The sequence below is a fragment of the Neodiprion pinetum genome, chromosome 7, assembly GCF_021155775.2.
Source record: "Neodiprion pinetum isolate iyNeoPine1 chromosome 7, iyNeoPine1.2, whole genome shotgun sequence".
In the NCBI taxonomy this organism is placed as follows: domain Eukaryota; kingdom Metazoa; phylum Arthropoda; class Insecta; order Hymenoptera; family Diprionidae; genus Neodiprion; species Neodiprion pinetum.
Genome location: NC_060238.1, coordinates 17,148,472 through 17,404,277, shown reverse-complemented (window position 1 = coordinate 17,404,277; position 255,806 = coordinate 17,148,472). Strand labels below are relative to the sequence as shown.

The window sequence follows — 255,806 nt, the reverse complement described above, 5'->3', positions numbered from 1 at the left end:
CCAGGTTGGAAAAAGGTAGTTTTGAGAAAAACGCGTTCAAAGTTTTAGTGATGGATAATTCATACGTGAAACTAAATTTATTAACTCACCGATTCTGACGTCTAATGCCTTCGATACATTCATGAGGCCCATGTAACCAGCGTTGAAAAGTATAGAAGCAATATATTATCAGCGACAGTTTCCAAATAATGGAGTTTAATTAAACTCCATAGTCACGTGCTCGAAACTGTTTCACAGAAAATGCTTTATTTTCCTCAGTTTTACGAATTTCTTCATAAAATCTGGAGAGGCACTCTTGAAACATGCATCTTTAGGAAAAAAAAAAAAAAAAACAAACAAAACGCAAGATTTCGCATTTTTATCGTGGTATTGTGCCTTAATTAAATACAAATTACAAATTATAATTTCAATTTCTATTTGAAAACAAAATCAATCAGAGAGTAATTTACATTATTGAAATGAAATCGGTTGCAAATTATTATTCCAATTTACCGTTGAAGCCAGAATCAAGTACAAGTTAGAAAATTAATTTATAATTGAAACGAAATCTATTCCACCGTAGATCAGAATATCCGTATTTGTGATGAGGCTGAAGTTAGTAACTTTATTGTAATGATTTACTTGTCGAAAAAATTGTTATTTCACAATTGCAGGGATGTCTGAAATGCAGTAAATCGTCATAAAACAAAACTTATGCATATTTTGAAGACTTAGCTACTTCAAAGTCACTATAAACTTGCAGAATAGTAATTTTTCTTCCTCAATGTTTCGTTACGTTAACTTTACTAGTTTCAGCCTCATTATTTGTTTCATACGTACTCGAGTGAACCACATCTAATCATTATTACTCATACGTGTTAGAAATGGTTCGAAATAAGTAGTTTGAAAATTATAATTTACTTGAAAAATATGTCAATTATTTTTGAAAATTGATTTCGTTTCGATTATAAATTACTTTCGAATTTGTAATTTGAATGTAATTAAGTGCTGTCCAAAACTGCTACGGCTGTGTGATTTTTTTCGACAGTGGTAATTATTCTCTAGTCTATACAACATGACGGACCAAAAATGAAAAAGTAAACGAAAGGGGGACGTACCACTTTGATGTTACGAAGTGACGGTAATATACGTCTAATTTCTGCAACCTTTTTCACGAAAAACTCGAGTCCTGAATATCCTTCTTCATTCTCATTATCATCATCATTATCTTCGTATGACCTAATCGGGTAGGATTCATCATTGTCATAATCGTTGCCCATCACAAACGAACTGAACCGCAATTGAATCGAAACAATTCTTCACTATTGAGAATAACTATTCATTTATTGTCGTAGATTGTACCGTTTACTCACCAGTGCATGGCAAGTGTTTATTTTGAAATTATAGGTATGGTTACCGAATCGATGGCACGGTTAAATGGTTTTGTGTGTAGTTGCTCGACGTGACAGTCGTTTATCACTAGGTGTACAGGAAGAGCGTAAACTCTACTATCAACCAAATTAACTGGGCTCGACGGACCGCGATAAGCGTGAAACGCGAGCGTGCGTCACATTTCATCCGATCGCAGACCGGCCGTGATGAGGTCACATCTGATTCATTACGAACTCGTACTACTCAAATTATAATTATAACATAACGTTATTGTGTAACTTTTATCAGGCGAAAACATGTCTAAAATTCACATTTGGCTCTGGGAATAGCCTGAGCCATATCTATTGAATAACCGCACCATGTAAAGTTTGAAAAATTATCTTCAGTCGCACGAATTTGCATGACGGATTTTTTAGAGGGGCCAAAAATAATTCCGGTGTCCCTCAGCTACTTTCGATATGTATGCCATAAGAGTCAAGAGTATTCGTAATAACGGCTTTTATTTGACAGGGTACTTCCAGGTTTAAATTGATCGTTATCAGCTGGGCGGTTTTTAGTTCTCACGGTCACCGCAGCACGAATTGGCGCTTATGATCGGGCGCAAGGCAAACTTAGTAGGATTCCGACAATATTAATTGAAAAAAAGTGCATTATCCATTACAAAAATAATGGGCAATGCATTGAAACTAGGATTTGTAATTACTTGAATAAATGACAATGGTTGATAACACAATTGGTAATTACCAAACTATTCATTAATTGATTCGAGTTGCATTAACCATTACAGTAAAACCTCGATTATCCGAACCAATTGGGACCAAGAATAGTTCGGATAATCGAAACGTGGGTTTTTTGGGACGAGATCAAAAACAACACCTTTTTACATAAAAACATTACATACATATATATTAAAATTTGGCATACGTATTAACGACTGAAAAAAGTCGAATACCTTTTTTTATATTTTTTTTATAAAATCGTCAATTTTATATTGACGAACGGCTGTAACGCGTTTTTGCATGCCCGCAATTCTCACAAAGATACATTGTTGCTCACGGCGGTGGCAGCGAGCAAAAATGTATCTTTCGCGCCAACTTTCGGATAATTGAGTGTTCGGATGATCGAGGTTCGGATAATCCAGGTTCTACTGTACTAAATTAATGAATAATTTATTTAAATTGCATTAACCATCACTGGTATACTGAATAATACAGTGAGCCATTATTAGTTACCCAAATAATGCATAATGGGAAAAAATTGCATTATTCATTGAATGTGTAATGAATAATGCAACGATGCCCCATTATAAATTGTCAAAAAAATCACAATAAAAAAATAATGCATTAATCATTGCAAAATTAATGAGTAATGAAATGGATAGTACAGTAATAAAACAATGTATTTTTCATAACCCTGAATCGGACCAGCTGATCGCAGTTTATACCCAAAATGATTATGAATTTTATTTTTATTTTCCTGGCGTGAAAATGGTATAAATAAAATTACATTTTATTTATAATTATTTCCAGAAACGTTAACTGCAGATATACTTATATCCTCAGTCAACGCAAAATAAGAGGTTATCAACTGGGCATTTTTTAGTTCGCGCAGTCACCGCAGCACGAAGTGGCGCTTATTGGCGCGTTGAGCACAATGCAACCTTACCGGCTGATCACTATTTCTACCCAAAATTATTATAAATTCTACTTTCATTTTCCTGGCCTAACAATGGCACGAATAGAATTATGTTTTTCTTATAATTATTTCCAGAATGGGAGGCATCTCTCACCGATGTACATTACTGCCCGCAAAATGCATAAAATACGAAAATGGTGATGCGTATTGGCAAAACATATATTTTTCATAAATAACAAAATACTAATTCAACGTATAAGAGAAAGAAATTGACTGTTTACATTTGGGCCCAATTCCATTTATTTGTTTATTGAATAAACGAGAAATACAAAAAAGATGATTCGCTTAGTAAGGGCTGGCCTGTTGCAATATAAATCTCGCCTTCAGTAGCCACTTGCCCGCATTGAAAGTCGGCTTACAATTAGTTCAGTTCAGTGTGCGTTCATAGTAAATACGACACAAATGTACTAGTCCAGGATAGTTGGCTCGAAAAGTACAACATATCTACAAAATGGATGGGCAAGCAAAATTTTTGAGGATAAGAACAGGGTCATTAGAGATGCCTAAATCCGCCGGATTCCAACAAAATTTCCTGGTGCTTCGTCCGCCATCTTGAAAAACAGAAAATCGTCGATATCTCGGCTCCTACTGATTGAATTTGCGTTTATTTTTACAGTGTTGTGGGAAAAAATATTGTCCACAACTTTTGTTGGAAGAATCTTTTAATATCTGTAAAAGAAAAAACATTACAATAAAAAAAGTGCTATTAATTCATGGTTACGATTGTTTATTGTCATATTGCCCCTGTTAATTTTATCCAAAAATTAAAGAAAAAAAACTTTTAGAGGACTCAATTTCCAACAATTTTTACATAAATTATATTGCGATAACTCAAACATTACCTGACATAGAAAGTGTCAAAGTTGGCTTTTTTCATGATAACTGAAAAGAATCCGAACGCAACTGAGTACGGTCAAAGTCCCCTCAATTTAACTAGTCGCGACTGGCACGTTCCCATATTTTTATTTTCTCCTTCAGCCCCCACTCGAAACTACCGACAGTGTGAAGGTAACCAAATTGAAATACGGGAACGGTCTAAATATGGGGAGTTAAATTATGGGAACGTTGACTGTACTCAATTGCGTTCGGATTTTTTTCAGTTATCATGAACAAAGACAACTTTGACGCTTTCTATCTCAGGTAATATTTGAGTTATCGCAATATAATTCATGTAAAAATTGTTGGAAATTGAGTCCTCTACAATGTTTATTCAAATAATTTTTCGATAAAATTAAAAGGGGGCAATAAACAATCGTAACCATAAATTAATGGCACTTTTTTTATTGTAACTTTTTTTCTTTTTCAGATATTAAAAAATTCTTTCAACAAAAGTTGTGGACAATATTTTTTCCTACAAAACTAAAAAAAAAACGCAAATCCAATCAGTAGGAGCCGAGATATCGACGATTACCTATTTTTCAAGATGGCGGACGAAGCACCAGGACATTTTGTTGGATTCCGGCGGATTTAGGCATCTCTAATGACCCTCTATTTATCCTAAAAAAATTTGGCATGCCCATCCAATTTGTCATTTTCAAACCCAACTATCCTGGACTATACTGAGTTTCTGCGTGCTTGTGACCAAAATAAAAAATGTTTGCGGGAACTAAATACGAATAAAATAGAAAATTTTTATAGTTCACTTTTACTTTTAAAAATCATTGAAGACGTGAAAACATTAAACATAACCTCTGAACTGGCAGCTACTAGCCACCGACCCTTCAATAAGATCATAAGAGGAAGTTCCAGTCAATTTTGACAAAAATTGAACATATCTTCGCAATGATGCGACTACTATGATTTTTGAATAATGAAATCTAACAGTCACGAAAATCATCGAAATCGTGAAGTAATGAAGTTTCGTGCGCACGTCTCACTTATTTTGACCATTCTGCAAGCCTACGCATCACCGCACCGGTGCAATTCAACCGATGATAGCCCCATTCTATGTTTAACCCTGAACAGTGTATACATGCAAAAATAATTGAGTTTCATGTAATAATTGCACCGCAAAGAAGAACTTGCAATTGTTGGTAATTAAGGCATGATGTTATAGAATTTCCGACTCATGATAGAGGCTGTGTAAATGACAGTTTTGAGGCTGTGACAATCGACCGTCAGAGCACGCCACAGTCAAATTCGAGAAATGGACAAGAAATACCGACAGATCTTATTGTTAGAATTTTCGAGTCATTTAGAATTTTGAAATGATAGAGTTCTGATAGTAAAGCGCCTCTTGATAGAACTTCCATAACTTAGAATAATTTAGACAGAGTGCCAAATTATTTAAACGTCATAACAAAACTTTAAGCTCTTGCAGTAGCGCAAAGATTAACATAGATCAGGAACAGTATCTAAAAATACTGACGGCAAATTTAGTTTCTTTTATTTTCTTTAACCCTCCGCCGGCTATCCCTTTTTTTGACTACGCCGCCGGCTATCCATGACGATGTCGTCATCGGCTATTTTTAACCCACTTAGGAGTATCCGAAAATTTCCAAAAAATTCAGGGACCCAGTTTTGGGTCTCATCTCAATATTCCAATAGTTTTTATTCCAAAATATTTGATCAATTAAGAAATAGAAATTTATAAACAATGCTAAACGACTAAATTCGACCATTTCACTAAAAACTCGATATCTTGAACCGAAATTTCTATTAAGAAAAAATATTCTAGGGATTTATTCTTGATACTATGGTCTTTCAAAAAAACCTACTCACATTGGGCTCGGTTCCAAAAAAACTATTTATTTCACCACCTGAAAATGGGCTACTGCGAAAGGAGAAATTTCTCATAAAATTGAAGTATTTCTGAAAACACAATGTATTTATCGCAAAAATATGTAATTTATTATTGAAAAAATGAATATTGACATGTTATATGACAGTTCAGACTCGCTTCGTTCGTGCGAACAACCTCTAGCAAGGTTAAAAAACAGTTCGCACAACAGTCTTATAACATACAATTTAGGTAAACCTGATAAATAGGGTCAGAAACTTTGATTTTCAACGAGAAAATGTGGATTTTATATGTGTCTCAAAAGTCGAAAACACTGACGCCGCCAGCTATAGGTGACGAATTCGTTCACTTTCAAACTTCGAACGGTCGCCCTGTCGTAACTTCGCAAGGTCCTGACGCATACTAACGTGTTTGTGCGTGTAGCGTATCCACCATGAAGTTTTTTTAGGTGCGAGTCCCAAGCTGCATCCACCTTACCTTCCCCTCCCGAGATACCAGGACGTGCCAAAGTCAGATATGACGATATCGTCATGGATAGCCGGCGGAGGGTTAAATTATATCGAGGCAATTTCTTCATTTTTTCTGTTACTGGTATTCTTTAATTGATTAAAAAGTTTTGTTGATCGAATCTACCTTTCTGTCCGACAGAGTACATATAAAATTCCATCTTTATTTTCGGTCAGAATAGCAGACGGTAAGGGAGATCTCTGTAAATTGATCGCCTCTGGTTTAAAACACCCGAGTCCGGGAAGGCTGCTGGACAATTCCAAAGCAGACAGACAGCCACGGCTTAAAGACTCTTATCCTGAGGTTAACTTTCGTTTAAAATTTAATTTGTAAGCACATTAACCACGGTGGCATTATCTGGTTCAGGAGGGAAGCGGCTCTCGCTTGAAAACATTGTATTGAAGTTAGTAATGTTATCATAACAATTCGTGCCGAGGGAAAACAGTTATATCACGATTCTGGAACTGTCTAAAATTCAGTAAACCGGAATAACATAAAACACATTCATAGTTCGAAATCTTTATTCTTTAAAAATCATTATAAAATTAGGAAAATAGTGATTGTTTACTCAATGTTTCGTTACGATAATGTTACTAACTTTAACTCGTCTGTTCAAAAAAGAGCTCTTGCTTAAAAACCCCGAATCTCCGAAAATCGCGCTCTGACTTAAAACCTCGAGCCTGCGAGGCGCATAGTTAACTAGCGTAGGCTTTTTTTCAGTTCGGCTAACCCGATCCTTATTTTTCACCATCTAAGAGGAGGCCTTTTATGTCATTTATCTTAATCTTTATCTCACACGGTAAAGACACTCACAATACCGTGACGATTTTATACGGGCAAGTAGGCTCCGAAAATCCGCACACATCATACTATAGCATTCTTTTAAACGTCAAAGGAAAAAACGTGAAAGTTATGTCTGAGTCTATTTTTACATTATAGGTATAAAGAAATATATCCTAACCGACTCCACAATGCTCATTGTTAGTTGGTGGTTAATTTATGGAAGACATATACTCCCCGAATTTTATGGTTTCAGATCCAGGGTTTTTGGCTGAAATAAGGAGCCAGTTTTCTACATTCTAACTCTCAGGGGGGTGAAAGAGGTATAATGGGGTTTCATGGATTCCTCAATATTTTTCCGCTCAAAGAGATATTGATTTGGTTTTTGCTCGGAAAGGTTACCCAAACAGAAGCTTAAATACAGATCTAAGCATTTTCGGTTGGTCATTTCCTGAAGAGGCGAATCGTTAGGTACATTAACATCAAGTATTTCACTCTCATACATAATTGCGATTTTCATTACTTTGTCGACAAAACAAGTCAATTTTGTGTCAAAATGTACAAAGAATGAAGTGGCACCTATGAAGTAATCAATCAAAATTAAAAAACTTGCTTGCTCTGTAATTACAAAAATGATCTCCTTTGCCGATATAATTAACCTTATCTCATACGCGGTCGGTAAGTGTAGGACATTTCTATTAACCCAACTCCTTGACCCAACGCTTTTTCGCTAGTTTCAAATACAATGATAGTTGGCTGTCTGTCTTTAATGATCTTTCGTCAATGCTCGCAGCAGTACACATAGACACGGTCTTACATACAGGTCTGGAAACTCGCTCAAAATTTTAATGGTGGGGGTGTCCTCTTATTGAAGCACCGGCCGTTTCGCCTAGTGACCACGAGTGTCGCTGCTATCGAGGGATTCCGGCTGTGCGAGAGAGATGGAAACAGGTTGTTGACCGTCCGTGGTTTTGAAACCTGTTTCCGACTCTCTCACACAGCCTGAATCCCTCGATAGCAGCGACACTCGTGGTCACTAGGCGAAACGGCCGGTGCTTCAATAAGAGGACATACCCCCACCACCAGAGTTTCCAGACCTGTGTGTAAGACCGTGGGCATAGACTTGCAGTTTTGGTCAATTCTTATTACGAGGATAGCGACTTTTGATTTTCTTTTTCAAATAAGTGCCAATGAAATTTTAAATAATCCAATACATTATGAATACGGGGCCATCATCCTTTGACATTCTTCGTCGATAGCGTATATTCCACTTCTCTTACTGTTGGAAACATTGATTGAAAGAAAAGGACAAGCGAAAAACAGACGAAAAAACATGGAGTAAAAAGGAAGTGTGAGCTAACAATATTAAAAAAAGCACACTCCAAATGTACGTACACATAATTAATTATTCGAGCAACTATGGACTGACTAATATTACAGCCGTCTTTAGTTTATGCAACCGCCACTACGTGTCGCTGCTATAAGTTTATCCTTAATATAAACAAAAAAAAAAAACCGCCACCGACAACGGTAGCTATATTTATATAAGTATTGATAAAATTTAGTTTTCTATTTTCAGATAACTCTTCACCGAGATAGCGATGTCACGATGAAGGGGAAGGTTCATACCTTTGTTAATCTCAAATATTTTTTAATACAAATTTATATAAAATAAGTTTAATATACACTTAATAAAAACTAACAATCCGATCCCTTTATTAATCAGTTATTCCTGTGAAAGAAACTCTTAGAAAATCGGTTATGTTTTTGGCCGTTATGCTGGCCTTTCCCCATAAGGTGTAGGTAGCAGATCTCTATAAGCAACGAAAATGTACAATTGACTGTTTAGCACTAATTATTTTCAACGGAGGAAAAGAAGAAGAAAAAGAAGAAGAGTATACTGACCGAAGATCTTCATTTTGTTTGTTTTCTCTTTCATCAACGATGTTAGTGAGTCAATGTTAATTCGTTATTAGCTAGAATGTATAAACTATACTTACATCCACTTTTTTAGCGACCTGACGAACAAACTCTGGCTCACTGACCACTTCCATGTTCCACCCGTAACTCATCTTGTATATATTTTATTCAAACTAATCACTTGTTTAAATTCAAATCCAACCAATGTTTATAGTTTATAATTATACTCCTGTAATTCACTTGAATGCCTTTGCATTAATCTCTGCCTTCGTTTAGGATATATATTTTACAATTCACCAGCTAATTCACAATCAGTGTAATTTTTACGAATCCGTTTTCACCTCATTTGTCCAATTATTAATTAGCATCGTAACATCTTGAAATAAATGCTACAAATTTTAGTTTTTTTGTAGAAGCTTAAACTTTTTCTATGCATCTATCATCGTGCTCTTTTTGTAGTCACTTTGGTACTAGAAAATTAGGTCATCATTGTGCTTTACATTTCGGAATACGAATGAATACTGACTTATTCATGGAATAGCTTTCTGTTCGACAATAGACAGACGGATATTCAAATCTACTATTACCCACGTTTACCTGAACCGACAAGATGCCATCAATTTGATTGCTTACCGGGTGTCCCATTTTAATCTTACATCTAAATTATCTCGAAAAATGTTGCTCTGATCAAATTTTGTTTGAAACAAAAGTTTTAGAGTTCAAAGGGGGACGTTCAAAAAAAATTTTGTTGAAGGTCCCAAATTTACAATAGCGACGCTACGATGGCTGACATGGTTTTTTTTAAGGGAAACCTAACTTTTTTTTATAACAAAACAATGCATTGCATCGAAACTAACAACTTTTGTAAGAAACATTTTTCGATTCAGATTGTGGTTTTCATGTTGGAACTCCATTTTTGACTATTTTGTTTAGGTTTGTTTGGGTTTGTTTGGGTTTGTTTGGGTTTGTTTCGGTTTGTTTGGGTTTGTTTGGGTTTGTTTGGGTTCGTTTGGGTTTGTTTGGGTTTATTTGGGTTTTGTATGGTACCTTCCGGACAGCGCTAAATAGTCAAAAATGGAGTTCCAACATGAAAACCACAATCTGAATCGAAAAATGTTTCTTACAAAAGTTGTTAGTTTCGATCCAATGCATTGTTTTGTCATAAAAAAAAGTTAGGTTTCCATTAAAAAAAACCATGTCAGCCATCGTAGCGTCGCTATTGTAAATTTGGGACCTTCAACAAAATTTTTTTTGAACGTCCCCCTTTGAACTCTAAAACTTTTGTTTCAAACAAAATTTGATCAGAGCAATATTTTTCGAGATAATTTAGATGTAAGATTAAAATGGGACACCCGGTATATGTAAAATAAAATAGGTATACTTTGACATGTACCAAAAATACATATCACATGATGTTTTCTTTACATTTTAATGCAATTAGTATACCAAAGATAGATAGTAATCGCTCATACATGAAATATTGTAGGGATTTCATCGACGTAATAAGAGAGAAACAGACTGTGCAAAGTCGAATTTTTTACACAGTGTCTTATGAGAAAACTGCTCTGGAACGCTTTTGTTTGAAAAATAAACGTAAGTATTTCATATTTAAGAAAAAAATATACATCTGCAGTATATTCTACAGTTGTGCTGATTTAAAATATTAGGATAAAACATGAGACCGTCGAGTTTATTAGAGCGATTTTTCTACAATAAAGAGGTTACGATGTCCATTCTAGATTGAAAAATTCGAGATAATCGTAAATACAGGACGTTTAATGAAAGTAATAATTATCTCCGAGATAACAACGTTGTTTAGAACGCTTTTCAAATAAGATGCGACGCAGTTTGGAAAGGAAAAGACAAGTTTTCGGTTTATCAAGGATATCTTTTTCTTACCGGTTCAAGATTAGGATACTACTAAATTTACTACCTACGCAAGAAATATAAGCGAACCAAAATGTGTAGAAAAGAAACCATTGGTGCATGTAATAGTTTGTTGTTGATGAAATATCACGGAGAAGAAGGATAACCAATATATCGAAAATTACTCGAACATGCAATCGCGATTATTCGCGGTAAATGAATTTTTCACCTCGGTTTTTTTCAACTTTCTGCTCAGGGATACAAGAAAATCTTTTGGTTGCCTAGGCTCCATGATGCGCACGACTTTGAGTAAGAATATTTAACCAATTCCAGCTAGACTCTAATGAAAGAAGTTAATGGAGGGCTAAATGCGCTCTCTCAAATTCTGCTTGAACAAGGTTATTATTTAATTTTGGACTATGAGCTGAAGCTAGTCGCCTATTCACAGAAAGTTCGTGCACGCTATCATTTTCTTTGGGTACCACTCGGATCAACGGAAATTCTATGTTTTCGATACTAGTCACTGACACGAGAAGATCTGCCATAAAGAACATTGCGTGAAATAACTTTTGGTGACTCGCTATCGGCTGCTAACTTCAGTATCATTGCGACACACCCTGTTGCAGTCCACGCCCGTCCGCATATTATAGATCCACCTACTCATTAAAGTTTATTTTGGTGACTCTTCTCTCTATACAGAATACTGATAAATCAATGGGCGCGTACTGTTTTCATAAAGAATCGCAAGTATCTAACTCCGTAAGAAGTGAATCAGGTTGGCTTTTTGGTGCAAGTAAACTTGTTCATCGTTTACAAATAGGTATTCGAGTGCTTGAGGTTTCGTTCGACCAAACTTAATTGAAAAAAAAAAGATAAATAAATGGTTCGAACAAATAGCGAGCCAGGATTCATTCTCTACTGAAAAATTTACTATCGGTACTCTATATTATAGTAAAGACTCAAATCTTTATTCAAGGTAGATCGATCAGAACTTCTGATAGGTAAATAATTTATTCATGTATACTGTTAAAGATTTCTGTATGGAACTTTATACACTGTATCGGACGTTTTATTCGAATAGGGAAGAGCGAATTCATCGCCATACATTTATTGTTTATTCGATTTACAAGTACAATAAATTTACTACACAATTTAATTTACGTCGCCACACCGAATTTGTAAACTTGTAACCTGATTTCGTAAATTGACAACTCTTGTACATTAAGTTTGTAATAAATTCACAATCATTTTTAACAGTGTAAGCAAAGAGCCAAATCTTTGCGAGCTCTCTCTTATTGATCCCGGCTTTATGTAACGTACTACAGTAAAAACCATCGTCTTCATGCCATTCACTGCAGTTTGACCGAATACAGAATATAGAAACTGTCGCAGAAATTATCACGCACATCACGCATACTAGTCCAGTCGTGATAGTCATTCAAATGGAAATAATTAGGGGGAGCGATTAAATTTCCAACAACTTTGGATTCTGCCATTTTTGCTCTAAAGTTGTAAATTAACAAGTTATTTCAGAAGAACGAAAAAATTGAACTTTAAATCAACATGGCGGCGACGCAATGGCGGGATTTTCCCGAAATTCGAGATTTAGACTTCCAACCCCCCCCCCCCCCCCCTCCCGAAGTTGAAAAAAAATATTGAGAGTCCGTTACGTAAATCGCGTTATGAATGAACCCTTTTATTCTGTACAGTGTTTTAGGAAAAAAGCATGTCACGCCCAAAATTTTAGTCTGATAGCATTGTCACATCGCGTGCAAACCGAACAAGAAATAATGTATTTAGCTCATAAATAAACAAAAGATATTTTAATAGATGAAAATTACGTTTCATTACAAGTCTTTTTCCTTTTCTCAAAGTGTAAAAATTGTCGGAGATTTAGGCATACGTTACAAGTAGAATTATGAGGTCAGAATGGAACTATACAGCCTAATGACCTTTATCATTAACATCTGTTGAAAAACGGATAACAAATCCTCTATAAGCTTGCCTATCCTTTGTAAAATACAATAAATAAATATTGCAAAAAGTAGTGGCAAATGACATTAATACCCGATTACAATTTTCTAAAAGTATTTTTAATCGCGGAAATAGTTTCAACAAAAAATTATGTCATTATAGTTGGTAGAATTTTCATTTCGAGTAAGCAAAATCCCAGAAAATGTTGTTTTTTTCCCTCGGAAACCACCGTTGATATCAATATTCCTATTAAAAAATTCAGCCAAAATTGATCGAATCATTGGATAATACAACTTTTAAAATACAAATGATTCACCAACTACTTATATACGACTTCCCGTCGTGACTGCAAAGTTCTTCAACCTGTGTGAAAATACAAAGTGATTGTATTCCTTTTGATCACAGATCCCAGAACCTTGAGTCCAGATAATATGCCTATTTTTCGTATAACTCGTGGATATTAAGATAAATGTAAAATTTACATTATACAAAATTTTCAGGCTTCAACACTGGTAGAATCTGATGGTTCTAATCAAGTTTTCAACACAATGAAGTTAATGTCAGGCGATGGAAATTTCAAGGTCACGATTGGTGAGACATGAGTCTGTTATACAGAGAACGGTGAAGCGGGAATTAGTTTGAGTCACCTTCCTTTGCTTCGGCATCCCGCTGTACTATTAAATCGAGTGATATGCGGAACGATTTTTATAACTATCCATACATATACAACACGTGTATGGTGTCGAATAAAAATATTGAATTATTTGTATCCATGGGGCGACTGATTCAGAACCCGTATCGATTCCATTACAGAAATTAATCTAACCCGCTGGGAGAGTTGCTGAACTTTTCGATAAAAATGCAATGGATATTCGTATAAAAATATAGAACTCTCATGGAGAAAAATTATGAAATTTTCATGGGAAAGAAAAATCAAATTTTCCCTGCCGTTATACGAAAATTGCGGTAAAAACGCTGTCAGTTCTTTCTTGCACTCAACTTGAAAGTCATCGATATATCACGTGCACAAGGAACGAATCGTGAGCATGACAGCAAAATGAACATATTTTGAGTTTTTCCAGATTTTGGTGAAACTTCTCACATCAAATTTACAAATGAAAAAATAATCGGTATTAATCGGCGTGATGAGCTGTGAAAACTGTTGAAGATGACAGCACTTGTGGCGGTAAATTAACGTCAATTTACTTTTCTAAACTTTACATTACTGCAAAAATTGTTATAACGAACTCGGTTCATGTTTTTGCTGCCGACGAATAACGGCGGATCACGCGCGCACGATACGTCATACATAATATAATAGCTCGGCATATGTATACGTATACACATCAACGTGCCGAATGTTAATAACTCGAAAGACTGATATTACATTGCACTTTGCGTATGAGTAGGTATGCGGCATACTTTAAAATTTTCTAACGTGTCGATGGAACAACGCAAACTTGTCGCTGCAATCGATTACAGTTGCGTGGATAAAGTTTAATCCGATGGGTAATAAGAAAGATTTTTATATTACAAATATATTACAAATATACGCAGTGAAAATTAATTGCAACCACGACGAAGCGCTCGTCCCTTTTGTTTTTATTTAAATTTTAGACGTCCACCTCTTGTGAATTGTGTTTTTTTTTACAACCGGTTTCGAACGAGTGGAAAAACACAAACTAATTGGCCGGGAATACTGGAACTTGTTAACTGTAGTTCCGACGACCTGGATCAGAGAAAATAATCGGCAAAGTTGAAAGCATCGATGAAAGCGTTTCGTCGCATCAATTGACAACAACATGATAAACTATGGATAAACGTAACGTGATAACACGATGTACGGTTTGTATGCATATAATGTATCGCACAATGATTTTTAATTGACTTCCACAAACGGCGGCTACGTATCGCCATTTGCTAAGCCGTATGCGCTCAATCATCAATTTACTGTCATAATGTCGTTCAGCTGTTGTTCACTTTTCGCTTTCCACCAGAGCTGTCTTGTCAGCTCGGCTTTCACTTTGTTTAATCACAGTGCGATTTGACCGCGGTTGATAATTTCCACGTACAATTGCGGAACACAAGTACGCAAGATACTCACTCAAACGGACACGAGAAGACTCGACAAATGCCGAGGAAAACGCGAGAATCGCCTTTCCTCTGTTCTCGCTTCACGCCAGCTCAACGCTCACTGCGCCTGCCGGTCGGATCCATGCCGCCTCTGTCGGCCTTTGCTTCAATAGATGAGGAAGATGTGTGCGTGTGTTGTCTGTATTGACGCACGCCGGCGTGTATCCTAAGGCTGCGTTCGCATTGCTCGTGGTTAAAATTCGCGGAAACATTCGTACGAGGGGGTCATAAATTTAACGGTTGGAAATCGAATGGCACACGGAGACAAATGAATTGCTAGAAGAAACTAAACTAGTGGAATACTTTTGCTCTCACCGAAACAAAGGACTACGCAGAATTCTTATGAAATTTGCCTCCAGGTCGAATCGACTGGCGTTTTAGTATGTTACGGCGCAGATCGTCGCGATTGAAAGTTCTCGTGTACACAAGTCCCAGAAATCAGTAGTTTTCGAGATATAGGCATCGGAAGGGGGTTGGATGGATTTTTTTATATCTATGGATTGCGCGATTTTTACGAATTGCAAAGCTTCAAGGGGGACTGAAATCAAATATGTCACTCAAAAACTGTACAGTCGATTCGCAGAGACTCCGCGGACGCGTGAAAAACAGGACAAGTCGATTATTGCAAGAGTCGGAGGGTCTCGTTCTTCAGGAGAAATCTGACGTTGCACCTTCTTCTATGGATGGAATGAGTCGGAGCTTCCTGTCTAGCTTTGAGAATCAACCGTGTAGTTTTTTGAAAGATTTGTTTGATAACTTTATTATTCATGAAAATCACGAAATCTATACATACATATGAAAAAAATCTGGACATCCTTCTTCCGAAGCCTGTATCTCGGAAACTACTGACTTTTGGGACTTGTGTTCATGAGAAATTTTAATCCGGAGGATATGTACTACACATACTGAAAATCCAGCCAATTTGACCGGGAACCAATTTGCATAAGGATTCTGCGGGCTCCTTTGACTGTTGGAAATCAAATTGCATAACGGGACAAACGAATTGCTAGAAGAAATTAAATTAGTGGAGTATTTTCGCCCTCACAAATCTGTGTTACGTTGGCAAAATTTAATTCTCTATTGGAATCAAATGAAAAGTTTCTTCAAAGTGAATTAAGTCTGTTTACATTTGCGGATAAATTTTTAGAAGATTCATAAAAAAAAAAATTATTCATTCGTCTTCAGTATTTCACTTTTCAGAGCGCAAATCGAGGGAACTCAAATGACTTGGATAGTTATTCGAAATCGTGAGGAATCAATCGAGTCAGCTAAAATCATTTGAAATCAAATGTGATTGCGCTGAAAGAAGGACGCTAAATTTGCATTGGAAATCACGTAAATTTTAATTAGTCAATAGTTATCAACAAACAGCAAATTGTTTAAAATCATGTTCAAATTGTCATGTGCTTTTGTTGATGTCCAGTTTATCAAATGATTTCTATTGATTTCCCGGCATTCTAGATGATTATTAGCGAATTTCACTCATTCCCTGAGCAGCTTCTACCTAATCGACAAATCACTGGGAATCGCATATAAAACGCTAATAAATTATTCGGAATCCGGAGCACGAACATTCGAAATCTATAGAAATCACTTGCCACAATAAGAATTAACTAAATCAAATGATGAGGTGGAAATTAATAGAAACCTGCACTCACATTGGTTTCGGGACTTGATTAAAATTTGCGCAGTTGCCGGTTCTCTGCTCAAAGTCATATTGACGGACGTATTATAAACTCTGAGGGAGCTTCTACAATCAGACAGTTTTGAACTTACGATTAGCGAGGGTATAAATTCGACGCTTGACTCACCGGTACTCCAGGAACTTTCCTCCCATGACTCGTGTCTTTACTTACGCCTGTATAAAGGCAACATGATACTTCTCGGAAATATCATTAAAATAGGCTCATGCATGCAGCGTTAAAATGCCGGCGATTAACAATAAATATAATAATAATAATAATAATAATAATAATATAAATAACTGTTACTTATTTTTTGCACGACTACATAACATGGGGTCGAATCGAGACGTGATATCATAATCACCACTTCTGGCAGGCTTCACTTTTCAAAAATAGATTTACTAAACTACATCTCCAAGTTTAACGTGAACATGCAAAATAGTATTATAGGTCTTGAAAACGCTGACTATGAAAACTCTGCTGGTAAAGAATGTTTGTATCATGACGTTTAGCGTTACTTCATCGGAACTGATTTCAAACTCGCAACGCATATGTCATAAAATACGAACACGTCACGAGTTTTAATTAGAGAATATGAAACTGAAATCCGGACCAAGCCGCGAAACCTCTTTACATCAGAAGCGAAGTTCGTGAAAACATGAACAATGCAGCATTCTTCAAAACCGTTTTACCCACCGAATCTTTTTTTATGACCGTAAAGGTTTGCGATCATTTCTTGATTCACTCACAATAAGTCGTCACTCAACTGAGGATCAAGATACACGAAAGTATCCAGCGCCAAGTACATGAAAAAGAAAAGGTGAGCGTCAATGTTTACAATTATTCTTTTTTCAATGCTGACAGAAAATCACCTTTAGTTTTAATCATTTTTTTCAATTATCGGTGTGCACGTACTTCGCTAGATTTTGGCATCTTCATTTATGATCTTTTCTTTTTTGTACTAGATTGAAAAATTGTGACCTGCAGGTAGTCGCCCGTGGAGGTCATTCAAGTTTCCATTCGTAAACCACTCCACCGCCATTTCATTTCAAAAAAATAAAACAACAAATTTTCTTGTACTTCAAGACTGATATTAACATGTATGAAAAATAGAATTAATAAATAATAATTCATTTTTCTTAAATAAATTGGAGAAAATGACTCTTGATTTCGCATACACAAAGTATTATTACCACTTAGGTAATCATCAGTTGTTTATTCATTTGTTCATGTATGTACGGTTACTAAGCCAACGAACATTATTGTAAAAATATTCAGTCTCGATACTTTTAAACCAGAATACCTACATATTTCAATTGCTTTCGCTTTTCCCTGATTTTATCTTTGCTGTGAGGTTAATAAAACAACTGGAAATTATCTTCACGTAAGTGGAGCCATAGAAATATTTCGGTTCGTGCTAAAAAAAAAAATAATTGCACAATTAGCGCACGCTAAGTGTGCGTGCACTATTGCAGAGAAATTCGAAAAAATGGTTCAGAGAAATGCAAAAAAAAGAAAAAAAAGATAGCTGATCTATGTGTTATTATTAGGGCTTTGCGGTTAAACGATTATAATCACAAAATCCTATCCAATACACAAACGTTTCAAAGTGTAGTGATTTCGTCAAATTCAATGACTGATTTCTCGTTGATTATTACCACACTTAACCTTTTCACATACACATTTTTCCTTACATGCAATTGACTCGAAATTTTGCATTCATGGGCTTTGACGATCGTTGATTACGATTCTGAACTCGAAATTCGAAAATTCAAAATGGCAGTTCCGATATGGCAGGCAAACAAATAATTCATTGGTGTGTATTAAGTTCCAGCGTGAATTAAAGGGTTAAGAACGCTTTTAGAAGAAATCGTTCTTGTGAGACTAAAATAAACGCAGTCAAGAACTGCGATAGATTTATTTCGATAGTGTTTTAGAGACTCCCGGTGAGACCCTGGGAGAGCAATACGAACTCACTTATCGACTTGAATTATGTAACTCCCCTTAGACAATACGTTGAAAAGTTTGACGGATTGGATCACCGTGATTGGATTATGTTGTGAAATGATGAATCACCGTATCATTGAGCATAAAAAGACCGATGGGATATTTTTGTTGCAAAGAATATGATTGCGATTAAAAATGATTGATTAGTAACAAATGTTTACGCAATTCTAACAAGGAAACGTTTTCAGATGTCCCCCTCCGATTTCGATGAAACTCTGGTATGTTATAGAGGGTCAAAATCGATGACATACGTATTTTTTTTTTATCGGCCCAAACTCATTTTAAAGAGGTGAAACACCCCTCCAAAGTCGACCACCTCCCAAGATGATTTTTCTGTTTTGCGTACAAGGAGAGGATTTTGATAACTAATAATGATAGTAATAAATACCTTGTCAAAAGTGATGAAAAACACACTTCGAATAATCTCAAGAACTCTTTATTTTAGGGGTTAACTTGTATATACAAAGTTCATTTTTTACATTAGAAACAAGATGTTCATCAGAGCTCGATGAATCCAACAGCACTGTGAAGAGCATGCAAGAATACAGAATACGTGCTTTCGATTTTATCCCAAAAACTGAATTCTTATCGACTTTTTTCCCAATATTGCGGATTTTGTCTAGTATTTAGCCATGAATAATTGAATAACATAGTTTGAAGCTCGCATTCATTCTGGCATCGCTCTCTTATCATTTTACTGTTTTATCATTTTTTTCAAGTAACGTAAATATTTTTTATTTCAAGCAGACTATCAACTACTCGAAAATTCGATGTGTGTCATATGTAAACAAGTCATATCTCTACTTGAATTAATTCTATGGCACAGATATTTGAGGAGTAAGGGCTGGGAAAAAGATAAACAAAAAACAAGTAGTGATTATTAGCCATTTTGCATTGAAAAAATGAATAAAGAAATTTTTTTTTGTTACTTTGATTCATACACTAAATACACCTGTAAATGGTTTTGTAAATAAATTACGTTTTTATACAATACAAAATTGTTGAATATGCACATGATTCTACTTCCTCTACCGTGGCCACACCCTTTAAACAAAAACAAGTTCCAAGTTTATCTATAAATCGCTTTATGGATGATAGTCGGTACAATAATGATATTCATCAAAAAAATGCTGTAGGCAAAGTGATTTTTTACACCAAGAACATCTGATTACTGTGACATTCGTGCAACCTCCGATTTCACAATTCGGATGAGATGACTGTCCAAATGCAAAATCAACGGGTTTATCAAATTCATCAGGTTTCTTTGCAATGAACCCGCTTTTATGCCACGCATAACGAAAAAAATTATGATATCGCGGAGATGACAGTTGGTTGTGAACTGAACACTGTAATTTTATTATATTATTCCTTAAATGTAAATTTAAATCATAATCAAGAAGAACTACGGTGTCTGAAAAATGACGAATATAATTTTTCCATATACGGAAGCCGAGAAAATCGAGAGGTTGAATTTTTCCAGTGGTTCCTTTCGGTATCAATAAAGTCGTCAACTTTTTGTCTGGGGGTGTTGTCTCTTGCACAACTCTAGAACAATGCCCACTCCAAGAATCAATTAGAAGTAGACTCTTCGGTCCCACTTTTGGGATAAACACTTCTTCTAACCACATCTTGAAATGCTCTGTAATGAATCATTGTGATTAATGCCGTTTGAATATATGCAGCGCGAAACAAGAATTATTATACCTGAAGTAAGTTTTCCTGATTTGGAAGCTGTGATGAAAACATTTGGCGGTCTGAATAAATGTTGTTCAACTATAGGTCCGAACGTTCCGGATGGTTCTTTTAAAACAATAAATAAAGGAGATAATAATTTTCCGTCCGCTGAAATTGTAGGCTGTATAGTATAACTGTGCGTTGTTGAAGATATAAATTTGATAAACTGGTAAATTCGAAAAATTAACGGCGGAGCCAGGAATCGAACCTGGTATCTAGCGATGCTTGACCGGAGCCTTACTCCACTAGACCACCTAGCCGCCCTGACTCTGATGTCGTTAATTCCTCTCATCACCAATTAGTTCAAATTTTTTTTCTTGTGCTTTTGTATGTGTGAATAAAAAGTGTTCTTCCTTTTAAGCAACAGCTGTAAGAATGTATGTAAGGAATGTTTACAATTTGGAGTCTTACGCTTCTGATGGGAAGCCCGTAAGACAGTCAAAGACCGTCTAATAATTGAAATGCGGATATGCATTATCATTAATTACGAGAAAATTCATTGTTGAAGATATAAATTTGATAAACTGGTAAATTCGAAAAACGGAAACTGTCTTACGGGCTTCCAATCAGAAGCGTAAGATTCCAAATTGTAAACATTCCTTACATACATTCTTACAGCTGTTGCTTAAGAGGAAGAACACTTTCTATTCATAACTGTGCGTTGTTGAAGTTACTGATTGTACTATGCACGACACTTGTTTAGTTCCTTCTTCCGTTAACGTTCGTCCAGAATGAATCTTTATTTGGAAACCACTCTGATCAGAATTATATATATTTTGTCCATATCCATATTCGCAAATATAAGGTTCAACTCTTTTCAAAAATTCTTTAGCACTCTTGTGTAAATATTCACTATTTTCCACTGATTTTCGCGTGACGAATTTATTGATTTTTCTGCTAGTAATGCGATGGATCTTCTTAAAGTGAAGTAACCACGTTGGCGATGCTTTAAATCGAAAATCCTTATGACTGATAACTCCTTGGGCCTGTAAAGCCCATCTTCGCAGATCCGTATCATGAACAATCAAGCCTGCGTCAATGGCATTTTTCATATTCTGCAATGTATACTCTGATATGCGAGCCAATTTTTCCACGTATGTCCCTCCCTGGTTGATTTGGTGTGCCCAACGACGCAATTGTCGTACTGATTTGACTTTTTTATATCTATGACGAACCGTATCAATTGAGCGATTTTTTTTCGTCTTTGCACTTCTCCAATATTCAACAGTTCTTCTTTTATAATCGAAACTTAAAGGTTCGTCATCTTCGGAATAGCTATCTTCAGGTTCTTCGGAAGGCACCTGAAAATCTGCATCTTCCACTGCGAACGTTTCAAGATTTTTGTAGGGCTCTTCAAAGTCAAGAGAATTTTCCTCAATCGTTTCCACACTATTATATTCTGTCAGGCTTTGTAATAAAATGTTTTCGAAGTTCGATACTATTTCACGTTCGTCATTTGTTAACGGGGACTCGGGTATATTCGTTACTTCAAATGCTGCCCACGGAAGTTTAATAACGTTTATTGGATTCACTTTCATTGTAAACGTGAGAAGAAATTCAATAACTGCTCGAAGTTCTGTTATTAACGTATTAACAAGCACTGAACGGTCTCACGACTTTTCATATTGAAAATATCCGAAAGATACGCGTAATCGTTAAAAAAAATATCTGTGCCATAGAATTAATTCAAGTAAAGATATGACTTGTTTACATATGACACACGTCGAATTTTCGAGTAGTTGATAGTCTGCTTGAAATGAAAAATATTTACGTTTCTTGAAAAAAAATGATAAAACAGTAAAATGATAAGAGAGCGATGCCAGAATGAATGCGAGCCTCAAACAATGTTATTCAATGATTCACGGCTAAATACTAGACATAATCCGCAATATTGGGAAAAAAGTCGATAAGAATTCAGTTTTTGGGAAAAAATCGAAAGCACGTATTCTGTATTCTTGCATGCTCTTCACAGTGCTGTTGGATTCATTGAGCTCTGATGAACATCTTGTTTCTAATGTAAAAAATGAACTTTGTATATACAAGTTAACCCCTAAAATAAAGAGTTCTTGAGATTATTCGAAGTGTGTTTTTCATCACTTTTGACAAGGTATTTATTACTATCATTATTAGTTATCAAAATCCCCTCCTTGTACGCAAAACAGAAAAATCATCTTGGGAGGTGGTCAACTTTGGAGGGGTGTTTCACCCCTTTAAAATGAGTTTGGGCTGATAAAAAAAAATACGTATGTCATCGATTTTGACCCTCTATAACATGCCAGAGTTTCATCGAAATCGGAGGGGGACACCTGAAAACGTTTCCTTGTAAGGTATTTTATTGACCACCGTTTGGTGATTGCTGTATTTTCAGAATCGATGTCAGATTGATATAAATACATCGTGAATGAAAATTATTCACTTACAATTTTTGTACGTTTTTTCCCGTTCCGATAAGAATATTATGTAGATTTGGAAAGATGAACTATTTTAAAAAACCGATACATGCAATATGTTTTTTACAAATGTGAACGATAAGAAGTATTAAATATAGGTTTTTACGGATATGATTTTATGAAACCAATTTCAGAAAAACGTTCTGTGAAAATGTCATAAACAAGGTCTTTAATACGCCGAACATTTGTCAGAATGTAACATTACTCAAATATCTTGCTTTTCAGTCAACCAAATCGTAGTTTCCGTAAGTTATCCACTTTGAGAATGATCTCCATGTTGGCTGCATATTAAATGGCCCAGCATAAATCTGGAGTTCATAATACGAGGATTCGTGAGGGGTATCAGTTCCACACATAGCTTTAATACAAATTTAGTAGAAATATTTTCATTTTAGTTACTTGGAATCTTCTCAAGCTGGCTGGAGACGAAACAATGTTTGTTCAACCAAATTTAGCTAGAGTCCATTCCAGAATCTTCTCTATCTATAAACTCGATGTAATTATTTTCTTTTCTGTTTCAAACGTGAATCCATAAGTCTATTTTCAGTTCAACGTTTACTCGGTAAAATCTGCCTAGGCAACCGAATTACTTGATGCTTCTATAGCTTTAAACAACACAACAGCATGCTCGAGTTTCTGAAAGCTGAAGTAAACATTTAAAAACTATTTTCAACTTTTATAAATTATGCTCTCGCAGTATTCTCATTTTGGCATTTATTTCAAAGAGGAATCAGCTGCAGGATTTTCCTCGATCACGCATTCCTCAACTCCTAATTGTTTTCATTCTGCAAGATGCGTATTCGCGCAATTAGTCAAATGTTATACATACACTGAAAAAGATGATATAGTCAAAACAACTATAAGATATATAGTTGAAATATAGTTTCACTCACTATATAACATCTAATAATTGAATGCATGTATCAACTTCAAGAATGTATTTAATGAAATGTAGCATTTGGTGTGATTGTCATGAAAATAATGCATAGTTGCATTAACATGTAATATATAATTTACCATATAATTTCACACGCAACGACAGCGTTATACAAACGAGTTATGCGATTAAATAAAAATAGTCGTTATAATTATGAAAAATATATACGTCTCCTTTTCATACACGGAAACAAAAAAATCGAAAAAATCAACCAAATCGATTCATTAAAAAATTGTCGTTTCAATCATCATATTGTGAAAATAAATACACCGTAGTCAACGTAATGATTTCTGTCAAGTTGAATCGACCAAACGAGTTGTTTGAACTGGGCGGTTGATGTGATAAAAAATTTGATAGTTCTGAATAATATTTAGCTGCACCAATGCGAACGATTCGCTTGAACAACGATGTATGGACCTGCGGTTGAGTGCGTGAAAATTGTTTCGACTAAATATTTTGATATCGTTAAAGAACATACACGGAGGGAAAGGATCATTCGAGTCAAATGATATTCGTTTGACTCATTTGAATGCTACAGTCAAATGCAGCGAACGTAATACTTACTTAATTCAACAAAATACTTTTGTCAGGGGAAATACTTGTGAAAACTTTATCTAGAATTGAATCAAGGCTTTTGAATGATCATGCTATTACTTTGTTCAAGATAACACAACAGCGTGAGTTTCTTGCGACAATGTTAATTTTGTATTAAGAAAATGTGTGATTGGAATGATAAAAATTTTATTGAACGCACCTCAATCGTTTTGTTTTAAAAATATGTAATTGCTATTTCAGAACAAATTGAGCTTGTTGATATTAATGTTTTGTTGAGTCGAGAGTTCAATGGTTGAAGCAGGCAACAACATTTGTTATTACAAAAAAATTTTTGCCTTAACTAAACATTACAGCTGTTCAAGCGCACAAAATGTATTATCCGAATGATATCATTTATCATTATGCTGAATTAAAATTTTGCGAAAATTACCCGATATTTAATGCGTAAAAAACCTCAAGACTTGTTATGCATGTAGACAAATAAGTTGAACATATATCAATCGTCATCTTCGACGATACGTAACTTAATATCATGCTTTCTCCGGTCATAATACGCCTATAAACATCTAAATATTATGTTATCCGTATCTTAGTTTCTATCTGACTACCCGGTTTTATAACTATCTCTGAAGCTTCTTCCGTAGCGAGAAAGTTCACCGCCTAGTGGCCGTTTATAGTACTAGCATACTGATGTTTACGATGAATATATTTTCTACTTGTTTTAAAGCATGTGGTGTTTTTTTTTCTACCTTTTCAACAAATTAGTGCAATTGATTCAAACAATTACGCCAAACAATCTCCGGTTAGATTAACAAATTATGGCACTCGATCGATGTAAATGATTTGTTGGCTAGAGTCAAGTGTTTATTTATTTGAAGTACCCAACTGTTTCTGTCAACGGACAACGACTTGGAGGATCAATATATAAACTTCAAATAAAGCGATATGTAGTTGACTCAATTTCGGTAACACATTAAAAGGTTCACTCTAATCAATACTTCACTCGATCGCGACAAGAAAGGCTTTTGTTGAATCAAGGAATTCACTTGACTAAATCATTTTGGCAAACCAACTAAATCGCAATTGTGGAATCGAAGTCATCGCATTTGCAACAAATAAGGGACAGTAGATTAAAGTAAATAGACTACAACAAACTCCATTTTGTTGGTTCAAGAATTTCTTTCCCTCCGCGTACTGCTTCTAACACGAAGATGAAACAGAAACAGAACACGAATTATTGCACTCACGGTAGTAAAAATCAAACTTCTGTGATTCGCGAGCGTTCTTATAAAAAATCTGCAGTGCTTTGAGGACACTTCTGGTCATTGTCACTTTATTTTATAATGCATGTGGAACTGCATTATCAGTGATACGTGTGCCGTAATAATTACTGAAATAAGTTACATCTTACATTTTCTTCTCTACTTTAAGCATTTTAAGCATTTCTCTCAATATTGTAATTTCATAAGCGAGTCGGTAAATGTAGGGCACTGCTGTTACTTTCGCGCTACTGACGTTCAACTTGCTTCGAAAAAATACTCGTGGTGGGCTGCGTCATTGACTAAGAATTGCTAAAGACATCCAGTCGTGGATATTCTTTTGAAACAAGCGAAGGGCTCAGGGTTGACGGCAACGCTCTACGTTTATCGACTCGCTTATGAAAATCCAATGTTAATCGTGTCGGTAACAGTAGGAAATTTCCGTACCAAAAATCCCCACTTAGCTGGTTGGCTTTAACAATCTTTAGTTAACGGCTGGGTTTAGCAATCGTTAGCAAAAGACTGATTGCACGCAGAACAATAGCGGAAAACTTGTATATTGTTTTGCACCTAAAACAAGTTAGCCGGAAGAGAAAGGCATTAATAAATATTATTGTACACCTATGTAAATACGCTATACATTTTGTTCATGTCAGAGATAGTTTACTTCCGAGTAATGGGTGAAAAATCTAAAAGCGTTCTCAGGAAAAGCATAATCATTATGTCGAACCTATATAAAAACCTTCAGAAAAAAGTATCGACGCGCGGCCTCAACGTTAATGTGTTTTAGCTTTACAAAATATAAAAATATGGGCGAAGAGAAAGAAAGGTTTTAAAATAGTTGAGACTATAAATATGAGATGACCTGCAGCGCTCCCGTCTTGGAATGTATACCTCGTCTTTGTGCGAGCACGTACATACATGAAATACATGTGTTATACGTTTTGGCGCAAGCCCAAAAGATGTCAAATATTGTTCCTGGGAGTCATTGAACTTTGATGCTGTAATGTTATAGCTGCAGTGTAATATTTGTGAAAAATGATCAACGTCGTATAATGACGCGATCCTACTATTTATTCCTACCAAGTTCAAAGAACATCACTTGAATTAGAAAACCTTAAAGATCGCATTTGCGGGGTGGTAGACGTCTCCGGAACCGGACAGACCGCCTTGCAAGAGGCGTGAAATCAAACGATATCGGCCGGATGTTGACCACACATCATCTGCTGGCATTCCATGTAGCGCAGGATTTCTGGAAGAAGCGTGCATGAGACGATGATCTGATTTTCAAGATTTCGCGGAAAGAGAGTATCTCAGATATATTCATGAAATACGCCGAACTCCGCATTTGTCTCTATTGTGAGTTCATACGAACAGTTATTTTCTAATAATTTTTTTTTTTTCAATGTATGAGAAAGTATTTCAGACGATTTCGAACAACTTAGGAATATGAATCGCCATATGTGTACCACGTAGTAAATACGAAACTGAAATAATAAATTTGAGAATTTGCCTGTAAATATTTCAGTTCATGTAGAAACTCGAATGGATACACTGTTGAAAAAATTTAACTAAACATAATGACCCAGCAGATCCACTTTACATTTATGGTATTTGTTATATTTCTGGTAGTGAATATGACACAAATTTTTGTCATTTCAACATTTGAATTGTTATATCAACATTTAATTTGTAATTTTTACTTCTTCTTTCTTTCAGTGAGTCATACATTAAAATATGGTTAAATCACCCCAAAAATATTCGTGTACCTGCTGGCAAATTTTTTTTCTAACCGTGTATAACTTTTGGTAATGACTATTCGCAAATTTTACAGAAGTTTTCGCAAAACTTGACTTCAGCACACATTCCAAGGAATTTACAAGTCAATCTTTCTGAGAAAAATTTTTCCTCCAGGGCGTCATGTAACATGTAGAACAAAAATTACTTACCCGGTCTGAAATTTGTAGGTTTTCACATCGCCGTTGTCGCCAAGGACGGCTTTTGTATAAAAATACGAGTAATTAGGCATCTTTATGTTAATTTACCAAATTATTTCAGGCCCCGCAAATTATAATACAATCCTTGATGGTTGATCACAAACAATAAACATTATCTTATATTTTTATGTAAAAATCTGCCCAATGTGTGTAATTGAAAAGTTTAAAACCGCGCAGAGACGGACGCATGAATTCTGGGGGTCTCTTTCTGTACTGCCAGCAAGTGGACAGAACGCGTACGTGTGTCGTACCTACACAGGCTTATAAGTTCATACACATGTATATATTATGTTCATATACACATTCAACAGAGACATGCTAGGTTCATAAGTGAAAAGGAACGATATTTTGACTGTGGTAAGTAAGCCTGTTGTACTCTCACCTTGAGCTGTACAGAAATATTTTCACGAGTCATTGCATATATCGAATATTTTTTTTTTAAAGAAGATTCCGAAGCGGAAAATTTTTTTCTACAAAGTTTTCGTAGTTTTAGTAGTGAACATTACGTAGAGCACGTGGTCGATGACTGATGCTACGGGATTAGTAATTTTAATACTGCAATTGCATATTGGAATTTGCATCCTTACATAAAAAATGCGTCCAAACATATGTTGATGTCAGAAATTCACTTATCCACAATTTTTTTCCATGAAAACTCGTTTGTTTCTTGATGCAAAAGTCAGTGCACATCGAAGCATGTTCGGACATATGTTGTATAGAAAGTGCATATGAACGCATATAAAATACGAGCGTTCTGCATACATACGTCGTTTATTATACTATATAACTATAGAATTTTCGTTCATATTTACGTATATGTCACATACGTTTCATCATGACATATTTACCACCAGCCATTAAGTTTTTAATCCGGGCGCCCGAAACGACGCTAATTCAAAGATTTTTCAATTAATTGATACATCTAACACCGTTTTATACGCACAATGTTCAGTCGTCATACTTTTTTGTCGCAGATATGATTCGCAATTAACATAATTGGATGAGAAAATAGATTGACATGTTTATTTTATTCTAATATAAAAAATATATAACGCTGGAAAAAGTCGTATATATCGTATAAAATAAACGTGAATATTCATTTTTGAACCTATAATCATAGTTACGTTGAGAAAATAGTTTCCTCGGCAATAATGATGTCATGGATGTTGAAATTGTATAGTTATTGCGATCTTTTTGAGTCGTTCGTTTTGAGGTTATTTTCGATAAAACTGAAGTAAGCGGTTCTTGTATAAGATTTTATTTTATCCAACATGTATAATAATCTTATGATCTACTACCACAAAACATTCAAACATATATGGATATACGAAATCAACGGTAAAACAGTTTTAAATATTCATATAAACGTATATGATAATAATACTTAATAAATAGCTGCACATAATAATTATCAGTTAATGCCAATTATAGATATATGTATTAACAGTCAATAAATTTTTCAAAAAAAAAAATACACTGTTAAATATGATGTTTCTTATAGACTTATATTTAAACATAAATAACAAATATTTGACACATCAGTTTATCATTCGTTTAGTATGATTGTAACATTTCTTTCTTTTTTTGGCACGTAAGATAATTTGGCTTTTTTCTCAAATAATATATAGGTTCATCATACACATCACATTGTGCTCTTCAGCAACTTAATTTAATATCGTTCTTATCTTCTCTTACATGCTGAATGTTTCAGTTATTGAATAATATGTACAAATTACAAACGGAGAGAAAGTAATCTACTGGCAGATTTGCAGCATCAAATCATCAATATTTACAATTATTATATACTATATATATATATATATATATATATATATACATTATACATTACACAGGGTGGAGTACTTAAAGTGTTACAAAGCAATAGTGCTCAAACTGTTGGTGATAATCCAAAAAAGTTTTAGTTACAAGTTGTATTTTTCAAAGAAGACGTCATTCGTGACCGTTGTAATTTATTTTCCCATTGTAATTTTGAAATTCATGTATAATTTATTCTATTCATCATATAGTGAACTATACTATACATACACTATAATAAATTAGGCGTGAATTTCAGACGTAACGCTTTATAATTTAACACATGATCATTTTCAGTAAACGATTTAAAAACCACAGTTTGGGTCAACCGACAGAAGAACCACGAAACGATGATCCTGGACTTGTGAGCCTTTGTTTATTTTCCGATAAAAAGATCATCTAACTTCAGCCAACATTTATGGTGTAATTTGGGCGTATGCAGTAAATTCTTTCTTTCTATCGTCAGGCGTGGCAGGTGCTTCCGCCATTACGCGCTCTTTCACAAAACCCCGTAAAAAGTAAGCTAGTGGTGTTAGATCTAGCAAAAGAGGTCGTCAAACTGGAGGACTGGCTCATCCTATCCACTTCTCGCCAAAAATCTCACTCGTCATCACACTATGCGTCACTAGAATGCCTTGTATTATACGTCACTAAACTCGTCCTATTGTCAGCGTCAGTAATGATGTCATGAAGAAAAAAGTACATCGTTCAATTCAAAAAAATGGAGTTGACTAACTTGGACGTTGCTTTGGCCTCTCCAGCGAAAAAAGTTACAATGTTTCTATATAGCGTCTTTATCGAGCAATACAACTTTTATCTGAAACTTTTTCAGATATTACCAATAGCTTGAGTGCTATTTCTTTGTAACATTTCAAATGCCCCACCCTGTATAATATTATAATAGACTTTTTGTTCAAATTTATTCTACAGGGGTTCATATGCTTTTATAATAACTGTTGAGCACATCTACAATCCGCTTGATTCTGAAAGGATAAATAGTTTACGAGTGTTTTCTTCATAAAAAAATAATACCTTTGAAACGACATCTTATAAACTTACTATGTGATGCTGTATAGCGAAGTTTGGACATGCCTCAACTCCGTCTTGAGAATTTGAGATCTTGTGAAATTTGTAACTATCTTAACTATGTATTTCGACGTCCATATTTAAATGTTAATCAACCATACCTATAAGATCTCTAAAAAATTCTCTTAGCGCTGGCTACAAACATTAATCCGACGAAATTGTTCACTTTGTTGTCATAAAATTAAGCTATATTCTTAGGTGTTACAATATGTTTTTCGCGAGCATTTATGTGATGAATAATTACAATTAATACTATGCCATCACCAGCACAAAATTTTTCATGGCATTTTTGCATTGACATAACAAGTTAAAATTATTGGATTTTTATTCAATTGGTTACTTGCCAAGGATCACCGTCGTGTATACCATATAGTGTATAACATGGCCTGATACTCGTTTCAAGAAAACATGCCGTCGTTGATTCCATAAGTGAGCCGAAAAAAATGCTGGAAAATCAGATGTCATTGATACCATAATGACTTTCAATCTCTAACTGTAGGGATACGTGTGTGAAGAGGAGGCAAATATCGTGTTTTCGTCAAGTGTCCTTGAGACAATGCTTTGCGACTAACTGTAGAATCTGAAATGTTAGACACCACTGTTTGCACGAGCTAAATTCCAGGATCCTCTAGATTGTTAATAATACTCTATTGCTGTCCTGCTAAATTTTCCATACTCGTAGTTAATAACAGAAATATGCAGACTTAGGTTCATCGTCATACAGGCCATTTGGGAAAAATTCGGGCTTTAGTAAAATAGTTCCACACGTGATATGCGCTGGTTATATTATGCTGTAATAATTTACTAGACTGATTGTTGGTGCCAATTTCTCTGCCTTTAGTAAAGCAATCCCGGTTCTGAGCACAGATTCTTATACAGTTACCGAGATTTGGGTTCGACATAAAAATTTTTCCAGAATTTATAAGGGTGGAGGATATCCTCACTCTCATTGACTTCATCGATCATTAGATAATTTCGTTACATCAAGTTACTGGCAATTTGCTATGCCTTACCATAATTCTAACCCTAATTGGGCAAAATCTTGGCATTGCGGTGTGCCGTATTATGGTTTCAGCCCCTCTCGGGCTACATCCCGTAAGTTCGACGATTCCAGAAGGTTGTTTCATCGTGAGTCAAGTTCGAGAAAGTTCTTCCATCAGTACTGACCTCCTCCGATGACCAGCAGTTCTCGGAATCGACTGGTCAAAGGGATTCAATGTGACATAGAGTTTTGGAATCATCTAATAGTTTTCGACGCGACATTGAATTCTGGAAGGTTCTAAAATTACTCCACGGTTTTTGGTGTAACGTTGAGTTCAAGAACGTTCCGAAGGCGGTTTCCAGTAGTTTCTAAAAAATCAAGACTTCCAAAAAAATTTCTCAAACGACAGATGGTAACTTGTGTATGCTGGGGGAGACATGATATTATAAAGGCATAGAAATTTATGCCAAGACGTCAATCTTGAATCTATTCTACGCTAACGAAGAGAATTCAGACACAATAATAACTCTGAGACTTAATCACCTTGTTCTTATAAAATATTAAGAAAGTACAAAACCTGATTCAATTGAAACTGGAACTGAACCACTTAACAACAAAGTTGAAACGTTGAAATTTATGAAAGAACCTCAACTCTATACGAAAAAAATAAGTTATGAAGTTTAAAAGTAGCGTGAAGATAAATAACCGTAATAACAGACTAAAAAAAAAGAATAGAAAAAACCGTGAAATCATATTAATTTCGAGCTTGAACGAAAAAGTAACAGTTTTTACAAAAAATTACCTTATTCGTGCAATAAGAGAGGTATAAAATTACCTCCTTATTAGTGTTCTCAGTTCGTCGATAATACAAATATATGTCAAGTGACGGAAGAATATTCTCGAAACTGACTCACGGTGGAAGAACCTTCTAAAATCGATGATCTTAGTGTTTGCGCTTGGTAAGCTCGATGAGGTACGCATCGCGGTAATATGCAGTTTCTCGATTTTTCTCGATAGCGTAGGTATGTTGCACATGCAGTTTTGTGACTTTGCCAACGAGAATTGAAAACATGGTAAGGCAGAGTGTAACTCCCACTGATTGTGCCTGATGAAACTTAAAACTGAGGTAAGGCAGAGAAAATTGCCGGTGAGGTAGAGCAACGAAATAATCCGATGATCGATAAAGTCAATTATAGTGGGGATATCTCCTACTCTCGAACATTCGCGAAAGTGGTTTGTGCCTTCGCTAAGTGCCGGTAACTGTATCGGTATATAGGAATCTGTATCCAGAACCGGCATTACTTTAGTATTTTCCTCTCAAGGACACTCAAGTGCCGAGACTATTTGAAACATAAAACTGTCCGAAACATTTTTACACGAGCGTTTCTACAATTGAAGATTTCCATGCTCTCATATTCTCGATTACATTTACAAGGCGACTGATGGTAAGCTCTGTTTTTCGGTTACGGCACCGTGGCTTCTTGACAACGTCACTTGCGGTGACTGGCTCGAATATGGAATGTTTCAGAAAAAATCTTTGATACAGAGAGTATGGAAAACTTTGAAGGGTCCTTATTCTAAAATTTTATCACGTGTATTTCATGCTTGTGTCACAGTTAAGCATTCCTTATCCCTTAGGCGAGGTAACCGCCCTCATTTCTTTCCCCGAGACCGCGCCTGATTTTTTAACAGCTCATAAAATAGGCTGAACATCAGTTCGTTATACGTTTTGTTACTTACTCGTTCCACTATTTTGTGATCGAGGATATGTCGCACGGAAAATGGATGTAAGAATATTGTTCAACCCAAAAACATTGAGTTTTATCTCCTGAATCACCGTGCCAACACAATAAAAATTCAGTGACAGGTCTCAGTTTATCCTAAATTAAACCCGTACCACAGCGATACGAGTTTTAATCATTAATTGTCACTTTACCGAATAATGATTCAATGATGAATCGTATTGTTATGAGTTTGAAAAAGTAACGTAACCTGCATGGTTGGACGATACGCTTTTGCTAATGTATATACTAAAATAAATAAATAAAAATAATCTATAAAATACTTTCACTACTATACATATGAAAATAGAATCCATAAATGTAGAGTTGTGTGCAAATTTCCTAGAGTTGATGATCAGATGATGAAAAACAGTTTTGAGAAGATCAAAACTTAGGTATATATTGATCAAATTGTATACTATTAACTGATTTTCTGCAGAGTCGTATTCAAATTTTGCGTTTGAGAATCATTACAGCTTGTGTTTATGTCATACTAATTGCACCGTCATTACAAACAAGGGTTCATTTTTTTCGAGTATTCCACTGTCAAATCAATATCCAATATCTCTAAGACTGTTGAATTCAGTACAATGTTTCAAGTAAAAGTTGTCCTGTTTTCTGAAGCAAATAGTTACAGCACGTTCAATAAGAGATCTTTCTCTTACTACACAGAATATTGTGACTTCAACATTTATCTAGTAGACAAGTTACAGGTAGCTTGATTTTGAAAAAATAAGAGCGACAACCCTTTTTTCGCAGTAGTCGATTTTATAATATTCCAATAAAACTTGCAATTGACTTTGAGACCAATGCACCAGAATTTTTTTTTTAATTTATAATTTCTATGTATACAATCATTACAATTTTAACTCGAAGCATTTTTTTATGCATTCAAAACCAAGCATTGCGAACGGTTTTTGAGCCTTACAACTGTGTGTATATTTTCTAATCATACTAAAACAAATTTAGCACATTTACCAAGAAAAGTGAAAAACTGTTATTTGAGACAATACTAAAACACCCACATACCTTCAGATTCAAAATTTGTACATATATGTGTTTTTTTGGTTGAAAAACATTTCTGTTTATAAGCATGAAAGTCTGCTCGCACGACGAAATACCACGGTTTCAGGCGATGTAAAATCTGAGACATTGTTGTGCGTCACCTGCACCCTCAGGTAATATACAGTCTGACGATTTTTTTTAGACGCGTGCAGCACTATGGATCACAAGAAAATGACGTTGTATCAGAAACAAGATTAGGTGCTGGAAACGTTCTTGACGTGAAAAGTCATTATAATGACGAGAATGATGAGACCAACGTTATGTGTTTGAAACGGAAAATCCAAAATTACATTCATCCCTGGTGCTATTAGTAGGCATAAAGCGTGAAACATAACAGTTCCGCGAATTTATGGTCTCGGAGAGTGAGTAAAAGTCCCGAAAGCCGTGGAGTTTATCGTATACTTCACATTCTTTTTCATTTATGACGGATCACGAATATACACATTCATTTAGTAAGAAATATAATAAGAAAATATACACAAACCAAATGAATATCAGCAGTTATGAAATTTAAAAATATTGTGTGTATCATATCGCGCATCAATGAAACTTACAGTGCTGAAAAGGATGCTATAAACAGTATCGACTAACCGAGTGAAATGTTACTTACTTTGACTATTCTTGAAGTCTATAAGTATCACTGACTTGAAGACGCTGCAGGATGCGCAATTCTGCACTCCATGATACCGAACATGAACATCTGAAGAAAGTCTTTTTTGCCCAACATTGATGCTAAAAAAGTCCACATTCCTGTCACTAAATTACCACTAAGCGCAAAAATACACTCCCTGCCGTTATTCTCGAACGAATGAAAAAGTGTTTGGATATTTTTGTTAGACATTGTATTCAGAATCACGCTATCCGCGGAATCTTCACGTCAGAGATGCTTAAGCTCACAATCAGATAACATCTAAAATATTAAATGACATTCTGCTCGATCAGTTAAGACTGATTATAAAAAAAAAAACACAAGTGATGCGTAACCACGAACAAACCGTTTACATACATGCATAATATAAATGTCAATTAAGCATATTCGATATTGAAAATTTCCTATCGGCCTTTCATAGAATATGAAGTATTTAGTCAATGTCAATGATGCGTTAAAATAATGGAATACTCAAACATTCATAAACGTAACACTGTACCTATTAATCCAATTTGAGGAACTATTTCGTGAATATCTGTAGCGTAAACTTGCAAAAAACACAAGTATGAGTATTTTTAGTCATATTGAGCACCAAAAATCTAAACTTAATAAGCACTTGAATTAATAATGCAGTAGGTGCCACTGCCATAAATTGAGCACCACAAGAAGAATGGATCTAAAATATACTACAGTACTGTCATGCGAGGCTGCGCTTTTCTGTTGATGAGGGAATCACCTTAAGTGACTTTGGGATAGTGAACTAAGGTATTCGCAAGGAAATTTCAGATTTAAATACCCTGTCAGCTTCGCGTGTTTTTGATAAACATTCAGTGCATACGTAGAAATATAGTTCACGTAACAGTTGCAGCATAATGAAAACTGTTAGTTGCATCACTTTGCAAGACTCCAGAAGCTCACGCAATCTTCAATGCAAACGAAGTTGTCTTGACAATATATGGGGGGTATTCCATACCAAATAAAGGAAATTTGAACAGATGTTTTGTGAAACTTTTTTAAGTGATAGCACAATTCCTAGATTCCCTAACATGTTTTTGTACCATTTTCTTATGGAATTAGTTTAACTTACAAATATTTAAACCTTTAGAAAGTTCCCCCTTTCTGAATATTTAAAAAAGATCTCAATACCTCATTTTTTGCTCTGATCATTTTAAAATTGGATCCATCATGAAAAAGACTTTCGTCTTTTTTTATACTTTGCGAAAAATTTTGGATTTATAAAAATCAATGCTTGACGAAATTTCGAAAAATTCCTGATTCTGTTAAAAGACGTCACAATTGTGTGGACTGATTTAGTTTCCTATCTTTCATCATGTTTCTAATGGATTTTATTGTTTATAAACAAAGTTAACATCTTATGGATGGATTTGATTATTTATTTTTCTATTTTTACAAGGATTTCGGTAATTCCCATCGATAAAATCTATTTCTGATTATAAGTCTCCAAAATTTGTAAAAAATTCGGAAAAATAAAATTCACCTTCAGCATAATCGTATCGGTTGTAACTTACTTTTCATAAAGTGTAAAATGTTTCATACTTTTTATGATATTTCTCAAAGGTTAAACATTGATTTTTGTCAGCGAAAATTTAATTCAAATGCTCTCTAAAATAAAAAAAACGTTTTATCATGAGACCAAGCTTAAAACGATCGAAACAAAAATCACGCGTTGGAATAATTGTTCAAAATCTTACAATTTGGCACTTTGAAAAGTTTTGAATATTTGTAACTTGAAAGAATCAGAATAAATCGAATGGGGGTCTTAGGGATGTGATTATGACCTGAAAATGTTTCAAAAAAATCTAAAATAGTGAGAATCTGAATTGGTTGATTTGACACGAAACGCCTTACTGGTATATAAGATATATACATATTTTGGTATAAAAACTACTAAAAAATCTATGATTGTGTTGAATGATATGAGAAAAGTTTTATTGATAATTTTTCAAAATACCGAACACCCCTACCAGCGATTGCGAAATCTATTAAACCGTCTATTTTCCAGTATATTTAAATATTAATATATACGGGACTGTCCAACCTAATTAGACCACCTCGCAACTTATAGATTAATCAGCTCCGAATTATGCTCACACGATATTTTTCTTGCATTGAGATTGAATTCAACACAACTCACGCCATGTACAAGTTGCTTAACTTTCAACAATCTTATACTCAATGTTTTTAATCAAAGCCAAAAATCGAAACAACAGTTGGTAAACTGCTAGATTAGAAGTACAAAATTTTTTTCTAATTCACACTATCAAAATTTTCCGAAAAAATATCTTGTGCTTGAGTCGTTACTAACAAGACTTGAATCAGAAGTGATAATTACTTGAAAGAAATGCTCTTTTTATAAAAATGCGTACGAGTTTTAAAATTTTTTTAAATGTTTCTCGTGCATCAAATATTTTCCAGGCTGACGCATATACAATATATACAATATTATAAATATTGTTGATCCGCGTTTCAAGGACGATTGATTTGAAAAATTTGGAAAAAAAAACCTAGACAAGCTTTCCAGATCGTCAAAATCCAGAAACGAAAACAAAAATTACTGTCAAGAATTCCAAAATAAAAGGTAGTTTTATTCAATAGCACAGGCCCCTATAATTCTATCGTAATGAAGTGAGCTTTTGTTCAGGAAGCCAAAAAAAATTAGCGTAACGTCTGGTGACCAAGTCTGGTGAGTACAGTTGTTTCAAATGAAGTGAGATATATTCAAATCTTACCTGTAAAGGGCATAGCCGAAAAAGTAGGTAAAAGGTCTGTATCTAATAATCTATTTTCAGACTTTAACAAAAGTTAATTGGCTCTTATGACGTGCATTTCTCTAATGCGCGTAGTTGTTTTTTCAAGATTCGACACGTGGAATGACATTTTGTAAAAATGTTTATTCATTTGTCTCAGACATTCTTACCGTGTTATTATATATTGCAAGCGTCCCGTAAAAATTTTAGTCTCATGATTTTGAAAAAAATATCACATAGAAATGGGTAAAAAAGATTATAACTTTGGATCTACACCCCGAAATGAGATAAATCTTGTAATGGCTGGTTCCGTATTATTTTATACGTTAAAAAAATTTTGCTTATTTTGCAAAATCAGATTACGATAATATATTCAAAACTGTGTGACATTCTAAATGATTAATTGAATATATAAAAGGAAAATTATTTTTGTTCAAATTATTACGAAAAACAATCACTTGTCAGAGTATCAAATTTAACGATTACGTTTAATTCGAATATTACGTGGTGAATCTCGGAAAAAGCTAAACAGATGGATTATTCTATGAAAAATATACAACTGGGCAAAAAAATGGATGAAAATTTAAAATAACGAATAGAATAAAATAGGAAATTGTACATAATAATCACACATCTTACTGGTGCCTATGTCTTTTACCTTCTTTATATTCAGGTATACCCTCTGTTTGGTATTTTTTACTTAATGCTTTGAATAAGTTTACAAAATTATGGAATTTCGACTGAAGTTTCTGTATTATTTTGATTTTCATTGAGAGGTAGTATATTTAATCTCTATATTTGATCAAAATTTCTGCTCTTGACATGATCAAGAAACGACTTTTTTCAAATTCAGTTTCAAATGGCTGCATTTTTTCCGTGTACTTCAATCCAAGGACAACTAAAAGACACCAAAAACTGTGAAAACTTGAAATTGAAGTATACATTTTTCACTGAAGTATCCCCGGTTTCTTTCAAGTGTTTTTGTAAAAAAATTTTCACTTTGCACTGAATTGTATCCTTGAAGGACAAAATAACGTTCATCAGGCGGAGCGCCCCCGTATATAAATTCCGTTATAAATTGCCAGACTTAAGAATGTTGCATTTTGAGGAAACACGATTGTATATATACATATATACACCATTTCACTAAACTAATTATAATTAAATATCAACGACGGCGATCGAACATTATATTTTATTTTAACGCGAGCATGTTTTAAGCGTTTTTCCATGCGTGTTTTTCGTACACATAGTACCCGTTTCTATGATGGTCGAGTGAGTCTGCGAACGCGCATGCGCGAAGTACTGAAAAGACCACTTTTAACCTTTTATTTCACCACCTTTTTTTTGTAGTTTTTTATTTATGAAACTACTTTTTTGGTAACAACTACCGAGTTTTTTGGTTCCACATGGTCCCCAAAATATTTCTAAGTCTAAAAAAAAGATGAAATTTATTTATTTATATGTTGCAAAAATATCACATGTGTACAAATTGTCGAAATTCATACTTTTCCACGGAAAAAAGCGTTTTCTGCCAATCTACACTGAAAATCCAAATGCCAATTTGTACACAAACTTAATACGGACCAAAAAAAATTACAGAATTTTTTTGAAATTTTTCTTCTTTTTTTTTTGTCCACTATATTGGATCCGCCATTTTGAATTTTCGAATTTCGAATTCAAGATTCGTAATCAGCGACCCCAAAAGCCCGTGAATGGAATATTTCGAGTGAATCGCATGTAAGGGAAAATTTAGGTATGCATGAAAGGGTTGTCTTGAGAGTTAAATGTTTTTTTCCTGTACTGCGCACATGCGCTGTCACGAACAAATCTGACATTACGCAACCCTAACCTCAATTTCGTGCTTCGTGAAAAAACGCATAACATACTCTTATTATAGAAAGAATCGTGTGCGACAAAGAGGCACGGCCTTCTCGCCTCGCATATGTGTCAGTGGCTCACCTACGACTCATATTGCAAACTTACGCTGCCCCGAAAAAACCGGGTTTGCCTCTTTGTTACACAATACACTATTCCTTAAAGTTAATTCTCCGTAGCTACCACTAATTGCTTCTGCTTCTTGGCACTTTGTCTCTTTACTTCAGTTGCGTACAAAATGAAATAAGATATGGAAATGTAATATTTTACCTGTATAAATGTCTCATGCGCTTAACTAGCCTTTTCGAAGGCAGAGCAAGAATTACTCGACCGTCAGTAGAGACATATATCCAAATCCTGGCATGGAAGTTGATCTCTTTAGAAGATTGACGGCTAAGTTAGAGTCTGAGTAGCGTTGTCAGCCGCCATTAATTGAATCTCAGCAGGAGCACCCCTCTTCTCTCGGCAACTCGTGACCCACAGAATCCTTGGGAACATTCAAAAATATTTTATGCGTATCACTGAATTAACCCTTTCGGTCACATATTTTCCACTCAACGTTTTCGCCTGACTTTTGTTACTCGGGAGTTTTTGGGGTTGCTGATCAGTAATCTGAAGTTAGAATTTAATCATTTCTAAATCCAAGATGGCAGATCCAATACGGCGGATTTAAAGTCGACAAAACTATAAAAATTCGATGACTCTAGCCAACGAAGATAGAGTCCCATAAAAGCGTACGGCTTGCAGGCTATTTGAAGCAAGAAAAGTTGGGGTGCCGGACGAGCTATCACCCCAACAGTTAATTGTGTGGCTCACGTATAGCGCTCCATACTAATGCGTACAGTGTCGGTGTGTTGGCTCCGACGGGCGAGTTGGGATGATCGTGCTCTCTACTGTTGACCGACGGTAGAGCCATCTTACGGAGTTACGAGTCGCGGAAAGTTTTGCTTCAAGCGGCCCATAAGCCGTACGCTTCTATGGGACTCTATCTTCGTTGCTCTAGCAGAGACTTGTTATTTGTGGGGTTTACGAAGTCATACGAAGTAACAAAGGCCATTTGAAGTTGTAAATAAATTGTGATGAGGTTAGGACATGGAAATTTTTGAGGTGGGAAGCTGTGACTGAAACTGTTAAAATGCAAATATTTCCAGGAATCGATGAAAAGTGACCAAAATTCGGAGAGTTCAATTTCATGAAGGCTGAATATTACAAACAAGGTGATACCAAGAATCCATAAATTAGATAAAAGGGAGTATATAAAGAAAATCCAAAAATGATGAACACAATTTTCATTGAGGTAGTTGAACCTTCATAACAACATGTGGCATCGATCGTTCGTCGTCAGTAAATTTGACAACTCGGCCGTTCTAGTAAAGGTTTGAGCGACAACACAAAGATATTACGTAATTGACTGCCAAAAAAATCTAATTAAACTTGTGAGTAAATAATTGACATCTTCAATTTCGAAATAATTCACTATTAGTGAAGTTCAAATTCGTGTCGCCGAACGTCCTGAACTTGGATCAAAAAATAGAATCGCCACGATAGAGAAGGGTTACAATATCGTATTTTCAAAAACACGAAAATTTAGTCTGAAGAATTTCAAAGTTTAGATAGTCGAAGTATAAGAAATTCCGCATAAGAATAGGTAAAAATACAGAGAGCTGAAGTTTAGAATCATCGGCAGTAATTCAGAAATATTGAAAAGATATAGAAAATTTACCCATTCTGTTTTCTTGGCTTTTAATATTTTTACCTTCCTGCATTTCGACTTTTCTATTTTTTTATTTCCAATATTTCGAAAGTTTATGAATTTAAGTTTCGCATACTTCGCCTTTGAGTATTACACACCATATATCACGTTGCCTCTCTACTTTTTAACCCCAGTTCGATGAAACTGATTTCTAATCGTTTGGAATTATCGACCCCACCCTTCATCAAAATCCGAGTTGGATGTAAAAAAAAAATAAATCCCTTGTTGTTGAGTCTCCCGATAATTCAGCTTTTTGCGGAATTTCAGTAGTCAATTGCATACCTTTCTCAATTCCATACTGCCTGGATTACTCAGACGTGGAGGTGGCGGTGAAAATGCAATTTTCTCGTAGGGAATAGTCCCTCGACAAAGAGCGCTTGGATCCAAGCTAAGAGCAGCTTTGAGCGCGCTCTTCCTTAGGATGCCATTATTGTTATTCACATTAGCGTTTAAAATTACGTGATTCGGTGATGACACTCGAGTATTTGGCGAAGATAACGAAGTTTCTGTTGGGGGATTCGACGTGGGGATAGCCAAGGAATCCGAATTTGTATCTGTGTTAGTCATACTTTCACAATTCCCATTATCTCTGTTGGTGTTTCCATTTAATACCTTGTTCTGGCATTTGATTGATTTTTCCGGATTTAATTCTGTACTCACTGTTACAGCGTTAGCGTTGCTCTCTTCGGGAGGTAACGCTTTATGTCTACAAGGCACCTGCACAAAAAAAAGTCTGTCTCAACCGCATGTTTTTGATCATAAATTAAGATGCTGGAGTATTTGGAAATACAAAGCTGAGAAAACTTGTAATTATAGTTACTGTACGGTTTAACTCAGTTCAGTTTAGTAGTCAAAATTTTCTAACGGTTTGTGCCTCATTTGGTCCTTATAATCGAAAAATATAAGATGAGTCGTGGGGGATGGATGTCTTAAAACGGAAAAATAATCTTAGAGTAGGCTACCTTTTTTCCAGAGATATATTTGCTGGACTCATTATTTGCATTTTGACCACAGTTGTTATGATGCATTTTCGGTTCCGATAGTGCCGTTTCTTGTATTTTTGCGCTTTCGTTTCCGCAGTCATCACAGTGTTGCAAGTATGCGTAAACGATTCCAGGCGCTGGACCGATGCGATATGATACTGGCCGGAAGCTTGTTTTGGGTTGCATATATCCACCACATCCATCCAACTATGCAGAAATCATGCAAAATCTAAGATTCCTGAAATCACGTCTGAGACCTGCATAGCCTCCTTAGACCTAGCGAACATCAAAATGAAATTGAGTAGAGCTAGTTTTCCCGAGTACTGAATTTAGCATTTTCATCACTTACTCATAAATGGGATATGAAACAACTGTAATTTTTTAATTGTTAATTGCTGATTAGTATTTTGAGGTTCGCATTAGTTTATTCTTCATTTTACTGCGCTATGTAGTTGAAAAACATGATTATGCAAAAGTGTATCTGGTTAATGTTTGTTCAAATCGTTCCTTCAATAATATTTAGAGATTTACCACAGAATCTTATATCCATAGGAAACTATGAAAATGATCAGGCCGGGTAAACGACTGACTACGCATGCGCACACTAGTTGATCTCTATTGATCGGCGAGATCATGCCACAGCAATATTTTCGTCCGCAACGCAGGGGAGGCACCATACTCGAAAGGGGGCGTGGAGGTCGAACTCTACAGCGTCTATAATGACGAATGCTCTTATGATGACTCGTATCAGTCATCAGCGAATGAACAATAAAAGTTTTCAAAACCTTGTGCAAAATTCAAAATGGCGGATCCAATATAGCGGACAAACAAAAACAACAGGAAAATTTTTTTTGGCGCGTATTAGTTTTTATAAAAACTTGCATTCAGATTTTCATGGTAGATTAGCAGAAAATGTTTTTTTTCGTCCTAAAGTGCGAATTTCGGCCGTTTGTTTACGTGTGCTATTTTTACAAAAAATAAAAAAAAATGTCATATTTTTCTTAGACTTATCAATATTTCAGGGACCATGTAGAACCAAAAGACTCAGCAGTTATTACCAAAAAAGTAGTTTAATACATATAAAGCTGCAAAAAAAAAAAAGGTGGGACGCTGAGCGTCCCAGCGTGAATTAAAGGGTTAAGCCGAGTTTCTGCACCAAAAATTGAAGAAGCTCGGGCATGCGCAGTCAGATGCTCAAACTGCTAAATTTCACTATTTTCTCTCGATATAGAGTGCGTTCCGAAATTAGCTCCCAGTGCTGTCAACTATTTTTTATCTCTTTTGCGCGGCCGAGTTCGTGACTAACTCTGCCTCTGTTTTAAAGAGTTTTGAGCGCTACCAGCTAGTTTCGGAACGAACCTATAATTGCAACTAACGTTTCTGGGTTATTTCTCGAGTTGCTGAGTGGGGAAACCTATAATTTGATTAGTTGGACAAGGGTTAGGGAAAGACTCTGAGTTAGCAAACTTATTATTTATGGTCTATTTCTAGCTAGTAACACTGGTACACTCACGCTGCTACGTACGTTGATGCATTCTGTTTCTGGATCAGGCCGCATTATCGTTATTTCTCTCTCGCAAGCAGGGAGAATATCGTAGTTAGGCATTGGATGGTCAATAACATCAGGATCCTATCAGATTAAGGAAATTCCGTTTGCATTTATTCATAACGTTTATATGATGGCAGTAATTATACGAATCGGACAATCACCTGTAGGCAATAGCCTATCCTTTCGACAATTGTCGAAAAACTGGGCCTGTCCTCTGGATGAGGATGCCAGCATTGAGTCATTACGCCATAAATTGGATCGGGGCATCCAGCTGGCCTCTCTAACCGCCCACCGGTTGTTACCATCGACATAACTTCTCGGTTAGCACACCCTGTGTACGGCATGTAACCGAAGGACATAATTTCCCATAGAAGGACACCAAAAGCCCTGTTCAATACACAAGTATTCTCAATTAACGAAAGTTGGTTATTTTTTGTTTCGTATCGATGTTGTAGAGGCAATTTAGATGAATACATACCAGGACAATCTCTTGAAACTTGAAAATCAACTGCGCATGCGCGAGATTTATCGGCTATTCGTGCAGGCTGGCCATCCCGAGTTTCAGCTGTCAAACTGCTTCCGGCGGCGATGTAGTTGATGCGAATTTTCGAAGTTAGAATCTCAAATAGTTGAGGTAGTAACTCGGAAAGGTTTGGGAAGCATTAGTTATTGGGTTGGAAAGTTGATTCTTCAAAGAACGGTCGGAATTTAATACTTATACTCTTTGAAAATTCAAACGTACACATTTTGTGTACGTTGGCCCCCTGTGTCGCAGCAAGAATACCTATCGCTGCGGGAAGATTTCGCCGACCAATGAGATTGAATTATTTGGCGCATGCGCAGTTGGTTTTCAAGTTTCAAGAGATTGTCCCGGTATACCGACTGATAAATAGAGTATCTAATTCATGACTTTACCAAACGTCCGTTTTCGTAGTGAATATTCCATCAAGAAAACTTTCTGGAGGCATCCACTTTATGGGCAGCATTGCTTTTCCGCCTTTTCTGTAGTAGTCACTTCTGTATATGTCTCTGGCCATACCAAAATCAGCAATTTTCACAATACGACCCGACCCTTTGGATGTCAAAAGACAATTCCTCGCAGCAATGTCACGATGAATGAACCTGGCATCCTCCATATATTTACACCCGTTTGCCACGTTATATGCACACATAACCAGATCTTGCATGGTTAACGTCGTGGGACGATCCTGTACAAAAGATACGACGTTCAGAACTATGTGTTGCTATTCTGCAAATTTCGTACATAAGTATATTCAGTAGTTTTCGTGTTACCGGCCGCGGTCTCTCTTCTCGTAAGAAATTCTTCAGATCACCACCAGCCAACAATTCTAGTACAATATACCGTGGGTGATTGTCAAATGAAACGCCGATAAAATGTACAATATTTGGATGATTAAATTTGCTCATAATAAGAGCCTCCATCATAAAATCTGCTTCGGCTTGCGACGTTGATAACGATGGCAATGTTTTTACGGCGACCGGATGTTCCTCATTTCTGTTGTATTTATATACACCTTGAAAAACCTCGCCAAATGCACCTTGTCCCAGAGGCCTAAAAAATGAAGAAACAGTTTTAAAAATGTGCAAAGGATGTGTATCAAAAAAATGTATAAATGACCGTACTTCACGAGAGATATACTGTCCCGCGGAATTTGAGGTAAATCTTTGAAGCTGTAGAGATTCCCAGCAAATTCATAGTTGGGGTTAAATTCTGTCATCATAGTGTCGGAAACAATGCGAAGCGACGTCAGCTCCGTCCCATTGCCAAACATGACTTGGCGCCGCCTTAGCAATGCTTTACGATGCTGGTATCGATTATCTATCACAGGACAGATAGATGATAATTAACTATCAGTTACAACATAATTTTTTTCCCACAGGATTATTGTTGAAAGTGTCTTACTTACATAGTACAAGACAGAGTCCAGAAAAGGCCAATAATAAGCCGATGCTCAAAACGATAAGTACTATCATAAATGTCGGATGGACCTCAGGGCCTCTGTCCACTGCAAAATTATTTAAGTAAACTGGGTACCGCAGGCATCGGAGATTGAATAAATTTTACATATCGTTACAAACACGCTAGTTAAGGCCATGTTGTCCTCATACCTTACCGACCGAGCAAAAGGGTGAGTTTGCGCGGTCGGTAATGGTAGTAGTACTACATAACCTTAACTAGCGTGTTTCTAACGATCGCCTTAACACACGATAACTAGCATTAGTCATAATAACGCTCCATTGTAATTTTAACAAAGAAGTTGACAACTTACTAACGCATGACCGAGTGTCATTGCCAAGGAGCCAACCAAATGGACAGATGCATTTGGTTTTACTCAAATGTTCGTCTATTGCAACGCATCGAAAATCACAACCACAGCCGCTGATTGCTGGGACGATATAAGCCTTCCCTGAGGTCGGATTAACACCGGCAGTGAACGAGACGTGTAAGAGTTCTGGTGCTGCATATGAATATCCACCTTCCCCGTTTGACGATTTTGCGTGCCCCGTATTTCCACCTGACAAAATTTTTAACAACACATAGAGAACAGAAAAAGTACATATCGTGTGCCGTTTTCTCAAGTTTATGATAATATGGGGAATTATTTTCAAAATCGGATGGCATTTTAAGGTCAAATTTTTCTTAATCTATTCAGTTTCCTTCTACCTATTGAAACGAGCATTGACGAAATTGTTAGAAATTTTTATCCAATCTGTTTTTGAGTTGCGATTTTTCAAAGAGTTCTGTTTAAATTTTCCAGTTTAACATAACTCGAGAACGGAATTAGACATTGAAACAAGACGATGTATGTTTTTTTTTTCGTTTTTAGGCATAGATTTGTTTGAAAATATTAAATAATTGCAAATTATAAATATTACTAGCTATGTTAAATTAAAGGTAAAAAAATTATTTTATATGGTGAGGTTCTTATTTTATTTTCTTGCAGAAGATACCATCAAAATTATTAGGTTTGCAAGCATTTTAAGCCGAGGATCATTATGAGCCAGTTACTTGTTATAATTTTATTATTTATTTAAATTTGAGCGTTGTCAAGTTTTACTCATAAAACGTTCATTACTTGTCAGTTGAGATATTTATTTCATGAAAGTTGTAGTCGATTGAGTAATAGTTTACGAGGCCATTTTTTTTTTTTTAACCACAAAATTTTCATAGAACACCAAATTTTCCCGTGAATACCAAGGAAAGTTTTTATTCAACAGAACAAAAATCAGTCCTGTAAAATATAGCTCAGTCGACTACAAATTTCATGAAATGAATCTTTCACCCGACAAGTAATAGATGTATTTTAAGAAAGGACTCGACAAAATTTGAATTTACATAACTAATATTGAGTTGGTATGTAAAAACATGAAACAAATAATCGGCCCATAAATAATTGCCTTAAAATTCATGAAACAAGCAATAGTCTGAAGAATATTTTTTGCAACAAAACAAAGACTACCCCAATAAAAATTAGATTTCTACGTCAGAAATTCAAAATATTAGTGATTTTTACAGGATATAATTTGACAAAATTAATTTCGTGAGTCTAAAACTTGAGACGAAAGAAAGCGTCGTAACTTTTTTTAATTTCTCTCCTCGTTCTCCAGTTATTTTCAATTGAAAAATTTAAACTTGATATTTTTCAAAAATCCAAGACTTCAAAATATATGAGGTTAAAACTGCAAACAAATTATGAACACTCGTTTCAATTGGCAAAATGAAATTAAAAAAAGTGATGCATACCGACGTTAAAGTCTTATTCGGTTTCCAACAATACCCTAAATATACCTATGTTCATCATATCTTACCTATGTAACCACCACCTCCACCACCACCAAGACAACCTCCACCACCAGCTCCAAAACCTCCGTCTCCACGGCCTCCAGTATTATTTTTACAAGCCGCCCCGCCCATTCCTCCAAGAATTAACGGTGTGCCTGCAGTTTTTGCACTTGTTCCGTTATTTATTGAGCCACTCCATCCACCCCCAGAACCTAAGACAAGTAATACTGTTTTTCAAGAATGAAGATCGACGTAATACGTTGATAGAGGATTGTATTCGGTATTTAATCTTCAGCCAAGGGGCCATTCAGAGAAACGTTATCAAATGATACCCTAAAGTAGTATACATTCCGGGAAAGCGTTAGCTGACATAGGAAATTCGAGGTGCGTGCTCAAAGCCAAGATGCCCTTGCATGAATTGCTTGGTAATAATATCTTGGCAAATATAATGTTTATTGCATGCATTTAAGAAGAAATACAATATATAATGTATTTAATACTCGATGAATAATGAATTCACGTTTTACTGAACATGATAATGTGTATAATAATAATTGATATTCAATAAAGTAGGAATAAATTAATCAGGATATGACTATAAATAGTATTACTGCCATTCCCAGATAATTAATCGATTTGTCAATAAACTTTTCAAAAAGTGTTCGTTAACGTTAAAAAAGAGTAGTGGGTAAAACAAGCAAACGTTAACAATCGTTATCACTAGGAGTGGGAAGAAAAAATTTGCAAAAAATGCGTTAGCTAATACTTGAATGACCCCCATTGATACATTCGGAAATAAAGAAAAAATCGTGCAGGCTGATTTAGCACTGAATTATTTCTTGGAGTAAATAACATATTTCCGAAGTTCCAATGCACATACCGGCCAATGCTGAAATCGATAATCCAGATTCGAATAATCTTCCTTTTGGCGCAGCACCTTTTCCATTCTGAATACCGTCGTCAAGAAATTGGCCATGCCCTAAACCTCCTCCACCAGCTGCGATCAACAAAGGTTTTTGTTCTCCATCTGGTTTCAACTGTAAAAAGTTTATCGTCACATTTTCATAAGCCTATTAGACCTTGACTGTTTTCGAAATCGTTCAAAGATATCTCTAAATTACGCAAAACGTGTGCATTCGTTGAAATTTTATGAAAAAATCAAAATATTTGAAGTCCAAAAAGACTACAAGCAGATTGCAGAAAATTTGCGGCTAACTTTCACGGCGATCCTGAAAATTTTAGCTATAAATTCATCTCGAATCTCTTTTCACAATCTGTTGTTTCTATAATGCCGTACACTGCAAACTTTAAATAAAAGAAATTCTCAGATTCTTACAGTAAAAACGTAGGTAGCTCCTCCACCACCGCCACCGCTATCTTTCACATCGATTTTCTTCACTTGGTGTACCATCGACACGGAACCAGAGCCTAGACCACTCGTGGGTAGGTCATCATTTTGACAACTGTAAACTTTGACTCCGAGATTCTGAAATAATACCTCGTATAATTTCATTTTCTAGGGAGCACCAAGAGAGAATATCAATCAAATAATTTGGATTCGCCTACAGGGTGTTTCATTATAATCACCACACATCGATTGCTTTGAAACTAAGCAAGTTATGAAAAAATTTTTCGTACCAAATATTCAAGGTTCTGAGTAAAGTTGAACTTCACACCCAGTACACGTAAAATAATAAATTGTTATAATGCGTGATTCAACGTGAAACTAATGATTTAAACAAATGATTTCACGCAATATAACGCCATCTGGCGACTACCACAGAAACTAGTTGGTGAAATGCGTAATTTAACGCGAAACAAACGATTCAAATAAATGTTTTCAAAGTCAAATCAATACAACGCCATTCTGACGCCCATCACGCGATAAGATGACCGCTGGTGTGTCTTCGCAGTTTGCGTCATAGTGTCATAGCAGTAGCTTTTAATTTTAGTTCCTTTCACAATTTTAAATAGTTATTATGGAAGATCAAAGTGTATATACATTGACGACTTTATCCCTCGGAAATTACGCGCCGCCGCGCCACTGCCAATAAAAATATAAGTTATATGCAATAAAATTTACTTTCATTCAATAATATATATTCTTATTTGACTTATTTTTATTCTCTCATTATTTTTATTTTTTTTTTTAATTTTTCACCAAATATTTTTATCTGGATGGAGGGCGCGTTTGATCGCCCGCGTAAAGTTGAACTTTACCCCCTAGCTACGAAAACTATTATTTGGTATCTTGCTTGGTTTTGGAGTAATCGGCCTGCGGAGCGAGTAAAATGAAACAACCAGTATATTGGATTCAAAGAGATACAACAACAATATTTAGCTGGATAGAAGAGGAGGTAGTTTGATAACTTTGCATTAATATCTACTTTATATTTGACGAGAAGTTTTCTATCGCTGATATTAAAATTACCTTTGGGCAAGCGTCTGTTCCACTTTGACCAATTATGAAGTACAGCTGCTGGCCTTTCTCCAATTCAACAACTGCTCTCACCGAAGCTCCTAAAGTACTACCCATCTGGCCCGAACCCTTACCCCCCGCGGCTCCCATTGCGATAATTCTGAAGGAAAACGTTCATTTAATCATGACTTAATGTAGGGGGCTGAGAAAAACACACGAATCGACATAGTTATTCCATCAATTTTGGCCCTACACGGAGTGAAAGGATTATTTGAGTCAAGTGATATTCGTTTGATACATCTAAATGCTATACATGGAGAGAAAATTTGGAATGATTTACGTCGATACACTTTGACTGTATTTACTTCAATCACATTAACATGCCAAACCTTGACTATCGATGGAAAACAGGTGAATAATAAAGGCGGAGTACTTCAACGAAGCAACGTCGCGTCAGACCTCGACGATCGACACATCATATTTCAACAAATTGAAGTGAATTCAGATAATCCACCGAGTTAAAGCTGGCGCAGAAGAGAGGAGAAGCTCTAAATCGCCGGATTGGTGGAATTCACTCCCATCTGTTGAAGTACCGTTAAACATTAACAGAAATAGCGTCAACTAACGAGTCGACGTCATTTATTCCAAAGTATCTGACGTGAAACACTTCAATTTTTCTCTCCATCTAGGCAAACGCGGCAAACGCCATACTTGCTTAATTCAATAAAATACTTTTGTCGGGGGAAATATTTGTGACAGTATATTATGGAATTGAATCAAGCCATTTATGCACAAATTGTGTTCTTCGAATGATATCGTTTATAATTCTGTTGAATCAAAATTTTATGGGACTAACTTGATACACCAGGTGTCCCATTTTAAAGTACCACCTCATTTATTTCGAAAAAGACTGCTCTGATCGAAAATTGACTCGAGTGAAATTTCTAGGATTCAAAGGGAGACGTTCGAAAAAAAAATTTTTTTCAGTCTCAAATTCAAAATGGCGGCGCTACGATGGCATGTTTTTTTTTAAATGGGAACATGACTTTTTTCTTCTACCAAAAAATTCATCACGTCAAAACTAACAACTTTTGCATGACCGTTCTTCGGATTAAGTCCGTAATTTTTGACTTACAACGCAATTTTTGATTATTTCAGCGCTAACTAGGATGTACCACGAGGAGGTAAGAACGCGAGAGAATATGATGGGACGAATCAGAGCAGCCTGCCGAGTGATCCCAAGAGAAGTTCTACTAAGAACAGTTGACGGTTTTGAGAGAAGGGCTCAGGCATGTTTGAACATGAATGGTGGGATATTCGAACACCTTTAAGAAGGGTTCAAAGTTTTGCGCGCATGCAAGAATGCACACACACACACACACACACACGCACGCACACTACAAGGAGGGTTTGGAGTCCAACAATACTGCGGAAGTGACGAGCCGCAGAGACCTGATCCTTGCGAGTGTTTTATACACACATGAACACACACACATACGCACACACACACATTTACACATGGGATGTTAAGACTTTACCTCCTCGTAGTACATCCTGGATAGCGCTGAAATAGTCAAAAATTGCGTTGTAACTCAAAAATTACGGACTTAATCCGAAAAACGGTCATGCAAAAGTTGTTAGTTTTGATGTGATGAATTTGTTGGTAGAAGAAAAAAATCATGTTCCCATTTAAAAAAAACATGTCTGCCGTCGTAGCGCCGCCATTTTGAATTTGAGACTGAAAACAATTTTTTTTTTCGAACGTCCCCCTTCGAACACTAGAAGTTTCACTTGAGTCAATTTTCGATCAGAGCAGTCTTTTTCGAAATAAATCAGGTGGTACTTTAAAATGGGACACCCGGTATAATGAGTTAGACTTGATCACTTATTACTGTATATGTACAAGTATAAATTGAACATGAGATCACAGTTTTTGTTTATTTGTAGTCAATATCAATTTCGATAACTTGAAACTTGGTATCATGCTTTCGTGGTTTGTAATAGGTCTGATTGAGAATTAATCTTACGTCATCCGTACCTGACTTCGTAACCGATTACCCGGTTTTGTAACTATCTCTGAAACTACTTCCGTAGCGAGAAACTTCACCGTCTAGTGGTCGTTTATAGTACTAGTACACTGATGCTTACGACGAATATATTCTCTACTTGTTTCAAAGCATGTGGTGTTTGTTTTACCTCGTAAACAAATTAGTGCAACTGATTTCACGAGTTACGTCAAACAAGCCCCAGTCAGATGAACAAATCATCGTATTCGATCGATGTAAAGTTTTTGTTGGCTAGATTCATGTACTTATTTTATATGAAGTACCTAATTGTTTCTGTCATCGAACTGGGATTTGGAGGAACAATACATAAACTTCAAATGAAATGATGTTTAGTTGACACAATCCCGGAAACACATCAAAAAGTTCACTCTAACCAATACTTCACTCGATCGCGACAACAAAGGCTTTTGTTGAATCAGAGAATTCGCTTGGCTAAAATATTTTGACAAACTAATCGATCGAAATTATTGAATTGAAGTCATCGTATTTGGAATAAATAAGGAATACTATATTGAAGTGAATGGACTCCAACAAAATCTATTTTGTTGGTTCAAGAATTCCTTTCCCTCCGTGTACCGTATCACAAAATTTGGAGTACTTTTAAGGCGCTGGACGTTGAGTGCCACCGCGGGATAAGCCACTTATTATTTATATCAGGGCCCGGACACTCGCGGCTGTATTACTAGGAAAATATGGTCACGTAATTTCGCTGGCCGCTAGTGGCACTAATAGTCGCGAGACCGATTGTTTACGTTTGGAGTTCGGAAATCAGTCACAGCCACTTTAGTATCGGCGCGGCGACATCTCGAGGACCACCAGAATTACTGTGTGCCAGGGACCTGGTTTGTACGCACACCAGATTTCAGGATTATACGATTTGAAAAGAATTCGTATTGTTCTAGAAATTTCCAAGGATTCCAGAAGAATTTCAGATAATTTCGAAAGGTTTCGAGAAGTTTTGTAGGTTTTCAGGTTTTCATGGTAGAGATTATAGATGATTTCACAAAATTACACAAGATTCCATAACTTTTTAAAGGATTGGAAAAGGATTTCCAAAGATTTCAGAAATTTCAAAACATTTCATAGGATTCTAGAAATTTCATATGATTTTATAGATTTTAGATTTTAGTTTATTTCACAAGATTTCGCGGGATTTCTAAAATTCGAAATGATTTGATCAGATTTCATGAGTGGTGTACACCATACGTTAGGTGTGGTCGACTCCTCGAGTGCCATTTTAAAAAATTTACTGTAATTATAGATTCAGTCAAGCTATTGCATACACAATGTGCTGAGGTTGCTATGTAATTATCCCCAAAAGAATATATGACTTATTTATAAACAGACAGCCAAGAAGTAATATTATGGAGAAAACATAATTCCGTATACTTTACGATGGCAAAGGTCGGACACATTCTGATCGGAAGTTTGTAGTACCGATAGCGCCGATCGCAGTGCTGATTCGTCTATTGCATCGGAAATATTACACGCTGTTTTATATCTGGGTATCGGACAGGATACATATCAGAATGATTAAGAAACAAAATTCAGGCCAGAAGATAAGACTCCACAAAAGTACCGTTTATGAAAAGGGTTATATTCAATTTGCTGGCGAAGGATTTTTGTTCAAATCTTTCGTAATATATTGCCAGATTGCTCCCAGATTAACCCCTTAGCAGTCAGGCAAAAATGAAATTTTCGAGCCACTTCTGTGTTGGAAAAAAAATTTCTTAGATTCATCCTGTAATTAAGAGTCCTCAAAAACGATGATGTACCAGTTATTACAGTGAAATCGATATAGTAAAAGATGTTCTGTTTCAAATGCTCACATATCTGTTCTGACGGAAAATTGACACAACTTTTTTCTCCCCATACAGTCCGCTCTTGTAATAAGCCCGGCCATGGGAGAGTAGGGAAGCATTTTTTCCTGGAACTCAGGTACCCCCACCACTGACGCACGTTCGTGCCACCAAAATTCACATCGTTCTCTTGTAATAAAGCCACCACGTAATACGTGATATTCGTGTGTATTTAGATTCGCTAATAATGCATTTTTAATTGGATGGTATACATTTTTAATTCATTGGCACGTATTTGTATGAAATATCCTACACAAAACCGAAGCACTTTAAAGTTTTCATGAAAAATAATGACAATAAATTGAATTTGAATCAGCGAATTATAGGCTATTTCATTGAGACAGAGTGTGGCCTTATTGAAAGAAATGAATATGAAACCCGAGGATATGGAGCCCGTAGTGGGGATTGCGTTCGAACGAGAATGAGGGGATGCGACCTTATTACAGGAGCGAGCCGTATGTGGGTCACTGACAGTCAAAGGGTTAAGTTTAATGTTGACGTTATTAGACTTATTTAGTTGTGATTCGTTAGCAATTTGGCACGTTGTACAACAATAACATCAATTTTCTGTCACACTTAACCCCTTAACTACTAGTAACACACACATATACCTATGTATATTGGCCAAAAATGCAAAAGTATTATAAGTATAAATATATGCCAAAACTGCAAAATTGACAAGACTTTTTTTACACAGGACTGTAAAAGGGTTAATTACTAACAGATAGCAACATTTAATATTAAATAATAAATTCGCGAATTTCGACAACAAAGCGTTAAGATGGCGTCTGTAGGGGATTGACTGTCAACTGTCTATTTCGTGTTGCCAGCCATCAGGCGCAGTGTAACAGACGAAACCAGCGCTACGAGCGGCGCTATTGGAACGACGAATTTCCGACCAGAATGTGGCTCACTTTTCGTGACGCGGAGATACGTGTCCTCCCTAATACTACTTCCTGGAAACAACTTATTTTATCGTGTTATATTGATGCGAATTACGTGTAATATCCACCACGAGGTACGGTCCACCGTTGAATCCCCCTCATGTGAGATATCATTATTTTTTCACCCGCTACAATGGTGGTAGCTGACATTGTTGATGGGTAAAGTAATTCTAAATCAGTTCCCCGGTGTTCTGGAGCACACTGTTCTGGTGTTGGACCAAATCTACCGAGTGCCCCACAAGTTGTTACTCTGATAACTGAAGAATATTAATTTCGTCAATGGCTGTTTTGCATATAACAAATCACAGAAGATTTTCATTTAACAAATTATGTTATTTGATCTTAAGTATGGAATATAAAAATTGTCTCTCTTCGTGGCCCCCTGAGAAATTGGAAAAAAAATTTAACCTTGCCTCATTATTTTATTTTCATTTCCACTCTCTCGCAAGATCCTTACGGTAATAAGAATTGCTGTTTTGTTTTCCATTGAACATTCAGAGAAACACGCAATTAAAATAGTGAACGTAACTTACTTGTTTCATTGGCAAAATCCATGTGCTTTTCGGGTTCGGTGTCTGGTGGCACATAGGTGTAATAATTGAAATCTCCGGCATACTCTGGTGGAACTCCTGCGCAATAGATTTTCCGTTTGAAATACAGGATAAAAAATATATATGTATTATAGATTATAAAAAAATTGTTCAAAGTGATTTCAAGCTATTTCAAACTAATTTCAAGGATTTTCAAACAATGTCAAGGTGATTTTAAGCAGATTCAAAATTATTATACTAATACCTTCAAACTAATTCCAAGGAGTTTCAAACGATTACAAAGTCGTTTCTAACCAATTCATACGATTTTGGACCAAGTGTGATTAACAGTGGTTTGCAATTTCAACAAACTAATTTGGATTATACATAATGTAGCTGCGCGGGTGTTTTTTTTTTTATTTTTTTTTCTTTTAATAAAACTTATATCTGCGTATAATAAGCGAGATGCTGTCACTTTGCGATCAATATTGCTAAATCAGTTGAAAAGAAACACGCTTGAAATTGTGTATCAGCCAGACTCACCAACACCAAAACACTCGGGACTGAGTGAAAAATCATCGATAGCTACAGCGCCTTTTGAGCCGTACCCTCTGCTTGCCTCAAACCATAAAAAGTACCTGGAACATGTATTGGGTCATTTTGTACCAGTATACGAGAAGTAAATATTAATGTGTAAAAAGATTTTTCGTTACCCTTGTATTATACCGTTTCTTTATTAAATATTATTGAAACAGATTGACTAAAATTGAATAAATAGAAACATGAATCATTGATTATTGATATTATTTCTCATTCAAAATCGATCGGTTTCTTTACCTCACGTTATTACCTAAACCTTGAAAATTTTCTTGAAAAAAGTATAAAGCTACATTTTGTGAAAATTTATTCCAATTTTGGTACATCATTCTTTGCAAACATGCGGAGTGATAGCAGAAATGTTTCATAGGATATAATTATGGAAATGCACGCTAGGTTTTAATTTAATATGGTTTCAATTCAGCATTAAAAAAATCTTTTTTTCCCCGCTCAATCCAGTATTTCAAAGGAATTTCGGCAAATGGTTGATGAACTAAGCTATGTAGTCTCCAGGTTTGTATAAGTGCAGTATTGTAAGATCAAATAAGCGATTGTTTTCGTGTTCTAGATTAAATTATTCATGTTCAACGATATTCGCAAAAACATTAGAATCAGAAAAAAAATTACCAAAGCCAAATCATTTTGAACGCTCTAATTGTAAAACCTTTTCTCAAATCGTTGGTACCACAACTTGTGTTACGCGAATTTGCTCAGATCCAATTCTATTATATAAAAGTTGTGTTGTTTCATTTGTATTCACTACTTAGAGCATGTATAGTATATGCTCTAAGATTCACTATCATTGGTGCAAACAACATTTCTTGAAATTTTTTGAACGTTATTTTCCTCTTGTTTTGACTTTTATGCGACGCCAAGACCTACCTATCCTTCATAACTTTACCTGTGCTTGACCTCTGGGAGAGCTATGGCCTGATTGTTCCATACATCACTTCGGTCACCATATAACCACCAAAGTCTGTCAGATACGTTTTGATGCTGCTTTATTTGAACCAAGTACAACCCTAATCCACTACTCTGCTTTCCATATTGGTGGTAAAAAAATCGCACCTATAAATAGTATAAGAAAAACGTGAAAGGCATATCAATGGATATTTTCCAACAAGTAACGTGTCTTAAAATTAGAGAAAGTTGTAGTTATATGATATAGTTCAATAAGAGCAGTCATTAATTCTTTGAAGATGATAATAACCTGCTGCAAATCCAGATTCATAAGTCGTTGAAGTTTTTTTTGGTAGAGACCACACTCTTCAATAAATCAACCATCCGTCGTTACAAGTTTAGATATTTGAAATTTGTGGAAGGTCTCTACACCCACTTTCAGTTTAATAAACTGCGTATTTTGTTGCCCAATACAAAACCTATCAGGTTCTCGCATTTCAATAAATCCAGTCAAATATCTCGAAAACTAAAAGTGTGAGTGAAAAAAAGTGAAAGAATATGAGAGTGTCAGATTTTTCAAGGTCAGATAAAGGCCAACTTTATAAAGTATACTTTTTTCATCGGCATCAGAAAGGGCATCAAATTCTGCATCAAAAAATACATACAAACTTACCACCTAAACTCAACTGGTAATGATATACGAGCCGGTGAAGCTGCGCAGATTTTTTTCAAGTTTCCCTATTTTTATAGATTATTTAATTTTATCAATTTATTTTCGTAATTTTCCAAAGTTTAAATTTTCATACAATCAAAATTTTCTTATCGCTAACTATATTTAAAAGGATATTTGTTTATTTTATCTCAAACTTTGAAAATAAAATGTTATTCGTTAACTGTATTTACGATAACAAGTTAGATACGGTTACAAAACATTTATAAATTGAAAAAATTAAATAATCTAGGTAATTGAAGAAGAACCTTGAAATGAATGGTGATATTTAGAGAAAAAAAAATCAGACATTCTCATCTTTTTCCCTCTTTGAACCATACAAGTATTGTCTAAAACATTTTTCACTTACACATCTGGTTTTCGAGATATTTTATTCCATTAATTAAAATGAGACACCCTGTATATTTTAAACTTTCAGTTCAGGTGATTTCCAATTTTGTCTGCGATACTTTGCAAAATTTTTTTCCTGAAGCTAATTTCAAAATAAATGTTTTGTAAAAGGTTTTGCATTTCTGAACTTTACCAAGGTTGTAACATTTCAACCATTGACATTCTTCAAAAAAGCAGCAACAGCAGAAAACGTGTAAAAGGACCTAACTTTTCAGGATTGGTATATTGTGCACCTAGGGAGCGAAAACGTTACTCTCGTGGATCACACGATATTGTTTTTTACACATTAACGGAAGACCAGATTTCGGCTGCACAGAAAATTAATCGAATATCAGTAATCTGCCCGGGTAGAATAATGCTAATAACGATTATTCGTATATGTATGATAAACACGGAAACCGAAAAATAGGAGCGGAAAGAAATGAGACTTTATTCATGACATTTATCTGCCGTCACAGAGAAATGAAAAATGTAATTAGCTCAATTAAAAAAAAAAAAAAAACTGTCAAATCGCCCCGTTACATGTGTTACTTTGGATGGTGATTTCACCCCCCTAAAATGATTAATGGGAAATGAAAAAAAATACGTGTCGCTTAGTGTTTAGTCTACTATAACATATTAAAAAGAAATCAAATCGGAGAGATCGAACTGGGATGCCTTTCTTGTTACTCGTGAGCAATTCGGTTCGCGATTTATGATGTCCGATGGTACTGTTTTAAAGGCAATGTGACCGTACCGATAGTCACATCGGGAGAAAAGTCTAGGAGAAAAGACTTTCAGGGCGACAAGCTGGGAGGAAAGCCTTTCTGGGCGACAAAACTCGTATTTGCTTGGTGAATACAGGTAACGAAATCGGCCTTTCCGTTCATGTGTGAAAACAAATATATTGATCATCAAATCATCTGAGGTTAACGATGGTCAGTTTTTATTCAAAATACATTCCATTTGTGTAACGTTACATTGACAATTTTGTCCAATGGAAATTGTCGGATACCTACAATTAGATAACTGACGATAAGTTCACGACTTTGGATAAAACGTTACATAATTGGGATAATGCGTCAATAAAGAGAAAGAAAAATCAATGAAAATAACAAAAAGCCTAATTTTGGAAGAAGCTGCAAAGGTTGACGGTTTCATGAAGTAACATAAAGGATGGGACGTTTGTATCTGCAAAAGTTTCAACCATGTTGAAAGAACGTAGTTGGCACGTTCGGAAAAATTAGAAAAGAACATCCTTACAAATAAATAACCTTATAACATTACGCTCTTTCTTTCAGTAATTGGGTAAAAAAAAAAACCGGGGGTCAAATTGTTAATACGTACTTGGCAGGACTTATAGTAGGGATTATTTGCATCACTGCTGTAAGGAGGTGTTGGATTATACACTGGGCTTTCTAGCCTCGCTCGATCTCCATAATGCAAGCTTCCCGACATATTTACATATACGTAGTTCCCTGCCATTATAGTAAACGAGAATATCATTAATGTTTCATTGCGTATAGATGCTGCATACCCAGTTTACAGTTACTGGGTGGTACCTTATTATTTCTGTGTTTGAACTTACCAGATGTGTTGCGGTAAGTGTGATCATAGCTGGGCCCGATTCTTTCAGTTGGGATTGGTCCTCTATGACGTGTCCAATTCAGAGGAAGGGAAGGATCATTTCTCCATCCGCACCAACCGTCTTCAAAATTACACTTTCCATTCTCCGGGACTTTGTCTGTTGCAGGGCAAAATAAATAGAGAGTTTTATCAGAAAGTTAAATGCAACATTGATAGGTACAGTAACTTATATTGGTGCTGACACGTTCGATATCCTTAAAAATTTTACGATCCACGGTGTTGAATGAGCACCGCTTGCACTACCGGCCACGTGCCTGCGCCTCAGACCGAGCAGCATACAAAAAAGAGTCTGCGGCGCGGTAGTATATATACATATATCAGTGGCGGTGCGCGACCGGCAGTACAAACGGTGCTCATCCAATACCGTGGGTCGTAAAATTTCTAGCCATATCAAACGTGTCAGAATGAATCTAAGTGCCTGTACATTATATACATTTTATTAGGCACAGTGTAATTGCATTTGTGTATTGTTCCAAGAGAAAATATATTCTGAATTGTCTATGATAAATATTTGTAGGGCTGAATGAAAAAATGTTGTTGATTTGCTACGTTAAAATGTGCGATTTCTATTCAAAAATATTTCATTTCGTAATTTCGAATTATGTTGATCAAACTCACCACATTCTAGCATCTCGTCTTCGCCATATGCACAGTCCGCGGTCAGGTCACAGATGCGAGTTTTATTTAAACATGAGCCGTTACTACACCGGAACATATCATCCGTACAAGTTACACCAAGTGGTGGTGATTCTGAATCAAATAGAAGCAAGAATTTGATTCAACTATGATTACAACTATGAACTATGAAGATTGCAACTTCACAGTGTCCAAACATGCAGCATAACCATGTAAAAATGTTGCAAGTTTCAACTTTTAATAATATTCCTAATTAAGTCTTATGACCGTGAAACGTGATGTTCCTGATATGTGGATGGACAAATAAGTGCTGTGTGCGTCTCGTCAAGTTCTAAATACTTTTGTCTCAACTGAGGAGTTATTACGGTGTTCGTTATTTTGCTCGTTTTAGATTTTTTTAGATTTACCCCTAAAAATATATACGTATTATAGTGCAAAAAATCCCCTGTACATAAAAAAATTGTCGGATAATATCAACACGTGCCAGTGGGTGATTAAAATTTCAAATTTAAAATACATTGAAAAATTCGATCTTTTTCAATTATTTTTTTCAGACTAAAATGGACTGAACAGATAAACTTGATGCTCCAGAACAATGATTATACTTCCAACTGAACGTCGGAGCAAAAAACTTTGGAATAAGTACACATATTCCGTAGATAACGGCATCCAATTAAACCGTAAAAATTATGGTTTTGTGAAGTATAAGAGTTTTGAGAATCGATGAATTTTTATTTGTTCTTTTTTCCTTTGATCAGTTGCAAGTATAAACATTGTTCTCAAACATCAAATTGATTTTACCAGTTCACTTTACTTTCATTAAAAATCAAAAAAATTAAAAAACATCGAATATTTCAATGTATTTTACATTTAAAATTTGAATTACCCAGCAGCACCTATTAATATTTTCCAAAAAATGTATTATTCACAGGGATTTTTTTTTCCTATAATGTGAAGATATTTTTTAGGGGAAATCAAAAAATTTCCAAATTGACCAAAATAACGGACACCCTAGAAGTTCTTCGAAAACTTTTGTGTTTCCTTGTAACCTCTTGTAATCCATTATATTTATAATGTTCTCTTTGAAATTATTTGTAATGTTTTATATTTTTTTGTAACATTTTGTAATGACTTTTTATTCCAAGCTTTATCTTTATAATTCTTGAATTGCTGCAGGTAACCTTCGTAATCATGTGTAATCCTTGTAATCCTTTACATTCTTTGAAAATTCTGTAACCATCGTGATTTCGTTGTAATCTAGCTAATAATCTTAGCAGTCTTCTTGTAATCTCTATAACTTCTGTTACAAACTCATGATCTGTATAATCGTCAATAGTATATCATTTGACACTGTACATCATTTTTACATAGTGATTAAGCTCTTGGCCCCAACATTTTTTGCGTTGGCCATGAGCCGCCATTTGAATAATTGCCAACATTATATGACAAAAGTGTTACCTGCCTTGCAGAAAATTAGTACTGCACTACTATAGCACTAGAATACTGGATTTCTTATTTAACAAGCCATTTATATTCACTTTGGATTTCAAAATCATTAAGTTGAGTAAGGAAGAGGTGGGCAAAACAGAACTCTGTACAATCAACTGCGATTTCAAAAAATGTCGACAACGTTTAAAATATAGTTTTAGGCCAACGACACAAAAATTGCACTATCGAAATTGGTTTAACGTTATTCCTGCCTTAAGGTCATCTAGTACTCCTACTTTTACCGAGCGAACAATCTCACCCTTTTTCTTCGTATATTAACTAAAGAAACGAACGGAAAAGGTTTAAATTTCGGCGGTGCATGCATTCGTTTGTTTATTTACTATAGGAAGAAAAATGGTGAGTTTGCTTGGTCGGTAAAGGTAGGAATACTACATGACCTTAAGGGATCGTCTCAGTGTGAAATTTTCAAAAAATTGTTTTTTTTTTTTTTGCATTATCGTATAGTATACACTGTTCTAAACATTCTCTCAAATTTTTAAATCGAAATTCAAATTATTACGGTCGCTACAGCGTTTCTTGTAGAAAGGGAACGGTTTTTCTACCTGCGCGTGTACTAAGGTGCTTAGGTTCTATAACCTTGCAGAATAAACTGTCCAAGCATTTCAGTTCGTTTTTGACATCCACCACGGATAGACGTACGAGAGAAACCCCCAAGAAAAAAATCAAGACCTGGCATCGCCGATTGATCGTAAGTAAACGATTTATATAAACTTTTCCAACTTCAATCTTTAAACGCGTTTTTCTCAGAATGGTGTTTGTCAAAACGGTTTCCACTCTCAAAGGAAGAGTTTTAAAGATATCTAGTTCCAATTTCAGGAGAATATTTTAAACGTCATTCTTTATCGCGCTATGGAAGCTTTTTTTTTTTTTTTGAAAACTTCCTATTTTTTTTACGAAAAACTATCGAAAAAAAGGGCCACATTCGACACTTTTTGTTCAAACCGCCGCCATTTTGTCAAATTTGAAAAAAAAATAAAACCCTCCATAGCGCGATAGCGACTTTCCTACAGATCAATAATCTTTTTGAAATTTTTTTTTCAGATCAAAATTGCGGCCGTCATCGTGGAAACCGTGCAGCACCTTTTTTTTTCACGTGAAATTACAACAATTTATACAACAATGATGCACTCAATAAATAAACTTTAAAAAAATCATTTTGTATTCTTCATAAACGTATTTATTTATGAAAAAAAACCGGACCGATTAGTTTATGTGAACATTAAAAAAAAAATTCGCGAAAATAAGTGATTTTTCGGAGTGTCACACTGAGACGATCCCTTAAGGGGCCCATTTTACCCACGTCTTCTTTATCTGCTTCTCACTCTATTTTCACACGTGGACCCACCTGGAAAGCATTCGGAAAGCTGAATATTATCAACAGCGATACTGGAATTTGGGGATGGCGTTGTCATTTCCAATACGACTCGATATGGCTGAGTAATAATACCCAAATTGAAACGAGTCTTTTCCCATCTGTTAAAATACAAATTTTCTTCAATTTTTATTGAACAAATATTGTTATGGCATAAAAACGATTGATTTTATTCTGGCAAACTAGTCTCAAAACTCATTCTATGATAATATTACAGTTTTTCTATTCGCCTTACAATAAGGCTTAAATTTTCAGATGCTATAAACAGAATGTTGTAGAAAATTTGTGGAAATCTGATCAGCGAGCAGAATAAGCCCAAAGTATTAGAATTGGATCAAAAACACCGCAGTTTAATTTTTTTTGAAAGTTCAAATTGTAAAACTTTTGCTGAAATTATTGATGTCTCAGCTTGTGTTACTCAATATTTTCTTACATCAAGTCCTATTAAATAACAGAAACATTGTATCATTCGTGTTCACCATCATATGCACAAATAACGCTACTGAAAAATTTCCAACTTTTTTCTGTTCCTAACTTTTAATTCCTCCTTAAAAAATCTTATGAACTTGTCTTGCGAGATGAAAACATATTTTTAAAGTAATGAAGTTTGACTCGTTTTGGTAATTAATCACTTTTAAGATAGTTCCTCCCAAAATTCGTTTTCTTGCAATCGCTCTAAAAAAAAAATATATATATATATATATATACTTTTGTTACAATGTTTTACGTGAACTGACAAAATCCAACTTAGCTTGGCCGTGCCAAAATCACCAGATATTAATTGTAAAAATTTCAACTCCGAACACGTGATTTCTTATCTAGCCAGCCTCCAGCGACATCCTATAGGATCTACGTTTCCATGGGAAGTACCACCTTATAAGCGTAATCCAAAAGTGATGTAAATATTTTCGAAAAAAGAAATCTTCATCTTCACTTACTGGGCAAGATTATTTCCAGATCGTTCAACAGAGACGACGCTTGTATGATTACTTGTTTCTATAACGAGACTTATGATACCATTGAGCATTTGTACTTGATGCAACGCCAACTCAAGAAGGCACTTACTTCCGGTTCTTGGAATCAACTTAGACCAAATATGGCCCTTTCCCTGTCCTCTTAGCCACAAAAAATGTCCTGTTATGAAGAAAATAATTATAGTCATAATCAATACCAAATAAAAAACAGCAATAAGAATAGCTATTACCATTTGGCAGTTTGCTAGCGTCTGCTTCGAGCCCGAACGAAGATGTTTCGGAGGCCGAAACTTTGCGGAATCCATTCGTCATGTTCCACGACCAATCGCAGGTGTCCTCAAAATCACAGTGACCCAAAAAGGGCGGTGGGGCCGCATTGAGAAGGGTCTGGAGTTCTCTAATTCCTCCTGAAAGTCTTGGAGTACCCTCGACATGAGTGCAGTAGGATAAGGTGAAGAGAAAAAAAAAACTGAGCAATACTGGGAGAGGAGCATCGCTGATTGGCCTTGTCCTTCTGTCACGACAGTTTTTTAAAACGGTCCTTAACGAATTGGTTTGATAAATCAAATCCGTCCGCGCGTTGCACATTACTTCTATTTTTGATTATTCAAGATATTTAGTCAGACCCATTTTACGATATCGGCTTTTTTCCAATGCTTGGTCACTTTAAGAAGACTAGGTTTCCATTTACTTGTTTATGTTATTCTTATGTAATTTCTTGCCCACCACTTCACCTCAACTTTTAAATAACTTATTACGAAATTCAAAGTGACATTGAAACATTCACAATAGTTTTCATTTATATCAATAATTAATTAACTTTTTCTCACTGCAGTTGCTCATACCCAGCTGCTGAAGGATTCTGCAACAAAAATAAAACAAGTGGTTAAAATGAGTGACCTTATTTTTAATGTTTTAAATTTTTCGAATCAATTGACCTATAAATTCCGAAATTTATGCAGTTTTTAATTGAGGAACGTTGCGCCGATTCAGACAAAAATGATAAAAATCCGTTGATCCACTCTCGAGATATTATTATTTATTTATTTTTTCTAGACGTTGGTATCGAGTAACTCAAAAACCACTGAACCAATCATATCCTTCTAAGTGTTAGTTTGAGAAAAGCCTGTTCGATTGAGACTGAATCATCCAAATTTGTTCATTCGGGTGAGAATTACCATTTTGTTCAAAAAAATGTTCGTTTACGCAACAAATTTTATATTCATAATTCCGGAAAAACTACTGGACCGATTGTAATGAAATTTGGGTGTAACATCGAGTGCTTGAAGAAAATTGTCCACGTAACTTTTCTCTGGATCATTTTTTTTTCTACCTGGATATCTGTTTGTGACAGCTTATAACGTTACTTGCAAAAAAAAAAAAAAAAAAATGGGTGCGTGTACTTATGTACGCGCGTGAGAAGTTATACTTCTTTGGCATCATTAAAAAACAATAAAACAAATAACGGATGTCTTACATTATATTTAAATAATCTATTAAATTTTTGTCACGAACTTTTTATTAAATGTTCTATTAAATTTATTTCTTTATTTTGTAAATATTAAAAAACCAATAATAAATATTCAACATTGATAATTTAATAATATTTAGTATTAATTATATTAAGTAATGATATTTTAATTTATATCAATAAATAATACATACGGATAACTAACCTCAATTATATTGGAGCACTTGAAAAAGTATTTTAGCACAATTTTTTCACTAATATTCACAAATAGTAAATAATATTAATCCAAATATTCAATTTAAATCACTACTGAATATATTTTATTGCCACATATATAATTCGCACTTGTATGAAAATAAAACACGTGTTGTGACTGTAAAAACTAAAACCATGTGGATAAATATTTAGCTTTTTTTCGAGACTTAATGAATTCGGTTGAGTGGGCAACTTTATCCTGTTAATTTTGTGTTACAGTGATGCGCGCGCATGAATTCGGTTGAGTGGGCAACTTCATCCTGTTAATTTTGTGTTACAATTTTGTGTTACAGTGATGCGCGCGCATCCTGAAATTTCACTCTCATCAGTTTTTCATAACGCGCCTAAAGAAGTATAACTTCAAAAAAATCGCTTAAAGCTATTACAAATACACATCGAAAGAAAATAGTTCATTAATTTGCTCCAAACTTTGTTCGAAAAGAAAAATAAAGAATAATGTAAAGTAGCTTTATGGTATCATATTATAAAGTGATGCGCTAGACATTTTTTTCTAAAACATCTCTCTACGATTACTAGTCTGAAGTTTTTGTTAAAAATAAATAAAAACCACCTTTGTCGCTCACCTGCGGTTCTTATAATACAAGTGTATAGAAAAGAGATTTTAAATCCTATTACTACTGTGGCTGTAATGTTTTGACCACAAGCAGAAAGTTTAAGTTTTGCTGCAATATTTTTGCGTTGTTATGATTGCTCGTAAAAAACGACGATATTTCTGTGATATTCCGATTGTATGTGGTACAAATCATGATATCGATATATTGTGCACTACACTAGAAACGCATGGGTCGAAGCTTACATTTTCATGACCATTCCTTATTAGACGAAAGATTTCTTTCTTATTATAAGAGCTCTAGTAATAATAGTCACGTTCACGACGGAAAAGGAAATTCTCCGCACCTACTTCTTTTTATTACTAAGAACTCGAGTAGTAGGTTTTTATTTCGCCAAAGTGAATGACACAAATGGCAAAAATATTTCAAGTGTCAAAAATGACCATCAAGTAAGAAATTAATCACATTAGCAAAAAAATTCGAAACTTTCAATGAAATGGCAAGAGTGAAAACACCTATAAATTATATCAGGAAAAATGAAGTACAAAACGCTATGAAATCAGAATATTCTGCCAAGCAGAATACATCCTTTTACATCCTGCCTTGTTTTTTTGTTACGAAGTTATATTGAGCATTTGTATTCAATACAAGTAGTTGGGATTGGTGAGAAAATAATTACGACTAGCGAAAACTCCGGTATCTCAAGTGGATGAACAGAAAGTTACTCGTGTATGGTCGCCACAACTCGAGAAACATTTCACAAACGGTGTTAAAATCATACAAGTCAGTGTCAGAGCACAAAAGATCAATTAATAGACAAGTGTCATGAAGGAATTACAAGATCCAAAGGATAACATAGAAATCTGTTCTGACCAAAATTTCAACTACGAAACTAATGATTAGATAATGTTATCCGCTATTCAAAGTTTTTAACTTTTACCATCAGACGGCAGACTGTTACAAAAACTTCCGATATGAATGTGATTTTTGAAGGTTGATCATTGTCTATGGCTGTACACATGCTGACTATACGCATCTTTAGTACTAAACAAAACGATCTTCAACAAGCTTACTTAATTCATGCTATGCGTTAATCCAAGGCTTAACCTCTGTGCAAAAATAGCGTAGAACCGATTACGATTACAAAGATTACAAGTTGTTTACACACGTTGCAGAAATCACAAAGAAATTGTAAAGATAGCAGTAGAATGACACAAATTTTCAAAATGATCACAAAGATTGCACAGTTTACAAAATGATTACGAAGATTATATGGATTACAAAAGTCACAAGTGATTACGATGATTTTAAGATAGCATTTCTGTTCAGTCTCACCACGTCCTTAGAATGCAAAATCAATAGGCGGCAAAATTTCGACGCCAAATATCTGTGTTTAAAATTTCAAGTCGATTGGTATACGCGGTCGATCAGAATTGTGCGGCCCAGGCACTCTGGCGTGGAGAATAAGAAAAATGTTTATTTACAATATTTGACAGCTAATAAACACGGAACTAGATGACCGATTTCGATCAGGTTTTAACACTGAGGTCATATAACGCCTACTTATACACGGTAAGATAGGGAAGTAGTTCAGCCGGGTAAATAATTCACGCCTAGTTTTCGCCTGCAAGGTAACTTGGAATCATGAATCTAAATATGAGCGCTGTGTGTGTTTCAGATTAAATGTAAAATTGCTGAAATTTCATCATCATTCAAACGTTACTATTTTTTTATGTTCCGAACTTTACTATTATGTATGATGATATTTTTTCCTTGACTTGGTAATAGTTTGTGATAGTTTTAAATGACTCGTGAAGTAAAAGGGCTATGTTTGCGAGTCACCATCGTGTAGGTTTATATTGATTTTGGGGAAAATAATCTTGTTTCAACAAATAAATTATTTGTATCAACAAATGAAAGAGAACAATGATATTCATCACGCTCATTTCAGTTACACTTCAAACGTCGTCGTTCATGTTAACGAGTTAAAAATTTGACATGATGTACCTGCTTTTTTTTTACGTGGCAAAAGTTAGGAAAAGAAAAAAATATATTCATCAAATCTCCAGCAGTGTCATTTGACAAGATCCGTACTGTATAATAGAGATATTTTTGGACAAATTCAAATAACACAAGCTAAGGTACCAACAATTTGAGGCAAGATTTTATGATTCTAACGATCAGAACGATCAAACTCTTGTACCTTTTATACGATTATAATGTTTTTGGATTTATTTCGTTCAACATGCATAGGGATCTCTAAATATCGTCTGAGATAAAATTTTCAAGTACCTATTTTCAGAATAAATAAAACCTTTTTTGTGTGGGATCGATAGAACAATTGTTTGTCAATAATTACGTTTTTTTTGGATGTTTTTTAGTCAATTTGGTCAGCGAGGACAATGAGCTCATCACAACTAAAACTGGATCAAAAGCATCAGAGTTTGAGCATTTTTAACGTTTTATTAGTAGAACCTTTTCTTATCGTTAAACTGCTTATGTCAACCATTATTTCTCGAATTCGTTCAGATTTATTTTTATTACATAGTCAGGATATAGTTTCATCCGTGTTCACCATAATTAGCAAATAACACCGCTTCAATCGATAGAAATAGCGGTTGAACGGTTGACGATTTTTCAACGGTTTTCTTCTCAATTACTATCTTTTTTCTGTGAGACATTAAATTTAAAATGAAAATCATCATATGTTGTCATCGCATACTGTAAACTCAATCCAGCAGAATACTTTTTACTGATCATACTTTGTGTACACAACTGAAGAAATTATCCCCAATAAAATATTCAAACTTATTCCCGAAAAATCCCAGAGAGTGCTTAGAAAATTTATAGGAAATTTCTTACATCAGAGATTCCATCTTACAGGACTTCCAATCGAAACATTAACCCTTTTCGGCACAGCATCTCATATATGAGATACCTTTTTTGAATCGGTTATTCAAGATTTATATTCAATTTTTGAGATACCGCTGTTATTTTTTATTTTTTTTTTATTTTTTTGCGTAATTGGACTTCTAAAATGTCAACGTTGATGTTTTAAGAGAAATTATGATGATTCCGCGAATATAGTGAGCTCTATGAGTAATCAAAGTGTTGAAATACCTGTTTTTACAGAATTAATGTAATTGTGGGAAAGTTCTGGGGACTAGAAAAGTGGAACTCGGTAATCCTGGGGTTTTGGGGTCGCTAAAAACGAATGAATCGTTAGAATTTCAAAACTCAAATCGGCGGATCCAACATGATGGACTGAAAACATAAAAATTGATCCTATTCGCTCATATTGGATTCGCCGTTTTGAATTTTGAAAATTTCTCAAATCTAGCACCATTATGAAATCAGCGACCTCGAGAACTCTTATATACCCAGTTTCAAGGAATTTGACTGCAAGGAGAAATGTATGCTTCAAAGAGTTAAACTCCATATGGGGGAATTTTTCTCCCATGTGTGGAACCCTTGACGGAACCATTTGGAATTCCCAACTTAAAATATCGATATTTAGAGAGGACCTTATATCAAATTCCAATGTTTCTCTCCGTTGGTTCCCGGAAACATTTTTGCGGATAAGATTTTTCACAAAAGCATGGTAAATTCATCTCAAATTACGATCTTCGATTTAAGCGACAGTCCTCACCATCTCGCATTTATTGATCGGTTTGCCGCGTGGACGAAGATAGTGGGGGATGCTTCTGGTCTCCGCGACCAGGCCCGTAGTATGGAATATGTATATCTATATATGTGCAAGCCGGTGCGCAGATACAGCATGAGCGGCGGGTACGCAACCTCGATTTAACAAGGTGCGATGCGGAGCCGGTCCCGCCACTCCCGGGAAAAAATATTTTATATCTACGTAGATCTAACGCGCAAGATGTACGCAGATATAAATTTTTAGATAGATCTACGTGCAGCTAATTAGATTTCCCCAGATGCAATGAAATCTGCGTTAGTGCAATTTAATGTTGATCGATGTAGTTTTACACTTAACTACACGGGGATATAAATTATTCATATATAATTATACCTACTTAAATTGGTGACAATATGGGGGAATTGAAAAGTAAAACATACGTCGACGCCGTGAGGTATCGACCCCATACCCTACGTAATATTAAACTTGCACTCCAGCATCTGAGCTACGGTGCTCCATCAATAATGTATCATGTTTAGCATATAGATTGTATAACTAGCTCTCAGACGTATTTCAATAGCACCATATTTCATCTTCCATTTTGAATGCTTTCCAAATTTAAAATTCAGAACCGTAATCAGTGATTTCAAGAATCCGCGATTTTCAAATTTTGAGACAATCGGAGGTAATGAAAAATTTTATTGACCTATTGGATAAATGCCTAAATTGCTTGGTCGTATCATATTGCTTCGCCGGTATAATAAGTGATGGACAAATTTCATTCGCATGTTTCTTAGTAGACTCAGTTTTCATGTACATCACTGCTGTGAGCTTACTATGCGTCAATCACGGAACACCCTATATATATCGGGGATGTCTTTTGCGTGGTGCGGCTACCGGAAGTCCAGCGAACACAATTGACGTCAAATATAGATATAATATACGTATATGACATTTTGCATGCTACGGTATACTTTTAAACATGTATTCAAGGATGATATTTCTAATTTTAGATTAAGATGTTGTATTATTGTAGTGTTTATGACTGATCGTATACGACAACGGAATGTATTGCTTATTATGAAATATCTATCCTATCCTTAAAAATATATTGTAAGAACAAATGAATTTCTTTCTGCATTTAATTAATTGGAATATTTCTCTTGAATCTGTGCCAATATTGACTTGAATATATAACATGTGTCGAACAATTAACAGCACCGTAATTTGAATTATAAATAATGCATATAATTCAGCAACACGTTACCGGGGACACAAAAATATTGTATACCTCTGTATGAAATTCGACTTATTATAGTATATATCTTTTCACATCGTTCTTGACTTAATGCAATTGACGTTTGCACTGTTTCGGATCAATTACGCAGCAATTAAATCACAACACTCAGAGAGCTGTTACAAATGAATGTATAAAAGGGGTTACTCTTATATTGTAATGTAGGTTGAATTCTAGGTTATATGATCGAAATGTTATCACTGAAAAATATGGAGAAATTCAATTTTGGAGAAAAAACCTGTTTAATGCAAAGAAATATTACAATTGCGACGTATCATATGATAAGGATTGGACGATAGATAAACTCCTTCGACAATATGTACGGTGTCTACGACCCTAAAAAAAATTTTCACGTATTAAATCATAAAATGTTCTGAAAGAATTCGATGGTCAATTTTGTATAGTTTTTAAGCAACTATACAGCAAAGTGTATGATTTTTGATCTAGTATATTTGATGATTCTTGTTTTTTTAATTTATCATGCGATTTCTTGCATATTTTATAGAATTTACAAAAAGTTAAATTCTTTCAAAACATTTTATGATTTAACGCATGAACATTTTCAGTAGGGAACTATTTTATCACTGTCCTTATGCGCTGTGCCGTGCTGAATTACAATTAGATAGAAAGATGTTTCACCCAAATTCATAGTGTTACTTCAAGCAATTTCATAATTTTAATTGATTCCAAGACCCTTGTATCAGTTTATCATATTGTATCTTGCATCCGATGCACTTATCCCACATTGTATAAAGTATACTGTATGTTTCAAAAATCTTTCCAACATCCGTAACAACGTTTCAGTTAAAGTATTTCGAGAAGATTGAGGTATTTGAGGAATTTTGTTATGACTGCGAGGCCGTTGCAGTTGCCGTACGGTTTTGAAACATTTCAAGCACGTTTCATAAAATATTTTAACTAAAAAAGTCTGAAAATATTTTTAAAACAAGATTTCTTTGGCTCCTCTGTGGGATTACGTAGAAAGGTATACAATCCCACCTTCAAATGTGAGTGTAAACCATGAAGAATCCCCATAAAATGATGTTCATTTTCCCGTTGTATCACCATGGACGACAGTGGATGTTGATCGTAGGTAAAGCACAAACGTTATCCAATCTCAAGAGTTGAACGACGATATAATATGAAAGGACGTCGCACAGTATCACTCGGTGTTGAAAGCTGAGCACTTATTTAATAAACATCAGACGGCATCCGTACAAGCGTTATACAGACGTATAAAATCTAAACTTGAATCTCGCTTCCCGGTCAATTGGAAACGTTTAGCTGCACTGAGCACGAATGTCTTCAGAGACAAATGTGTTGTGGGATAAATTCGACTATGTGAAAAAGATAACGTAACGCGACGTCACTGACCTTCAGATTAAACCGTGATGTGATTTATCGCGAAATTGGGAAAGAATACTTTGATCGCAATTATCGGGTAAATGATGTTTTGCAACCTCGGTGGAATATATTATCGGGCCCACGCCCCAAGATACCGAACAGCGAGAAAGAGCGGACTAAACCAAGCTATACTCTCATGTCTCGCGTTTTCGTCGTACAAGATATTTGGGGAGCTTCCTAAACAGCAACGCGATCTGTTATTGGCGAAATTCAAGGACTCCGCCCCTCTAGACTACGGCTAGGGACTCGCGACTGCGCCCCTCTGGCTCTTAACAAGAAGGAAGGGGTTGCTGTCACGGTCCAAGCTCCAGCATCCAGGGATAAACGCACTCGATGTCTACGCGCCGTCGCAATCTCTGCATTATTACAAAAATTTCATTTAACCATCTTATGCTGCATGATCTGAATTACATTTGACTTCCACGAACCTTTGACGTTTTTAGATTGCGAGTCTGGATTGAAAAGTTTGTAAGCTTTATAGCCTAAATGTTTTGTTCCGCAATTTGCCTGTTAATACCTATTTGTTTATTTCACAAATTTTATTTTTACAAATCCAGATGTTCAAATTTGTTATCAAGATTCGTTTTATAATGCACACTTAACAGGTGAAAAACGATATAGTATCTTTATATTGTTTGGATTATTATTTGTAGTTCTGTGACGGTATAATGTAATTATATCCCGCGTCTTAGTAACGGTGTCGAAATAGGCTGAGACGCAGAGAAATAGAGAAATGAAGAGATGTTCTAATAATAAATGGGGAAATTCGTTACTGTCGAGTTCCAGAATCCATTCGAGGTGAAATTTTTTTTTTAAAAACTCGTTAGCATTTCGATATAAAAGCTGACTTGAGATGTATATACATATATACGGTGATCCAACCGGTCTATCTCGCAATACTGAACAGTTTAATTTTATTTGTGTGTACACCTATCTTATTTACTTATAACTTCAGTCGTAATTCGTCTGCGTATCTTATTTTGAGACCATATCTCTATGTTTGAGACAGCACGCGTACCTATTTGTGTCATATGAATCTAATCATTATCGCATAGACGGGTCCAGGAACTCCAACATCGCCGGCGTGATAGGGCCGCGGTCCTGTATACAGACTCGAAACTACCCCAATTTTACGGTGGTGCGAGAGAATGTTATTTTGAGGCTAATTTGGTAGTTCTATCAAGGGCCACGCAAATCGCCACAGTCACATAATATATTATGCAATTCACAACCGAAGCTGATGCATAATCATGGTCAAACCTGACAACATCTTCGTATTTAATTCTTGCAAATGTTTTGAAATATGTGCAGTATTCTTTCTAAAAATTATTGGGTAATCTGCTAATGAAGCTAAAGGCTTGTGAGTTTCTTCTTGCACTGTACAATTTCCAAATTTTGGGGGTTTCAACAGTTGATATATTCATATTAATTTATAAAATTGTAAAAATGAGGGAAACGTAGGGTGGTCATTAGCAGCGCTCGCTTGCCGGATAATCCCAAAAAATTTCTGCAATATAGATTATATACCATTTCATAGCTCAAATAGGCTGGTCACAAAAAAAATATAATATCGAATACCGCAATATTGACATACTTAGTTTAAATTGCAATACAAATTGGGTTCACCCCAAGATGTAAAATCGTAAGGCACAACAAATATAAAATGTGTATGATTTTGAAGATACGTGTTCGAACACTGTGTTCCGCCATTATTGTTTACAATGGTCCGACAGTTCCGTAGCCCTCTCGTGGGCGTGAAACGAATTATGCAAAAATAATAACAAACCTCATCATTGTCGGGATGGGGCAGCTGGAACACCTATTATTCTTACACCGTGGCCGCCCGTTAGAGAGCGCCCTTCTTTTATACGTTCCATACTATGCTTTGTGTCTATAGAAGTTTGTTCCGTACGCGAATGGAATGCCACAATGAGAGGTTAAGTTCTTGTATTCAAACACGTTAACGATAACGATTAATTGATGTAATGAACCAAGGAAAGAAACTGTTGCTTGGTCAGATAAATATAATAAGAAAAATATATTCTCCGTACCCAACACTCTATGACGTGTTTCTATCTCTTTTTTAAACAAAATTTCCCACCAGGGGCGCTTAAGGCTAGGATTTCATGGGCAACAAAAAGTAGTAGCAGCAACAGCAATTCGCTGAACGTTACTAGCACTTCCAGAGGAAGTTTTTGCTGCATGAAGTTCATTTACCAGAATCGTGACCCGAACAACAGAGCAGCAAACGCAAGACCTCCTTGCGTAGACTCGAGGGACTCTGTGCTAGCACCTGAGCTACCATCGTCCGTAAGAGTGAGAGAGAAATGTACATGTCCCGTTATAATCTGTCTCTCTTGCTCTAGGCCAGATTTACCGATACGTTTCCTCTCAGCCAATCAATTGCAGAGAGAGACGGAGTATGCCGAGTATATACCTTGTTCTCTCATCACGAGGCTGACCGCATGGTATACCTCTAGTACTATATGCTCTAAGACTCTATCCTATTCCACGGAGTAGTAGGAAGGAGACAACACTCGAGCAGCACTTGGCTCAAAAGCTGGCCCAGTTTTTAGGGCAACGTAAGAAGAATTGTCAAGGTGCGATTTAAGCGCCTCTTGCGGTGTAAGCCCGTATAGCGCACTCACCCCCTTCCCCATATGATCTCACGATTCGCCGTTTGCAAACCTTTACCTCGGATTTAATGTCGGTTGAGATTAGAAAAGCAATCACTCGGTGTTTACTGTTTTTTAGTCACTTCAGATGCGTATTTTACGAATTTACGGAATATGTTTATAAAACGGAGGCTTATAGGTTACGATTGTCGCCCTTTTTATTACATTTTATAGCGAAAATTTCACTTTTTTCCGTAAGAGGCGCTCAAATCGCATTTAGATAATTCCTCTTACGTTACCTGAAAACTGGGGACAAGTTTTATCGCAGAGTGTTGTCTCCTTCCTACTACTCCGTGTCCTATTCTAATGAACATAGTTGAATTCCATGATGATAGATGGCGTGGGCAAAATTTTCAACGTATTTACAAGAATGCCATGACGAATCTCTCTGCTCATTTCTGCTGTTTCTCTGCTCGCGATAGCTGCAATAGCCCCAGTGTTCTTCGGTATTAAGTAACAACAATTGTATGTAACAACGGTAAACCTTCACCTGTGATTCAATTGCCAATGTTATGAAAAATTGAAATACGTACTAAAAGTGTGATGTACGTAATGTACAATGGTCATGAATAAGCAAACAGAATTGAATTTATGACGAACAAAAATAAGACGACAAAAAACAGCAGAAATGCTGTTAATTAACTGATACCAAACTCTATTGTTGGACACTTTTTCGCGCTGTCAAAAATTTTCGAGGTTAATTTTCAGATCGTGCCTCAGGCATACGTATGTATTGCCGAAGTATTATCGTACGGACGGTGAAATCCTAATTGAGAAGTTACAGAGGATCGCAGCTGTTGACGTCTCGCAGCTCTATTACTCGGTGTAAACAAATCATACGATCTTAACACATTTAATGAAAGAAAACGTACGAATAAATAAACGCAAAATAAATTGAACGCTGAATAAAATTAACAGCAATAACAATATTGTACGTAAAATAATATTACTCAATTCACATGATATATGGCTAAAAAAGAAAATCTATAAATAGACGTAAATAACAAAAAAGAGGTACCAACGAACTGCGATATGTACGGAAGATTGCGGTGAATGGTCGTTTCCTTTTTCGAAGGAGGTAAATTTTTAGTAACATGTACATTACATGCATCGTTCATCTAGGCTTATACACAATCACAATCGTAATTCCTGTAAACATGAATATAGTCAGCTTCCCGCCCAACCGATTTTAAACTCAGCTATGTAGAATCCTTTGTTCTCAGAATATAACCTCTAAATAAACGACGAACAAAATCTAAGTATTTCGACATTGTTCTTAAAAATTCCAAAGCTGTAAGGAATCACGAGATTTAAGCTATCAGCATTAATGTACCGAAACATTGTTAATAAAAATATAAACAACATTGTTCTACAACGTTAGGATGATTTTGATGGAGCTGAGTTTGAAAAATGTCAGCATATTTTGCTTTATTATAGTCAACTGCATTTCAATAAATCCTCAAATTCTGAAATAACAATTTTTTTCTCAATAATGTTTCACTACATTAACGTTGCAAATTTCAACCACGATAAAGAAAATGGAATCATTGTTGAAGCATCATTATCGCACCTTATTTAGTTTGGGTGAATATTCAGCAATTGCATAGTCACCAGTGTATTTTAATGATCGTTCATCTATTTACTTATCGTTTCGTACTTCCCTGTAATGAGAAGATGTAAATCGAATACAGCATTATTCTTTGCCCATGTATTCGTTCGGCATTTACTAGCATGAAGTGTTTATACCCTGTAATAAATAGAATAGTCACTTTATTAAATGCGAAGTGCCATGCCATGTTTGTAGATATTTTGGTAAATATTTTCTTATTACAGAATAACTTTAAAGTAGTTGAGGTTGAAAAATATGAGTATGTCAAATGCTGTATTGAGGTCCATTAAATTTTTGAGAATCCTAAAGTAGCGAAATAACGTCCCTTCCTAAAAATCCATTGCTTCACTGACATTACAAACTTCAGGCTCACAAAGTATTTTATATTATTTTTCTTCTGTTGTCCTAAGTACGTACAGATTTAGTCAATGCTGATTAGAATTTGTATCTGCTTGTTAGGTGTGAGCTGGAAATTAGGTAGCGCAAATTGGCCTCACCAGCTACAAGTATCTCTCTATGATGTTTCCGTCAGGTCTTGGCTGTAATCTCTCCTTTCCAAGCTGTCTAGGCTATCCTCAGGACAGTGAAGAACTTATTCCAAAGATGGCGCGTGAACCCATCATTTTAAATGTTTACGATATGGTGAGTAAACATTCACTGGGGTGGATATATTTTTTTGTATTTTCCACCACCCGTGTTGAGGAATTTTGTGTGAAAAGGTATATAAAAAATCGCTGCGTCTCAAGCGTATGCAACACCAAGGTAAAACCAAACTTATAGCCTCGTATAAAATGAATATTTCCTCTTATAGACAATCTGGGAATGATAAAAAACGTTTCCCATTTCTAGATTTTAAAATTACTGTTTTCTTGTTCAGTTAAGTCATACTATTCACAAGAGTTTTTGAGTAATTTGAAATTCTCAATACCATGTTGAAAGGTTATCGTGTGTTCCACTTTTGATACAATGTAATAATTAGTAGGAAATTCTATGGTTTGAAATGATAATTTATTTTCAATATGACTTCATTTTCTGTGATACACGGTGCGAGTAAACTAAATGGCTAAACTTTATCTCTGTCATATAGTAGTATAAATTACGGTTGCCTGGGCTGAGCTAAAGTTAAATATTGAATTCAAATATTCTGCTTACTTAGATGAAGTGAATTGCATATAAATTATTAAAGAATTTCCTAAACAAATCATAAATAACATAATACTCTTGGTCAAAATATTCATATTAACAAATTTTTAGCAATTAGTGTTACTGTACTTTGTACAAAAACTTGCCACTTGGCAATATCACAATGCATTATTCATTAAATTCCATGTTTCTGATAGTATACATAGGTTCTTTAGCTCTGCTGTTCTAAGCTGCTTGTGAAATTGCAAATTTTCTTACCGTTGTATTAAATATCTCGATAAACAAGTCTATGATCTATGCCGTTTCTAAAATAACATCCTGAATTCTTCAAGAAATATGTTTATTATTGAGACGAAGCTTTTCAAAAGTGTTCGTTCTGCAAGACGCTTTGTAGAAAATCAATTTTTTTACAATTCCCCCTGTCTAATTAGAATCAAAATATGTTCTAGAATCTAATTGTTGAACTTTTATATGCTGTAATATGAATTTTTTTCTGTTGTGATCGATTTTGCAGCAGAGTTTACCAGAAAAATTACTCGAACATTGGAAGATTTTAATACAGTTAACAATTTGTGTTCAATTTATATCTCATGTTAGTCGGGCAGCAAAACTGAATGCTGATTCTAAAACTTATTTCAATTAATGTTTACCAAGGAAATTAAACTTTTTTGTATTTCACAGTATTGGATCAACGAATACACGACTCCCATTGGCTTGGGCGTATTTCACTCGGGTGTAGAAATTTATGGAACAGGTAAATACAATGTCAATTAACATATTGTCTGGCCAAATGAAGAAATTCTGGAAATTGAAGAAACTCCAGCAAATACAGTTTTTCAAACCTACAGGAGAAAAAGACAAAACTTGAAATAACACAACAGGACCCGGATATTTCGAACACTCGTAATATCCTAAAATTGCACATTATGCCCGAAAAATGCTGTATAATTTTGTAGAATCGTCAAAAATTCTTTTATCATTATAAATGAATTGAATATTCCATCACACACGATAAAAAATAAGGTTTTGCATTTGAAAACTAAAGTTGCTGATCAAGGTGAACTATGTGGATTAGATCGATGGAGTCATTTGTTGCTGAAAAGCCTGCACTGATAAATTGCTTTAATTAAATGGTGTCAGGAGTTTGAGAAATTTTCTAGCACATCTTAGTCTTGTACTCTACTTTGTATGCCAGTCAGCGAGTTCATAATTCGGATTTGGGCATTTGGCAAAAATACTAAAAATTGAAAATACCGGCACCATTTGATGGAGTTGATATTTTATGCAAATCCCAAGTATCGAAGATAAGTAAAACCAAGAATACGAAATTTTGAAGGAGTTTGTGTTCCCATTTCGAGGTTTTCCGTTTTTAAGAATTCAGTCGCACCTGACAAGCGGAATATAGATATTAACACCAAATACCGCCATATAGGTTGTAACTTTCGTGATAATTTAGAGCCTCTAGTTTGTGATTGCACCACATCAGTGGATTGTCTTTGTCCTAGTGAATTACGAAAAGATTTAATTAAGAAAAGGAACTCCTTTTATTGGTTTGGAAAGTTATAGGATCTTAGTTACCCTACTTGAGATGAAATGACTACTGATAATAAAATTTCCGCTTGCCTACAATGCCTTTTTCTTGAAAGATGAACGAGTATTTTTTTAAAACTGTACTCGATCATGAAGTAAAACCGTTGAGGCGATTGTGGATCGCTTGAAAATTGTTGCTTACACAGAGAATCGCAATAAAAATAAGATAATCATCGATCAGTGGGTAAAAAAACAATATGAAAACAGTTTCTTTCAAGTAGCATCCTTGGTGAAGAAATTCCTAATGTTTTCTACGAGAAATTCCAACAATTCTTGAGAAAATTTGGAACACAATCGTAGATTTTGAAGAGAATCTTACTCGATTTTCATGGTTCTTTATGAATATTTGCAGAATGACTTACGTTTCTGCAGTAGTTGTAGTTATATCAATCATTGCAACGGATATAATTTTATCGAAATTGTGGAATACCAGCTCAATCTCTTCCACGAAACTTCAACGATGGTCAACTTAATTTCATTTGGGTTATTTTTAGACAATTATCAGTAATTTCGTTAATTTATTTTTTTTTGTTTGGGGTGGGGGATATTTAATCGTTTTCATGAAAAATTTAAGAAAAACAACTATTTTCTACGATTTTCTATTGTTTCGTAGAATGTCTTAGAAATTATTTTCACCAAGTATGGAATAAGCTTTTTTAAACAAGATGCTGCAGACACTGTAACAGATATTTGATCGCAAAATTTATACATGAACTTGTTTCAGAATGGGCGTACGGCGGACACACTCTACCAATTTCCGGTATATTCAACATCATACCACGAGCAGCAGAAGAGTTAGGGGAACAATTTAGATTTAGGTAAATATTTAACGAACCTATTGAACAGGGATACGATATTTAAATTTTCTTCAACATGAGAAGTAAGCGACGACAAACACTGCCAGTTAATTTTATTCCACAGACAATCTGTACAAATAGGCTATACCGACTTCACTGAAGAAGATGTATCTAGGATTATTGTAGAACTGGGAAAAGATTTCCGAGGGGATCGTTATCACCTTATGAACAAAAACTGCAACCACTTTAGCAGTCAATTAACCCAGGTAATACATCTTTTCCTATTCAAATCGAGTTTTCGATTATCTTAGTACGTTATATTGCTGCATTATTTAGTCACTATTATTGTGACATGATCCATAAATCTCGAAAAATCCAGCATTCCACCACACTCTATTCTTGACCTATAACTGTACGTGAAAATCCGTAACATCTGTATGATTTCTGTTACTTGATGGCATATCTGAAACTGTGTGAAATAGTATGAAGAATTTGACAAAATGTCACAAATGAAGGCTGCCTTGGGTTTGTAAATTCTTGTTGAGTTGGCCAGAACTACTAAACAGTTCTGCTCTGGTATAATTCTTTCACAAATACCATTTTTATGGTGACAAATTACCGAATTTAAATGCAATCAACTTATTTCAAGACCGTTTCACTCCTCATTCAACATCAGTTCAATAATGGACGAAAGTGTAGTTTTAACTGTTTACTTGATTGAACAATTTATATTTTTTGAAATTGTGAAGCTCAAATTAAGTTTGACTGACTAACGCTTTAGTGTAACGGTATTTTCTTCTTTCTGTTTTGTAAATAATTCACTTCAATTTCGTTACAACCAACGTTTTCGTTGAACAGTGATGAAAATCAATTACTAGAAGATGAAGGAAGTTGGTTAGCCCAAAAAAACTCTTTATTAATGTTAATACAAGATAGTCTTACATTAAGTATTAATCAAATTATTAAATTCGTAAGCGACTAAGTATATCTACCAAGATATGTTTAAACTTATGTAACTTGAAAATACTGGAATTATAAACAACGGTTTGTATTTCGATGCTTTATTTGAAATCACTTCAAAATGGTTAAAAACCTAGTATATTCGTTCGAATTTACTCTAGGATGGCTCGTTTCATTTTGAAGAGACTGTATTGTTCAAATTCACTAAAACGCTGTGTTTCATATTGTGAATATTCAATTTTACAACATTCTATCGATATTAATTGTGATCAATGAATAATACTATTGAATTAACTACTGACAAAGATATAAAACCTGTTCCTGTGAATTGGTCGAAAATAATCTTCTGAGAAAAATGAGCTGCCTTAGAGTGAAATTGCATGAATATATTTGATTTTTCATGATCTTGAAGTGATTCGAAATAAAGCATCGATATCTAAGCTTCTGTTTATACTTGAAAACTCTTCCATTTTTATAGAAATCTGCATCTAAGTTACTAATATATTAATTAGATAAATACTCAATGTACGACTATTTTGTAATACAGTTAACGAAAACTGTGGACTTTCAGCCTTGAACTTCCTTAAATACTGATTATCATTGCCACAGTATAAAATAAAAAAACTCTGTTCTAATTTTCAGATTCTGTGTGGCCTAGAGATTCCTGGTTGGGTAAATCGATTAGCATATTTCAGTTCCTGCGTTCCCTTTCTGCAGCGTTGTTTGCCCAAGGAATGGCTGACGCCTGTTGCCTTGCAACATTCACTGAGTCATGTGAGTCACCACGACAGCACACCTGCGTCAGATACTTCGTTGTAACATTTAGCCAATGACGTTGACGACGACGCAAATGTATTCATGTGTCGTAGAAGTCACACGTTTTAAGTAAATATTTGTATTTAAAGTGCGAGAGAGCGAGAGAGCGAGAGAGCGAGAGAGAGCGAGAGAGAGAGAAAGAGAAAGAGATAAATCAGACCAATGTTTTCTGAGGTCTCCATTAATAGATATGCACTGAGTGCGGGTTGCAAAAATTTGATACAAAGTTATAATTTAACTTAAAAATTGAACTGAAAGCCGCCTTGAGATTTTCAAAAGAATGATATAATACGTAGTTCTTGCGATTATAAAATTTTAATCCAAGAACTGGCGAATTTTTTTACAAATATTTTAAGCTCTTGTGTAATTATCCGAATGATGTTGAAATTTTGCGACTGAATCATTATTCAACATACATTGAACAACTTATATAATGCCATCGAACAAGTCTCTGAGCCACTACATGTCGAACGCAGAAATGATATTGATTATCTATTAGCAAAATCTTTGCATATGATTGCCTCCATAAATAAATACAACCATCTTAAAGTGTCTTTAATAACGATGTTTATGAAAAATATTAGACTAAGAAGTATTTACATCATTTTCACCTAAATCCATCTCATAGTCAGTAAGAATCATATTTAATGAAAAAAAATTGTTTCCATCTCGTCTAACAACTGCAGAAATAGATGACTAGTCATATTTTATAAATCATGCAAATTCATCAAATTTATTGTATAAAATTCACCTGTTATGAAACTGATGTAAATTTATCAGGCATTTGTAGTTTCGTCACTTCACGGAAAAGTTACGGATAAATTTTACCTTCATTGCCTGTTCAAGGACGTCAACATTGAGAGAAAATGATGAACTTCATAGATTAGAAATGATGTTAAGCAGGCATGGCCCACATTTCTTTTCACTGCATCGGTCTCGTGCTTCTTTATTAAATTAGATTATTTGTTACTGATATAATATACATACAAACTATACAATGATCAAACGTTTCAAGATTATACTTTATGGATTAGCTTTAATATTCAATATTTTTATCATTACCCTCCTCATCTTTCCCTTACTTACACACGCACAAATTGAATTTATCCGTCATTTTAAGATTTATCATTTAAAGAGGTTTAAACTTCGTGGAAATATATTAACTTGTTTTTTTTTTTTTATATTTTTGCAATAAAAACTTCAATTTAATTACACCGAAAGGTGAGTCATCAAAATGTAAACACTCACCGCCAAACAAAACTTCAACTCGTGTGTTAATAAAAAGTAATTACTAAATAAAATGATTATAGAATCCTTCAGAAAAATGATATCAGGTTAAATCGGTGTAATAAAGTCACTGTAAAAATCGATTACTTGAGCAGCTTATTTCTAAAGTTATGAAGCTTTACAAATTTCGAACATATTCTTGTCGATAAGAAACTTTTCATAACGTACCACAGTGAGTTTCAAATTTAATTTATTCACAAACTGCCCTACTAAAGATGATAAAAAGTTGATGTTGACTTGTTATTTTTAACATTAGTTTGCGGAACTTTTCAATAATTTTGTAATATAATTCTAGCATTAAATTCCAAGGGACGACGACCCTTTTAATTAAATATTCACGGCTCATTTCTACTTTTTGCTTACTTTCTGCGTATCTCAAAGTTTAGCTGAAGAAATCAATGTTATATATGATTATTTAAAAGACTACTGAAAACTGACTATTTTTGGATTCTGGACATATTTTCGATAGTTTGGGTAGTTAGTTACATTCGAAATTCTTTTATCGATTTTACAGAAAGTGAGCCATTTCTATTTGATGTACAAAAGAAACCGTGTCCATTTAATTCTGAATCCCCGATTGTACAATTTATTTTGTGTTCCTGCGTCGACAGCTACAAAGTTTGCGTCAGCCAATATTTTAAGTGCGACTATCACTCGTTTGTCAGATAGACATTAATATAAAACATGCACCTGGTTTATTATTACACTTCATTACGATATTTATTTCTGCACAAATATAATGTTGAGTATCCACGTTGGAACAAATGTTTTACAAAGAGCATATAAACAAACTTACTCCTTATTTGAATTTAATACATAATTAGCGAACCAATGTTCGTCGATACATAATGGTACATCAATGATTGCATTTAGCGTATTTCAATGCACGGTAATTTTGTTCATAATGCAATTTACCAGTGATTTATAGATAGATTACCAATAACTAGACAAAAGTGGTTTGATGGTACAGATTTTTTTTTATCAATTTAATTCACGTTTAACCTCTATGATAGATTCGACAAAGAATATCTCAAGTATCCAAAACTAACTTTGACTTATACGTTTATTCTGTACTAGTGAATCGATCAATGATTAAAGTAAAAATGCACTTAATCGAGAAAAATCTGTAAGATTTCTGTTTGAAATTGAAATAGACAGTATGGCTTGATGTTACTAAGGATTTCTGATAATTTTTATCGGGCAAATTAGTAAATACATACTATATACATGTTTGTATACATACGTATACATGTTTAAGATATATTTTCGGCTTTAGAATAATAATAATAACAATAAACCTGATTCACCGTATATCTATGAAGGTATAAAATAATATTAATACCCTATTGTGTTGCGTATTGTACAGAATCAATCATTCCTTACAGAGATACCAGGAGTGCGAATAGGAAAACTTGATTCTTTCTAAAGTTGGATATTTATTTAGAAACGAAGAATTCTTTCCGAAACGCAGTCAAGCTAATTAGTTACAGTAGGTATCGTACATTAATAAACTTGCCATAACATTCTCTTAAAAACGTATATTTTCTATATTAGGGATTTTTGTTGCAAATGAATTTTTTGTTGAACCCTCGGCTATATGGCCAAAGAACACATCGAACTCACTTCATCCCAAAGTTTCTTATCGTAAGAACAAGAAATTTTTTGTTACAAAAGCCATGAATAGTATTTAGTATTTCTGTGATGTATATTGAATTACATTTGTTACATATTGCAAATTAAAATACTGAACTCGTTTAACAGTGAAGCTGAACAAGAAGATGACAATTAATAAATAAAAGTAATAATCATAAATTTATATAATCAAAGACAAAAGTAGACAACTACATCAATCTAACAAATTATCTTGAAATGATACGAAAATTTGAACAACTTGAACTATTTACAAAACATTGATGATAAATGTAGATAAAACGTTTTCTGTTATTAATTTTCGCTTGTAATTAATGGCAAGTTGAAAATGATTGAAGTTCGAAAACTGAAAATACAGATGTTCTCTTAGATCTATAAATCAAAAACTGTATTTCGGAGCGCCGTGAGAAAAATGTCTGTATAAAGAATATTTTTTTTCCGACAGAAAGTAAGATAAAATCGCTGGTTTTTTTTAAGTCGAGCATGAGTGCTTGAGGCATTCGTTAGTTAAACATTAATTACGGCACAACATTGAATAATGATCATAATAATACAGTCATGTATCGTTATTTAGGACACTGTTTCTGCACTATGCAAATAATTTTTGGTATTTATTCCTTGAATTCTAATCTAAATATTAAATTATATTCTCATACATTTGTAGCGTGTATTGCTAAGTGAATTTTGAAATTCTCGTTTTATTGTATAAAGATAAAGAAGTCAATGAGTCGAATGAAAACTTTTGAAACACTCGCCCAAATGACTAGAGTAATGTTACGTCCATTGGTGATAGATTATACATATATTGTATGTATAATTACGAGTTCGTTAGCATTTATTGTGTGTCAGAAATCAGGTAGAAAGAATATTTTAAAATAAAGAAAGGGTATACATCATATGAAATTGTGTATAAAACTACAAACTCGAAATTTACTCTGTATGTTTTTCTGTTTTATTTTTTCAAGAGAAACGTGTTCAATATTTATTGGAAGTTTGATTTTAAAATAGAATTGCTATTGTAAAAGTATCTCGATTTTGGTAGGTATTCATATTTTGACGTTCTAATCGAATAAAAATGTTCTTTTTTTTTATTGTCGAAATGAGTGTATCACAAAATGCATGTGTAGAAAATAAATATAGCAGTACAAGAAATTTACTCAGAATCTTCAATCAAGCAATTTAACATACGTTAGAACTAACCAGAAGTTAAACTTGTATATTTGTAGCGCCTGGGCCTAATCCCAAGAAGAAAAATAGTGGATATCTTTATAAACTTTCGTTTATAGACCCACGTATAGTGTACTTTATAAAGAAACTCGCATAGGTGTACGTGTATGTACATAACATTATTTTGAAATATTACACCATTGCATAAGTACATCGACGAAAGCGATTCCAAGTTTTTGATAATATAATTACCGTGTTGTTCTATGTAACTTATTGTTCATTAAAAGAACCTGTAATGGTAGTAATATTAAAAGTTCTATATAATTGAGATATTAATAAAACGATCTTTCATTTGTACACCAAGCAAGATTAACATTTAAAATAATGTGTAACCCAAATTTGAAAGCCGTTTCCGCATGTTTGCCCATCTTTTGTATCGTCCTTACACAATAGTCATATTTTCGTGACAATAGCGCATAAAATAGGGATTTCTTGACAAGAGCTGAAGGCGCTCTCCTTTTACATCAATTTTATGCCACAAGTCGAGACTAAGTGATTTCATTGGTCGGATCCAACGGAATAGGCCAATGAAATCACTTGGTGTCGTGTTGTGTCAGAAAATTGTAAGAATGACCAAAATAATCGATTTTCGATTAAATTGATTATTTTTTCCCGATTAATCGACTATAATAAATTATTTTTCAAACTCGATTGAACGACCGACTCGATTACTTTTCCTCACAATCAGTTTTTTACTCCCATGAACGATGCAATACAATATCAATTCATGTGATTAAAGTATCAATTCTTATCCAAAATCTTCCGAAAGCTTAGAGTCTTTTGTGTCCAATGAACCATTGCTCATCTGTGATAAAAATTATTAGCGTTAGCTATTACCACCAATATGTAGGAAACGTAGTTTTGTTTGCAGAACTATGCGAAAAATCTAAGAAACATCAGAAACCTGAACTCTAAATGTTACTCAAACCTCGACTCAAACTAATGCAATTTAAAATTTTTTAAAATCTCAATAGCTTCCAGGAGTTTAGATGTGCCGATACGTGATTTTGGAAACGGATGAAGAAAGACTAAACTATATCCCAAAATTTGCAAAGAAATTGAAAGCATTTAATTCAAATAACAGCAATAGTCGATCGCATTGCTGAACTCGCTGTAATTACTTTTGGAGTTTTAGAATTTGCTCGCATCACGCTCTCGTGACATGCGATGTATGTATTTCCACAATGGATACCAATCGCTCACTAATGATATATGTTTTCATCAACGTTCTCTACGAGTATGTAGACTTATTCCACCTCTGAAAAGTATACCTTTATTCCAAATTCCAACAAGCCATAGCTCATTCTTCGTCAAGCTTAACTCCTTTTATTGTCTAAGTTATAATTACTCTGAAAGTAACGATTCCAACATTCAATGAAACCTCAGAATCAACTTTCTACGAATAACAATTTCGGAATGAACAGTGTTTTCTTGAACGTTAAAAATAAATAATTGATATCAATATGAACTAGTTTTTCCCTCTGATACTAATTATTTTTCCGACCGTTCATTCCCTGCGTAGAGAATAAGAGACTGACAACTTTTTGCGCAAAAAAGTAAAGTCAACCCCTTTGGATTTTTGCTGAAAACTTGAACGATTTTGAAGAACGCTGAAATCAATTCTTTGATGCTTGCGCGCAGTCCGAATACGCCGCGAGCAGCCGGACCAACTGATCAAGAGTTACAGCCGAAAACGGAAGATTTTCTTTGTAATTTCTCTTCTGATGGTCCGAAGCTTTCTTGTATGGCTTTTTCAGATTCCTGAGGGTCCAATTGGGTATTTGCATGATTTTTATATTTCTTAACTTTTGATGTTTTTCGATTCTATAAATTTTTTTAGAATTTTTGAAAAAAAAATATTTTGTTTTTGTTTGTAAATATTTGAATAATTTAATAAATAAAAGTGGTCCTAAATCACATAAAAGTCACGTGACATAAAACGGAATGTGATTGGTTTGACGTCATTGTGCTGCTACTGGCGCGTTTATTTGAATCCACAAAGAGTAATGTACAATATTTTCTAGCGCTAAAAAAATTTTAAGTAAGTTTTTTAAACTTTAAGTTTGATACATTGTATAATTAATGTCAGACTTCGGTGAAAATAATTAAAATAGAAATCAATTTTTGTGTGGTGTTTTTTTTTTTTTAACTCACACGGATAATTGTGTGGAGGTTATGATCACGTCAATGTTATTATACTAAGAATGTTAAGCAAGCATTAGTTTGAGTATTTTTACAAGTTGGTACTATACACCAACAAAAATCGTTTTTTAATGACATATTAAATAATTTAATAACTTTAGTTTATAATAAACAGCACTATCAGACGTTCTTTTCATCAATCACAACACAGAGCAACAGCTGATTACACGTACGGCGTGCTTACAGGAGAACTTGGCGCTAAAAATTTCAAAAAAATTCAGCATTGTGACGTCACATACGCGAGATGGAGCTACTTATTCATTTAAATATTGCCTTTTTTTTATTTATTAAATTATTTAAATACTTATAAACAAAAACAAGATATTTTTTTTTCAAAAATTCTAAAAAAATTTATAGAATCGAAAAACATCAAAAGTTAAGAAATATAAAAATCATGCAAATACCCAATTAGTGGATAGAGAGTCTTGCAAAACGATTCTGAGACGACAAATTTCTGAGCTCTGAAAATTACAAAAAAGCAAGACTAACCCGTTTGGATTTTTTCAGTTCATATTTGGTTGATTCTGAAAAATAATTAAACACACATACTCCCCAACCATTTTAGGTAGCAAAAACATTCGATTCACTTGCGTGATTGCCTATATCTGATTTGACTGTCTCAGGTTGTTTGCCCCACTTGGGGTGTTTTTGGGGATAAGTTGCGGTGTTAGACACATTTTTCCAAACCATAAATGTGTTAAATTGTCAAATAAAATTGAAAATCCCAACTTCAGAAAACCGTTTGAAGAACGATCTGAACTTCAACTAGGTCAACTCGCGTATGTGACCCAACGTCCATTTTAGTTACGAAACGAACGCTCCGAAACTGTGAATCCACGCAAATACATTTCATTGTCAGAATACGCTCATGACTTTACTTGACTTGAAGTGATAATGACTTGGTAGGTCTGTTTTACCGATATTTGTACCCCTCAGTGATGGGCAACCCAACATACTGTGGCGTTTACTTGGAAACACCCTGTACACCCCCAAATGAACAATTTCCACAAAGATTCGCTTGGTTATTTATTAATGCGGGGTAGACTTACCTAGCAACTGGATTATGTGGTTCACAAGTTTTATTCCGTACTCTTTGGAGTAAAAGAAAATACACTTTCACGTATAAGAGTACGTGCTCCTTTTTGTATTGTCGTAGAAACAATTCCTCAAGTACGAAACGCAGGCAATGAAAGACACGTAAACAATGATTGCATTATAGTTAATTTTGTCACACTAGAATCACCCTCGCAAAGTTTCCATGCTGATAATAAATTTTGAAAACGAAAGGAAAAGTAAAAAGTTTAGTATAGCAATGGAAGTAAACAACCCAGGTAGCGTTTGGTACGTAATTTTAACAAAATTACTCAACCAATGCATACATTTGCAACTTTTTGGCTCTCTAAAAGATTCTCCTGAATTTCCCTCCACTTCTTACTACACGTAATTCTTATGCGGGGAACTGGCTTAGCATAATATTTAAGCATAATTGCCATAGCGTTTTAATATTTGTATGATCTTTTGAGAGGAGTTTTGAATGTTGCGTGTATAATTGCAATCCTTCCTACATCCGTTGATGACAGTTACTTTACTTTCTAATTAATCAGTCGAGCCCTGACACAACTATCCCTATTACTTTTCATCGATTCCTATTTTATCCTTTTTAATATTTGCGTAAAATAATCTACCCATAACCCATTGCTCTACCTTCTAGTTTGACCAACACGTAAATTAAATCCCTGGGTACCATACGAATAAAAAAGTGTTTAAATCCAAGGTGCTACATTTGGATCCATAGATTTAATTACATACTGCAATCCTTCAGTATTTTTATTGTAAAATATGACGAAAGATTCTAAAATTTATTCATCTGCTGTGGTAGAAAATATAGTAGGAACTTCGTCATGTCTTTAAAAATTAAAAAAACGTCAATCCATATTAGATTTTAGCCTAAAATCAACTGCAGTTCTGGACATATAATGAAAATTTGTGATTAAACGTTGTTGATTCGCAATTTCACATTGACATAGTTTCGAAGTAGCAGAAACAGCAATTGGTAAAACGCAACCGAACAGAAGAGATTCAACATGAAATTGGTATCGAAAGTAAGTCATCGGGATATATTACCGTCAGAAAGTGAACCAAGCCGCAACTGCATATATCGGCATCCCTTTTTCAATTAGCCACCAATCGGCTCGGGAATCAAATTTCAGTAAATCAAAGGGTGAGCTTAAAAAACGAAACTTGACCAATCAGCGCACGAATAAAATTGATAATGTATATACCAGCTTTGACGTAATGCAAACCTTATATTACTATATCCATACATATACTGTTATACAGATTCACTCTGAGAACCTTTTTGATGATTGTTTTTACGACAACGCGGGTTAACATTTTGTGATTGTGATACTATTAGACATATTTTCAAGTCAGATAATGGATGATTCTGAAATTCAGTTTATTCGGTACGATATTAGTGCCGAATTATCAATAGATCTTGCATTCTGTACAATGTCAGAACAAAACATTGCCGTAATCAATTTAATACCGTGTAGAAATATCCGTGCATTCTTTGAGTGATGTACAAGAAAATACATTGTTTAGCTAATGATAATATTAATAATAGTAATAAAAATATTGATAATATCAACACATAATTATTAAGAATCATATATGCAATCGTGATTGTAAAGTATTACACATTGTTAGACCTATTCGCAGAATACAGGTACGGAAAACCTGTTACGTTGAGTTTATTATACACGCTGTGGGCCAATATTAGTAATCATTTTCTTCTTTCGTGAGGGAAACATTTCTTCGCGTGAACTCGGCGAGTAAAGAGTATTTTGATTAATTGGGCTGTTAGCGTATTCTCGAAAACATAAGAAAGAAGAGATTCCGAAGATCAAGCAAACTTGAAAAAATCTGTGAAACAATAGTAGAACGGGATGGAAGTTAGATAACGGTTTACAAGTACATACGTTTTTCACAATAATTCATCTAGAAATAATTGTTTTTATTTCTTTCTCCATGTAAGATCTACAAGTGAAAAATCAAATTCATCAAGTAAGTACAGCAACGGATAAGTCATTACACTGAACCCAAGTTTACCTGGATTCTCAGTATCCCATGAATTATCATTTTTTAAATATTTATCATATTATTTCAGTGTTATAAATAGCGATATTATTACGATTATTATTAGTCATAATTGTTTTTTTTTTCGCTATTAAAACGTTACATTTCTCATTTGTCAACGGCCTTACTATATATTATGTATAATCAATATAAGAATGTTATATCTAATATAATTTAGTATGCATTTAATTATAATTTATATATTTATCCACTATAATAACGTTTTATTATAACATGTGAATTCATTTGAACGCTGTATAGGGGAATAATAATAAGGGGTAAGAAAATTCCAGCGCGCTTATTAATGTCGCATATAGTTACTTTCGAAACTATCGTAACTCCCTTAAATTATGTTTTATTTATAACAGGATAAGATTTTTTTTTCTTATTTCCTTCTTCAAATATAATTCTCAATGTTCTAAGGTCAGATAAACATTTAATTTTTACGTTAGAAATTATTATACAAATAAATTCTGTGCTATAATACCTAAAGTGAAAGAGATGTATATATATATATATATATATGACATAATATATGTATATACAATCGATAAGAAATATTTCCGATCCGAACCTTTGCACGCCACAGAAAAATTTGCAATTTATGGTCTCCGCAAATATTCTGTAATAACAGAAGTGCACATATTACTAAATATTTAAATTCCATTCCAATGTGCCTAAATTTCAGAGTTTTTCTATACTCGATATTGTTTTGAGATAATCTTTTGGAATTGAAGATAGATTTTTCAGATCTGATATATTTGTGTACAAAATTGTATTCCAAATAAAAATCATTATGCTTATGAATTTCCTAGACTGACAATCATTAGTCTTTTTCCATATTGAGTTACTATTGACGAATTAATTTGTATAATTTTCGTTTTATATTAGGTAGCAAACATATAAAATTGGATTAAGGCTCTGTTTAATGTGAGAAATTGAAATAGAAAAAACAGATACGTTGGGAAAATGTAACAAAGTAAAAAAAAAAAAACACACACAACATGCATACAATACTCTCACAATATTAAAGTCTAAATTATAAATATTCACACACTGATCACTTTAGTGAAATTCAACCTAGCACTAACAAAAAGAGTTTTAAAAAATGTATCATTTTACTAAAGGCAAAGTGCCTGCGTGTACATATTGAAACCCAAATTTTAATAACATACAGCAGAAATTAATTGAACAAATATGAACACTGACATATTATTTAGAAATATGTCAATACTTTAATTAAGCAAATTTGTCGGTGCCTTTGTTATATTATGATTTTATGATCAACGATGAGACCAAGAATCGAACCCAGCTGCGACAGATTCATGCTCATTTCCACATACGAGCCAAAACACTCATCTTGAACAACTTTTTCAAATTATTTGTTTCGCGTATTCAATTGTTAATAACTGCTGAGCCAGAAAACGTTGCTAAGGTTTTTTGTTATGCGTGGTCACTTTGAAAAAAAAAAACAGAAATCTAGTATTCGGCTGATGTTCAACTTGTTAATTCTGTTTTATTATCACCGATATTTCGACGTAGATAAAAGGCTAGTAATCAAATTCTAAAATTGGGGACTGATTCTGTGTTTCAACATTGGCTCACATTGTTTCTAACCAAAATCTTTGGTATCCAGCACCAAGGACTTGAACCAATATTTATCGATCAACTAGATAATTAAAATACATCGGGGCAGACGCCTCTTTGAATAACTTTTCCAAAGTAGTAAAGGTGAGAATATTTTTTTTTAGGATATCTCGTGAAGAGTAGATATTGATATTAATTTTCTCGAGCAACAAATATTGGGCACAATCCTTATCTAGCACTCATTTCCGATACTACTGCAACATAGTATCGTTCAATGATGACAATTCAAAATTATTATTAGTCTGAAAATGACATTACTTAATCATAATAGTATCAAATTCTTACATCATCTGGTGTTTATCAGAGTAATCTAATAATATTGCTACATTGCTCAGTGAAATTACATTATTCTTATAATATCCTGATAGTGAACTTTCGTAGCTATTGGAACATCCAAGATTTAATATTGTCATTCGATGTGTCAAAGATTGATGACCACTGTGTAAGTTTCGAAGCAGATACGATTATATTACTGAGTAGTTTGGATTTAGTGCCAAATAATTTGACTGAGATTTGATCAATTAACATGGTTACTTGTATGTATGAATGAATCTGCGGGCAAATTTTTTACTGCAGTCGTATTAAAGAAGTTATTCTTGCCAAGTAGAAAGTATTGTAGTTAGGCTTATATACAATTTGAAAAGCGAAAGAGAAACAAAAAAACCAAACAATACACAATCAACGTGTTAAATATTTTCAAAACCGCCTCGGATAGATACATACATGTATATCTTCGCGGAGTAAAAACAAAAGTTATACATTTGTGTGATATTAATTTTATTCCTATCAGTTAAGTTGTTCCGATTGGTAAGAAAATATTTGCACGTAATTATTTAGTCAATTTGTTTATTAATCAAAGTCTGAGACTATGCTTTCGAATTTTGTACGAAAAAATTTTCTTTTCATGTGGGCCTCTTTCCTTTTACGTCAATTCTCTGGCATAACTCGACATTGAGTGATTTCATTGGTTGAATCTAACGGAATAGGCCAATGAAAAAATTGACGTACAAAAAGCGGCCGTAATCTCTGGCTAGTTGAATTTCAACAATTCATAAAAGTCATGAGGAATTTTTTTCTTATTACTGTCGTCAGTAATATCGTTTTAATCGAAAGTAAAATTTTTTGTTTTTTATCACGGAAATCTGAGGCTTCCTTAAACTATGCAACTTTTCCATCCTCAATTTTCAGAACCTGAGCAAAGATAAAATTATACTTTTGCTTGTTGGAAGTTGAGATTCATTCTTCAGCTGTTTGTTATTTGAGAATTTAGTCCAGAAAATCTTTTTGTACCTATGTATTTGTCTGCCAGTTGACATTATTCACTGAATATGATATATAATTGCCTTGTAATCAACAATTTGAGACATTCAAATAACCAGATATAAAAGGAGAGAGAAAAAGAAAGAGAGAGAAAGACATAGAGAGGGAGATAGTGAGAAAGAGTAAAAGGAAGATGTAAATACGTATATGATATACCTATATACAATAATTTTGTCACGAAACACGTTCTTTTTTTTTTGTTTTGTTTTGTTCGTACAAGCTCTGTAGCCAAAATTTTGTCATGATATTTAAATACTGATTATGACGTATTACATTCATAAGAATGTTCAAGATAAGAATATTGAAACATTTTCTTCGCTGTACGCACGTTTATGCATACTAAAAACATTATCAGTCAAACTCATTTTACAGCCTTCGAGGTGCTAGTTATACATACGTACATTTTCCAACGGAAATAGTTTGCCAATTTTGAGTACAGTTAAACTTTGTATCGTGTATAATTATAAGTATAAGACGTTCAGGAAATTGGATATTTTACACATGAACGATTGATTTCGACAAGTCAATATTTAATTTTTAAATCCTGTTTAAAGTTCGAAGTATAGTTGTTCTTTAAACATTTCTGCTGTCACGAAACTGCGCGTAAGGACGATTGAAGTTGTAACATGGTCGCTGTTTATACGCTTGCAACTTTGGACAAGTAAAATTTCCAGCATTCGTCAGTTACCAATAAGTCAGTAATTCCAATTTCAATCGCCAAGTAAAACAACTACAAGGATAACGTCTGATGTTGAATTCGAATAGATACTGAAAATTGAGATTTTAGTCCGCAAGATTGACTTCAATGTGCATATATGTGTTTGCCTGAGCTTCACTCGCGGAACCTTATATACAGAAAAAAAAAATGCAAATAAATAATAATATCTTTTTTTATCGCCTCGAGCGAAAATATTTAATTTACCAAAACACGGTGATAAACAAATTTTCACGTAATATAGTCTGGCCCAGAAATAAAATTGTCGGAAATGTATTCCTATGCAGGTAGTAAGTAGTAGTGCAAGCATAAAGATTGACGATAAATAAAACTCGACTATAAATAAGCAATCAGAGTCATTCGAGGATTTACTACTACAATAATTCAACAAATATGGAGATTGGAGATTTGTATTCACTAAACTATATTGCGACACGAGAGTTTACCAGTGTAATTCCAACAATAGTCGAAACACTGTAAATATATATCAGGCTTAATACTTTTTTTTCCTCTACTTCAATTTTTGCTCTCACAAAAGCTTTATCCAGCAGTTAATAACGGCATTAAGTAGATAATATAATAGCATCGTGAAAATACAATTGATGCAATAATTTAATAAACGACGACAACTCACACACCTTTTAATAAAGCAAGTATATGTATATGCAGACGGAAGAAATGATAAATAAATTAGCTTAAAATTATTCTCTTATTGTTAGTATTATAGTATACGATGATCATTATAAGATAATATGAAATTCATCCATTGAATATAATCTACACCACTGAATTTCGGTATGTTTTTTTTCTCTATATATTTTTGTTGTTAAACGTATGCACTAATAGAATCAATTTATAATGTACACCTAGCTTCGTTTTATCACTGCTTATTCCTTCTAATGTATATCATATATAAACTCATGACTGCGTTCAGTTACTTTTATAATCTATTCCAAGCCATTCGAATTTTATGTAATATACCTCGCGAGATTATAGATATTTTGATCTTAAATATTGTATTAATAATAACTATTACCGACGGGTTATTCAGTAATTTTACATATTAATTGACCGTCCTTAATAATACTATTTGTTCTTCAAAAAATTTTCCTGCGGTACTCACGCACGCACGCACACATGTATGCGTATATATATATGAATCGATGTAGGTATTCTTTGATGCGTCACAGAAGAAGAACAATCAAAGGATACCTACATTAATTAATGCATTGGATTAGTATATTTTAATAATAAGATTATTGATTACGCTGCAGAAACTAAAAATAAAATGAAAAATTTGTCAGACCATTTGGTGGCTGCAGAATCTTGTACAACCTATTATTCAATATATATTTGTATACAAATGTATACAATTAAACTTAACTTAAACGGACGAAAAGTTGACATCGTCTTTTTTGGTACATTAAAACACGAAGACTGGATAGAAAACATTTTCCACTGAATTGCGAATTTTTCAAGCTTCAAACAAATTGGATACAAAATCGTTGCGCTTTACATTTTCTTTAAGAATTCGAGAAGTTCCAAGTAACACGATAACCCAAATCCTGAATGACAATTCAACTTTATCCCATTTCGACTTACTCCAAGGTAAATATCAAATTTCATAATAACAGATATACTAAGATACGTAATTTTTTTTTTTGCATATCTCTGAGTTTCTATTCTCTAATAGTATATATTCTTGCCGTCACGAATACCGAAAGTATTATTTTACACCTTGTGAATGGTTTTAGTATTTTTCCTGCCCAAAAGAGTCGATTTAGCTATGTTGCTCTAATAAACATAATTTTACTTCGTTAGCTATTTTGTTGTTCTGATAACATGGTCAATAATAAATTTTTCTGAAACAATTCTACCAACCTTTACGAGTACTGCTTTATAAGCAATAGAATGTACAGATATGCTATTTTGTTCCTTGCTCAGTGAAAAAAAAGACACAGTAAATAAAAAGCATGTTCGAATCTTGTATTGTGTTGAATAGCTTGGAATAGTTCGTGGAACGTTCAGATTCGAAATCGAAGTCGTAAATCATGACTTGAAAGCAAGGCGAAGAAAAAAAAAATAAATAGAAATTTTTATGATATTGAAAATCACGTTATTTCAAGGCATCTAAAAACTCAGCAAGACAGAAATTTTTCATTACGCGCAGTAAGTGTTAAGAGTTTAATTTGGTAACTCTCACATTATTTAAGAAAAGCTCCCGATTTCAGATGGAAGAATGTATTATATATGTATACAAATTGTATCGCTAAAATATATATGTATATAAATCTTTCTATGAGAAACTGAGACAGGACTCCATATGAATTGGCAGTAGGATAAAGCTATTATTATTTTAAGTTGAGTACAGGTTCAGAAAGTTGATAAATCACTAGAAGATTTCTGTCGAACAGTTTAAACGCGGCAAATCGCCGATTTTTAATGTATCAAAATACTCCGTAAGATTTCGTGATAATCGGAATCATGAAGTCTCCGTCTGTTTATGTTCTAATGTGTTCGTAAACATGTCTAGGTCATGACTAAGAAATTCAGGTCCGGTAAAAATATTTTACAACAACTAACAAGGGCGGGCAACGAACAACATTTTACTTGCCTTCATTTTTATTAATACATCTATGAATCGTACGATGAGGATCCATGGTCGTGAGCTGGGCTGGGAGGTGTAGACGGATTTGAACTATTGTTAGAAGCTATAGAATGGCGTGGACTTCCACCGGAAGTGTGTTCCTGAAAAATGTTAAATTTTACTTTCCACTAATTCACACTCCATAAAAGATGAGTAAAGAAAAAAATCAACTTCGAAACAAGCAGAATCTAATTTTAATTGAAAGTGTTCATCAAAATCACGAAATAATCAGGGGAATTATACGATTTTACTAAGAATTATATTTATCCGATTACAGTGGTGTCGCACGACCATTTTTCATTATAGATAAAAACGGCTTTATAGTGGTCATGGTTACCACATAAGGAATCCATTCTAAATCAGCTGAGTCACTTTTCGATCCCAAAGTCAACTACTTTTATGAAATTTAATCATGTTGTAAAGGCAGGTTAATGCACTTTTTACACTACTTTTGCAGCACCTAATTCAATTTTATTTTATTATCCATTCTGTTTTGTGGAATTTGTGGAGCCATTAAATCTTCAGTACACTTTAGCAGAATACATCAGTAATAAAGTGAGCGAATAAAATCAAAATATTTCTCTAAGGAAAACAACAAAAAAAATATATGCTTTTGCAGCTCCAGCCTGATCTCACTTTGAGCACCTTGCAAAAATACTTACAAAAATTCTTTCGTGTAAAAAACTGCAAGTTTAGATGAAAACGTTAATTTCGAGATGAAAGTTGGACAATGTCGAAAAAACGGTTTTTTTTCCATGGTTTGTCGGGATTTAGCCTAAAATGGATTCCATAATCGGGAAGATAATACATTTTGAAAATCAATGTTTTCACTGTTAAAAAGTTGATCAATGCATATCTCCGAAACCGTAAGCGATAGAGGTCTGAAACTTGCAGAATTTTTGCACCTCAGAACATACTACAAGACATAAGAATTGCAGAAAAATCGAAATTTCGGCCCCGGGTCGTTTGGGGATAATTGGTGAACTTTCCCATGTATAAGTAAACTAAAAGACGTATGTACAAAATTACGTTGTTTCTTGAGTTGAATAATTTTTAAGTACTTATTAGGAATTTTTTCACAAACAACGAACTAATTAACCAAAAATCGATACTTTCGATTGATTTTACTGCAACATCTTTGCACATTGTATATTTATCAAATTATTATATTTGTTAACTACGAAGATCGCTTTCAAAATACAAAAATAGAAGATATTGGATTTATAAAGAAAAACTTAGATATCGATACCTCATTGTAAATCACTGCAAAATCAATCAAAATCTAGTAAAGTCGTTCAATTTCACTCTAGAGTCGTTCATTTTATGCTGAAAACCATTTTCGAAAAAATCACGGAGATTTTTTTTTTCGGTAGTAATTTCAATATTACCATTTGTTGATCATATGTGCAATGATACGTGCAATATCATGATTTTTCATATCATATTATACATGAGTATTTCAGTGAATTTGTAGAAAATAGTTTTCTGAATAAAATGAGTTATGTTAAAGTGAAATCGAATGAATATATTCGATTCTAAATAACTTTGACGCGATTTGAAATGAATTCATATCTAAAGCTACTGTTGATAATTTCATTATTTTCTATTATCTTAATTTTAAACGAATCTTCGTGGTTCACGAATGTTATAATTTGATAAATACTCAATGTACGACTATTTCGTAATAGTATTGATAAAGAAAATAACGATTTATAGCTACCCAAACTTCTTGACCGTATTTTAACGAACCGAACGCTGCAAGTTTCTCACTTTCTTCATGTGCGGATGATGGGAAAAACAGAGCGTGATACAGATTACAAGCAATATAAAGAAATACTCACTTTATCGTGTAATGATGCGATACTGCCGAGTGACAACGGTGTGTGTGACCGAAGATGCAGTGACTCTGAATCAACTTGATCTACTGGAGTGCGTGGTAATGATGGAGGAGTCGCTGTTGGTCTGGGAGGCGCCGGACCTCTCCGAGAAGATGTAGAACCTGGTATATTGATATAAAATGTTTAAGTCGTGTTTATAATGGAATAAACAACTTGCCCTAATTAGGTTGAACAAGGATTGAATATAAGACAAATGAAGTTTTCGATGTTACCGTTATGCGGAGAATATCCAGAATTTCTAGTCATGTGTGAACTGAGACGTCGCGTGTCTGATGGTGGATGTCTTGGTGGTAGCGGCGCTGGTTTGTTTGGTGCTGATATAGCTGCACCATACAACTATAACATCAATGAGATACGTTTCAACGTTACAGAAAAAATTTTTACGTTGTAGGAAAACTTTCAATCATTTTTCATATTTAGGTATACAAATTGAAATATTTATTGATAACTAAACTTTTAATGTTGACAAACTCTACGTGCTTATGATTTTGGGATCATTCAAATACATATCGGAATTATTTTCATTATATTAAGAATTGATTATTCTACAAGCATGTGAAAAAAAACAACATATTCTGGTGAGAGTAATGAAATATGCAGAAATTACCCGTTGTTGGCTGCCATGGAGATGTGTTCCTGATGGTGTTCCAGTATACTGTTGTTGATCAGCTGTTTCTAGTGTAGTTGGTAAGTCTAATAATCGTTGAATCTATAATAAAAAATCAAAAGTAAATTGACGATTATAAAAGCAGTGTAAAAAACAGACACGAATAGAATCAATCTGTTTTATCTTGAAGTATATTATGCCTGTGAATTGTAAATTCACTTATAAAGTTACATCAAGGTGAAATTGAAAAATTATAGCATTACATTTTTGCGAAAATATAACGGTTTTCAAAGAAATTCGCATAATGAGAATATGAGAAATCTCGAAACTTTCTAACATAGACCATAATTGAATGAACTGTTCTAAAAGTTTTATTCAATTTCACTTTATGAACCATCACCTTGAATAACGATACAAAGTACATTTTTTCAATTACTCAGGATATGCAAAAGCGTACAATTTTAGCATTATTATATGATAGATTTGTAAAGAACTATAAATATCTATTTGTAAACTCCATCTATTGAACATTTCTTAATATCACTAGTCTTTAACTGGCATGATAAGTGCATTAAATATTTCTTATTGGCATTTCAACTAACACCAGTTGACACACCACAAAATATTCTTAAATTATTTCTATGCCTAATTTCTCAAGCTTTATAAGTACTCTATAAAATATTGCCAAATGATCTCAAAAATAATTCTTTTGTATAATATTTCTGAAATATTGTACATGTCTCTGAATTTACGAAAATATTTCTGCAAGCTGTTACTAAGTATTATTAGTCATATTTTTAAGAAGCCTTTGTAAATTTTATAAAACATTTTCAATTGATGCTAAATAATATTTTCGAAAATATGTTCAAAATATTTTCAACTATTTTAACGTGCCGTACGGCAAAATCTTACCTGTATGCCATTTCCTGGTCCCATGTGGCTAATATGATTAAAATTAGTTGGAGCAGAAATCATTTTAGATCGCCGATCAGTAGGACGAGCAGCTCTGTTGCCCTCACGAAGAGAAAATCTTCTTCTTGGTCTGGTCATCTGTCTACCACTAGCATCTACCGTTGCCAAATTTAGCAATTCCCCTATAATGGAAATTTCCGATTGATTAAAAGTTTCTAAACTATTGATTCAATGCTTTTTCTACAGGTTTGTAAAAGGGAGACGAATGATTGTATAACTTTGCCCAACTAACATACTAAAGAATTAAATTCGCATTTGATAAAAATTCTCCAGCAATCAGATTTTTAGTAATTTTGAGAAGACTTACGTTGATGTAAATTACTCAAATAAATAACGTGTGGCATGTCGTTGATTGTACAAGAACTTAAGGATCCTGATGCATTCAGCGGACGTGCTCTCTTTACATTCAATGTCTGCAGCCAATCTCCAGTCGTACAGTCAAACGCATCGACGTGAGTTTCGCTATATACCAGAAGATATCCTTCACAGTAACCTATGAAACATACAAAATTTGGGCATTTCATTTGAAGTTGAAGTTTTTACCGCATCATTGAATAATTTACTTACGGTTCAGTCGTAAATAATTTTCGAAACCAGTAGAAAATAAATTTATTTATTCATACTGATGTGCAATCGGTAATTGACATATACCGTATAAAATGTTAATTAGTTGTTCGCTTATACAAATAATCTAAATGAATACACAACGACAAATACTCACTGACTGCAATAGGGACAGCGGGATACATTATTTCTCGATCTCGACTCTTTCTGCCTTGGCTATCAACGTAAACGGCGAGAGTATGAAAAACGAGTAAAAACTCGCCGCGTGGAAGTTCTATACAACGCAATGCATCCACAGCGCTATAGGTCAAAAAACCTAATAGCGTATTCTCATTATGGACCAGTGCTGAAATAGAATATATAAATGTTTGTCTGTGAAACTGTGACGAAATTGATACGAAATACATAATTGTGGATGAAGAGAAGTTTATAAATTATCTACAAACTTCCAGAAAAATTCAAGTGGAATCCACTGGACATGTTCAAAATAATATTTAAGCTTACAAATTGGGTGCTGGTCTCCGAGAATGTTGTAGATGGAGAAGCCGGATGGATAACCAACACAGAGGCGGCCTTCCGTGAGGACTTGGAGTGTCTGAGCGTGACAGGGTAACATAACTTCACGAATTCGCTTATGCCGTGTTTTGGTACGTGTTATTTCGTAAATTATTACTTGAGAAGAATTCTGCAATGACATGAAAAAATTTTTAACAAAACATTCTTCATAGAAATCACTGACAACACATCAGTGTTGAGATTTTTCAAATCAGGTCAATATAAAGAACTATCGCCCCGTAGACTATCAATGTGTTTCTCGTGAATATCTGTAAATGAAACGTTTTTTTATGTTTGATAGAAAATTTTTCATTGATGAATTACAGCCGTTTGATTAGCCAATCCGGTAGTATCTGATGCCTTAGAAGAAAATGTGGACAGGGCTGGCATATCATTATTGGACCATCATGTACTCGGCAACTGTTCTGAAGCATCAGTTGCTATTGGATTGGCCAATTTGAAACGACTGTAATTCGCCAACGAAAAATTTTCTATTAAAAATGAAAAACTTCGATTTTATAGAAAAATATATTGATAGCCTATGGGGTGACGATAGTCTTCGGTGATCGTGTATATGTTTTTTCCATTTTACTCAAATAAGATCTAACCATTAGTTTTTGCCAAATTGAAATCCTCTCACAGAATAAGATTTTCGCTCAAGTCTAAAATATGCCTCATACCATTTGAATTGTTTCTATTTAAATAACCTGTAAAAAAACATACTCGTTCAATTTTTTTGCCAGGGTTTTGCAAAATAATCGCATAGTATGGTTCAAGAATTAGACATACTAAAGTGAATGCAATAACATATTGATTCTTGTAAACCTTGAAAGATCAGCTACGGCGCGCCATTTTGGTTTGAGAAAGGGGAGAAAAGTCCTGATTTCAATAATACCTGGTTTCTGGTTGCTCCAACGTAAAACAAAGCTATCATGGCTCTTGAAGAGAATTTTAATTAATTAATTACCTACATAATTATATCTACATAAGACCGTACACATGCCCATTTTTGAAAATTCTACAAGGAAACAAAATCGAGGGTGTTTTTACACGTTATTTAAATGGGGAAAAGACCACATTCTTTGACATATTTTTTGTACTTGAGCTTCCATCCTATACTTCGGGAGGATTTTTCGTACAGCCAAAAATCATGTTTAGATCTGCCTTCAGAAAAAAAAATCTATATGTAACTGCCATAATTTGAAATAATCCAATGAATATATTTATAATATACAAAGAAATTGCATAATTAGAAACAAAATCCGCCAATTTCGTGGTAGGAATTGATGTAAAATGATTTATATTCGATTTTTTAATCCTTTGCGGAACAGTGGCACTCAGAGGGTGCGTTCCAAAACCTAACTGTGATGAACTCTGGCCAACTCTACGCGTTCCAAAACCACAACCCTGAATGTTCGTCATGAACTTTGAGCGTTCCGAAACTTGCGAGTTGCACACTAGGAGTTCACTTGAGTAAATCCTGTCTAAAGCAGAGTTAGATAAAGTTAGGTTCGGAATAGTTGTACCAAAATTTAAATTCAACGGTAGTTTAGTGTGGGTAAGCTTTGATTGTTGCACATGATTGCAGAACAAATTGCTCAGGAAGTAAAAAAGTGCTTCATTTGAAGAAAAATTAACAACCTGGTCGAGCTCATTGCTGCAGGTTCACCACCAAATCATACACTTCCGCTGCAATTTTTTCCCCAACATAACACCAATTTTTCATTTAAATATTTGCACTTTTCCTTCACTCAGGGCTACGTTCAGTGTTCCAATACCCTGGCTGTCTCAAGAATCAGCTGATTGTACTGAACTCTAAGCTTAAGTTTTGGAACACACCCAGCGAGTGCCACTACGTTTTATTTGGTTTTTTCTTATTTTTTCTGCAAATGGAGGAATAACTGTTGCACTTTTGAGCTTTTGAGATTTCAAGATAATTATTATCGTTTATATGTGTCGGTTTTTTTTTTTTACAAAAATATTAATTTTGCAATCGTTAGAAACAATTGAAGTGTAAACAATGAAATTGGACCATGATCACAAAAAATTTTATATTGTCCGAATATTTTTTTTTTATATTTGTCAATATTAAACATATATTTTTTTCATAATGGTTTTACGTAATGTTTTGGATTTTGATGAAATTTGGTATACGAGGATTTATGAAATCACTGATCACAAATCTGTCATCAGAAGTCCGATTTTATGGCTACCAACTGTCCAAATTATCATTTTCATTTGAATTTAGATTTGAAATCGAATCTGCTGAACGGATTTCGATGAAATATGAGGTATTTTTTGGTAAGCCACTGGTATAGCAACCAAGGTGTACTGGAACAATATTGTGTGTCACATAAACTATACGTTGATTCATTTTGGTACCTATATCAGCAACTTGCGATTTTGCACTCAAATTAGGCCAAACATGGCGATTTGGACAGTTGGCAGCCATGGAATCGGAATTCTGATGACGGATTCGTGATCAGCGACCCGAGCAATCCCCTGTACCAAATTTCATTGAAATCCGTTCGGTAGATTTAATGTGCCCCTGAAAGGACTAAATCTGGCAAAACTTGAATCATTTTTCTACCGCGTGAACAAATTTTTCACTGAAAATTCGTGTATACGTGAACTATGCAATTTCTCTATTGTTTTCAAGTATAATACCACTATTGTATAAAATTACCTGTCTTTTAATAGCAACGCATAAACAATAAGTAAGTGGATTGCGATGCATAATTCCAGTTGTCAAAGTTATGCAACCCTTAGTTTCTGCTACTTTAATCCATTCAACTTCATCTCCATCCAATGCTCGTACAGGTACAAGTCTGACGTGTCTTTGCTTCCCACTAAGGACAACAATCAGCTGTTCTTCTGTCACGTATTCTAGGAGATATATCTTCTTTCCTTCACCAACTCTCGCTATTTCTGCAGACAAGAAGTATTTATCATCAAAATTACCGTTATTGTCATTATTCATGTACAGATGAGGAATTATTCTGTGAATTGGCATGTTACTCACCACTACGATCTAAATCTAAACAAAATAGGCCCTCCTCAGTGCCAATGACTAGACGGTCAGGATCTATTATCGTACCCGACATAACGTTCTTTATGAGAGCCAAAGTGTTGTCCAACAACTCCTTGACCCGGAATATCTGGGATATCAAAATAAATTAATTAGGGTCCACCAAATTGAGTTACAGAAGGCTAAACAAAATGATATAGGTTACCACCTTGCTCATTATAGGAATTTGCAGAACAGAAAATTTATCTTTTTCCATGACAAAAAAGTGATAAAAATCTTTCGTTTTTATCACAAACTTTTCAGAGGGTGAAATAAGCAAGCTGAACACCCATCAACTTTAAGTTTACAGTGAAATATCAAATGACCTAGAAATCATAACTAGAGAAAGAGAGACTATTCATTTCACAATCCAAGATAGTTTGAGAATTACCGTAGTATTTGGAAGATTGTTACGCTTCAAGATTCGATGAAGCTCACTTAATGCCACAACCCATTTAGTCTTTTCACTCTCCGTATCAGCCAGCATCAAAGTGATGTTTCTTAGACCAGGCGGTTCCATCAAAGACGTTGTTATCTGAAGCACAAGATGAATCACGTTTGTTTTGTAATTGCATAAAATTAATATAAAAAATTTGGTCAAGAATACTCACTCTAAATATACACGGAATGTCTTTTTTAGTTGCATGTATCACATCAGAATCACGCACGGAGCTGACACTGAACTCCTCGTCTCTCATATCCAACACTTGGGACACATATACAGATGGCAGGGCATTGCGATCTGGCGAAATGTCGTAGAGGAATAATTTAAAATCACAGACCACTACGAACTGTCGTATCCATCCTTTCTTTACACCACCCATTTTTGGCACTTTTACGTAACCCTCGTAGGCAGTTCCAATTCCTCTGGTGGGGTCGATGCCCAGCGGTCGTTTTGCTACGAAGTCAAGAAATATTCTTTTAATGCAGCTTTACTGGTTGCGACTAATGTTTACTAAAGTCTCTTGAATAATTGATGCCAATATGGATTTGGCTGAATGACTTACTTTGATCGGGAGGCACAGGGCAAATCGAAGGAACCTTGTCACAGCAAGACATGTGACAGGCAAAACCACAAACTTCGCATACGACACCTTGCCTGGTCAGACCAACCATCAGTGACGTGCAATGATTGCATTTCGTTGGAGCAGAAAATGTACGAACTAAAAACTGATGGGATTTTGGTTTTGGTTGTAAGCTAAGCTGCCCGTGGGATAGAGATGATTTGTTCAGTAGCTCATGAGATAATGGAGATGTGGGATCCTGCAATTAAATAAATGATCTATAAATTATGTTATGGAGTATTTGGTTAACAACAAAATACGAAAGGTCCAACGTTTGTTCTTACTACAGATACCACGATCAGACTTGTAATGCCAAATATACTTCAATAACGTCGGTTGGCCGAAAATTGATAATTTCTATCAATATTGTTATGAGACAATCGAACATTGAATATTTATCAAATTTGGAATATTCGGAAGCTACGACGATCTCTTTAAACATAAAAATTAGAAAATATTGAAATCCTAAACAAAACTTTATTTTTAAATATCGATATTTTTTTTTTCAAATAGCTGTAAAAATGCTGTAAAATCTGATAGATTCTTTCAATCTCACTCTAAGATTGCTCATTTCATTCAGCAGACTATTGTCTACAAATTCACTGTAATATTTTTTTTTTCAGCAGCTGTTATTGCTAAATACTTGATTTTATGGCATTACACCGACATTGATTATGATCAACAAATGGTAATATTGAATTATCTAGCAATAAAAGAAAAATGAATCTCAGTGACTTTGAAGAAAATAATGTTCTGAAAAAAATTAGCCATCGTACAGTAAAACGGGTCAACTCTGCTAGGTTGTGAACCATTTCGAAGCGATTTGGAATGAAACAGCGATATTAAATTGTAATCTATTGTTTATAATTCAAGTACCGTCTATTTAGTTTTAAAGAGATATCTGTAGCTTGTGGATATAATAATTTGAAAAAATTATCTCGTAATAAAATTAATAACAAGTATAGATTTTTGACCAACCAAGAACCTATATTACCGCACAGAGTTAAATTGAATATGAGATACTCTGGAAAATAAGTGCATAAGCAGAAATTGTAGTATGTGCAAGACGCAGTAATGGGATTAATTCTTGGCAGTATAACAAAGTTTCTTGATAAGCGGAAAAATTGTTGTTAAAATTCTCGCGGTTTAGAAGAAAAATTAAAAATTTCATGTTAGATGGATGGGGGACCTTAATTTTTCTCAACAATTTTTTATATCTCACTTTACTGTTATTACTGTTATTAATATGTTTCAATATTGATCAAAGCATGAAAAATATCAAGACTAACTACTCTGACAACTAAATATCTATAACCTCAAATTCATCAAGCAGGCCACTTCTTCAGTTAGATCCTCAGTCTATGTCTTTATATAGTCAAACGTTACTTGTAACACAGGTTTTAGTTACGTAAAACGTAACATACATATTATAGTAGTATAACATCTCGAATTTTCTGGATATATTCTATATCGGTGAAATGTTTATACCAATTAAATTATGTGCCTACTTTCATTTCAATCTCAAAGATTTCAAAATATGTGTACTCCAAAATATCTACTCTATCACAGCAAAAAATAAAAGCATATTATTCGGTGAAAGTATTGAAAAAAAAACTTTTCTTTAACAGCTTCTGAGAATCAACCTCAACCCTTTGAGTCATAGTGTTAAGTGTTCCTAACCCCTATCTTATAGCTATTTTTTGTATATTTAGAGAACTTTTTGACAGATTTTTTTGTGGTTTTTTGCTATTTCTGATAATATACTAATAAATTTGCAATACCCGAGCGTAATTGTTGCAATATAATCCAAATTATTATAGAGAAACGAATTAATTGAAAAAAATTGTGGAAATTGAAGGAATAATTCATATCCAAGAAAGTTACCCCTCTACACATATACATGTTTTACATAAATTATACGTTTTTCGGGTCACTGATTACGAATCTGAAATTGAATTTTAAAAATTCAATATGGCTGATCCAATATGGCAGTCGAAAATTTAAAATTCAGTGAAACCTGGAGAAAAAACACTGTTCAGAGGTTTTTAGGGTCACTGATTACGAATCTGAAATCAAATTTTCAAAATTTAGTATGGTGAATTCAATCAGCGACCCTGAAAACTCCTGCACAGAGTTTTTTCACAGTATTCAATAAAATTGAAATTTTCGTCCACCATATTGGATTCACCATCTTGAATTTTCAAAATCTGATTTCAGATTTGTAATCAGTGACTCCAAAAATTAGAGAATATCTTGTTATAAAAGTTGACTCAGCACAATAATGTGGCCAAATTAGTTTCAAATGGATTTTTTATTCGAAAAGATTAGATTTCTTTTATACAAAGAAATACACGTGATCATATTTTTTTCAAGGTTCCATTCAAAAGGGTGATCAAATTGAACGACATGTTTCTCATGAAGGGTAAAAAAAAAAAATTGCAGGGTTTTCATATCTTAGTACGCACTATAACATATCGAAACTAGACAATCGACTAAAAATTTCGATTCAAATGTATAATAGTTTCAACTTTTTCTTATTCTTCACCAGCAAAGTGAATACAAACTTATTAGTAGAACGCTCTATAAGGATTATGAAATTGTAATATTTAGAGAACTTGACCAAAAAAGTGGCATACTTGACAAGTTTTACTTCGCTAAGGCTGTCAGTAAATATATGAAAATACTCACAATGCTCTGTTCGGACAAATTGCTTTTGCTGCTTGTAATGCTAGGTGCGCGGTTATCCTCTATGTCACCTTCAACACTGTCCACACTACCGTGACGTGTGCTTTCCACTGTTCCCTTGAGGAAATGCTCCAGGTACGACATTTGAGACGTGGGACGTTCTAGGACTGCAATTTACAATAAAATCAAAAGTCAATATCACCGTTTTTGTAATAATTAAAAATTCTTTTCACGTTTCTAGTAGTAAATTCAAGTGTGACTTTAAATAGCGATGAAAATGATCAAAAGTAATTGTAATGATGCATCATATTGTAATGTGCTCATGAATTGCACTGTGTAAATGAAGAAAGAATAAAATGTAACAAGACATTGATCAGTTTCGTATTCGATTGATAAAATAATATATCAAGAACGGAAATTATTTAAAAAAAAAAAAAAAAAAAAACGATGAATTATTTTGCGTTTGAGTAACACATGAGAAACACTTGTTATTCAATATAATTATTTAATTGCAAGTAATCTCAAGCTTAGATCACGGTACCAAATATTTAAGACCAAAGTGTTTCACATATTAATCACTAAAACTATTAATACGATTCAGTTCCAAAAAAACTTGTTCAATTTCAATACTTTTCTCTGTATATACTGTATGATTCTAGTAGAATTGATTAATTTTAAATAATTTGTGATGTTCAAAAAATGTTTAAATAATTTGAAATAGAGCACAAGTTGCACTGGTATGATAAATTTTCACAAAAATCTATTCATGCAGAAAAGTATTGATTTTTACACGCTTTAAATCCATAAAGCGTTGACACACACGAGCATGTTATTTCCAATTTCGTAATTTTAGCATCAAGATTACAATACGTATTTAGTTTTGAAATTTTAATGGCCAAAGTACAACGTTTATGAGGTAAGTGATAAAGAGATTAAAAGATCAGTCTTCTCTTTTCTTTTTTTTTGTGGACGACGAAGAAGTTAAAAATCATTCAATGGGGCACATCATTCATGAATTGTCTGGAAAAACAATGATCAAGAACAATTTCAAAACAGTAATGCAGCCTCCACCTGTAAAAGTACAGAACAACTTTTCATTCACATTTTTACTTTCATCTTTCCTTTGCAATAACATCATAAGTAGCAACGAAGAACAAATGGGAGGATTCCGCCAATTTTTTTCATAAACTTATCAACTAATATTGAACAAAAACTAATCCGAACAACATGTAACAGGACAACCACCCACAGATAGGATTAACAATGGTTAGAAGAAAACCTCGAGGCACCCATCAATGGCGCTGCGAGTAATGAAATATATCAATCAACTCAAAAACAAACTCCTCAATTTATCAAACAATGCAACGACTGTTAATTTCATCACAGGCCAGCATCCGCTACTAGTGTAACTTTGATTTCTTGGTATCTGTATACCCTGCAATATATTTAAGTTACATTATCTTGCCTTAGACATACATTAGTGTAGTATTTTCGGAAGGATAAAACTACTTGACCTTCTTTCAAGAGATACAAAAGTTATGTTCAAATTACAAAAAAAGTACCAATGAGGTTAATTGACAATTGTCAATAAATTTATGTAAGAAAATGAAGCTTTTTTTTTCTGTAATTTACTAAGAGAAGTTTTCTCTGTCAAAGAAGCTATTTTAGGGATGTTTTATTATTTACGGATTATTGTCAATTATTAACGTAACGCCGCCTATGAAGGAAAACTTTCATTTACAAAATTATAATTAGATTATTCCATTGCAAAAACAGTTTCTGATATATGGGAAACTTAAAAGGCTGAAAATTTTGCACTTTTGACAGATTTCGATGTGTAAATAATATTTAGATTGATTTGACGAAAAATTTCTAGAGAATTATTGATATCTAAGATCATCCTAAGAAGTTTAATCTACTGTTTATTCAAAATTATTTGATAGCTTCGGTACGTATTATTGGATTAAGCTTTGAGTAGAATTAAAAACATGTATCTCCTTTAAAAATAAACTGTTACATTTCGTATTTCTATACCATCAATAAGTTTTTCCAATACTAGAAGTAGTTTTTACAATAGCGACGACGAAGTGAATTTATTATTGAAGGTAAAAGTTTGATTTAGCCATCCAGCTGCATCTAGATAACTGTTAAATCAGAAAATGTGACAAAACTGTCGGATACTCTTTTCAGAGGAAGTAAACTCATTGAAAAGAAAACATTCGCGTAGAGTGAAATTAAAGAGTGGCTCCTTTGACGAAACCATTTTATGCAGGAATTTATATCAGAAAGCAAAAAAAAATAAAAATTATATCGATACAGATCAAAGTTGCACAGTAACCGGAAACGAAAGCACTGTGGATTGAATCAAAGCAGTTTCAAAATCTTCAGCCAATCACGTAGTATTGCAAGATGTCAAATTTTTTTTTTCTTTGTTTTGCTCATAGTTTACCAGGCTTATAAACGACGGTATCGGCGGTACAAGTGACGATTGAGTTGGCACGAGGAAATCTAGTTAATAAGCAGGACGTTGTGACGCAAGAAGCACGTAAGGCCGACAGAGGCGACTTCAACTTGTGTACGATGATGCGCTGGGGTTTGGTTGAAACGACGATAGATGATGATTTGCTGGACGATTTGGTAGTTAGGAAGAAGGCTGTCACAAATACAGTTTGATGATGAGCAACACGAGGCCCCATACACAGCTGGTTATGCCAATAAACAGAGGCACTTTGTTGTCTAGAAATGAAAATAGCATTGCGTACCGGATAACGGTTTATTACGCTTCACAGGTATCCCAGTAGCGACAAAACTATTCGATTCGTTTCTGGTGACTAAATTTTTTAGTTCTCTACAAACTCAGGGTTCGTACGCTTTTTGGAATCTGAAATTCCCTTACTTTTCCAGGTATTCCAGCCTGAAAATAGGAATTTTCCAGCAACCCTTCAAAACATGTGCCACTGATTAATGACAACTTTTTTTTTTACATATTAATACTAATACATTCGATATTACCTAGTAACTAACTTACTGTCTGACTATCAATTGACAAACATCAGCCTGCGATTTTCCGTAAAAAAAACGAAAGAAGGTTTGGGATTAATATACATATAGAACGCGTGATGTGATGTGACGAAACAAAATTTTCAAGTGCAATTTTTTTACTTTGTATAAGAATGAGTTTATTTTTTCGACAGAATGAAAATGCCAGTCTTATTTTCGAAATTCCCTAATTTTTCCCCAAGTTTTCTCGGTTTTCCCTGTGCGTACGAACCCTGAAACTCTTGTTCCTATGTCAAAATATCCTGGAATTCTATAATAAATACATGTATCAATATCACAGTTCTGTATTTATCATTACACATCATATATTTTGTAAAAATTCTACAAATCAACACCCAATTTTTCTGCCCTTGATTTCAATACCGTAATGCGAGATGGTTCTCAAAAATACATATAGTCGTATTCCTACCAACGAATGTTAAAAGCACAATTGAATTCCAGATTCAGGGTTTCTTTCTACAAAATGCTGTATTAAGTTGTCGAAATCTTCATTCAACTGATAATTATATGTTTTAATTGATGAGATAAACGAAATTCCTTGAAGACTATCAAAGTTACACGTTGCCACATACAGTTACCTTTAGCGGGAAGATCAAATTTTGATTCTTGTATAACTATTTATTGAATCAACATTTTTAGAGCTTAACAGAGTATTTGCAATACGAAATAAGACTGAAATCTGGGATTCATTTGATGTTTGTGAAAATTAATGTTGTAAAGAAGCTTTGATTCTATTCTTATCGCACCTAACAACAAAATTATGCTATAAGCTGCTGGATTTTGGTGAAATGGATATTGAGAACTGATAATTTCAAAAATTGTATAGTTCAGGGTCTGAAAATAGTTGTTTCTATGTGAAATTGTATCTAATAAAAAAACCTCAATCTTTACGTTGATGCGTTCTATCTAGAATTAAAAAAAAAAACAATCTCACAAGAAGTTTTAAATTCCTATACAATTGAATTGCGCTCAATCATATTTTGGCAAAGGCTCTGTATCTAATAAACTCAGCATGACCCAATATTTACTAATACCATTTTAATTGTAACAGCAGCTAAAATCCCGATATATCAACACACGTGACTGTGTTTCCGTTTAGTTTTAGAGCCATCCATCTTTAACGACGAATTATACTAGTATCACTTTTGTATTGTTACATTAGAACACAGATATTGAACATGTTTTATTCACCTGCACAGTTCTTTGAACACATGAATATATATATAAATACAAAAACACAACCATCAAACCAACTATTCACAATTGGCAAATTATTATTCTTCTTTCCGCACAAATAAAATAACATAATATTCAATTGGAACATATCTGACTGTTTACTTGTTGCCTGCATCGACTTCCGAATACGTTTAATGACTCTGTTTAGTACAATCTACACACAGTCTACGTTCGATCTATTCTAATATCAAATTTAAACAGGAACAAATGAATGCTAATGATTTGAATTGAACATCTCTTTGTAAGCCACCCCCTTGCCATGATATACGTATTTATGTGTGTATGTATGTAAGCATGTATAGATGTGGTAAAAGATAAGAACACAGGACTTTGGAACCTAAGTTTTCACAAGTTGTACCAAGGATTGGATCGTCTCACACATAATATGTACATTGTAACAATTTGACGGATGATCAACAAATATATAAAAAGTATTCCGTTTTCACTTCCATTTTTCTTTCCATATCTTTTTTTTCAAATTTTCAAAAGCTGTATCACAGAATTGGACCTTTAAAAGAAGCAGACCATATCCTAAATACTTGAAACACGGCTGTATACTCGGAATTGGTTACTCCGATTACTTTATATAGGCCATAGCCATACTGTTAACGAAGCTTGTTGCGCACTCATTTGCCACAGTAGTGGTACAACAGCAAGAAAATTTCATTTTACTGTGCATCGTATAACACTCCATGAATATTGTTCTATAACTATCCTTGCTCGATAATCGTAAACTAAATAAAGATAAAGGAATTAATAATAGAGCAAGTGATAAACTGTTCAAAGTGTTACAGTGCACTATGCGGAAAGTTGCGCAATAATATAGGCATTTTCTGTACTCGCGTTACTGTGGCTAAAATGTGTATAAACAAGGCTTCGCTAACTGATGGTTGTGGCAGAAAAGTGACGTGATCTAGATATACGGTCGAAGCTTGAAATAATAATTATTTAAAAGGCATGTTAAGTAGTGTGAGATTTTCGCACTACACAAAACAGTATTTCTAATAGTGTGATTGCGAGTATTGTTATACATAATGCAAACAAGACATTTCAGTAATAAATTATTTAAATATCGACGTACACTGATTCATGTCCACTGTGGTTGTCAGTTGTTTGTTCCATTGGACTGGTCGATCAATAACATGTTGGATTTGTGTCAAATTGAAAATGCACCGGATGCTTGACAACCTAAAGCCGCCAGCATATCTGGAGGGTAACGCAGGGGACTCTGAACCATGCGCGTTTCAACGCTAGGCAATGGTTTAATACTTGGGTGCAAAATTTCTAATATTCAAGTCCATCGTTTTCTCCGTGGTGAAAGAATGCCTCTTAAATGTACATACCTGAGCCTATAATCAACGCAATTCATAATTACATTATGCATCACTTATTCATTATGCATTAATTAGTAGTTCGTATATCTTTCTGTAAAACAAGCGTCATGATCCAAATATTATATTTCAAAATTTCTTCCCTCCTTAAAGAGATCTTTGAAAAAAAAACTATCCAGCAAATGACGGGAAACAAATAATTCACTAAATTATCATCACCCACTTACGACTGTGGGATTAAAATACATTATAAGCAGTTTCCAATTATGGTGAAAATTACAAAAGAGGTACATACATATGAGTATTTACACCTGAATTCTGTTTGAGTAATTAGTACATGTTTTGAATGCCAGGCTTTAAAAGAAATCATACAGTCTGCATTCGAGTCGTATTACCTATTTTGAAGTAATTCACAAGCAAATTCGTTCATCTAATCCTACAGTGTCGTGAGGATGTTCCTATAGAATATAGTCTTATTCTGATATTTTAATTTTTCTACCTGCGTCTAAGAATTATGTATCAAAAGTAAATACACTTTACATATTGTATGGAATTCATCGTGAAAGCTGTATCTAACCTGAGAGCATTAAGACAGTAGTTGTAGTAGTAGTAGTTGTAGTAGCGGTAGTGGTAGCGGTAGTGGTAGTAGTAGTGGTGGTAGTAGTAGTAGTAGTAGTAGTATATATAATAACAACAATAATAATAATCACTACCAATCTTGCACAAAACTTAGTGCAATTTTTTCACGAATTATACGGCCAGGCTGTGGTAGTTATTTTTTATCAATTAACGCATTGGCTGATTTAAGTTTCTCAACTACCAAAACTCGAATCTTAAAGTTTGTTTTAAACTGGCCGAATCATCAGAGCAAACATATACCATGAGAGTTGAACCTCGTTGAAGCATATGTAGACTCCGGTAAAAAGGGATTTATGGTCGCCAGTTTCAAGGTGGCTTATTGCAAACTTGAATATTAATTTATGAACCTTTATTTTGAACACTCTTAGACAGTGAATTTTTCATTTGCGATAAGTAATGATTAGCAACATGTAATTTTCAGAATAGTATGTTGTTTAATACCGTTATAACGCGTTAATTTGGATGCCCTCTCAAATTATATTCAAATATTCCAATGACATATGACAGCATTGTGCAGAATTCTAGTGAATGCATAGAATTAATACAGATTTTGAAAAATTTTTTATCTAATACCAGTGACAATATATTCCATTATTTTTTTAGTCTGCATTATGTCTAATCTGGTCTCTCACAAAGTAACGTCTTTCTTCATATTTCTAATGATGTTTGTGTTAATGATTCAGACAGTATAAAATAGAGAATACCGCGTCTTTGCCTATTGATTAACGAAAGAAAATAAATCATCTTGGACTTCATTGGTAAATCGAAATCATAGTCATGTGAGTATTGAGAATGAATTTGAAATTTGAACAGATTTCTCAACATTCTGTAAACTAGAGTATCGTGAAAAGATTAATTACAAATTTTACATACATCATTTAAAAAAAACTCATCAGCATTGTAAAAAAATCATCTGAAAAACAAATATAATCGCTGAATATATAATATTGTTGTTGGATTTATTATGTCAAATGATTCGTCAAACATTTAGCCTCTGTTCACGGAGGCTGGAGTGTCAGTGACGAAATAAGCAATGAAAAGATAACGCCTCGCTTTCTCATCAAAAAAGCCCACTAGACGAATTGAAATGTTTATGGACAAAATAGGCAGTATGAAAAGTTACCGCTTGAATGAACAACCACAGAGAAAAACTATCTTTGGTAAACTTGAAAAATGTGACCCAAATACTTAAGGGGGTTGGAATTGCCGAATCATCGATTGAACTGTACTTACAACCATCGCCAGTATCCAGACGCCCTTGAAGTTCGTTTATCTGCATTTCTTTTCTTTTTGCCTCGTGAGCCATGGCATCCAATCTCTGCCTGAAGTCTCTCAGTTCTCTACAGAAACATCAAAAATAGGTTAATCCAACTTCAACTTTCATATAAATGTATCTTAGCAGAATTGATATTGTTTCTTTTCTAGTTGAATTTCATTTTATGTCATTAGATGAAAGTATGTGTGATGAGAAGTCATCTAAGAAAGTAAGACAACCAAATAACGTGAACGAGAAGTGAAGCTGAAATGGCATGCAGCAAATCGTTAGGAAAAAATAGTAGCCGCCAAAATTGCGATAATCGTAATCATATATTTTTTAAGATGAAAAATCAAAGAAAAACTAAATACAATAAAATTTATGCGGTATATACAAAATTCTTCCGACAACATACTTTTGTGCAGCGATGAGGTCTGATCGTGTTTTGGTGAGTTCCTCCGAAATTGCTTGCTTGGCTTGAATTTCACTCTGCAGGGAACTCTGCAGATTCAGTAATTCCATTTTATCAAGCTTTTGTGATCTACGGTTCCTCCAGTTCTTATCGGTCATCGTAGAGCCACCAACTACTGCTCCAACTCCGCCAGAGTGTTTCAGGAATTCTAGTTCTTCTGTCATTTTGGTTGCTAATGCCTGAATTTTAAATAACACGCTACATAAATTGTTTTTCAAGACATGTAGGTTTTATTCAATCTGTATGTAAACTATTCTGTTACAAAAGAATACGATTCCCTGTAGTAAGACTGCATGTAACAGAGTAAAGGGGCCAATACACCAACTTCTGGCTGCAATTTAAGGGGTATGTAGTACTACTACCTTTACCGACCGAGCAAAGTCACTCTTTTTCTCCATATATTAAATTAACAAATGAACGGAAAATGTTACTCATATCCCGGAAATCGTCAAAAAAATGTATTATTTTCTTGACACGTATTATAATTTCCACTCTTTATTTACGAAATTATTGTAAATCTTAGTTCACGTCCAGCGACCTGAATATTGAATGCAAACAGTCTTACAAGGACTCGTTTGACTCTTTGTTTTTTTTCCAGAATTGCACAAAGTATCTCAACTATCAAGTTTTGGCCCCTGAAATTCGGGAATTGTGGAAATTGTAACACGTGTCAAAAAACCACACATTTTTTTACTATTTTCGAGATAAGAGTAACTTTCCTGAACGCCGCTATGAAATAGGAATGAACGCCGAAATTTCAACCTTTTCTGTTAATTTGATTATTTAATATAGGAAGAAAAAGAGTGAGTTTGCTCGGTCGATAAAGGCAAGAGTACTAGATACCCTAAATACGTACTGTCTACGAGAAACTGAACAATGTTCGCACGTTTTAGAATTGTTCTCGAATTTTCAGCTTTTTCTCTTGTTTTTTAACCTTTTCAGTTCTGTATGTGGTATGACCCAAAAAATGAACCTTTTTTCGAGTGCAAAAGTAGACTTTGGAGTAGATCCTGAAATTTTTATAGTGGGTTAAAACTGTGGTCATAAATAATCCAGGAATATAGAACAATTCGAAATCCCTGTAATATTTATAACGAATCATCATTGATTGCTCAGCGAACCAAGTGTGTCTGCACAAAAAGTTTATTCCACTTGCTGCAATTCCTGTTGCTTTTTCACTCAATATTTGCTGAGCAGAATTTTCCTGCAGCAAACGTACAGCAATAATTGTTGTATCATTTCAACGTATAGCAAGACTTGCTTGCATTTAGATGTTTTGTAAGAGCTTTTGCTTGGAATGAATTACTTTGATTTTGAAAGCAATTAAAGATACATCTTGTTCTAATATAGCCAGAAAGGCTTTGCAATCATTGCTGTGCATTTGCGCTGCAAAATTTGCAAGCACGTTACTGGATACGATACTGGGTTCAGTCCACTTAAAAATTTCAGGATTGATTTCAGTATCTCTACTTTTTTATGCAGAAAAATAAAAACGATTTATAACACAGCTCTACAAAATAAATACTTTTTTTGTTGCTCTGATTTTTTCTGTGAATCCTGGTGTTTGAGAACGTAAAACTTACGAATATAATTATGATTATATTAGATTGGCTCTGGTTTTTATGTTATTGTAGTATTGTATTCGAGATGACTCAATGTTTAAAGGCGAATTTCTCTTGAACGGTTAAAGTTCTATATCAGTAGTTTTTTATAGAGCGTGAAATTTCCTATAAGAATCTGTTAATACAGATAGTTTATTAGATGTACGTTTAGATGGTTTATATGTCAGACGTTTATGAGATATATTTTTTGCTAAATTTTTTTACCTGTTATTTAAATGGAAAATGGAAAAAAATCAATATTAAAAGCTCGTATTTGGCTGAGTTATTCTATATAAGATGTTCTACCGAAAGTTTGATGCGTGTTTGAGAGAAATTTTTTAATTTTTTTTTTTCGGAACACCCCAATACCCCCCCTTTCGAAGAAACTTGTTGTGCCCTCTTTTTCATGGCGAGAACAACAAAGTATTATATTTCTTATATTTTTTATACTTCTGCCCGAATAAAGTAAGCATAACTAAGGTTATTGATAGTATTTTTTTGATAAACTTTAGATATTAAAAAAAAGAAATCGAATTTTTCACCTAAACATTGCTTTTTTGAGTCATATATGAAAATGTCGATAAAATAAATAACTAGAGCCATTTTCGAAAAACTACGCTTACTCCTAAGGTCGTTGACATCGAATCTTTCTAAGACGACTCAAATATCAAGAGCAACAAAACCACTGTTGGCCAGTGTAATCATTGGATTTCATATTAGGAAAGATCCGACACAAAAAAAACACGCGTTTTGTCTCATATTTTCGTACCGGCGACAGTAAGTGCTAAGAATTCTAAGATAAAGATTCAATTTGAAAATGTGATAAAAATGCATCAACGTATTTTTTGTAAACGATAAAGCTGAAGTCCTAAAAACTGGAGAATTTTCATATCTTATTGTAGAGTATGACATACTCGAATTACACCCAGATGTGAAATTTTTATCTTAGATAACTGGCCGAAAGTTGGTGGATTTGCCCAAACACATTATTTTGAGACAAAAACACTGTTTTCCGACAGTGTACTGAACTATTGAAATGACGATAAATACCCAATAATACTTGACTCGAAAGTGCTACAGTGGTTGAAACTCGATACAATACCTGCAAATAACCTCTGGCATCCTTTTCATCAGAAACCCATTGAATGATTTCGGTTATTTGTGCTTCCCATTGGGCGATGGCCGCTTTTTTGTTCCTCAATTCTTCGTATTCTTCTTCCAGCTGCCTTCGCTCACCTTGAATTCTACCAACGCTGTCCGTAACAGCTCCAAGATCGAGCATGAGCTTTTTGTTCTCTTCGACTAGCATCATTTTCTCACGTTCGTACCTTCTATTCAGTTCGTTAATCGTCTCTTCACTGTCTGTGATATTTTCCAATCTGGCAGCATCTAATTTTTCTCTCGCCGACTGGACTTCCCGTTCCAGGATTTCTCTTCTGTTTTCAGCCTCGTGCAACTGGTCTTGAAGACTTCGTATCTCCGACGTATACCTACTCTGTTGCTGGTTCAGATTTTGGTTATATTGTACATCAAGCTTCTCCACCTCCGTTTTCAGCCTATGAATTTCCTGTGTCGCTAATGCCTGATTACCACTGCTGTCATTTCCCACAGGTCTCTGCCGTATCTTTTCCATTTCTTCTTGCATTTGTTTGCAGTACTCTTCACTCCGTTCCCGTAACTTCCGCTCTTTACTCGTCTCAGCCATTGCTTCCTCGACTCTGTTTTCTAGCTCTCTACGCAGCTTCTCTGCCTTCCTTATGTCGTGTCGCAGACTATCAACTTTCTGCATCGCTACTTCAAGCTCTTCTTCTTTGTCTCTTACTTGCCGCGACAGTTTCTGTTTCTGTTGCCTTAGCTCGGATAGTTTGTCTGTTACCTCAGTATATTCGGTCATTGCTAATTTCCTCTGTGTGAGCGCGTCTTTTAATTCTTTTTCTTGAAGTTTTAATTTCTCTTGAGTATCGAATTTTTCCTTTAAAGCCTCTTCTTTCTCCATCCTTAAGCTACGCACCAACTTTTCCAGCTCACGAATCTTTGTCGATTCACCACTATCCAAGGTACATAATTCCCGTGGTATCTCCATCGACTTTAACTGTGTTTCGAGCTCTGCAAAGAGTGAAAAATGTCACGTTATTTAAATAGGCTTCCGCTTTATTTTTGTCGAAATTATAGCACTAAAACTTATTGGATCTTTTCCAATAATGAGTTACAAACAATCAAGGTTTGGATTACAGAAAAACGTTATGAGTCATGGTGTGGAGACCTCAAAAAGGGTGTTTTTCTGCAATTATTTTTTGAGAGGAAGAGAAATAATGAAGCTTCTTAAAATTTTGAATGTATTTTAACACACATTTGAAAAATACAAGAACATTTTTTCATCGGTAAAGAGTTAGAAGTGACAATTTGTAAAATGAAAATTAATATGATTTCACAGTGTTTGTTGCGTTTTTTTAGTTCATCGTTAATAAAAATATATATCAATTACAAATAATCTTGGTTTTTACGTTTCAGACAAGAATTACACACTCCATCTTTCCTGCCAATTCGAGACCTCAGCGACGAGGCGCTTCAATGCTCAGTTAATGACTCCATTGTTTTGCAACAATACGATAATAAAGAAATTTTCTTGTACGTTCCAAATGTGTGTTAAAATACACGCAAAATTTTAAGAATTTTCGTTGTTTCTCTACCTATCAAAAACAAATATTGTCGAGAATCGTCTCTTTTAGGCCTTTAATTCAGGACACTTCCTTAAAGCGAGCCATCTTTTTAATTCGTGATTCTTTGATATTTTCGATGATCCATTACTCAAAATCAAAAAGTTTAATAATAAAACGTTCCTGTATATAGTATTACATTCAAAACAATGAGTAGAAAAAAATGTTGAGTCAAATCTGAGCAAAAATTCAGAACTCTTCTCACCTGAGCACGAAATACTTGTGTACATTCTAAAAAAGAATCTTACGAAACATGTATTGAGAACACCGGCACACAAAAAAAAAAAAAGTTGTTTGTACATTTGACCGGACCCACCCACGGACATGTAATTCGAACCGCTGAATCCGAATTTGAGGTCCGTTTGGCCCAGTCACCCTCCAGATTTGAGTAAAATGCATAAAACCCAAAAAAAAAAGGCAGAAAATTACGAAAAACTGTAATCACAGCGATGAAACAATTTTTGTGGACTCGGATCAAGTATGATTTTCATGTATTTCAATTCACTGAATCTAAATCTGAAGGTTAATTAGCCCATTGAGCCGTCAGTTTGAAAAAATTGCGAAAAACCGAAAAAAATTGCATAAAATCATGAAAAACCAAAACTATCGAGATGAAAAAAATGGTTTGGATTCAGATTGAGTATGATTTTTATGTATTTTGTTCCACTGAATCTGAATCTGAAGTTTTTTTGTCCCATTAACGTTTCAAAATTTAAAAAAATCTTCTCATATTTATAATTGCAATTTACCCAATTTTTTGGGTTTTTTGAGATTTTTTAAAATTTTGAAACGTTAATGGAAAATACTCATTGAAAAAATTGTTGGCAGGACTCAGACTCTGGGGAATGTGGCGTTCTGTTACATGAAAAAGTGTAAATAATATAAATTCTTCAAAAATCAAAATATAGCAAATTAGGACTTACCACAGTTTCTTTTAGTCAGCGTATTTATTTCATCCTGTAATTTTCTAGTGGCATTATTCGAGTCTGGAGATGTCGTAGGTGAGAAATGACCAACGCCAACTTGATTTCGTAAATCAGCGATGGTAAGCGTTAACTGTGCATTTTCCTCCTCCAACATTTTCATACTCTTATCCTTCTGACAGACCATAGGAAGAGAGCCCAGGTCCGATATCCGGCTATATTGAGCAAAATTTTTCGAAAAACAATTGAAAAAACTCAAGAATTCAATCTATCCTCTAATAGCTTAGACAAACAATCCTGGCAAACCTTATTCAACTACTACATAAATTGATCGTGTATGAGAATTTTTTACGTGTGATACAATAATAGAATGTTTTGTGCTTAGAAGTGATAGACAATGTAACTTATTAGAGTTGCGATAGTTTCGTGACAGAATGTCCATTAACATTCATGTTCGTCGCCCTCAAGTTTTCCAAATGAAATACCCATTTCTCAAATTTCTAGATATCGATCTTGAAAATAGTCCAATCAAGGAAATTGAATTATTTCTAGAAAACGATTATCCGATACAACCGAATAATGATAAAATAACTTGTTTGATTGATGTGCTGGTGAAAGATATTCTTTAGGCAATCAAGAACCTGAAAAAGTTTTCAAAACCTAGTAAAAATTGAATGAAATTGAGTTTATTGTAAGGGAGAACTTCAGGCGAAATTTAGAAGTATGATTTTATCAAGAGAATTTGTTTTGAAAAGAAAAAAACTTATTTGAATAACCGCTTCAAAACATTTATAGATTTGCGTTAAAAAAATGACAGAATTAGCTTGCTGGCAACAGAAAACTTGATTCCTGTGCTGATCAACATAAAAAGACCAACGAAACAGTTTTTCTAACGCACCTTCCCTGAGTGAAGCTGAATCCTACGAAAGGTAGATGCAGAGCAGAGAACGCAGAGTTAGCAGCAGGAGGTACAGCATCCGAGCTTCGAACATCTGTGTCATCGACATCAAAATTCGAGGTATCAGTTGGTGAAGACACTTCAGGTATATACGGGGCAGTGTTGTCTCTTAAAACATCCCAGTCCACACCTTCGAACCACGGATGTTTCTGTTGATGAATAAATTGGATTGGTAAATTACATTTTCATCCTACAAACGAAGAATTCCACCTCAATTCAACATGCTCCCAGTGTTTACAACTTTCTTGTAATGGCTGATTTTTTTCTACTGTGTAGAAGTCGAAAAATCTCATCTGTGTTTGCTGGATTCTGGTTTTGTTGCCCCTTGGTAAAATGAAAATTTGTCTAAAATTTCACCGATTTTTATTTCGGAAATATTTTGTCCTTATTATCTGGAAATTTGTAACTTGTAATGCAAAAATTCGTAGTGCAAAATATCTCAGGATATAAGTGTACTACTGGAAAAATATTCAAGCATAATTTTTGCAGCACTTGAAATTTGTTCTGACGCCGACGACCGGTTTTTTTTTTTTTTTTATAATTTTAATCTTCAGATGTTCCAGTGACCGTAACTTCTAAGGCCATCGAGTCGACACCGAGTTTTAATTATTGTCGTAAAATTCGTGGGATTTCTGTTTGCAAAAAAAAATTCAGAATGGTCTATTATTGAAAAAAACGGTTTACGATTTTTGGCCGAATAAAAAACAAGTTTCGAGTGTCATGACAGTAACGAATAAGTACTTTTCAAGTAGGACACTTCAATTTTAAGTTTTTTTTTGCAACATAAACTTTCTTGATACGAGTAACGTAACGATTTTTAAAATACCATCTACCAAAGCTGTTTGTAATAAAAAAAAAAAAAAAAAAAATTTCACGTCGACTTTGTGTTACAAAACTACAAACCAGGAAATACTATTTGGTTTGTTTTTTTAGCTTGTTAGATAGCAAAGGAAAAAATAGCCATATTAAAAAAGTCGAGTTGAGGTGTATTCTCTATATGTAATTTGAAACTTATTCAATATACTGAAAACTTGCGTACTTTGAAATCATCGATACCATTCTGGCCCAATCTAAACTCAGAGCTGCAAATTAATTTCCTCATCAGATCCTTAGCCTCTTCGGATACATCATACACATCTTCTATTGGAAAGTCGAAACAATTCTGAAAGATATTTAATTTATAAAAAATGTTTTTGGCAATATGGTTATAAATGTCTGGCAAAATTCGAAATTTTATTAATTTTGTACAAATGATATATTAATTCTAATGTACTTCGTCTGAGTAAAAATAATTTATTGAAAATATCACAAAATCACAATTACTGATCAACCCAAGAAGTTTGTACAATAAATCGAGTAAAGAAAATTTCAATTACAGCATAGGCACAATAACGACTTCATGTGAATCTGATTCTGCTCTAACAAAATTTCAGAGCTACGACTGAGTGTATATGAGTGAATGGGAGAAAGTAGTATGAATAAGTATGTATTAATATCATTGGGACAGTTAACTTCTCAAACAGAATAATTTTTTATGGCCCAAAATGAATTCTTGAAACCATTCTTCTTTGTCTATGAACATTTATTACTGCGAATTAAATCCGTGGTTACTGATATATTTATGCTTTCTTGGTTGTCTGATGAAGAATCCGCACTTGGACAAGATTTCTGAACATGGGAAAAATAACTGAGAACCAGAATATGAAACATATTACCCAAAAGTACAAAGAACTTTATCATACTGTTAATACCTGGGAAAGAAAAAAATCAAAACCGATTGCTTCCATAGGTCGCATGACTGTGAAACCTGCAAAAGAATTTTTTACGGCACGCGCATGAAAAAGTCGCTTTTTACCGGCTATTTTCGATCAGAAAAGTGCCATTTTATACGCCACATTTGAAAACTGCACTATAAAGTCTTAATCTCATATTTGATGCGCAATTCGAACCACCTATTAAATCTATCATATAAAGTACTAGTTTTCACAATGACTGATAAGTTTTTGAAAATATCCAAGGAAACACGGATATTTGATTAAATCGTCAAAAATTCTGAAATACAATAACAAGAAGAAAATTGATTTAGTGTAACAATTATTTTAATCACCTTATGGTTCATGATTTTTCCGTATGTTTCAACTAGAGATTCAGCATAAAATGGAGTTTCTCCATAGAGCATTTCGTACATGCATACTCCGAGGGACCACCAATCACATTCAGGGCCATACCTCCCTTGCCCATCTTCCATAGCCTGTAAGTGAAAAAAAATTCGCAGCAGATGAGAACCAATGCCTAGCTTAGAAGTAATAATGTGCAAAAATTTATTTACCCGTAAAATTTCAGGTGAAATGTAATCCGGAGTACCAACAGCAACGTTACTTTGAACAGTTCCATCTTCAAAGAGTCGTAAGCATGAACCAAAGTCAGCCAGTCTTATGTGTCCATTAGCGTCCAACAAAACGTTGTCTGGCTTAATATCACGATGTACGTAATGCAGATCGTGAATTGATCCGATAGCCAGCACCATTTCCGCTATGTAAAACCGCGCCATGTCTTCGGGAAGTCGATCTTCGAATTTACTCAGCAGTGTTAATAAATCACCACCGCAATAATAATCCATGACAAGGTACTGCGAATATATTACATAATAAATGAGAGTTGATTATTTGAGAGATCGTGAGAATAATTGATAAATGGAAGCAGTAAAATTCATTGTTTACGCAGAATGGAAACGTGACTTAGCCCATAATACTAAAATTCGAATTAATCGTTAGGCACTGTACGTATATGAAAGTAATTCCATGTTTCACACAGTTTTGTGTCTTATCTGAGACCTGGAAAATTTTCAGAATCACTCTAAAGGATTTGTGTTTGAATTTAAAAAATATTGAATATTTTACGAGTGTTTTAACATTTCATGAAAAATGAATGTTTTCCATGTTAAATGAATGGGAAATAAAAATTAAAAAAAGCCACCTGATAAACTTGAGCTAGAAAGCTTATATTTCGTGAAGATCTGTTTTCCACAAAACACTAGCATTTAAGGGGGTTAGAACGAGAAAAACAATTTTTTTTTTTAACCACGCCAACGTATACCTATTATGCACGCTGCGTGATACTGTTTGTAATGCCAAAAAGTTTCACTTCTGTCGCGTGTGGTTGGTTGTCGCACACGTTTTTTTCAATAGTGACATGAGAAAAATGAAGTTTTGACTTTCTTTTCCAGTTATATATTAGATCTGGTCGTGAAAGATGGTTATATCTCTTTTTCCCCTGACCATCCGTTCAACATTTTTAAAAATGACGTAAATTTGTTTGATTTCAATCTATAGTCACTCATTTTATTCACAAGACCTACAAACCACAGGACTACCAATTTTTTATCACCTTGTCATGGAAAAAGAAACAACCGACTTCCAAGGAATATGTAAAAAATTGTCTTTTGAATAAAATGAGCCATAGGGAAATCTAATGAATATACTAAATTTTGAACTATTTTGAAGCAACTTGAAATAAAGTACCAATATTCCAACTTTTGTTTGTGATTCTAGTATTTTCAACTTCTATAATTTATCCTGCAATAAAATTAATTGAAAATATCCATTTTTGGTCAACTAATCTCCTTAATCAACTATTGTGATTTGGTGGAAAAGAGAAAAGAAAAAAAAAGGAAGATCCTAGAAAAAGAAGATCTAATTATCCTTCTTTTGAAGAAGTAGACACAGGAATATGTGGAAGAAAAGAAAAAAAACAACCATCTTACCAGATTATTATCATCCTGAAAGGCGTAGTGGAGATTTGTTATCCATCTACGGTCTCCGTATACCAATACATCTCGTTCTTCCCTAAAACAAGCGGTTTCAGCACGTTTCAGCATCTCCCATTTGTTGAGTATTTTCATAGCAAAGACTTTGTCCGATCCCCGCATCCTGACCACGCAAACCTCTCCAAATGCACCTCGTCCAATTACTTTGACTATTTCAAAATCTTCTCTAGCTAATTGTAGGCTTTTTATGCATGAGGCGACTGGTTTCACTAGAAAATTGAAAAGAAAATAAAAGCTAAAGAGGGTGTAACGAAATTGGCAATTATCAGAAACTGTATTGAATGAAACGCTCAAGAAAATAGATTTAGCTCGTCACAAAACAAGCCCAGTAGCCGGATCCAGTGCTCCACTGTTGTAATATACTTGAATTTTGGTAAAAGACGTGGAGGATTGTTGAGCGCTTGGCACTTTTTTGCTAGATTTGGACGGATCCGCAGTAATGCACTCGATCCGTCGACTGTGCTTGTTTGGCAGTAATATCTTAAACTAAGTCGTGATTGATGCTCAATTACATGCTTTTTTGAGAAAACAAAGATTCTAAAACCGATGTTTTGAGATTAAATAATTTCCAATTTTGTTACACTCTGTATACTTTGACTTACAAATAGAATCCAATTTGGACACTGCTTCATATATATTTCAATACTGTAGTATGAAAAACAATGATAAAAACTGGCTGTGTGATTAATTGATTAGTGATGAACTTTGATTTATCAGCCCTTTCAATTATTAGTTTTTTCGATTGATAATAGTTCTTCTAATAAATGCATTGGTCATTTATTTAGAAAAATTGGAGTCTACAATTAATCAATTAATCGCACAGTGCAAGTAAAAACAGAACTATGCTTGAATTCATGTCAGCTGAAATTAAAAAATTTGTAATCTAAAAAATAGCAGAACTGAAACTTACCAAATTCGATAAAATCTGATACTGTCTTTTCTCGACGTAATGAGGAGTTGCAACACTCGTCATAGAGAACGAGTAAAACGTCGATGAGAGTTTCAATAGAAAATGTATGACCGGCTCGTCCCCCTTGCACAGGACCACCAACAAATAGTGCCTCCAATTGACGCAGCCTTCCACCAACCCCTGAATAAAACATCAGAATTAAAGTAACTACAGTGATTATATTAACGCTTAGCATCCCACCATTTTTTTTGCAGCATTTGATTTATTAAACTATTTTTTTGATTCCACATATTCTCTGAAATATTTCTAAGTCTAAAACAAATATAGAATTTATTTCTTTATTTATTTATTGCAAAAATAATGGTCGAAATTCAAACTTATCCACGAAAAAAGCATTTTCTGCTGATCTACCATGAAAATTCGCATGCCAATTGTTACACAATCTTAACACACACCACAGAATTTTATAGAATATTTTCTTCTTGTTGTTTTTGTTTATCCGCCATTTCAAATTTTCGAATTTCGAGTTCACATTTGACTAAACCCAAAAACCATGTAGCATAAAGTTTCATAAAAATCAAATGACTTTTCGAATTTACGTCTACCATATTGAATCAGCTGAAACGAAACTAATATTTACAGTTTTACAAAGATTATGACCATTGAAATTCTATAGAAATCATGAAAGTTTTAATTCTTTAAAAGAAGAATCTATGCCATAGTTATTTTTTACACATATCAATGGCATTCTGGTTCTGTTATTTCTATTTCAGTATTTTATTGTCTCGGGTTGCAAAATGGCAATTTTTCAAAATATTTCGTTATATTAACATTACCAACATCAAGGTTGTAGATTGCAGACATTTCACTGGAATTTTGATAATCAATTAAGTACAATGATTACAAATGTTGTTCCAATTATAGAATAAATCAGCTAAGTTCATTTACATTTATTTACATTCCATTTCAATTAATATTTTTGCAAAATTTCTGGAATATCAAGTGAGATAAATTTTTACCATGGGGGTGTTTGTTTTTTGGAAACGAGCTAATGGTTGGATCAAATTTTTTAATAATTGTATTTGAATGATTCAAATTGCTTCAAACACTACTCATTTATTCCAATGTTTATTAAGTTTTTTCAACCAACATTTTTTCTGTTTCGAGTATTAGCTATTCCATCGGTACCAGCATCTGACTGCATCGCTAGCTATCTCGTTGTCAGTAACAGGGACGTTATCAGCTGACTGCAGCTAATTCGTCATAAAAACAGAACCTGATTCCCAATTTGACAGGAAGTGAATCTTTTTCTAAACTCTCATTTATGATCAAGTTATTGGTAGCGGAATTAAATTTTTTTATTACCATCTACACAAAATGACGACTGTATAAAGATAAAATTCAATTTTTCATGAAAAATGTGGGACTCTTTTATTCAATAAAGAAAAAAAAATATGATACCGGTGAAGAAGTGATATGTTGGTAAAAACGAAGAACCACCGAAGAATATTGTCTGCCAATGTGAACAGAATCAGTTGACCGTTTTCAACATAGCGTGAGCACTACAAGACATATCACCAAGCTGAACAGTCAACGTTATTGACCATAATAATGTTTCCGATCAACTAATGCTAAAGAAAAAAATAGTTTTATACAAAATAAACCCCAACTGAATTGATGAATCCGTTTTCAGGATACAAATTCCCATAATTCACCCCCTTAAACAGATGAGGCTGAAGTTAGTAACTTTATCGCACCGAAACACCAGAGAAAATATCAGTATTGCGCAGATTTAGAATGACTTTTGTGGAGTAGCTTTTGCAAACTATGAGTATATTTTTTCTAAACCCGCATCATTACAGTAACTTTACTAATTCCAACCTCATTTAAAAAGTATATTTCGACTAGAATCTCGAAGACTATTGTTTATATTACTTTTGCGTACTCTGTTTAAAATTGCTAGAAAGAGAATTAATCACCATGGGTTCCACGGGTAGTACTGCAATTCACGACACTGAACTTAGTTTACAGACACCACAAGTTTAAGCCGCTAAGTGTATGACGAAATTTATAAAGCTTTCTAGCGTACAGTAGAACTTTGCTAAATCTAGCTAATGTCGACCCTCCTTAGTTCAGGTAATTGAAAAACTGAGATAAGAGGGAATAAAGATATGACAGTATATTTTCGACTGAAAATACGAATTAGATTTTCTGCTATTAACTGACTTATGTGCGGCATTAACTCAAATATGTTAAACTAGAAATATAATCAAAAATGATGCTTCTGATACCAAATGTAACGATCTAGGCGTTACAGATTAAATTAAACAGGTTTGTGAGCTTATGAAGCGAATTAACAGGCATCAGATAAGAAAGAATGCTTTTATTGAGAAACTGCTGTTACCAATTTAAAGTTTGAAACAAGACTGTTTTTACAATAATACAGGTTCGCGCAGCAGCCTTACTCATTTTGAGACATATGAAAGCTCTTATATATCTTTTATCTATGACAACTACTAAATCAGAAAAGAAGGGCAAGCCGGGTGATTTCATCTTTTGTAATACTTATGTATTAGGAGTTAAAACAAAGCAAATGTGGCAGAGAGAGAAACTTGACTAATCGTAATGTTGGATGAGACATGCTCAGATAAGCGAGACTTTACTGTACTATCGCTTCCTAAATAGAGGTGCAAGTATCGCAGAATGTAAAATTGAATTAGAGATAATAAAAAAAATTAAGCATATCGGACAGGGTCTTTTGTCGTGATCATGTGTTCTTGGCTGAAATCTGCAACAAACTTCGGCACTGTACACAATTTTATCACCTGAAGGGGAAACAATTTACAAAACACTTGAATAACCTGTAACTCTTCACGCAGAATCGACTTCTAGCATTAAACCAGGGTGGTCCCGTAGGAATCATCATGTTTATAAACAAATACTGATAATCGAATGGGCATAGCAAGCGAAAGAAGAATTCAACAAACATTGGAGTAGACATAGTGGACGAGCAAAAAAATTGATGAACAGCCAGGTTAAATTATTAGTAATAATTGGAAAACTTCAAGAATCCTTGGAACGTCGTAATTCGCTGAATTTGCCGGAATTTCACAAAGTCGAAGTTAGTAATGTTATCGCAATGAAACATTTGGGAAAAAATGATTATTTTCTTAATATTACAATGATTTTGAAGGAACTAAGATTTGGAAATATGAGTGTGTTTTGTTTTAATACAGTTTGGCGAATTCAATCAATTCCAAAATCGCGAAATAACAGTTTTTCCTCGGCATGAATCGTTACTATAACGTTACTAGCTTCAATATGATGTAATTCCCTAACCCACATACAAAACTCCCTAACATTTCCCGGTTGTTAAGGTATTCCAGACAAATCGCCACCTTCTAAAGTACAATCCTGCAAATAATAAATATGTATATTTTGAAAAAAGAACCAATGTTGACAAAATATACTATTACGAATATAGTTTTTGGTACAATATGTAATATATGCATTATATTTTAGAAACTTGAAACAGATGGTGGGCAGTGAGCCATAACTGGTGAAAATTAGTGCGCTGCTGACTCTGTCTTCAGCCACTAGAATATAAGTTTTAAAATGAAGGTGAAGTTCCTAATGTTAATGTAATAAAGGGTTTATAAGAGAATCACTATTTCCAGATATCAGGATTGTCCAAACTGCAGTAAAACTTGAATTATAGTACAACTAAAGTGAAGTGTGTCAATTTTATGACTGCAGCCTCGACAAAACTAATTATATTGTTACAAAATACTCATTTATTTCAACGTTTCACTCTGATAACGTTACTAACTTTAACAGGTTGGCCACAAATTTTTATTTTTTTTTGGACCTAAGACCCAGTTTTCCCTGACATTTTCCCAGTTCTAATAAGTTACTAAAACCTAAATTAATCAGCTTATCAACTCTATAATTGGTTCCAATTCAATGTGAATTGAAAAAAACTATAATGTACTAAAAAGTCAGTTCAAACCAATTTTTTTTCTCAATGTAAAAAAGGAAATTTGTCACCTAAAAAAATCATTTCCAATTCCCATGATAGAAAATTGATATTTTCAGTTTTTGCCATGACGAAAATGAAAATTCCCTAAGAATTAGAAAGCCAAACGATGTAGTTTTATATTAAGAGATTGTTACCATTAATAGCAAGTCCTTTGGGCATCATTTCGGACGTCGCAAGGTTGTAGTGATGCTGTTGTAGGTCGGACATGGTCGCTCTTTGCCGTGACAATTGCTTACCACGTTCGTTGGATGTTATTTCTGTCATTGCTGAAGCTGGTTACCAATTGTGTGCTACACCACCGCATTACTGAAATATGGGTGCACTGAAAAATAATCAACATTTGATTGTGTTAAAAGTGATCTCACATCTGGAAAGGACAAGAACAAAGTTTCCGATCAGCTATTGCCAGTACAGATTTTTGTTCAAATGAAAGTAAATTTCCAAATGACGCAGTATGAAAACAAATTTAGTTACTTTAACCATCGAAGGTGTAAGAAAAGCTAAATAAAATAATCTATGATTCTAAAATAACTTTATACCAATTCTTTATCGCCATCCGATAAGCCTTGTACATAATTGTTATACTAACGTTGCAGTTTTGCCTCTTATTTAAATCTGGATGAGGAATAGGAGTAAGACATTTAAAAAAAAAAAAACCAAAGTACCAGAATTACTTCAAATTCTGCAAAATCAAATTTGCAGTATCTATAGTAAATATTATACTTTTTTCCAAATAATTTGACAATCGTCCGATACTATATATGTTTATAAACTTTACAATATGATACAAAACTGTTTTCAAGATTAAAAGATACTTCAAATCAGGCTTTAATATACAAATAATATTTTCATTTACAACGTAATTATAGTATGAATACAGAAGCTAGAAATCTATGGGATTGTTTCAAAATTATCATCAAGTCATTAATTATAATACTCAATGAGAACTGGATGAAACCGAAGGACAAAGTAAATGCGTTAGATTCTTCATACTTGGAAGTTTCAGTAATGTAAATTATTTACCTGTTAAGCACTGACTTTACTTAGGATGAGAAGAAAACAGTATATTTTACATTAATCATAACACTGAATTTTCCTAGTAAAAAATCCCAGTTCTATAGGTTTTCAATAACCTTGTTTCATACAATTGAACCTGTGAATTATCCTATAAAAGTGAAGAAACGTGCTGTCCATCCATGTTACATGTTGTTTTTTTTTTTTTGCATCGGTAATTTGAAAAAAACTTAATAGGTTATCAATTTCTATCCAACGAAATTTTAGTGTGAAAAATATTAGTCATATTTTTTTCCAGTTTTCTCATCTGATTCACAAACATAAGATTGGTGTTGGGCAAAAAAAAAACATGAGTAAGTCGTCAAGATTGTAACCTGAATGTCACAGTTTCGGTGACGAAAGGAGAAAAATATGAAACAAAAACAGTGTGAAAAAAAAAAGAAGAAAGGAAGCAATTTTTATTATTCCACCAGAAGCAGCAGGAAATACCAAGCCACCTACCTGCTCACGTTTTTAATCGGAAATGTCAATCATCTGTTAGATGTAAAGACATATATGGGTATGCATAGCTTTCATTCAGAATCAGCTGTAAGGTCTTGAAGTTGTTCGGAAATTACGTAACCAAGCGAAGTGAGAGAAGTGGGTTTGTTACAAAAAAAAAAAATTAATAAAAAATTGTTCAAAACATAATCGATCCAAAATAATGAGTCGATAATTGGACAGGATTATTTTGACCTTTATACGTTTAAGATAATATGTCAATATGATCTACAAACTCGAAAAACGCAAGTATGTGCGAATGATAGTCAATGGGGTAGGGCAGGTCGGTAATTTTCGTACGTTTGCCTTTCGGATATAGGTGTAATGTTATACATTGTATGTACGCATGTATGTATGTACACATACCTATTTGGATAAAACAGAGCTAAAACCGATTTATTCTTTCTTTTCAAGAACGGAGACAGATGCGATAGATTGATAGATATTTTTTAGATATATATGCATGAGTGTGTGTATGTGTGTGTGTAAGTATGCATGCATGTGTATAAAGAGAGAGAAAGAGAGGAATAGAGGGACACCGAGAGAGAAAGTTACGTCGTACGACAGCGAAATGTTAATGAACCGAAATCATTCGCGGTGCACGAAGCTCAGTTTTTAATTATACATATATATCATGACTAGCTCAAATGATACCGTGCATCGCGTTAGCGAGAAGTTACGATTCTTTTTTTTTAGACGAACGGCGAGAATAAAAAAATAAGGCACTCATGGAGTCATGGGCGAGATGTTTAAACGTAGTGCATACAGAGGTATGCACATACAATAATATGAAAATTTGCAAGGCTAGGTAGGTAGCTGAGGACGGTAGGGGAGTTTGGAATGGCACATATCAAGCGGGTTTGACGTATCCATGTATAAAAATCTGTTCACCTGCCACGCAGCAGCAGTTTTCGTTTAAATATATTCAATTGTTTATTACGCACACAGTTGTTCATTTAATTACGATTATGGAGATCATACATTTCCTATCGCCACTTCAACTGCCACTTCCACTTCCACTTCCACTTCCACTTCTACTTCCACCTCCACTTCTCTGGTATCAGCCAGTTCGGTATGCTTCGACCCCCTGGTCAGTACCCGTATTCCCCCGTACTGCCCGTACTGATCTCGTGTTCCCTCGTCCCGTGTTTCCGGAGGCCATACGCAGCTCCCTTTTCTCCATACAAAAATATGGCAGCTTTTCGGCCCAATGTCATTGACTAACAAATTTATAGACGCTCCAACGAGGACCCGTTGGGTGAAAACTTGACGGAATAATTTGAAGGCTGGCAATACCACTGGGCAACTTTCCGTGACCAATACTCGGCGGGTAAGTGGGCCTGAGTGGTCCTGTGGCCATAAGAATCCCTGTCAGCGATCCGGTAACCTCTTTACCAGCGGGAGTCATTCAACACCATGGAGCTAGGAATAGAATGGCAGAGCTCATTACCGCGGGGTTGCACAGAAGTCGTCAAAAGGTATGAGGCGACATAAAACTCTCTGATTGGTTGCGCCATCTTGTAATGTTACCTGGCGGCAACTGCTATCGTCCCTAATCTAGCACATCACTGATGTAGTCAATTGCATACAATTGGTGTAGACTATGTATTTTCATGTTCAACCCATTGAAATAGAGGTATACTTGGACGCAGCCCCCTGACACTCACCACTACTCGTATACTAAAAAATTGTACGCGTTTTGTCCCCGTTTTTTAGTTCCTCTACGTGGCGCTAGTAGACTTCTGACACGCTCACTGCCATGGAGACTAGAGTAAAGGATTCCGAACCACGGTCTTACATACGGGTCTGACAACGAAGGTAGTGAGGGTGGTTCATTTCACGTCCGGTTATTTATCTCACTTTGTGGCCGCCAAGCCGGCGTTGTGATCGAGGGATGGATAATCAACGCGTGCGCAATGCAGCGCCAATGTAATAATAATATTATTATTGGCACATTTTCATCCCTACCATCCCTACCCCACGCACATCCCTAGATAGCAGCGCCGCGACATGGCTATTTCAAACACTAAAAACCACGGACAGCAAGAGAACCACGCCACTCTGTAGATAATTGGCTTCGTTGCCAGACCTGTATGTAAGACCGTGGTCCACACGCATATGGCGGAATCGTCGAAGAGTGGTTCGTGATAGTGATGAAAGATCTTGTAGTTCGGAATATATCCGCAAGCGATACTAGCGCCTGGTTACGAATAGGATACATACGTCTCTGCATACGTAAAGATCGACAATTCAAAATCACCGCGCTGACGGAGCTCGCAGTGGTAGCGCTGCCAGGCGGTTACAATCCGCGGATCGTTCATCACTTTCATCGACCATTTGGCTAGCATTGCGTTCGGACTCCTTACCTCTAGTCTCCATGCTCGCTGCCCTCGCTGACTGCGCGCAAGATTGTCAGCATAGCGATATAAGAATAGAGTACGTGAGTCAGCCGAAACGACCAGCACGCAATAGAATGAGAGAGGGAAATTAGGGAGTCTGGTTGTCTTTGTCTAATCACGCATGCGCAGCAGGCGAGTCTCGGCCGCACTCGATACGAAAACATATATGAAAAAATAATGTAATCAGTAGTAAGACTATGAATAGTAGATTAGTATAATTTGAATAAACTAATATACAATATAAGTGAAATCAATTTATGTCTTTGGTCACACGAAAGATCTTGTTATAAAGAATGTTTACCATCATCTAATATCGTGTTTGGTAATATTTACAGAGTTTCCGAGACAACTCTATCCATAATATTTGAAGAAAATGTTAAATGTCGATTTTGACGTAAAATTTTTTCAGCACTAATACAAATAAAGTTTACGTCGTCAGATGCAAAGTGCACGCCTCCACGATTTTTTAGTTTAGTTAATTTGGAATTGTTGCTGTTATCAGTATTCCTTTATATCACAGCAACGCACTGTTTACAATGAATTTTATTCTTCAATGAAAATACTATAGAACCGCTAATATGTTTGACTACTTCATCGATATATTCTGTGGAACACCAACCGCTTTTTTTGGTATAATCATGTTCAAATAGAGTATGAAGCGGGTTAAGTTTGTGTCAACAACCTTCGGGACGCCAGCGCATGCGTGATTAGACAAAGACAACCAGACTCCCTAGTTGCTCTCTCTCTTTCTATCGCGTGCTGGTTTTCACTTATGTGCGCTCCTGTGGTTCACGCACTCTATTTTTATATCTCTATGATTGTCAGACATGTACTAGCACCACTAGTGGTGGAGATTGGTGGCAGAATCGAGGGACATTTTGCGAACCACTTTTAGCAGCGTGTGTCAGGGGGCTGCTGGGACGCTTTATTGAGCTAAGACTCCATGTATGCGTTGAGCTACGGCAAACGCATGCGGAAGGCGACTCCAGGCACGCGGCAGACTTTAGCGCTACGCCACGTACGGAAATCGAAGATGCGTGGTAAAAATGTATACAAACGATAGCTACATAACCTAAAAGAAAGGAATACTCTATCCCATAATTCCGGGTGGTTTCTCACATAATGAATTACAAGTTCATTCACGTCATCACAATTATACTTCATAGTGGAATCTTTTGTTGATGTTATTGTGGTTTGTTTTCATCACGGTCTTACATACAGGTCTTGCGACTCTGAGTTTCGACGTGGGCCTCTTAACGTGTCAAGCCGCTAGCGTCGCTGCGATCGAGGGATGCCCGGTGCGACAAGGATGACGATAGTCGCGCTCGCGCGTCACATGGGCGTGGAATCCTAACGTCAAAGGCTTATTCAAACATTGTAGGTTATGTTGATGCATCCCTCGATCGCAGCTCCATCTGGATTTTTCTTCAACAGAGGAGCTACTCTCTACCATTGGAATTCTATTGAGTCGCAAGACCTGTATGTAAGACCGTGGTTTTCATAGACTGTTTTGTACGACATAATCTACGTCGCATCGTAGATATATTTCTTACGCCCGTGGTGCATATGGTATGTGAATGTTGCACGATTTTAAGCGGCCTCCACACGGTGCGAGAAGACGAGTATCCTCTGTTGCGCTATCTCTTCTACGGGCCCCCCACCACGAGAGTAAGCGTTCCAGTATATCTCACTGACCTCTATATAGAGATCAGCGGTATATCTCTATTTCAGTGGTTCAACCGCAATCCCATTAGGCCATTGAGCTTATATACGTCTCCTATCTCTGTCGTACGATCAAGAGAGCGGAGAACAGCCACCAGACCTTGCGCCAGATAGAGAAAGCAATAAGATAAGTGGAGAGGTATAGGGTGCTATTTCATGAGTAGTAACAAGCAGCAGTGGTTTAGTAACTTACTAGTTTTCACTAGCATCAGTCTGGTAATTTTACGCAACAGCAGCGCTGCTCAAATAGGTCGTGGCTTCTTGTGATCTTGTGGCTTGTCGCTCGAGAAACTGAACTGCGAGCAGCAGAAACATGCGCTGGAAGTGATAGGGGAAAACTGCTGCTGCTGCGGCCTTTTACTGCTCATGAAATAGCACCCTAAGTCTTAGGCCCAGTTCCACAACTTCTTGAATAGTGCTTTCCGTAAGAACTTGCGCCAGGATTGGCGATCTGAGTCGCACCACTTTTGTTTGGCGCGCCATTTCTGTCGCGCAAACGAAAAAGCGGTATTAAGTAAAGTCGGCTGGCGTTTAAGTTATAAAAAGAATTTTTCAACATTAGAAAAGTGATGACTTAATTTCGGCAATGGATGTGAAAAAATAATCTAAGTAATTTTACTGTGAGTGAAAAATTGAATCTGATAGCTAAATTACAACTGAAAGAAAATCACTTCACTATTCAAAACAAGAAAACCGATGCGGTGACGTCAAGATAGAAGGAGGAATGCTGGAAAAAAATGGTCCAATTGTGAATTCGTCTTCTTCTTTATCTTTTCTTTCTTTTTTACTTTTCCGTATCATTATTTCCCGGTTTCTATATTTCAAAATTAATATATATTTTACGCGATCCGTCAAACAAGACATAACATTGACGACAATGGTGTCTGCTCTTGCAGCTTGGTAGCATAGCAGTATAAACCTCGTTTAAGAACGGAACCCCCCAAAATCCAGCGTCTAATTTAAAATCCGCTCAGCGAAGCTTAACTGGAGATTTTGGTATTGTGGAACACAAAGTAATAGTCGACTTTTGTTAAACCAAGTTTATGCGGTAAGCTCGGTTTAATGTCCAGGTAGTGTCGAGTAGCCAACTTGGCGGGTGAACGCCTAACTCACGTTTTTCCAGCTGCGAAGCGGTAACGGATACGCTGAGAATGAACAAACTCTCGGAAGTAGCGTCTGATTACAATCGGTTTGGTTTTTTTTTATTTTATTCCAGAGCAGGGGGAGGGAGATTTTTGTTCCAAGTTTCACAGATGATTAGGAGATTATTAAAGGTCGGAGAAGTGTGTGTAAAGACCTACGATCCACCTACAGATGATCCCGCACAAGCAGAACTCAATTCGATCGTGAATTGTAGGTGTTGGCGGGGCAGACGTCACGCGAACTCCCTAGATGAATTTGTTTTATCAATAACGACCGAACTATTGACTTACAAACGACACAAAGTCACTCACAATCATGTACACATGACCCACAATTGATCCCGTACAAGCAGAACTGAATTCGATCGCAAATTGAAACTACGAGGGGGTAACACCACGTGAATTCCCTAGCTAAATTTTTTTCATTGACGGGAAATCACTTACAAACATCCACAAACGACCTACAAACGATTAAGAAAAGAATCAACTCATTCAGTTGTTAATGAGGGGCTAAGTACATGAAGCTGCATAGCACATTCCTGCGTAGTCGACGTAGCCATACGAACAGAGAAGTGTCTGCATACCATCTTGATTTTAAATTGAATCTTAGAGCATATACTACTGGAGGTAGTTACCCGTGCCGTCAACCTCGCGAAAACTGTGGCCGTAGTGGTGAGCACTCTGGATACTCCGTCTCTCTCACTTTGCATTGTATAGGTTGAAAGGAAACGTATCAACCAACCACGTTGTAAAGCAAGAGAGATAGGTTGTACGTGGCATAAGTGCTCCATCTCACTCCTCTGCCACACATTCTGTACACGCTAGACTACCTCGAGTAGTTTATGCTCCAAGGGTTAAATAGCAGTTGTGCCCCCCAACTTGGAACTGCAATTATGCCTCCCAACCTGGAAACAAAAAAATATCCGTAGAAAATCTAATCAAACGATTGGTAGATCAGAGTTGGTTAACACTCTGTAAATAATTATTTATGGCTTACCTTATGTATTACAGCTGTTATGGAATTTAAAGAAATACATTCAAATTTACATTTCAATTTTGAAGTGTTTCGCGCTAACGACCACACCTACAGAATTTTATTCGGCGCTGGTAGTCAGCGCGCGTTTGCCAAACCATCGCTGAATAAATAGAAGAAATAGCGTACGGTGTTATTTATAAAGAAAAAAACATAATGAGAAGCTTTTTTTAATTATTTAAACCGCTTGGGTGATAATCATTCTACAGTTGTTTGCGTAAATTTAATAAATCAAGTTCAGTCCGTTATGGAATGCGCTAGGGGCAGCTACTGTATTACGCAGCTCCGCATGATGCCAGAATAAAAATTTATTATAAATTCAATTTAGTCATATTTTTCACCTTCCTGAATGATTATTTATTCCATTAACCTAACAAGCGATTATTCATCGACCATTCCATGGCAAAATTTTTCAAATAATTCGATATTAAGGATTTTTCATCCGCATAAAGATACGTACATGGGTACGTGGCAACAAGGCAAACTTATTTCTGTCGGGCGCCTTGCTGCTGTTACTGCTGCTCACAACTTCCTAGTCAAAAGAATTTCTTCGTGCGCAAATAACATTTATCATCAACTGTGCGGTGAATTTAAAACTCAAACATTCACAAGCAACATATAATAATCCAAGCCCTTCTGAACGGTTAGCTTTGTTGTTCAAATCGTCCAACCAAAACTGAACAATTAATTCGCTAGGAAGCGTCGGACGATTGTATTCTACTTTCATTGAAAGTGTTGTATTCCCAGTGTTAAAATTATTGACCTGCCTACTGTATCCTGTGGATTAAACAGTGCGTTTTGTACCATACAAAAATAAGAACCAAATGCAATTGTCATAAACGTAAATACCGCCTTGCTTCACTTTATTACGGATTAAATGGTAATATAATTTTCGTGGTTATATACAGATTAAGAGAGATATTACATAGTTGCATATTGTTATTTTTTTTTTTAATTCTTTTTTGTTTTACCCACAAGATAATGTTTGTGTATGAAGTAATGGTAGAGTTATAATACGACAAAAAAAATCGAGGTAAGCCCTGTAGCCATTTAAATTAATATTGAATGTCAAAATAATTGATTTGTTCCATCAATGCAGTAAATTTATTTAAATTTTTTTCAGATAGCAAAGCTGGCCACTGTTACGCATAGCAATCGAGTAATTGGCTTTTGTTATTACCTGAGCCGATGTCAATTTTCGAGTACATGAAGTACTTTGAGCATTATGGGTATTTTGGATCGAGTTTCATATTGGTTCGGAAGATAACTTGACAAAAATTCAAAGGCGTTTAGTCGAAGAGAGGAAGAAAAAAAGAAAACAAGTAACTGAACTAACATAAATAATCACTGACGAAAAGAGAATCAGATATATATAAATTTTTTAAACTTTTGCTAATGGTACTTAGACGAAATCGCGCTCATCCTCCGAGTACAAAAATGGAGGAACCAGCAAAAAAGAAACAAAGAATTATCAATAGTGACGAACAAGATGAAAACAATAGTATGACAACGGCGATGGTGACGGAGATAGAAAGCTTTCAAAACAGTCTCCTGTCACAATGTCTGTGCAATGTCCCTGTGAGCAGTTTGAGAAAACCGTTCACTGGCAGTACGGTTCAGGCTGGTGATGGTACCTATAGAATGACGACACTGTCAGAATGGGAGCCAGACAGAACATTGCAATTCATTAGTGCCCTTCAGCTGCTCTTTGATCTAGCAATAAAACAGAATACCAGAGGTATAATGTGTAGCAGAGTGGCCGACGTGTGTGAGGCTCTGTCGCGCAACGAGCACGGTATCATAGACCAAATACTAGATTTATCATGTTCACCAAATAAGTTCATATCATTTACCGCGAGCAGAGCCCTAGCCTCTTTCTTCATAGTGACCAAAGAAAACATTGAATTGTCATGGCTGGACAGGCTCACCCAGTCTTTGGTCAGCACGCACTCACCAAGCCAGATGCTGTTTACTTTGGATGTTGTTAAAAGGGTGGTCGAGCACAAGGACGGCAGTACTCATCCGTTGGAGGATGGCGAAAGCTTTACTTCGCCCAGGAACTGTAACACCTTGACAATATCGGATCCAGAGAGCCTGGATAGTACCCCGGTAAAAGCGATGTGCGTCAAAGCTCTGGAGTCAAAGTGGAACATTTTAGTATCAAAGTTTGATAGTATTTTAAGCTCCTATACTCCTCAGCACGAATCGGCGGTTATAATGTTCCTAGACTTGTGGGAATCCATAATATCCGTTAAAGCCAACCTGTCTGTTGTTGATACAAAACTGTTCTACTCCCAGCTTGACAATCTGGTTGTTCTATTGAACTCCAACGTTCCTGGCATCATTTGGAGGCACCTTTTGGGTTTACTCAATGAAGTGCTTTGCTACGGGAGCACGTTGGCTCTTCAAGATGTTCTTCCCGACGAGCCGTGCTCGTTGGCTCATCTGGTTGTCCGCGCCGTTAAAGACTGGAGGCTCCTGGATGCTTTGCCGTATCGCCATGGATCAGGGAGATTCGGAGGCGGCTCCGGGGACGGAGATCGGCCTTTGCTACAGAAAGTGATTTTACTCGTTCTCAAAAGTGTTGCTGTCACAGTAAAGGAAACACGAAGCGATTCCAGTGACTCATCTCTTGGCTCAGAAGCTGAAGATCTTGATGCGGACATGGCTGTTATTGAAAGAAGCATAAGAGAAGTACTGCGTCAGTTGGATCAGTGTGTGAAATCCCTTATGCCTTTTCATCCAGAAACACCACTGTCTCAATGGGTTGTCCAAATGTTTCACGACCAAGATGATTTCCTCATAGAAGGCATGGTTTGTTGTTTGGATGTTGCCGTTGGTCTATTTTATCGGGGACCGCCCCAAAATGATCTTGGCCACATGCTCAGCCCAACGTTAACTTTTGTTCAATTTATACGTGCAGTCTCTCACGATCCGGATGTACTTTTAGACCTTCTAGTTAGCAATGAGACTTGTTTTCTCTTGTATCTTCTGAGATTCTTGAAATACATCAGGAGAAATTGGTCAGAATTTATAACTTGTTGCGCAAGAGAATTGGATGATACAATGACTGTTTTAATTCGGCTTAGGCTAGCGATAGACAGGCTTGTATCCAAGGCTCTTTTTCCATACAATATAAACCCTGTTCTTCGTCTGTTAGAAAAGTGTGAGTCATTTTATGAAGGAAACATTGAAAATTGATCGAATATTCGCGAGTTGCATATAAGTAGAAAGTAATTTTTACTATTGTTTCTAAGGGAAGAATTGTTGTTTTCCTTACTGTACATATGAACAATTCCTGATGAGTAAGATCGTACATGTATTTTTATAAAATATATTTTAATAAGACTCTACATCTCCCATCTCATAAAACTGCAGTAAATTTTACTCCGTTGATTGGGAAGAAAACAGAGGCATAACTTAGCAATATTGTGCTCAGTTCTGGCTACCAGCAGAAGTTTTAGGTAAAGTATGTATGTATGTATGTATACAAACGCACAAAAAAACAAAAAACTTCGTGCAAGCTATGAGATTTTCATTTTGTTACATGGAGTGACTATATACAGTAGAAAATCGATAAATGACATCTTGTAGAGTAAAAATAATACATTTCCTGACGTCAGGTCTCACAGCGCCAGATTTTCGTTGCCACTCACTCCTGCTGCAGTACATTTCAAATTCCTTTACTTTTGATTGGTAATGTTTTCTAAATTATCAAATAATCGTTACCAAGAGTCTGAAAAAATATATTTCTGCATAATACTAAATACAATTAGCAGCTTTTATAAGCTTTTCTAAGGTTCTTGACGTCTTGAATTGCATCATAATGTCAATCCTTTAACGACATACTCACAGAATATGTTTATAGGGCAATATTTAACTCTAGAAACTAAGTCTCATATGAATATATGTACAATTTGCATTCTGTACTAAGCTTTTTTGCATTAATTTTCACAAAGAAATCATATGCTATGCATTTCACATATTTAATTATGTATTATTATGAAAAGTTATTAGTTGTTACTGTGAACATAACGAATGCTATTTATACTGTAGAAACGAACTCCAATTATTGTGTAAAAAAGACTCAAGGTGCTACAAGGTTAATTAAATTTACAACTACCGATTATGGTGAGACATAATCGTCTTTTTGTATATGCCAATTTTTATCAACTGAGACACGAAGCCATAGAAAAGTGTATTTAAAAATAAACAATTCATGAAAAATACGTTACACACGTTACTTTCATTGGGACAAAAATAAAATAAAAACGAATGAGTAATGCAACTTGCACCTTTGACATAAAAATTTTTATTTTTTTTTAATATGGATGTCTTATAATAGATTGTGAATATTTATTTTTACTGTTAATTGTACATTAGAGTTAAGAATTTTAATTGTATAAATCCGCGTTTTTATGATGCGATATTTTAAATATTTTTATGTCCTTTGTATTTCTTTTGTTTCATTTAATCCATCCTCTTGGAACCTTAGTCTACGAGAACAACTAGACCAATTATTTTTTCGCTTTTCATAATTGTTTACACACGAATGATACTTGGTAATGTGAAGTTAATGACAATCTTGATGTGACGTTCTAGTTGAAGAAACGAAATTTCACTATTTAACGAGTAAATCCGAATATAACTTTTTTCTTAAGCTTTGATTTCTATTGTTTCATTAATAGACGTCATAATCAAGTAAAAACTCTCGTTTCAAAGAACAGAAACGATTTTACGTTTCATTACATGTTAGTAATGCATTATCGGTATTGATCATTAATCGATTACTCAGAATGTGACTTCACTGTACTTACAACTCCATTCCTGATCTTTTCTACAGTGCGTCTAGGTAAAAGTAGCACTTCTATAAATTTGAATATTTGATACAATGACTAATTACATTTACTGGTGTTCTTCATTACTGTACAAACTGCCTCTTTAGGTTTGACTAAGGAAAGATTTTCTGTTTATTATTAAAACTTTACGAAGTTGATTGAGCTGCTTCTTTATTTGTTATTTGGTAACCATTTACGTGTAACTTTATCTTCACCTCAATCGAACGCCCCTGTATTAATTTTTTCACCCGATAACATATTTTTTTTTGTAGTTTACAAATAGTTAGACACATTTATATTAGAATGATGATAATAGCTGGATCAAGCTACTTCTAAAAATGTAACCATTGTTAGGAACGTACATTAAATGCAGTCAATCGTTATTTGAATTATAAATATTGATGGACACATGTCGATAAAATTCGATTACGGGATGTCGATTAGTTTTGCATGACTATAACTACGAATGGTAGAGAACTGACAATGATCTCAATAATTTATTTACTTTCAATTTAAATAACAGGCTGGAATAGAGTCTTGTACTATCACGGTTTGTTTGCTCTTTATATGAAATATCTGTACCAAAGGTGGTTTTGTATTAATGCAATTTGACCTATTCAAATTCTTACAAACGTTGCGCAATTTTAAAAATAAAATTTCCATGATCTTAATTATTATAATAGCATCAGTAACCGAATCAAACTGTTCGATTTACAGGCAATAGCGTACGTAACAGTTCTACCTTTATCAATCAAATTATTTTTGGACTGTTCTTACTAATATTCTGGCAATAATATCCATAGCCAGAGAACATTACGATATTCTATGAGTAATCACAAGTACAATGATATGTCACTGCACTATTTTCATGAAACGTAGCTTGAATATTGTATTAAAATAGTGCTGTGACATATCATTTCACACTTTATGCAATCTGGATTGATCTGGATAGAATCCCGAAACGTCCCTTAGTTACTGCCTAAAAATACATCAAATTATAAAAATAACTCTGTTGGTAAGGGTGCAACAGTTATATACCCTTAAAGAGCCGCGAAATTTTTTTTCTATCGTCAGAATGCCGTTAATATGATCAAATTTTTGTTGTAAAGATTGTTTACACGGTTTACCCCTAGCCTTCGCAAGAATTCTCAGATAATTTTAAATTCTCAATGTCATAGTGAAAACATTGGGCTTCACTCTTGACAATCTTGAATAAGTACCAAACCACTTTCACACTTTTTGCATCGTACAAACTTTGTACATATATGCCGTATCTGTTTAAACTTTGTACTGCCTATTTATTACATGCTTAGAGATAATTCCTTTGGTTTCCTATGAAAAAAGTAATGTAACGTGAGTACATCTGCAGTAAAATTTTTCATTCCTATCCTTATTGTTAGATCCAATTGTACTACCATATAGTCATTTGAAATTGAGGTGGAAGTTGACATCCACAATTATCGATCATTTTTTCCCAATAATAGGCTTCAGGGTTTTACACTTAGGGTCTTCAGTTTATGGCTATGATATACAAAATTACATCCATTGTTTTTGATCAAATTACGGATTATGGTTCCTTGCACCCAAATTGAGCATTGCGGTCTTATTGTTTCATTGCGAAAGGAATTTCACCCTTCAATTCATTGTTGGAACTACGGAATGTTTGAAAGCGATGGCACTTATATTTAGTAATAAAAAGCACTTTCCCAGTGCCTTCGGAGTGAATCTCAGCTGATTTCTTTTTGTTACTCACACATAAGCAAGATGTACAGGTAAATATCTTCACTGTATACTGCAAAATGGCAAGAGACTTTTTGAATCGTTGGTACAATACTTATTCCCTAGGCCTATTGACTTAGTGCCAAATAACGTTCAATAATGAAACTTCAATGAAATTGCAGTAAATGTTGTCATTGTCAACCAAAGATATATGAAGACCTTACAGAATTCACGGGTTGAATTATCACAAACGATAAGGTATCTTCGAATCATTAGTGTAGAAATTATTGCAGAGAAGTCTGAAATTTTCCAGTATTATATATTTAAAAAATAGTTTTTAAGATATTTGACAGGCAAATTCAAAAGCTGCCGTAAAATCAATATGGTTGCATATTGAGACACGATCATTTTCGGTAAAAAATAGCTACCAAGCATTATTTGAAGTGAGACAAAATGATCGTAAAAGAAATTGAAATATGATACCATTTACTAGATTCCAGAAACATGAGAATTTATGTTGAACTCAGTTGAACACGTGCCGGAGGAGCCAAAAAAAATTATCTGATTTTCATTTTTGACAATGGAAGTCAATGAATGTATATACCTGGAGATGCCGAACCAATCCCGATTCATCTCAGTAAACGAAAAAATATTGAAACGTATGATTCATTTTGATGAGTGTCAATCCAAAATTCTCATCAAAACGTATTGCATGATTGAAAAATCAATCCGAATCAATCGTTCTATCGTTTTGAATATGTGTCTACAAGATTTGGTTCTTTCAATTTTTCACGTTCGAAATGTAACGCAGTTTGCATTCAATCCAATCTGCAAATACACAATTCCGTATCCACCTATTTCTGTTGGATTTTTGTGAACAAATTTCAACTTACCTGAAATGAAGTTTAATACGTCCTCAACAACTCAAATTCTATCGATTAATTTTCGTTTGAATACTGCAACTATTTGGATTCATGTGAATTCGTGAATGATATTAGTACTTTCATAGTTTACTATTGGTTTCTTTTTCTAAATCTTGTTCAGTCCGTAATGAAATATTCCGAATGTTTTCATGGTTTAGGATGGAATTCTTTGCACATTTTGGATTACACTATAAGAATAATTACTTGTTTTTCAAAACTGTAACAACACGTGTAAACCCCATGTAATCAATAACCACTTATTGATACAGAAACATATTCAACTAGTCATCCAAAATACTGTTTTAAATTATATCTTTGGGATCGGAAAAATGGATTCAGTCAAATCAAAATTTACTATTTTTTTAATCTTTTTTCGTTTACTGGGATTCACTATATTCTTCAGTCAACGCATTACCGCTCAAGCTTTCAATATTTCAACTGCATTTTACAATCACGTATACAAATATTTTCAATGCTGATCAATATCAATTTTTTTCTTTTCTTAGTTTCGAGAGTGAATTCGAATATTCACGCATTATACAAATTTGCTATTCTGTAAATAAACAGATAAAGGGATTTAGTTGGGGGAGGGGGAGTGGCTGAAGCTTTAACCCCGTGAAATACTGATGCTAGAAGATACTAATTTTTTTGGTTGAATCGTTTTTAATAAGAATTGACACCCTGGAGTTATATGAAAATCGAAACATTATTAAAAACTTTATAAAATTAATATTTTCAAACGATTGAAGAAAAAAAAATCTTGAAATTTGATCGTTTGCCATAATGTATAAAATCCACTAGAAAATTACAAGATCATAAAGTCAAGGATTCTGAGAGATGGTGCGTTTTCAATGCGGATATAGTAGCTGCTTTCGATACTATGCGAAATTTGATTTGATTTCATTTGAACAACCGATTCACCACAGATATATCTTTGTCAAGAACTCTGTTATCGAAAGTAAAATGTAGTAAAATCACTCATTACTGGGTTACAAATTGAGATTAGCAGTCAACTTCATAGCTTCGCTCATAAAATCGAAACAAAAGAAGTTCTTAACAAAGATACACATATAATAAGGTATTATACTACATCACTGTCTATCTTCGTTGTTTCTTGAAATACTATATTCAAAATCTTGAGGAGTTCTTCACGGTAACTTCATTGTGTTGGAAATTAGGTACGATCAATCTCAATCCGTTTATACTGTACTTCAGCAAAAATTTTAATTCTAACTGCTTGGGAATTTTATAACTGTTCACTTGAGAATTCGCATGGAGACTATTTTAATATCACCTTATACTTTGTGTCAATAACATCGAGAGATTGAGATAGGAACAAAAACAAGTTAAGCTTTGTCTTAATTCTAATAGAACTTGTGTCCTTGATTTCGAACAGTATTTCAAGCAAATAATACAGCACGTATGACGTTGAAAACAGTTATTTCATAGTTCAAAGAATATCTGTGTCCAATGAATACGAAAGCAAACGATTAGCTATAATTTTATTGCTGTGACCTGCATTGAATATGCATTTTCTCCCGATATTCTTACCTCTATGGTTTGGAGAAGTTTTAGTCGATTCTAGATATCGTCCAGAAAACCAGTCATTTCTAATTTTATTTACTTCAATCCGTCCAAGAATAATAATTTTATACAGCCATTAAAAATGATTCAATTTAAATTTAACGTCAGAATATCAATTTTTATTACAAATAATGTAACGAAAAAATTTTAATTCTTCCAGTCAAATTTCGACACCCCCCCCCCCCCCCCCCCCGTTCAAAGAAGCAGCTACTGGATTTTGAGGTCGCAAGCTATGGCTAGACACATGCTACATACAGTGTTTGAAATCGTCTTTTAAATAGAACTATAACAATGAATATACAGTAGATATTTACAATAACATTCTCACAAACAGACTTTCGACTCTTCAAAAAATTCAAATTACCTACATTTCTACATACGCATGGGCAATTCTAACATGTATAAAAAAAAGTAGCTTAAAACGAAATCGAGTGTCATATATTATTATTTGTGTTTAGTCTCTTGAGAATAATTTCGGTGCAAAATTATTGCAGTAACAAAAACCAAGCTGTGCCACTGTATAATATTCCCATTTAATATTAATTACATTATCCGTAAATAACACGTCACTGCAATAATTCTATTAAGGAAAAATAGAACTGAAATCGTTTTGGTACCCAGAGTCTACTATAGAATCGGCTAACAAAGTAAACTACGATTTTGTCAAACTATTTTTAAATTTGAACGTTATAATCTAAGATTATATAACCTTGCAGAGAAGGTTGAATGCACAAGCCACTCGAAAAACATTTATACAGTATATGACGTAACAAATATGCTGTTTCGGCTTTGGTGATGTCACATGCTCATATCTTCAAGTCAAATGAGCATAATAGTGACGTATTTTCGAGTAGTTGGTTAACTACGTAAAATCAGATATATTAAGTAGACTTACAATCCAGATACTAGTGCAAAATTTGAAAAAAATTTCATTTATGTGTGTAAGGCATGGCACGCCTGTAATTGAACTCACTGCTGCAATAAATTGACGATAAGTGAGAAAATTGACTACGTGTCGTAGTCTTCATCGATATTGGTAGTGTTGCTGTAATTCGACGTCGGTTTATAGGTTGTATTTACGTTGTTAGAATTTGTTGACAAATTAAGTGGGTTTACTTCCGTGTAAAAGTTTGGTTGGCTAACATTAAACGTTGTAGACAACGGCGATTGAAAATTCGAGATCGGTGTTTTAGTACTTTCGCTCGACAAAGCAGCACTGGGAAATCCAATCCCTCTGTTCTCTCTTGGGTTTTGGCGAATTGGTGTAATGGTTGCCGACGATACCACATTTGGGATTCTGTATACAGAAAAAGACAAACAAGTTTGGATTTTTTTCATGATCAATATAAAAATATCATGCAACTTGTTTGCTTTAAATAATATCTATTTCACCAAGGATTCATTTAAAAAAAATCATACCCTGTAACGTCATGTCTTGAAATGGGTGGATAAATGGCTGGGTTTACTTGCACATAAGGCAACTGAGGTGCAGGAGTTGCTGGCGGTGTAGGTACCTCATCGTCGGGGCTGGTAACATCAGGAAGTCCCTTGACCAAGTCTTTCAAAAAGTCGAAGCGACTTTCAGAAAGGATACATTGCTTCCTTTGGGAAAAAATTCAAGTCTTAATATATTTGGTACGAGATAATTCATAATAACTGACGTGTGATGCAAATACTTACATATGAGACGGACTAAGAGTTTTGGCATTTTTGGCACTCGTTATTTGCATTGTTTTCGTTAACAACGACTCTACGAATAACTCTAGGGTTCTAGGTGAATTCCGAGTTAAGGACATCGATAATGTGAAATAAATAAGAAAAAAACAACAGATGGTGCACTTCTAATAGCTACTCTAGGTGTAAAATATAAAAAGGATATAGATTATGACTGGTACAGCTTGAGCAACTTTTCCTACTTCTTCGTCCGTTTGCATGATTTTCTTGATACGTCCCTTTGAAAGAAAAGTGGTAAAATCGTGAATGTATTGTCAAGTGTGGTGAATTTAAGGTTATGTTTTCATTGAAAAATGTTGACCTCAGGTAATAGTGACAGATTGAGGCCTTGAAAAAATTTTACAAACATGCTAATTGATATAGTAAATTCCAAACCATAAATTTATAGAATTTTGAATTCAAAATTGATCAAGTCTATGGGGTCTATAATAAAAATAAATAATGAAATACACGATGATGTAGGGTTCGGTTTGTTTAGTATGGTTAGTGTAACTTACCGCTGGGAAACGAGCATTGTATTTTTTTTTCTTGCTTGGCATTGTACAAAATTATAATACGTAGACTTTTCACAAATAAACACCATCAAATTGTACACATTACCATAAACAAATTATTATGACTCGAATTCCCGAAACGAGTTTTGTTGTCTTAATTTTAGCCTGTGAATATCAACTACTTTCAACCCTTTCAACTACGAAAACCTCGGCGCGTTCTAAAATCAGCTTCCAGTGAGATTTCTGCTGCAAATTACCACACACTTGTAACATCCGACCGGAACGTCCGTATGTTTTATCGACTATTATTACAGCATGTCACTTTTATCAACTAACCAAACTCGAAGTACGAGAATCTTGTTACCATAAGGTACTAAAACAACTCTCCAACTATTTGGAATATCCCTAGATGGAAAAAACTATGACATTCACTAACCAAAGCTTAAAAACCATGTTACGAGATCTTCGCACTACAAAGAGCTATAATATTATTATACGTTATTATATATCACTATCATATTAACACCATAATTAACTAACACCATTATATCCAAGTATTATGTAACACTCGACAATGCCATTTGTGCATTCGGAGCTGAGAGCTACACTGTAAGCAACTTACGCTATACCATATAGCCTGGAGTACAGAAGACCGTAAAACCATAGATAAATGTATAACCAATATAATGTTAAGATAGCACTGCTGCAATAATCCATGAAACCAGAGACTGTAAAACCTTCAAAACCGTGAATACCAATTATCCAGCATGAATCATACTTTCCTCCGTAACGCTGTATTATAGGCAACACGCGCAGCGTTTTGAAGGCAATGCAGATCTCCAATATGGAGCCACACAAAGCTCCATCTAGAGAAAACATTAGGAAACTTAACGACGAAACGATTGAAGGTAAATCAACCCGCAATAAACTCGAAGATGCATACGTGGCAACATCCACTAACAGGCAACCAACAAACATAAGAAAAACGTTCTAGAAGCTTCTAAGCCGATTTATATGAATATAAGAATTAATAATTACAGAAGAGATTTATATACGAAAGCACACACGTAAACCTGCTCTAAAACTACGAATTATCAAATTGTTAAATACCCTAAATCTGTTAAGATAGTTATAACACAAACACCTAAGAATATTCGCAGCAGCGCGATCCTAATAATGTTAAGCAAATAGCACCTATGTCTCATAAACAATCGCTATTGTACTCCAGGTGAATAACGACAGTAATCAATTATAATACATATGCAATTTTACATATTTACACACTATAAAATTAACAAAACGACGAGTAACCGATATGACAGTCTTAATATATAGACTTTGTAACGAACAGGATAGTAAGAATATTTAAGAAGTAAGCTACGACTAGATTTCAGCGCATCGTGACCTCGAAAATGCACATGGCACTAACGTACACCATGAAACACGGGTCACCTCTAGCGCATACGCACAGCGATTACCATATTAGGAAATAACTGCTAAAATCGGCCCGGGTCCTAACGCCCACGGGGGGGAAGAAGCACGGTAGCTGAGGGGCCAAGGGGGGCTTGCTGCCCCAACACCAAAGCCCACGCAGAATGGAAAATTACAGAGCAACGACCCTGCACCTACACCACCGCACCAGCGCAGCGTTATACCATATGTAAAAGCTTGCAATATAGTAATAGCTAAAGAACTAAGATCACAGGCGTGCATGCGGCGAAGATATCGTGCCCTAAATCTAATTTCTAGAAAAAGGGGGAAGGTGCACAAAAGTTGACGAAAGCTAAAGAACGGGATCATTCTGCGCAACGATCGACACCTATAAAAATGGCGACCGATCATCGGATCGTCCTCTTGGTTTCTACCACTAGATTCGTCATCTTGTTCCGGTACAGTCTCGCAGTAAAATCCTTTTGCCTTTTGCATTTAAACTTTTCGTACAACGTTACTCTGCCCAAAAGTCCAGCGAGCTTTCAGCTCCATTTTGTCATATTAATTTAAGATCTCACGCTAAGTAACTCCGTTTTTGTGACTCGAAATATTGAACTTATAAAATAAATCCAAGTTAATCAAAGTATCCAAATATATGAAAATCAGTCATTCCGTTAAATCCTCTCACCAATCTACGCTGCAAGTCATCATATCCAGATTATTCTCAGGAGGTAAGTCAATTAATTAAATCTTTTATCCAACAATTACTCCTTCCTCGGTTCGTTCGATTGGAGCGACAGAATGCCCGTTTTCCGGGGTATTTCAATACTTTATCGGTAATTGGTGACCCAAACTACTGATGTGAGTCTAACTGTAGCTGTGTGAACGATTCCGGTGTCTAACATCTGAAAATTTCCACCAGGTACCTTTCCGACGTCACAGACTCATGGAAGGAGCCCAAGGTTGTATTTTCATAGGCAGCAAAATGCTGCCGCAATATTTTGCTGTCGATTTTTCGACAAACACGAATGCCAAGAAGGCAGGAAAGCATTATCTAGAGTGCGTTCCTAAACTAGCTGGCAGCTAAAAATTTCGTAGGACACTTTGAAGCATATGCAGTAGTTACTAACTTGGTAACGTAAAAGAGATGGAAAACTGTTGACAGCACTGGGAGCTGTCTTGGGAACACGGTCTTGAGGCGTGTTGACACGGTGCTAGAAATCAGTTCTCGGACCGAGAAAAAGTTACCAGAACTCGTATCGTGTACACAGCGAACTCGGACGTAAATCGTGGATCGAAAACGCGGATGAAAAAATGGATCGCGTCCTATTATTCATCCGCATTTGCGATACACGATTTACGTCCGAGTTTGCTGTATACACGATACGAGTTCTGGTAACTTTTTCTCAGTCCGAGAGCTTGGACCGATTACTAGCACCGTGTCAACACGCCTTTATAGCGTTTTCCACTGGTTGCGCTGAGGGCGCACTGGCTCGAACAGGGGGCACTCGTTCCGTGCATGCGTCGCCCGGCATCGGGGCAAACCAGCCCCTTGACACTCACCACTGCTCGTATACTAAAAAAAAAATGGGCGCGTGTACTTGTGTACGCGCGTGAGAAGTTATACTTCTTTGGCATCATTAAAAAATACACAACATGTCAAAATCTTTTGTCACACAATGATAAAGAAAAGAAGTATATAATAAAAAACTATAAAACAAATAACGGATGTCTTACATTATATTTAAATAATCTATTAAATTTTTGTCACGAACTTTTGAAGTTATACTTCTTTAGGCGCGTTATGAAAAACTGATGAGAGTGAAATTTCAGGATGCGCGCGCATTACTGTAACACAAAATTAACAGGATGAAGTTGCCCACTCAACCGAATTCATTAAGTCTCGAAAAAAAGCTAAATATTTATCCACATGGTTTTAGTTTTTACAGTCACAACACATGTTTTATTTTCATACAAGTGCGAATTATATATGTGGCAATAAAATATATTCAGTAGTGATTTAAATTGAATATTTGGATTAATATTATTTACTATTTGTGAATATTAGTGAAAAAATTGTGCCAAAATACTTTTTCAAGTGCTCCAATATAATTGAGGTTAGTTATCCGTATGTATTATTTATTGATATAAATTAAAATATCATTACTTAATATAATTAATACTAAATATTATTAAATTATCAATGTTGAGTATTTATTATTGGTTTTTTAATATTTACAAAATGAAGAAATAAATTTAATAGAACATTTAATAAAAAGTTCGTGACAAAAATTTAATAGATTATTTAAATATAATGTAAGACATCCGTTATTTGTTTTATTGTTTTTTATTACATACTTCTTTTCTTTATCATTGTGTGACAGAAGATTTTGACATGTTGTGTATTTTTTAATGATGCCAAAGAAGTATAACTTCTCACGCGCGTACATAAGTACACGCACCCATTTTTTATTAAATGTTCTATTAAATTGATTTCTTTATTTTGTAAATATTAAAAAACCAATAATAAATATTCAACATTGATAATTTAATAATATTTAGTATTAATTATATTAAATAATGATATTTTAATTTATATCAATAAATAATACATACGGATAACTAACCTCAATTATATTGGAGCACTTGAAAAAGTATTTTAGCACAATTTTTTCACTAATATTCACAAATAGTAAATAATATTAATCCAAATATTCAATTTAAATCACTACTGAATATATTTTATTGCCACATATATAATTCGCACTTGTATGAAAATAAAACATGTGTTGTGACTGTAAAAACTAAAACCATGTGGATAAATATTTAGCTTTTTTTCGAGACTTAATGAATTCGGTTGAGTGGGCAACTTCATTCTGTTAATTTTGTGTTACAGTGACGCGCGCGCATGAATTCGGTTGAGTGGGCAACTTGATCCTGTTAATTTTGTGTTACAGTGATGCGCGCGCATCTTGAAATTTCACTCTCATCAGTTTTTCATAACGCGCCTAAAGAAGTATAACTTCAAAATTGTACGCGTCTTGTCCCCGTTTTTTAGTTCCTCTACGTGGCGCTAGTAGACTTCTGACACGCTTGCTGCCCTCGCTGACCACGCGCAAGCTCGTCAGGTAACTACTAGCGCCACTAGTGGTGGAAATTGGCGGCAGAATCGAGGGACATTTTGCGAACCACTTTTACCAGCGTATGTCAGGGGGCTGGGGTAAGCCCTCTGAGTGGAACATGCCGTAAAACGTATAAAGCATGCAGACTAGAGGTAAGGTGGCCGAACGCAATGCTAGCCAAATGGTCGGTAAAAGTGATGAACGATCCGCGTATTGTAACCACTTGGCGGCGCTACCACTGCGGGCTTCGTCAGCGCGGTGATTTTGAATCGTCGATCCTCACGTATGTATGCTATTCGTAACCAGGCGCTAGTATCGCTTGCGAATACGTCCCGAACTACAAGATCTTTCATCGCTTTCACGAACCACTTTTCGACGATTCCGCCATATGCGTTCGGCCTTCTTACCTCTAGTCTCCATGGCATAAAGGTAGACTAGATCAGCCCCCTGACATACGCTGCTGAAAGTGGTTCGCAAAATGTCCCTCGATTCTGCCGCCAATTTCCACCACTCATGGCGCTAGTAGCTACCTGACGAGCTTGCGCGCGGTCAGCGAGGGCAGCGAGCGTGTCAGAAGTCTACTAGCGCCACGTAGAGGAACTAAAAAACGGGGACAAGACGCGTACAATTTTTTAGTATACGAGCAGTGGTGAGTGTCAGGGGGCTGGACTAGCTCATCATTTCTCCTAAATCAGAAATAACGTGACGTTACTTGACCGACTGCGCGACCGTCAGTTTTTGAAGCAAATGATAAAGAAGCCAATTGAACAAGCGCAACGGTAATTTTTTGTTTGTAAATAAATGTCATATATGTTAGGCACGAGCATACAAGGGCAAAAAAAAACTGTACAATTCCACTGAAAAGATAAAAATTAATAAATAGCAAGTCAATTTGTCCCAATCTCCTGAAATATACCTAGCAGTTAACCTCTAAAAGCTGAAAAAATGTGTATCCATACTTCGATATCGGACATGCTGTGGATTACTACTATGAAATTTAAAATTTTGGGAATCTCTCCTCTATCTTTCGGCTCTAGCAAGTCATCATCACTGCTAGACGAAGGTGAAAGTAGATCTAATAAAAGAGTTGCTGTTACAGCATCTACTTAGACTCTTTCACGATCGGCAGCCATAATTGCACTGTTTTGGCACCGACTCCCGATTTTAGGGCAATATTTTACGCACTCCGTGCTAAATTCAAGCTACCAGTGGAACACGCTGGAAATACGAATCTACCGCTAGTGCGCTCTCAGTTCATACTCAGTGTAACCAGTGGAAAATGCTATTACATACAGTAGCGGGATTCCGTAACTCTCTAGCGATGATTATCGCTATCGTTAACGCCTCCTATTGACAATTGTCGCTAGTGGTGATTCTGTACGACGCAGTTAACCACATTTGTCGCTAGTTCGAATCGCTAGGTTACGATAATTGTCACTCGGCTAGCGATGGATATGAAAGTCTCGCTAAAGCGTAACGATAATCAGTGACACAGTGGACGATAGTATTGGTGCAACAACGTGTCAATGTGTTGCGCGTGAATTTTTCTATAGCCCTCAAAACAGTACTTAGATTTAAAAAGGATTGAAAACTTCATCATGCAAGTAGATATGAAGATTCACTTCAACGAGCAATTATTTTTAACATACTCCTAAGGTTACGTTGACTCAATACTCAATATCTTTCCAAATATACAAGTCCATATACCTATAAGATATCATAAGGGTTGATTAAATAATAGTATTTAATCAAATCTCTCGATGGCTTTTTAATATAAGAAAAAAGTGTGTGTCAGCTCCGACGCAGAACGAACGATAATTATGATCTATATCGAATAGAAGAAGTGGGTAAATGAACGCATCTTCCAAAATGATGAGAGAAACAAACATATATCTGTAATTATTCGGATTATTCATATAACTTTGAAAATTTACAAATTTTGAGTGCATATTCGTAATAAGTGACCGCAAAAACCCACAAGTACCCACTTTCGTTCCCGTCAAACGACTTTTTACATTTTCGGTCTGCCATATTGAATCCGCCATCTTGAATTTCCAACTTTTGAGTGCGGATTCGTAATCAGTGACCCTGAAAACCCCCGAGTACAAACTTTCGCTTTTGTCAAACGACTTTTTGCGTTTTGTTCCGCCATATTGGATCCGCTATCTTGAATTTCCAACTTTTGAGTGTGGATTCGTAATCAGCGACCCTGAAAACCCCCGAGCAGCCCTCTGACACACGCTGCTAAAAGTGGTTCGCAAAATGTCCCTCAATTCTGCCGCCAATCTCCACCACTAGTTACGCTAGTAGTTGTCTGACAAGCCAAGGTCCCTAGATTAGACACGTCAACACCCGTATTCATAGTCCTTCCTTGAGGAACAAGGATTCCTCGTTCCTCATTTCACGTTTCATAGACCTTCCTCGACAGAATAAGGAGCCTTATTGGCCTCCTTCTTTCAAGGCAGATCTCGAGCTTCCTTGAGGAAACCTTCGGCACTGCGATTGACTGTTTCGTTTTATGTAGCCAACGCTTGCGCTTGCGCTTGGCGTCCATGCACTTATGACTCGTATGACGCAGGATTACAGCCAGTCTACAGGTCAACTTCTTTGAGGTTATACACTCTCATCACCGACGCAAATTGACATTGAGAACTAGGCAGTTTAAGTTAGATTTAAATATAGCCGAGTGGCGCTTCGATCAGCAGTTTAACCACCATAAGCAATCACATATCCTTAAATATGGGAGCTTTCCAGCAACGACACAGAGCGACACTGTGTCGAACATGGTGCTTTCCAACAACGACACAGAACGACACAGTCGGACACAGCTGCGGAGCATGGTTGGACACTGTGTCGGATTCATTGCTGCCAATTTTTTAGTTAGAGATTTTAATTTCGACGCATGGTAGTGTTTATACTTATTTATTAAATGCAATGATAATCTACACGCGTTTCACAAATGTTTTTTTTTCCTGGAGCGCTCAATGATCCTAGATTTTTCGTATAATGCATGAGCGGACTCTAGTGACTGAATTAAGAACCTCAAAGCGTTCCAACAAGCACCAAGGCACAGTGTTCGACCGTGTAACACAGTGTCACACCGTGTCTCCTTGCTGGAAAGCTCCCCTTATGTCTATGGGTGCTTTCCATTTAGAGCACAGTGTGACACAGTGTACAAATATCTGTTGTAAGCGGCCAATCCGGGCAAAGGAATAGACCAGAAATGTTCACACCGTGTCATATTGTGCTCTAGATGGTAAGCATCCGTTGTCATACGAAACTTTTGGCGCATTCTCACTAATTTTTTTGCCCACACGTGTCTTGAGCTGTCTAATCTAGGGACCTTGTGACAGGCTTGCGCGCGGTTCCCTCGGAATGCATTATGTGGGTTATAATGTAAATACATACACGTATATCCCACAATTTGGGAAAAACAAATTTTCATTACAAATACAAATAAATAATAGCTTTAAATAATTGATACTTTGGAAAAATGTAGTGTTTATTCTTTGCAGCAATTATTCATGGTGTATTGCATTATACATATGCATTATACATAATATGCATGGTATAAATGCATATATAATTCATTTTTCTTATGCCTGTAAATATGCATAAAGAGGATAAAGAGGAAAGAAAAATGGACATATAAAAAAATATTTCCGTTTAATTAAATGTTGATATCGTATGTACATTCATGTCGTGTAATGTTTCGATGCTTTTTTTTTTACTTTGGTTGTTTTTTTTTTTTGTCCGGCGTTTAGACGCGTACAAAATTGTTGCATTCGCTTCGTAATCAAGCGTTGAATGATTTGAAATATAATGTCATGAGCATGATCATTACATGGAAATGATAGAGCATTATAATTGTGAACGTCTTCCAGAATGTCCTCGACAACATGCGAAGAGTAGCAATGCGCTTGAAAATTTTTTTCCAAAAAAAGTACTAAACGCCACAATCGTGTGTTTGGATGAATGGAAGTACCTCGGTGCTGCTAATTACTTAAAATAGCTGCCGGGAGAACAATGTCATTTGCATCAGATTTTAGCAAAGCGTTTTTGTATCGTAAGCATTTGACCGTATTGCAGATTTGATTCGTTAAATCTGCAGTTAAACAATACATAATACAATCAGCGACTGCAGGCATGCCATAATCGTGCTCGTTTATGTGGGTAATATTTTCGAAATCCTAATCTTCATGCAGGATAATTTGCTGCAACTTTTCTTTTATTGAATTCGAGAGCTCGATGTTAGTATCGAGATTCACGTACATCATTTTTAGATCGGCAAGTGTGACTAAAGGTTCGGTAGGTTTCTCGGTACTAATCGAACAATTGCCCGTCTTCGGAGGTTTCAAAACGCTGAACGTTGATAGGATTTTATAAATATTCAAAAACGTCGGCGTAGAAGGATGGTCGTCGCAACGATCTGCTTGTCGCACAGTACCAAAAAACTTCTGTAGAGACGAATAAATCCAAAAACCAAAAAAACATGAGTGAAATCATGTGAAAAAGCAAAAACCAAAATTCCAAAATACTGAAACCGATAAAAAAAAGGTAAGTTATTAGTAATAAAATGTGCAGATTGATATCGAGCTATGTCTCATAGTCATTCTAGGTTTACAAAAGAAAGGAATCCATTATAGAAAACTTCACAGTCGTAGACCTTCGCAAACAAACCTCCAATGGATCCTGGTTAACTCGACCTGTTAACACATACGGCAAACCGCAGTGCTATGTGAGATACCCAACGAGATCCAATATTGATTGTAATGTTACGCGTAGACCCTCCGCTGTCTGTTTCGTCAGAAAAAGATCGCTAGATAATTATTTTTTTTCGACGTGTTCCTCCAAGCATCCAACTTTTGCAGCGACTCTTGAATTATCTGTGTATATAATGTATGACGCGTCGCCATGCGCAATCGACTGTGCGATTCTCTTACCACTTGACCCGGCGCTAAGCCATCTCTCTCGTCCCTCTTACTTCGTGTATATCAGTGCATAACACTGACAATGAGCTCGGATACCTATAGTGTACACTCCATAGTGTATACAGTGTTGTTTACTACGGCACACATGACCTGTGTTTTACTTAAAAACAAATTATTTTTCTAATAATAAATATGTCTGACAGTGATAATTGAGAGAGTGAAAGTGATCAGCCTCCTGTAGAGAAAGCAAAATCACACTATGACACACTATCAAGTTATCAGTAAGTTAATTATATTTTTATAATTAAAGTGTGCATTTATCTGTGTATTAAGCACGCGTATATTTAGTGTGTTTTAAGCGCCAGCAAATGTGAAATCTACTCTCTTGGTAGCTTAAAATTCACATAAATTTCATTGCATATAATGTTTTTAAATTGATTATTAATTTTAATTAATTTTAATTTCATTCTAATTAAAATTAATGCATTAAAACAATTGCTTAAAGAATAACTTTAATAAAGACTGACAAAAATCAGCTGATGGCGTGTAGCACACGAATGTTTTTCTTATTTGTTATTAATATGAACATTAAAAAATTAAGTAATTTTCTAATCATGGTGAAATTTATATTGAAACGTTCATTATTGATATTTATAATTTACGATCTTTAGTAATATATTGCAATAACTAGCTAAGATTCTTGAGTTTACTAGTATATTAAAGCCAATTAAAATTTGTCTGTATATTTTAATAACATAGTTTTTATAAATATTTCATTACCCAACAATCATCACAGGGGTCACAAAATATTATTATTGAAACTGGACATCACCAAGATCAATTAAACACAAGACATACTATTAATGTAATGTAAGATTTTATTGATCTAATAGTACCAGAATATACTAATTTTTATTTTAGCTTCTTTCAACACTTATATATTTTTTTTTAGAATAAATAATAATAAAAAAGAACGTCAAAAACGATACAGGGAGCAGAACAGAGACAAATTGAAACAGCGTGAAGCGGAAAGAAGAAAACGTATACAATATTCACAAAGTATTGCCGGACCATCTACCTCATTAAACACGAATAGAATAGAATTGAATAATAAAGACATAATTACTGCTCAAAGTTCATCTGGTTTGGAAAAAATACAACCATCATCCATTCAAAGAAATGAGCAAGGTAATGAACTAAATGCTCTCCAAAAAAAAAGAGAACGTCAACAAAGATACAGGGAGCAGAACAGAGATAAATTGAAACAATGTGAAGCGAAAAGAAGGAGGCGTCTACAAAATGCAGAAATGATTACAGAATTATCTACTTCTCCAAATATCGAATTTACAGAAATAATTAATGATCCAATAATAGATGAAATAAGTACAAATTCTCGAAGTGTAGCTGGTTTGGAAGAAATGCAGAATGTAGTGGTTGAAGTATCTCAGCAAAATGGAAGAGGTCAATCAAGTGCAAATATTACGGAAATTCCGAATAACTACAGTCAATTTAGATACCATAAATTAGCTCATGAATATTTTAACGATAACTTTAAAAATAATGAATTTGGACATGCTTGCTCAATCTGCGATCGACTTTGGTTTGAAAAAGATTTGAAGAAACCATCTGCATCTGGAAATATAATTAACACAATAACTAACGGGCAGAACGTGGATGCATTCAAAATTTGCTCTACTTGTAAATCAGCATTAGATAAAAATAGCATTCCTAATTTGTCTGTTTATAATGGATTTCACTATCCAAAAATACCACAGCATTTACCAAAAATAGATTTCATCACTGAAAGGCTTATTTCTCCTCGAATTCCTTTTATGCAAATAAGAAGATTAAGGCACGTTCAAGGGCAATTCGGCATATACGGACAAATTATCAATGTTCCTGTTGCTGTTGATACAATGGTACGATTACTTCCAAGAGATGTCAATGATGAACATTGCATTTACGTACATATTAAAAAATTGATTCATAAAAGTAGTTTTGTTCATAGCCTAATTAGCATCGGATCAATTAAAAAATGGTTGGATTATTTGATTCGTACACCTTTATATCAGCATTACAAAATAACAGTTGATGAATCATTTTTTAATCAAGAAACACCACTGATTACACAACAGAACATTGACGAATTTAGTGAAAACATCGATATTGAACTGTTCAACAACAAACTTTGGTATGGAACGAAGAAAAATCTTTAAGATTAGCGCCAGGGCAACACAATATTCCACAGAGTTTATTATTCGATGAGCATGCTGAAGAGCTATCATTTCCGAGTATTTATATGGGACACTTTAGAAAATTTAGGGATACAGTCAAAGCTACACCTTTTATGATGACATCTAGTGAACTGTGACGTAAGGATTGTTGAGGAATCGATCCCTATCATTTGTTATATATGGCTGTAAAAATAATGAGACTGCGAGTTCGTGACTGGTTAACGATCGCGTTTAAACATGTTGGTACAGATACCAATATAACTAAGGAACAAGTTCAATCCGAAGAGTATATTCATAACTGCATAGAGTCTAATTTAGCTTTTCTACGGTCAATACCGAATTAAGTTTGGTATTGGTCTGCAAGGAAAAAAGATTTATTCGCAATGATTCGGCAGCTAGGGAAGCCAACTGCATTCATGACACTAAGCGCAAATGAAATAGGGTGGCCGGATTTATTAACATTGTTGCATAAATTAGCTGAAGAAAAAGAAGATATGCAAAATTTTATCGCATCGGAACTAAGTTTTATCCAAAAAAGTTCATTAATTAACAACAATGCTGTAACATGGGCTATTTATTTTAACAAGTTAGTTAATGTAATAATGACAATTTTACAATCAAAGAAGTTTAGTCCGTTTGGTAAGTTTAGAGTTATTAACTACTTTTTGAGGATTGAATTTCAATATCGAGGAAGTCCACATGCGCATATTCTTTTATGGCTGGATAATGCTCCCACAGATATTCTTGGAGAAGAGCAAAAACAAGTAATAGAAATGATTAACAGTTTAGTATCAGTATCAACGTCGGAAGCATCTGGAAACATAAAATTACTTACGCATAAGCATACCGTCACGTGCTACAAAAAAATTGGATCTAATTCTGTGCAAAAGTGCCGATTTGAAGCACCATTCATGCCTTGTAAATCTACAATGATTTTAATACCGATGGAAAAAACGAATCCACTTTACAAAGAACACTTGAAAAGATATAATGAAATTAGAATTAACTTAGAAAGTAATGACTATGACAGTATTGATGATTATTATGAAAGTAATAATATCAGATCAGATGAAGAATACAAAGATATACTAAGATCTGGTATTAGTAGACCAAGAATATTCTATAAACGACATCCGTCCGAAAAATGGCACAATACTTTCAATCCATTTGTTTTTAATGTCTTAAAGTCAAATATGGATTTTCAGATAATTACTGAAGAATATTCTTGCGCTGCATATGTCGTCGAATATGTAAATAAGACCAACAGAGGCATTAGCAATTTACAACGTAAAATAATAGAAGTTATGAATGAGGATCGTAAATTCGATATTGTTGAAATAACTCCTAAAATGAGTGTTGACATGCTAAATATTATTGAGATGAGTAGTCAAGAAGCTGCTTGGTATCTTTGAAGGTTACCAATGTCTAAATCATCAGTAGCGGTTCAGTATATTAACACTTGTTGGCCTATTGAACGACAGAGGATAAGAAAAACACAAAAACAAATTGATGAACTTGATGACGACTCTACTGATATTTGGAAGGAAGATTGGCATGACAAGTATCAAAAACGGCCAGAAGAATTGGAAGCAATTTCTTTAGCACAATTTGTTTCAAAATATACTAAAAATAGAAAGGAAGAGTACGTCAGAAAGAAGCAGCCTCAAGTTATTCGTTACAGAAATTATGATATGACTCAGGATTACAACGAGTACAGAAGAGAAATGGTGACCTTACATATACCATTTAGAAATGAAGACACAGAAATATTAGTAGATATGAAATTCACAACTATATATGATGAACACGAAAATGAAATTATATAAAAAAGCAAAGAATTTGAGTCAAATATTGATATTCAAAAGACAATTGATATATGCCGACAATTATGTCATGAAGGTGAGCTAATAGATGACGGATCATTGACATCAGAGACATTGCTACAAGATTTCCAGAGCCAAACCCCTTTGAGGAATTGTACAGAAATCCAAATGCTGCTGTTAATGAAGATTTAATGATAAGAGTTAATGATTAATTGAATAATCAAGCTCCTACCTAACGAGAATGAATAAAAATTAAATCTAAGAAAGACCTACCTTTCGATAAGCCGGTAATTTGTAGGATCGTGTTGCTATAGTCCTGTACAGGTCTGTAAGGTTTGTTTAAATTGTTGAGGCAATTTTATGATAATGAAAATAGGAAAAAGGTCGTACAAAATAAATGGTTTAATATGATTTAACTGGTAAAAGATAAAGTATATTCTGTACGATTTGGTGACTGAAATGTCTGATAACAATGAATGGTGATAATGACATAAAAGCCGTAAGTAACAATTTATAAAGTGTTTGAGTTTATATAACAATCCGCGCCGACGGACGAATTTATATTCAAATGCAGAGAAGCTGCAGAATCACTAAATTTGACCGTTCGCGTGTTTGAGCAAATCGTGTGTTATTTTATTCTAAATGATATTATTGTTTGATACCAAGAACATCTATCCTGAACGATGGTTATAACTAGCTGGTCGTGATTATTGTATTGTATCTCTCCTTTTAGATTATCTTAAATTAAATATATTTCCTGTTGTTAATTCTTGTTGGTTAAATCTTGGAAACAGTACGTATGATTTAATTGGGGGTAGTGAAGCTAGCCACCAATTCTAGACTTGCTTTTAAACGGATATTACAGAAGTAAATTTTTATTATAAAGGTGAAAACAAGAATTCGTTCAATGTCGAAGATTAGCACTCGGATTGACTTATCTTTAGATGTGTAGTTCGAGCGAGATTGAGAGCCGTCGGATCGTATCAGTCTGCGTCAGTAGAATTCTGGACCAGGGCCTCACCTCTAGTTCGGAAGAGTTGATGAATCGAACGATGTTGAACATCGAGCACTTAGTCTTTGTGGATTTAGAATGATACTTTACTATCGAAAGCTATGGTTGAAAGTGTCAATTTGTTGATTTTGATATATGTTAAAAATGATTCCAAAGATTATTTCTTAAAAATGATAATGAAGTTATTATTATAAGCACCTAAAATTACCTGATTCGGTTGAATCAGGGCCGAACTCAATTTAATTACGGAAAACGGAATGGCATAAAAATGTCTATTCTCGAAATGATGAGATTTAGTAAAGCACAGAAAAGATGGAAACGTAGAAGATAGTGAGTCTTTTCAAATCACAGGATAATATGAATACTCGAATTTAACGGATTAGCAAGATGCTTTAGGCCGGTCATAACTAACATTTTCCGCACGCTACTATTACTCAAGAAGGGCTAATACGGGTTGACGTCCACGCACCTTGCGACTTAACAGACGAAAGACGCGGCTTCTTGGGCCTGAGGGTCCAAGGAGCTGCAGTTGTAATAGGTTACAACAGTAATTAGCGAATGAGGTGCGAGGGCAACCTCCCGGTGCCCGAATCCACATGGTGAGCGTTACTTCACGCTCTTCGACGGTGTTCCGACGATTCTCAATCTCGTCGGTGACATATTAAAAATATGAACAAGAGATATTTACATACAATGTTCATACATTCATCCATACATCTTAATAAGTAATCTATTTTAATTTAGTTCACAATGAATGAATAGAGTAATGATCGTTTTTGCGAACTCATGAGAAGCGCTAATGAACAACAAGAAGATTTGCTTTTACACGTCATTCATCACAATTTATCTGCAGAGAAGTCACCTTTACAATTATTTTACTGGGCCAGCTGGATGTGGAAAAACCTTTGTAATAAAATTGATAATGGAAATATATAACAGATTTTCTGATAATGATGGGTTCTGCAATTGATACATTACGTGTGCTTTGACTGGTACAGCTGCAAGTAGCTATTAACGGAACCACTGTTCATACTGCATTGAAAATATCATTGTCAAAACTAATTCCGTTGTCAATAGAAACAGCACAACAATATCGATGCTTATTTAAATATGTCAAAGTTCCAATAATTGACGAAATTAGTATGATTGGTGCCGAGCTCTTAAACCAAAAAGACGCAAGACTAAAGCAAATAACCGGAAATTTTTATGAAAATTTTGGTGGGCTAGACATTATTTTTATTGGAGATTTGCGACAATTACCTCCAGTCCGTGCAACTCCAATCTATAAGCAGTCTAAACAACGGATGTTTGGACCCTTACTTTAGCGAGGATTAAAATTCTACGAATTAACTCAAATAATGCGTCAAAATAACGAAATGTTTGCTTCTATTCTCACAAAAAATGACAGTGGTATTATTTTAAATGATGATGAATTAGCCGTTATCGAGCCTAGATTTTTTACGAATGAGGAAGCCTTGCGCCGGTGTCCGAGTGGTGTACAATTATTTCATGATAATGCATCAGTTAACGCATATAACATACTAGCTTTACAAACTGAAAATAAAATAGATTCAATTGCAATGGAAATTATTTCTGGTTGTACTAATCATGAGCAGAAAGCAAATATGAGACAAAAATTACACAAGGTGTCAGTGATTGATACAGGAGGTTTGCCATACGAAATCATTTTTGTTATTGGAAAACCTTATATTATTACAACTAACATAGACGTGGTAGACGGTTTAGTTAACGGCGCCATTGGAAAGCTGGTTCATATAGAACAAAATTATGAAAATCAAGTAACTCGCATATGGCTTGTTTTTCCAGATAAAAACGAGCACGAGCAAGAAAAGCACGATAGACGTGCTGTACCTATTGTACGTCGAACTTCAAGTATATCACTCAATAATAATAAAACCATTGTGGTCAAAAGAAATCATTTTCCATTGATATCAGGATGTGCTATGACTATTCATAAGTCTCAAGGAGGTACATATGACGAGGTGGTCTATGAGTATAGTAAAAGTCGTTGTATTCCATTACTTTACGTAGCTTTAACACGAATAACAAGTATTGAAGGGTTGTTTATATGTAACAGTCAGGTTAATTTAAGATTTTATCATGGAAGAAGAGTAGATTCATCAGTTTCAAGTTTACAGCAAGAATTTAAAAGATTATCTTTAAATAAACTTACTACATTGCAAGGACTGACCACTGATTTTACGAACTCCAGAAATAAATTAAACATTTATACTTTAAACTGCCAAAGTCTCAGAAAACATACTACTGATTTACAAGATTCTATTTGTCAAAGTAGTAACTTTTTATCACTAACTGAAACATGGCTTCCTGCTGATGAATCAGTCGACTTACCTAATTTTCATTGTATAGCTAAATTTAAACGACAAAATGTTAGAGCCGCTGGAGTTGCCATTTATAAAAACAACAATACTTCACATATTACTACATTCAACATGGATCTAGTAGTTCAAAATGCTACAGACGTTCATGTCTCCCAAACATCTATTGGCGATATGTGTGCTTCGCATGTTAAACTAGAAGATGGGAGTGAATTAATTATGATTGTTATGTACATTTCACCTAATAAAAAAATGAATGACATCATTTCATTTTTACACGAGAGATTATTTCCGTACAGTCACAGAGGTTCAATAATTTTCAAAACCAATAAAGATAAACTAGCATTGATTTTAGCTGAGGATTTCAATGTAAATTTTGCAAAACATGAATCAACGCCATTAATTACGTTCCTCCAAGAAGAATTTCAATTGCAAATTAACAACAATTCAAGAGAACCTATTACCAGATATGGAACATATATTATAGATTCTTGGTGATCGGTCAATTAAGAAAACGTAATTTTAGTTAACGTTTCGACCCGGATATGGGCCCTCCTCAGAACGATTTATTTTAAAAAACTGTCAAAAATAACAAAAAAAGAATTTTATAGTATAAATCATGGTACTAGAAGTAATCGGACCTAATTATTGTAGATGTAATACTCTTAGAGCTATTAAATATTGTTGATAGTAAGACCTTATGATTAAATGAGATAAGGATGTTTTTTGGTGTTATTTACCTTTTGAATTAAGTAAGTGTAATAAGATGTAGTCGAATTCACAATTACAATTGGTGGAAACAGTGTTCTTTTGAGTGACGGTAGACAATGTCAATCTTCAAGTTATTTTATATGTGGGAGTTAAAAGTTGGTAGTCATTAATTAAAAAGATTAAAGAAGTATGTTTCTTCACAGTCAGTATGTCATAGTGTTAAAAGGTAATTAAAGAACGTCGTTTTAGCAATGAAATTAATTCACAGGTGTCAATTAAGTGGAGGTAGGCTCTTTATAATTAAGTTCTACATGTCTAACGAAAGATTGTTGGTTGAACCAATTGGATCAACAGGTGAATAACGACTGATGGGAGAAAACAATATAATCCAGAGTGAAGGTGAACCTATTATAAACAATTATACAAAAAAAACAATAAATATTTTGTAAGAAAAGTTATGTAGAAAGGACTGTAAATGGAAACGAGATAATTTTTTTTAAAAAAATAAAAATAGTTAAGGTTAAACAATATTTGTTGTGTGGGCAGAGATTAGAGGTTTGTAAATATTGCTTAAATGTTCAACGTCTTGTCTGAGATTAACGGAATTGGTATGACCTACAATGTTGCACATTTCTAATAACAGTCTTCTATAGTAATTGTTTTCTTCACAAAGGATGTTTGTGTTGTCGTAATTAAATGTGTGCTGTTTATCGATACTATGTTTCGTTAGAGCTGTGTGCCGTTCTTCAATCTCATGTATGTTGCGTTGGTGTTCCCTAATTCTAGTATTGAGATGTCGACCCGTTTGACCTATGTAGACTTGATTGCAGTCATTGCATGGTATTTTATACACGACATTAGATCGTTTGCCTATGGGGATCTTGTCTTTGCCTGTATCAAAAACTAGTTGTAGGTCTTTTGAATTTTTTCCAACAAACTTTACATTATATTTAGCGAATAAACGATTAAGTGACTCAAATAGGCCGGCTACATATGGAATGGGGATGTATGTAGTAGCAGGTCTATTGTTATCTTCAACGGAAGCAGAGTCAATATTATGGTCAAGTATGTTGTTGATGTAGGAGCGTCTCTTATTAATTTGTTGTTGTAATAGGCCATGAGGGTGATCATTCGATCTTAGTACATTGTATATGAGCGCCAGGTTTTTTTCCTGGAACTCTGTACTAGCTAGTTTGATAGCTCTGTCAACAAGGTTACAGATGGTGCCTATTTTGAAGGACAAAGGATGGTGAGAGTTAAAATTCAAGTATCTTTGTGACCATGTTTTTTTGTGAAACCAATCTGTCTTAATATTATTATTGCTGTGTATCAACAATACGTCTAGGAAACTGATGGCATTATTTTCTTCTGTTTCGATAGTAAATTGTATTCTAGGATGGTACCCGTTAAAAATATTAAGAATGTGATGTATTTTTTCATTTGGAACAGCGGTAAGAATATCATCCACGTATCGAAAGTAGAACGGTAAATTAAAACCTAGATCGTTTATGCAAGAAGTTTCCAGGTCTTCCATGACGAGGTCTGACAGGATTGGGGAAAGAGGAGATCCCATAGGCAAACCAAATTGTTGTGCATAAGTCTCGTTATTAAATTTAAAAATTGCGGAGTCAAAACATATTATTAAGGCTTTTTCAAGTTCACTAAGGGGAATTGGGATCTTATTTTCTAAAGAATCCCAACGGTTGTTTATTGCACGCAAAGCGAGATCTGTAGGAACATTAGTAAACAGTGAAATTACATCTAAAGATATTAACGTGTAATTGTCCGGGATAATCAATGTCTTAATTTTATCAACTAATAAAAAACTATCCTTAACTCTCGAGATGGGAGGTTTTATATTGGTGGTGAGCCATGAATTGATAGTTTTGGCTAAGGTACAGGTCGGGCTATTAACAAATGAGACTATTATTCTTAAAGGGACATCCTCTTTGTGGATTTTTGGAAGCCCATATGCGCGTGGAGGAACACTATTGTACGTAGAAATATTTCGATGTAGATTTTTAGTTATAAATTTAGAGGTAAACCAATTAAAAGAGAGCTTATTCACCCTATTTTGTAAGGAGTTACACAAATCATATCTAGTAATTCTATACGTAGTAGTGTCAGAAAGCTGCTGTCTCATTTTTTCATTATACGTGTCTCTGTACATAGCAACCGACGTATTACCTTTGTCAGCTTTTAGAATCATGATTTCAGGATTATTTTTTTTTAAAATCATGGTCTCACGGATTTTTTGATCAGTGACAAAATTATTGATGTTGTTTTTGGAGTGCTTTGGGAAAACAAGTACACGGTTGGTGAAATCGGATCTAGCTTGATTTCTTAACTCATTTGAAAAACTCATAATTTTTTCTTCAAAATTGGAAATAAGGTTGAAGACTGGAAGATCACGTTTGTTATATGTGCGACCGAATTTGTGACCTAATTGTACTATTTCGGTAACATTTTCTGGAATAGGAGTATCAGTTAGGTTAATTAACCAATTTTTTTTGGTAGTTTTTCCAATTGAATAAGAGTTTTTTTGTTCGTTCAAAGATTTTTTATGAGCAAGTAAGTTAGTGAACTTGTTAATATTCCTGTTCTTATTCATCAGATATGGAACAACAATAGATGCTGTATTTATTAAATATCTTGATAATGTTATGTCCAATACTTTTGTAACATACTTCAGTTACCATCGACCAATTGTCACAGTAATACCGTCGTCAGAGGCAACATCGAATATAACTATTACCGAAGTCACTGATTAAACGAATTAAGTTGTCACGATTTGAAATAAAGTCTTAAATTTTTGTATTTAATGAAAATAAATGTTTATTAAGGGGGGGGTAAGGTATTAAATTTTTTTTTTTCAATTTTTTTTTATTTTTCTAATTGATTGCACAATATGTCAAGAATATTGTGTTAAAATTTCAAGTCGATTGAAGCAAAATTGAGGAAGTTATGAGTAAGCGTCCGTTGCTCCGGGATGAGGTTTTATACCTGACCGACAGTTACGCGACGCGCTCACCCGGCCCAATTAAAACCAAACGGGTCTGTTCAGGTAGAGTCAAGAATATTCGAGGCATGGTATATACATCAGTTAAACACTGTACGCCGTGCTGAGCAGTAACAAGTGACGCTAAAATTTTGACTCTGTTTTCCTTCAATTCGTACATCGAAAGTGTTACTTTGTTATCGTTCGTGTTCGTACATCGAAAAATGCCCCGAAAAATTAGCCAAAGTCTGTCAGTGGCACCGCTACAATCGTTGAAATTGCAGCTCATGTAGCTGCATGTACTTTCAATGAAGGTTCTTTTGCCTTGCTGGCCTTTATGCAAGAGATGCACATCCCGACAGGGCCAAGTTCTCACGAATGGGCACGACAAGCTGACGAGTTGCGAATTAGTAGAGCAGAGGAGCAAGCAACGCGTGACAGTAAAGAAGAAAGAGTTTTGCGTAGACAAATGCAAAAAGATGCTCTAGACCATCTTGATGGAAGCCTTTTGCTCTACGGACCTGGCATCGACGACTCTGTGGGAGTATAAAAAAATTATCGAATTTTATGTTGAATTTTTCAGTACGCAAAACTCTAATGCGTTTTTCTGAGACTTGTCATTTTTGGAGTCCGTGCCCACCATAACTAAAAATCTACTGGACCAATCGTTTTGAAATTTTGCACAGTGTTTTTTCACATTATTCACCAGGTATTGTCGGGAGCTTTTTATTTTTTTTCAATAATTATCAATTTTACAACAACAAATTAGACGTTTTTTTTAGCGAAAATCTGGTTTTTGGCTTCCAAGTGCTACGAAAAATCGAAAAATCGAAAAAAAAAAAAATCCTCCCGTGAATACCTCGACAAACATCTCCTTTAACAAATGCATTTTGATTTTTTCGTTTCACATGATTTGGTTGCGAGTTATGATGGGCACCGCAAAACAACTTTTTCTCGAGGCGCCTCCGGAGATTCATCGTCAGTCGCTCAATTTTTGATATTTTGCAATGAAAATTTAGGGAAATATTGTTCAAATGTTACATTATCATGTATGGATTGCCTGAATAAACTAACACCATCTGTATTGCCAAAAAAAAATCTTAAAAACATGCTTTTTTTCACCGAATTAACCTTACCCCCCCCTTAAATAAACAGTCATCATTTTCTGGAAAAAAATCGTAATATTTTATTTTATCATTATGCCATATTTAGTTCCTATCGCAATCTGTTCTTTACTGCATATTACTTTTTTTACAAAATAATGCCGATGTTTCACATCTGCCAGGCATCCCGTGACGGCTCACATTTTTTGTCGTTTAATTGTTAATTGATACATTTTTTTATTTATTACAGTTGTTATTGTAATTATTGTTGAATCATTATATATTACTATTAAATTATTGGTTGGGTCACCTTGAAATCGACATTGCCTGGCTGAACTTCGTCGAAAGGGTTCTTCTAATTGAGAGCATCGAACATTCCATTCATCCACGCGCAAAACGATGTTGTGGCTTCGCAACCTTGCAATTCCGGTACGTATTTCTCGAAAAATCGTAGCCCGGCTGAAACTGAATTGCTGAAGACCTGTTCAGTTAATGGTTTTTAAAATTATTAGTCGTCTCATTATCGAAAAAAATTTTAAATTAAGACCTTCGAATTTGAAAACGAAATGACTTACTTGAATCGCTAATCGCACGCGCATCTTGAGAGAATTATTTAAAAAGACGTGACTCGCTGTTAACTGTGGACAGATCAAAGTTTGTCCAGGACCCGCATGTTCTCGGTCCTTTTCGTACAGAAGTTTGATGTACTCCCATTTCATTTCTTGCTTCAAAGGATCCATCTGGAAAATAATTATCGGCTCTGAAGATAACGGAAATAGCAGCAACGATGTTGGCTTTTAACGCAATTTATATTTACGAACCTGTAAAACTCCGTTGTTGTACAGACGATTTCTTATGGTTTTTAGGAGGTGTGGGGTATCAGAAAACGCGTAAATGTTTCGACCATTTCGACCTTCCACTAAGGGGTGCTCGAAATAATTACGAAGCTGGTCTTTTGCTCCACACACACAGAGTTCAGACCAAAACTTTTGTGTACCAACTTTTTCCAATAATACAATTGCTTTTATTATCAGCTGGGCAAGCACTACTCCTTTAACGGGTCCTCTTGATGCAAAAACCGCAATTGGCTGACAATAATTGCCCTGCAACATCAAAACTAATCCATGATTAGCTTTTTCCGTGAGATCGGAGGATGTACTGCCTTCCGCGCCAAAATCTACGAGTCCTTTATATGAGAGATTTGTCGTGTCAACACTGACACTTTCTCGGGTTGATATTTCGTCCAGCAATAGAACCCCGTGTTTTTCCGGTTCACCCTTTTGCTCAGTGCTACTTTCAACACTTCGAAGAATCGAGGATCAAAGCCGCAACCAGTTTTGATCTTCGACAAATGTGTGAACATAATCAGATAATTGTCATTGTAAATAAAGAACGTGAATAATGAATGTAAATAGTAATTGTAAATAATAATTGTAAATACGAATTACAAATACAGGCAGTAAATGAAATGTATCAATCATGATTGTTAATAAAAATGAATAACTTTGAAGGAGTTGAGTTGCCGCAGTTATTCAAATAAAATCGTTTTATTTTCATAGTTGTGTGATGAATTGAACCCCATAATGCTATGAAAGAATATCATCATGAAAAACAAAATACCTTCGAACAGTTCTCACACACGGGAGAGGTAGAATATCGTTGGATCGCAGGAACTCATAGCCTGATGGAGATCTCATATGAAGGAGCATGCATAAAAGCATCCACTGTTTGGAGTTATTTCGTCCTTTCGAGTTTCTGTGCTTCGCGGCTTCGAGGTATATTTCCATCCTTCACATGACGCTTAAGATGTTGATTACTGCACCGTGCCAATTGTCGACGAATTTCGAAAACCTTCGATTTTAGCGTTTTAATTTTTTCTCGCGCGAGTCGTTTGGCTCGAAGCGCAGAGCGATATTTCTTCAGCAACACTGACAACTGCTTTTTTTTTTGTGGATTCACTTCGTCTCGAGCATGTCTTCGACAGCTTTTTTTAAAAGTATTCTTTGCTGACCTACAATGGGCACAAATTTTGTCATTGAAAAGTAGCAGAGCACACTGATTGTGACGCCAAGTATCGCCGATATCTTTTCGTAATGCGTTGGAGCTTGCTTCCAATCCAGATGTGACCGACGACTGTATGGCACCAGAACACACAGTGAGACGATGAATCTTCAACAACAAATCCTGTAATTGTTCGATGCTAGTAATGTAGCGAGGCATGTCAAACTTACTCGCATCGAGCAAAATACCGACAATCTTCAACTGAATGGACATATTCTCCTCCACCGCTACATTTTTAAATGGAAACATGTGATACGTCTTCTCGATCTCCAGGGTTTTATTGGTATAAAAGAAAACCAACTTTTTTCCTCCGCAGCCAGTGTTATATTTTATCCACCCTGAAGGAAGACTCACTTCTGCTGTCAGGAGTTCTGTAAATTCCAGGCTTACACTCGAAGCACTCTTAACACTGATACTTTGAATTGCTGGAGATACATGGCCTCGCTCCATTGGAATTTCACTGGCTAAATTGCTCGGTATACTTTTATCTTGAATAAGATCGGCTTTAGATGAAGAAATAATATTCTCTTCGATATTCGACGTTAAAGTCTCGGTCTGCTCTAGAGATCCCAGTGAAGAAAATTGAGAGGGAAACATATCAATAGACTTATCGATCACATTCTCTGATATCGTCCATGAAAACTGCGATGGCACACATCCTTTTCTCAATCGAGGTATTTTGTATTGTCCCTAAAATTATGAATTGTAAGCAGAATTTTAAAAAATTGAGTACAATTTTTTGGATAATGCTATAAATAATAAAATCAATCTCTAAATGAAACTCACTATTCCAACTACCTGTCCACTAGGACCGAGCAATTGACGCTGCCAAAGAATTTCGTCCTTCAAAAAGTGTTTTTCACACACCGCTCTTCCTGCTTTAACAGAACTATTGGCTCGATGCACTGCATCTTTCCACAACTTTTCACTCGTGGGATCTCTCGGTATTGTAAAAAAATGCACTTTTTCCGGATTCGAAGAGTATCCCGAAGTACAGCCGGGCACAATGCACGTCGGCATGACAAAACGAACGAAACGCGTAAAAAAAACGAAACTCGTTAAAAAAAAAAATTAGCTAAAAAAATATTTAAATAATGTCGATTTTCCAAAACTATCGGAACAATTGTAACAAATACAACACCAATCTCGCAATTTTCTTGTACACAGAATGAATAGAATTATAACCTTAACGGCATCAGCCAGTAGCGTCAGCAGCGTCAGCAGCGTTAGCAGCGAGCGTGTCAGAAGTCTACTAGCGCCACGTAGAACTAAAAAACGGGGACAAAACACGTACAATTCGGCGATCGGAACCGAACGATAATTATCGTACATATGCGATAATTTCATGCCTACATAGTGTATATATATATCAGTGTTCCAGACCTGTATGTAAGACCGTGCCTTTAGCTTGCTTCCCTTCAAAAGAATACCCATGACTGGCTGTCTTTACTATTTAGTAACTTTCAGACAACGCTTGTGAGTAGGCAACCTCAAAATTGGTTGTCAGAAAAGGGGGAAGGCTTGGAAACCGGAATGCTGAAATTTCCGACGCTATTGTAACGCATCAGAAAATTATTATCCAAACTTGCAGAATTACATTTATGGATTTTATGATCCAAAAATGATGCTCTAAACCCTAACAGTGCAGAACAGCTCATGGACCTGCAATTTAAAATGTTCTCGGCAAATTGAAGTATTTGCAGTAGGTACGTCAACTTATGAGTAATCTACCTGTCAACTACTTGTAACGAGCAAACGAAGGAAAACAAACGGATGTTTCCATCAGTTTTTACTTAACTACCCGTATATATCTAAATAATTCAACTTCTTAAACCACACTTCTTGTTTAGCGAAATTTTTTAACTGGTCAACAGTTTTCTTCTCTACTAGTACAAGCTATTGGAATTTGTAATTTAAATTGTGCAACGCAGTCTAATAAAGTAATGTGGTATAACAATTCAACTTTTTCATTCATATTTACAGTATTTCCGCAAACAGCCGATGTATTGGAAAATTCAGGGAATTATATGCAATCTCTAGAATTTCACTGTTTGTTGCCTCATTTTTTTGCCACGATTGTTGACTATTATTGCGTCGTAATGATGTATTGGAAATATTTTATCAGACGTGTGTTATTTTACAAGTGACTTTAATGCTTAGATGTACTGTTTGAAATCGATCACATTACAGAGCACAGTAGATTTCCTGCGTCTTGTGCGAGATTGGCTCACTATTTTATGATATACACATTCCACTTGTTCCTGGGAACAGCTACCCTAATTATATATTCCAGTGACTATTTCAGTAGTTTAATAAGACACTACTTCGTGATTGGAGAATTGTACACGTCTCTATGTTCGTCTGTGTACCAGCAGAATAATTATTGTTTCATCTCAATTTTGTTGTAAATGCTTTCATAAAGGTTTTCTATTATAGTAAAACTAATGCTGTGGCACACTTAGCCTTCTGGGTCATAATGAGGCCATAGAGCTAGATGCTAGATTCTGTATTGATTCACTTATAATTGATTGCCAATTTTTTGTTAAAATTAAGATTTTTACCGGCCAAAAATGGTACGGATGGAGAATTAAGTTAATAGGTTCTCAGGTTCATTCCTACTACTCCAACAACCATGAAATTTTATTTAGATTTATTTATTTTGTTATAAAAACTGATGTTGACCGCAAACTTTTCTCACGTTCAAACAGCTCTAGTTGACTTGGTATATATACAACGCATCATGACAACACCCATGTGCGAAGATGGCGGGTTGCTCAGGGAATGGGTACCGCTAACCAAACTTCTCCAACAAATACCACTGAAGTCTCAAAACGGTCTGTTTACACAGGATGTTAATTTCACATGCATTGATGCTGTAACAGAATTCATTGCTATTGGCACTAACCATGGCTTGGTTTATTGGTACGACAGGGAGAAAGGAGACCTTCAAAGGCTACGTTGCGAAGTATGAAAATTTTTCTATTATAATAATTCTAGTATATAACGCTGCGATGGTGAAATTGAAGTAATTGTTCCGATCTGATTAGAAGTTTTTTTTCAATATGATTCACTGTATTATAAGTAAAGCAAAAAACCGAAACCAGAAATAATAATATTTAAGCAAAATAATTAAGTTAAATTTTGTTATGTTAATGTAACTACGCATTTCTAAAAAAATTCGTGGTTTCGCGACTGCAGGATTGTCTGAAATTTAATAAACCACAATACAATCTACATGATACTTATATATGTTGCAAATTCAACTGTTTAACTGCAAGATATTCTGAAGTTAACGAACAGTTATTTTTCTCTCAATGTTTTACTACGCTAATGTTACCAACTCCGGTGTCGTGTAAAATATTGTTATACTCATGATGTCTAGCAATCCTGAATTTTTTTATTTTCTTTCTCACATTTATATTTACATGAGTTGTGCAGCTCACATAAATAAATATCTTATCCAAATTTTATGTGTTGCTGTGTAATGACCAGAATAGTTTTTACTAATTTAATTCAGCTATCAAATTGGAGAAAAATCATATGCTTATGTTAAGCATCTCATTATTTCAATCTAAAAATTGGGGGCTGGGTAGAAACTAGAAAATACGATGGTCGCAATATCTGATTTCAAAAGATTTAGAAATTTTCTGCCCTCTATTCATTTTTGCTTCCACATGTTTCATTTTTTAAATCAGAGTCTCTGCTGACGTTGCACATTAATAATTTTAAAAAATAATATATTTTCAGAATACAAATACATCAATTACGTGTGTAAGGGTGATATCGACAGTGGATTACATGGTAGCGGCAGGAAATGATCAAGGCATAGTAACAGTTTTTCAAATTCCAAAAAACCCTCCAGACTCATTACCGGATAGTCTTAAACCAAAACAGAAAAAGCAAGTGAGCATAATCTTCTTTTACTTTTTTACAAATTTAAATTTATGATTCGTCACTTACAAAACAAAAAAAAACTAGTTCATCCCGATTCACTTTCAAAAACGTTATGCTGTATTTGGTGGTTCCTTCATCAGCTAAGCTACTTTGCCACATTGTCCTTTGACTTTAAGATGGAAAAAATCTTTGTATTCAGTCTAATCAAGTAGCCTCGATTTTTACTGGAATTCTCTATTAATGCAGTACAGTATACTACCGTGAACTTGCAATCCATCAAGCTTGGTTGAAAGCTCACGTTGTCCCCATTACTGTGTTTTGAAAAAAATGTCTTCCAAGGTAAATGAATAAACCTTAGTAATTCTACTTGAGCCCTAATATTGCACTGATCTAAATTTTTTTTTTATTAAAGCTTACTATTAGCATCATCTTGAGTTTCTGATCAAGCTTAATCGATCAGAAATTCAGGTACATTACAGTCTAAGAAAAGTATAAACATGCGAGAGGTCATTGTATAATTTGGCCCATTTGCTACAGAAAGCCCTATTCACTTTTACCTCTGATGCAGGTTGAACGCTACAACATCGGTGGTCTCCATAAAAAAGCTGTAACCACTGTTGAATGGTCAAAAAATGGAATGAAACTGTTCAGTGGAGATCAAGATGGTCTTGTAGTGATAACAGAAATTGATTTCTACATGGTAAACAATTTTGTACATTTCGATTTCTTTTTTCAATCATTCATTCGAAAGCCTTTTAGCGGTCGATAACAGATAGTCTGCGTAATAACTTGTTTATTTTATTTTTCTTTAAAGCACTTGTCCAAGTCATCGGAATTACTCAATGAAAAGTACCCAGTAGTCCAGTTGAGTTATCAACAAGGCCTTTTACTAGTTTCGACAGTCTTTCGCACAATTCTTGTGAACCGAAACCAAAATGACAAGGTGTCTCAGGTTGGCCAGAAAGAACGTAAAATGTTAGTAAAACGGTAAATTTTACATACATTTTTCAAAGATGCTAATTGTGATAAATTTATTTACAACATTTCAGGTTGGGAAAATTAGGGGCATGCTTTGGTCCTCGTCAAAGCCCATTTCAAGAACCTGTCATTTACTGTAGCAGGCCTGGTGTCAGACTGTGGCAAGCCGATAAACACGGAACTGTTCTGAAAACACTGATCTTCAAGGTAAATCACGTAATATTATAATATTTTATGAGTTACAACGAATCCAGTTACTTATACAACAACACAATATTTGTTTCCATATTTTCCAAGAATTGTGGATCCATGATTAAATCTCATAATTCTAAATTTTCATTATTTTGTCAAAGTCTGTATAACCGAATTTTTGTGCAGTTAACAATTAATGGAAAATTTTTTAGTCGACTCCGTCTTTATTTTATTTATAGCATAAAAGAAATTTGCGAATAATCGCAAAGAATTTGTTCTGGTCGTAAAACTATATTGTACAAATTATAGCTTTGCCACAATGATTTTGGCTTTTAAAAAACTCACTGTTGAAGGATTGAATCATAATTTAAGGTGCCGTGATGTCTTGGAATGCAAAAAAGGAATATCGTATTCCAAGTATTCGGAACCATTCAAAATGCCATGTTTAATGGAGCACATCCAAGAAGACTGCTGAAAATTTGCAGTACCCACGATATCTCGAAAAACGGCTCAGTAATTCAGTTTAAATATGAGACAGTATTCTTGGATATTTTATTCTGTGCCACAATCTCACTTTTTCTTTGGAAACTTGTTTTTTTTGTAAAATTAAATAAAAGAGTTGTAAATTTTTTCACGAAAAATCTAAAGTGCACTCCAAACGGTCATGTTGTTGGTAATTTTTTTTTTTAAATTAGTATTGCAATATAAGATAAACTATTCGAAAATATTCAGGGTGTCTAGCGACCTGAAAATACCTAAAAAATTTTAAATGTCATAAAATTCAATGCAACCCTTAAAAAGTCATGAAATGTTATGAAATTTTATTAATGCACCTGAAAATTTTACTTTTAGCTTAATTAATAACTCAGATTTCACTAATATACGGAATATTGATACTCATTTAAATTTTTTTGCTAATTTTGAGTCTCTTGTATACATAGATCAATTTAAAGAAAATGTGTTTTTTTTTCTTCCTATGTATGGAACATATTGTTATATTTATTGCGTGTATTGGTAAGGTTTGCAATGTAGTTCTGGATCATCAAAAAAATCATGAAAGAATGCTTATTTTTTTCCTGAAAAAACCTTAAATGTCATGATTTTCTGGTCGTTGAAAGAAGTAGATACCCTGATATTGTCTCCAAATTTGCAGTAAAGTGGTTGAGCCATTTTTGAGATATCATGGGCACCGCAAAACATGTCACCAAGTGTAATGGTTGATGCTATTGTCAATAACAATCCTTTCTGTCGATTGATTTTTATGAAGAGATATATGTCAATGAAGGTCAATCTACTTCGTTTTCAATTAAACAAATTCCAATTGAATTGTATAATTGGTGGTCGAGATGCAAATTCTCAAATTTCTCCCACTCTTTCAGCCATCTACTCTATGTGCCCCCTTGAAAACCATCGCTTCTACTTGTTTAGGAATTATAGCCCTGAATTTTGTTCGATACTCATTCCCCTAATTACACAGTAATGGTGATAAATCCATACTATTTCATCAATGTTTATTATTTTGAAGGATGCTCTCCAGACTGGATATACGGAAGTTGAGTTATTGAATCCAGTTTCAGAGAATACTAAAAAAAGCCGCGGTGAACCAACACTTGGTATTATATTGCCATTTTGTGAGGATTTGTTGGTGACGTACAGCGATGATGTTGTCTATGTAATAAACCCTATCAATGTTGGAATAACGTCGGCTGTCACAGATCTAAGGCGGGTCACAAGCGTTGCTTGTAATAAAGATGAGTTATTCATATTGGAGGGAGATAGGAATATTATTCGCGTTGCTTATCATCCAGAAACAGATACTCTTTTATCTGGTAAGTATACTCGCATGGAATTTAAAGAGCTCATCGATAGAATGTGATAAATAACCTATTCATTCTTCAGGGTGTCAACAAATTAATTAAAAATACAATTCCCTGTCTTCTTCTCGACTTTTCTCAGCCAACTTTAGATTTTCACTGACCTTTTGCAATAAACTAAGTAAAATGTCAGCCAACCTCTGCCTGAACAAATAAAAAAGTTAGGTACGTTTGAAATCCATCCTCAATTTAAATGCAGTAATCTATCATTCCTTCCTGACACATAATACAGCATTATATCGAATTAAAAAGAAAAAATATATCGAATTTTTGAGTTCGACAAGAACCGATTGAAGAAAATGAGTTTTTTTTTTTTTTATTTATTATTAGAGAATTCTTAACTATTTCTAGTTTTCATAGTCGCCGTCACTCTGTTTTAAGAATTGCGATGCATAGTTAAGCCTAGAACACTGGTTTTGAGGAAACCGAAAGTATACCGTATTGAACTTAATTGTTTTGTCTCTCCTCATATACAGTGTAGTATGTTTACTTCACTTTTAATTTTTCATTGAAATTGTGAATTATTGATATGTATAACAAAAACGTAAATTCATGTAAATTTTTTTTTATCATGCTTAGAGGAAATATGGCGTTATTTGTTCATTTTTTAAATCTGAAATGATATCATTCAAAAGTTATAACAGATTTTTGTGGGGTCTCGTTATAGCAAGACTGTATGGGTGTACACATTTTAGCAAATTTCCTCGTAATCTTCGATAATTGTGTGGACTCGCACAGCGAAAAAGCATATTACACCAGAAGGTTTTATAAAAAGACCGTACTGTACATAATAAAGTTAACATTAGTTAGTGTCAGTGGAAACTTGTAAGATTCTAAATATGTCTATACATTAACATTAGAATTTTATTTGAAATTCCGTTAATGTCGAAAAAGAAACAAATGAGCTAAACTATGATCATTCTCCATTTCGATGATTATAATATGATTAAAAGTATAAACAGTACTTCCGTAATCATGTCGTGTATTCTCAAGTAAATATAATCTGTTTCAGAGCATTTTATATCAGATGTAACGAAACAAAATCCAACTGACATTTTTATCGACGTAATGACCTCACCAGGAATTCAGGCATCTCTCAAATCGTCAAAATTGACTAAGAAACACATTTGGTTGGACGTTGTTTGGCACTGTAGTCAAAAAGGTCTTGATTTTGGTGAAAATGCTACTGAAAAAGCTCGGTTGAAGTGGCTCTATCTTTGCAAAGCTTTAAAAAATTGGAAAAGGCGAGAATCGCATGGAAAAAAAACTCTTAAAACGACTCAAATGAAACACCTTGACCGTCTAGCACGATTTATGGAATCTGACGATCATAATTTAAATCTGTTAGATGGTAGTGCGAAAGATGAGACTGAAGATACTGACGACCCTTTGTTGGTAGAATTAAAACATCAAAATATTTTTGAACTGGAACCAGTTTTGTTTGTTAAAAATCTCTTAATGAATGAACAAAGTCAGATAGAATTTAACGATGCTAGATATGAGCAGAGAGAAAAGAAAATGGAAGAGCTTGAGGCGTTATTCGAACAAAAATCTTTGAACTGGAACCTTGTCGCTAATCTTTTAATATCCAAACAAAGTACATGAATAGAATGGGAAATTTTCATATTTGAAACTTCCTCTACACGCATTTAAAATCTAATTTTCGTGTACCTAAAAACTTTGAAAATAAAAGTCTTTCGTTTTCACACATGATCCTCTCTTTATGCTAGTTATTATTCCCGTCACAAGTATCCTTGAATCAATTTTAGTTGAGATTGATAATGTACATGGTGCTGAGAGAGTGTTGGGTGACATTCGCTGACTGTAACTTCAGAATTTGTCAAATAGGCCTGAAGAAGATGCTATGATTCGTGTTTCAAGTACTTTTTGACCGTGAATACACTGTACTCATACTTAATCCGCCGCGCATAACCCAGTAATAAATTTTTGATATGAGATGCAATTTGTAAATGATAAATTTGTAAATTTGAAACATTATCACTAAGTATTTCACTTAAATTTGTAGTTCCAGAGGTGGAAACTACAACAGATCCATTACCGTCGCTGGCAGAAATCAGTAAGCCAATAGCTGCTGGAATTATGGAATTGACATCTAAATTTAAAGAAAGTTCTATTGTACCAGCAATTCCACTTCTCAAAATTAACCCCAGCAACCTAATCCAGTCCATAAGGTAAAAATTTATGTATTAAAAATTTATGTACAAGCACATTAAATTGTGACCAACTAAACTGAGGAGTTGAATACAATCCTGTTTAGCTTTTACGATTTTTTGTCAAAACATTATGAATTCTTTAATAACCCCTCACAACACTGGCATTGCCTAAAAATATGGATAGCTGGTTCACCAATCTGTGAATGATACAGGGTCAAAAGCTAGATTTTTCTGCCATTTTGATATCTTCTAGTACATACTAAGATACAAAAAGTTGATCAATTTCTTTTATCTTTAAGGAGAATTATTTTCACATTTGAATTTTTATTGTATTCCAAGGTGGTTCCAGTGTAGTAACGTCTGATCTCTATGATCATGGAATTCGTTTTAGGCTTGATCCTTATGGGCCGTACAAAAAAATCATTTTTTCACCAAAAATCTTTACTTTGGGTTCCCTAACGTTTATCTCAAATTTGATATTTCTGTGTAAAATCTCGCAGTTTTTATATGTGAAAAGGTCAGTATTTTTTGAAAAGGTGCGGGAAATGGAATAAAAAGGATTTTATGTAGCATAACATTTTGGTGGCTCAATAAAAGATTTTCATTTTATTTATATTTGTTGCAAACTTTAATTCTAAAAATGTAAGGAACAAAGAAATATTCTGCCAAAAATGTAAACAAATTAAAAATATTTTACTGAAACAAAAAGCGGTTGTGCTTCATAGAATCAATTGTAACTCTCGTCACGAACTCATATCTGGCACTTTGAATGAGTCCTTCATCTAAAAAAATTGCTAGATTTTAGATAAAGACGTTAAATTATAGCTGAGAAAAAACGGTTTCTTTAATGACAAAATGTTCTTGAAGGTCCAGCCTGATACGAATTCCTAGGGTTCCATTCTTAGTAAATACCTTAGATCATATTCTCTTTTCGCAATAAGGCAATGATATAAATTCGAATGTAAGAATAAAATTGTTAAAAGTGAAAGTTTAAAAACTGATCAATGTATTTTTTCCAGACCATAAACTGCTAGAGGTCTGAAACTTTCAGAATTTTTGCCTTTTGGTATGTCCTGCAGGATATCTAGATTGCAAAAAAATCAAATTTCGGCTGCAGATTGTTTGCAGATAATTGATGAAGCTGCCCATGCACTGCCATATACCTTAACCCTGGCAAGTCTGCGAAACTGATCTGGTGACGTTGAGTGTGCCAAAGATAATTCGACTTTCTTGTACTTGATAACTCCTTTAAAGAGTTCATAATGTGAATGATGTTAAAACTTGTAGAACAATGCGATTTCTCTCATGCTCATGAACTCTTCTTGCTCATCAAGAACTTGCTACTCTGGATAAGAGTTATTTACATCGAATTTACATACTTCACATGCTTTGAATCAGTGGTTTTATAATTAGGTTACACTGAGAATTACCCAAACTTTTTTATCAAACTAATAATCTGCGTCATTAGGTAGTAGTGGATTTCTTCGTTTATCGTGAATATTGCAATAAATAACGTTTGGATCATTTTACAGCATCATGCCTACAATTACAGTCGGGACAGATACTACAACAGTAACAAAAGGGGAAGAAGCTATAGAAATTCCGCATATTCCTCCGTTAGGCGTTGAAATGAATTTGATAACTGAGGTGACTGAAGAGCCTGCTACCACGGATTTCGAATCTGGGAATCGGAACGATATTATTCAGAAGAAAACACAAGATGAGCGCTGGCGAATATTCCAAAAGATCGGTGAACAGGAATTTGAGGATATTGTATTCACTCCTGAACGGAAAAACAAAAAATTCATACGTAGCTGCTTGAATGGAAATGAGAATAGAGTAACAACTACTGATTGCATGAATTCGTCCACTGAACCAACAGTTTTTGATAAAATGCCGCTGAAGAGCAATCAAGTAGAGCCAATTAAGTCGTCCCCCTTTACCGTATACCACGACATCAACTTGGAACTAGGAACCAAGAATTTGCTGTGCGATACTATAGCTATCCCAGGTACAGAACAACCTCCAGCAGCTTTCCATTGCGATGATGAGAATGCAAGTCCTTTAGAAAACCTCGCTGACTCAGAAAACTTCAATGGCATACGAGTTGAAATTGATTGTACTGTCAGTTCAAACGAATCATTGAACCATATAATCACAGACTACAACGATAATCCAGATACTGAATCAATTGATGAGGAAGATGAAAGTTATACAACAGAATTGAAAAAGTTGCAAGACCTTGGAGAATGTACCAAACAATTATTACAACAAAAATCTAACCAGAGTCATAAAACACATGGAATAGACGAAGTTGACTTCAACTCTGGATCATCTGCGCATAAAGAAAGAAATCACGAGTTGGAAAGTCAATTTAATGGTGAGTATAAGAATATTGTCAAACATACATGTGAATTACTTTCAAATTTCCAACATGGAATTCATATGTACAAGTTTGATTTGCCTGTAATTTTTACCTGTTATAGTGTGCAACGAGATATGAAAATCTGCAGTCTTTCAAATCTGTAAATTCTATTGTTCTCGAGATACCTGCATTATTATGATATTTAATACTTTGATCAGACGGAATTTTACATTCGTATGTTGCATCCCATTGTGATAGTATGTAAAAAATTATGAATATCCAATACAAATATTTTTTGTCTATAACGCCATCCAATATTTAGCATTATATTGTTCCACTATATTCTACAATCAATGTTTTCAGCTCTCTCAAAAGAATTTATTACACTGTCAAGCATAGAGGAAGAGGATTGGGTCCTAGTTTAACTAACGGTAATTCCAATATTCACTTATAAAAAGTAGTGAATAAAAAAAGAAGCTTAATAAGAAAAGAAGAATAGCTCTGAATGGACAACTATGGAAGAAAATGTTTTTCACGAGTACGTTTGATGGGCGCTGTAGTATTTGTCACAGGATAATGGTGAATAATAATTTTATGTATAGTTTTTTAGGTTTTAAGTTATCTGAGTAAGCACCACACGAATTTTAAATACTTCTTTTTAGTTATTTATAATTATTTGTAATTTTATTTGTTATATATTCTGATATAAGGGCCATGGATAGATTGATTATGGTAATTATATTAGTACCATTTTAATAAGAATGATTCCATATTATGTGGTGGGGAGAGCACTGTAAAAGTATTCCATAATCAGTACTTAAATTACACCTATTTAGAAGTTACAAACATTATCCATAATATATCATTGTTCACATACGATTTTTTTTATATCTATTCAATTGATATGTATGTATGAGATGTATATATTTTAAGTATCGAATTTGTGTTTTAATCACGTTGTTTATTTAAAAAAATTTTTTTACAATTTCTAGTCAAATATCATTATTGACATTGTTTTTATTGTATCGTATGCCTATAAAATGTATACTTTTATAGGTAATCAAATTCAAATAAACTAACATGTATACAGATTACGTCGTGTTCTATTTTTACCTGTTATGATATCTGTATTTGTTGGAACAGGTAATTTTGGCACAAAAATATCATGCAACGAAAATTTTGTTTCAACCACATTTGATATTAATATTTTGTGTAAATTTCTTTCACAGGTGTAAAAGTTTTCTCATCTCTGACACCGTAAATAGTATCATACTGTTGGTGATAATCATTATAATCCCCTACAAATAAATTGTTTCTATGAGATTTTCTGAGTCGCTTCTTGTTGCTTACAATTGGCAAAAGCTGCTCGTTTGTGTCTGCGTATAAAATTCCGGAACCGGACGACGGTTTTACAACTTGATACTCTTGACATTGGTCACCACTGCGCAAAGCATTCACCATCGTTCTTACAGCGTGCCTGTGTACCTTAGAGGGCAATGATAATCCGATATTGGATTGTAAAGTACAGAATTATTATTATCATTCCTATCATTGTTATTATTCTTATGAGGAGTGGAATGGCAATACTGTCCCTTTCTTCAATTGTAGGTGTTTTTGGACAAGACTCACCAAGGCAAGAACAATGGTGCCAAAATCTCTACCGACAATTCTGGCTCCGTAAACGCCGGGAATATTTTGTATCATACTCATTATGCGTTCAATTTGAGAACAAGATGATCCAAAGTTATCCCTCATCGAACAGTGACTCTCCCACATTACATTTCCTAAGAGCCATACAAAAATTAATCACTATAAGTACCACAGTGAAGATTGAGGTGAGATTCTCTGGAAACATTAACATTTTCTATAAACATTCCGTGTCTAAAATCTGGTCCATTTGTCTGCATGCAGGATTTCTCTGTAGGAGTTCTCTTCACGTTACTTGTGGTAAATTCTCAGATGATTAGTGCTCGTGAAGATATTGCCCAACTTAGATTGAGATCTTCCTGATGAAAATAATTTTGCAATATTCTATGAAAACGCGCACAAATAAAAAATCCTAAATAACCGTTGTTTTTCGGAGGAAATCGTTGTTCTTCTTTACACAGTTTTGGTAGTTCAAAACATTGAACAATGAAATATGAAAAATTACAACCATCTACAAAAAATAATAAATCAACTTCTTAGAAAAATTGAAATGAAACTCGATGAATAGTTTTTCACAGAATTTCACAAACATATACTAATTTTTAGTAATGCTTCTCTGTAAGATTATAAATATTGAAGGGGGTGCCCTGGTCGATTTGGAGACTGACGTATAATTCTCCAAATATCGAAGTCCACGTATCTCAAACGTAAAAAAGAGCTAAACAAAAATTCCATAAAAATACCATACTTGAACTACCGGTAGATGTATCTTTCTCGCTAGGAAAACTTACTCAAGATATGGATCTAGCATATAGTAGGTCTGCAATCAAGCTGGGTTTAGGAAATCTTTTTTGTATTTTTAAATCCAAATTGTCTCGATAGGTAGCTTATAAAAAAAAAGCATTTAAATGTTTCTCATAAGCTGATTACGAAACCTAGTTTTTTCCAATGGCAATGGTCGATTAGTTGCCCTGCTGTGGTCACTCTATCAGTTTCATTAATAACGTGGCATGCCGCTTTTAGCGATGAAGATGAGAATAGTTGTCCGACTATTGCAAGCTTAGGGATAGTGGCATCCCTCAGGCTTATTAGATTTAGTGCAAAGGCAACTTCTCTACACTGATTCAAATACTTCTGATATACCAAGGTGTCGATAACATCCTCAGTGGAATTTATGAAAATCAAATCGATATCCAATGGGCTCCAAACGTGCTCTTGGATTTCAAGCAATCTTGAGTCAAATTCCATTACTTTTCCTTCGATACCGACAATAGGGAGCAAAGTTTTCCAAATACCGCAAGAAACCGACATAGCGATTTTTTCTGCCTGTTGGCATGCGATTGATTTCTCTAATGTGTTCGTCGTGTACACTTTGGTAATCGCTTCTAGCAACGTGTACATAGCAACTATTAAGGCTGAACTGCTCCCTAGCCCACGTTTTATTGGTATGCTGGATACTATCAGTGCTTTAAATCCAGGAATATATTCTGAAAAAGTTATTAATCATGCGCATGTGACTTTTTATGAATAGCAGCAGTCCAAAAATTATTAATAAAGAATTATTATGCAAATTTGTTCAAATTGTCATCGTTGCTTGTGCTTCCAAACAGCGCACATAAAGAAAGAGAAATAATAACTTGTAAAAATGAATTTGACTTTTTTTCATGATTGTGTTTGAAACCAGATCGAAGATTTAGAATGTGAGCTAAGAATGTATCAATTGATGAACTTCTGATATTTTCGAACCTTTGGAAACTCTGAAATTGCGTATAACAGCTTTTACGTAATTCACCCATGTAACTTGACTACTTGTATCAAGACCGCTTGTGTTTATAGAAAATTTGGCATAATTTTCTTCACCTTTTTCTCTTAACAATGTCTTTATTTTGCACACCCTACTCGTAGCCCTTCGAGTCCCGACTATCACAGTTACAAGCTGAGTGGCCTGTTTTTGAAATGGTATATTTTGAATAAAATATTTAACAATTCAAATTCTGATTGTGTAAAATAAGATAATTTTATATGAAAGTTACTTTACAAATACAGCATTTCGTACCATAGATAGAATTTTTCCATCGTTAAAATCTTCGCTTTCGCCACATAAATTAACACAGCCCGGTGCATAAACGGCGTATGTTGGCGGCTTGGAGAATTCTCTGTGAAACTCTTTCTCAGCGAATGAGACTAACATTTTTAACGATGGGCTCTGATGAACCTCTTTTGTATAAACAAAATCATCCATATACAAGCTAATTTCATTTGCGTAGTCCTGGGCAAACTAAAATTATTTCATCACAGATTATAGATAATTAAACAGGTTTTAATCTAAATAAATTTAAAGTATTTTAAATTTACATAATAAATTGGTGGATATCTTCGATCAAATTTCAAAAATTATAATTAAGGTTTTGGGCATAAGAATGAAATTGGTTACACGAAGTATGAAATTCTCTGATGACCGAATGCTATTGCACCAAGTGAAATATCTCATCTACTGTTCAATTAAAACAAAATCTGTATCGTAGAAAACTAGACTTCAGTTAGAAAAGCAGATCTGCGGTAGCTGCGAGATGAAAGAATGCTTCCATTGGAAGAAACATATCGATTGCATATTATTCATAAAACAAGAGATAGTAATTCACTATATCAGTCAAAGAAAATGTATTGAAATTTTAGAAATCACACAAAATTTTCGGAATTTTCTAGGTATTTCAAATTCCCTATGTGCATTTTCTATTTCCAGGTTTTTTTTGAGTGTTAGACACTCAGTAAAGACTAGGAAGATGAAATTCAATATTGTTAGATAAACATGTACTTGTTTGATCGATGTAACATCGTTCAACGTATAAGGACCGCAGTAATTAGATTTTTCTTCTAAATTGTTGCACATAATTGGGTAACCTGTATTGAAAAAGGATTGGAATTGAGTAACTAAAGTGACGAATAGAATAAGAATAAAAACATGTTAGATTCGAATAGGGAAAATCACTTTCAGTGTTCGTATGCCATTGACGGAAGAATTAAACCCAAGATTGAACCTTAAAGGCTTGTCTATGATAGGTAAAATGGAATAAAGGAATTTCATATGGACTGTCACTACAGTTTCACAAGGATTTATTAAAAAGTGACCATCTTTGATGTACTTTTTCGTCAACGTTTCAAACCATACCGTACAATCCACGATGTGCAACAGGGTTTTTTCCCTAAAAGGTTGCGTACCAATATAAATAATTAAACCTTGAAAACATCACATAAGTTATCAATTTTTTTTTTAATTCAAGCAATCATGTAGTAGTCAGGGTATCACAGGCTACTATAATTCAGCCTTATAATTTTCAAATGTTCTGTCATCCATTGCTTGATTCTCAAGAAAAATGTCCACAAAGATAGTTCAAAATGACAGTTTCATTGATCATCATTACTTCACAAGTTGTTGAAACATGGTTAAAATTGTCGTTGAATATGAGCAGGACGATTAATCAATAAAAAAATATAGGAATGCTGTGTAAGTTCAAGACGTATATTATGAGTATGGATATCTATTTACATATTTGCAGGAAATAATATCAACATCGTTGACTGTAAGTATTCTTCTTATAACATGTACAACATGGATGTAATACTCAATGAAAAAACATATGCCTGCTACGCTTTCTTTCTAGCTTTGTCTGGTATTAAATTGCCAGTCGCAAGAACTTGCCTGGCAGCATTATTGATGTGGCGAAAGCGATCTGGTCCAAGTTGTATGCCACCGTACCACCGTGACACGATAACGACCACATCTTTTACACCCATGACCTATAAATTTGTTTTTCAGATAAATAAATGAGATCAAAATTACTGATCCTGGAGTTTTTGAAAAATTTTACGAAAATTTCAAGACATCAAACTGAAGTGTTTGAAGCTCAAGAGACAAAATGTTACAGAACAACTTTAATATACTTAATTTTACAGATATTGGCATTGAGTGCACAACATTTGCTAAGTTTTTAATATTGCCAGGATTACAGGAACGCCAAGTATAAGCAATACAAATTTTAAGCTTTTCACTGTTAGATTTGTGCAAGTGGAAACTTCAGTTTCTCCTAACGAAACTGAGCAGAAGATTGGCAGATTCATGAAATACTTGATTGGAATGTCTTTGTCACTGGATACTGTTAACAGAATTCGTCGAAAATACATTAATGGTAATGCTAAGCGGACCATCGACTATTAAATATTGAATAAATTTTTAAAACAAGCTTATATTACCTGTAGCAAATGCAGTAGTCTACTTCCGGCTTGTGTTTCCCCGTCATCCTCACAGTCCTGAAGAAAACAATTTACATCCTGTCGATAAATTCTGTAGGCATACACGTTATGCGTCGCTTGTTGTATTTTCTTAGCTTCAAGTAGTTTGTGTATTACCTGTCTATAAACGAGGAAAACAATACTTGAGAAGTAGTAACAGAACTATGCTTATTAGACTGACATTTTTGGTTTGTTTAGGACTATCGTATCTTAGCAAGAAAATAAATAAGTGACTCGACGTTATTAAATTCAAATGTAACATATATTAAACAAATGATATTGGGAGAAAACTGTGTTCAATCTTTGTTTTGACAGTTTGCTTTTTATAACATAATCTGCTTTCACTCGAAATGAACTTGCATTAATGTAATGGAACTGATTTCACTTTCACACAACAGAAAGTTTACAATTTTCGTACATATTACTTTACCATACTTTTAACTTCAAGCAATGCCAAGGAACATGCATAATTTGTAAAAAGTGCAGCTAATAATCTATAGTAACATACTCGACTTGTTTTACTGAGTGAACAATTGCTGCATGTCCTTGAAAAGAACTTTTTCTGTCCATAATAACACCTCCGTGTAGAATATCTGGACATTCATATTCCGCATTATTCGGTCCCATTTTTTGTGGTTCAACTATGTTGATTTCTTCAGATTCTGGCCAGCTTTCAAGCTCCGACCAAGCTGAGCCTTCGAAATTAAACTGCAAAACTTCTCGAACTTTTTCAACCAGTTGAAATATTACATTTTGCCCGAGATTTGTTCTGGAACATAGAATTAAATTACAAATAAGTCAGATTATGACATGATTTGGGTGAAGCCGTAAATTTTTGGAATTCATGATTTCACACATTTTTATGTTTGATATGATTTCACCTTTACAGGTCCTATTGCAAACAACATATCTCGCTGAATTCTTAGAGATTCTAAGAGGATTCTATAATCAGAATTTAAACATCAAATAAAATTTTACTTATTATGACGATTCATACACTGATATAAAAATATCAAAGCGCAATTCTACTTGCAAAATGAAACGAAAATATCTAAAACAAACATTCAATTACAGGTATACAGGTATACAAAGTACAGGTTCTTTGGTATTATTGTTGTGTAAAATAAAACCATGTTTTAGATATTAGTCATTGGCGTTGCATGTAAAATTGCACTGACTGTGAAATTTTTACATCAGTCATGCTTAGGTCTTGATAATAGTCAAAATAAGCAAATTCTCAATGGGCAACGCTTAATGAGAATTCAAAGAATAGAGGAAAAAAAATAAATTCGAAAAGAACAAGTCATTGAAAAAAGATTGTAAGTATAAAAACTTTCAGGACACATAGAGTGCCATAGTATGGCTAGGACTGTTTAAAGAATTTATAAATTCAAGCAGAATTCCAGGACTTTTAAAATTTCCAAGACTGCTGGATGTCCGGTACAAGCATTTTCCCATATATTTATATGAATATGCAGAAACCTACAAGCATACCTCGTCCAAGAGGCGATGAATGTGATTCTTTTGAGACTCACTGAGGTGTGGAGCAGAGATTTCGTAAGTTGGTGAAACGGAGGATGGGTAATTACTAGGCAACTTTATATAGAGCCTCACCACACTGTCTCCATTTCTAATGTTGATACAGTATGCTCTGTTCTCTTCGTCAGTAGTCTGCCATTCTTTGTCGTATATGGCGACGAGTGCCTCAATTTCATCAACCTGTGATAAAAATTTATTTTACATGAGAGAATTAAAATATTAAACACATAATAATTTAGGTATTTTGAAGTTTGTTGGATAGTTCCTCTTAAACATAGCTAGAAGTATGTGAAGTTATTCATTATGATGATAATGCATGTTATATTAATATTTATGTAATCAATAATGTATACAAATGTTTGGGGGGCTCATTACGACACAATGAAAGCAAATTTTTCTTATTTACTTTCGAACATTCAAATTGTAGATATATAAAAAACGTCAGCGGGCTTAACCGATACAAAAAATTGGCTTTGGAATGATTTGAATTCGGTATCTAATTTTGTGATTAGGATTTATGGATCAGTTCAGTCATAGCATCATAGGTATGAAACGGGTCTCCGCTATTTAGAGTTAATCAGTATTATCATCGAACCAATTTTGTGTACACACTTGTAGAGATAAATCGTCCATTTCTGCATTTATCGTGACAGCAGGTTGACAAGGTTACAAAAAGGAGTCAGGTGCACTAGAGCATGGCTACAACGCAGCTGTTTCGACGAACCAATAGAAAAGTTCAACCAGTAACGTCACAAAAAGCGGTCAATTCAAAATTATTGAAAAGATTTCAAGGCCGTGTTCGTAAATTGATTGACAGTAGTGAAAATTCCCTAGGACAGAGTCAGAGCTATTCACGAACTTGGAAGCGCAAAAGAGATGAAAGATTGCTAACAGTATTGGGAGCTTTCCAGCAACGACACAGAGCGACACAGAGCGACACTGTGTCGAACATGGTGCTTTCCAACAACGACACACAACGACACAGTCGGACACAGCTGCGGAGCATGGTTGGACACTGTGTCGGATTCATTGCTGCCAATTTTTTAGTTAGAGATTTTATTTTCGACGCATGGTATTGTTTATATTTATTTATTAAATGCAATGATAATCTACACGCGTTTCACAAATGTTTTTTTTTCCTGGAGCGCTCAGTGTTTCTACATTTTTCGTATAATGCATGAGCGGACTCTAGTGACTAAATTAAGAACCTCAAAGCGTTCCAACAAGCACCAAGGCACAATGTTCGACCGTGTAACACAGTGTCACACTGTGTCTCCGTGCTGGAAAGCTCCCACTGTCAGTCAATTTTTGAACACGGCCTAAATGTCACACATGAAACGTTGACCAAATTTTTTAGCCCACGCATAGTGAAAATGCGAATACTTTTACCCACGGTCTTACATACAGGTCTGGAAACTCGGTCAAAATTTCAGTGGTGAGGGTGTCCTCTTATTGAAGCACTGATCGTTTCGCCTAGTGACCACGAGCGTCGCTGCGATAGAGGGATGCAGGCCACGATGCAGGCTGTGTGAGAGAGACGGAAGGCCTGCATCCCTCTACGCAGCGACACTTGTGGTCACTAGGCGAAACGATCGGTGCTTCGATAATAGCGTTTTCCACTGGTTGCACTGAGTGTGAACTGAGAGCGCACTAGCGGTAGATTTGTATTTCCGGCATGTTCCACTGGTAGCTCGGGTGTGTGAATTTAGCACTGAGTGCGTAAAATATTGTCCTGAAATCGGGAGTCGGTGTCAAAGCAGTGCAATTATGGCTGCCGATCGTGAAAGAGTCTAAGTAGATGCTGTGACAGCAACTCTTTTATTAGATCTAATTTCATCTTCGTCTAGCAGTGATGATGACTTGCTGGAGCCGAAAGATAGAGGAGATTCCCAAAATTTTAAATTTCATAGAAGTAATCCACAGCATGTCCGATATCGAAGTATGGATACACATTTTTTCAGTTTTTAGAGGTTAACTGCTAGGTATATTTCAGGAGATTGGGACAACTTGACTTGCTACTTATTAATTCTTATCTTTTCAGTAGAATTGTCAATTTTTTTTGCCCTTGTATGCTCGTGCCTAACATTTGTGACATTTATTTACAGACAAAAAATTACGGTTGCGTTTGTTCAATTGGCTTCTTTATCACTTGCTTGAAAAAACTGACAGTCGCGCAGTCGGTTAAGTAACGTCACATTATTTCTGATTTAGGAGAAATTATGATCCAGTCTGCCTTTATACGTTTTACGGCGTGTTTCACTCGGAAGATTTGCCGCGATGCCGGGCGACGCATGCACGGAACGAGTGCTCCCTGTTCGAGCCAGTGCGCACGACCTGTATGTAAGACCGTGCTTTTACCTCTGCAGGTCCCACCATGATTCTTACAGCTCTCGACCTAACATTTGACCATTTTATTGAAATCGTGTAATGATGCGAGTCAACCCGATGCGTGATCGTATATGCATTTAGTAACGTGGAATTGAGGTTATGTTGTATTTGTACGAATGCATGCGCCTACGCTGTAGGTTTACTGACTTGCGTGACGTCACTGATCTCAGTAGAGATCAGCGCGTAACGTCAATTGGCCGAAGGTCCGACCTTGTACGAAAATTGGTCGTATCTGATTTGTCAGTACCGGCATTTTGCAAGTGCTCTTCATGAAAAGCATACAATTTCGAATCACAACGTTGGATTATTATTACACTTTAGATTTAGTAAGGTGTAACACACCATAGCAGATATGCCGACTAGAGAAGTATTGACTCTCCAATTCGGACATTACTCGAATTTCATTGGAACCCATTGGTGGAACATTCAGGTTAGTTTTTAATATCTTACTGTTTTTTTTAACAATTTTTTGATGTTATGATACTTTTGAATTTTGTTTTCATCTAACAAAACTAGCAATGTACCAACTACACGATTGATTTTTATTCACCTATGCCTTGAACAATATTCAATAACAAAGAAACACTATTGAGAAAAATGTTTTATCGTCATTTAAAACTGTAATGATCAACCGTTTTTTTTTTTATTCTTTCCACAGGAATCGTCTTTTTCCTACGAGCCCAAACAACCTTCGGAAATAAATCATGATGTTTTATATAGAGAAGGTGAAACGCCAAGGGTAAGTCATTGAAATACTGCAATGTATTGATATTTGTTTGTCTCATACGATTCATATCTAACTAACTTTTACAATTAATTTGGAAAAAAAAGTTATTGACTTGAGGATATTTTGTGCCTAAAATTTTTTGCAAAAGAGTTGAATTGGTTCTTGACAAACGGTGCTTAAAAACTGCCCGATAAACAGTTTAAAACCTCAACAGGTAAACTAACTAGTTACTGAATTGGTTAAACAGAATTCCTGCCAACTGTCGTAGCTTGTAATACGTTTTTTTGGTAACAATTACAGGATAACTTGCCTTGTGACGATCTTGGTATGGCAATCATTACTTAATTCAAAGCTTGGCGATAGCTGCAATTTTTGTTTTTATGTTACGTAGTAAGTAAAAACTGCTATTTTTTTATTATTTTGATGTGTCAGAAAAATAACATGCAATCTGAATATGTGATGGGAAAACACGTTATTCCAAATTGTGACCGGATAAACCAAATCGTCATTCCGATAATTAGCTGTATAACAATAACTGTAAAAATTATACTTAGTATCGAGATCTTTTTTAATTACAAATTACAATTCTCGAATGATATCACAGACTTTTTTCAAGTTAAATACAATTTACAAATGTAATTACACTTGTGTGCAAATCAACATAATCAAAGAGCATATATGGGTTGATTAAAGTACATACATACATTAATTTTCCCACTTTAAAGTCCTGAGGTTAAAATTTGTAATGTTAAGAGAATGTCAGTTTTTACCGACCATGTTAAATGTCACTTGTTTTCAATATTATCATACCCATTGCACTATTATGTACATGCAATACTGTGTAAATTTTCAAAAGAAGTTTGTTTTATACAACAACAATGCCAAGAAATTCGTGTAATTGAATTACTACTTATTACTGGAACAAATTACCTGGCATTATTCTTTCATGAAATAGAAACGTTTTTAAACATTTTTTTGGTATTGCATGCAGAATTGTGTTGACTGTAGCATTTCCACATCAATAATGTATTAATAATAGTAAAAGTCAGTGACATTCTAATGATTCGGTAAAGACGTCTTAATACGGTGTGCCACTCATGAGAACAAAATAAGAACACGTTTTGAAATATTTTTTTGAACCGATAAATAAAAATGGAGACTTGATTATTTATTTATTCGAATCGTGAATTCATCAACTTTATTATCATTTTAAAACATCCATTTAGCTCTAAAAATTGTATAATCATCAAAAATAAGTTGGAGCAATTTTTGCGGTGCACTACTTAGCAGTGAACACGATTTCGGATACACGACTCATCTGGAACAGAAAAGAAAACGGTATTATAATTTGCAACATGTTTTTTACAAATTACGAAAAGAAGAAAAAATTTATGTTGCCAGAAATAAATGCAATTTTCTTTTTTCGCGAAGATCCGATTGTGCTGTACAAGCTAGATATCAACAATCTGAAGAAAGGTTTTATAATTAGAACAATCAAAATTCTTTAAATCTACCACTTTTTATACGATTCCAATGGTTGAGGCTCACTTTGCTCGCTGACAAGGTCCGCACAAATTATCTGAAAACCACTCAATAAATCTTATTATTATAGTATAATTTTGATGCAAAGAGGTAATTGTTGATGAACATTGGTTATACCGTATTCACAACTATACAAATTTATTTTTATCCATTTCGGAAACAACTTCTGGTGTAATCTTCTTAGGCAGTCTCTGCAGATCCCCATAGGTATGGTCAACAAAATAAAATAAGCCCAAAAGCACTAGAAATGGATGAAAAACACCAGAGTTTAAACATTTTGTATTTTGTAATTTTAAAAACTTTTCTTCACTGTTCATATCTTCCCTTGTAGTTGTGTGATTCGAAGTTGTTCGGAATCATTTTTATTTCATAGGCACAAATGAAACTGCTGGAGACTTTTTGAATGGTTTTTTTTCTCTTTTCCTAACTTTCGATTCAACCAATCTTAACAGTTTAACAATTCAATTATGCGAATATTCACAATTCTACTTCATCAAGTTTTCCATTCTATTGTTTAATGAATAATTACAATCGTGTGTAGTTTTGTTACAGAAAGAGACGACGTTTACACCGAGGCTTCTGCTAGTTGATCTAAAAGGTAGTGTCGGTCATTTGACTGAACAAGGAAATTTATACAACGCAGTAGAAAAATCTTTACCTCTGCACAGTGACTTGTGGGATTCCGAAAATATTCAAGTTACAACTGAGCCAGTAGTGAATAAAGCCCCATTCATTCAGAATTTGGAGAAAGGGCCTGCAGATGGAGAAGATGCAGTCGTTAACTTCGAAGATGATGTTACAGTGTGGGCTGATTATCTGGTCCCACGTTTCCATCCAAGGACTGTGAACATTGTTCGCGAGTACGAACACCAGTCCTTGGATCAGCCTTTCAACGTGTTTCACTATGGTCATCATCTGTGGAAGACTGAACAGTTCCAAGAAGAATTTTCAAACAAAATAAGAGCCTATGCCGAAGAATGCGATTTCATGCAGGGCTTTCAGGTAATTATTTCCAAAATATTAGCCAGTACATACTGTAACAAAAGTTCATTTCTATGAAAATCAGAGGGAAAAGTATAAAACTAGGAGAAAGTAAAACCTTGAAGATAATGACTTGATACGAACCTGTAGCAAATAATCCTGACGTATTCACAGGTTCTGTTATCGTATTAAACGTTTTCAATCAATTGTTAATTTGTTTTTTTCCGATTTTGATACTACCGTGACAATTAAACATCTGACTTGTTCGATATTTCAACTTTGTTTTCTGATAGCTACATAATTGATACTATACGTAATTGTGATATGGAATTAGAATCTCTATTTATTGCATGATTCATTCGATCTTTTATTTCGTACAGGTTATTCTAGATTCTACAAACGGTTTCTCTGGCCTTGGTTCATCCTGCATCCAGCACTTACAGGATGAATATGGGAAAAGTATATTAGCATTTCCTGTTATCGATGGAAAGAATTTTAACAAGTCGCTTAATGACTTGTTCAAAGTATTGAACACAGCTTTGTGCTACCAAAGTATAGGAGAACATTGCTCTTTATTCAGCCCACTTTGTGTTGGACAAAATGGTTGGCCTCAGGCGGGTGCTTGTCGTCAATTTAATCATCTAACGTACAATTCAGAATTGGATTATCACACCAGCTCGCTACTTGCAACTGCATTAGATACAATCAGTCTGAGATACCGGCAGAAAGAATTCTCTACTTCAGCACTGTCAGACCTGTGTGCGGATCTGAACAAACTTGGTAGAAGAGCAGCAGCTACCAGTTTAAGTCTGCCATTTCCCATGACTGCTGGTCAAGATCTAATCGACGTTTTAGATGATCATGAAGGTCCTCTGTGGACTAGTTTAACTCCTAGTTGTGACATATCAATGGATAAGAGTATGCAGAGTCTCGTACTCAGAGGGATACACCATGAAAGGCTAAAGAGACCGCCACATGAAGCAAAACTGCAGCAGAGGAAAGCTGCTTACAGTTGTTCAAGCGTACACGAAATGATGACACTTTATCTAGCTTGTTCATGTCACGCTACTGCTACTCATTTGACCAATCTCAAAGCACCTTTGACCATCAAAGAACCGTATCCTAATATTTTTAACAACAATATTCATCAGAATGGGGACCTCTCACCTTGGCCAGTTGGAGAAGGCAAGTGATTCAGTTTTTTTTGCAATTTTGATTAATTTCTATTTTGCATTTTGATATTAAGAAAAGAAAAAAATATAATGTCAAATAAATAAAAATTCTATTTCTTTGCAGAAGTTAAATCCGTTCCGGTATTGGCTGGGCTGCACAGCGGACCCGGTCTTTCACATATGTTCGATTCCCTTCACTCTCAAGCGAGTCGCATAAAAAGTATAAGCAAACTTCGGGGTTTCAAAGATTCGGGACTTGAACAAGATGAACTTATCGAATGTCTTGACCAACTGCTCACTTACAAAGAAGCCTACGAAGATCATTACGAATGAGTTGTACTCTCTATTTTTATTAATCAACTGGTTCGAAGTTACCAAAAAATTGAAATTTCGAGGTCATTAATTCCACCTAAATGTTCAATAAACCGTCGTTCGTATTTATTAAATAATTATATTTTCAACTTACATTACTTTTTTTACTCGCTGCTAGACGCTTACCGACAATAAAAAAGTACGTTTTATAAAGACGCTTCCATTATTACCTTGTTTAACCATTTCATACGTCTTTTTTTCTTTTAATAATGGTCTGGTCGGAGGTTGTGTAGGTGATGAGAATTGTTTTAGGCTAAGTGTAGATCTCAAATAATTGATGAATTCTAGGCAAACTTTTAACGTTCTGCCTGTAGTCGTACAACATCAGATTATTCTTTACAACTGTTCATGATTATAATCAAGTAGTTTCGTGAAATAGTTTCACAGAGCAGTGATGATGTTACAGGACGCATAGTGCGTAAATTTTGTCTCTTCAAGTCAGTTTTTGTTGAAACTCGCTTTTTTGTCACCTTTCCAACAAAAAGTCACCTGTTCCAACTATTTTGTGATAATATTGATTAATTTTTCGGAAAACCCTCTATAATGACAATTTACTAAACCATCCAAAATATTGAACTTTCGCAAAGCCCAGGTCCACAGTTTCGATTGAAGCCGATCTCTGTGCCAAAGATGCGCAATTTTTTTTTTTAAGCATGTTTTGGATGATTGGAATTTCGTGTTTTAGATTTGCTCCCAAACTTGTTATATGAATGCACTTATCGAAAAATAAACCTATAATTTCTTAACAAGTTTTTCAGCCCATCTCGTCTCATAATATGAATTAATTTTTCAGCACATCTGAAACCTGACCTTCCAATTTTTACAAGCTTTGGTGCTCGTATGCTTTATTTTATTGTAATTTAATGACCTGGATATAGCTGTACCGATATAATTGAGGAATTGATGATTTTTTTTAATTAGAAATTTTGGCTATTCTAATAATCTCATTAGTGCAGGATCTGAGAATAACACATTATACACGCCTAGAGCTGAACCGACATTAAACCTAAGATTCTATACCTCAAAATTAAGTGTCTCATCTTGCAGAAATATCTAATTTTTTAAACACTTTTTGTCACTAATTAGTCACTTTCCTAATAATTATAGTCACTTTTCTTACTTTTGTTGCGCAAGTAGACCGCTGTGAATTCTAGTATTATGAAAACCTAGAAATAGGGACATTATAAGCAGCTGAAGCTTGAGTAATTATTATCCAAAATATTGCATCTGATACCGTTAATTTTTGTGCGTTGGCATAATTCATCATAGAAAACAAATAATATTAAATCAAGCCGTAATAAATATTCCTGCGTTGATTCAGGCAAGGATCGCGTGTAACTGAAGAATAATATGTGACGAGAAAAAAAGTAAGGGTATGGGTGTGGTTAAATATCGATGTTATCATTAGCTTAAAGGGTGAGGCAGAGCATCCGCCAAAAATGGGAGCGCCGTTCGGCTCACCTTCAGAATCACAATCAGACGGTATTCGGAATTTGACACAGTCACAGACCGTTGTGGTACTTATTGTTAGATTCATTTATCGAATTGACGTTATTCCTCAAATAATTTTGAGTGAAATAATATCATTTAAATAAGTTTTACTACAAGTATAATTTAAAATAGCTACACACTTAGTCAACTATCTAGTCCGCTGCAGTGTTGGGTTTCGTTAAGCATGGGGAATAAAGTAGCTACTTTTACCGAAGAACAACTCGAGGATTATCAAGATTGTACTTTTTTTACTCGTAAAGAAATATTGAGGTTTGTCAATTTGATAGTAAACATTCTCATGTGCTTTAACATTATCATTTCAAATATAAAGTCTGTGCTCTTTACCAAATAAAGTTGCGTGTAAAATTTTGGTAATGATTGTGATAATAGATATTAGCAGCATATTTGAAAAAAATTGAGTTTTCTTGTACGAGCTAGAATACTTAAAAACGTTGTCCTTCTTTTCGACGGCTATACGTTTTTAAAAAAAGTTTCTTTTCATAATTCTATTTGTATTGAATCATTTTATTTATTTGAGATGTTAAATGTTTCGGCTATGACAGTGCCAGTTAAAAAGAAGTTTCTGTTGATACTAAGAAAAATGGAAGGTTCAAATTTAAAACATCCTATTTAATAATTTCTATTTTAGAATTATATACTTTCCGGTAATCTGTGATTAAGTAAAAAGACGTTCGTAAGTTAGGGAAGTATTCGTCTGCAGTGGCGAGTTGAATTCATCTGGAATGCTTAGCGTATATTATATCGTAATGCATACTACACGGAGGGAAAGGATTGAATGATCAATCTGACTATCAATTTGTTCAAGATAAAACGGCGCCAGATCCTTGTAATAATGTGAATTTTGTGTCAAGAAAATGTGTGATTGGAATGACCAAACATTTGATTGAACCGTACCTTGTCCGTTTTGTTCGAAAAATATGAATTTGTTATAGCAAAACTCCTTGAGCTTGCTTTGATTCATGTTTTGTTGAGTCAAAAGGTGAATGGTTGAAACAGGTAACGTAATTTATTCTTACATAAATCTTTTGCATTGACTGAATATCGAAGATATTCAAGCGCATAAAATCGTATTTTTCGAATCACATTGATCATAATTTCGTTGCCTCATATTTAATGGGTAAGCCCCGTAAACTTATTGATGTATACCGTAGAAGTCTTAATTGAACACGGGTCAATAGCCTTTGTTTAATTGTAGCCAATATAAAAATGTTGACGAACCTTGATGTTACACTTTCTTTGTTAGTAACAGGTTCAATTAAAATCTTGTACTAGATTATCCGTATCTGACGTCTTGCACGACTACCCGGTTTCATAACTATCTCTGAAGCTACTTCTGTAGCGAGAAAGTTGACCCCCTAGCGATCGATTATCGTACTAATAGACCGATGCCTACGATGAATATATTCTCAATTTGTTTCAAAGCATGGTGTGTTTCTTTTACCTCGTAAACAAATTAGTGCATCCTATTCAACCAGTTACGTCAAACTTAGCTCCGGTTGTATCAACGAAGTATGGCATTCAATCGAAGTAAATTTTTTGTTGGTTAGATTCATGTACTCATTTTATTTGAAGTACCTAATGCTTTCTGTCATCGAACGTGCGACTTGGAGGAACAATACATAAACTTCAAATGATATGATATTTAGTTGACTTAATTTCGGAAATACATGAAAAGGTTCGCCCGAATAAATATTTCATTCGATCGCGATGAGAAATGTTTCTGTTGAATCAAGGAATTCGCTTGACTAAAAAATTTTGTCAGACCAATTGAATCGAAATTGTTGAATTGAAGTCATCGTATTTAGAACAAATAAGGGATACTGGATTGAGGCGAATGGACTCCAACAAAATCTATTTTGTTAGTTGACGAATTCCTTCCCATCCGTGTAGCTGTAGTGATATTTCTGCCCGTTTTTAGAATTCATAAAAGGTTTCGTGATATGGGTGACCCAGGAACTGTACCGCGAGTGATGTCAGCCCAAGACGCAGCAAATTTACGTCTGCCCTTATCGTGCGTTACGCGTCTCCCGGAGCTGAGGGTGAGATAGACTAATTGATATCGTCAAATTTTAGAAACCCATTCTCACATTGTTTTTCATTTAAGGCTCATATTTTGGCATCATTGTAACATATTGTATTATATTTTTCTTAGTGAAAACCGTTACGTAAATTTTTTTTATACGAATGTTTCTATTTATACATATTTCGCACTACATAGTTACTTAAATGAATATCATTATATATCAATATCCGGCCCTAAAGTTCAACTTTACGAACACGTGTTCAACTGAGCTTAAATTCAACTTTACGACCGGAAAACGTGACTGTAACGGTGTACTTTACGACTTCTATATCGAAATAGTACTTTAATATACCAGTGCAAGAAAGCGGATATCTTACGAAGACTACGAAGTTGGCTGCACAAGCCAAAGCCGAGCGCTACCGACTTCACAACTTTCATCAAGAATCCGCTTCTTTGCGCGAGTGTCACATACTATTTTTGTGAAGAGTGTAGAAAAAATCCCCTTCATGCCTGACAAGCGTGCAAAAAAAGCAAATACATAAGAGTGTCAAAAAAGTATGCGGAAAGTCACTAGAGTATCAAAATAGCGCTGACAAAGTAACTAGTGGATATAAAAGAGACTATAGTCTATCTACGCATGCGCAGTTCATACCATTGCAAAAAGAGCCATTTCTCACACGCATTACAGGCACCGAAAGAGGGACTCTTGATACATGTGTTGCAAAAAATAATGTTCGCACAACGGCCGTACAGTTTTCCGACCTTGCGTGGATTTGTTGTTGAATTTCACCGCTTTGGTACGAAAACTACTATTTATTTATTACTTTCATAACTACTATCGTTCTTATCACTATTGTTATGATTTTTATTTTTATTGTTGCTTCCTTTGTCGATATTTCTATAAATTTTATAACAGTATTACCATTGCAGTTTTACTGTTATTGTTACGAAAAATTATATCAGTATGGTTCAACTCTTTAGTTTATTGTATTGTTTGTTCTTGTTGTAAAGGTTGCATATCGCGCGTGGAAAAATCTCAAAAAAATAGTCAGGAAGGGTGCTTCAAATTTATAGGTGGCTTCATTAGGTGTGAGAGATAAAATTGATCACAGGGGTTTTATTTACTTATTTATTTGACTAAATACGAATTTTTTTTTCTCTTCAAGTCATCAACTGCTTATCCATCGGGTTGACGAGTGTCAAAGAATTCGCGGTTAATGCTGAAAAATTGACATAGATTGTGTGACGTTGTCAGATTTTCCGTATCAGTGGATGTCTCGGAAAAGAATGTCGAAGAGATTGTGTAACCTGAGTGTGCGTTCCAACCAAAGGAATACTTTTCTTCCAGCATGACTTAGTTTTTCCAACTATTGCGTCCAGCTACACGGGAAATGCAAAGGACATGTTTTTTTATTGGCTGATTAATTTTTCTTATTTTGTAGTGGCAAAATGTTATGGATTCAACTTCATTTCAAACTCAGGATAGGTTTTTATGACGCTTCTTAGTATAGCTATCTGCTATGCGATTAAGAAATACACCAACATAAATCAGCAAAAACAATTGAAAACGAGAAAAAGGGCTCAAATAGAGTTACCTCTCTATATAATATTAATAAACTGTGTATTATGACACTTGCTTAAAACGTGGAAAGCAAATACCAGACAGCAAATATTTCCACAAATGTCATTTTTTATCATACTTACTGCTTCTTTACATAATAGTATCCACCACACTGTTCAGTTGTCTTTTTTTTTTTTTTAAATACTTCAGGAAAATCCGTTTATGGAACGGATTGCCGAAGTTTTCACCAAGTGTCGAGATCCCGGCTGGAGTTTGGACGAAGGTATATGCTTTGAGGAATTCTTGGAAATGATGTCCGTATTTTCAGAACACGCGTCGCGCGATTTGAAAGTGTTCTATGCGTTTAAAATTTATGGTAAGTGGCAAGAAGTTTTTTGTTCAAAATATTACCAAACTAATAAATAATTCACATTGATTTTAAGAATTGTTGTTTTCAAATTAAATACATTTTAGTCATTGAGTCATGTTGCCAATTCGATTATACTGAGGAAACTGACTATTTGTTCAAAACTACGGTAAAATAAAATAGTAATCCCTTCATTATACTACACTGTTAGGCGTACACGTAATTACAGATTTTGACGAAGACGGAGTGCTGGGACTCGGTGACTTAGAACGCACTTGTCGACAATTAGTCAGAGGAGCTCTCAGTGCTGAGGAAGTAGCCACAATCTGTCGCAAGGTATTGGAGGAAAGTGACATCGATGGAGACGGTTCTCTATCCTATTTAGAGTTCGAGCACGTCATCACAAGGGCCCCAGATTTTCTGGCGACGTTTCACATACGAATTTAATATAGATAACAAATTCCTAAACGGAATAATAGAAAATTTAGAACGGAATTAAGTATGAAAAAAAAATATATATATATGGGTACGTCCAATACTTTTCGACCGCAGCCTGCGGGCTTGGGTCAGCGATTCGGCTTCTGATTTTTTTCAAGAGAGTAGGTTATAAAAAAAGACGATTCTCCAAATTTGAGCTTAATATAAGAAAATCTGGTGGCTATAGAAATTTTTGAAGTTTTTAATAATTCAATTTTTTAGTTATTTTCACGATTTTTTCATGAGAGCTCTATGGGACTTAAAGACTCGAATCAAACGGCATTCCCCTTCTCTGACTTTGTATTTTGAGGAAAAAAATAGTTTTTTACTCCAAAGCAAAATCCAGTTTAATTAGGACTCTTTTCATGAACTGCTATTTTAGCAAAATTTCGCATAACTTTGAAACGCTGCCAAGTCAAGAATTTTCCAAGTAGACGGCCAATCGACGGTTCAAATTTTTCGTCTTGGTATACTTTATCACTACCTACAAGAATTACTATTAATTACCACGTTCCTTTTTATATACGGCCTCGCAAAACCAACTGATTTCTGAAAAATTGCTGTTTTCAGATAGCTGTAACTTTTTTCTATCAACTCGAAATCGCTTGAAATTTTCAGGGAAAATACTTCATTCTATCCCCAAACAACGCTGAAAATTTCCAGCTGGGAGTCAAAGTTGTTAGCGAGCTGTGAATTTTCAAACTGTTCAAGTTTCCCACATAATATTTCATAATTCATAAAATCAGAAAAAAATTGAAAACTAAAAGAGAAACAAATCGAAATTGTATATGTATATAAAACTCTAATTAAAGATATACAGATCAACCTGTAAAAAACAGAAATACTATTATTATTAACGCAAAGGCCGTTAGTAAAGTTTGCTTGTGTTAATACGAGTAAGAAATGAATCTTCTTGTAAGACTCGTAATGAAAGGATGTGTTCCATCATGCGCGACCGCAGAGTGCTTACAATCCGTAACAGTGCGTATAAAGTGAGAGTGGGTGAGAAGTGCGATAAATCTCACTATTGGGTTTGTTACTTTACAATGCGTCATCTGGTGGAAAAAAAATCAAACTAATGCAACCAGGCTGACAGCTGATCGTTGACCGTGTTTTTTTCGCGCGTGGATGGTAGAACAGGTATATTATTGATCACCTTTCATTAATTTATGTGACATTAGTAATTTGAAACGCCAAAATTTACGATTTGTCTCCATTGAAATCAAAAACTCAGGTTATGATGTGGTGGTAAATTGGCGCTGATAACCAGGCTCTGACGTTATGAGGACATTTTCCAATATGGACAATTAATACAAGTCCACATAGAGCAGACGAGCGCAAGCTTGGTGCTCAAATCTAGAATCCCTGGTATAACTTATAGTTGCTGCGATATTCTAAGTAAAAATCCCACAAAAATTTTATTTAAATTCACGTAGAATTTTTAAAAATGTTTTCGTAGAATAACGCAGTTTTTTTTTTTTTTTTCGTAGATTATGGTAGTTTTTCATAATTCTGTATACTGTGTAATTTCCTTAGTGGGAATAATTTCTACGCCTAACTGCAAATTTCATTTTACGATTGAATATAGAAATTCGGATACGTGCATAATTTTGGCAGAGAATTGAATTGCAGATTATCGTACTTTTCCGTGGAACATCGGACTTTTACGTAGATGGTCGTGGCTTTTAGTGACAATTGTAGAATGGCTTGCAATTTCGCGATGTGTCGTAGAATTTTGTGAATTCCTAATTTAGAGAAATCACAAATATTGGTTTTTTATAAGCCTGATCTATTGAGACAAGATGAGTTGAAAAATATACGACAGATTCTCTAAATCCGTCCAGATTATACTCCAAAGAACAGACTCGTACACGAATGTAGAGCCAAATTCTGCTACGTACTTATAAGTTGTCTGCAACATGTTTTCCGTGTGAGAGAGATACGACATCTAGCGGTGGTTCAAAAATAGTATGTCATATTTTCTTGTGCATATTCGTAATCTTATCGACAATCATTTATAGAAATTCATATTTTTCTGCGAAATTCTATGGAAAACAATCTTTTCATTTTGAAGCTGTAGATTTCGTGATACTTGCAAAAATTCTCAGTTTTTATTCGAAGCTATAGATTCGCGAGAATTCATGGAGTGTTATTTAAATTTTTATGACTTCATTTTGTCATCTGTAATATTTCATAGTTGTTTATAAGTAAAACATACAAAAAAAAAAAAACTATTTTCTGTAATGTTTAACACTCTGCACTTTATTGTAGTTTGGCGTAGATATTATTTTCACCAGGGTATCCCAATAAATATTTAAGTATACATCAGTGTATCAAAAAAAAAAAAAAAATTAGTATTCTTTTTAACGCTACCCGATAAAATGCCTGTTTGGGACCTAAAAAATAACATCTTAAAATTTGAGTCACGTAGCTTATGCGTAAGAACTGGCGCAATTGATTTTTCGTTTTTTTTTTCTCACTTTTTCTAAAAATCTAAAAATCTCCCTGAAAAATTAAACTCATAGTTTATTCGACTGTTTTTGTAACATTTAATCACAGATATGCAAAGAGCATGAAGAAAGCTTTGATTTGAAAAAAAGTTTGTTGAGATTCGTTGGAAATCAAAGGAGTTTACAGGCTGCCAAACTTATCGGCCTGTTGTTCGATAATTTAAACGAGTAGCGCAAAAAATATGATCAAAATTGGAATACGGCGTACTTTCATTGTACAAAATATTGAATGTTCGGGAAAAAGGTAAGTGAGCGAAAAAAATTTTGTAAAGTCAGCGGAGCGCTCGGGCAGGGTGGGGGTAGCTAACTCGAAGCGGAAAATATTGCGATACGGGCGTTCAATTCAACGGCGCGACTTGAGTCGCACTTTTCTCGGGAACTGTTTGCGATAAATGGTCATTTTTTTTTTAAATCTGATTCTAACGCGAAAATTTTCAGTCACAAATTTATTCGTAGTGTTCAGCTACGGCGAAGCAAACTGCTTGACAGCCAAGCCACGACTGCCTGGGCATCTGTTCTTTTGGGCCTGAGGCCCGACCCTCGACCCTATTCAAAATCGTGTACCTGCGTCCTTCTTTCGACTTCGTTAGCCGACAAAGAAAGTGGCTGCTACGTTCTTTCTTAAACAATTTGGTATTTTTATTCTAAGGCAAATATGCAATAATAAGAAATAAATGTGTTAAATAATGGTTGTTTTTTTCTTGTAGTAATTGTGTATTTATATACAATCAACGCATGATACGACAATTATTGTAATTTTTTTGATCGTAAGTGTGAATATAACTGGGAACATCGAAAGATAATCTTTTCTGTTTGTTCAGAAAATAGATTAAACTTGCTTTTAATTAAAAAAAATGGTTGATGTCTTGATAGAAAAACATAACTAAATATGTACATTTAATTAATGTGCTCATGACGGCTTTGCCTTATAAATTTTACAATTTTGGGTTAGGGAATTCGATTCTCCTCGTTGCGCGGTATCAGATTAAAAATAAAAAAAGATTCTCAACAAACTTTTTTTCAAATTAAAGCTTTTTTCATTCTCTTTTCATATCTGTAATTAAATGTTACAAAAACAGTCGAATAAACGGTTAGTTTCATTTTTCAACTAAGGGCGTATAAGAAAAAAATTCACTTCTTTGTAAGATTGCATTTAAAAAAAAAAAATAATTACCGATTCCAATATTATTACTGTGCAGCCTAACATTACAAAGATCAGCGTAACGTCGGATAACCCTCAGAATTGTACAGGTCGATGTTTAGCTAATTTGTTTATAAGGCCATAAGTCTAGAACCATTTCTATTATAGATTCCAGCTTTCGTACGAATTGTTTGACAGCGGCAAAGAATGGTTAAATGTGATGCGAAGACGTTATTGTAATAAATAATCGCTTTGTTATTATGTATTTAAAACGACGGAATTAGTGGATTTTTGCCAATAACTTTTGATCTGATCAATATTTTTCAACTCGCGGCGTGCAGTTGTGTAGACCTTTCATAGATGAAAAAAACCTATTGAACTTTTTTTCTGTACACTTGAAAGGAAACAAGATATACGTGAAAAACGTTAAAATTGTAGTTTTGATCGATTTTTGAACAATGTTCCTACCCGGTTTCAGAGAGCGGATGATACATGTTCGTGTACATCAGTTTTATTACACCCACGCTCATAAAATCAACCTGCTCCAAGAAAATATATTAAAATATTGAAAGAAGGGAAATAATCGTTATAAAATGTAAAAAAAGAAGGGCGGTGTGCCATAAAAATACTTCGTAAATTCGTGAAATACACATTTCAAGTGAGTGAAAACTTAGTAGTTGCTTTTGCAACCCCAACCGAAATTAAATCCGTAGAAAACGTGGCAAACGGCAAATCAAATATTCAATTCTATCTGGACAAAAACTTCCTTTTCTCAGCTACGGATACTAGCTACTATAATACCAATACCAAAGCCAAAGGAAAATCGTACAAACGCCACAAGTAACGGCCCGACAGCACTTGCTTACAATCTTTGAAAAATCCTCGAAAAAATGTTAAGCCGACGATTCAAATAGATGCTAGAACACAAAAATTATATAATTCCCTCCAAAATGGATTTCGGGAATTTCACTCTAGAATGGACCACCTTGTCCAGTTACAAACATACATCCGTAATTGCTTCGCCAGCAAATCCTACGTCACGGCAAAGCTTATGAGATGGTATGGCGGCACAGAATAGTAGACTTACTTATTACAAAAGGATTCCAACCGTTTCTTGCTGTGTAGATGATAAATAAACATATGCCCGGAGGAGGCCCCACGATAAGGGATGTATCTCTGCTCTACGGAGTATCGACTTTTAATCTTTAGAGACGGTGGTCTTCTATGTCAAGGAGACTGTGAAGATTGAAGAATCAAAAAATCGTCTTACTAACAAGTAAGACATTAGATCTATCACCCATACACCTGATGTTCTTTAAATTAAATCCTAATCGGTAATGTTTCAATTCGTCTGCATATAAGCATAAATTCAGACACAATTTGTACAAGTTTTGATGTAGCATTTTAAATTTATAAATTAGTAATGCACATGCAGCACTCATATTCGAAAGTAAATTTTGGAAAACTAAGTTTGCTAACTGGAAAAAAACCGATAATCTTTTAACCTCTGAAAAGAAAAGGATGGTTATACATCCAGACAAATTTAATTGATTGGTCATCTTAACTGATACTCCAATCCCAAAAGATGTGACAGAGCTTTTACATTTAGATCCACGTTACGGGGTCTCTTTTAAGAAAGATCTTATTCCGACGGCTAAATTAATTGCGGATTTTTAATCAAATATCAGATTGTTGCTCCTAGAAGTACGTATTGCTGTGAAAGCTCTGGACTCTCTTAATGACGTATAGAATTTTTAGACAAATCTGTTGAATAAATCCTATGGAAAAAATTATTTAAAAGTTTTTAGTTTTCTTTATTTTTATCGAAAACCAATTGAGATTGAGGTCTGATACTTTCAGGACCTTAATATTTTAAGAGTACCTACTTACCCATAAAATATCATTACTATATTCGCAAAAGGCATATTTACCTTGCCTATCTCACTATGGCTTTTCCCCAGTTCTTTGACTGCTGTAAAGTTAGATGAACAAAAGTGATCTGGATCGGGCAGTTGATAAAAATTAAACGCAAAATTTTGTCTCGCACCAATAACAGTTTAATGACTTTGGATAACAAATATACCGATATCATTCAAATGTTAATACTCTGCGTAAGTATAATGTACAATGAGTCTTTAGTCAGTAGCATAACTTTCACTTTTTAGCCGCTCCACATTTACATGATAGAATGTGCCTTAAAGATATATTGAAGGGCCAAGTTTGGCTTGAAAAGCAACTCATAAGACCACCTATAGAACGTCCTCTGATCTTTAAACATCGTTTAGTTACATCTTTCTTGCCATCTAGGTATTTTACAGCACAATATATGTGACCAATCCGGTGATACAAGTTTCCCCTTCCACTTTCTTATTTCAGAACTTGTCACATTTTATTACCACAGCAACGAGAACAAATGTTGAAAAAAAAAAATTGACTAGCAAGAGTGGTAGCATTGCGATTATAATAATAACACACAATGGAGATTAGTTTGATTTTCTACCTCGAGAGTGCGCTGCAAGAAAACTGTGTTACCAACAAACGTGGGGGAAAACTGAAAAGTTTTGCTAACCTTTGGTTACTTCATCACCCAGCTCGATTCAGGCGGTAATGTTTTGCAATAGATTGTCGCTAATAAGGGTTCTATACTAACTAGCATTCAGTGTCACCCCGCTGCATGTGACGTATAAACAGTAATACGATAAGACACATACGAACGTGAGTTCTTTCTGCACGCATTACCGCGCTGCAGGAAATGATCACGCATGTGAATAAACCTGGATCTAACTGCTTCTTGACCCGAAGAAGGCTGAAGCGTAAACTGGTTTCTCAGGCTCTCGGATGCCCTGAACTCGTACGCATATTTATGAAAGTACTTATACTCAAATCGCGTTGAACGCAAGGTACAAATCTAAACAGCCCAGAAGATATTACGGAAATGAATGAACAGTTCATTAATTTCTTAGCGAACTGCCGGAGAAACTATGGTCCATATTCTTTTACAAGCCTATATTTCGAAAGTTATAACTTCTCTTAAAGTTGTGCTTAACAACTGTACCAAAATTTCCACAAAAGTACTTGGGTACAAAATAATACAAGTAGCCTTTATATATTCCAGTATTGAAAACTACTATTTTGCGTAATTGTTATATTTCTCAGTGGTTTCTATTTTATATGAAATGCCAAAATGATACGTATCACCGGTTTTCTAAGAAAGTCTTCTGTGAAATTGTTAACTACAGGCAGGAAATCACCGACCACGTTTATTTCGTTCGCAGATTGATAAGTCAAGTGTTATCTTAGATGAAGTAATACTTCCAAAAACAAATAGATCAGCGAACTCTAACGGTAGAAATGATTTGTGACAGAAAGTGTTTTGAATATGACGCGATTTTGAGTACATGCTCAGAAATGTGATGCAGAGGCTGCCCTGGCGAAAATTTTCTACGTCAAACTATGAAAGTGTTCCGAATAACGTAGAAAAGGAGTAGATCTTGTAAGTCGAAGGAGTTGGCAAGAAAAAGAAAACAGAAAAAAATGGTAATGTTTCAGGGGTGATATACTATCACTTGATGATGTTTTAATCAACTTTGAAGTGATGAGGTGCAAAGTTTTATAACTGCTCAATAAGAGACTACGCCGCTCAAGTGATTATTGCCTTTGACGCACAAAAACTGAAATTGCACAGTGAGATGTTTTTGGAAATCATAACTCAAATAAAATTACGATAATAGATTACGAGTCCACCGTTTAGAAGACATAGTTACATTTCTTAGAGTGAATCCAGAGAACGTCAATCTTGTACATAAGTAGGTACAAAAAGCTGATAAAAATTCTTCCAACGATACATACTTCATTCTGTTCGAACAAATGAACTTTCTCGGCTATGCGGTGCTTGAAAAATTAGCCCAGATTGATAATACTGCAACCTTGTTTAAATAATATCGCAATATTACATGTGTATCAAGGCCTGATCGAAGTTCTAATGGGTCATCTTGTGAACGATTTTGTAAATAAAAATAGTTTTAGGACGGCTACTTCTGTAATAAAAAATAAAGAGAAATAAATATGTGAGAAAATTTTTCAAGCACCACTCTCCCCTTCCCTCTGTAGCCATTAGCTCTCAATACCTTAAAAAATTTTACTTCGTCGGCTCTGAATTGACGGCAAAAACGGCTTCGTTGGATCCCTGTGTGGGTAGTGTGCATTACAGGAGCTGTTTTATTCGAGATGCAGATCCGTCTGACGGTGAGAATGATAAACTAGCTATAGCACTCGGAAGAATAATTTTAATGATAATTTACTCGGTATACTGACTATTCGATAAATTTAATATTTATAGATTTTGCAAATTTAACCTTTAATAATTTTTTAAATAATAACCTTTCAAAATCTTAGTAAGAGTGAGATGAGCCCAATAAAGTTGTTCTAATTGAAAGGGCTATCGTTACCGATGATACAGAAAGGTAGGATTTATCAACAAAATTAAAAATCGAAAACTTTTCGATTTATTCGGGAGAACAGTCGAGAAATGATGAGTAATTCTACACAGCATAAAGAGGAGTTTGTCATTAAATCATTTCAATACTCTTGGCACAGCTTGGTAGCATGCAAAGAGACCTGGTTCCACTTGATAGAACTTCAAAAGTGACGAGTAGACCGTAAATTGAATGAATAACGAGCAACGCTGTGAAAAGTATTCGGAAAGACATTAAACACTGAAATTCGATGAATCAAAGGTTTTTTTTTTGTTGGTTAAAAAACATTCGGCTCAATCATCATTTTGTTCGAATGAATAAACCGTAATCTCTATAACAAATGCGACCACTTTGAATCAAATAAATGAGTTATTTCAAGTATTTGGTTCATCTGACTCCATTTCTACTTGTAACATTTATTACTCAGAGTTGAGTTGACTAAATACATTTGGTTAAAGTAGGTTGGCGGTATATCTGAATGTATATCATTGAATGGACTGAACGTGTCATTGATCCAAATAAATATAGTGATCATATCAATCAAATTTCAACTGGTCGAAATGATTGGCTTATTATATCGTTCAGTGAAATAAATAGTTGAATCGAATCAGGTCAATTTATTTAATCAATTTCAAACTTCCAAGTGGACTTTATAAATTATACACTGTTAAATTGATTATATATTTATTTTATTGCAAACATCCGATGATAATCCGAGTTATTGAGAATACCGCACATTTGATTGGTTCGAATCGACCATGATTGCTAAGACCAAATTGAATCGTTTCGCCGAACTGCTGGTGCATTTAAAGTAACGAATCGATATTTTTGTGGATAACACATATTTGTCCTTTAGTTCAGTTGAAACAACATTTAATACAATAAACTTGTTCTTTGGCCGACAAGAAATTATTTATTAGAATATTCGGACCAACTGAATCACGCAACAAGCAGTAGGTACTTGTTTTTGACAATGTGCCATTTATTTGAATGAATAGAATGTACTGATCTAGAATCCGATGCTTTTCGAAATTGATGTTTAGTTGACAAATAGTCATTTTTTTATATCAATCAAATATGACGGATGCCATACTTTATTTACTCAAAGCAAGTACACTTGTACAGTTGTCTTTGTTTAACCACAAACATTAGACATAAACGAGATATTTATGTCGAATACGTATTTTGTTTATTGAAAGTATTTCATTCGTTAACTAAAGTATTTCATCTGCTTTGAAATTGTTGAAATACTGATAAAATCCTGGAATTTCTCCACAAAATCTGTTAATACCACGTTACAATAAATGTGCGTTTTCTTCTTGCCTTGCGATCAATTATAGGTAGTTTGCATGCTTCAAAATATGTACCAATTGCCGGAATTAGGCTAATATATTTATTTCATTTTCGATTAGAACCACTCCAAATAATTTTCTGAGTTTTCTTCAATACTTCATTCAGTCCCGTTAACCAACATTTGGTAATTCTAACAAAAAATTTAGTCCCATCAACCGAAATTGTAGTAATTCCAACAAAACATTAACTTACTTGACCTGAGCATTTCTTCATCCGAACGGTACGAGACGTCAGTCAACAAAAGGGTTGTTCCACGAATGATTGAACTGTATATTCAGTTGATTATACCTAGCTGTGATTGTTCCAACTAAACATTCATTTTCATTAACTGAGATTTTTTGAAAGCAACAGCACATGATCTTGTATTGAACAGCCATTTGTTGTGTCAAAAAGTAAGGTATTCAGATCAACAAAATGATTGTTCAATCAACTAAGTAATACAGGTCGTTGAAATAAATGCTTTGTCATCTGAACATCCTTGCATTCGATTCAACTAGTTATTAATTTGAGAGAATTATTTTTTATTTATTTCCTGTAATTCATAATATTGTTAGATTTACCTAATATTCACCTTGCCGCTCCTAACTACCAGATTGAGTTGACTGAAACCGATTTTGTTTGATTCAACAAATTTTTTCTTTCTCAGTGAGTGAAGATACCCAGCAGTCTGGAATAATACTTCCCAATTACACACGTCTGCGAAAAGATATTTTATTTCAATTGCATGGAATATTTTTGGTAAATGTTATGTTTTCGAGTGTGCTGAATCCGAAAATGACTTCCATTTGCCTCCATCACGTGCAGTAATTTTGTAAAATACAAGGTGTTTGCTGCATAAAAAAAGCTTATCAATAATGAAAAAACCACCATTTCATTACAATGAACTAAACAATATTTCGTATAAAATTAAACTAACAATTTCTTCGTGAAATGTACTTAACATTCCATGTTCATCCTTTTTGCCTACAATGAAACTTTTTCTTCTTCTCTTTGGTGCTTCTCCGAAGACGCTTCCGCTTTACATTTTATGTTCCCCTGTTTGTATTTATTCTTCAGTCTAACTGTAATACATATTAAATGAAAGTAAAAAATCACTTTTGCACAGGATTTTCAGAATCAAGAATAGAATATCAGATTCCGAGTGAAACGGGTGTTTCACTCTAAATGAAACTACAAACATAAGTTCAAGAAAAAAAACCTGACGTGATAGAATTTTTGGAGTTTTTTTCCCGGTTTCGGTAAGTAAAAATTCATAAAAAAACAGTATAAAAAACCTGTGCAGTTTTTTGGTCGCAGGCCGGTAATATTGGAATAATTGTTCCTATAGTCACATTTTAAGCACGTTTTCTAATCGAATCGGTAATCACCACTGATCTCCGCAGAGACCGGTGCACCAGAGATTCTTTGTAGGACACACCATTTACTCGCTAGAAACGTAGAATTGTCATACTTAACAAATTGTGAAGTCCACTTTCGAACTACAGCTCTAATTGTAAGCATGATTGCACAAACGATAACAGAGTGAGTGGCACAGAACCGCGGTTGAAGTGTTCGAAGGCAGCGCCAATATCTACAATGTGAAGCGCCGGTCCCTTCACCTTACGATTAGTATTCGTTGGAGCAAGCTGGCGAGTGAAACGGGCAGGGATGAAGTCTGGTATAATTCACATAAAAGTAATTTTACCCGAGCATATGCATACGGGGCATTCCATGACATCTCGATCAAGATTCTACGTCGATGTTTCAGATTGGCTTTATAATTTTTTCTATGAAAGTACACGACGAAAAACGCAATCGCACTTTCTTGGGGAATTTTTCGACCCAGAGTATCTGAAGTACGATTTAAAAACTTGAAAAAAAAAGCTCACTTTGTAAAGTCTGAAAAAATGCCGAAAAATCTAATAAAATGTAACAAAATTTTTTACACCTATTAGAAGATGGAGATTTCACAACCTCAAAAGACGAAGAAGAAAGATAATATTATTGGATTACATTTTTGACATAAAAATGAACATAAAAGCTCTCCATCTTATAATAGGTGTAAAAAATTTTGTTACATTTCGTAAGATTTTTCTGAATATTTGCAAATTTTAGAAAGTGTGTGTTTTTTTTTTTTTCAAGTTTTTAAATCGTACTTCAGATACGCTAGGTTGAAAATTTCTGAAAAATTTGCGCTTGCGTTCTTCGTTATGTACTTTCATACAAAAAATCATAAAGCGAATCTGAGACTTCGACGTAGAATCTTGATCGAGTTGTCATCGAATGCCCTATACGTATGACAGACTGCTTGCGATCTTGAAGAGAAGAAGATATTGGTGATTTTTACTGCAACTGGATTTAAATAACAGCGACGGAGTGAGAAAATCGTATTGTATACCTTTTTTTTTTCCAGAGTCTTGAAATCGGTTCAAACATTTGCAAATGATAGTGTGTAGAATTGTATTTGTGTGATACTTGAGACAATTTTGGAAAATTGATGAAAAACACGACAAACATGAGACTCAGATATCAGTAGCGTACCATAATGTCGAAGTGAATGCGAATTTGTTGTACGTATGTCACCTCAGTATTTTCGTGAATTTTGCGAACTTCCTTAAACCAACGCACAAGCACAATTGCAAGCACTATCATATCCCAAATTCTAAAATGAAACGACTTCGAATCTGTGGCGAGAAGAAAACTGTAAAATAAAATTTGCTCACTGCTACAGTACGCAAAATCAACATGGCCGCTATTGAGATGCCTGTGATTTCATTTTCGCTCGACGATGATATTCAAATTTCAGCACTCGATAGCTGGATACTGACAGCTAGAGAGCAGTATCTCGGGCGGAGCAAAATGATGTCTAGTCTGTCTAAAATATGATTTTACAGACATAAAAGTAAGGAATTTATTCCGAAAAATTTATTTGTATGTGGGAACTTGAAGTATCACTGTGAAAAAAACAAATTGCCTACGTAGTTCACTTTTAAAAACATAAATCTCATACATGAGGCGTTCTCCACCAATCCAGCCACTTTTTTATCCTCTCGGATCTGTTTCATAATTGGTCATATAGTAGTACTACTTAAAGGTACTCTCTGTGAATTTTTAAAGATTTTTTAATTTACTCGTCTCGGAAATGTTTTTTTTTTTCTTTTAAACCCGTACTATAATCCTAAGATTCTAATAAAATATCATTATATAATGTATCACTGTCGTCAACACTTAACCCCTTCGTGTATACATCACTGATTACGGATTTGAATTCGAAATTCGAAAATTCCAAATGGCGGATCCGATATAACGAATAAACAAAAACACCGAAATGAAAAATTTTCAGAAAATTGTGTACAATTTTTTGCTCTGTATTAAGTTTGTGTAAAAATTGGCATTTGGATTTTCATGGTAAATTGGCAGAAAATTTTTTTCTTCAGTGAAACGGTACGAATTTTTGACAAATTGTTTAGATGTGCTATTTTTGCAATAAATAAATAAATAAATTTCATCTTTCCTTAGACTTAAAAATATTTCAGGGACCATGTGGAACCAAAAAACTTGGCAGTTGTTACCGAAAAAATAGTTTAATAGATAAAGAGCTGCAAAAAAAAAGCTGTTTAGATTCGTTCCGCCACTATCACAAGTCCTGGTAGTCCGAGGTTAATTAAAGCCTCTTCGAAGTGATATTCCACTATTTCTATGTATTGTTACACATTCGCCTGATTGAATTAATTGTTCATGCATCGAGGGGGAGAGCCGTTGGACGCGGCAGAAGAAAGCGGCCGTAAGGAAGAGGTCAGAAGAGAATTGTGCGCGGAGTCTCGAGATGGAAATAGAGATGAAGGTGAAGATGAAGATAAAAATGAGGTTGAACCACGTTGCATGGCGGCGGAGAACGAGGAGGGGTTATACAGCTAACGATCATTCCGTCGCGGGAATTTCAACCCGGCTTCATCGGAGTGGTGTGGGCGAACAGTATATACGCACACCTATGAAAATATATGCCTGTCGTACACACATGCAGACCCTGAGACTTCGGTGAAGCAGGTCGGGCCGAGACAGTCGATGTGACTCTTACTTGCACGAACCGTTGTGGGCTGATCCCCACCGTGACTGTCAGGGGACCAGTTTACCAAATTTTCACGGCACATACAAGCGTACATCCCCACCTATAAAAAATTGACATCAAGAAGGTTGCCCCGAAGCGTCCGGAAAGTTCGCGAGAACCGATTCTCTTTATGGTTTATTATACCGTGTTCCATTACATTCGTGGATAAAATTTTTACCAAAATTTATTCCGTGTGTGAACGTCGGATGCTTGTGATACGTCAAGCGTACGATATATTTTTCTTTACGTACAGAACTTTTTCAATAATGTTATTTCACAGTAATTTTACCTGCGAATTTAAATTTCCAGCCTTTCCTAAAGCCCAAGGTGGGAAAAGTTACGGGATCATAATGCTGCTTGGGTACTTTCGGTAGGGTAGAGGCATAGCGTTTGATCACTGGTACCAATCTTTCTGTATCTACCTTTATATGACAGTACTCTGGAAACGAACCCTCAATTTTATAAGCAAAAGAATACAGGTGAAAAAAAAATTGAAACGATTCTAATTGTAAAAATTATGGCCCAAATTAGTAACGGGCTAGCAAAAACGGTAGTTTTACTCTACCGAAAGTATACGAATATAAAAGTAACGGTTAAATATTTGCTAATTTAGTCCAGTTATTCTATTTTGATACCTTGCCCTGATTCGGATGACGTGATTCAAATTTAAGGAGGTTCACGCGTAATTTATAATTCAAAAAATTAACTCAACTTTTCTGTTTTTCTGATCGTCAGAACGTGACGAAAATTATTTATTTGAATAATTAAAATGACGGGTTATTTGTTTGTTTAGATCAATTGACGTTTAAAACATTGAAAGTATTTAGAATACTTCCCTAGTAGAATTGGAAAATAAAATGTGGTAACTGCGCTCTTCCATCTATATGTGTCTGTGCGTATGGAACGACAATAGTCGCCGATATTTCTGCAATATACTGATGCAGCGTTGCCAAACCTCCGACCGTCTATGTCGCCATTACTTGTCAACCTCAAGGAGGAAATTTTTTACTTTTATTTTCAAGTTACTTTTAACGTTAACAAAGGAAATATCGATAGAAATTATTATATTCGTTTCTAATTATTCAAAGTTGGAAAGATCAATGTTAAAAGAATACGAATCTTCGCCACTGGAGTGTTTCTGCCATAGGAACCTATGTATAAGGATTTTTAAAAATTAGATTCTTATTAATATTGTTCTCAATAACTGGATAGTGGATTCATAAATAATTTCGCTGATGGATAGATGTGTGGTACCTATATTTTTCTATAAAATTCTGAAATTTGAAGCCTCAAGGTTCGAACTTTCGGGGTTCCCATTAGATTTGCGTGACCCTCCTTAACAGACCATAGATTCCGAAAAGAATCATTTCATGAACGCGGCACAAGTGAGAGTCACGTCGCGGCCAGGCCACAATACTGTCTTCGAAGAATTATTACGGTCTATCACTTATATGTTCCCATCGTTGGTATAATCTCCGAGATTCAAATACAAGCGCACGCATTGAGCTTGTATTGTGGTATAAATACCCGCAAATAATGCCGGGGCCCAAGTTTGGCAGCGTCCGTCGACAGTCGTATAGGCGTAATTTACAACTACATCGATACTTTGTTGGAATTCCGTCTCGGTATATAATTCGATCACGCAAACGTCATAGAAAATAATATTCCGATGTATCGGAGGGTCGAACTATTTATAGGGTCACTCCGATTATTTCAAAAAGTCTTTACTCAAATTTGTATTAAGTTGAGACTGTAGTATTCCTTGATAGTTTGTCGTAGTTTTACAATTAATAAGGTGCTGCAACTAGTCTTTACCGACCGAGTAAAATGAACTATTGCCGTAGCCTACGGATCACTGACGTAGAAAAGACGCCGCTACACGTGCAATGCCATACAAAAACACCAAAAAACTGACTTGTTTCGTGTAGAAATAATGCCAAAAAATAAATGCTTGTAATTGATGGTGATGCACTTACAGGAATACATTCTTTTGCATTATGGTAGCGAAAAACGAAAATCGTTTGGAACATTTGTGCTATGCTGCTTGCATGTACAATTGCGATAGCTGAATTTTTTCAGGTCAATGACGTATATATACTCTGATAATAGCCAAAATAAATAAAATTTAACGCGGTTGGCAAGGACTGACAATATAGCATCATTTTAAGGATGAACCGATGGACCGTTTGAATAAATAATTACGAACAGACAAAAAACAATTGAAAATTCTGTAGCAGTATTATTGGTGCTAATAATGATGAACACGAACGAAACAACATTCTCACTATACAATAGAAAGGATTCAAAGAAAATTCGAATGAGCCGAACTGAGATATGAACAATTTGAGAAAAGGTTTTATGACTAGATCGTTCAAAACGATTAAACTAGTTTTTTGCACTTATATTGCTTACTGACCAGATCCCCTCAAGTTTTCTAGAAAATACTGAACAAATCTTACATTACAGTATAGTTATAACACACAATGTAATTTTTTACAACAATCTGTTTTCAACCACTCTGGACGGAAATTTTTCAACTGATTGAAGCCCAAAAACATTAAGATCAGAACCAATGATACTAGAGTTAAATTATAAAACCTTTTCTCGAATCGTTGGCATCTCAAGTTGCGCCGTTCGAATTTCCTCAGATTAATTTCTTTCATTCGTTTCGACAATCGTTGGCATGGGTGAAATTGGTGGAGAATTTTTAAACGGTTTTTTCTTCATTCCTAACTTTCGATTTCGACGGTACGGCCGATCCTTCTTAATCGAGTAGTGTTAAATCTTAAATGTAGAAAAATTGCGCGAGTTCAAGCTTGAACGTTAAACAGTAATGCTAACATAAGCGTAGACAATAAATTTTAACAACCGAGACAAGAGACTATGCATCATAGGGAATAATTTCTTAAAGCATCGGCTGGCTAGGGATTCATCTCACAGCCGAGATGCCCATGATAGTAAAAGAACATTCGAGGGCACCGCAATGCGGACCATTATAGGCCCAACGGCCGTTGGGCCAGTCTCTACGTTGGGAAGAGGAGGGCGGCTGGTCAAGCCACATTCCGCCGGCCAACCGACTCTCCGTAGCCTTTCATGTATGCATGTGTGTACATGTCTATGTATGCGCGTATGCATGCTACAAGCCTGTAGGCTGAGAGCTGTCGTTTTTCTCCTCCTTTCTTTTACTCATCGTGTATCCGCGTACGAATACATCGAGAAGATGTGCAGGTATGCGTCTATCTATGTGTATAAAGATAATTATATAACGTAGGTGAATATATATAGGTGCAGCGATACCGAAAGGTGATTTCGAAACTGTGTTCGGTTAAATTTTCGAATGAGAATACGGTTAACACGACGAAAATTTTTACCGCGTTATATCTACACATGCTTTGCGCCACGTGATGTGCGCTCGACGTGGCCTTAAAGTGGGAGTCACAGATGTATTTGCGAATTATACGTAAGTGTAGGTATGTAATGTGCTCGATGCCGTCAACTCCGAGTTTAGAGAATCACGTTATACGTAAATGTAACCTAATACATGGGTCATTCCGTCAAATATCAGGCAGCTTTTCAGGGTCATAATTTCGATGTGTCTGCAATTTTAGTATGTCGTAGGGTTTGTCGGATTCAAGATATTCGCTTGCAGTTTCAAATATCATGGTACTTCAGAACGGAGCTGTTAAATGCTCAAATCCATCTTGCTTTTACATTTAAAATTTCTACTTACCTACACGAACGTATTAGGTATTATAAATTTTGGTCAAAGATATTTTTCGCGTAAAAATAATTTGAATTTTTCGGAAAAAGTATTTTCGTCGGGATACAATTACTGAAAATCGGTATACGATTCATTTCTCTAAAATTTTCATCCTGCACGTGCGAAGTTGAAATTTGATTTAACAAACCGCTATTCGTTTAATTTAATGATTTTTTTTTTCATAGATTAGTTAGTTTGAATGACGTCGGTGATGATAATAATCATTTTTAAAGCCATTCATGTTGACAAAGTCGTAGGGAATCGAATTTCCTGCCGATAGGTCTTAATGCCATTGGCTTTATACCTACCCATGTTATACATGTTGGGAAAATTCGCAATCCGTTGAATAATTTCACGCATTAAATCACAAGCTCATTATCATCTTGTTGTTAGTTTAAAAATTTACATACCTGAAAAGTGTAACAAGGTTTTCATAAACGAGTAGTTTTTCAAAAATTGTATTTATAGACTTGGCGTGTTCAAGACAAAAAATGTCAAAAACGAATATTCAGTAGGTAGCTACAGATAATACACGATTTTTAATATTTGATCTAGATAGAAATATTTGATTCTTTTTTTTTTTTTTTTTATTAATAAAAAATTCAGAAGATTATATTCGTCACAATGAATCATGAAATTTAGCTAATTCTGTGTACTTTGATAAGACATTATTATTATTATAACATACAGGTACATACATATATTATACTCTTAGCACATGAAATACGAATACTTATCGCAGGATAAATCATAAAAATTGTAACAATATTCCAAATGTTTAACTTTGCTTACCTTGCACGCTTAGAAAAGACAGGAGAAAAATAATCGTGTACAATGTGGTACCATTCCTACATATTTTTGCAGATATGAAAATTAGCTGATTATTGATGCAGTGTATCAAATATTTGCGAAAATTTAGTAAAGACAATGAAGTCACGCTAAACATACCTCTCATTCTTATTTCTTGAAAATTTTTTTGTTCTTTAAAGATACATTTTTCGTACTACAGAAATTATACTCTCACGCGATATAATATTTCAAGTGTACAAGGTCGGAAGCAGAACAGCTGTAAAATTTTCACGTTTCTTATGAGATATCTACTTGGATTGTACATGCGTAAAAAAATTTATAAATCGAGGTTAAAAAATCCAGGAATAAAAATAAAAATGTACGAAACCGTGTAATTTTCCTGGAGTTACAGTAATTTTTGTTATTTCACGGTTTGCGGTTGTCGGGAAGTTACAAGTTTTGATAAAAAAAAAGTTCATTACAGTGACGCAAGGAATACTAAGAAGTCCAAAATACGTCACGAGAGTCGATTTGGATACCGCCCTATAACGTTCACGAGTCATGGAATCAACGTACCGGTGTAAGCGTTGCTAAAAATTGTGCAATGTGATATCGACAATGTAACACGGTATAACCGCAATGAATAATTGAAGCAAAAAGAGATATTACATTATACGATACAGATTGTACTTAAGCTCAGTGCACGGACAGTGCTAAATGGAAAAATAATAATAACAAAAAGAAAGAAAGGGATTAAGAAAGAAAGAATTAAGTGTATTCTGGTACTGGTCCGAGACTAAAATTGTGGTTAGAATGTGAAACGCTTCATGGTCGTTGCTACATGCGGCGTTTGCGAGTATCTGTGTCGGTAATATACCAACGTATACAATCAAACACCGGAGCATATTTGTGTATATATATAAGGTGATAAAGTCCATCTCCAAGATGGCGCCGAGAGTCGAGTCGGTCTCTGGTCTCTGGTCCAGCCAGACTTCACGATCTGCATAACCGGTCAGACGTACACGTATGTACTTGCGTGCTGTGCGCGGGCTTACAGTCTTTCAGTCTTCCAAGGGTTTCGTTTGTACCATCGCCGTGTCCTCGGCACCATATTGTTACCAGTTGTATATTATTACTACAGCTCGGCCATAGAGTATGTATGTATGCATGTGTACCTACCGTACGCATGCGTGTATGTATGTACCCATGGTATAAAGACCGGCACGAGCTGCTCGCGAGAATATAATTCTAGAGGCTGCGGAGATGCGGTGGGTCGAGAGAGATCCCGCGCTCTTGAACGCGACGCGGCGGCCTCGCCTCTTGGCTCCATCGTGTAGTTAGGTTATACCTACCTACCTATAAACCGGTGCGGCAGCTTGGCAGACCGCCGGCCAGGCATCAAGAAAGAAACTACCGAGCTCCAAAACTGGTACATAAAAATAGCGTAGGCGCGTTGTACGACGATGACGTCACGCGAGGCCTGTCTGGAGTCACTTACATGTTATATTCAGCCGAATCGAAAGTAGCGCCGGACGAGAACGAGCAGCGAGACACACCGTTCAATCTCCGATCTATCCCATCGGCTTTCGTGCAGAATAATAACCTTTTGTTGTAACCTGAATGCGAAATAGTTACGCTAAGGTCCGATGGACGAGTTAGACACAAATGTGTGCATACGTGAGACGTCTTCTCTGAATAACAAGCCTACTATGGTCGACGCTGACCGGCATCAGTTGGTCATGAGACGCGTAATGTCAAGAAATGTTCGTTAATAAATATTATTCGTTGTCATATGGGCTCTTGTGGGATTTTATTTGGGCTAGGTTGGCGAGTAACCTCTTGAAGATATCACATTTTCATGACATTATCGTGGGCTCGGTTCATTTGTTTTTTTAAGATTTGTTTTCCAACTGCAAGTGATGGCTAAGTTAATTCGATGTCACTAATGTCACTAAGAAAAAAATTGCTGCTCTCGTACTATGCACCTTAATGGATTATAAGACCTACAGTGTCATGGTATTGCAGGGTGAATTGCATTCAAGGTTTGCTCGGGCTTGAGCGCTGCCCAAATCCATCATCTGTTGGTGCCGGGAGGTTCTGGTTGCCTATCTAGTCGCCGGGGGACTTCAATGCCGAGTTTCCTGCATCCGCAATGTTACATCGTATCCATGTTGATTTTATACCGCCAGAGAAAATGTACGCGCGCCGGCATCTTGTGAAAAATATTGAAATAAGCAAATCAATTCTACACTCGTCACAGTATCGCAATTGGAGTTCTAAAATTTCAAGGTTTTTAATCACATTTTATTTGGTCAGATTTCACTATCTTATAACATTAATTAAGATCTTATTCTTTGTAGAGAGTAAGTAAGATTAGTGTGTAAAAACGCTTTTTGATTATCACCGCATACGTCGTTGCGTTTCACTACGTATAGAATGCACAGTTCAATTCAGACTATAATGATCTCAACGAACAAGGTTTAATAAACCTTTGAGCAAATTAAAATGGTACATCCGTGCGGTAAAGCCTGGTGAAAATCCAAATTCACCCGTTTCATACGTAAATCAGTTTGCCCAGGTTTTCACGTGCCTGCAGAATCTGAAACCAAATTTAGTAGTTACACTGCTATAGAAGCGTATAGGGATCCAGAAGCTGATAACATTTTCTCGAAATGAATTTCTGGAATGCTTTTTTTTTTGGTTTTGGTTCAGAAGCATCTTAAACGAGAACTGAAAATTTCCCTGATCGAAAATTGGCTTCCCTGTAACCTTTGAATTACCAATTGTCTTTATTTTATAGTAGTTCAAAGATGGATGGTAGATAAAACTGAAAAGTAGTCCAACTCGTATTTACGAAAATAATTGACTTAGAGATGTTTCCGAAATCGCTAAGTATACAAACTTATTTATAAAATTGTGAAACTTGAGCAAATGAATATGAAATGGTTGAGGTTGATATGAAAAAATGGTGATTTTTCGTAAAAATATGTCTCAGAGAAGATATTTGTGGTTGCCGATTACGTGCACCTTCTCTGAGGACGAATTGGACGAGCAGACTTGAAACTGCCGGGGAACTTACAGAACTCGATATCATGTCCAAAAAGCTGATTTATTTTAATTTTGGTTTAGATCGTAAGTATCGAGTATCGTAATCCTGGCATCTATTTATAGTGTCTTAAAAACTTTGGAAAATCGATCCTTGTATATATTGAATATTCCTATTGTTTTATGAATTTTATTAACAATAGCTCAACCTATGTTAATTTAAAAACGCTCCAAAATATTGTGTGTGATAATCTTGGAAAGTGCAATTTATATGTATGATTCGAAGTCACTGACCTGTAAGAAAGCTAAAGCAAAGCAAAGCGATTAAGTATAGATGTTCAACACTTTGGGTATATATTGGATTAACCATTTCGATTCTCAAAATATCGTGATTAGATTCCCACGGAAGGTGAAGAATATTCAAAAGAAGACTCGGCCTGGTAGAAATCATTCTACATATATGCATAACCGCCACATCACATAAGAGCTATAAATTCCGTATTTGTTATGATCAGATAGAGTCCTTAAAATGGTTCTGTTTCACATATTTTCAACCGATTTAGGTTTCATTCGAAAGTTCTAGTCAAAATTATCCGAACTGACCATCGCAACATCAGATACGTAAAATAGTGTGTTAAAAATTTGAAAAATATCTAGCAGACTAATATTTCCTTTCCATTTTTTTTTCTTCAATTCTAGAATACCCTGCGAAAATATTTGCAGCATGTTACATGCGGATTCAACGAGATAAAAACTGAAATAAGAAAATTTGTAATTGAATTTGTCGATGTTAAAGAAAATAGACGCTTAAAATCATCAACACCATGAATCAGAAGAAAAGTACACACTGAGTGAAATTTTTAGTTCCGGTTACCGCTCAGTCCTTAAATATTTTCATTTTTTACCACAATCGAAAAATATAGTTCTAGGTACAAAATGGAAATTAGTTTTGTAGCTGTTACCAGAAAGTCTAGTATCCGTTACTATTCTTTCTCATTATGATCACTGTTGCTATATTTTATTGTAACTTTTGCGAAAATTTAATGCTTGTGCAATAATACATTGATGTTAAAGCCTTATTTAACTAAAAAAGTATCATAATCCGAACAAACTGATTTTACATTGCAATTACCGAAAATAGGACCGACAATAGCGCAAAATGGTTACGCGTACCTCGTTTTTCGTAATTCCAACAATATTCAAACAGTGTTTTTAACGATACCTGTTTTACTGAATTTTTCTAGTTACCGTAACAAATGAAATTTTTCTCAGTGCATGAATTAAATTATCTATTGGTATTTATACAATATGTTGATACGTAAATAGTATATGATAAGAATGTTTAGCGTATAAATCTGGGTACAAAAATTAATGTAATAGGCTATTTGTACTCGAAAGATGCAACTCTTTATGCTTTTGTGATTTTATTAGGTATATAACGTATTTAATACACAACTCGTGCGCTCAGCTACTCGCTAGGTTTGAACTTGTCGTGGTTATCCTTATAGTAATTTATTAAATCGTCCGGAAAAATAAAAAAGTCTAACAATAAGTTAAAAAAGTTGACACAAATGCAGCAAAATTTAGATAGACACAGCTTAATTATTTAGTACACAGTTTTTTGCTGCACTGTAATAGTGAAATATTTAGGTTACATGGATTATTGCGATGCACCTATAGGCACATGATTATTATATACCTAAGATGTATTCAGGCATGAATAATATACATAAAATAACCGTTGCGACGTGTTTGTTCAACTTTTAGCAAGAGGAGAGGCAGTGGTATTTGCTTCGGACACTTTTGAGAATAAGTTATGCTGCGAAAGTAATGTTGAAGAAAACCATGCCAATTTACGTCACGTTGAAATCCTAAGAACACATTTATTTCGTCGTTATGTAACAATTGACTCACTTCTCTGGTACAGATCGTCAATATTATCGACATTCCAGAATGTCCGAATATTCCGAACGTGAGCTGTTCCAAACAGATCAAATAACTTTGTAAAGTCAAACAAATTTGTAGCCACAAGGTATTACACCAATTTACATTTTTCCTTCAATATTTTTTAAGAAGTTGAGGAATCTTGAATACACTTGATTTGCCGTATTATAAAATTCACGATGTTTTTTTATATAAAGATTTTATATGTATTATAGGTTTAGAAGGCATTCGCATGAACTTGTACATAGGAAATATTTACCTAGCCTAAATATAAACCTAGCGACATTTGTTAATTTATTATCTACCATCAATATTGCTGTGATCGTATTTTCTCGCCCACATTCGTCCCTTTCATCATTCGGATTTTCTCAGATCGATTTACGTATAAATCTGTATCCACTATACATGCCTCATTCAGTTCGATGTACTTTTAATCGATGTTGGGCTGTGACGCACAGCCGTTCGAAACGTATACCACTTCTCCCGTACATGCATACGTACATGATACACATGTGAGTTTGCTTCAGCAAAGATCTTTGTGACATTGCTTTCACTAAATACTGTTACGTAACTGCCAGTTAACGATTAACACGGTTTGAGCTTACCCAAGAATAAAATGCAGCACAGTATCACTCGTGGTAAGGGGCTATACTTAAATTACGTAGCGCATTTAGGATTACTTTTTTACCCCTGCTGCCCTCAACCGTAATAATATAATAAACTCTCCCCTAGCTCTTACATCGTACGTCACTTTCCAATTCTTGAAAAATTTTGGTCGTCTTAAAGCATTAACTGCTGTATTAAGTTAGCTGGTCTTGTGCCGAGAACGGTAGTCGAGAATCGCTGCATAGCACTACTCTCACGATGTTAAAAGGTTTGCTATACGCGGACTCTGACGCGCCAAATTTAATTCAAAATTTTCTATCCATCACCGTAAAGTTTCCCTTTTATTGATTTAAATCTAACGATATGATGTAACAATGAACCAGATATTTCTAATAATCAATCTCAATAGGAGAATCAGACAGTATATGAAATCTAATAACATTACAATGCGAAGTTATCTCATCAAATGTGTATACGTGAGACGTCCTCTCTAAATAACTAACCTTCTATGGCCGATTCCAAGTATTCCAACAGGCGTCAGTTCGTTATGAGACGCGTAATGTGAAGAAATGTAAAATCCTATCACTCATTAGTAAATATTATTCGTTGTAATATGAACTCCTGTGATATTTTGTTTGGGTCAGATGGGCGAGCAACGTCTTAACCCTTGAGTCACACATTTTTGCGCCGAGTCAACTTTTATAACAAGATAGTATTCTATGGTTTTGGGGATCGCTGATTACGAAACTGAAATCAGATTTCAAGAATTCGAGATGACGGATCAAATAAAGTGGATGAAAATTTCAAATTTGATCGAATACTGTCAAAAAACTCTATTCAGAGGGTTTCTTGGGTCACTGATACGATTCACGATACTGAATTTTCAAAACGTGATTTCAGATTCGTATTCAACGACCCCAAGAACTCCTGGATAGAGTTTTCTCTCTGGATTCGACCAAATTTGAATTTTTCGTCCGCCATATTGGATCCACCATCTTGAAGTCTTAAAATCTGATTTTAGATTCGTCATAAGTGACCCTAAAAACAAATTTTCTCGGAAATTAATTATTCCTTCAATTTCCACAATTTTTTTCAATCATTTTATTTCTAATAATAATAATATACATTATATCGCAATAATTACTCCCCAGTATTAAAAACTTAATAGTATACCATCGGAAATAGCAAAAAACCGCAAAAAAAAACAAAAAAAAAAAAAAATGTCGAAAATTTCTCTAAATATACAAAAATTGAATTCAAAACAGGTTGTAAGAATACTTACCACTATGACTCGAAGGGTTAAATATACCACGTGACATTCTGGCGTCAAATGCATACCCCTCAGGTAACACACGCTGCGTTGTCTCGACGAGCTGCATTGGTTAGAGGCTGCCAGTGTTAACCTTACTTCTGATCGGCTGAAACGAGGGGGGGGGGGGGGGGGGGGAGGGGGACTAGATTTGAGTTGCTGCATTTCATTGCGTTTTAAATAATTGAAAACTTTCTTGACAACACGTATAATTATCTACGTATTTATATGGTTATGAAAATGATAAAATATTCGTACACAATATACATCTAAATTGTTACAAACTTCCGGCTAACAGGGAATTTAGTTTCATGCTATGAAATGAGCGTGTCGCTGAAAATGTGGACATTTTTTTTTTTTTCTGCGTTTCACAACTATGTGACAGAGTTTCACAATCATGTAGATAAATTACTATTATCTTTAAAATTCAGCATCGATTGTAAGTTTTTTTTTTTTATATCTTGCAGCTTGTTTTTTGCAAAGTTGAACTGTTCACAATTATCTTACTTTTCCTGCACGGTTCTACGTATAAGAATGATATAAATACAAGAATGTTCGTCAACTGTTTCTATAGTCTGTCATCTTTTTTCCAATTTGTCATATCGGACATAATATTTTTTTAACTTACGCTGAAATTGAGGCAAATAATTACACAAATGGTGTAAAAAATGACCATTGGTCCCAATTTTTCACTTTGAATTTAAGTTTGGTTAACGTTTGCCAAACCTTTCTTTCAATTTGTTGAAATGTAGAGTTGTACCAAGTTCAAAGTTAATCCTGACCGGAAATGGTTGACCTAAAATCTGATCCCGCGAACACTGCTTTAACCTTGAACCCGGTTTAAACAACATTCACAATCAGTCGATCAGTAGCAAACCTTAGCAGAAAAATTAAATACTTACAAGACGAGTTTGAATAAACGGGGATTATCAAACCGACCCTAATTGATTGTCGAATTACGAGAAACTTGTAAAACTGCATGCTAAAAATTATTAGAGCTATGTTAATGACCGATTTGGACTGCTAAGAAAAATATTAAAATATGGAGTAAACTGTGAGGATAAGAAGTCTTGATTCACGTATACGTATTGTATTTATGAGACAATGAGAATTCATATTGAAACAATATCGCAATGATAAAGATGGGACATAAAGCATTATTAGAAAGGTATAAATAATATTGAAAAACTGAGATTTATTCACGAGGTGGGAAATTCGGCCAAGGCTTACACGAGTAAGGCGGGTGCGGTCGATGTGGAGGCCAAAAAGAGCGAGGCACCTATATAAACTTAGTTTCTGGGGGATTCGAGGTCTCTTCATTCTTTTTGACCTGGTCGAGCAGGTGCGAACCGATATCTATGGTCGGTGCCTGCTAACTGCTTCAGGATTTCGTAGAAATTTCAACAGTACGCCTTCTCTCCAACGCCTTCGGGTTACCGTACATCAAATACCTGTATCTAATTACATAAATATTCAACAAATTTTACCCTAATCTGAGATTACTTTGGGCAATAAGCTGCGATAAACATTTTTCTCTTTGACTTCATTTAGATACGATGAATCGAGGCAAAATGGAATTGAAAAAAAAAAGTAATGCAATAGGCCTGCGTTATAAATAGGCTCATTTAAACTGACTCTATCATCTAGTCATATACTCTAAGGTGAACAGTGAGCTTTTTCTTTAGAAGCAACATGGTATTACTGAAAAGTACAACCGCGATAATACATAAGTATAAATTTATTGCCGTCTTTGCATACGCAAGTTTTAAATTTTTTCTCATATCCTAGACTCTTATTAATTTTTTATTAACGATAGGGATTGAATAGAATTGGTACTTGCATATTTTGAATACGATGTCATGCGGGTCGTTAAAAATCATTTCATCAAATAGGTTGGCAGCACTTCATAGCGCACGCAGGGCTCCATTGCCTCGTGGGAAATCTGCGTCTGTGTTTGCGCATGGGAAATCGACCTTTGCTGTTCACCAAGATTTCGCGGTATAACCTCAACGTGAGTAAACATCTGTCGTAAGCATTGTTCAGTGTCTGAGTCAGTTTTCGAACTTTTTAAAAACAAGCACACGAGCACAATTGCAAATACTATCACTTCTCAAAGTTCGACATGATTTAGGAAAGGCTTGATTAGCCTTATTTTCGATTCGCCTTAGACCACTTTGTATAAGCGCTTTTTCGGCACAAAATTATTTGTCTCGGATATTATTCGACACAAACTTATCGTACACGGGTATGATTCGACGTGGGCATTAATCGACACGGCACGCGGCGCTAATCTACAAGCATGTCCTAGTAGTACAATACCGTGTCGAATATGTCCGTGCAGGACGATCTTAGTAGAATAATGCCGTGTTCAATAGCACTTGTGTAGAATACGATCGGATCGAATAATACCCGTGTAGAATACGTCGGTGTCGAAAAATACCCGTGTGGAATACGTCCGTGTCGAGTAATATCTGTGTAGAACACGTTTGTGTCGAGTAATACCAGCGTAGAATACGTCCGTGTCGAGTAATACCTCTGTAGAATATGTCCGTGTCGAAAAGTACCCGTGTGGAATACGTTCGTGTCGAATAATACCCATGTAGAATACGTCCCTGTTGAATAATACCCGTGTAGAATACGTCCGTGTTGAATAATGTCCGTGTCGAAAAATGCCAGTGTAGAATATGCACGTGTCGAAAAATACCGGTGTAGAATACGTCCGTGTCGAAAAATACCCATGTAGAATATGTCCGTGTCGAAAAATACCCATGTAGAATATGTCCGTGTCGAAAAATACCCGTGTAGAATACGTCCGTGTCGAATGATACTCGTGTAGAATACGTCCGGGTCGAGTAATACCTGTGTAGAATACGTCCGTGTCGAATAATATCCGTGTAGAATACGTCCGTGTTGAATAATACCCATGTAGAATAAGTCCGTGTCGACTAAGATCGCGTCCAGCAGGATTGTGTACAAAGTGGTTTGAGGCGAATTGAAATGAGACAAGATGTGTACCCGCTTAACGATTGCGTTAGTGAGTCACAAAATATTGCAAAGAAATCGTTGTTTAGTAATTAATTTGGACAATAAAGAACAAATTTTATCAGATTTGTTATCTCTTGCTAGATTTAACTCTGAGAGGTTTAGTTTAAATACATATCTTAAGAAGTTGCCCTTATTGACACCACCGTCAAAATAACTTTTTTTGAAATAATTTTGAATACCTGTTTAACACACCCAAAGTACATAATGATTTTGTGTACGAAGACAGATATTTTCGTATAATTTATCAGAGCAGATGTGGCAGCGAAGTTTAAGCAAAGTTTACCAATTCATTTTGATCATTGTAAAATCCCCAACGACAAACACAGTAAAAAAAAAAAAAAGAAAAATACTTGAAGAATGTTCAGAATTTGTTTATACTGTATCTTTAACAGTAATATAGAAATACGGCGTTCTTTAGAAATGAAAATAAACAAATAGCTTTCTCGAACAGCTGAGAAAGGACTTATCCACGCAACAGAAAAACGTTCATAAGAAATTCGTTGTGCGCTTCAGCGTTGTTGAGAAAAAACACTGGGTTTTATGCGCTTCTTCTTGAGAGTATAATTCCTTTGGAACTCAAACGCCATCAGTGATTATTGACTGTGGAAATTTCGTTCGAACATCAAGGTGTCGCAGAAATTCATTTTTATTCACCCTGGAGATTGCGATTCGCACTAAATTTTTTCAGGCCATCTCAATGGCGAACAAAATGAGCTCGAAATTATTAAAATTGGATCAAAAACACTCAATTTTAGGCCCTTTCAATGCTCCACAAAAAAAGATTTTTTTCAAATTGTTGGTATATCGGCTTGCATTTTTCTAATTTGCTCAGAAATATTTCTATCACATACTATAGATGTTGTGGCCTTCGTATTCACTATCCTTCGGCCAAATAACGCAACTGGAGATTTTTTAACCGTTTTTTTTTTCGGTCTTCCGAACTTTTGAGTCCGACTATTCGGCTGATTCATCGTTAAGGAGATTGAACAGTTGAAAATCAATACTGCTTTGATCATTTTATTACAAGATGGTCACACGTCGAGAGTTTATCAAATTATTACATTCCTGAGCTACGATGTTTTCCTTAGGTATGTCAAAAAAGAGGCTAACATTATGAACAACAGATTCGATATGCATTTATCACTTCAAACCGCTTCAAAACGGTGAACAATTGAGTATAATCATTCAACTTCACTCTGCGATGAGTCATTTTATTCAGAAGATAATTTTTTATAATCCCGTTTTTTTTTTTTTACCATATTAGGATTTTTGAACATCAAGTTTTTCAGCATTGTACTGATATTGACTTTGATATACAAATCGCAGCACTGAATTGACTTTTCAGAGGATCAAAAATCTGTTCAGGTGAATTTGTTCAAAACAGTTTTTCAAGCAAAGCAAACGATTGTGATTTGAAATTAAACGACTTACTATATGTAAGAAAGAAATCTATGTCCGAGGTCGTGTTCGTAATTTTAGTCTCTTTTCTTCGCATTTGTCACGAAAATACCAGAGCATACAAATGTATAATTTTACAAATTTATAACAATAATTTAATAAACACTTCAGGTGTGACCTTGTTATAAAAGTCTTGTAATAAATGACCAAAAAAGGATTGATCTTTAACGTACAACCTCGCTACTTCCATAACGTAATGGGAAAAAAACTAAGAAAGTGCGTAAGATTAATTTACATCCTCGTTTTCTGAACTCGAGAATCTGTTGCTAAAAATAGACTTTCGCCTATTACGCCGCACATTCACTGATATAAATAATAATAATTGTATAAATCGGTGATAAGAATCGATCACCGTGTATACGCATAGGGGCAGGCCCTGATCTAAGACGGTGTGAACTGTTGTGCATGGTTTATTTGAGGAGTCTGCGATCTGCGCTGCAGCGCGTTCACACATAATACCCATGTTATTGTCATCTTCCAACTAAGTTTGGAACTAAATTTGTGTTGATGACTAGTCGAGTACACACGTACAATTGTTACTGCTTAGCTCTTCCAAGAGCCAATCGAGTCCTGTTCTGCCTTCTTCTTGGCGTGACTCTTTCGCTACAAAAGCCAACAAGATTACTCCAACCTCTCCAGCAAGTGTCCGGAGAGTGGGACAGTTAGAGAAAGAGAGAGAAGGAGTGATAGAGAGAGACAGAGAGACAGGGAGAGAGGGAGGACGAGTACGAGACAAAGTGAGAGAGTGTACGTTTGTGTGCATGGATCCGGTACCAAACGCCGAAGGGTAAGATACACGTATCCTGCAGCAATGAATATATGTAAGTTTGAGGTCACTAGACTCTACGATATTATGGTGGGTGGTTACCTATCTTGACACGTCGTCCTTATTCTTGAATAATGCACAGCAGCGAGGATTATGAAAATTACATATTTACCATCGCATAGAAATAGTCAGAGTAACTCGTTCGGGAAATAAAAAGTAAATCGGTCACTGTTCGACGGCTCGATAAAATATCTGTTGAATGTTGGTTATGATCGAGATGCGATGCAGTGATTCAAATACAAAATTTAGTACTTATTACAAACTTGTTCGGATTGAATCGTATACGGAAACATTTACTATTAAGTAAATGATCGTGAATGTAGTATTCATAAGTAAATTATAAAAAGTCGTATCTACCAATTCTGCCAATTGCACATAAATATGACGCTTTTTCCTCAACTGGCGCATAAATTTCCTTGGTTACTGAAGGATTTCGCGGAACTTGTACTTCATAGCTGATTTCCTGGAGAACATTTCGTGAAATGTATAATTTAGTATTTTACAAAACATCATTTGATCGACTATGCAGTAAACATACTCACGAGGAATTCTGTGTAAAGCGGATCCCTGATGCCTGGAATATTTTTTATACATGTTTAATTAACGAAACTTCGTTGAAATATTTGTTTTGAAAGAATCTCTTCAGATTTTCTTGCAAAATCAATATTATCTACGTAGCAAACTAACTTAATGCGACACAACTGTGTTTTTAATTTCACACAGAGGACATCATGCATGGGCTTCAGACACAGTTGCATCAGACAAACAATGAAAATTTTTCCATTGTTCATCTGATAAATATTTATTTAAAGACGATCAAAATACAGAAGGGTGGAAAAATTTGAAGCCATAAACTAAAAATTGGAGAATTCCACGATTCGAATATTCATTCGAAATATATGCGTTTTCTGTTATTTTCCTGGAAAAAAAATCCTGAAAATATGCGGTATGTACAAATCCAACATCCGTATTCGGTGCCTCACTAGACTTATGACGTCACCTCCTGCCACAGTTGCGGTCACCGCTCTTATATTTTTCATACAAATAGTGTACAACACTGTGAATAATATGGGACATTTTTAACCATTTCAGGGCATCTAGATTGTCCTTTTCGAAATCTTATAAGAGCTTTATTCATTAATAAACAAGAATAGTTGGCTTAGAAACAAACAAACTTGAATTAATTTGTAATTGAATGTATCTTGATAAAATTTACGTTATTTGAAAAATTCTTTGACACAAAAATATATTGACAAGCAAAATTGGACCAACACCCTAAAGATCTGAACAATCCTTTTTTTTAGCGAGTCTAAGACTCACCATCGAACTTATGGTAAACTTTGATTCTGCTTTAATTTTAGTTGTATTTAACTTTTTCCTACGCATCAATTCAAGTCACAGTCATGCATACCTGATTAGAACAAAAACCTACATTCAATCAGTTAGTTACTCGTTTCTTGCGAGTATAACAACGGTCAGTGGTATAAAATCTTACACAGCCTGATGACCCGTAAGACTGATCAATTATCCACAACCAAGTGCCATCTTACTTGCAGATTATCCAAGTATCGACTGATGCAACTTTATACATTCGCACGGACAAACGGTAGGCTCTGCAATTTCCTAACAACGTGAATGGAGTACAAAATCGCACACAGGTACATTTTATTTGCACGCGCATACGAACACCTTGATGTCAATTACCAGAGTCACCTGCACACAGTGTCGAATGCTTATAGTCGCGAATACCTCAAGGTATTACGAACGGGAAAGAGCCCAGACATATCAAAGCAAGGACGCCTAACATCCGCCGGAAGTCCAAGGGCGTGAGTTCGGATCCCCTCTGACGCATCGCTTTTCTCTGCATCGTTATACCAACTGCGGAAAGGTCCCTCTTACAATTGGAAGGAATTGAGACTACCAAATATTTACCAATTATTAATAATATTTATTACTAATGATCGATAAAAATTTGGAAACATCTCTTTCAAATATACCCATATATGTATAACTCTTTGAAGCGTACATTGTTCCTTGCAGTCAAATTTCTTGAAACTAGGTATATAAGGGTTCTCGAGGTAGCTGATTTGAAAAATGGGGTCGGATCGGCGAAACTTTTTAAATTCAAAATTGCCAATCTTATATGAACGAAGAGGATCAATTTTTATACGTTCAGTCCGTCGTATTGGATCCGTTATTGTGAATTTGCAATTTTTACTTCGGAATCGTTTCTAGTCACCCCTAAATTCTAAGGTTACCGAGTTCCACTGTTCTAGTTCATATAACCTTCCTTTAATTATATTTATTCTGTAAAAACAGACATTTTCAATACTTTGTTTATTTATAGTTGCGCTTTATCCATAGAATCATAATAATTCCTCTTAACCCTTTGAGGGGCAGTGGGAAGTATACTTCCTACCTATTATATTTTCGTTTTTTTTTTATTTTCCCGATGTTTCGTGGCTTTAACCTGTACTGAGGCATTTTTTAGACTCTGAGATTCCTGAATAATGTAACCATTATGAAAAATTAGGCCAACTGACTTATTTTTTTTTTTTGATTCTTATAAACAATCAATCAAAAAAAATCAATTCCGGAAAAAATCAGCTATTGATATACGGAATCGAGCTAGAGCTTTGAAAATTTTAATAAATCGTTTCTGTACTTAGTACTAGTATACGTATTTTTTGAAAATTTTTTAACACGCCGGTGTTTTCGAAAAAAAAATTTTGAATTTTGTATAACCCCAAAACCCAATCTCTCTATCTAATAAAAAAGTTCTGAACAAATGAACAAGTAAAAAAGATTATAATAACAATAGTATACGCATGAAGTTGGCGGTGGGGTGAGATCCCGAAAACAAAACAAAAAGCATCTAGCAAACAAAACTTCCTTTGACAGCTGTCATCGGCTGTGTATGACAGTCTTTGACAAATATCTTTATAGGTATCTGTTTCTGACAGGCAAAAAATAAACATGCAAACGAGGATTATCAAGATGATTCCCGACGGGAATTGTCTTTTTCGCGCGCTGGCGTATTGTGTATACGGCACTCAAGATCGACACGCAGAGGTGAGACTGAATATCGTTTCAAATATAGTGGATAATTGGTCTACATTTGCGGGTTTTATTACAGGTAATGAGTCAAGCGGTGCTGTGATTAGGTCAACTGGTGATTACAAATCACATATGAATAAAAATGGAATTTACGGAGGAGAAGCAGAATTAGCTGCAGCTGCGGACATTTTCAAGATATGTTTAATCGTGTATCGCGGAGAATAAATTCATCCAAACCGAATCGGATCCCAAGATGAAAGACAATTCTCGTTACTCTTCACCGGCGACGGAGACAGTGGACACTTTGATGTCTTGCAGAACCAAAATAAAATTCAGATAGTGAGTAATAAGTATGAAAAGTAACAAGCAAATGATAGTAAATCTAAATATATCACCAAACAGTCAAAAGGACAGCCAGGATTTACGATGGCAATGGAGAAAGGAGGAGTTTCAAGCAGCAGACAAGGCGATGAAGATGGTGGATGGTCGGAAGTATCACAAAAGAAAGAGGAAAATAAAATTGTAAGTGCGAAGAACCAAATAAGCCATAGAACAATATCCAACAAATATTCGTGTAACCAGGCAAGAGGACCGAAACCCGATTTCGTCTAAGCGTCACCCCGCCTCGAACCTACAAAATGGAGACCAGTTGCACAAAATAATGATTGCGGGAAAGCAAATTTTGAAACACAATTTCATGTAATCTTTGTGTTATTCCAATAAAGAAAATCTATTTTACTTTTTTTCGTCTTTCACTTAATTAAGTTTATTCCTTCATAAAGCAAGTATAGGTTAACCTCCGCATGTCAAGGAAGTACAAAAATCTTCAAAAACTTGATCAGTCGTAGCTTCTGCAATCATAACCAAGATGGGAGCTGATAAAGAAGAAAAGGTTTGTTTTATCAACCAATCCTCATGAACCTTATGAATAGTTCTGAGGAGCTCTAAAGAAATGTTCGATTCTTCCTCATGGGAACGGGAACTGACTCGGGCGAAAGAAGTTTTTGGGGAAACTCGCAAATAAACAATTAAATCTACTCTGAGCTCAGACGAGCGAAGGAGAAGATCGAAATTTTTCATCAATCAATTAAATTCGAAGCCAACTTCGAACTAAATTTAAAGTGAAAAATGTAAAATAAATTTATTTGAAAAAAAAAGGATTGATATCAATTATTTGTACTTATAAACCAGACGCAGTAGACTCTATATCTCTATACGTAGATATATGTAAAAAGATCTGAAAATAATAACTATAGCATAATAAGTCGCCGAATGCAATTGGGGTTGCATGGCATCGAGAGTTTTGTACATGTGAGTGGATTCGTTTACGAAAACAATTTGAGCAGACCTGCATACGGAGCCAATAGCAATGTCGGGTTGATCTAAAACAACCGATCAACAGTTGCAGACCTGTCATCAAATCAGCATAAATGAATTCACCTGTCTAATAGACAATGTATAAGGAAATAGTGAGGCGCGTAGCGCCGAGGTGGGGTTGGTACGCGAAGCGCGCAGGGGCGAAGCCCCTAGTAACCCAATAATCAAATTTGATATACCCATGTTTTACGGTGCGCTGAGTACGTAAATAATATAATTTTACACGAGGCAAATGGCGAATGATGCCATACTCCACCACTAGGTGGCGAATACAAACCCGCGATCAAAAATGAACTCTTGAATACTTATACCTGGAGCTATTGTCGCACAGAACTTTGTCTTTTCTTTGCGTTTTTTCCATTGTAGTGGAAAAATGAGAAATCATAAAAAAAACAAAAAAGGAACTAGCTTCTTCCCCACGTCCACGTTGTTAGTTCTGGGTTACGCTGAGAGGAAGAATAAGCGCCATGTTTCATTTTTTATTTAGGATTTTGAAAATAATAGTCGCTATCTTGGATCCACCATCTTGAATGTTGCTAATCTATTGTCAGATTCGTAATCAGCTACTCCAAAAACCCCCGCGTATCAAATTTGGCATAAGTCGGTTGATTTTTTAAAATTTTGTCCGCCATCTTGGATCCGCCATCTCGAATTTCGCAAATCTTACCTCAGATTCATAATTAGCGGATCCAAAAACCCTTTCGTCCACTTTGACTTTGATAATTGGTTTTTTTGTATGTGTACTTCACAATGTCTAAATCTATCGCTGCTATATAACGTTTTAGAAATAATAAATTGTTAGTAATATTATTCGCGATCTATCTCAAATATTTATTACAAGCTCTGAAAATTCCAATTCTTTGGTAAATCTCGCATATTCTGTGAGGCGAATCGTACCTTCCCAATTTTTATCCTACAAAAGTTTAGAGCGTTCGTCGAGCTTATTCAATATTTTGTATAGATTTGAGTCAAGTAATCAATACCTTTGACAAAGTCATACCTATGCGTACATCGACGAGCTCAATATTCTCAGGTAACACGAGGAAACAGTACTTTACTTCAATAAAAGTATTGCATTGAAGAATTTGCCAAGTGGAACGTAGCTACATCATTTTTCCAGTAATTCGTTACTTAATCACTCCTGTTCTTTAAAATTTCTTAGCTCACTATAGTTTTGCGCACAGCCTATGTTTATAATTAATATGTATATATATATTGTGCTACTGCAATAGAAAACTTTCACCACCTGTATACGTCTCCTTTTTTGTCAACTCCGTTTTAAGATTTTACAATTGACGTTGGAATGCATTAAAATTATAATTTTTTCAATGGAGTTTTGTTATTTTTTTTCTTTTATGCCCTTATTTTAATATAAACTAACGTCTGGTCCCAAGAATTCACAGTTTCAATCAGTTACTTTTTCCGAAATTTCGTTAATGTTCATAATTGAGAACTAAACTAAAAACGTTATTTAGCTGGTGCATGTGTCCAAGACCGCCTTTTTTATGATCATAGAACGAGCAGAATTTTTTACCTGACTCTAGTATAGAGATATCGAAAATAATTGTAAGTTAAATTAGCTAGTATAGGAATATGCGTATCATGATTAATATTCAATAGTATTTCTTGTATTCTATTTAGTCTATTGTTGCTTATTTTGCTGCAAAATAATTATTAGCGCTGAAATGTTGTTTTGGAATTCCACGCTTCACCGGTTCCTTATGAATGATAACTCTGAAATGATCCGATTATGGTCGTATAGATAGGTCCGAGAGTGACCCTGGATGGGGGGAGGGGGCGCTGATTGGCGATTCAAATAGTTCATGTCATCACCGTCATACCGCGTTGCTAACAGGTAGACGTACGAAATAGAAAGAGATGGAGAGTGAGTGTAAAACGTTCTCTCTTTGGCAAAAAACTCTCTGCTTCCTTCTGTTTCATCTTTTCAATAGTAGCACCACGTTCAAGGTACCGGCTCAACTAACATAAGAAAACGAGCCCGATAAAAGCGATCTACTCGCACCAGTTTTCGCAGCAGCCACAGAAGTTTCTCGATCTTTCTGTACGACGGTGGATCTAATTCACAGAATTTTTTGATGAATTTCAGCAAAAATTGCAGGATATTGTCATAAAATTCGGAGAAAAATTCCATATCAGTATGCTGTAAGATAAGGTAAAAGATCTCGTACAGGTATACCAAATCGTTTCGTGCCAGGGCGTTTATACAGAGACCTGTATCGCGTCATCAGCAGCTGAACTGAATTTGGCAGTCACCGTAAATTTGCTGCAAACAGTCATGACTCTTGGTGCATGAACCACTCATGCTAGAGGTCATTTGCAACATACTAAAGAGCCCTATGTGATCTGTGCATGGAATAATTTGATTTTTGCAGTTTCGTCAGATTACAAACCGTTGAACGAATAACAGAGTACTATATAAAATCGAGATTGAGGAATAGGATTTCACCCACCATAAACGTTGATGCATAGCTTGATTAATTAGGTTCTTCACTCTGTGTTGAAAAATTGAAATATTCTCTATGACGAAAGCGTAGACTCGATTGAGTCTTGTGTGGATATATATCGACACAGGTGTCCATGCCCTGCAGTTAGGGTTATTCAAAATAATTATACTTCCCCTGCTCAGGTCTCCCGGCACATAGTTATGCCAGTGGTGTCCCAAAGCTGGATACACGTATGAGTATTCGAGTATGTGCAGACTACTTACACTGCCTACCGCCTGACTGCAGGGTCGTGAGAGAAGAGAAAAAAGAAGGGGAGTGCAGTAAAGACAAGAGAAGAGAAGAGAAGAAGGAGTAGAGAAAAGAAGGGAAGGGTAGAGGAGAGAAGAGAGTAAAGATTCGCTCGAAAGGCATGTGAATCGTTATGGGCTCAGGGCGACTCCATGCAGCCAGCAGCAACCGTTGGAATGTGTTTTTTCCTTTTCTCCTTCGCCCCTCGAATCTTTCTCTCTTGCTCATTGCTCTCGTGGCCGGTTTTCGATTTTCTTTTTTTCATCCACTTTTTTTTCTCTTCCTTTTCTGCTCCTCATGCTCTCGTCTCTTTACCTGCCGAGGCCCCGCCGCTCAGCCTCTTCAGTCCTCAGTCCTCGGTCGCATCGTTGTTACACCCGGCTTAACTCGAGTCCCGCGTCTTCTCAGCCGGCCGTGCATACTACCAGGTATAGTAGACATAAGGTTACCTACCCCACCCAGGTAGTCCGATCCGGGTTTCTCGCTCTACACTCTGCACGAACACTCACCCCTAGCTAGACTAGCTCACTCCTCTCCCGATCAACTCAAAGTGATATTCGTATATATGATCTACAATAAAAAATATAACTAGTAATCGTCATGCATGCGTATGTATGAAGTATGTGTGCAGAGAATACAGCAAGGCAGTTAAGACGATTCTCTCTTTCGCTCTTCTTCCCTCTCTCTCAGCCGCCCCACTCCCTCTCACTCTCTTTCTTTCTCCCTCCTTCTCTCTCTACTTCCTCCCAGCGAGAGGTAGAGCTGTGCAATACGTGCCGCCTAAGGTATAAAGAAGGGGGAAGTTGGTACGGTGCAAAGGTGTGGGGGGAGAGAAACGACGATAGGTACGTACGCTCGAACCGATGACGTCACGCGACAAAGATTTGAACGGACCAATCGGAAAGCGGAATGACCGACGGCCGCGTCGGGGGTCAGGGGCAGGAGGAATACGAAAGGTGTGTGTGGCCCAAGAACCACGGCGCGGGGCCAGTGCCTCAGTGAGTGCGGGAGTGAACTTGTCGCGGGCGGACTGTTCTCAAGGTGTGCTTCTCCGTTCTCTGTTTCTTGATCGTGTTCTTTCCACTTTCTGCACCTACCTGTTTCTCTCTCCCTTTCTACCACTGTCTCTGTCCTACTCTCTCTCATTCTCTTTCCCGCTCTCTCTCTCTCACTCTCTCTCTCTCTGTCCCTCCCCCTCTTTACACACACACTCTCTCTCTCTCGCTCTTTCTCTACCTCGTCGCTCTTTTCTTCTTTCTGTTACTTTTCGCGTTCTCGTCTCCTTCATATATATTATTATATATCCAACTTGAATCGGTGTTATCTCTGTCTTTTGCTTATTTATTTGCACAGATTTTACACCTTCGTAATGTCTCGGGGTAGTTTTATTACTGTATAAGAAACAATGCCGAAAGTTGATCATTATCTCTGGCAACGTTTGACGAAATACGGGAACAGGTATGTAATTCCTTGCGCAGAGAACCTGCCACTGCATCATCAAATTCCAAGGCCTCTATCCGTCCGCGACGATCTTCTCGCAGGTACAATATTCTTTATCTGCGAATCATCTACATACAATGTACGTTGAATGTATATATCCGCTAGACACGTTTTCGTTATCCTGTTCCACTGAATTCAGAGTAATCGAGGTTTATTTGCAATAAAGTTAAAGTTTATAAAGATATTGTAAGGATGCATTTTTCATGAAACTCCTTCGTTCGCAATTACAGAATTTTTTGAAAGTCGGTAAAGCATAAGTGCAAACGTCAGCAAGCAGATATTTCATAAATTCAACTCTAAAGTTATTTTAAAGTTGCAAGCTAACAATACAAAGTTTTATTTCAACCGTTCGTTACGTCACCGTTACTAACTTCAGCCTCATTATTTGCAATACAAATGCACAAAGTAGATCGTTACAACTTTCATAGGTATCCCTGTGCAATAGTTACATATGTATAGGTACCTATCTCATTATTGATTATGAGTTTAACAATAAGCTTGTGAAAATTTGTAATAATTTGAAATTATGTGTTGCTGTACCGTTGCAGGTAGTATACTTATAATATAGATAGAAAATATGGCCTAACGCATAATTGCCGCGCGTTGATGTAGCTGCTTTGATGGCGAAATTTGTCGAATATGCGACGAAGAAGGAAAAGAAAAAAAGGAGAAGAAGAAGAAGAGAATGACGTCGCGCTAGATTGTGAAAGGTGATATAATCATACCTATCCGTTAGCTTTACGTACATATATGTATACATATATCTACCTTCACTGTAACTCTGCGGAAAAGATCCGGGTAAAGTGAGAAGTCTGCGCTGTAAGGTACCTACAGCGCCGTCGAGTCCAACATTAGAACTAAAGAAGCGATTTCATACTGTGCGGATAAGTATAATGCGTGCGCGTTTTCGGCTGAGATTTCATTCAAACGATACGATCAATTGAAGCTTGTTGAAAAATACCATCAATTGTTTAGTAAATGAAAACGCGTTTACTGAAAAAAATATCAATAGATTTATCCCTATTGTTTTGAATAAAGTGATTTTCAAAGTTATAAGCTTTTAAAAATAAAATTGGACTTGTAACATGGATGACAGTATGATGAAACGTTTAAAAAGTGAGCAGAAAAGTATCTAATACACGAAAGACATAATTAATGATGTATCTGAAAAATTTGAAATACGTTGGCTGTAAGATTCTCAAACGATAAACCAAACTACAGGCGACAGCGTCAGTTTATAAATTCTGTGGGGCGTAGTGCAGCTTCCAGGAAAAGACGCGAGCGCTTAAGAATTCTCCCCCTTACTTTCCCAGTTCGGAGCGCTGAGGAGCCTCTTTAATTCGGTATTTTCGGTAAGTGTTATATAAAAGTTGGAAGTATCTGCGTAGGCTCGGGTATGTACTCGTATGCGTGCGTACCGAGTACCTAAAGTATAGCCTTGCAATATGGAAACCGTTAATCTTTTTCAACTCCGCTAATTTTAAATCTCTATATGCCTTGAACATTTGAGCAGTCCACGTAAACGTCGCACCAACGCATTTTGCTGCTAAGTATTATCTATACGCTATATATTATTGGCGGTTACGATTTACGTATAGATCGGTATACCAGGCTGTAGGACAAACACGGACTTTCTGAATTCTGTGATGCATTCCACACACCGATTTATTTTTTTAAATGTTTTCACCTAGCTTCTGTTTACTGACAATGCGAAGAGAAAGAAAATACCAACATCACATGTAAAGTATACTCGATATTATAGTGCTTGGTCGGTACTACTAACGGAATGTAGGTGATATGTTGGTAAAATCTCAACAGTAGAATTGGAGCATGATTAAAAAGACAAAATATGAAAGTATGGTAATGAGAATGAAGCCCCTTTTACCGCTCCGGTATTCAACATCGTGAGAAAATTTATTTCGCGGAGTCTCGCTGGTATGCGATATGCAACTACGTTTTGGTAGATAGCGGTAAACATTCCATTCATAATGCATTTAATGTGCGTCTGCATCAATGAACATATGCATATAACGATAATGTTGAAAAATTTACGATGTGCCTGGTAGGATGCAAAAAGTGGAAAATGTAGGTATTATACGATTAGTTTCACATGAACAGAAATGTGACACATTGGAGACAATATACAATCAAATACTTTTCCCAAAATCACAACCGTATTAGTGCATTATTCTCGTATATTAACGCTACTGTGATTAGTTGATCTATTTCATAGATCCGCGATTAATTGTATGATGGATATTTAGTCCTTACAATTAGCGAGCAAAGAGGTTAGGATATATTGGAACATTGACTAAAGATTGCTAGAGATAACCAGTTAAATGCATATTTACATATATGGTTAAATGAGACCCTAATTTAAAGCTCAGTGCAGGTTTGCGAGGAGCGATGCGGGGAGCATGGCTGCAGAAATTCTCTACCATCACCGATTTGATTAGCATTGTAATCCTGTGACCGAGTCGGTAAATATACGTCAGGTACTGGAATTGCCGTCACGCCCTTTCGCTTGCTTCAAGAAAATACCCAAGGCTGACCGTCTTTAGCAATTTTTAGTCAATGGCCGTAGACGGCGCAGCACTACCTATTAGCGCTGATGTGAACTATTCAAATGTATATTTCTGTTATTATACATTTTAACTATATCTAAGGCACAGACGTGTTCATTTCCGTGATCCAAGGCCATAAGGGACCAGAATAACATAACCAGTCGTTTTAAATCCCTGACAAACTTGCTACTATGTAGGCGTATGAGTTATGTGTACTTCAAAATGAACCTCCATAAAACGAGAAATTCAAAAGCATTTGACCAGAAGACCGTGATAGCATTTGGCAAAAATTTGAAAATTACGCACTTCCGATAGTAGGTCTTTTTTTATGTTCCTTCAGTCCGATTACTTCACTTGTCCAGATGAGTGTAACATCATTTTTATGAGGTTAAAGTTGATAACGACGGCGTAGGAAAATATTACAAAAACCCATTTTTGCAAATTTAGGATATCTGCGAAGTACAATCGACCGTACAATACAAATCGAATAAAAATCTAAATGTACCAATTTTACAATCGCAATCCCTGGAAACTAATATTATTTTGGGAATTTTATTTTTCATTCCTTGTCGTCTATATTAGTTATACACGTCTGTACGAATGTGTACAGTCATGTTAACGTTATGACCTTGAGCTTCCGAATTTATTTAATAATTTAGAATCATGGAAGTGTAACTAACGAAATAACCTACTCTTCGAAAAAAAATCTGACAGCTACGTATTGCCTGTAGAAGGGCGTGCATTATTTTTTAATTCTAGCAAAATACGTATAAAATTTCGTCTTACAGAGCTTCTATGTCAAATTTCCTAATATGTCATTATGGAATCATAAAATTTTTTCTTATGGCTAGGCCGACAAGCCATAGAGCTCTGAAACTCGAATGTGCAAAATTCCACTGAATCCTTACAATAGCAGTTACCACACAATTAATTTACACCTGAAGGAAGAGAATGTTACGCAAATATTGGTTTTTTTTTTTGTAACTAAAAGTATCGAAATGAGATTTCAACGGTCTCGATGCACAGGTCGAGAAGACGGAATGATTATGGTTCGAACGTATCGATAGACTGTTCAAGTTACGATAAATTTGCAGATTACAGTTGGTCCTGGGAATCTATTCTTATTAGTGTGACTACCAATTGATCAGATTCACCTACTCGAGGAAAAACGATTTCAGGGTTCCTCGCTTTGCAGATTTTAAAACTTATCCCTAACAGCGATTTCCTCTACTGGTCAGGTTATTGCCAATGATTAAGCATTTGAACTTCGATTTATCTACATGAGTAAAGAAAACACAAAACCAGTCAAGTAGTAGACCAGGTATCAGAGAAAGGAAACATGAATTAAAATATAAATGTCAGCACAATTAGTTATGCCTCAGCTACTCTGTGCTCCACAACGTAAAATGCCAAACTCCGCGTGTTCTAGGTAATAAATTTATTTTACAAAGACAATTTGGTTTACCGCTGTTATAAAGAGAAACTTTCTTCGAACTGTAGATCAAGCTGTCTAAGGATGTAATTATCATTCAACGAGGTCTCGACTGAACAAAGATATAGACATAGGGAGTAATAAAGAGAGGCAAGTGCGCCACGAGTGCAATCTTGACTGCGGTTAGAAAACTGAACCACAATTTATTATATCTTTTCTTCGTTATCAATGTAGACGAAAGTGTTGGTTTGATTCATTCGCGCAAGTCACAAATCCGCACTGTATGGATAAAAAAAAAAACGCCAAAAGCTTCGGTAAGCGTACATACCAGTTATTGATACGTGAAACCTAATTATTCAACCTTTCATTTTCCAAAATTATAAATTAACGGCACAAATTGTGAATTTTTCGATGACTTAAACCAATTGCTAGAGGGTAAAACACTATAAATTTATTTAATGGTGATTTTAGAATTAAGGATCAAACAGATACAACCAAAAAAGGTTAATAATTGGGACACTGACCTTATCGACAATCGGTAAATAGCGCGACTATAGTTCGATATCCAGTTTGAATTTAAAAATTGCTATAATTCAAACATTCCGTTAATAGTTCGAACCATGGAATGAGGTGGAAGTTGAGCAGATTCAAAGACTATCAAACAATAAAGTTCATCATTTAAGTTTCTAACATTGTAAGTTAAATACATAGAAAAAATGTTTAGACACTGCAACTATTGAAGATCAATAGGGTCATAAACAATTCGCTAAAGGTGTGTTATTTGAATATTATTTATGCACCACTAGTAGTAAGATTTACGCGTCTTGTTTGCCTACGTTCCGTACGTAAAGTAATCGTTCGAGCGACAGTACAAAAAAACGAGTATCGGAGTACGTAAAAGTGCACTTTTACGTGCTCGTACTGAAAAGTGCTCTTTTTGCAATCTACTATAAAAGTAAGCTTGTAAAACACACTTTTGTTACGTAAAGTATCGCGTGCACCGCGGAGGCAGTGCTTTTTCGCCTTGCGTATTTAACTACTACATTGTATATTGCAAACTTACGCTCGGCGTAAAAAGACCTATTTTACCTCCTTGATGCACAATTCACTAGTCTTTTTTACTACATGCCCTAAAGATTCAATAGTCGAAATATCGAACATTTTGTTATGTTAACGGCATTAACTTCAACCTTACATTTGTCACATGTTTTAACTTATTCATTGTTTTGCAATCATATCAAGAGTTTAGAAGTGTACAAAGAGAAAATTAAGCGATTTGAAAATTCAATCGAACATACGACTGTACGCGCGTGTGTAACGTATAAAGTAGATACGTCAGGATCGCAACTTTCTCCAAATGGAAATTGACGCCGTTGCGAAAGAGCCTGTCCGCATCGAAATGACTCGTGGCTTGTAGCCTTATGCCTTATGCCTTAGGCCTTCTTGATACACTATTGAAAGGTGATTCTAAGATTACATATTCCCAACGGTTTCACTATCTATGTATTAATATCCATCGACTAAGTGCAATTTTTGGTGTTATTAACTAATCATCTTAGTCATTTATTGTTTGTGAAAAGATGTTACAATAATTCTCGTCGACAATGAGTAGTCAGATCGAATGTATTACGAGAAATATCAAACTTGAATATAAATGTAAGTGTTTTATCAATTTATAGTACATGTTGCGAAGAGAAATTATACGTCTAATGCTTATACCCATATTCTGAGATACCAATGAGAATTGTTCAACATACAAATATGGTATACATACACGCCGATCTATCTAATTTATACAATAAATTTTATCAAATTTTTCAACGATCGCCTCCAACAACATTCTAACAACCTTTAATTTGCATGACCATTACCATTATCATCGTTATTACTATACATAGTATTGCCAAGTAGTTTGAGCTACTTTCACTCCGAAATGTCAATGGTTGGCCGGTTCACTACTTTTAAGGTGCTTGCACGTTTCTCGTGTGCATTTAAATCAGCCTATTCACAAAAAAATGTCATTTTGTGTTGGGTTTCATACTGAAAGTAACCCTTCGATTCAAAGGATGATACCATATTACTGTTGAACAAAATGACCAGGTCAATCGATTTGTAAATTCTAATTCGAACGCCTGGTGTAATAGACGATGAACCGTTACAGATTTCAATGATATAACATATCGGTATGTATACGTGCAGTGCTGGTGTAATAATGTATACGCAAATATCTGAATTTATTTATGTATCGAACAGTTTCATTGGTCATTTTTTAATTTTTTTTCATAGATTATTTATTGGAATAATCAGTGCAGTGGACAAGTGGAAAGAACTTCTATACTACTATGGATACCTCGCCTGTAATTGCTCGGGAAACAAGTCGCTCGTGAGTTTCGTCATGTGCTGTAGCGCTTGTTGCAGTGCAAATCAACGGAGATTTTGGCTCGGACATTTTCTTTGGTTATCTAGCTGTATGAGTTTTATTCGACTTCATAAAGCTAGGTTACCGGAGTTAAGATTCTCGCCATATCGTCGAGCATATTACACCTTGAACATTCTCTAACAGTGCTTAGAATAATTAGATACTTGTGAACTGTATCCTAGAAACGGGATATAAAGATTGAAGTGAATATTTATTGTTTGTAATAGATTTGAAATAACATTGACTATTTGAAGGAACCGTAACCAGCATATTAATATCTATGTGTAATGATTACATGTAGGACAATCTGGCGGAAAATTCTGTTGAAATCAAGTTCACTTTAACGTTGAGAAGAACTTTGATCACTCTTCCTGAGTCCGAAATTATCCGAATGGAAGTAAGAAGGAACTTCATCGCAGATGTAGCTCTATGGGAGAGGTTTGTATAGAGGATTGTCTGAAAGCTAAACTCTGGACGGTGGAACTTCTTTTCACCGATTGATGGCCGAGGAAAATCAAGTATTTATGAGCAAACTCCAGCTAATATACGAAATGCATGGGTATAGGATATTCGATATACATAATGTAACGGATCAATTACCATTGAAAATTTTACCTTCCTTATTTAATTGAACATTGTTCCATACTATGAATTTTCCTGAATCGCAGACTCTCCGAACATCGGAAGATACTTATTCGAGTTTCTGATGAAGCTTGATCGATCGAAATTTCAGGCACACATGTGGACAGTGATTCGTGGACGGTTAATTTTTCGGCCGAGTCGCTAACGTTGCACGGAGGAAAAGGAATTCTTGGAACAACAAAATAGATTTTTTTGGAGTCCATTTACTTCAATCTAGTATCCCTTATTTATTGCAAATACGATGACTTCAACAATTCCGATTCAGTTAGTTTGTCAAGACGATTTGGTGAAGCGAATTCCTTGACTTAACAAAAGCCTATCTTGTCGCGATTGAGTGATTCGAGCGAACCTTTTGATGTGTTTCTAGGATTGAGTGAACTAAATATCATTTCGTTTGACGTTTATTTTTTTTTTCCTCCAAGTCGCATGTTCGATGATAGAAATAATTAGGTACTTCAAATAAAATAAGTACATGAATCTCGCCAACAAAAAATTTACATCGATTGAATGCCATACTTTGTTGATCTAACTGGAGCTTGTTTGGCGTAACAGGTTGAGGCAGTTGCATTACTTTGTTTATGAGGTAAAAAAAATACGACATGCTTTGAACCATGTAGAAAATATATTCATTGTAAACATAGTATACTAATACTATAAACGGGTAGTCGTCCAGGAAATCAGATACGGATGACGTACGGTAAATTTTTAATCAGACCTATTACGAACGAAGAAAGTACAATACCAAGTCCGAGTTATCAAAATTGATATTGATTACAAGTAAGAAAAAAAACTGTTGACGCATGTACAACTTATTCTTATGCATATACAACAATAAGTTTTCGGGTTTTACCCATGAAATATCGGACAAACCCCACAAAATTTGAAGTAAACAGAATTATAAACGATATAATTCGAAGAATACGTTTTGTGCTCTTGTGTAACTCTAATGTTCAGTCAGTGCAAAATATTCTTGTAACATCAAATGTCATTATCTGTTTCAACCATTGAACTATTTGACTTAATAAAACATGAATTAAAACAAACTCAATTTATTTTGATATGATAAAATATCACGAGTGTTTCGTCCGACAAAAGTATTTTGTTGAATTAGGTAAGTTTTTGAGTTCGCCGCATTTGACTACAAGATTTAGTTGAATCAAAACGAATATCACTCGATTCAAATGGCCCTTTCCCTTCGTCTCGCAATACAGAATCCACCCGCAGAGCCACGCGCAACTCGCCCGCACCGTACAAAAATGAAATGGGTTTGCAACCGGCCGGCGGAGGCGCTGCGAGCTGACTCCCTTGCCAACCTTGCCAACCTAATCATTTTGGCTAAAAAATTAGCCATCCACGGATCACTGTCCACATGTGTACATCGACTAAAAACCGTACAGATTCAATAGAACCAGACGTTGAGAGGTAAGCTGATCTAGCATGCTTGTCTGTCGGAGACTTCAGAATGGAAATCTCAAATGTAACCCACATGATTGGAACTGATCTTCGTATATCACAAGCAGCTTCTGTCTCTAAATTCTTTTGGTACATATTCTATGCCTTCGTCAGTTCAAATTGACGATGAAAAATTTGATTTTTACTTTGAAGCACAGGTTTTTAAATTTATATTGAACTTCTAGCCGAACACACCAGCTGTAAATAACAAAGCGGCGGTAATCAAACTTTTGCCATGAGACCTAATAGGTTTTCTTGACACAGGATTCTATGGTGGTCGAGCTCATTAGATGAACCTTATAGCCTACAAGTCATCAATAAATCTTACAGAAAATGTATTGATCTTAATATCAAAGTAGTACAACGTCGTGCGGAAAAATGCATTTTCTACAATTACTTGCACTTTTCTTACTGTTAAACAAATCCTTAATATTTTTACTACGAATGCTCAGTCTTGGATTGAGCGTGAGTCTACTCTAAAGGTGCTGTCTGTAAGTTTTTCGAAAATTTTGTATCCACCATTTCCATTTTGTGTTTTT

At 35.0% G+C, this 255,806-nt stretch overlaps 13 protein-coding genes and 1 pseudogene across 34 annotated transcripts; 7 read left to right on the top strand and 7 right to left on the bottom strand.

The window, feature by feature from the left end:
* Positions 1–19,316: 19,316 nt before the first annotated feature.
* LOC138191227 (uncharacterized) lies at positions 19,317–22,033 on the bottom strand. Of its 2 annotated transcripts, none has more exons than XR_011177586.1 (3): positions 21,021–22,033; positions 20,383–20,478; positions 19,317–20,317 (listed from the first exon to the last, which is right to left on the bottom strand). XR_011177586.1 is itself a non-coding variant. In XM_069137629.1 (3 exons), the coding sequence occupies exons 1-2, from the start codon at positions 21,948–21,950 to the stop codon at positions 20,482–20,484; spliced, it is 903 nt and encodes a 300-aa protein (XP_068993730.1). In that variant the 5' UTR covers positions 21,951–22,033; the 3' UTR covers positions 19,317–20,317; positions 20,383–20,481. The 2 variants fall into 2 exon arrangements, 1 of the variants encoding a protein (XP_068993730.1); XM_069137629.1 differs by having other exon boundaries at positions 20,383–20,520; positions 21,087–22,033.
* Positions 22,034–28,843: 6,810 nt separating this feature from the next.
* Positions 28,844–73,142, bottom strand: Alk (Anaplastic lymphoma kinase). Of its 6 annotated transcripts, none has more exons than XM_069137662.1 (26): positions 72,514–73,141; positions 65,122–65,138; positions 64,507–64,691; positions 64,241–64,436; positions 63,276–63,403; positions 60,404–60,535; positions 59,727–59,882; positions 59,486–59,616; positions 57,041–57,207; positions 56,086–56,180; positions 55,546–55,641; positions 55,068–55,269; positions 50,156–50,303; positions 49,061–49,210; positions 48,605–48,761; positions 47,751–47,936; positions 46,211–46,456; positions 45,848–45,946; positions 45,564–45,759; positions 45,213–45,492; positions 44,835–45,127; positions 44,081–44,306; positions 43,884–44,000; positions 42,350–42,577; positions 41,670–42,104; positions 28,844–40,121 (listed from the first exon to the last, which is right to left on the bottom strand). In XM_069137662.1, the coding sequence occupies exons 1-26, from the start codon at positions 72,580–72,582 to the stop codon at positions 40,074–40,076; spliced, it is 4,383 nt and encodes a 1,460-aa protein (XP_068993763.1). In that variant the 5' UTR covers positions 72,583–73,141; the 3' UTR covers positions 28,844–40,073. The 6 variants fall into 6 exon arrangements, 4 of the variants coding, with proteins under 4 accessions (XP_068993763.1, XP_068993762.1, XP_068993761.1 ...); XR_011177594.1 differs by having other exon boundaries at positions 28,848–34,493; positions 39,905–40,121; positions 64,507–65,138; XR_011177595.1 differs by having other exon boundaries at positions 28,848–30,957; positions 39,905–40,121; positions 64,507–65,138.
* A 2,866-nt stretch (positions 73,143–76,008) lies between these two features.
* LOC124223038 (deubiquitinase DESI2) lies at positions 76,009–87,328 on the top strand. The gene is made up of 6 exons (XM_046634648.2): positions 76,009–76,671; positions 77,662–77,844; positions 79,027–79,099; positions 80,660–80,753; positions 80,857–80,998; positions 82,335–87,328. The coding sequence occupies exons 2-6, from the start codon at positions 77,719–77,721 to the stop codon at positions 82,509–82,511; spliced, it is 612 nt and encodes a 203-aa protein (XP_046490604.1). The 5' UTR covers positions 76,009–76,671; positions 77,662–77,718; the 3' UTR covers positions 82,512–87,328.
* A 4,541-nt stretch (positions 87,329–91,869) lies between these two features.
* Positions 91,870–135,470, bottom strand: gek (serine/threonine-protein kinase gek). 6 transcript variants are annotated; one of them, XM_046636001.2, is made up of 27 exons: positions 135,166–135,470; positions 132,855–133,042; positions 128,682–128,861; positions 127,709–127,980; positions 126,275–126,574; positions 126,053–126,196; positions 124,985–125,107; positions 123,886–124,094; positions 122,988–123,202; positions 120,450–121,453; positions 117,690–117,925; positions 117,253–117,359; positions 112,203–112,406; positions 109,757–109,920; positions 107,012–107,267; positions 106,616–106,902; positions 106,396–106,539; positions 105,960–106,095; positions 105,624–105,865; positions 102,887–103,067; positions 102,540–102,728; positions 102,126–102,311; positions 101,759–101,940; positions 100,847–100,948; positions 100,452–100,575; positions 100,183–100,340; positions 91,870–98,442 (listed from the first exon to the last, which is right to left on the bottom strand). In XM_046636001.2, the coding sequence occupies exons 2-27, from the start codon at positions 132,982–132,984 to the stop codon at positions 98,329–98,331; spliced, it is 5,589 nt and encodes a 1,862-aa protein (XP_046491957.1). In that variant the 5' UTR covers positions 132,985–133,042; positions 135,166–135,470; the 3' UTR covers positions 91,870–98,328. The 6 variants fall into 6 exon arrangements, with proteins under 6 accessions (XP_046491957.1, XP_046491959.1, XP_046491960.1 ...); XM_046636003.2 differs by having other exon boundaries at positions 135,219–135,470; XM_046636004.2 differs by having other exon boundaries at positions 135,256–135,470.
* A 5,158-nt stretch (positions 135,471–140,628) lies between these two features.
* Positions 140,629–145,566, top strand: lin (protein lines homolog). 3 transcript variants are annotated; one of them, XM_046636009.2, is made up of 3 exons: positions 140,629–141,450; positions 141,549–141,603; positions 141,694–145,566. In XM_046636009.2, the coding sequence occupies exon 3, from the start codon at positions 141,966–141,968 to the stop codon at positions 143,769–143,771; it is 1,806 nt and encodes a 601-aa protein (XP_046491965.1). In that variant the 5' UTR covers positions 140,629–141,450; positions 141,549–141,603; positions 141,694–141,965; the 3' UTR covers positions 143,772–145,566. The 3 variants fall into 3 exon arrangements, with proteins under 3 accessions (XP_046491965.1, XP_068993700.1, XP_046491966.1); XM_069137599.1 differs by having other exon boundaries at positions 140,629–141,603; positions 141,694–141,892; positions 141,977–145,566; XM_046636010.2 differs by lacking the exon at positions 141,549–141,603.
* NC2alpha (negative cofactor 2 alpha) lies at positions 145,233–152,462 on the bottom strand. Its single transcript, XM_046636011.2, has 5 exons — positions 151,866–152,462; positions 151,514–151,586; positions 151,315–151,408; positions 151,054–151,236; positions 145,233–150,931 (listed from the first exon to the last, which is right to left on the bottom strand). The coding sequence occupies exons 1-5, from the start codon at positions 151,905–151,907 to the stop codon at positions 150,643–150,645; spliced, it is 681 nt and encodes a 226-aa protein (XP_046491967.1). The 5' UTR covers positions 151,908–152,462; the 3' UTR covers positions 145,233–150,642.
* An 8,969-nt stretch (positions 152,463–161,431) lies between these two features.
* Positions 161,432–169,718, top strand: LOC138191240 (uncharacterized). The gene is made up of 2 exons (XM_069137711.1): positions 161,432–161,627; positions 168,243–169,718. Exons 1-2 carry the CDS (start codon positions 161,606–161,608, stop codon positions 169,271–169,273), a joined length of 1,053 nt encoding a protein of 350 aa, XP_068993812.1. The 5' UTR covers positions 161,432–161,605; the 3' UTR covers positions 169,274–169,718.
* Positions 161,708–166,658, top strand: LOC138191239 (uncharacterized; annotated as a pseudogene).
* A 3,915-nt stretch (positions 169,719–173,633) lies between the features above and the next one.
* On the bottom strand, positions 173,634–176,914 carry LOC138191215 (uncharacterized). 4 transcript variants are annotated; one of them, XR_011177561.1, is made up of 5 exons: positions 176,435–176,914; positions 175,208–176,338; positions 174,409–174,929; positions 174,163–174,327; positions 173,634–174,068 (listed from the first exon to the last, which is right to left on the bottom strand). XR_011177561.1 is itself a non-coding variant. In XM_069137575.1 (2 exons), exons 1-2 carry the CDS (start codon positions 176,666–176,668, stop codon positions 175,322–175,324), a joined length of 1,251 nt encoding a protein of 416 aa, XP_068993676.1. In that variant the 5' UTR covers positions 176,669–176,914; the 3' UTR covers positions 175,167–175,321. The 4 variants fall into 4 exon arrangements, 1 of the variants encoding a protein (XP_068993676.1); XR_011177563.1 differs by having other exon boundaries at positions 173,634–174,060; XR_011177562.1 differs by having other exon boundaries at positions 174,409–174,704.
* Positions 176,915–177,094: 180 nt separating this feature from the next.
* Positions 177,095–188,151, top strand: LOC124222624 (WD repeat-containing protein CG11141). Of its 3 annotated transcripts, XR_006884053.2 has the most exons (11): positions 177,095–177,354; positions 178,357–178,613; positions 179,396–179,551; positions 180,111–180,242; positions 180,357–180,517; positions 180,592–180,727; positions 182,238–182,541; positions 184,613–184,778; positions 186,293–187,140; positions 187,247–187,382; positions 187,489–188,151. XR_006884053.2 is itself a non-coding variant. In XM_046633789.2 (10 exons), the coding sequence occupies exons 2-10, from the start codon at positions 178,389–178,391 to the stop codon at positions 187,548–187,550; spliced, it is 2,190 nt and encodes a 729-aa protein (XP_046489745.1). In that variant the 5' UTR covers positions 177,097–177,354; positions 178,357–178,388; the 3' UTR covers positions 187,551–188,147. The 3 variants fall into 3 exon arrangements, 2 of the variants coding, with proteins under 2 accessions (XP_046489745.1, XP_046489747.1); XM_046633789.2 differs by lacking the exon at positions 187,247–187,382 and having other exon boundaries at positions 177,097–177,354; positions 187,489–188,147; XM_046633791.2 differs by lacking the exons at positions 177,095–177,354; positions 178,357–178,613; positions 179,396–179,551; positions 187,247–187,382 and adding an exon at positions 179,593–179,881 and having other exon boundaries at positions 187,489–188,149.
* A 1,536-nt stretch (positions 188,152–189,687) lies between these two features.
* Positions 189,688–191,662, bottom strand: LOC124223716 (galactokinase-like). Its single transcript, XM_046635950.1, has 4 exons — positions 191,588–191,662; positions 190,829–191,050; positions 190,519–190,717; positions 189,688–190,259 (listed from the first exon to the last, which is right to left on the bottom strand). Exons 1-4 carry the CDS (start codon positions 191,660–191,662, stop codon positions 189,688–189,690), a joined length of 1,068 nt encoding a protein of 355 aa, XP_046491906.1.
* On the bottom strand, positions 190,765–195,329 carry LOC124222628 (protein IMPACT-A-like). 3 transcript variants are annotated; one of them, XM_069137576.1, is made up of 5 exons: positions 195,214–195,329; positions 194,549–194,781; positions 193,567–193,831; positions 193,024–193,080; positions 190,765–192,570 (listed from the first exon to the last, which is right to left on the bottom strand). In XM_069137576.1, exons 1-5 carry the CDS (start codon positions 195,232–195,234, stop codon positions 192,418–192,420), a joined length of 729 nt encoding a protein of 242 aa, XP_068993677.1. In that variant the 5' UTR covers positions 195,235–195,329; the 3' UTR covers positions 190,765–192,417. The 3 variants fall into 3 exon arrangements, with proteins under 3 accessions (XP_068993677.1, XP_046489753.1, XP_046489755.1); XM_046633797.1 differs by having other exon boundaries at positions 193,024–193,183; positions 193,571–193,831; XM_046633799.1 differs by lacking the exon at positions 190,765–192,570 and adding an exon at positions 192,578–192,926 and having other exon boundaries at positions 193,024–193,183; positions 193,571–193,831.
* Positions 195,330–196,310: 981 nt separating this feature from the next.
* Positions 196,311–201,912, top strand: mst (misato mitochondrial distribution and morphology regulator). Of its 2 annotated transcripts, XM_046633794.2 has the most exons (6): positions 196,311–196,540; positions 196,813–197,419; positions 197,648–197,728; positions 199,811–200,260; positions 200,620–201,424; positions 201,536–201,912. In XM_046633794.2, exons 2-6 carry the CDS (start codon positions 197,342–197,344, stop codon positions 201,742–201,744), a joined length of 1,623 nt encoding a protein of 540 aa, XP_046489750.1. In that variant the 5' UTR covers positions 196,311–196,540; positions 196,813–197,341; the 3' UTR covers positions 201,745–201,912. The 2 variants fall into 2 exon arrangements, with proteins under 2 accessions (XP_046489750.1, XP_046489751.1); XM_046633795.2 differs by lacking the exons at positions 196,311–196,540; positions 196,813–197,419 and adding an exon at positions 198,017–198,106 and having other exon boundaries at positions 197,714–197,728; positions 199,800–200,260.
* Positions 201,913–202,602: 690 nt separating this feature from the next.
* LOC124222629 (Calcium and integrin binding family member 2) lies at positions 202,603–209,114 on the top strand. Its single transcript, XM_046633800.2, has 4 exons — positions 202,603–203,544; positions 205,214–205,334; positions 207,090–207,255; positions 207,476–209,114. Exons 1-4 carry the CDS (start codon positions 203,459–203,461, stop codon positions 207,691–207,693), a joined length of 591 nt encoding a protein of 196 aa, XP_046489756.1. The 5' UTR covers positions 202,603–203,458; the 3' UTR covers positions 207,694–209,114.
* The last annotated feature ends 46,692 nt before the right edge of the window (positions 209,115–255,806 follow it).

Bases quoted from the DNA above. Each gene is read 5' to 3' on its own strand.
- LOC138191227 (XM_069137629.1), bottom strand. From the start codon at position 21,950: ATGAAAGTGAATCCAATAAACGTTATTAAACTTCCGTGGGCAGCATTT. The intron at 20,521-21,086 runs GTAACTTCAACA...CTACAATTTCAG, and splicing joins TGTCGTGCATAGTACAATCA to CGGACGGAAAATTATTATCT.
- LOC124223038 (XM_046634648.2), top strand. From the start codon at position 77,719: ATGATGTTTCCGTCAGGTCTTGGCTGTAATCTCTCCTTTCCAAGCTGT. The intron at 79,100-80,659 runs GTAAATACAATG...AACTTGTTTCAG, and splicing joins TGTAGAAATTTATGGAACAG to AATGGGCGTACGGCGGACAC. The intron at 80,754-80,856 runs GTAAATATTTAA...TTTATTCCACAG, and splicing joins GGGGAACAATTTAGATTTAG to ACAATCTGTACAAATAGGCT.
- LOC124223716 (XM_046635950.1), bottom strand. From the start codon at position 191,662: ATGTGCAACAATTTAGAAGAAAAATCTAATTACTGCGGTCCTTATACG. The intron at 191,051-191,587 runs GTACATGTTTAT...AAATAATTTTAG, and splicing joins ATGTTACATCGATCAAACAA to TTTGCCCAGGACTACGCAAA. The intron at 190,260-190,518 runs GTTCGAAAATAT...TAACTTTTTCAG, and splicing joins CAATTTCAGAGTTTCCAAAG to AATATATTCCTGGATTTAAA.
- LOC124222628 (XM_046633797.1), bottom strand. From the start codon at position 195,234: ATGGACGATTTATCTCTACAA. The intron at 193,832-194,548 runs GTAGGTTTCTGC...TCTATGTTCCAG, and splicing joins CTCTTGGACGAGGTATGCTT to AACAAATCTCGGGCAAAATG. The intron at 192,571-193,023 runs GTAATATAAGCT...ACAAATTTATAG, and splicing joins GACTACTGCATTTGCTACAG to GTCATGGGTGTAAAAGATGT.
- LOC138191240 (XM_069137711.1), top strand. From the start codon at position 161,606: ATGACACACTATCAAGTTATCA. The intron at 161,628-168,242 runs GTAAGTTAATTA...TTGTTTTTCCAG, and splicing joins GACACACTATCAAGTTATCA to ATAAAAACGAGCACGAGCAA.
- lin (XM_046636010.2), top strand. From the start codon at position 141,966: ATGGTACTTAGACGAAATCGCGCTCATCCTCCGAGTACAAAAATGGAG.
- LOC124222624 (XM_046633789.2), top strand. From the start codon at position 178,389: ATGACAACACCCATGTGCGAAGATGGCGGGTTGCTCAGGGAATGGGTA. The intron at 179,552-180,110 runs GTGAGCATAATC...CCTCTGATGCAG, and splicing joins AACCAAAACAGAAAAAGCAA to GTTGAACGCTACAACATCGG. The intron at 180,243-180,356 runs GTAAACAATTTT...TTTTCTTTAAAG, and splicing joins CAGAAATTGATTTCTACATG to CACTTGTCCAAGTCATCGGA.
- gek (XM_046636001.2), bottom strand. From the start codon at position 132,984: ATGACAGAAATAACATCCAACGAACGTGGTAAGCAATTGTCACGGCAA. The intron at 126,575-127,708 runs GTAAGATGGTTG...ATATATTCGCAG, and splicing joins TTCAGGATGATAATAATCTG to TACCTTGTCATGGATTATTA. The intron at 107,268-109,756 runs GTGAGTATTTTC...ATTTAATTGCAG, and splicing joins ATTTGTCCGAACAGAGCATT to GATCCCACATCTCCATTATC.
- LOC138191215 (XM_069137575.1), bottom strand. From the start codon at position 176,668: ATGCCGACGTGCATTGTGCCCGGCTGTACTTCGGGATACTCTTCGAAT. The intron at 176,339-176,434 runs GTGAGTTTCATT...TCATAATTTTAG, and splicing joins GTGGACAGGTAGTTGGAATA to GGACAATACAAAATACCTCG.
- Alk (XM_069137660.1), bottom strand. From the start codon at position 64,864: ATGTGCAACGCGCGGACGGATTTGATTTATCAAACCAATTCGTTAAGG. The intron at 55,642-56,085 runs GTGAGTCTGGCT...TCTATTGCGCAG, and splicing joins TCCCGAGTGTTTTGGTGTTG to GAGTTCCACCAGAGTATGCC. The intron at 49,211-50,155 runs GTAATTTTAATA...GTATTATTTCAG, and splicing joins GAACAGACGCTTGCCCAAAG to AATCTCGGAGTCAAAGTTTA.
- NC2alpha (XM_046636011.2), bottom strand. From the start codon at position 151,907: ATGCCAAGCAAGAAAAAAAAATACAATGCTCGTTTCCCAGCG. The intron at 151,409-151,513 runs ATATCCTTTTTA...CTCGGAATTCAC, and splicing joins AGCTGTACCAGTCATAATCT to CTAGAACCCTAGAGTTATTC. The intron at 150,932-151,053 runs GTATGATTTTTT...TTCTGTATACAG, and splicing joins TCAAGACATGACGTTACAGG to AATCCCAAATGTGGTATCGT.
- mst (XM_046633794.2), top strand. From the start codon at position 197,342: ATGCCGACTAGAGAAGTATTGACTCTCCAATTCGGACATTACTCGAAT. The intron at 197,420-197,647 runs GTTAGTTTTTAA...TTCTTTCCACAG, and splicing joins CCCATTGGTGGAACATTCAG to GAATCGTCTTTTTCCTACGA. The intron at 200,261-200,619 runs GTAATTATTTCC...TATTTCGTACAG, and splicing joins ATTTCATGCAGGGCTTTCAG to GTTATTCTAGATTCTACAAA.
- LOC124222629 (XM_046633800.2), top strand. From the start codon at position 203,459: ATGGGGAATAAAGTAGCTACTTTTACCGAAGAACAACTCGAGGATTAT. The intron at 203,545-205,213 runs GTTTGTCAATTT...GCCCGTTTTTAG, and splicing joins ACTCGTAAAGAAATATTGAG to AATTCATAAAAGGTTTCGTG. The intron at 207,256-207,475 runs GTAAGTGGCAAG...ACGTAATTACAG, and splicing joins CTATGCGTTTAAAATTTATG to ATTTTGACGAAGACGGAGTG.